Source organism: Ascidia mentula, chromosome 3 (assembly GCF_947561715.1).
Source record: "Ascidia mentula chromosome 3, kaAscMent1.1, whole genome shotgun sequence".
Lineage (NCBI taxonomy): Eukaryota > Metazoa > Chordata > Ascidiacea > Phlebobranchia > Ascidiidae > Ascidia > Ascidia mentula.
The window spans coordinates 20,097,216-20,385,573 of record NC_138568.1 but is presented as its reverse complement, the minus strand read 5'-3'; the positions used below and the strand labels follow the sequence as shown (position 1 = coordinate 20,385,573).

At 39.6% G+C, this 288,358-nt stretch overlaps 6 protein-coding genes across 6 annotated transcripts in view; 5 read left to right on the top strand and 1 right to left on the bottom strand.

Annotated features, from left to right (window-relative positions):
• Positions 1-991, bottom strand: part of LOC145895917 (uncharacterized) — a 10,139-nt gene extending 9,148 nt beyond the window's left edge. The window contains exons 1-4 of the mRNA XM_082984693.1: positions 911-991; positions 665-842; positions 394-605; positions 77-336 (exon numbers count right to left, since the gene is read on the bottom strand). Of these exons, the coding sequence (XP_082840819.1) occupies positions 77-336; positions 394-605; positions 665-842; positions 911-956 (696 nt within the window). The 5' untranslated portion in view covers positions 957-991. The remainder of the gene's footprint in view (positions 1-76; positions 337-393; positions 606-664; positions 843-910) is intronic.
• Positions 992-73,569: 72,578 nt separating this feature from the next.
• On the top strand, positions 73,570-220,509 carry LOC145895916 (uncharacterized). Its single transcript, XM_082984692.1, has 15 exons — positions 73,570-73,646; positions 73,957-74,130; positions 120,585-120,959; positions 121,036-121,206; positions 121,842-121,918; positions 129,398-129,401; positions 150,489-150,736; positions 211,404-211,507; positions 211,725-211,856; positions 212,816-212,980; positions 218,886-219,182; positions 219,441-219,621; positions 219,688-219,865; positions 219,925-220,136; positions 220,190-220,509. The coding sequence occupies exons 1-15, from the start codon at positions 73,570-73,572 to the stop codon at positions 220,507-220,509; spliced, it is 2,715 nt and encodes a 904-aa protein (XP_082840818.1).
• Positions 188,195-189,194, top strand: LOC145894583 (G-protein coupled receptor GRL101-like). The gene is made up of 3 exons (XM_082983203.1): positions 188,195-188,239; positions 188,737-188,935; positions 189,145-189,194. Exons 1-3 carry the CDS (start codon positions 188,210-188,212, stop codon positions 189,192-189,194), a joined length of 279 nt encoding a protein of 92 aa, XP_082839329.1. The 5' UTR covers positions 188,195-188,209.
• Positions 189,367-191,891, top strand: LOC145894581 (uncharacterized). The gene is made up of 5 exons (XM_082983202.1): positions 189,367-189,470; positions 189,539-189,716; positions 189,776-189,987; positions 190,041-190,309; positions 191,727-191,891. The coding sequence occupies exons 1-5, from the start codon at positions 189,425-189,427 to the stop codon at positions 191,889-191,891; spliced, it is 870 nt and encodes a 289-aa protein (XP_082839328.1). The 5' UTR covers positions 189,367-189,424.
• LOC145894580 (G-protein coupled receptor GRL101-like) lies at positions 214,168-215,126 on the top strand. The gene is made up of 4 exons (XM_082983201.1): positions 214,168-214,231; positions 214,300-214,477; positions 214,538-214,749; positions 214,807-215,126. The coding sequence occupies exons 1-4, from the start codon at positions 214,186-214,188 to the stop codon at positions 215,124-215,126; spliced, it is 756 nt and encodes a 251-aa protein (XP_082839327.1). The 5' UTR covers positions 214,168-214,185.
• Positions 220,510-224,988: 4,479 nt separating the features above from the next.
• On the top strand, positions 224,989-227,578 carry LOC145895914 (uncharacterized). The gene is made up of 2 exons (XM_082984691.1): positions 224,989-225,024; positions 226,919-227,578. The coding sequence occupies exons 1-2, from the start codon at positions 224,989-224,991 to the stop codon at positions 227,576-227,578; spliced, it is 696 nt and encodes a 231-aa protein (XP_082840817.1).
• The last annotated feature ends 60,780 nt before the right edge of the window (positions 227,579-288,358 follow it).

Here is a 288,358-nt window from a genome sequence, read left to right as displayed (position 1 = left end):
TGATTGCAAGGTTTATTTACAGATCGGTTTCTGCTTTAACCACATGTAAGTTTTCTCGGTTAGCAACCACACCCACATTTTCCTGTTGCTCTTCCTGTGGTTGACGTCTGAAAACGGTACGCAGGCCATCCCGGACTCTATCATAAAGCAGTTTCGGTGCGTTGGAATAGATGAGGGGATTTAGAGAGCTGTTTATGGGAAGCAGGATGATTGCTGACACAGCGTACATCACTGGAGGTACAGGGACTCCACCGATGTTTACAAATGACATAATGGAAATTGGAACCCAGCAGAGAAAATCGGTAATTATCAGTCGGATGATTTTCTTTTGTATTTCTGCCGAAACAAACAGCATTAATAGTATAATATGTCTGTAAATACGAATGTGCTTACCTTTGTTTTGTCTTGCCGCCCTTCCACTTCTTAGTCTCTTGTTCACTTGCCTGGTACTGGCAGTTGACTTCTTGTAAATCCAAATATACGTAATTGCAACGAACATGAAGGCCAGGAAGTTAAGAGTAATAATAGCGATTGAATATCCCCATGCCTTGTCGTTGGTTGTTACATACAGTTTGCTGATGCAAACACTGCTGCTGCTGTAATATCTACACATAAACAATTTTGTGGATACAAAATTAAAATTTTGCATAATTAAAACACGAACCCCAAATATCCAGAAATATCAAATAGCTCAGTGTAATTGTAATCCTCAAGAATATCCATAAAATCCATCCAGGAATTAGCATCATTTACTCGCATGAGGGCAGTGTTGAGTTCTTGGGAATCATTGCTTGTGAAGTTGTGTTGGAAAGTTACAAATCGATCCATGAAGTTATTCATACCTGTATACGCAACGTTATAGTGTGATTCGAAACTGGTATCACAACCAACATCAACGACAATTTCTTACTAGAAAAGTCGACTGCAACATTGTCATAAAACGGATTCTCATTCATCCAAGCTTTGGTTTCAAACAAATGTTGAAGTTGAGTTGTGAGTGGAATAAAAGCAATTGTAAACGAGAATGACCAGGAGAAGATAATGGAAAGGATGACAGTTTTCAATTCCGGTTTCAAGGATGCATCGTGTGGCTGAAACAAAAGAGAACATTAACGTGTTTTCATTAAAAGCAATAAGTTTGCAAGCTGGGCGTTCCTTTCAATTCGAGGGACGGGGAATGTAGTTGTCAGTTCGAATCCCATCGGACTGAAATCTTTCTTTACCCACTTTCCGGAGATAAAAGATTTCCAAAGAGAAAGTTGTCATAAACTTTTGGAACGGCTCGGTACCGGTTCAACGAAGTTGGCAATAGCTGACTTAACAAAATACAATTGTTTCACTTACATTTTTCACAGCAAACAGTCGGAATATGGTCAACAGAACCATTGTAAACACCGATGTTTCGCTTGAAAGCAAAACCAATACCCCCATAGTGGTGCAACTTCCGCTTGATCTCCAAATAAGGTCATTGGCACAATAATTTCTAGAGTATCTGACACCAGCGGCTCCCAGCATGATCAGATAAACTCCCATGAGTAGATCGGAAACGGATAGATTCAAAACGAGCAGATGGTTTGTGCGAAATGCAGCAGATTGTGATTGCGTCGTCGCCAACGTTTTGCCTTCCATCACCATGACAACCTCAAAACAAATTGGACGAATATAACACGTGTTCTTATTGCGCAACAAAGACAAAACTTTTTAAAAGTTTAATTTACCAAATTTCCGGCAATGGCGAGCATCCCCATTATCCACACAATGGCTCGTAGAAATGGGTTCGCAATCAACTCGTATCGTGATGAAAATATGTTTTCGTTGATCACTTTTGTATTTGTTGGGCACTCGTCTGACCAATCAGAGCAGTCGCCGACTCCATTGAATTTCTATGTAATTGGTGAACTATCAAAATTGGATAAAAAATGTGTACTGCAATATACATGTGTAGTTTTGTGTACGTGGAGGGCGTGTGACGCGATAATTGGCCAGAAATCTGGCGACAACAATAAGAATAAATTTGTAAACAGGCAGTTCTCATCTGATGGCAAACGTTAAGGTGTGCTTGTGTGATTAGGTGTAAAGAACATGATTTGTGAAGTGGGTCGTAATTAAATTAATGTTGTTTGGTGTTGGTCCTTTTAACATTAGGTGTTTCTATATAATTTTTTACTTTGACGTCAGTTTATTTAATTATAAAAGTAGCCGCCTCTGTAGTTTGGCTCCCAACTTTTGTTTTGACGGTGAGCCGTTAGTGCAGGGTGAACTGAGCGTTTACTATGGTTGGGGTTGGAGGCCCGCGTTAGTACATGGATCAGATTGGGAGTAAACGGTTGGCTTATATCAGAGATACTCAAACATTTTTAGTGCTAAATTAGAAACCTGAAGTTCATTAGGCTTTATTCAGACCTTTTTGTGACCGAATCGCACATTTAAACCCGCGAAGATCAACTTTAAAAGTTTGGCGCCAAAAAAACGGAGAAAAGGTCTTCCAAAATCGGTTCTAAAACTTCCATACCCACCCTCCCAATAACTTTTGTCCGAATTCGGGATCGCTGAATTAATTTCTGTCACAATAGTAACACACACGGAATCAAAACATCTTTGCCACAGGACACAAAACTTTAAATATTGTTAACATGTGTTTACCTTCTCCTTCTTAACGAACAATGGATCTTTGTTTTCGCAATAAAACCTTCCGTCATTTGTGCAGTTTATTTCGTCACTTTGATCATCGCAGTTAATTGTGAGGTCACAAACATCCGATTTGTTGACAGAAATCTGTCGCAAATGTCTGTGAAATACTTAAACCGTCTTTGTGATTAACTGTGTGCGAAAAATTCAACAAAGGGCATTATGACAAACAATACTGAACAACAGACACCGATACCTATTTGCCTTTTATAGTTAAAATACAGCTTTGAAGTGATTTTTTTTCAAACTCTTGTAATTAAGGTCTGAATTTTTTTGTGGTTTTGTTGACAAGAAATAACTTTACTTTGACTCCATTTAACGCTGGACAGTAGAATCTTCCTTCCTTTGTGCAGTTTTCTTCTGGATATTCGTCACTTTCATCCTTGCAATCGATGAAACCGTCGCATACATTGGACATAGGAATATTGAGAAGTCCGTGTTTTGTGTCGCAGTGTTTCCGATGTTTGCAAAGTTGTGGATCTTCATCGTGGTCGAAGAATCGACGTGTGTCAAGATTGCGGATCCGACCACCACAATCCTGCCTCCCATCGCACAGTAGTTTGTTTTTGAACGACCTCCCCCAACCCCACAACACTCCATCCTGTGTAAAACACATCACGTGGTTCCTGGTATGTTTTTGTGCGAACGATTTGTTGCTCATGCTGGAAAGAATATTTTTGTTATTTTTTTTGAACGAATCTTTTGTTAGTTATTGCAAGGCTTGTCGGGATTTCCTGGCTGTTACATTAGGTTTTATCATAAGTTTTGAAGCACGTATCACCACAAAATCTGTAAAACGACAGACAAGCAGGGATCGTAAACTTTTGTTACAAACTCAATTTTTAGGTAACAGTGCCCATGTGGGACACTTAGAAACGTCCAACGACACATTGACAGCAACAAACGTCATGACAGCAAACTTGTTCGAGACTTTTATACATGGGAATGTGATAACTATGTGATTGTCATGCATTAAGATGTTTATTTTTCAAGTTTTGGTAAAGTTTTTGCATCAACCAGGTAAAAAACAAAGAAAATAGCAAAATAAGTTTGACGAACAAAAATAATTTGTGACCAAACTCTTAAACTTGTGAAATTAGACGACGAAATTGACTTTTCACGCGGCTCCTCTTCCAAACTCTTGTTGGAAAGGTTTCGCAGTTTTCTCAGCATTTTACAATATTCTTTCCGCCGTGGTCGCAGTACTTAGAGTATCCACAAAAGGGATATGTCTGCTGTTATTTTTGTGCCAATTGTTAAAAATGTGGGTATTACATATCAGTACTACATGCCGTGTTGGGTGGTTTAGTGCAACCCAAACACCACATAAATTCCAGCCATTTCAACGTTTCACAGGAAACGTCTGGGGAACTCGGTACAAACACGAGTTCCAAATGTTAACGACCTTGAAGGTATTTCTTTAGTAATGTAATAGGATTTTGTAAATAATTATTATCACGTATAATTGAAGTCTTGCACGGCGAAAGCCATATCCACCCTAGAGAAGCCTAATGCCACGCGCTTTGCAGGAATTAGTTGAACCCTGTGTTTTGTAGCAACGAAGTAGGTGTAGTGTGGTTGTTGTGCATGATGTCACTGAATGTTCCCCACCAGTATATAACAACTTCTGTACAACGTAATCTTTGCACAAGTACTTAAAGTGCATATGACACGGTCATGGCAACTTTGCGTAAAACTACTACAACCAACTTATATCCAATTTTTTTCGGTTCTGGTCAACTAAACAATGTAGAAAACTGCACGAAAACTGGCGGCGACCAAAAATCGTAAACCTTTTGCACTGTGGCGAAATTGACATCATACAAGGCACTCGGGTCGAAAAAATGCATTGTTTAGATAAGAGAAGGCGCCTTGTATTGCAGATATCAAATAGTTTCAAAAATAGAACAATCCACAGATTACGATACGTCAAAGGTCAGGACAGGGTTTTACATCACACAAAAATATGTCACAGTGACGTTACAAACCAAAGGATTATTTGTCCCTAATTATCTGAAGACCATAGGGTATAGCAGCAACGACATTACTCTGTACTTCGATGAGACGGGGTTGGTGCGTTTCTTTGCTCAGTGACATTACATGACGCCATTTTTTGGTAACTTTAACTTTGCATTGACTTTAATTTGAAAATGATTCCAGCATCATTTCTAGTTTTAGTGGTTGATTGTGGCGAATTAAATGAATCATTTATGACTCGAACACGTAGTCAACACTACTGCAACGCAAAACGTGGTACTATGACAGAATAACTGTGTTGCATAAACAGCTAATTTGGTCGGCCTTTCCTGACGGTTTTTGCAGCCTCAAAATTCAATTAACCTACTTCTATCTTTTGCTGAGAGTGGACAAAACGACAATGCTAAACTGATGGTTTGTCTCAGTTGTGTTTTCAAACGTTCATGTATCACGTTAACGATCATAAATGCCTATAACAACAAGAACACCCGGGTCCCAATAACTGTTTTATTATTACACAACTAAATAAGGCATAATAGGTCTAAATAGCGGCCATCTTTCTGCAGCCCAAATTAACATCAAAATCCGATTGTTGCACTTTAAAGTTATGAACATCTCTTAGTTTAATTATTGACATGTTTGATTTTTTCGTGTCACATGCACTTTAAACTTTTGCGCAGTGTGACGTTCTGTGATCATAAAAGAATGAAGCATTTTATTAAAAAATCTTTTCATTGTGCTTCGTGGATTATAGTTCGCTTTGAAACGAACAAGTGAAATTGCAAAACCACAACATTGGTTGTAACTCGCTTCATGTCTCTGAGTGTTGGTTTGTTCCACAGTAGTTTAGAAAACTACAGAAACCAAACCATTGAGGTAACAAATATTTACGTTTGGCGAAATAAGTCAAAATCTTTGTAAGTTCGTGTAATAATTACGTTCGACTGCGTAAACATTGTTGCAAACGTTTGTTTAAACCTTAGTTTGTCCAGCAAGTGATTAAGTACATTGTGTTGGTAAGAACCTACAAATGTACGTAAACATCTAAACCATTTTCATTAAGTCTGGTAAACTTATTTCCGACAAAACAATAAGTTATGTATTCTCACTTACGTAACACCTCCACCACCCCTGTATGTAGTTGGTTGTTGTTGTTGAGCAGTCGTTCTTCACTTCCTCATCCACACTGAAAATATTTGAATGTTTTGCGTTTATTTTATAATTAAAAACTCCAATTGAATGCAGATGAGATTTACATGCGACTCCTGTAGTAATTAAACGCAAGTTTTTAAAACCCATACACGGGAATTCAGCTCAGAACCCAAAATTACGAAAAGACGCTTAACCTCCAAACACGTACTGCAGGGCAACTGAGGAACAGACAAACATATTGAAACCACTTTAATCTAACAACTAAAACTGTCAATTTGATAATATGCAAATTTCCTATGGTTGGTCGCCCATTATTGAAACACTGTTGCGTCACCAAGGTTGCCCGCTTGTGGTGCCCAGATATGCGATGACTTGCATTTAAAGTCTTTTTCGACTGCAATACTTTGTATTCAAGGTCAAAAACGCCTTCATGATGTCATGACAGTAAAGGAATGGGTATATTCCTACAGCGGCGAAATACATCATTTTAAACTGCATTATTCATGAGTCATGCCAATGAAAACAAGTCATGTAGTATTTACAGACACTTAACACACCTTACACTTTTGCAAGTCATAGAATTCTGGTGACGCATTGGATGTCAGTGGATTTTATCTTATGAATAAACTAATGCTTTATCACTTACTAATGAAACTTGCCACAATCTTTGGTTTTCCCAGCAGGTTGACAAAAACATTCGTCACTTTTGTCGGGACAGTCGATGACGTCATCACATACACGTGACCTTGGTATGATCATAGGGTCATTTGTACATTGGAAGCATGAACGATGATTAAAGGTCCCCAAACTTCGAATGTCTCTGCAAATAACACAAGTCAATTCCGTCTTATCTCAACGAAAGGAATTTTTAACCAACCACAACAGTTCACAAATACCTGACATCTCCATTCTCCGAGGTGTAACACAAATCAGATTTATCATCACAATCTGCAATGCCGTCCCATAGAAACATCTGCTGAAGATCGCAATTCCTTCCATTCCGAACACATTTGAATCCATGTCCATTATTCCAGTGTTGGAAAGCTGGACAGTCATTGCAAGGATCGCCATCACAAACAGTCGAACGTTTCCAACAAGCTGAATTTGGACACTGGAAGTGGGAGGGGCAGAGGTACTCACATGGGGAATTACCCAGACAATGAGCAAGCTTGTCGCAGATTTCATTTTTTGAGTTACAGGAAAAGTTGGCTGCATCCAATGTGTTGTAACAGACTCCATTATTGTCGAAACAATTACAACGTGGTTTTGAACTAAATAAAATTAATAGTAATTTGCATCAACGATATAAAAGGTATTTTCATAACTACAAAAATACCCTATATTGTTGTTGCTACACTGCTGGTGGAATTTCCCATTACAACTGGCTTCATCACTCATATCAGGGCAATCTATGACCTCATCACAAACACTTGACCTTGAGATAATCATAGGGTCATTTGTACATTGGAAACACAGTCGTTCGTTCAGAGATGAAGAAGTACGAATATCTCTGCAATAACAAATTTGTTTATAGATGCCATACTTTGCCCATAAGCAGGCAGTTAAAGCTGTTCATTTTATTATCATAACCATTAATATAAACAACAAAGTTCATATGATCAAAATAATATTTTACTCTAAAACGTTTCTTTTTTATCGTTTTCACCGCAATAGGAAGAGTGACGCCAGTAGAAACACCGATCCAATGGCGTTAAAAGAAAATATGAAAGATAGTAAGATAAGGAACACATTGGGAGAGGGAATTCTGGGGCAGTGCGGGCAAGTACGCATATGCAAAACACAATCAAAAACGAAATACCTGACATCTCCATTCTCCGAGGTGTAACACAAATCAGATTTATCATCACAATCAGAAATGCCGTCCCACAGAAACATTTGCGGAAGATTGCAATTCCTGCCATTCCGAACACATTTGAATCCATGTCCATTATTCCAGTGTTGAAAAGCTGGACAGTCATTGCAAGGATCGCCATCACAAACAGTCGAACGAGACTGGGAGTGGGAGGGGCAGATGTCACAAGGTGTTTTGCCAACACATTGGATTATTCCTTTGCAAAACTCTTCCACTCTTAGGGCGCATTCTTTGTTTGAATGCCTGTAGTCAAACTTGTTGTCGCAACTGTAACAAAAGTAAAGTATTACGTCATATAACAAAAGTTTCGGGAGATTTGTGTTAGTTAATGTTTAAACATAAAGAGTCGTCATGGCTGATAATCAGTAAATGTTAAGTTTGTTTTTAAATAAACAAGATTAATGCCAATTAGTCATGCACGACTGGGTATGCAGATATGTGAATAACAATACACAACCTACGACTTTACAATAATTTTGCGTTACATCTGCTGAAAAATAACTTTTAGAAAGTAAATTGGAGCCATTATTATGAATTCTGTGATCTGAAAACAGGTGACCACTGTTTCGTACTATAAGGTCTCATCAGTGCAGCTTGGTACGACTGTTGTAAACGATCATGCCGATCATCCGGCCAAGCAAAGACTTCCACTTTGTGGTGACGATACAGCCACCGTCATCCGTTGGGCACCAAACAAGGTGCATCCATACGGAGAAAACAAGTTGGAGAAAACTATTGGAATCAGGTAATTATTCGTGTAACTTTCTATTTGAAAACAGTAAGCATCACACCTGAGTTACTATAGCTATACAGCAATTTATTTCGAGTCTATCAATCAGCAGTGAATATTCAGTTTTCAAGTTTTCGTCTTAGTTTTCTGATTTATGATCTGTTGTGACAGACTGATTGAGGCCACTGAGCAAAGCCAGCCCAGCCCTTGTTAGGGCTGCTTTTGTTTTGAGAGGAGAGGTGAGCTGCCAGTGGCCACCCCGTGCGTTATTTGTGGAGACGCACAAAAACCAGTTATGTTGAACTACGCTCAAGCAGTAGTTTCCCGGCCTGTTGTCTCGGCCGGAAATGTGCAAGCGGTTGACCGCTTTGCAACCGACCCCAATCTTGACGTTGAAGCCCGCTTTAACCCTGGGCTTAAGAAGCCAGAGCTGTACAAACTTTTAAAACAGCAAAAATTCAGTATTCGGGCTTTGGAGGGCGTTATCCCTTACCCGAATGGAAAGGTGCTCTTTAACTGCTCTTCCGCTGACAAAGCCAAAGAGCTCGCTGCCGCAATTAGAGCTAGTTGCAAGGCAGTCTACGCCAACGCCCACTGCGACGACGAAATACGGGTGTTTTTGTCGAAGGTGCACCCACGTATTAAAATGTCGGCATTGTTAGAATACATGTCGAAGTTCGCCCCAGTCAAAAAGGGGTGGAAAGTCTATGACGACGAAAGCGTCTATTGTGACAAGCGTCATTATAATGAAGAGCTCAATTTTGGCCCAAAACCATATTCCCGAGCGCCTGCGTCTGGGCAAGAAAATGATCGAGGTTACTTACAAAGGACAGCCCAAGAAGTGTGATTTTTGTCACGAAATGGGCCATGTTAAAGGCGAGTGCCCAAGTTTCGCAAAACATGCAGAAGAGCGAAAAGCGACTGCAGCTGCAGCCAAAGACGCAGGTGCGCAAAACAAGCAAGGAGAAGATAAGAGCGAGTCGGCGTTGGCGGGCGCAGGTGCGCTCGTCGCAACGCTCGACGAGAAGGCGCCAGAGGCGGCTGACAAGGCCGTCCCGACGCAAGTTGAGAAAGCTCCAGAAACGGTAGATAAAACCGTTACAACTCCAGGTGTGACATCCGACGTCACACCTGTGAACAAACAAGGCGTGGCAGCTGTTGCCACTGAAGATTCGCCGCCAACCGTGACAGCTGACGTCACGGGACACGGCGCGAACTACTCTACAGAGGCGCTCACACCCTCTAGCGCCGCAACACACAATGTTGGATTTATAAAGAAGACACCAGAGGCGGTACACCACAGTATGCAGCAGCCCGAGTTGGCTGACACCGCTACAACGTCAACCAACAACAACAAGTCTTCAGAGGCGCAAGCACCCTCTAGCGCCCCAACGACCAATGTCGGCGACACCAACAAGACACCAGAGGCGGTACGTCGCAGTATCCTGCAGCCCGTGTTGGCTGACACCGCTACAACACAAATGGTTTCCAGTGACGCTCCCGTACCAGTGACGCAACCAATGGCGTCATCAACCCCTAAACCAATGAAACGGGACGACGAAGGGTTCAACACAGTGAGATCCCGCAAACGCAAGAACAGTGCAACACCTTCGCCCAAGAAGAAGACGTCATGCTGCCACACAGCATATGCAGGCGAGCACATTAAATGTTTATGCGACACAGCACATTTAAAATGTCGCTGTGGAAATTGGGCTGCGGAAGAAGCCTACCTTAGCCCGTCTCGTTGTACCAATAAACGGTGCCAACGCCTACTTATTACCTGCACTTGCGGTGTATGTTATAACCTTTTGCCCGGGGAGAAGGTTGTGTGCAGTTGCAAACATTTCCGACGATTTTAATGCAACGTTTTTGTGAAACCACCATTATCACCCACCACCTGCTTGTTTATTTTTTATGTATACAATGGCGTCGTATTTGCGAATATGTACTTTTAATGTTAACGGCCTAGGCCAGGCACCCAAGAGGAGGGCCCTGTTTCAATACCTTTCCTCTTTGAACTTTGACCTTTACTGCTTACAAGAAACTCACTCTACTCCCCAAACCGAATCCCTCTGGAAGTCTGAATGGACTTCCGGCCCCGTCCTCTTAAACTCGGCACCTCTGAAGGGCTATGCCCGAGGAGGTGTCGCAGTTCTTCTAAACTCCTCAACACTTCAAATTCTCAATTCCGTTTCTGATTCTGCCGGTAGCATTATTGCTGCCGACATCTCAACCCTAACCCACACCTTCCACCTGGTAAATATTTACGCACGCCCCCTCCGGCAAGAAAAACCATAACAATAACAATAACTTTTTCGATTCCCTATACCCGTACTTAACCTCAACCCACCCCTTAATTCTTGCCGGTGATTTTAACTGCGTCCTAAACCCAGCCCTTGATAAACACCCTCCCGTCCAAACATGTAGACCTAGCCCCCTTTAATTAATTTATTATCAACCTTTGACCTCAAAGACTCCTTCCGCACTCTCCATCCCTCCCTTTGCCAATTTTCTCGACGCGCCCCCGGCACCCAATCCCGCATAGATAGGATTTACATTGCCTCCCCATTAATCCCTAAATAACATCCCTTCACTCCATGCCCCTTTTCTGACCACGACCTTGTCACTCTAACCCTTAACCTCATTTCTTCTCCCCCCCAGGGGCAAAGGCTCCTGGAAGAACAATACCTCCACTTTCACCGACCCTCTCTTTCAACAAGACTTTTCCCTACACTATTCCCTCTGGCAAACTCTGGCTCCCCTTTACCCCAACCCCATGGAATACTGGCTCACACTCAAGTACAAATTTAAAGCACTCCTACAAACCCACTCCAAGCGCCTTTCCCAACAATACCGCACTGAAACCCAACACCTTCAGCAACAATTTGAAAACGCCAGAAAAATAGTCAATGACAATCCCACTCCACAAAACCTAGCTCATTTCCAGTCTCTCAAAAAGTCCCTCAATAACACCTACCTCTCTAAAGCCCGCTCTTCCCTCATCAAATCACTTTCCTCCGACCCACATTACAAAACATAGCCGACAAATCCCTGCACACTCAGCTCCTCCCTACCCGCAAACATCCCCCAATTCTCGAATTACAAGACCCCCATGGACTACCCCTCTCAACCCCTAAGGAACTTCTATCCCACACTAGCCAATTATTCTCTTCCCTTTATTCCGATCAACAATTACCTCTTCCGCACCCTAATAATAAATTTCTTAAACACCCCTTAAAAACCATCCCCGACCAACTCCGTGACACACTTTCAAACCCTATCACCCAACAAGAAGTCAAAAACACACTCCCCCTCATCCCCTCTGGCAGAACCCCCGGTCCCGATGGTCTCAGCATCGAGTTCTACTCGCTCTGCTGGGACTTCATCGGGGCCGACTAAACCCAAGCCCTCAACTACGCCTATCTTAACGCATATACCCCCTTGGAATACAACCTCGGACACCTCACACTCATTCATAAAAAGAACGACCCGACCCTCTTAAACAACTACAGACCCATCTCTCTCCTCAATACAGACCTCAAAATACTCCACAAGATCCTAAACCTCCGCATCAAACCCTTCATCTCTTCAATTCTCTCCCCCAACCAATTCTCCACACCCGGTAACTCAACAGCTGACGCCACTTCCCTCCTTCGCGACCTTTATTATCACGCCTCCTTAATTCATTTCACTTGATTTCCAAAAAGCTTTTGATTCTATTTCTTTCCCATGGCTTCTTCTCCAACTAAAACTTAGACACTTCCCCCCCTCTCTTTACGGATTATCTTTCTGCCCTTCATTCTTCCGCCAATTCCTGGGCCTATGTCAATGGTTTCGCCACGATGGAGTTTCCGATCAGGAGAGGAGTCAGACAAGGTGACCCCCTTAGTTTGACCCTCTTCCTGATCGCCTTAGATCCACTTCTCGTTGCCATCCAAAACAACCCCGCTATCATGTCTACCCGCGTGCCATGCCGAAACACACCCAAGGCAATTGCTTACGCCGATGACGTCACCCTAGTGGTGGCGTATCGGCAATCCCTCATCCAATCCCTGGCACTAATTGATAAATTTAGTAAATTAACCGGTCTTAAACTAAACCCCACCAAAACCGAAGCAATTGCCATCTTTCAACCTCCTACCGACGAACCCCTTTTGAATCACATTAACTGGAATCGAAACTGTATAAACCCATTAAAAACACCAATCGGCGCACCCTCGGCTATAACAACGGCATGGCACACAAAAATTTCCTCTTTACAAAGCCGCGCCACCTCTATAAGCAACCCCTTTCTAACTTTCGATTCGAAATGCATCCTTTTCAAAACTATGCTCTTACCTAAAATCTCTTACATGGCCAACACCTACCCCCTACCATCCCGGCAACGCGAGTGGGTCGACGGCATCGTGGCGAGCTTTGTCGTAGGCCGAAACAACCCCACCTTGCCTATTAACACCTTGGCAGCCCGCCGTGACCTTGGCGGTTACGGCGCGGCCAACATCCCCCTCTATTCCGACCTTTATCTTCTCTCCCCTTTAAAAAATATTATAAACATCGCATCCTGGACACCCCAACTACACCCCAACTTTCCCTCATTGAATACAACCTATCGGACTCCAAATTTCTAAATTCTTCGACCTCCGGACACGTAACTTTCTCCCTCACGCAACAACACCCTCCCCTCATTATCAATACATTTACTCTTTAATAACCTCCATAAACCCCACAGAACAGGAACTCCTTTGCCCCAAATTGAAACCCCTCTACACTAGACTTGCCAACACTCTTCAAACCCCGTCAATGTGACAGATTGGACACAAATTCACAACCCTATTTTCCCTAACTATCTCAAAACCTTCAATTACCGCCTTACATACAAAATCCTCCCTCTTAAATGCCAACAAACCTTCCTTCCACTCGACAAAGACCCCCACTGTTATCGATGCACTTACCCCTCTGAAACTTTTTCACATCTCTTTCATAACTGCCCCACAATTCAACCCCTGTTAAACCTTGTTAGAAAAACCCTCAATTCATTACTAAACGACACCGTTCCTTACTTTGACACCCCTTTACACCTTAATTTCCCAAAACTCTCCCAACACGATACCCCCTACGCGTCGACCTTTTAAACTCCTCCTTAACCCACATCATTTGGAAAACACGTAACCGCATTAAACACGACCCCCGCCCTTTGAACAACATCCCAACACACCTCATCCGATCCTTTAAAACCTCCATATCTTTAAGACTCACTTTACAGCGTAACAGGGAAAACCCCTCTCTCGAAGGCGTCCTGGCCGACGTCAAAAATTTCATCACCCGAAACTGGTAACCTTCTCTCCACCCCCCGCAGACAAACAACTACAGATCGATGTTTTTGTTACAAGTATTATCTTTTGTGTATACTTTCTTCCTTTTGTATCTTTACTATTCGCCTTTTTTCTTTTCTTACTTGTAGTGTGATATTCGTGGTGGCCTTGTGCTCATCCGAAAAAAAAAAAAAAAAAAAAAAAAAAAAACTCCCGTGGTTCCTACAGAAGCACCCACGCAACCAGTTGCCACAAGTCAACCATGCGGGACGACAGCATTACCGAAATGCGGTCCCGCAAACGGAAGAAAACATCGTATTGCCACACTACATACGCAACATCAGGCAATCATCTTAAATGTCTGTGTGACAAAGTACATTCAAAATACCGCTGCTCCGAATGAAGTCCATGACGTTGTAACAACACAAACTACCAGTGTTTAGTGATTGGTTGTACATGTGGCACATGTTATAATCTAATGCCCGGAGAGAAGGTTATGTATAACTATAAGGCAATAATACCAAATGACTTCAACACAAACTGTTTTTAGCAAGCCAATATCTTGTACTTATGTTATTGTTTTTGACAATGGCGCCTACTTCGTACATACGTGTGTGCATTTAGAACTTCCGGTCCCATCCTCTTAAACTCGGTGCCTCTGTAGGGATTGGTTGTTACGAGATGGTCAACATCCCCCTCTTTGCTGACCTCTCACCTCTCTCTTCTTTAAAAACAATATTACAAACCCCGCATATACTGGAAACCCCCACAACGCCCCAACTATCCCTCATTGAATATAACCTTGAAATTCCCTAAATTACTCGACCTTCGAATTAGAAACACGCACTTCTTAATATGAACACCACCTACTTTGACACCGCTGCACCCCTAAACTTTCCCAAACTCCCACAACCTAACAAACCCTACGCCACAACCCTTACAGCCCTTCTGAACACCTCTATGTTGCCATTCCATTTAAAAAACCCGTAACTGAATCCGCAATGACCCTTGCCCTTCGAACAACACCTCATCCAGTCCCTCAAACAGTCCATAAACTTAAAGCTCACTATCCAGCGGAATAGGGACAACACCTTTCCTGAAGGCGTCGAGGCCGATGTCAAACATTGTATAAATATAAATTAATTAACCTTCTCTCCACCCCATTCTTACATCCGCAAAACTTAATCCTGTACCATTACTTAATTTGTTTTTTTTGCTATTCACGTTTAACATAGCTTACTTTTTTATGACGTTTTTTTTCTCTTATTCTCTTTACTCTTCTTCCACACTTTTCTTTTAATACCCTTTTTTTTCTTTTTTTGCCATCGTATACATGATTTTTGTTTCCATTGCTTTGTGTAAATTTTTGTTTGATATTCGTTGTGGCGGATCAGTTTTCCAGAATACAAAAACACAGTGGCCATCTGTCTGCAGCTCACAGCATTCATATTATTGGCTCCACTTTGCTTGTGTATAAGATAAGCAACGCCTGCTAAAAGTCTTTAACATGAAACTTGCTGGTGGGTATACACTTTCGTGCGATATAATAGTCATTTCCTTAACATGAATTTTTGGAAGTAATTGCATTATGATTGTAACGTATTTATACCACCTACAACATTAAAAATATTTTAACTTTTGTTTTGCGCCTAAAATGTTTACTGAGGTAACCTGATACTGGTAATACAATTCCACATGTGTGGTAATAATGCCACGTTTTTCGTAACAATGCCACGTGTTGCTTAACATTGCCACGTGTTTGGTAACAATGCTCAATTTAAAACACTGTGTTAAAACAAGCGAACATTAATGAAACTTTTACTTATCACGGCAAATTATGCAAACAGATTGACGATTACGTTTATTTAAAATTTTGTAAAGTCAACGCAAACTGTGACACTTCTTAACGTAACAATTCTAAACGCGTGTGGTTTTAAAACTTTCTTATTTGACCCGACTTTATTATAAACTGTTCAAAATTCGTTATTTTAATATAAGTCAAACCCTGATAACATCGTCTATTGGTTGATCAACACTAATACAACGAATTTAGGGAACATATTTAAGTGCTTTCACCTCATGTAAGGGCTGGTGAGGTTTTCAGGATAAGTGGAAAAGTTGGCCGGTTTCTTATCACTTCCGTCTCTGCAATAGGGACCACGACCATCACAAAACAACCCAGCCCACACCTTCCTCCCATCATCGCAAGTGAACACTGCACAAAACACATGAACGTAAATCGGTTTGAAATCCATCAAAATCCGTAAAACCAACCAATATATTAAATTAATTGAGAGTTTATGTTTTGTAACAAAATACTTACTTTCGCCAGGTTTATACTGTGCTAAAGCAATTGTGATGAAGGAGAGCAGGATTCCAACCACCTTCAACCAATACCTGATAAAAACACAAAGAGTTTATATCTTGCAATGATATATTTATCTTATTCAGGGGGATGACGTCATCAAGGAACACTGCAATTTTATTTAAGTTAACTGGTAATTGCCAAAATTTCACTGGCTTTTAAAATAAACTGTCGTCACTTTTTCCCTTATTTCGTTTTTATTCTCATCCGCTTGTTGCCCAAACGATCAGAATAAATATTCAGTAGTTTTCGCCAAATCTCGACAGCTCACTGAACCCTTCATATTTTTTGATAAAGCTTATTCAAAGTGTTTTAATGTCATTTTTGGAAAACAAAAGTTTAATCTTCACACTGGTTCAACCATATGTCTGATTTAAATACTTTAAACCACGTTTAGTTTACTCCAGCCGATCCATCGGGATTCCATCGCTTACAAAAGGCCGGCATATATATTGCAAGCGACCGTTTATAACCAGATGTCAGATAGTGACCAGGCATAATTTTTGCGCGATATTATCGGACCAAAATTTCGTCCTGGGCTCACAATGCGACTGGCGAAGCGTGAGACACCGTGCAAGTTAATGACACCTGTTAACTCTATCACAGACCAGACCGAGTTTAACCTCACTCTATAAACCGAGGCCCACACCAGGGCCTGCTAAGACTTGCATAGAAATAACAAATTAAAACTTAAACTTCCACGCTTACACGGGGAAAGATATTTATGTTCATTTTTGTCCCGAGCAAAAATTATGCCTATTTATTGTTTTTCCGACAAAAATGTGGCCATATTTCACCATGTTAAGAATTTAAATAGCTCACAAACCTTGCTCCCATTTTTAGTCTGTCGGACTCTTCCCTGATCCGTCTCAAATCCTCCCTCTGATCAACCAACGACTTCTGCAGCAACACAAAATGTTTGTTACAGTTCAAGAAATCCTCGCAAAGTAACCAGAATTCAATAACTTTGTCTGATATAATGTTTGTTGACGTGGATTCGTAACAACCAATCTACGCATACCTGTATAAGGTTGAAAAAGTTATTGGCAAATAAGCTAGCCTAGATCACAGCAAAATATCCAACTCCAACGAAAAATTTTTCCCTGGGGAAATACCAATATATCAATATATATTGTTATGTATGATGCCCAGTCTATATTCATGCAACCTTACTATTGTCCTTAGATTTGCTTTCGTACTAAACACAGCCAGCGATTAAATATAGACAGGCATTGTTACGCAAATAATATGGATATTCTGCATTGTTCCTTTTACCGTCCCTATTCATTATGACGACATTTGTTTTTTCTTAGCACTTCCTATTGTCCCAACACGAGACAAAGGCTCAAGAGCCACACAGTCGGGCATTGCGCGGCTTCCATACGGTTGTCTTTCTACAAACTAATATCACGTGACGCAATATTTATTCACGGCGTAATTGTGTTTTGCTTACTTACGAACGCAACTCTGCCTCACTAATAAGAAACTTCTTACTTCAAGTAAATGGGACTGAACTTGGGATCACAAGTCATGTTTGTTTCCCTTCGGGCTAAACTTGGACTTCGTCTGGGACAATTTGGATGTATTCCATCAATGGTTTCACCGACCCTTGATATTTTGTGTTCATATTTGTTGTTCAACAGCGTAGTTAGCGCGAAAAATAAAAATGATGGGATTTGTGAATATTTAGTGATGCTGCAACTTTCATGATTCAGTTAAAAATGTAATCGTTCAAGATATTGTGTATATTTGATTAAACAAGTGGTTCCCAAAGTGGGCGCAATCGTACGGGGGCGCTGGAGACCAAATGGGCGATTGGGGAGCGCTAGGAAATAAATGAGCGCTTTGTGACAGGGCAAATTTTCTCTTATAGCGTAAGTCAGTGTTTCCCAACCGGTGGTACGTGTACAACTAGTAGTACGCGACCGCATTCCAGGTGGTACGTGAGCATCTTTCCGTAATTTGCGGAAAGCGTTTATTTAAGAGGCGTAACATCAACATACCACCAGGGAGCGTTAACATACCACCAGGGAGTGTTAACATACCACCAGGGAGTGTTAACATACCACCAGAGAGTGTTAACATACCACCAGGGAGCGTTAACATACCACCAGGGAGCGTTAAGATACCACCAGAGAGAGTTGTTAACATACCACCAGCGAGCGTTAACATGCCACCAGGGAGGGGTAACATACCACCAGGGAGTGTTAACATACCACCAGGGAGTGTTAAAATACCACCAGGGAGGGTTAACATACCACCAGGGAGTGTTAACCATACCACCAGAGAGCGTTAACATACCACCAGGGAGTATTAACATACCACAAGGGAGTGTTAACATACCACCAGAGAGTGTTAACCATACCACCAGGGAGCGTTAACATACCACCAGGGAGCGTTAACATACCACCAGGGAGCGTTAACATACCACCAGACAGTGTTAACCATACCACCAGGGAGCGTTAACATACCACCAGGGAGCGTTAACATACCACCATGGAGCGTTAACATACCACCTGGGAGGGTTAACATACCACCAGAGAGTGTTAACCATACCACCAGGGAGCGTTAACATACCACCAGGGAGCGTTAACATACCACCAGGGAGCGTTAACATACCACCAGGGAGGGTTAACCATACCACCAGAGAGCGTTAACATACCACCAGGGAGCGTTAACATACCACCAGACAGTGTTAACCATACCACCAGGGAGCGTTAACATACCACCAGGGAGCGTTAACATACCACCAGGGAGGGTTAACATACCACCAGAGAGTGTTAACCATACCACCAGGGAGCGTTAACATACCACCAGGGAGCGTTAACATACCACCAGGGAGCGTTAACATACCACCAGGGAGGGTTAACCATACCACCAGAGAGCGTTAACATACCACCAGGGAGCGTTAACATACCACCAGACAGTGTTAACCATACCACCAGGGAGCGTTAACATACCACCAGGGAGCGTTAACATACCACCAGGGAGCGTTAACATACCACCAGGGAGGGTTAACATACCACCAGGGAGTGTTAACATACCACCAGGGAGTTTTAACATACCACCAGGGAGTGTTAACATACCACCAGAGAGTGTTAACCATACCACCAGAGAGCGTTAACATACCACCAGGGAGCGTTAACATACCACCAGACAGTGTTAACCATACCACCAGGGAGCGTTAACATACCACCAGGGAGCGTTAACATACCACCAGGGAGCGTTAACATACCACCAGGGAGGGTTAACATACCACCAGGGAGTGTTAACATACCACAAGGGATGGTTAACATACCACCAGGGAGTGTTTACATACCACCAGGGATGGTTAACATACCACCAGGGAGTGTTAACCATACCACCAGAGAGCGTTAACATACCACCAGGGAGGGTTAACATACCACCAGGGAGGGTTAACATACCACCAGAGAGTGTTAACATACCACCAGAGAGTGTTAACATACCACCAGGGAGTGGCAACATACCACCAGGGAGGGTTAACATACCACCAGGGAGCGTTAACATACCACCAGAGAGTGTTAACATACCACCAGAGAGTGTTAACATACCACCAGGGAGTGGCAACATACCACCAGGGAGGGTTAACATACCACCAGAGAGTGTTAACATACCACCAGAGAGTGTTAACATACCACCAGGGAGTGGCAACATACCACCAGGGAGTGTTAACATACCACCAGGGAGCGTTAACATGCCACCAGGGAGTGTTAACATACCACCAGGGAGTGTTAACATACCACCAGGAAGTGTTAACATACCACCAGGAAGTGTTAACATACCACCAGAGAGTGTTAACATACCACCAGGGAGCGTTAACATGCCACCAGGGAGTGTTAACATACCACCAGGGAGTGTTAACATACCACCAGGAAGTGTTAACATACCACCAGAGAGTGTTAACATACCACCAGGAAGTGTTAACATACCACCAGGGAGTGTTAACAAACCACCAGAGAGCGTTAACATATCACCAAAGAGTGTTAACATACCACCAGAGAGAGTTGTTAAGAAAAAGAAACTCGTTCTTTACTAAGAGGACATCGTGGTCAATGCAATCTTCAACGTGAGAAAGATGGTTGAATTCCTTCCAAATCTCGCACTTTTCCGGAACACCTGGAAGATCGACTCGCCTGTCTCCGCTTGGAACTCGCAGGTTTTGCCAAACGAAAGCCATGCCTGTGATGATTTGAAATTTATTCACCAGACGTACGGGAAGTAATCAATAAGAACATAATACTGTATTCACAGAAATAGGATGCCTATGGCGCAGCTTGGATACCATTTGTGTATAACCCCACAATTTCCATTTGGAAGAAGACCTTGGTGTTTGTATTTTGAGTGAACATTATTCCAGCGTTTTTTCATTACGTCATCTATATGATAAAACTTGCAAAGCATTTGGAAATAAAATACCCTGTGTGTATGGACTAATTCTGTTTATGGAAAGTGGTTGCTATAAACTACGTCATTTCTACAACTTTGCATATCTACCATGATATATTTATCAGGTATTTAAATGGAGACTCATAATAAGTACTTGGGTTAATGAAATACAAGCAGAAAACGTTTTGTGGAATATTGCAGTATATTCCAAAAAGCGCGCAAACACGTCTGTTCTGCAACATTGTAACAAACACTTGTCACCGTTATTTATTATCACATGTGCTATCAATGTAGTCCCGACTTCAAATATTATTGTGGGCAGTGGACAAGTTTGCTTTTGAGAAAAGTTGATTTGCTTCTGTTGCAATTATCTGCAAAAGCAGATAATCGGTAATTGCAATAAAAACCTGTGCCACAAACGAGAACATTAAAACCATTAGGCCACCATGTTTGCTGGGAACATATCTGCATATGTTGAAGAGCCTCTAACTTTAAATCATTGTAAATTAAAAAAAACTCATGGACTGTTTACAAAAAGACGAAAATCTTGAAGAGCGAACGCTACTGTCTCGCGAGGACATTGCAGAAGTGCTTAATTTATGCTTAAACGCGACCTACTTCTCTTTTTTGAGGGATTTCTAACCAACAGGTATTTGGAACGGCGATGGGTGATTGCCAATGCGGTAATGGAGACTATTGAAAATAGGGCGCTTGCAACATTTGCACATCTTCCTCGTTTTTGGAGGCCTTGAGTTGATGATACGTTTTGCATTATCGATGTATCGGTCCCTCCATTCCTTCCTTGCCCACCTGAACGGCATTGGCGATTCTATAAAGTTTACTTTAGAGAAAGTAATTGATAAGAAACTACCATTCATGGATGTGGAAGTGTACCGAAACGTGGTCGGCAAAATCGGCTCTCGTGACTACCGTAAGCCGACTCACGCAAACCGCTACCTTTCCTTCTAGTCGGCGCATCCATTACAACACAAAAAGGCGGTTGTGAAGTCCCTTATAGTAAGAGCTGATGTTTTGGTATCAAGCAAAGAAGATCATGACCAAGAGATCAACATTATTCGACACGAGCTGCGGAAAACCCGTACCCCTCGTGGATATCACGTGGAAGGTCGGCCGTCACATCAAATGACCCGACGCCAGCCTTCGGTTCAGTGGTTCTTTCCTATGTCTCCACACTCACCGAGATTTTTCAGCGGATGCTGACCGATTATGACATTAGGGTCTACATTAGGCCCCACACAACATTCCGTAGATTATTGTCGCACCTCATTACTACGGAAGCAGCGGAACAAAAATGAGTGGTTTACTCAATTCCATGTGGAGAGTGCGAGGGGGTCTACTTCAGGGATACCGGAAGAGCCCTGAAAACCAGAATTAAGGAGCACCGCCGCGACGTTGCATCAAAAGTCGCAAGGAAGACAGCGTTGGGCAAGCATGCTGCCTTAAAAGGTCACCGGATTGCCTTCGACAAGGACGAGGTTCTTGAAAGGGAGGTGGATCATACAAAGCGCCTTTTTCTAGAAGCGATCCATATCCACAAGAACAATCGCTGTGTTAATGATAGGAAACAGTGCGTATATTTCCTGGTGCTTTACAACAACTTGCTGTAACTGTTGTTTCCAGCCCTTTTTATAACATCACGTGATATCATAAGCGGTGTTAGCGTTATTTTTTCGTGTTGGTACGTTTTCTTGGTGTTGGTTGTGTGCTGAACCATTAGCCTATGAGAGCTTAGCTGGATAGCAAGCGAAGCCTCGTTGAATATGAGTTACGGTTTTATGTGAAAAACAAACTATTCAAATATAATATGCCTGGCAGGAACAGCAACATTATCTTTGTACTTGATACAGGTATTCACACCACAGGGCGCGCTATTGCCTTGAAAATGGCGCGCAGGTCAATTTTGACTGAAAATTTGGAAACTATATTCCAAGCGTCGTCCGTAATTAAACATTGTTTCGAATCCAACAATGTTATGTTTTAGATCATCAAATGAATAATGGAAAGTTATTTCAATAATTTGGCCCGTTCGACCACTTCCTGGCTGTGCCTCTATTGCAAATTAACTTGAAACATCCGTTTAATTGTCTAATTTGAGTCAGTAGTTGATGCGTGCGTCTCAATATGCAAATATTACAGCACTCTAGTATACGAGCGAGGTGGGCCTCACATAAAGATATTCGTATTTATTTATTTTGCAGCCTACATATATGCAGTCGTTTGACACAACGACGTTTTATTGTGCCATCGGGTTGTTGACCGCACGTGGTCATTAAAAAGAAATATTGGATTCGATGGCCGTCAAATAATTTGATTGGTTTTTACCAGCGTGCATTGAGTTAAATATATGTTCATTGACATTGCAAGCGATTTGTTTAATCCAGTGTTTCTCAAACTTTTTTTAAGTACCGCCCCCAAACACCTTAGTCATTTAACAACGCCCAACAGAACAGACAAAAAACACAACGAATTTATTTGTTGCTTGTCAATTAATGCGATGGGTGACGTTGGTGGAATGACACCAATTTCGTCTGATTTCTAATATTTGAATACCAAACTCTAGTTAACAACAAGTAAACCATACCACCGAAAATCCTCATTTTTACTTCTAGTTCAGCATGCGAGAAAGGCCCTTTTTGAAGTAGCATAAATTATACAAAGATTGGACTGAATCATTTGGGCCAGTGATTCCCAACCTTTTTGTGGTTGCGTACCACTTGGAGGTAAAACAATTTCGTCGTGTACCACCTAGTTGAGTGTTACAAAGTAACATTGGGGATGAACAATCCGAAATTTTGAAATCAGTTACGATTTATTAAATTCGAACTATACCCGCAAATTACGGAAATATGCTCAAGTACCACCTGGAATGCGGTCGCGTACTACTAGTTGTACACGTACCACCGGTTGGGAAACACTGACTTACGCTATACGAGAAAATTTGCCCTGTCACAAAGCGCTCATTTATTTCCTAGCGCCCCCCAATCGCCCATTTGGTCTCCAGCGCCCCCCGTACGATTGCGCCTATTTTGGGAACCACTTGTTGATCAAATATACACAATATCTTGCACGATTACATTTTTTACCTAATCATGAAAGTTGCAGCATCACTAAATATTCACAAATCCCATCATTTTTATTTTTCACGCAAACTACGCTGTTGAACAACAAATATGAACACAAAATAAAAAAAAAGTTGAACATGAACACAAAATATCATGGGTCGATGAAACCATTGATGGAATAAATCCAAATTGTCCCAGACGAAGTCCAAGTTTAGCCCGAAGGGAAACAAACATGACTTGTGATCCCAAGTTCAGTCCCATTTACTTGAAGTAAGAAGTTTCTTATTTGTGAGGCAGAGTTGCGTTCGTAAGTAAGCAAAACACAATTACGCCGTGAATAAATATTGCGTCACGTGATATTAGTTTGTAGAAGGACAATCGTATGGAAGCCGCGCAATGCCCGACCGTGTGTCCCTTGTGCCCTAACCTCAGTCTCGTGTTGGGACAACAGGAAGTGCAAAGAAAAAACAAATATCGTCATAATGAATATGGAGGTAAAAGGAACAATGCAGAATATCCATATTATTTGCGTAACAATGCCTGTCTATATATAATCTCTGGCGATGTTTAGTGCGAAGGCAAACTTAAGGACAGTAGAAAGGTTGCATGAATATAAGACTGGGCATCTACTTATATTGGTATTTCCCTAGGGAAAATTTTTTCGTTGCGGTGTTGGATATTTTGCTGTGATCTAGGCTAGATTATTTGCCAACAACTTTTTCAACCTTGTACCAACTCAAAACATTTTGTGTCGTTGGTTGATCAGAGGGAGGATTTGAGACGGATCAGGGCAGGGTCCGACAGACGAAAAATGGGAGCAAGGTTTGTGAGTTATTTAAATTCTTAACATGGTGAAATATAGCCACATTTTTTGTCGGAAAAACAATAAATAGGCATAATTTTTGCGCGGGATAAAAATGAACATAAAGATCAACCCCGTCTAAGCGTGGACGTTTAAATTTTATGTAAAGCAATGTGGAGCCAATAATATGAATTGTGTATAAGCTGCAGACAGATGGCCACTGTTTCGATCTAAAAGGTCTCATCAGTGCAGCTTATACACAAGTTTAAATTTTAGTTTGTTATTTCTATGCAAGTCTTAGCATGGTTTGGGCTACGGTTTATAGAGTGAGGTGAAACTCGGTCTAGTCTGTGATCTAGTTAACAGGTGTTATGAACTTACGCGGTGTCTCACGCTTCTCCAGGCGCATTGTGAGTTGGTTCCTTAATATCGCATAAAAATTATGCCTGGTCATAATCTGACAGCTGGTTATAAACGGTCGCTTACAATATGTGCCCGCTTTTGTGAGCGATGGAATCCCGACGGATCGGCTGGAGTGAACTAAACGTGGTTTAAAGTATTTAAATCAGACATATGGTTGAACCAGTGTGGAGATTAAACTTTTGTTTTCCAAAAATGACAATAAAACCCTTTGAATAAGCTTTGTCAAAAAATACGAATGGTTCCGTGAGTTGTCGAGATTTGGCGAAAACTACTGAATATTCATTCTAAGCGTTTAGGCAACAAGCGGATGAGAATAAAAACAAACAGAAAAAAGTGACGACAGTTTATATAAAAACCATTTTGGAGGTAACCAGTTAACTTAAATAACGTTACAGTGTTCCTTGGACATAAAGTTTGTAAAACTCCACTAAATTCCATGTTGACGTCATTCCCCTGAATAAGAGAAATATATTATTGCGAGATATAACCTCTTTGTGTTTTTATCAGGTATTGGTTGAAGGAGGTTGGAATCCTGCTCTCCTTCATCACAATTGCTTCAGCGCAGTATAAATCTGGCGAAAGTAAGTATTTTGTTACAAATCATAAACTCTCAATTAATTCAATATATTGGTTCGTTTAACAGATTTTGTTAGATTTCAATTCGACTTACGTTGATGTGTTTTGTGCAGAGTTCACTTGCGATGATGGGAGGAAGGTGTGGGCTGAGTGGTTTTGTGATAATTCTCTTCGTGGTCCCCATTGTAGGGACGGAAGTGATGAGAAACCGGCCAACTTTCCCACTTATCCTGAAAACCTCACCAGTCCTTACATGAGGTGAAAGCAGTTAAATATGTTCCCTATATTCGTTGTATTAGTGTTGACCAATCAATAGACGATGTTATCAGGGTTTGACTTTTATTAAAATAACAAATTTTGAACAGTTTATAATAAAGTCGGGTCAAATAAGAAAGTTTTAAAACCCCACGCGTTCAGAAGTGTTTTCAATATTTCAAGGGAATTATTGATTGCGAAACACTCCAACGTAACAATAATGTTGTTGAGGTAAGAAGTAGCCAGTGGGTGGCGCAAAGAGTGAATCTAAGATAAATAAAGGTTTATATCAGGGGTGGCCAACACATCGATCGCATCACAGTTTGTGTTGACTTCACAAAATTTCAAATAAACGTAATCGTCAATCTTTTTGCAAAATTTACCGAGAAAACCAAAAGTTTGATGTTCGCCTGTTTAACACATTGTTTTTAAATTGAGGATTGTTACCAAACACGTGCCAATGTTACGCAACACGTGGCATTATGACCATACATGTGGAATTGTTTTGTAATAAAAAGAAGCAACACTCTGTGCCTTTATTACCAGTATCAGGTTACCTCAGTAAAATATTTTAGGAGCAGAACGAAAGTTAAAACATTTTTAATATTGTAGGTGGTATAAATACGTTACCATCATAATGCATTTACTTTTGAAACGTCGTATTGAGGAATTGACTATTATAGCGCACGAAAAGTGTATTCCCACTAGCAAGTTTCATGTCAAAGATTTTTAGCAGGCGATTGCTTATCTTATACACAAGCAAAGTGGAGCCAATAATATGAATGTTGTGAGCTGCAGACAGATGGCCACTGTGTATTTTTGTATTCTGGAAAAATAATCCGCCACAACGAATATCACACAAAAATTTACACAAAGCAATGGAAACAGAAATAATATAAACGATGGCAAAAAAAGAAAAAAACGTATTGAAAGAAAAATGTGGGAGAAGAGTAAAGAGGATAAGAGAAAAAAAACGTCAGAAAAAGTAAGCTATGTTAAACGTGAATAGCAAAAAAAAACAAATTAAGTAATGATACAGTATTAAGTTTTACGGATGTAAGAATGGGGTGGAGAGAAGGTTAATTAATTTATATTTATAGAATGTTTGACATCGGCCAGGACGCCTTCAGGAAAGGTGTTGTCCCTGTTCCGCTGGATTACGAACTTAAAGTTTATGGACTGTTTAAGGGATTGGATGAGGTGTTGGGGGATCTTGTTCAAAGGGCGAGGGTCACTGCGGATTTAGTTACGATTTTTCGAAATGGAATGGCAACATAGAGGTGTTCAGAAGGGCTGTAAGGGTTGTGGCGTAGGTTGTGTATTAGGTTGTGGGAGTTTGGGAAAGTTTAGGTGTGCAGCGGTGTCAAAGTAGGTGGTGTTCATATTAAGAAGTGCGTGTTTCTAATTCGAAGGTCGAGTAATTTAGGGAATTTCATGGTTGTATTCAATGAGGGATAGTTGGGGTGTTGTGGGGGTTTCCAGTATATGCGGGGTTTGTAATATTGTTTTAAAAGAAGAGAGAGGTGAGAGGTCAGCAAAGAGGGGGATGTTGACCATGTCGTAACAACCAATCCCTGCAGAGGCACCGAGTTTAAGAGGATGGGACCGGAAGTCCTTAATGCACACACGTATGTACGAAGTGGGCGCCATTGTCAAAAACAATAACATAAGTACAAGATATTGGCTTGCTAAAAACAGTTTGTGTTGAAGTCATTTGGTATTATTGCCTTATAGTTATACAAAACCTTCTCTCCGGGCATTAGATTATAACATGTGCCACATGTACAACTAATCTAGAAACACTGGTAGTTTGTGTTGTTGCAACGGCGTGGACTTCATTCGGAGCAGCGGTATTTTGAATGTAATTTGTCACACAGACATTTAAGATGCTTGCCTGATGTTCCGTATGTAGTGTGGCAGTACGATGTTTTCTTCCGTTTGTGGGACCGCATTTCAGTAATGCCGTCGTCCCGAATGGTTGACTTGTGGCAACGGGTTGCGTGGGTGCTTCTGTAGGAACCACGGGAGTTGTGGCGATATCTTTTTTTACCACACCGGGATTTGAACCCAGGTTAAGATACGGGTCAGGCGTCTGTCTTGCTCTTATCTACGGTTTGCGGTGGTTTTTGCTTCTGCTGCCTCGTTTGCAGCTGCTTTTCGTTCATTGACATTTGTCGAAATCCTTTCGAAGGAATAGAAATCTTCGCGAAAGATTTGATAAATTTGGCATTGCTTGACAGAGTTACACGAATAATTACCTGATTCCAATAGTTTACTCCACCTTGTTTTCTCCGTATGGATGCACCTAAGTGTTTGGTGCCCAACGGATGACGGTGGCTGTATAGTCACCACAAAGTGGAAGTATTTGCCTGACCGGATGGTCGGCATGATCGTCAACAACAGTCGCACCAAGCTGTACTGATGAGACCTTATAGTACGAAACAATGGTCAACTGTTTACAGCTCATAGGATTTATAATATTGGCTCCAACTTACTTTCTATTAGTTATTTTTCAGCAGATGTAACGCAAAATTATTGTAAAGTCGTAGGTTGTGTATTGTTATTCACATATCTGCATACCCAGTCGTGCATGACTAATTGGCATTAATCTGGTTTATTAAAACCAAACCTAACATTTACTGATTATCAACCATGACGACTCTTTATGTTTAAACATTAAATAACACAAATCGCCCGAAACTTTTGTTGTATGACGTAATACTTTACTTTTGTTACAGTTGCGACAACAAGTTTGACTACTGGGATTCAAACAAAGTATGCGCCCTAAGAGTGGAAGAGTTTTGCAAAGGAATAATCCAATGTGTTGGAAAAACACTGTGTGACATCTGCCCCTTCCACTCCCAGTGTCGTTCGACTGTTTGCGATGGCGATATTTGCAATGACATTCCAGCTTTCCAACACTGGAATAATGGATATGGATTCAAATGTGTTCGGAATGGAAGGAATTGCAATCTTCCGCAAAAGTTTCTATGGGACGGCATTGCTGATTGTGATGATAAATCTGATTTGTGTTACACCTCGGAGAATGGAGATGTCAGGTATTTCGTTTTTGATGGTGTTTTGCATATGTGAACTTGCCAGCACTGCCCCAGACTTCCCTCTACCTCTATGTTCCTGATCTTGCTGTATATCATATTTTCTTTTAACGCCATTGGATCGGTGTTTCTAATGGCGTCATTCTTCCTATTGCAGTGAAAACGAAAAAAAAAAAGTTTTAGAGTAAAATATAATTTTAGTCATATGAACTTTGTTGTTTATATTAATGGTTATGATAATAAAATGAACAGCTTTAACTGCCTGCTTAAGGGCAAAGTATGGCATCTATAAGCAAACTTGTTATTGCAGAGATATTCGTACTTCTTCATCTCTGAACGAACGACTGTGTTTCCAATGTACAAATGACCCTATGATCATCTCAAGGTCAAGTGTTTGTGATGAGGTCATAGATTGTCCTGATATGAGTGATGAAGCCAGTTGTAATGGGAAATTCCATCAGCAGTATAGCAACAACAATATAGGGTATTTTTGTAGTTATAAAAATACCTTTTATTTCGTTGATGCAAATAACTATTAATTTTATTTAGTTCAAAACCACGTTGTAATTGTTTCGACAAAAATGGAGTCTGTTACAACACATTGGATGCAGCCAACATTTCCTGTAACTCAAAAAATGAAATCTGTGACTTTTCTCATTGTCTGGTGAATTCCCCATGTGAGTACCTCTGCCCCTCCCACTTCCAGTGTCCAAATTCAGCTTGTTGGAAACGTTCGACTGTTTGTGATGGCGATCCTTGCAATGACTGTGCAGCTTTCCAACACTGGAATAATGGACATGGATTCAAATGTGTTCGGAATGGCAGGAATTGCAATCTTCCGCAGATGTTTCTATGGGACGGCATTGCAGATTGTGATGATAAATCTGATTTGTGTTACACCTCGGAGAATGGAGATGTCAGGTATTTGTGAACTGTTGTGGTTGGTTGAAAATTCCTTTCTTTGATGAGATAAGACGGAATTGACTTGTGTCATTTGCAGAGACATTCGAAGTTTGGGGACCTTTAATCATCGTTCATGCTTCCAATGTACAAATGACCCTATGATCATCTCAAGGTCACGTGTATGTGATGACGTCATCGATTGTCCCGACAAAAGTGACGAATGTTTTTGTCAACCTGGGAAAACCAAAGATTGTGGCAAGTTTCATTAGTAAGTGATAAAGCATTAGTTTATCCATAAGATTAAAACCACTGAAATCCAATGCGTCACCAGAATTCTATGACTTGCAAAAGTGTAAGGTGTGTTAAGTGTCTGTAAATACTACATGACTTGTTTTTATTGGCATGACTCATGAATAATGCAGTTTAAAATGATGTATTTCGCCGCTGTACGAAAATACCCTTTCCTTTACTGTCATGACATCATAAAGGCGTTTTTGACCTTCAATACAAAGTATTCTAGTCGATAAAGACTTTAAATGCAAGTCATCGCATATCTGGGCACCACAAGCGGGCAACCTTGGTGACGCAACAGTGTTTCAATAATGTGCGACCAACCATAGGAAATTTGCATATTATCAAATTGACAGTTTTAGTTGTTGGGTTAAAGTGGTTTCAATATGTTTGTCTGTTCCTCAGCTGCCCTGCAGTACGTGTTTGGAGGTTAAGCGTCTTTTCGTAATTTTGGGTCAGTTCTGAGCTGAATTCCCGTGTAAGGGTCTTAAAAACTTATATTTAATTACTACAGGAGTCGCAAGTAAATCTCATCTGCATTCAATTTGAGTTTTTAATTGTAAAATAAACGCAAAACATTCAAATATTTTCAGTGTGGATGACGAAGTGAAGAAGGACTGCTCAACAACAACAACAACAACAACCAACTACATACAGGGGAGGTGGACGTGTTGGGTAAGTGAGAATGCATAACTTATTGTTTTGTCGGAAATAAGTTTACCAGACTTAATGAAAATGGTTTAGATGTTTACGTAGATTTGTAGGTTCTTCCCAACACAATGTACTTACTCACTTGCTGGACAAACTCCAGTTTAAACAAACGTTTGCAACAATGTTTGCGCAGTCGAACGTAATTATTACACGAAGTTGCAAAGATTTTGGCTTACTTCGTCAAACGTGAATATTTGTTACCTCAATGGTTTGGTTTCTGTAGTTTTCTAAACTACTGTGGAACAAACCAACAATCAGAGACATGAAACGAATTACAACCAATGTTGTGGTTTTGTAATTTCACTTATTCGTTTCAAAGCGAACTATAATCCACGAAGCACAATGAAAAGATTTTTTAATAAAATGCTTCATTCTTATATGATCACAGAACGTCACACTGCGCAGAAGTTTAAAGTGCATGTGACACGAAAAAATCAAACATGTCAATAATTAAACTAAGAGATGTTCATAACTTTAAAGTGCAACAAACGGATTTTGATGTTAATTTGAGCTGCAGACAGATGGCCGCTATTTAGACCTATTATGTCTTATTTAGTTGTGTAATAATAAAACAGTTATTGGGTCTGGGTGTTCTTGTTGTTATAGGCATTTATAATCGTTAACGTGATACATGAACTTTTGAAAACACGACTGAGACAAACCGTCAGTTTAGCATTGTCGTTTTGTCCACTCACAGCAAAAGATAGAAGTAGGTTAATTGAATTTTGAGGCTGGCAAAAACTACCAGGAAAGGCCGACCAAATTAGCTGATTATGCAACACAGTTATTCTGTCATAGTACCACTTTTTGCCTGGCAGTAGTGTTGCCTATGAGTTCGAGTCATAAATGATTCATTTAATTCGCCACAATCAACCACTAAAACCAGAAATGATGCTGGAATCATTTTCAAATTAAAGTCAATGCAAAGTTAAAGTTACCAAAAAATGGCGTCATGTAATGTCACTGAGCAAAGAAACGCACCAACCCCGTCTCATCGAAGTACAGAGTAATGTCGTTGCTGCTATACCCTATGGTCTTTAGATAATTAGGGACAAATAATCCTTTGGTTTGTAACGTCACTGTGACATATTTTTGTGTGATGCAAAACCCTGTCCTGACCTTTGACGTAACGTAATCTGTGGATTCTTCTATGTTTGAAACTATTTGATATCTGCAATACAAGGCGCCTTCTCCTATCTAAACAATGCATTTTTTCGACGCAAGTGCCTTGTATGATGTCAATTTTGCCACAGTGCAAAAGGTTTACGATTTTTGTTCGCCGCCAGTTTTCGTGCAGTTTTCTACATTGTTTAGTTAACCAGAACCGAAAAACTTTGGATATAAGTTGGTTGTAGTAGTTTTACGCAAAGTTGCCATGACCGTGTCATATGCACTTTAAGTACTTGTGCAAAGATTACGTTGTACAGGAGTTGTTATATACTGGTGGGGAACATTCAGTGACATCATGCACAACAACCACACTACACCTACTTCGTTGCTACAAAACACAGGGTTCAACTAATTCCTACAAAGCGCGTGGCATTCGGCTTCTCTATGGTGGATATGGCTTTCGCCGTGCAAGACTTCAATTATACGTGATAATAATTATTTACAAAATCCTATTACATTACTAAAGAAATACCTTCAAGGTCGTTAATATTTGGAACTCGTGTTTGTACCGAGTTCCCCCAGACGTTTCCTGTGAAACGTCGAAATGGCTGGAATTTATGTGGTGTTTGGGTTGCACTAAACCACCCAACACGGCATGTAGTACTGATATGTAATACCCACATTTTTAACAATTGGCACAAAAATAACAGCAGACATATCCCTTTTGTGGATACTCAAAGTACTGCGACCACGGCGGAAAGAATATTGTAAAATGCTGAGAAAACTGCGAAACCTTTCCAACAAGAGTTTGGAAGAGGAGTCGCGTGAAAAGTCAATTTCTTCGTCACATTCCACACGTTTAAGAGTTTGGTCACAAATTGTATTTGTTCGTCAAGCTTATTTTGCCATTTTCTTTGTTTTTTACCTGGTTGATGTAAAAACTTTACCAAAACTTGAAAAATAAACATCTTAATGCATGACAATCGCATAGTTATCACATTCCCATGTATAAAAATCTCGAACAAGTTTGCTGTCATGACGTCTGTTGCTGTCGATGTGTCGTTGGACGTTTCTAAGTGTCCCACATGGGCACTGTTACCTGACAAATTGAGTTTGTAACAAAAGTTTACGATCCCTGCTGGTCTGTCGCTACCTGATTCACAGATTTTGTGGCGATACGTGCTTCAAAACTGATGATAAAACCTCATGTAACAGCCACGAAAACCTGACAAGCCTTACAATAACTAAAAAAAGATTCGTTTAAAATAATAACAAAAATATTCCTTCCAGCATGAGCAACAAATCGTTCGCACAAAAACACACCAAGAACGACATGATGTGTTTTATGCAGGAAAGGGGTACGTGGTATGGGGGAAGGTTGCTCGACAACAAACTACTGTGCGATGGGGAGCGGGATTGCAGTGGTCGGATCTATAATGGTCGATACTTTGCCCACGATGAAGATCCTCAACTTTGCAAACATCGGAAACACTGCGACACAAAACACGGACTTCTCAATATTCCTATGTCCAAAGTATGCGACGGTTTCATCGATTGCAAGGATGAAAGTGACGAATATCCAGAAGAGTTGTGCTCAAAGGAAGGAAGATTCTACTGTCCAGCGTTAAATGGAGCCAAAGTAAATTTATTTGTTGTCAACAAAACCACAAAAAAATTCAGACCTTAATTACAAGAGTTTGGAAAAAAATCACTTCGAAGCCGTATTTTAACTATAAAAAGCAAATAGGTATCAGTGTCTGTTGTTCAGTATAGTTTGTCATAATGCCCTTTGTTGAATCTTTCGCACACAGTTAACCACAAAGACGGTTTAAGTATTTTACAGACTTTTGCGACAGATTTCTGTCAACAAATCGGATGTTTGTGACCTCACAATTAACTGCGATGATCAAAGTGACGAATTAAACTGCACAGAGGACGGAAGGTTTTATTGCGAAACCAAAGATCCATTGTTCGTTAAGAAGGAGAAGGTAAACACATGTTAACAATATTTAAAGTTTTGTGTCCTGTGGCAAAGATGTTTTGATTCCGTGCAGATGTTTTGATTCCGTGCATGTTACTATTGTGACCGAAATTAATTCAGTTTTCCCGAATTAGGACAAAAGTTATTGGGATGGCGGGTATGGAAGTTTTGGAACCGATTTAGGAAGACCTTTTCTCCGTTTTTTTTGGCGCCAAACTTTTGAAGTTGATCTTCGCGGGATTAAAATGTGCGTTTCGGTCACAAAATAGGTCTGAATAAAGCCTTATGAACTGAAGGTTTCTAATTTAGCACTAAAAATGTTCGAGTATCTCTGATCTAAACCAACCGTTTACCCCATATCTGATCCATGTACTAACGCGGACCTCCAACCCCAACCATAGTAAACGCTCAGTTCACCCTGCACTAACGGCTCACCGTCAAAACAAATGTTGGGAGCAAAACTACACAGGTGGCTACTTTTATAATTAAATAAACTGACGCTAAAGTAAAAAATTATATAGAAACACCCAATATTAAAAGGACCAACACCAAACAACATTAATTTAATTACGACCCACTTCACAAATTATCTTCTTTACACATAACCACACAAGCACACCTCAACGTTTGCCACCAGATGAGAACTGCCAGTTTACCAATTAATTTCTTATTTTTGTCGCCAGCTTTCTGGCCAATTAGCGCGTCACACGCCTTCCACGTACACAAAACTACACATGTATATTGCAGTACATATTTTTTGTCAAATTTCCATAGTTCCGATGTTCGCAAATTATATGCAAGACAGTAATTTCACAATGTGTTGTTTACGGACACCAATGTGGCCAACTTAACTACAAAGTTTTCTTAAAATCTTATAATTTACACAGAAATTCAATGGAGTCGGCGACTGCTCTGATTGGTCAGACGAGTGCCCAACAAATACAAAAGTGATCAACGAAAACATATTTTCATCACGATACGAGTTGATTGCGAACCCATTTCTACGAGCCATTGTGTGGATAATGGGGATGTTCGCCATTGCCGGCAATTTGGTAAATTTAACTAAGTTTATATGCCCAAAGGGCCATAATAGTCAATAAAGCTGCAGACATTGTGTGTACACGCACTGTTTCGACCTGTAAGGTCTCAATAGTGCGGCTGTTGAAGTGGCACTGTGCTAGCTGGTAGACTATATAATATGATTTGGGTGAAAGCCGAGCCGATAGCGCTATTGGATCCCAAACAGTTGTTTTGGCCATAGTGCGCTCCACGGTGGTTCGTCTATGTTGATTGTTACCTGGTTTGGTACCCAACACATCGACCATTGACCGAAAGGTACCACAAAGTGGAAATATGTGTGTCTGCTAGTCTACCAGCTAGCACAGTGCCACTTCAACAGCTGCACTGATGAGACCTTACAGGTCGAAACAGTGCGTGTACACACCCTGTATGCAGCTCTCATTAACTAAGTTTGTTTTGTTTTCCTTGTGCAAAAATAAGAACACTCGTTCACATTTTTATTTAATTTGTTTTCAGGTTGTCATGGTGATAGAAAGTAAAACGTTGGCAACGACAAAATCACAATCTGCTGCATTTCGCACAAACCATCTGCTCGTTTTGAATCTATCCGTTTCCGATCTACTCATGGGATTTTATCTGATCATGTTGGGAGCCGCTGGTGTCAGATATTCCGGAAATTATTGTGCCAATGACCTTATTTGGAGATCAAGCGGAAGTTGCACCACAATGGGGGTATTGGTTTTGCTTTCAAGCGAAACATCGGTGTTTACAATGGTTCTGTTGACCATATTCCGACTGTTTGCTGTGAAAAACGTAAGTGAAACAATTGTATTTGGTTAAGTCAGCTATTGCCAACTTCGTTGAACCGGTGACGGCCCGTTCCAAAATTTTACGACAACTTTATCTTTGGAAATCTATTATCTCCAGAAAGTGGGTAAAGAAAGAGGTAGCAATTTCAGTCCGATGGGATTCGAACTGACAACTACATTCCCCGTCCTTCGAATTGAAAGGAACGCCCAGCTTGCAAACTTATTGCTTTTAATGAAAACACGTTAATGTTCTCGTTTGTTTCAGCCACACGATGCATCCTTGAAACCGGAATTGAAAACTGTCATCCTTTCCATTATCCTATCCTGGGCATTCTCGTTTACAATTGCTTTTATTCCACTCACAACTCAACTTCAACATTTGTTTGAAACCAAAGCTTGGATGAATGAGAATCCGTTTTATGACAATGTTGCAGTCGACTTTTCTAGTAAGTTATTATCATTGATGTTGGTGGTGAAACCAGTTTCGAACGACACTAGCGTTGCGTATACAGGCATGAATAACTTCATGGATCGATTTGTAACTTTCCAACACAACTTCACAAGCAATGATTCCCAAGAACTCAACACTGCCCTCATGCGAGTATATGATGCTAATTCCTGGATGGATTTTATGGATATTCTTGACGATTACAATTACACTGTGCTTTTTGATATTTCTGGATATTTGGGGTTTGTGTTTTATTTGTGCAAAATTTTAATTTTGTATCCACAAAATTGTTTATGTGTAGATATTACAGCAGCAGCAGTGTTTGCATCAGCAAACTGTATGTAACAACCAACGACAAGGCATGGGGATATTCAATCACTATTATTACTCTTAACTTCCTGGCCTTCATGTTCGTTGCAATTACGTATATTTGGATTTACAAGAAGTCAACTGCCAGTGCCAGGCAAGTGAACGAGAGACTAAGAAGTGGAAGGGCGGCAAGACAAGACAAAGGTAAGCACATTCGTATTTACAGACATATTATACCATTAAAGCTGTTTCGGCAGAAATACAAAAGAAAATCATCAGACTGATAATTACCGATTTTCTCTGCTGGGTTCCAATTTCCATTATGTCATTTTTAAACATCGGTGGAGTCCCTATGCCTCCAGTGATGTACGCTGTGTCAGCAATCATCCTGCTTCCCATAAACAGCTCTCTAAATCCCCTCATCTATTCCAACGCACCGAAACTGCTTTATGATAGAGTCCGGGATGGCCTACGTACCGTTTTCAGACGTCAACCACAGGAAGAGCAACAGGAAAATGTGGTTGTGGTTGCTAACCGAGAAAACTTACATGTGGTTGAAGCAGAAACTGATCTGTAAATAAACCTTGCATTCAGTTTGTGCAAAATGTGTATTTTTCCTGGCATCAAATGGATAGAACCGAATCTTGTTTTTGACGTCACGCGTACCTTCCATGTGTAGAATAATATTTAGTTTGTGATGGCAAAGTTACTACAACACAAAATTGATATTCCAAGTTACAACTTTCCATTTAAAAATCTCACAAGTGGGACAAAGTAACATCTTTGACGACAGACCCAAACAAAAGAACGAAACTACGTGAATTTTGGTTGATGTACGCACTCCGTTTGCTTAGTTTTGTTTATTGGTCGTATGTGGTGGTTCTTCCTTTTATGTACCATGGTTTGAGTCACGTGTTGAGTTGATCGGAATCGTCGTCCACGTTCACACGTCATCCAACACATGGACACTCTTATCATGTGTGAGTGTTGGAAAGCTTGACATCAACTTGGGTAGAATCATTTTGGACAAAACTATGATGCGGTGATTCCCCTTGCTTCCACTGACTTCCCTATACTACGTTTTGTTTCTGGATCAACGTTTACTTGTAAATATGATGTTGGAAACATTCCATGTAATCAACTTATGGAATACAAACCATTGGATCATGAAAATATAGTCTGCTACCTTCAAATATCACCAAAAAAAAGTTTAAAACACCCCCTCAAAACCCCCTCTCGCACGCCTTGTACATAAACCTCGCCCTGTGTATTTTGTATATCATTGATAATTATATTTTAATGCAAAAAAGATGTCGTAAAATTCTTGGCAGGACAAACTCTCTGTGTAAATCGCATCACAATTCACATTCTATCGTTAGCATTGCATCAAATGTTCAGCAGCAAGATTTTTGTTTAAAGTTATTTTTCTAACGATCAATTACTGTTTGGCATTCAATATCCACTGGTTCGTTCGCGGCTAATTTAAACTTCCACGAAAATGTAATCATTTTGTTGAATGTTTGCTGATTGCGCATATTTACTGATACTTGTTGTTGTTACCAATAAACACAGTGTTGAGAGGGTAAAATTGTGTGTATTCTTAAACTTGTGGATATTGATGAGGTTTAAGTTTCAACCACACTTCATAAGTTTGTTGAGGAATTCCTCACCTGTTTGAGTTTTGATCGCTAAGCAACTACACCCGTGTATCGCCCTCAACACTCCTCCTCGACAAGCCATGGTTACGTTCGAAAAAAAAGCGGGGATAATTGTTAGCGTTCGAAAAAAAAAAGCGTCATTGGTTACGTTCGAAAAAAAAAGCGTCATTTTTTATGAATGATTTAGCTTCAGTGTGGTAAAAAAAACTCGCGCCTGTCGGCGATCGAGTGCGCCGAGACGAACGACAAATATCTGTCGGAATGAGTTAATTTGTGGCATACTCTTGTGGAAAGGGTTGCCCGCTCTTCTCTTCGAACAAAAACATCGAAAGAAGGCAACCTACTGCCTTGCTCGCACTCCATTGTGGACTTGGTTCAACAGAGATGCGAGAGCAGCGACTGCACGTCATTTCGTTGCATGATAACGAATGAGTCATTAATATAACGTCCAAAAAACTGAGGAGGGCTGACTAACGTTGTCCAATGTTCAACCGACCATCGTGAAGTTGGCAACAGCAACGGAGAGAGGAGACCATATTCCCGTAAAGGATCACCTCTGAAACAAAGGTAGGTAGCATCGAGGACCAAACGAAGACATCTACAATGTGTGACAGCAACGAGCAACTTTGTTCCAATGTTAAGTCGTTTCGTAATCTTTCGGCTGCAACGTTCGCGGCCAACATTACCGGTACGTTGGTGAACAGAAAATCACATTGAACGAAACCATTACCTCTTCTTGCACACACAGCTCTTTTATCTGCATAGCAAAACTTTTTGACAGTTTCAAAATTTGCCCTATGTTATGGTCCGGAACACTTTTTATTTCTTGAAACGAAATTTCGTTTCCAAGTGTTTGGAGCATAATTTGACAATTTCGTTCCGGAAACAGTTTTTGTTTTGTGCATCTTTTTACCACAAGGTGCTGCTATAGGACCGCTCGAAAAATTTAATTGCACGTGTAGATGGAATTATTAAAAACTGCTTTGCCAACTTAGAAATAGAAGCGATATGGTAGATTTAAAAATGAAAAAACGTTCGATAACATTAACTTTTTATATGAATTATTTGATATTTTAGTCGTTAAATCGCTGTAGGAAAAATTAAATCGTTAAATCGTTCATAAAAGAGCTTTGTAGTCGATTTTCTGTTGTTAGCATTGCAAATGTGTATTGGTGATATCGTTCCCACGCACAGAACCTTCTGCAAATTGGTTGATGTAAAACAAAGCACAACACTCACGTGGTGCCAAAGTATCGCGTAAAGTAAACCAAGTTGAAATTTTAAATACAAATATGTAACATGTTATTTATAGTAACGGTCTATTTATAATTGTGTATAAAAACACAATTTAAATAAATATACAACCAAGAAATAACAAACGCCCCATGCTAAAATAAAACATACACTACATGATTTTCTCTAAACATATTAATAGCATTGATCGAAAATGTTGCGGATTATATTGGAATTTTCCGCTTTAAAAATTACCATGATATCGACAGTGATAAACAGCATCAAAATTCGGGACACACAAAAGTGCAAAAAGGCGTGTGGTCGTCTTATCCGAACTAACAACTCCCAAAGGAGCGGCGTCATCAGAGAACTTCAAAAAGCGAAGAGAGAAAAGTCCGTATCTCAATTCCCAAGATAGGCGCCTCCCACAACGAAATTTTACTGCTCACACACAAATCTGAAGTCTTAAGATCGTTTAATTATTGCTCCCGAATTTTATTAGGAACATAGATAAACTGCTCATACGGCAAGCATCACACATAGCAATTAACAAGTGAAAACATGTTTAAAACGCGTCATTCGCCAAGAATACGGTTCAATGGGACCGTCTACAACATACCTAGAGCATTTAACAGCTATATTTATTTCGTTTGGCCATATTATTTCAAAACAAAGACAAGTAAATACCTGTCAAAGACAAGCTTAAACCGCGCCGTCGGTTCGCCAAAACAGTTTTAAGAACGCCTTTTCGTATGACAACAAAAAACTAAAGCATATAGTTAAATAAAGTTTAGAGGTATCTACTTCTACATGACTGTAGTATTTAACTGCCAAATTTTAATTCGCTTGGATGTAAAACAGAGATTTGGCAGGCAAACACCTCTCAAAGACAAGTACTAAATTTGACAGTAGTCTGCCTGTGATTTGAACAATTTTAAATCAAGCGACATGAAATTTTGCATACAAATATTAGATGTCAGTACAAAACGAGAAATGAAAACTAATTGGCGTCTGTCCTTTAGAATTTTATTGCTTGCCGAAAACGCATGTTTGAAAGTATGGTGGCTATAAGGTTCGGCGGTTTTAACTAAATTTGACAGTTGTCCGCCTGTGATTTCAACATTTTTCTATCAAGCGACTTGAAGTTTTGCACACAAATATTAGATGCCACTACAAAACGAGTAATGAAAACCAAATTGGACAATGTCCTTTAGTTTCTTATTGCTGCGCGAAAACGCATGTTACAAACAATGGTCGCTAAAGTCGTGCGGAATTAACTAAATTTAGAATTCACGCCGGCAATATGCACAATTTTGAATCAAGCGACCTGAAATTTTGCACACAAATAATAGGTGCCACAACAAAACGAGAAATGAAAACTAAATTGGCGTATGTCCTTTAGAATCTTATTGCTTGCCGAAAACGCATGTTTGAAACTATGGTTCGGCGGTTTTGACTAAATTTGACAGTTGTCCGCCTGTGATATCAACATTTTTCTATCAAGCGACTTGAAATTTTGCACACAAATATTAGTTGCCACTACAAAACGAGCAATGAAAACTAAATTGGCGTATGTCCTTTAGTTTCTTATTGCTGCGCGAAAACGCATGTTTGAAATTATGGTGGCTAAAGTTCGGCGGTTTTAACTAAATTTGACAGTTGTCGGCCTGTGATTTCAACATTTTTATATCAAGCGACTTGAAATTTTGCACACAAATATTAGATGCCACTGCAAAACGAGCAATGAAAACTAAATTGGCGTATGTCCTTTAGTTTCTTATTGCTGCGCGAAAACGCATGTTTGAAACTATGGTGGCTAAGGTTCGGCGGTTTTGACTAAATTTGACAGTTGTCCGACTGTGATTTCAACATTTTTATATCAAGCGACTTGAAATTTTGCACACAAATATTAGATACCACTAAAAAACGAGCAATGAAAACTAAATAGGCGTATGTCCTTTAGTTTCTTATTGCTGCGCGAAAACGCATGTTACAAACAATGGTCGCTAAGGTCGTGCGGAATTAACTAAATTTGAGAATTCCCGCCGGCAATATACACAATTTTAAATCAAGAGACCTGAAATTTTACACACAAATACTAGGTGCCACAACAAAACGAGAAATGAAAACTTAATTGGCGTCTGTCCTTTAGAATTTTATTGCTTGCCGAAAACGCATGTTTGAAACTATGGTGGCTAATGTTCGGCGGATTAACTAAATTTGACAGTTGTACGCCTGTGATTTCAACATTTTTCTATCAAGCGACTTGAAGATTTGCACACAAATATTAGATGCCACTACAAAACGAGAAATGAAAACGAAATTGACGTATGTCCTTTAGAATTTTATTGCTTGCCGAAAATGCATGTTTCAAACTATGGTGGCTAAGGTTCGGCGGTTTTGACTAAATTTGACAGTTGTCCGCCTGTGATTTCAACATTTTTATATCAATCGACTTGAAGTTTTGCACACAAATATTAGATGCCACTACAAAACGAGCAATGAAACCGAAATTGGCGTATGTCCTTTAGTTTCTAATTGATGCGCGAAAACGCATGTTTGAAACTATGGTGGCTAATGTTCGGCGGATTTAACTAAATTTGACAGTTGTCCGCCTGTGATTTCAACATTTTTATATCAAGCGACTTGAAGATTTGCACACAAATATTATATGCCACTACAAAACGAGAAATGAAAACTAAATTGACGTATGTCCTTTAGAATTTTTTTGCTTGCCGAAAATGCATGTTTCAAACTATGGTGGCTAAGGTTCGGCGGTTTGAACTAAATTTGACAGTTGTCCGCCTGTGATTTCAACATTTTTATATCAAGCGACTTGAAATTTTGCACACAAATATTAGAAGCCACAACACAACGAGCAATGAAAACTAAATTGGCGTATGTTCTTTAGAATTTTATTGCTTACCGAAAACGCATGTTTGAAACTATGGTGGCTAAGGTTCGGCGGTTTTAACTAAATTTGACAGTTGTCCGACTGTGATTTCAACATTTTTCTATCAAGCGACTTGAAGTTTTGCACACAAATATTAGATGCCAATACAAAACGAGTAATGAAAACCAAATTGGACAATGTCTTTTAGTTTCTTATTGCTGCGCGAAAACGCATGTTACAAACAATGGTCGCTAAAGTCGTGCGGAATTAACTAAATTTAGAATTCACGCCGGCAATATGCACAAGTTTGAATCAAGAGACCTGAAATTTTGCACACAAATAATAGGTGCCACAACAAAACGAGCAATGAAAACTAAATTGGCGTATGTCCTTTAGAATCTTATTGCTTGCCGAAAACGCATGTTTGAAACTATGGTTCGGCGGTTTTGACTAAATTTGACAGTTGTCCGCCTGTGATATCAACATTTTTCTATCAAGCGAATTGAAATTTTGCACACAAATATTAGATGCCACTACAAAACGAGAAATGAAAACTAAATTGGCGTCTGTCCTTTAGAATTTTATTGCTTGCCGAAAACTTATGTTTGAAATTTTGGTGGCTAAGGTTCGGCGGTTTTAACTAAATTTGACAGTTGTCCGCCTGTGATTTCAACATTTTTCTATCCAGCGACTTGAAGAATTGCACACAAATATTAGATGCCACTACAAAACGAGAAATGAAAACGAAATTGACGTATGTCCTTTAGAATTTTATTGCTTGCCGAAAATGCATGTTTCAAACTATGGTGGCTAAGGTTCGGCGGTTTTAACTAAATTTGACAGTTGTCCGCCTGTGATTTCAACATTTTTATATCAAGCGACTTGAAGTTTTGCACACAAATATTAGATGCCACTACAAAACGAGCAATGAAACCGTAATTGGCGTATGTCCTTTAGTTTCTAATTGCTGCGCGAAAACGCATGTTTGAAACTATGGTGGCTAAGGTTCGGCGGTTTTAACTAAATTTGACAGTTGTCCGCCTGCGATATCAACATTTTTCAATCAAGCGACTTGAAATTTTGCACACAAATATTAGATGCCACTACAAAACGAGCAATTTAAACTAAATTGGCGTATGTCCTTTAGTTTCTTATTGCTGAGCGAAAACGCATGTTACAAACAATGGTCGCTAAGGTCGTGCGGAATTAACTAAATTTGAGAATTCCCGCCGGCAATATACACAATTTTAAATCAAGAGACCTGAAATTTTACACACAAATACTAGGTGCCACAACAAAACGAGAAATGAAAACTTAATTGGGGTCTGTCCTTTAGAATTTTGTTGCTTGCCGAAAACGCATGTTTGAAACTATGGTGGCTAATGTTCGGCGGATTTAACTAAATTTGACAGTTGTCCGCCTGTGATTTCAACATTTTTATATCAAGCGACTTGAAGATTTGCACACAAATATTAGATGCCACTACAAAACGAGAAATGAAAACGAAATTGACGTATGTCCTTTAGAATTTTATTGCTTGCCGAAAATGCATGTTTCAAACTATGGTGGCTAAGGTTCGGCGGTTTGAACTAAATTTGACAGTTGTCCGCCTGTGATTTCAACATTTTTATATCAAGCGACTTGAAATAATGCACACAAATATTAGATGCCAGTACAAAACGAGCAATGAAAACTAAATTGGCGTATGTCCTTTAGTTTCTTATTGCTGCGCGAAAACGCATGTTTGAAACTATGGTGGCTAAGGTTCGGCGGTTTTGACTAAATTTGACAGTTGTCCGCCTGTGATATCATCATTTTTCTATCAAGCGACTTGAAATTTTGCACACAAATATTAGATGCCTGTGCAAAACGAGCTATAAAAACTAAATTGACGTATGTCCTTTAGAATTTTATTGCTTGCCGAAAACGCATGTTTCAAACTATGGTGGCTAAGGTTCGGCGGTTTTTACTAAATTTGACAGTTGTCCGCCTGTAATTTCAACATTTTTATATCAAGCGACTTGAAATTTTGCACACAAATATTAGATGCCACTACAAAACGAACAATGAAAACTAAATTGGAGTATGTCTTTTAGTTTCTTATTGATGCGCGAAAACGCATGTTTGAAACTATGGTGGCTAAGATTCGGCGGTTTTAACTAAATTTGACAGTTGTCGGCCTGTGATTTCAACATTTTTATATCAAGCGACTTGAAATTTTGCACACAAAAATTAGATGCCACTACAAAACGAGCAATGAAAACTAAATTGGCGTCTGTCTTTTAGTTTCTTATTGTTGCGCGAAAACGCATGTTTGAAACTATGGTGGCTGAGATTCGGCGGTTTTAACTAAATTTGACAGTTGTCGGCCTGTGATTTCAACATTTTTATATCAAGCGACTTGAAATTTTGCACACAAATATTAGATGCCACTACAAAACGAGCAATTAAAACCAAATTGACGTCTGTCCTTTAGAATTTTGTTGCATGCCGAAAACGCATGTTTGAAACTATGGTGGCTATGGTTCGGCGGTTTTAACTAAATTTGACAGTTGTCCGCCTGTGATTTCAACATTTTTCTATCAAGCGACTTGAAGATTTGCACACAAATATTAGATGCCACTACAAAACGAGCAATTATAACCAAATTGGCGTATGTACTGTAGTTTCTTATTGCTGCGCGAAAACGCATGTTTGAAACTATGGTGGCTAAGGTTCGGCGGTTTTTACTAAATTTGACAGTTGTCCGCCTGTGATTTCAACATTTTTCAATCAAGCGACTTGAAATTTTGCACACACATATTAGATGCCACTACAAAACGAGCAATGAAAACTAAATTGGGGTCTGTCCTTTAGAATTTTATTGCATGCCGAAAACGCATGTTTGAAACTATGGTGGCTAAGGTTCGGCGGTTTTGACTAAATTTGACAGTTGTCCGCCTGTGATTTCAACACTTTTACATCAAGCGACTTGAAATTTTGCACACAAATATTAGATGCCAGTACAAAACGAGCAATGAAAACTAAATTGGCGTATGTCCTTTAGAATTTTATTGCTTGCTGAAAACGCATGGTTCAAACTATGGTGGCTAAGGTTCGGCGGTTTTAACTAAATTTGACAGTTGTCCGCCTGTGATTTCAACATTTTTATATCAGGCGACTTGAAATTTTGCACACAAATATTAGATGCCAGTACAAAACGAGCAATGAAAACCAAATTGGCGTATGTACTTTAGTTTCTTATTGCTGCGCGAAAACGCATGTTTGAAACTATGGTGGCTAAGGTTCGGCGGTTTTTACTAAATTTGACAGTTGTCCGCCTGTGATTTCAACATTTTTCAATCAAGCGACTTGAAATTTTGCACACAAATATTAGATGCCACTACAAAACGAGCAATGAAAACTAAATTGGCGTCTGTCCTTTAGAATTTTATTGCATGCCGAAAATGCATGTTTCAAACTATGGTGGCTAAGATTCGGCGGTTTTGACTAAATTTGAAAGTTGTCCGCCTGTGATTTCAACATTATTACATCAAGCAACTTGAAATTTTGCACACAAATATTAGATGCCAGTACAAAACGAGCAATGAAAACTAAATTGGCGTATGTCTTTTAGAATTTTATTGCTTGCCGAAAACGCATGTTTCAAACTATGGTGGCTATGGTTCGGCGGTTTTAACTAAATTTGACAGTTGTCCGCCTGTGATTTCAACATTTTTATATCAAGCGACTTGAAATAATGCACACAAATATTAGATGCCAGTACAAAACGAGCAATGAAAACTAAATTGGCGTATGTCCTTTAGTTTCTTATTGCTGCGCGAAAACGCATGTTTGAAACTATGGTGGCTAAGGTTCGGCGGTTTTGACTAAATTTGACAGTTGTCCGCCTGTGATATCATCATTTTTCTATCAAGCGACTTGAAATTTTGCACACAAATATTAGATGCCTGTGCAAAACGAGCTATAAAAACTAAATTGACGTATGTCCTTTAGAATTTTATTGCTTGCCGAAAACGCATGTTTCAAACTATGGTGGCTAAGGTTCGGCGGTTTTTACTAAATTTGACAGTTGTCCGCCTGTAATTTCAACATTTTTATATCAAGCGACTTGAAATTTTGCACACAAATATTAGATGCCACTACAAAACGAACAATGAAAACTAAATTGGCGTATGTCTTTTAGTTTCTTATTGATGCGCGAAAACGCATGTTTGAAACTATGGTGGCTAAGATTCGGCGGTTTTAACTAAATTTGACAGTTGTCGGCCTGTGATTTCAACATTTTTATATCAAGCGACTTGAAATTTTGCACACAAAAATTAGATGCCACTACAAAACGAGCAATGAAAACTAAATTGGCGTCTGTCTTTTAGTTTCTTATTGTTGCGCGAAAACGCATGTTTGAAACTATGGTGGCTGAGATTCGGCGGTTTTAACTAAATTTGACAGTTGTCGGCCTGTGATTTCAACATTTTTATATCAAGCGACTTGAAATTTTGCACACAAATATTAGATGCCACTACAAAACGAGCAATTAAAACCAAATTGACGTCTGTCCTTTAGAATTTTGTTGCATGCCGAAAACGCATGTTTGAAACTATGGTGGCTATGGTTCGGCGGTTTTAACTAAATTTGACAGTTGTCCGCCTGTGATTTCAACATTTTTCTATCAAGCGACTTGAAGATTTGCACACAAATATTAGATGCCACTACAAAACGAGCAATTATAACCAAATTGGCGTATGTACTGTAGTTTCTTATTGCTGCGCGAAAACGCATGTTTGAAACTATGGTGGCTAAGGTTCGGCGGTTTTTACTAAATTTGACAGTTGTCCGCCTGTGATTTCAACATTTTTCAATCAAGCGACTTGAAATTTTGCACACACATATTAGATGCCACTACAAAACGAGCAATGAAAACTAAATTGGCGTCTGTCCTTTAGAATTTTATTGCATGCCGAAAACGCATGTTTGAAACTATGGTGGCTAAGGTTCGGCGGTTTTGACTAAATTTGACAGTTGTCCGCCTGTGATTTCAACACTTTTACATCAAGCGACTTGAAATTTTGCACACAAATATTAGATGCCAGTACAAAACGAGCAATGAAAACTAAATTGGCGTATGTCCTTTAGAATTTTATTGCTTGCTGAAAACGCATGTTTCAAACTATGGTGGCTAAGGTTCGGCGGTTTTAACTAAATTTGACAGTTGTCCGCCTGTGATTTCAACATTTTTATATCAGGCGACTTGAAATTTTGCACACAAATATTAGATGCCAGTACAAAACGAGCAATGAAAACCAAATTGGCGTATGTACTTTAGTTTCTTATTGCTGCGCGAAAACGCATGTTTGAAACTATGGTGGCTAAGGTTCGGCGGTTTTTACTAAATTTGACAGTTGTCCGCCTGTGATTTCAACATTTTTCAATCAAGCGACTTGAAATTTTGCACACAAATATTAGATGCCACTACAAAACGAGCAATGAAAACTAAATTGGCGTCTGTCCTTTAGAATTTTATTGCATGCCGAAAATGCATGTTTCAAACTATGGTGGCTAAGATTCGGCGGTTTTGACTAAATTTGAAAGTTGTCCGCCTGTGATTTCAACATTATTACATCAAGCAACTTGAAATTTTGCACACAAATATTAGATGCCAGTACAAAACGAGCAATGAAAACTAAATTGGCGTATGTCTTTTAGAATTTTATTGCTTGCCGAAAACGCATGTTTCAAACTATGGTGGCTATGGTTCGGCGGTTTTAACTAAATTTGACAGTTGTCCGCCTGTGATTTCAACATTTTTATATCAAGCGACTTGAAGATTTGCACACAAATATTAGATGCCACTACAAAACGAGTAATGAAAACCAAATTGGACAATGTCCTTTAGTTTCTTATTGCTGCGCGAAAACGCATGTTACAAACAATGGTCGCTAAAGTCGTGCGGAATTAACTAAATTTAGAATTCACGCCGGCAATATGCACAATTTTGAATCAAGCGACTTGAAATTTTGCACACAAATAATAGGTGCCACAACAAAACGAAAAATGAAAACTAAATTGGCGTATGTCCTTTAGAATCTTATTGCTTGCCGAAAACGCATGTTTGAAACTATGGTTCGGCGGTTTTGACTAAATTTGACAGTTGTCCGCCTGTGATATCAACATTTTTCTATCAAGCGAATTGAAATTTTGCACACAAATATTAGTTGCCACTACAAAACGAGCAATGAAAACTAAATTGGCGTATGTCCTTTAGTTTCTTATTGCTGCGCGAAAACGCATGTTTGAAACTATGGTGGCTAAAGTTCGGCGGTTTTAACTAAATTTGACAGTTGTCCGCCTGTGATTTCAACATTTTTATATCAAGCGACTTGAAATTTTGCACACAAATATTAGATGCCACTGCAAAACGAGCAATGAAAACTAAATTGGCGTATGTCCTTTAGTTTCTTATTGCTGCGCGAAAACGCATGTTTGAAACTATGGTGGCTAAGGTTCGGCGGTTTTGACTAAATTTGACAGTTGTCCGACTGTGATTTCAACATTTTTATATCAAGCGACTTGAAATTTTGCACACAAATATTAGATACCACTACAAAACGAGCAATGAAAACTAAATAGGCGTATGTCCTTTAGTTTCTTATTGCTGCGCGAAAACGCATGTTACAAACAATGGTCGCTAAGGTCGTGCGGAATTAACTAAATTTGAGAATTCTCGCCGGCAATATACACAATTTTAAATCAAGAGACCTGAAATTTTACACACAAATACTAGGTGCCACAACAAAACGAGAAATGAAAACTTAATTGGCGTCTGTCCTTTAGAATTTTATTGCTTGCCGAAAACGCATGTTTGAAACTATGGTGGCTAATGTTCGGCGGATTAACTAAATTTGACAGTTGTCCGCCTGTGATTTCAACATTTTTCTATCAAGCGACTTGAAGATTTGCACACAAAAATTAGATGCCACTACAAAACGAGCAATGAAAACTAAATTGGCGTCTGTCTTTTAGTTTCTTATTGTTGCGCGAAAACGCATGTTTGAAACTATGGTGGCTGAGATTCGGCGGTTTTAACTAAATTTGACAGTTGTCGGCCTGTGATTTCAACATTTTTATATCAAGCGACTTGAAATTTTGCACACAAATATTAGATGCCACTACAAAACGAGCAATTAAAACCAAATTGACGTCTGTCCTTTAGAATTTTGTTGCATGCCGAAAACGCATGTTTGAAACTATGGTGGCTATGGTTCGGCGGTTTTAACTAAATTTGACAGTTGTCCGCCTGTGATTTCAACATTTTTCTATCAAGCGACTTGAAGATTTGCACACAAATATTAGATGCCACTACAAAACGAGCAATTATAACCAAATTGGCGTATGTACTGTAGTTTCTTATTGCTGCGCGAAAACGCATGTTTGAAACTATGGTGGCTAAGGTTCGGCGGTTTTTACTAAATTTGACAGTTGTCCGCCTGTGATTTCAACATTTTTCAATCAAGCGACTTGAAATTTTGCACACAAATATTAGATGCCACTACAAAACGAGCAATGAAAACTAAATTGGCGTCTGTCCTTTAGAATTTTATTGCATGCCGAAAACGCATGTTTCAAACTATGGTGGCTAAGGTTCGGCGGTTTTGACTAAATTTGACAGTTGTCCGCCTGTGATTTCAACACTTTTACATCAAGCGACTTGAAATTTTGCACACAAATATTAGATGCCAGTACAAAACAAGCAATGAAAACTAAATTGGCGTATGTCCTTTAGAATTTTATTGCTTGCCGAAAACGCATGTTTCAAACTATGGTGGCTAAGGTTCGGCGGTTTTAACTAAATTTGACAGTTGTCCGCCTGTGATTTCAACATTTTTATATCAGGCGACTTGAAATTTTGCACACAAATATTAGATGCCACTACAAAACGAGCAATGAAAACCAAATTGGCGTATGTACTTTAGTTTCTTATTGCTGCGCGAAAACGCATGTTTGAAACTATGGTGGCTAAGGTTCGGCGGTTTTTACTAAATTTGACAGTTGTCCGCCTGTGATTTCAACATTTTTCAATCAAGCGACTTGAAATTTTGCACACAAATATTAGATGCCACTACAAAACGAGCAATGAAAACTAAATTGGCGTCTGTCCTTTAGAATTTTATTGCATGCCGAAAACGCATGTTTGAAACTATGGTGGCTAAGATTCGGCGGTTTTGACTAAATTTGAAAGTTGTCCGCCTGTGATTTCAACATTATTACATCAAGCAACTTGAAATTTTGCACACAAATATTAGATGCCAGTACAAAACGAGCAATGAAAACTAAATTGGCGTATGTCTTTTAGAATTTTATTGCTTGCCGAAAACGCATGTTTCAAACTATGGTGGCTATGGTTCGGCGGTTTTAACTAAATTTGACAGTTGTCCGCCTGTGATTTCAACATTTTTATATCAAGCGACTTGAAGATTTGCACACAAATATTAGATGCCACTACAAAACGAGTAATGAAAACCAAATTGGACAATGTCCTTTAGTTTCTTATTGCTGCGCGAAAACGCATGTTACAAACAATGGTCGCTAAAGTCGTGCGGAATTAACTAAATTTAGAATTCACGCCGGCAATATGCACAATTTTGAATCAAGCGACTTGAAATTTTGCACACAAATAATAGGTGCCACAACAAAACGAGAAATGAAAACTAAATTGGCGTATGTCCTTTAGAATCTTATTGCTTGCCGAAAACGCATGTTTGAAACTATGGTTCGGCGGTTTTGACTAAATTTGACAGTTGTCCGCCTGTGATATCAACATTTTTCTATCAAGCGACTTGAAGATTTGCACACAAATATTAGATGCCACTACAAAACGAGCAATTATAACCAAATTGGCGTATGTACTGTAGTTTCTTATTGCTGCGCGAAAACGCATGTTTGAAACTATGGTGGCTAAGGTTCGGCGGTTTTTACTAAATTTGACAGTTGTCCGCCTGTGATTTCAACATTTTTCAATCAAGCGACTTGAAATTTTGCACACAAATATTAGATGCCACTACAAAACGAGCAATGAAAACTAAATTGGCGTCTGTCCTTTAGAATTTTATTGCATGCCGAAAACGCATGTTTCAAACTATGGTGGCTAAGGTTCGGCGGTTTTGACTAAATTTGACAGTTGTCCGCCTGTGATTTCAACACTTTTACATCAAGCGACTTGAAATTTTGCACACAAATATTAGATGCCAGTACAAAACAAGCAATGAAAACTAAATTGGCGTATGTCCTTTAGAATTTTATTGCTTGCCGAAAACGCATGTTTCAAACTATGGTGGCTAAGGTTCGGCGGTTTTAACTAAATTTGACAGTTGTCCGCCTGTGATTTCAACATTTTTATATCAGGCGACTTGAAATTTTGCACACAAATATTAGATGCCACTACAAAACGAGCAATGAAAACCAAATTGGCGTATGTACTTTAGTTTCTTATTGCTGCGCGAAAACGCATGTTTGAAACTATGGTGGCTAAGGTTCGGCGGTTTTTACTAAATTTGACAGTTGTCCGCCTGTGATTTCAACATTTTTCAATCAAGCGACTTGAAATTTTGCACACAAATATTAGATGCCACTACAAAACGAGCAATGAAAACTAAATTGGCGTCTGTCCTTTAGAATTTTATTGCATGCCGAAAACGCATGTTTGAAACTATGGTGGCTAAGATTCGGCGGTTTTGACTAAATTTGAAAGTTGTCCGCCTGTGATTTCAACATTATTACATCAAGCAACTTGAAATTTTGCACACAAATATTAGATGCCAGTACAAAACGAGCAATGAAAACTAAATTGGCGTATGTCTTTTAGAATTTTATTGCTTGCCGAAAACGCATGTTTCAAACTATGGTGGCTATGGTTCGGCGGTTTTAACTAAATTTGACAGTTGTCCGCCTGTGATTTCAACATTTTTATATCAAGCGACTTGAAGATTTGCACACAAATATTAGATGCCACTACAAAACGAGTAATGAAAACCAAATTGGACAATGTCCTTTAGTTTCTTATTGCTGCGCGAAAACGCATGTTACAAACAATGGTCGCTAAAGTCGTGCGGAATTAACTAAATTTAGAATTCACGCCGGCAATATGCACAATTTTGAATCAAGCGACTTGAAATTTTGCACACAAATAATAGGTGCCACAACAAAACGAGAAATGAAAACTAAATTGGCGTATGTCCTTTAGAATCTTATTGCTTGCCGAAAACGCATGTTTGAAACTATGGTTCGGCGGTTTTGACTAAATTTGACAGTTGTCCGCCTGTGATATCAACATTTTTCTATCAAGCGAATTGAAATTTTGCACACAAATATTAGTTGCCACTACAAAACGAGCAATGAAAACTAAATTGGCGTATGTCCTTTAGTTTCTTATTGCTGCGCGAAAACGCATGTTTGAAACTATGGTGGCTAAAGTTCGGCGGTTTTAACTAAATTTGACAGTTGTCCGCCTGTGATTTCAACATTTTTATATCAAGCGACTTGAAATTTTGCACACAAATATTAGATGCCACTGCAAAACGAGCAATGAAAACTAAATTGGCGTATGTCCTTTAGTTTCTTATTGCTGCGCGAAAACGCATGTTTGAAACTATGGTGGCTAAGGTTCGGCGGTTTTGACTAAATTTGACAGTTGTCCGACTGTGATTTCAACATTTTTATATCAAGCGACTTGAAATTTTGCACACAAATATTAGATACCACTACAAAACGAGCAATGAAAACTAAATAGGCGTATGTCCTTTAGTTTCTTATTGCTGCGCGAAAACGCATGTTACAAACAATGGTCGCTAAGGTCGTGCGGAATTAACTAAATTTGAGAATTCCCGCCGGCAATATACACAATTTTAAATCAAGAGACCTGAAATTTTACACACAAATACTAGGTGCCACAACTAAACGAGAAATGAAAACTTAATTGGCGTCTGTCCTTTAGAATTTTATTGCTTGCCGAAAACGCATGTTTGAAACTATGGTGGCTAATGTTCGGCGGATTAACTAAATTTGACAGTTGTCCGCCTGTGATTTCAACATTTTTATATCAAGCGACTTGAAGATTTGCACACAAATATTAGATGCCACTACAAAACGAGAAATGAAAACGAAATTGACGTATGTCCTTTAGAATTTTATTGCTTGCCGAAAATGCATGTTTCAAACTATGGTGGCTAAGGTTCGGCGGTTTTGACTAAATTTGACAGTTGTCCGCCTGTGATTTCAACATTTTTATATCAATCGACTTGAAGTTTTGCACACAAATATTAGATGCCACAACACAACGAGCAATGAAAACTAAATTGGCGTATGTTCTTTAGAATTTTATTGCTTGCCGAAAACGCATGTTTCAAACTATGGTGGCTAAGGTTCGGCGGTTTTAACTAAATTTGACAGTTGTCCGACTGTGATTTCAACATTTTTCTATCAAGCGACTTGAAGTTTTGCACACAAATATTAGATGCCAATACAAAACGAGTAATGAAAACCAAATTGGACAATGTCTTTTAGTTTCTTATTGCTGCGCGAAAACGCATGTTACAAACAATGGTCGCTCAAGTCGTGCGGAATTAACTAAATTTAGAATTCACGCCGGCAATATGCACAAGTTTGAATCAAGAGACCTGAAATTTTGCACACAAATAATAGGTGCCACAACAAAACGAGCAATGAAAACTAAATTGGCGTATGTCCTTTAGAATCTTATTGCTTGCCGAAAACGCATGTTTGAAACTATGGTTCGGCGGTTTTGACTAAATTTGACAGTTGTCCGCCTGTGATATCAACATTTTTCTATCAAGCGAATTGAAATTTTGCACACAAATATTAGATGCCACTACAAAACGAGAAATGAAAACTAAATTGGCGTCTGTCCTTTAGAATTTTATTGCTTGCCGAAAACGTATGTTTGAAATTTTGGTGGCTAAGGTTCGGCGGTTTTAACTAAATTTGACAGTTGTCCGCCTGTGATTTCAACATTTTTCTATCAAGCGACTTGAAGAATTGCACACAAATATTAGATGCCACTACAAAACGAGCAATGAAACCGTAATTGGCGTATGTCCTTTAGTTTCTAATTGCTGCGCGAAAACGCATGTTTGAAACTATGGTGGCTAAGGTTCGGCGGTTTTAACTAAATTTGACAGTTGTCCGCCTGCGATACCAACATTTTTCAATCAAGCGACTTGAAATTTTGCACACAAATATTAGATGCCACTACAAAACGAGCAATGAAAACCAAATTGGCGTCTGTCCTTTAGAATTTTATTGCATGCCGAAAACGCATGTTTGAAACTATGGTGGCTAAGATTCGGCGGTTTTGACTAAATTTGAAAGTTGTCCGCCTGTGATTTCAACATTATTACATCAAGCGACTTGAAATTTTGCACACAAATATTAGATGCCACTGCAAAACGAGCAATGAAAACTAAATTGGCGTCTGTCCTTTAGAATTTTATTGCTTGCCGAAAACGCATGTTTCAAACTATGGTGGCTAAGGTTCGGCGGTTTTAACTAAATTTGACAGTTGTCCGCCTGTGATTTCAACATTTTTCTATCAAGCGACTTGAAATTTTGCACACAAATATTAGATGCCACTACAAAACGAGCAATGAAAACCAAATTGACGTATGTTTTTTAGTTTCTAATTGCTGCGCGAAAACGCACGTTTGAAACTATGGTTTCTTAGATTCGGCGGATTTAACTAAATTTGACAGTTGTAAGCCTGTGATTTCAACATTTTTATATCCAGCAACTTGAAATTTTGCACACAAATATTAGATGCCACTACAAAACGAGCAATCAAAAAACTAAATTGGCGTCTGTCCTCTAGAATTTTATTGCATGCCGAAAACGCATGTTTAAAACTATGGTGGCTATGGTTCGGCGGTTTTAACTAAATTTGACAGTTGTCCGCCTGTGATTTCAACATTTTTATATCAAGCGACTTGAAGATTTGCACACAAATATTAGATGCCACTACAAAACGAGCAATTATAAACAAATTGGCGTATGTCCTTAAGAATTTTATTGCTTGCCGAAAACGCATGTTTCAAACTATGGTGGCTAAGGTACGGCGGTTTTAACTAAATTTGACAGTTGTCCGCCTGTGATTTCAACATTTTTATATCAGGCAACTTGAAGTTTTGCACACAAATATTAGATGCCACTACAAAACGAGCAATGAAAACTAAATTGGCGTATGTCCTTTAGAATTTTATTGCTTGCCGAAAACGCATGTTTCAAACTATGGTGGCTAAGATTCGGCGGTTTTGACTAAATTTGACAGTTGTCCGCCTGTGATTTCAACATTATTACATCAAGCGACTTGAAATTTTGCACACAAATATTAGATGCCAGTACAAAACGAGCAATGAAAACTAAATTGGCGTTTGTCCTTTAGAATTTTATTGCTTGCCGAAAACGCATGTTTCAAACTATGGTGGCTAAGGTTCGGCGGTTTTAACTAAATTTGACAGTTGTCCGCCTGTGATTTCAACATTTTTATATCAGGCGACTTGAAATTTTGCACACAAATATTAGATGCCACTACAAAACGAGCAATGAAAACCAAATTGACGTATGTTTTTTAGTTTCTAATTGCTGCGCGAAAACGCATGTTTGAAACTATGGTTTCTTAGATTCGGCGGATTTAACTAAATTTGACAGTTGTAAGCCTGTGATTTCAACATTTTTATATCCAGCAACTTGAAATTTTGCACACAAATATTAGATGCCACTACAAAACGAGCAATCAAAAAACTAAATTGGCGTATGTCCTTCAGAATTTTATTGCTTGCCGAAAACGCATGTTTAAAACTATGGTGGCTATGGTTCGGCGGTTTTAACTAAATTTGACAGTTGTCCGCCTGTGATTTCAACATTTTTATATCAAGCGACTTGAAAATTTGCACACAAATATTAGATGCCACTACAAAACGAGCAATTATAACCAAATTGGCGTATGTCCTTTAGAATTTTATTGCTTGCCGAAAACGCATGTTTCAAACTATGGTGGCTAAGGTTCGGCGGTTTTAACTAAATTTGACAGTTGTCGGCCTGTGATTTCAACATTTTTATATCAGGCAACTTGAAGTTTTGCACACAAATATTAGATGCCACTACAAAACGAGCAATGAAAACTAAATTGGCGTATGTCCTTTAGAATTTTATTGCTTGCCGAAAACGCATGTTTCAAACTATGGTGGCTAAGGTTCGGCGGTTTTAACTAAATTTGACAGTTGTCCGCCTGTGATTTCAACATTTTTATATCAAGCGACTTGAAATTTTGCACACAAAAATAAGATGCCACTGCAAAACGAGCAATGAAAACTAAATTGGCGTATGTCCTCTAGTTTCTTATTGCTGCGCGAAAACGCATGTTTGAAACAATGGTCGCTAAGGTCGTGCGGAATTAACTAATTTTGAGAATTCCCGCCGGCAATATAAACAATTTTCAATCAAGCGAAGTGAAATTTTGCACACAAATATTAGATGCCACTACAAAACTAGCAGTGAAAACCAAATTGACATATGTCCTTTAGTTTCTTATTGCTGCGCGAAAACGCATGTTTGACACTGTGATGGCTAAGGTTCGGCGGTTTTAACTAAATTTGATAGTTGTCCGACTGTGATTTCAACATTTTTATATCAAGCGACTTGAAATTTTGCACACAAATATTAGATGCCACTACAAAACGAGCAGTGAAAACCAAATTGACATATGTCCTTTAGTTTCTTATTGCTGCGTGAAAACGCATGTTTGACACTGTGATGGCTAAGGTTGGGCGGAATTAAGTAATTTTGAGAGTTGTTGGACTGTGATTTCAACATTTTTATATCAAGCGACTTGAAATTTTGCACACAAATATTAGATGCCACTGCAAAACGAGCAATCAAAACTAAATTGGCGTATGTCCTTTAGTTTCTTATTGCTGCGCGAAAACGCATGTTACAAACAATGGTCGCTAAGGTCGTGCGGAATTAACTAATTTTGAGAATTCCCGCCAGCAATATACACAATTTTGAATCAAGAGACATGAAATTTTGCACACAAATACTAGGTGCCACTGCAAAACGAGTAATGAAAACCAAATTGGACTATGTCCTCTAGTTTTTTATTGCTGCGTGAAAACGCATGTTACAAACAATGGTCGCGAAGATCGTGCGGAATTAACTAATTTTGAGAATTCCCTCCGGCAATATAAACAATTTTGAATCAAGCGACTTGAAATTTTATACACAAATACTAGATGGCATTGCAAAACGAGTAGAGAAAACCAAATTGGTTTATGTTCCCTAGTTTTTTATTGCTGCGTGAAAACGCATGTTACAAACGATGGTCAATAAGATTGTGCTGAATTAACTAATTTTGAGAATTCCCGCCGGCAATATACACAATTTTCAAGCAAGTAATTTCTTCCAATTAAGAGATTTGTATAACAATTTTGGTGCAGCTAGCACTTTTGGTGGCGAGATCCAATTGATATACTTTACACCATGCATGAAAAAATCGTAATCTAATGCACAAAAATATATGGTAACAAATTTTTTGTTACAGCCAATTTAACGATATATTTCACTTCAAAACATTTTGTTAGGACACACCAGAAATTTAACAAAATTTTCCGAAACGAAATTGTTCAATTTGGAACGAAATTTTGTTACTCAGAACGGTTTTGTTAACGGTATTTCAGAGTAAATGGAAAATTGCATTATGCCCCATTACCGTCTAAAGAGTCTATCCGAGGAACGAAAATATGTTCCAACATTAAAAATTATGTTCTCCGAAACGAAAATTTAAGTTCGGGCAAAAAAAATTCAGTTCCTGAAACGGTAATTCCGTTCCGGGAACGAAAATTCTGTTCAAGCAAAAAAAATTCTTTCCAGTATCGAAAATTCTGTTCCACTAACGAAACTTATGTTCCAGTGACCAAATTTTTGTTCCAGTAACAAAAATTCTGTTCCTGTAACGAAAATTCTGTTCCAGGATCAAAAAGTCACTTTTTTGAACGACATTTAGGTCGCGTATCAACAATTTTCTTGAAAGAACGACAACAATTGTGTCCATGGATCGAAAAAGTACCTTCGACGGAAATGTAATTATCCCTCATAGTACGATAATTATGTTCCAAAAACGAAATTTCTGTTCCAGTAACAAAAATTCTGTTCCCGTAACGAAAATTTCGTTCCCGTAACGAAAATTCTGTTCCAGGATCAAAAAGTCACTTTTTTGAACGACATTTAGGTCGCGTATCAACAATTTTCATGAAAGAACGACAATTGTGTCCATGGATCGAAAAGGTACCTTCAACGGGAATGTAATTATTCCTCATAGTACGATAATTATGTTCCAAAAACGAAATTTCCCGCAACGAAAATTCTGTTCCAGTAACAAAAATTTTGTTCCCGTAACGAAAATTCTGTTCCCGTAACGAAAATTCTGTTCCAGTAACGAAAATTCCGTTCCCGTAACTAAAATTCTGTTCCAGTAACGAAAATTCTGTTCCAGCAACGAAATTTCTGTTCCCGTAACTAAAATTCTGTTCCAGAAACGAAAATTCTGTTCCGGCAACGAAAATTCCGTTCCCGTAACCAAAATTCCGTTCCCGTAACGAAATTCCGTTCCTGTAACGAAAATTCTGTTCCAAAATCAAAAAGTCACTTTTTTGAACGACATTTAGGTCGCGTATCAACAATTTTCTTGAAAGAACGACAATTGTGCCTATGAATCGAAAAAGTACCTTCGACGGAAATGTAACTATCCCTCATAGTACGATAATTATGTTCCAAAAACGAAATTTCTATTCCAGTAACAAAAATTCTGTTCCAGTAACGAAAATTTTGTTCCCATAACTAAAATTCTGTTCCAGTAACAAAAATTCTGTTCCAGTAACTAAAATTCTGTTACCGTAACGAAAATTCCGTTCCCGTAACGAAAATTCCGTTCCAGTGACGAAAATTCCGTTCCCGTAACTAAAATTCTGTTCCAGTAACGAAAATTCTGTTCCAGTAACGAAAATTCTGTTCCCGTAACGAAAATTCCGTTCCCGTAACGAAAATTCCGTTCCCGTAACGAAAATTCTGTTCCAGTAACGAAAATTCCGTCCCCGTAACGAAATTCCGTTCCCATAACGAAATTCCGTTCCCGTAACGAAAATTCCGTTCCCGTAACGATAATTCCGTTCCCGTAACGATAATTCCGTTCCCGTAACGAAAATTCTGTTCCAGTAACAAAAATTCTGTTCCAGTAACAAAAATTCTGTTCCAGTAACGAAAATTCCGTTCCAGTAACTAAAATTCTGTTCCAGTAACGAAAATTCTGTTCCAGTAACGAAAATTCCGTTCCCGTAACGAAAATTCTGTTCCCGTAACGAAAATTCCGTTCCCGTAACGAAAATTCTGTTCCCATAACGAAATTCCGTTCCCGTAACGAAAATTCTGTTCCAGTAACGAAAATTCCGTTCCAGTAACTAAAATTCTGTTCCAGTAACTAAAATTCTGTTCCAGTAACGAAAATTCTGTTCCAGTAACGAAAATTCCGTTCCCGAAACGAAAATTCCGTTCCCGTAACCAAATTCCGTTCCCGTAACGAAAATTCTGTTCCAGTAACAAAAATTCCGTTCCAGGATCAAAAAGTCACATTTTTGAACGACATTTAGGTCGCGTATCTACAATTTTCTTGAAAGAACGACAATTGTGTCCATGGATCGAAAAAGTACCTTCGACAGAAATGTAATTAATACCTCATAGTACGATAATTATGTTCCAAAAACGAAATTTCTGTTCCAGTAACAAAAATTCTGTTCCAGTAACGAAAATTCCGTTCCCGTAACGAAAATTCTGTTCCCGTAACGAAATTTCGCTCCCGTAACGAAAATTCCGTTCCCGAAACGAAAATTCCGTTCCCGTAACGAAAATTCTGTTCCAGTAACAAAAATTCTGTTCCAGTAACAAAAATTCTGTTCCAGTAACGAAAATTCCGTTCCAGTAACTAAAATTCTGTTCCAGTAACGAAAATTCTGTTCCAGTAACGAAAATTCCGTTCCCGTAACGAAAATTCTGTTCCCGTAACGAAAATTCCGTTCCCGTAACGAAAATTCTGTTCCCATAACGAAATTCCGTTCCCGTAACGAAAATTCTGTTCCAGTAACGAAAATTCCGTTCCAGTAACTAAAATTCTGTTCCAGTAACTAAAATTCTGTTCCAGTAACGAAAATTCTGTTCCAGTAACGAAAATTCCGTTCCCGAAACGAAAATTCCGTTCCCGTAACCAAATTCCGTTCCCGTAACGAAAATTCTGTTCCAGTAACAAAAATTCCGTTCCAGGATCAAAAAGTCACATTTTTGAACGACATTTAGGTCGCGTATCTACAATTTTCTTGAAAGAACGACAATTGTGTCCATGGATCGAAAAAGTACCTTCGACAGAAATGTAATTAATACCTCATAGTACGATAATTATGTTCCAAAAACGAAATTTCTGTTCCAGTAACAAAAATTCTGTTCCAGTAACGAAAATTCCGTTCCCGTAACGAAAATTCCGTTCTGATAACGAAAATTCCATTCCCGTAACGAAAATTCCGTTCCCGTAACGAAAATTCTGTTCCCGTAACGAAATTTCGCTCCCGTAACGAAAATTCCGTTCCCGAAACGAAAATTCCGTTCCCGTAACCAAATTCCGTTCCCGTAACGAAAATTCCGTTCCCGTAACGAAAATTCCGTTCCCGTAACCAAATTCCGTTCCCGAAACGAAAATTCCGTTCCCGTAACCAAATTCCGTTCCCGTAACGAAAATTCTGTTCCAGTAACGAAAATTCTGTTCCAGGATCAAAAAGTCACATTTTTGAACGACATTTAGGTCGCGTATCAACAATTTTCTTGAAAAAACGACATTGTGTCCTTGGATCGAAAAGGTACCTTCAACGGGAATGTAATTATTCCTCATTGTACGATAATTCTGTTCCAGAAACGAAATTTCTGTTCCAGTAACAAAAATTCCGTTCCAGTAACGAAAATTCCATTACCGTAACGAAAATTCCGTTACCGTAACGAAAATTCCATTTGTGTAATGAAAATTCTGTTCCAGTAACGAAATTTCTGTTCCAGTAACGAAAATTCCGTTCCCGTAAGGAAAACTCCGTTCCCGTAACGAAAATTCTATTCCAGTAACGAAAATTCCGTTCCCGGTACGAAAATTCTATTCCAGTAACGAAATTTCTGTTTCAGTAACAAAAATTCCGTTCCCGTAACGAGAATTCTGTTCCATAAACGAAAATTACGTTCCAGTAACGAAAATTACGTTCTCATAACCAAAATTCTGATCCAGGCGCGAAAAATCTGATCCAGAGACAATGATTCCGTTCCCGTAACGAAAATACTTTTCCAGGATCGAAAACTCAGTTTTTTGAACAAAATTTAGGTCGCTCAACAACAATTTTCTTGAAGAACGACAATTGTGTTCTTCGATCGAAAAGTAACTTCAATGGAAATGTAATTATTCTTCTGGTACGATAATTTTGTTCCAGTAACAAAAATTCTGTTCCAGTAACGAAAATTCCGTTCCCGTAACGAAAATTCCGTTCTGATAACGAAAATTCCATTCCCGTAACGAAAATTCCGTTCCCGTAACGAAAATTCTGTTCCCGTAACGAAATTTCGCTCCCGTAACGAAAATTCCGTTCCCGAAACGAAAATTCCGTTCCCGTAACCAAATTCCGTTCCCGTAACGAAAATTCCGTTCCCGTAACGAAAATTCCGTTCCCGTAACCAAATTCCGTTCCCGAAACGAAAATTCCGTTCCCGTAACCAAATTCCGTTCCCGTAACGAAAATTCTGTTCCAGTAACGAAAATTCTGTTCCAGGATCAAAAAGTCACATTTTTGAACGACATTTAGGTCGCGTATCAACAATTTTCTTGAAAAAACGACATTGTGTCCTTGGATCGAAAAGGTACCTTCAACGGGAATGTAATTATTCCTCATTGTACGATAATTCTGTTCCAGAAACGAAATTTCTGTTCCAGTAACAAAAATTCCGTTCCAGTAACGAAAATTCCATTACCGTAACGAAAATTCCGTTACCGTAACGAAAATTCCATTTGTGTAATGAAAATTCTGTTCCAGTAACGAAATTTCTGTTCCAGTAACGAAAATTCCGTTCCCGTAAGGAAAACTCCGTTCCCGTAACGAAAATTCTATTCCAGTAACGAAAATTCCGTTCCCGTTACGAAAATTCTATTCCAGTAACGAAATTTCTGTTTCAGTAACAAAAATTCCGTTCCCGTAACGAGAATTCTGTTCCATAAACGAAAATTACGTTCCAGTAACGAAAATTACGTTCTCATAACCAAAATTCTGATCCAGGCGCGAAAAATCTGATCCAGAGACAATGATTCCGTTCCCGTAACGAAAATACTTTTCCAGGATCGAAAACTCAGTTTTTTGAACAAAATTTAGGTCGCTCAACAACAATTTTCTTGAAGAACGACAATTGTGTTCTTCGATCGAAAAGTAACTTCAATGGAAATGTAATTATTCTTCTGGTACGATAATTTTGTTCCAGTAACGAAAATTCTGTTCCCGTAACGAAAATTCCGTTCCCGTAACGAAAATTCTGTTCCAGTAACAAAAATTCCGTTCCCAGAATCAAAATTCGGTTCCAGGAACGCAAATTCTGTTCCGGGAACGAAAATTATGTTCCATGCATATTTTCATCTTCCCGTAAGTGTCTACGTTTGAAAACATATATTCGTAATAAAATCAACCTTATACTCGTGAGCAAAACCACGTTATCTTCGTCTCTTTGTCGACATCTAGTGGTGATTTTTGGCTTGGTAGAATTTCGGAACACAATTTTTAGTGCGATATTACCCAAATTGTGATTTTGGAAACACAATTCAAAAACCAAAATATGTTCCTGTAACGAAATTTTGCGTAAAAATAATGTTCCCGAAACGGTTTTTCTCATTTGGGAACGAAATTTCGTTTCTCGGAACGGTTTTGTAACGAAATTTCGGAACAAAGGCAAAAAATGTATTATGACTTTACCCACGTTCAGCAAAATTGTCCGTAATCATGTCTATCTCACATAGTTTTTCGGATATTCTGTAAGTCCGGGATTCGCCGAATGTTTTTATATTCATCCAAACCCGAATGTTGACCGAATCTTGTTAATTTTGCACAAAAGTTCTTGAACATACACAATCAATATAAATGTCATGGGCACCGATAAAACCACAAGGGTTATCCTGTCAAGAAGCCAACATTAAATTTGCCAGACTGGCAGGCGAGGAGCGCTGCGCACGAAGCTGTCAATCAACTTGCAACCATTGTTTCATCGTCATAATTATGGAAATATTTAAACGCTGAGCAGGAAATCAGTCGTCAGGCCGTTGAAGAGGGAGGCCGAGTGTTCAAATTAATATCTGCGGGAAAACGAAGCGGGAACTCCGGCAAGGTAAAAATTTAATTTTGCACAAATTCTCAAACATCCTTTAGGAGGGAAGAAATCAACACAATACTCACTGACTGTTTAATCCGCGCGATTCTATCACCAACTCCCGTGGATATTTTCTTCATCTGACTTTAAATGTCTAAATTTGAGTCAGTAATTATTGCGGGCGTCCCAACATGCAAATATTACCAACGAGATGGGCTTCAGATAAAGATATTCGTATTTTATAACCTCATATAAAATGTATTATGATAAAGAATAGCGTTCTAACAATATAGTAATGGTAGGAGTTATTTGATGCAGAAAAATTACTTGGAATGAAAATCTATTATTTACACTTGATTATATATTTCTTTTCATTTGTGTATCAACGACAAAGCTTTTAAGTGGTTACTGCTGCTCATGTTAGGCTTGATCACTTTGAAACTGGCGCCAATGTTGCGAATCCAACACAGTTGTTGGCGATATCGAAAGTTGTGTAGTAATTTCTCATAAAAAAGACACCAAAAACCCTCAATGGACCTTCTGACATCATGTTAATGCTGCAAAACCTCAAGACCGACGCGAGGATTTACCCGATGAGACATAGAACATGAACTACACACACCATATCAGCACCTTCCTTTTTAATAATGAAATCATCATTTTGTTCATAACTTTTCTTTTTGCAGTTTTGCTACGGTTTCTGTCCAACGCCATTCAAGATGCGAAACATCAATCCACAGTGGACTAATTTCTGAGACAGAATTGTTGATGTATCGATATTTGTTGGACTTCCGTCTGTTTCGGCCAAGCGTGGCTGCCTGTTAGCAACTCTTGTTACTTGTTTAAGGAATACGTGGATTAAATAGCGCACTTTGTCCTGAAATAAGCAATGTGAACATTACTGAATCTTCTGCAAACGAACATGGTTAAATAAGTAACGTTTTGATTTAAGAACCTTGTCGCCCATACTTTGATCTTGTCTGGCTTTACATGTAGGCGGTACATTTGTGTCATACGCCATCATGTTTGTCCATGGCACAGTGAGTTATAAAATATCAACACGTCATAAAATACGCCTATATGACTCACAGGCGGTATTGTTCAATCGCCTCCTATGTTTAAAAAAGTTATGTTATTAGTTCTCCGAAGTTTGGCAAACAATACAGCGGTGTTGTTAACTCGTTTAAGTCACATTACAAAACAGAATGACTAAGGAAAACCGTTGATTGTAAATTAGCGTTTTGCCGGTAATTTTGGCAATCGCATTTGAATCACGTTTTGCAATATTTGATGTGTGTTTCTTTGTTCATTTATTATGGTCGCAAGCCACTTTCAAAGAACAAATTAGTCCTGTCCATTTCGCAATGGTTTTTGCCACTAAAATGGTTCCACCAGGTACACTAATTAGCCCACTCTCAAATAAAATAAAGATTTGGTTCATCTGGGCGATCAGCATTATAATAGAGTGGTTGTTCTTAACCTTTTTTCTCTCATTTCCCCATGTTTTGTGAAGGGAAAACTTTTTTCCCACTTGTGTTTAAATTTTTACCGTAGAATTTAATTATTGCATTTGCGCTATATCTGTTATGCACTTTAGACATTTTTAGGTGGATACAGAACATAACAACTACCTTCGTACATTTGGTGCCCACTAATTACCCACCAACAACCATATAATTTCCCACTAATGGGAACTTTCCCACAGGTAAAACGCATTTGTATTTTTGGGTGTTGTAGATTTGGAAAAAGATTAGCTTGCAAGCAAACATATTTGCTACAATTTAAGCTGCAGAAGTATAACAAAAAGTTACTTCTTCGCATACAGTTGGTCACCTAAAACAAACAAAAATATTGTCTCCAACCTTTTTTGTCTACAGTCACAAGTATAATGGATATATTTAAATTTATTAGTTTTGTGTTCCAAATGAATTCCTTTAGGAAATATCTGCATACCAGGGAGTTTTCAAAGCATGCCACCAGGGAGTGGTAACATACCACCAGAGAATGTTGTGAAGCAAAAAAACAAAACTCGTTCTTTACTACGAGGACATCGTGGTCAATGCAATCTTCAACGTGAGAAAGATGGTTGAATTCCTTCCAAATGCCGCAATTTACCCGAAAAACCTAGAAGATCGACTCGCCTGTCTCCGCTTGGAATTCGCAGGTTTTGCCGAACGAAAGCCATGCCTGTAATCATTTGAAATTTATTCACCAGACGTACGGGAAGTAATCAATAAGAACATAATACTGTATTCACAGAAACAGGATGCCTATGGCGCAGCTTGGATACCATTTGTGTATAACCTCACAATTTCCATTTGGAAGAAGACCTTGCTGTTTGTATTTTGAGTGAACATTATTCCAGCGTTTTTTCATTACGTCATCTATATGATAAATCTTGCAAAGCATTTGGAAGTAAAAAACCCTGTGTGTATGGACTAATTCTGTTTATGCAAAGTGGTTGCTATAAACTACGTCATTTCTACAACTTTGCAAAAATATGATATATTTATCAGGTATTTAAATGGCGACCCATGAAAAGTACTTAGGTATATGAAATACAAGAAATTTTGTGGAATATTGCAGTATATTCATACAAGCGCTCAAACACGTTTGTTCTGCAACATTTTACCAAAGACTTGTCACCGTTGTTTATTATCACATGTGCTATAAATGTAGGCTCCACTTCTCACAAAAATATTACTGTGGGCAGTAGAATCTGGACAAGAAAATTTGATTTGCTTCTGTTGCAATCATCTGTAAAAGCAGATAATAGGTAGTTGCAATAAAAGCGTGTGCCACAAACGACAACATCAAAACCATTAGACCACCATGTTTGCTGGGAACATATCTGCATATGTTAAAGAGCCTCTAACTTTAAATCATTGTAAATTAAAAAAAACCTCATGGACTGTTTACAAAAAGACGAAAATCTTGAAGAGCGAAAGCTATTGTCTCGCGAGGACATTGCAGAAGGGCTTAATTTATGCTTAAACGCGACCTACTTCTCTTTTTGAGGGATTTCTAACCAACCGGTATTTGGAACGGCGATGGGTGATTGCCAATGCGGTAATGGAGACGATTGAAAATAGGGCGCTTGCAACATTTGCACATCTTCCTCGTTTTTGGAGGCCTTGAGTTGATGATACGCATTGCATTATCGATATTTCGGTCCTCAAGTCCTTCCTTTCCCACCTGAACGGCATTTAGGAATCTATAAAGTTTACTTTGGAGGAAGAAATTGATAAGAAACTACCATTCTTGGATGTGGAAATATACCGAAACGTGGGTGGCAAAATCGGCACTCGCGTCTACCGTAAGCCGACTCATGCAAACCGCTACCTTTCCTTCTAGTCGGCGCATCCATTACAACACAAAAAGGCGGTTCTGAAGTCCCTTATAGCAAGAGCTGATATTTTGAACTCAAGCGAAGAAGATCATGACGAAGAGATCAATATAATTCGACACGAGCTGCGGGAAAACTCGTACCTCTCGTGGATATCACGTAGAAGGTCGGGCGTCACATCAAATGACCCGACGCCAACCTTCGGTTCGGTGGTTCTCCTATGTCCCCACACTCACCGAGATTTTACAGCGGATGCTGACCGATTATGACATTAGGGTCTACATTAGGCCCCACACAACATTCCGTAGATTATTGTCGCACCTCATTACTACGGAAGCAGCGGAACAAAAATGAGTGGTTTACTCAATTCCATGTGGAGAGTGCGAGGGGGTCTACTTCAGGGATACCGGAAGAGCCCGGAAAACCAGAATTAAGGAGCACCGCCGCGACGTTGCATCAAAGTCACAAGGAAGACAGCGTTGGGCAAGCATGCTGCCTTAAAAGGGTCATCGGATTGCCTTCGACAAGGACGAGGTTCTTGAAAGGGAGGTGGATCATATAAAGCGCCTTTTTCTAGAAGCGATCCATATCCACAAGAACAAGCGCTGTGTTAATGATAGGAAACAGTGCGGATATTTCCTGGTGCTTTACAACAACTTGCTGTAACTGTTGTTTCCAGCCCTTTTTATAACATCACGTGACATCATAAGCGGTGTTAGCGTTATCTTTTCGTGTTGGTTGTGTGCTGAACCATTAGCCTATGAAAGCTTAGCTGGATAGCAAGCGAAGCGTCGGTGATTATAAGTTACGGTTTTATGTGAAAAACGAACTATTAAAATATAATATGTCTGGCAGGAACAGCAACATTATCTTCGTACTTTATACAGGTGTTCGCACCACAGGGCGCGCTATTGCCTTGAAAATGGCGCGCAGGTTAATTTTGACCGAAAATTTGGAAACTATATTCCAAGCGTCGTCCGTAATTAAACATTGTTTTGAATCCAACAATCTTATGTTTTAGATCATCAAAGGAATAATGGCAAGTTATTTCAATAATTTGGCCCGTTCGACCACTTCCTGGCTGTGCCTCTATTGCAAATTAACTTTAAACATCCGTTTAATTGTCTAATTTGAGTCAGTAGTTGATGCGTGCGTCTCAACATGCAAATATTGCAGCACTCTAGTATACGAGCGAGGTGGGCCTCACATAAAGATATTCGTATTTATTTATTTTGCAGCCTACATATATGCAGTCGTTTGACACAACGACGTTTTATTACGCCATCAGGTTGTTGACCGCACGTGGTCATTAAAAAAAATATTGGATTCGATGGCCGTCAAATAATTTGATTGGTTTTTACCAGCGTGCATTGAGTTAAACATATTTTCATTGACATTGCAAGCGATTTGTTTAATAGAGTGTTTATCAAACTTTTTTTCAGTACCGTCCTTCAAACACATTAGTCATTTAACAACGTCCAACATAACAGACAAAAAACATATCGAATTTATTTGTTGCTTGTCAATTAATGCGATGGGTGAGGTTGGTGCAATGACACCATTCTCGTCTGATTTCTAATATTTGAATACCAAACTCTAGTTAACAACAAGTGACCCATACCACCGAAAATCCTCATTTTTACTTCAAGTTCAGCATGCGAGAAAAGCCCTTTTTGCAGTAGCATAAATTACACAAAGATTGGACTGAATCATTTGGGCCAGTGATTCCCAAACTTTTTGTGGTTGCGTATCACTTGGAGGTAAAACAATTTCGTGTACTACCTTGTTGAATGTTACAAAGTAACATAGGGGATGAACTATCCGAAATTTTGAAATCAGTTACGATTTATTAAATTCGAACTATACCCGCAAATTACGGAAAGGTGCTCACGTACCACCTGGAATGCGGTCGCGTACTACTAGTTGTACACGTACCACCGGTTGGGAAACACTGACTTACGCTATAAGAGAAAATTTGCCCTGTCACAAAGCGCTCATTTGTTTCCTAGCGCCCCCCAATCGCTCATTCGGTCTCCAGCGCCCCCCGTACGATTGCGCCCACTTTGGGAACCACTTGTTTAATCAAATATACACAATATCTTGCACGATTACATTTTTAACTCAATCATGAAAGCTGCAGCATCACTAAGTATTCACAAATCCCATCATTTTTATTTTTCGCGCTAACTACGCTGTTGAACAACAAATATGGACAAAAAATATCATGGGTCGATAAAACCATTGATGGAATAAATCCAAATTGTCCCAGACGAAGTCAAGTAAGAAGTTTCTTATTTGTGAGGCAGAGTTGCGTTCGTAAGTAAGCAAAACACAATTGCGCCGTGAATGAATATTGCGTCACGTGATATTAGTTTGTAGAAAGACAATCGTCTGGAAGCCGCGCAATGCCCGACCGTGTGGCCCTTGTGCCCTAGCCTCAGTCTCGTGTTGGGACAATAGGAAGTGCAAAGAAAAAACAAATATCGTCATAATGAATAGGGACGGTAAAAGGAACAATGCAGAATAGCCATATTATCTGCGTAACAATGCCTGTCTATATTTAATCGCTGGCGATGTTTAGTGCGAAAGCAAATCTAAGGACAATACTAAGGTTGCATGAATATAGACTGGGCATCATACTTAACAATATACATTGATATATTGGTATTTCCCTAGGGAAAGTTTTTTCGTTGGAGTTGGATATTTTGCTGTGATCTAGGCTAGCTTATTTTCCAACAACTTTTTCAACCTTATACAGGTATGTGTAGATTAGCTGTTACGAATCCACGTCAACAAACATTATATCAGATAAAGTTATTGAATTCTGGTTACTTTGCGAGGATTTCTTAAACTGTAACAACTCAAAACATTTTGTGTTGCTGCAGAAGTCGTTGGTTGATCAGAGAGAGGATTTGAGACGGATCAGGGCAGGGTCCGACAGACTAAAAATGGGAGCAAGGTTTGTGAGCTATTTAAATTCTTAACATGGTGAAATATAGCCACATTTTTGTCGGAAAAACAATAAATAGGCATATTTTTGGCGCGGGATAAAAATGAACATAAATATCTACCATGTCTAAGCGTGGAAGTTTAAATTTTAATTTGTTATTTCTATGCAAGTCTTAGCATGGTTGGGGCTACGGTTTATAGAGTTAGGTTAAACTCGGTCTGGCCTGTGATCTAGTTAACAGGTGTCATTAACTTGCACGGTGTCTCACGCTTCGCCAGTCGCTTTGTGAGCCCAGGACGAAATTTTGGTCCGATAATATCGCGCAAAAATTATGCCAGGTCACAATCTGACATCTGGTCATAAACTGTCGCTTACAATATATATGCCGGCCTTTTGTAAGCGATGGAATCCAAAAGGATCGGCTGGAGTAAACTAAACGTGGTTTAAAGTATTTAAATCAGACATATGGTTGAACCAGTGTGAAGATTAAACTTTTGTTTTCCAAAAATGACGATAAAAGCCTTTGAATAAGCTTGATCAAAAAATATGGAGGGTTCCGTGAGCTGTCGAAATTTGGAGAAAACTACTGAATATTTATTCTTAGCGTTTGAACAACAAGCGGATAAGAATAAAAACAAACAGAAAAGAATGACGACAGTTTCTTTTAAAAGCCAATGAAATTTTGGCATTTACCAGTTAACTTAAATAACATTGCAGTGTTCCTTGGACATAAAGTTTGTAAAACTAAAATCCACGATGACGTCATTCCCTGAATAAGAGAAATATATCATTGTAAGATATAATCTCTTTGTGTTTTTATCAGGTATTGGTTGAAGGTGGTTGGAATCCTGCTCTCCTTCATCACAATTGCTTCCTCACTGTATAAACCTGGCGAAAGTAAGTATTTTGTTACAAATCATAAACTCTCAATTAATTTAATATGTTGGTTAGTTTTACGGATTTTGATGGATTTCAAACCGATTTACGTTCATGTGTTTTGTGCAGTGTTCACTTGCGATGATGGGAAGGAGGTGTGGGCTGCGTCGTTTTGTGATGGTCGTGGTCCCTATTGCAGAGACGGAAGTGATCAGAAACCGGCCAACTTTTCCACTTATCCTGAAAACCTCACCAGTCCTTACATGAGGTGAAAGCACTTAAATATGTTCCCTACATTCGTTGCATTAGTGTTGACTAACCAATAGACGATGTTATCAGGAATTGACTTTTATTAAAATAACGAATTTTGAACAGTTTGTAATAAAGTCGGGTCAAATAAGAAAGTTTCAAAACCACACGCGTTTAGAAGTGTTACGTTAAGAAGTGTCACAGTTTGCGTTGACTTTACAAAATTTCAAAAAACGTAATCGTTAATCTGTTTGCATAATTTGTCTTGATAAGTAAAAGTTTCATTAATGTTCGCTTGTTTAACACAGTGTTTTAAATTGAGCATTGTTACCAAACACGTGGCAATATTAAGCAACACGTGGCATTGTTACGTAAAACGTGGCATTATTACCACACATGTGGAATTGTATTACCAGTATCAGGTTACCTCAGTAAACATTTTAGTCGCAAAACAAAAGTTAAAATATTTTTAATATTGAAGGTGGTATAAATACGTTGCAATCATAATGCATTTACTTCTAAAACTTCATGTTAAGGAAATGACTATTATAGCGCACGAAAAGTGTATACCCACCAGCAAGTTTCATGTTAAAGATTTTTAGCAGGCGTTGCAAATCTTATACACAAGCAAAGTGGAGCCAATAATATGAATGCTGTGAGCTGCAGATAGATGGCCACTGTGTGTTTTTGTATTCTGGAAAACTAATCCGCCACAACGAATATCACACAAAAATTTACACAAAGCTATGGAAACAAAAATCATGTATACGATGGCAAAAAAGAAAAAAACGTATTAAAAAAAAATGTGGGAGAAGAGTAAAGAGGATAAGAGAAAAAAACGTCAGAAAAAGTAAGCTATGTTAAACGTGAAGAGCAAAAAAAAACAAAATAAGTAATGGTACAGGATTAAGTTTTGTTGTAAGAATGGGGTGGAGAGAAGGTAAATTAATTTTTTTTATAGAATGTTTGACATCGGCCAGGACGCCGTCAGGAAAGGTGTTGTCCCTGTTCCGCTGGATGTTTAAGGGATTGGATGAGGTGTTGGGGGATGTCGAAGGGCAAGGTTTATTGCGGATGCAGTTACGGGTTTTTTAAATGGTATGGCAACATAGAGGTGTTCAGAAGGGCAGTAAGGGTTGTGGCGTAGGGTTTGTTAGGTTGTGGGAGTTTGGGAAAGTTTAGGTGTGCAGCGGTGTCAAAGTAGGTGGTGTTCATATTAAGAAGTGCGTGTTTCTAATTCGAAGGTCGAGTAATTTAGGGGATTTCAAGGTTATATTCAATAAGGGATAGTTGGGGTGTTGCGGGGGTTTCCAGTATATGCGGGGTTTGTAATATTGTTTTAAAGGAGAGAGAAGTGAGAGGTCAGCAAAGAGGGGGATGTTGACCATCTCGTAACAACCAATCCCTGCAGAGGCACCGAGTTTAAGAGGATGGGACCGGAAGTTCTAAATGCACACACGTGTGCACGAAGTAGGCGCCATTGTCAAAAACAATAACATAAGTACAAGATATTGGCTTGCTAAAAACAGTTTGTTTTGTTCCGTTTGTGGGACCGCATTTCGGTAATGACGTCGTCCCGCATGGTTGACTTGTGGCAACTGGTTGCTTCTGGAGGAACCACGGGAGTTGTGGCGATATTGGTTTTTTTACCACACTTGGATTTGAACCCAGGTTAAGATACGAGTCGGGCGTCTGTCTTGCTCTTATCTACGGTTTGCGGTGGTTTTTGCGTCTGCTGCCTCGTTTGCAGCTGCTTTTCGTTCATTGACATTTGTCGAAATCCTTTCGAAGAAATAGAAATCTTCGCGAAAGATTTGATAAATTTAGCATTGCTTGACACTACACGAATAATTACCTGATTCCAATAGTTTACTCCACCTTGTTTTCTCCGTATGGATGCACCCAGTTTGGTGCCCAACGGGTGACGGTGACTGTATCGTCACCACAAAGTGGAAGTCTTTGCCTGACCGGATGGTCGGCATGATCGTCAGCATCGGTCGCAAGACGCAACACTGAAGAGACCTTATAGAACGAAACAGTGGTAAACTGTTTGCAGCTCACACAATTTATAATATTGGCTCGAATTTGCTTTCTATTAGTTTTTTTTCAGCAGATGTTACGCGAAATTATTGTAAAGTTGTAGGTTGTGTATTGTTATTCACAAATCTGCATACCCAGTCGTGCATGACTAATTGGCATTAATATGGTTTATTAAAACCAAACCTAACATTTACTGATTATCAGCCATGACGACTCTTCATTTTTAAACAATAACTAACACAAAACTTCCGAAACTTTTGTTATATGACGTAATACTTTACTTTTGTTACAGTTGCGATAACAAGTTTGACATATCCGATTCAAACAAAGTATGCGCCCTAAGAGTGGAGGAGTTTTGCAAAGGAAAAATCCAATGTGTTGGAAAAACGCTGTGTGACATATGCCCCTCCCACTTCCAGTGTACGAATTCTTCTTGTTGGAAACGTGCGACTGTTTGTGATGGCGATCCTTGCAATGACTGTCCAGCTTTCCAACACTGGAATAATGGACATGGTTTCAAATGTGTTCGGAATGGCAGGAATTGCAATCTTCCGCAAATGTTTTTATGGGACGGCATTTCTGATTGTGATGATAAATCTGATTTGTGTTACACCTCGGAGAATGGAGATGTCAGGTATTTCGTTTTTGATTGTGTTTTGCATATGCATACTTGCCAGCACTGCCCCAGACTTCCCTCTCCCAATGTGTTCCTTATCATACTATATATCATATTTTCTTTCAACGCCATTGGATCGGTGTTTCTACTGGCGTCATTCTTCGTAATGCAGTGAAAACGAAAAAAACGAAACGTTTTAGAGTAAAATATAATTTTAGTCATATGAACTTTGTTGTTTATATTAATGGTTATAAATAATAAAATGAACGACTTTAACTGCCTGCTTGTGGGCAAAGTATGGCATCTATAAACAAATTTGTTATTGCAGAGATATTCGTACTTATTCATCCCTGAACGAACGACTGTGTTTCCAATGTACAAATGACCCTATGATCATCTCAAGGTCAAGTGTTTGTGATGAGGTCATAGATTGCCCTGATATGAGTGATGAATGCAGTTGTAATGGGAAATTCCATCAGCAGTGTAGCAACAACAATATAGGGTATTTTTGTAGTTATGAAAATACCTTTTATTTCGTTGATGCAAATAACTATTAATTTTATTTAGTTCAAAACCACGTTGTAATTGTTTCGACAATAATGGAGTCTGTTACAACACATTGGATGCAGCTAACTTTTCCTGTAACTCAAAAAATGAAATCTGCGACAAGCTTACTCATTGTCTGGGTAATTTCCCATGTGAGTACCTCTGCCCCTCCCACTTCCAGTGTCCAAATTCAGCTTGTTGGAAACGTTCGACTGTTTGTGATGGCGATCCTTGTAATGACTGTCCAGCTTTCCAACACTGGAATAATGGACATGGATTTAAATGTATTCGGAATGGCAGGAATTGCAATCTTCCGCAGATGTTTCTAGGGGACGGCATTTCTGATTGTGATGATAAATCTGATTTGTGTTACACCTCGGAGAATGGAGATGTCAGGTATTTGTGAACTGTTATGGTTGGTTAAAAATTCCTACAGGTTAAGATAAGACAGAATGGATTTGTGTCATTTGCAGAGACATTCGAAGTTTGGGGACCTTTAATCATCGTTCATGCTTCCAATGTACAAATGACCCTATGATCATCTCAAGGTCACGTGTATGTGATAACGTCATCGACTGTCCCGACAAAAGTGACGAATGTTTTTGTCAACCTGGGAAAACCAAAGATTGTGGCAAGTTTCATTAGTAAGTGATAAAGCATTAGTTTATTCTTTGGATTAAAACCACAGACATCCAATACGTCACCAGAATTCTATGACTTGCAACAGTGTAAGGTGTGTTAAATGTCTGTAAATACTACATGACTTGTTTTCATTGGCATGACTTGTTTTCATTGGCATGACTCATGAATAATGCAGTTTAAAATGATGTATTTCGCCGCTGTATGAAAATACCCATTCCTTTACTGTCATGACATCATAAAGGCGTTTTAGACCTTAAATACAAAGTATTGTAGTCGAAAAAGACTTTAAATGCAAGTCATCGCATATCTGGGCACTACAAGCGAGCAACCTTGGTGACGCAACAGTGTTTCAATAATGGGCGACCAACCATAGGAAATTTGCATATTATCAAATTAAAAATTTTAGTTGTTGGGTTAAAGTGGTTTCAATATGTTTGTCTGTTCCTCAGCTACCCTGCAGTACGTGTTTGGAGGTTAACCGTCTTTTCGTAATTTTAGGTCAGTTCTGAGCTGAATTCCCATGTATGGGGTTTAAAAACGTTTGTTTAATTACTACAGGAGTCGCAAAAAAAATATCATCTGCATTCAATTGGTGTTTTTAATTATAATAAATAAACGCGAAACATTCAAACATTTTCAGTGTGGATGAGGAAGTGAAGAACAACTGTTCAACAACAACAACAGCAACAACCAACTACATACAGGGGAGGTGGAAGTGTTTGGTAAGTGAGAATGCATAACTTATTGTTTAGTCGGAAATAAGTTTACCAGACTTAATGAAAATGGTTTAGATGTTTACGTACATTTGTAGGTTCTTACCAACACAATGTACTTACTCACTTTCTGGACAAACTCCAGTTTTAACAAACGTTTGCAACAATGTTTACGCAGTCGAACGTAATTATTACACGAACAAAGATTTTGGCTTACTTCGCCAAACGTGAATATTTGTTACCTCAATGGTTTGGTTTCTGTTGTTTTCTAAACTACTGTGGAACAAACCAGCAATCAGAGACACGATGCGAGTTACAACCAATGTTGTGGTTTTGCTATTTTACTTGATCGTTTCAAAGCGAACTAATCCACGAAGCACAATGGAAAGATTTTTTAATAAAATGCTTCATTCTTATATGATCACAGAACGTCACAATGCGCAGAAGTTTAAAGTGCATGTGACACGGAAAAATCAAACATGTCAAAAATTAAACTAAGAGATGTTCATAACTTTAAAGTGCAACAAACGGATTTTAATGTTAATTTGGGCTGCAGAAAGATGGCCGCTATTTACACCTATTATGTCTTAATTAGTTGTGTAATAATAAAACAGTTACTGGGACTGGGTGTTCTTGTTGTCATAGGCATTTATGATCGTTAACGTGATACATGAACTTTTGAAAACACGACAGAGACAAACCGTCAGTTTAGCATTGTCGTTTTGTCCACTCAAAGCAAAAGATAGAAGTAGGTATATTGAATTTTGACCGCCGAGAAAGGCCGACGAAATTAGTTGATTATGCAACACAGTTCTTCTGTCATAGTACCACGTTTTGCGTTGCAGTAGTGTTGCCTACGAGTTCGAGTCATAAATGATTCATTGAATTCGCCACAATCAACCACTAAAACTAGAAACGATGCTGGAATCAGTTCTAAATTAAAGTCAATGCAAAGAGGAAAGTTAAAGTTACCAAAAAATGGCGTCATGTAATGTCACTGAGCAATGAAACGCACCAACCCCGTCTCATCGAAGTACAGAGTAATGTCGTTGCTGCTATACCCTTTGGTCTTCAGATAATTAGGGACAAATAATCCTTTGGTTTGTAACGTCACAGTGACATATTTTTGTGTGATGTAAAACCCTGTCCTGACCTTTGACGTAACGTAATCTGAGGATTGTTCTATGTTTGAAACTATTTGATATCTGCAATACAAGGCGCCTTCTCCTTATCTAAACAATGCATTTTTTCGACGCGAGTGCCTTGTATGATGTCAATTTCGCCACAGTGCAAAAGGTTTACGATTTTTGGTCGGCGCCAGTTTTCGTGCAGTTTTCTACATTGTTTAGTTGACGTAGAACCGAAAAACTTTGGATATAAGTTGGTTGTAGTAGTTTTACGCAAAGTTGCCATGACCGTGTCATATGCACTTTATGTGCTTGTGCAAAGATTACGTTGTACAGAAGTTGTTATATACTGGTGGGGAATATTCAGTGACATCATACACAATAACAACACTACACCTACTTCGTTGCTACAAAACACAGGGTTCCACTAATTCCTACAAAGCGCGTGGCATTCGGCTTCTCTAGGGTGGATATGGCTTTCGCCGTGCAAGACTTCAATTATTCGTGATAATAATTATTTACAAAATCTTATTACATTAATAAAGAAATGCCTTTAAGGTCGTTAACATTTGGAACTCGTGTTTGTACCGAGTTCCCCAGACGTTTCCTGTGCAACGTTGAAATGGCTGGAATTTATGTGGTGTTAGGGTTGCACTAAACCACCCAACACGGCATTTAGTACTCATGTGTAATACCCACATTTTTAACAATTGGCACAAAATGCCAGCAGACATATCCCTTTTGTGGGTACTCAAAGTACTGCGACAACGGCGGAAAAAGTCGCGTGAAAAGTCAATTTCGTCGTCTAATTCCACACGTTTAAGAGTTTGGTCACAAATTATTTTTGTTTGTCAAGCTTATTTTGCTATTTTCTTTGTTTTTTACCTGGTTGATGTAAAAACTTTACCAAAACTTAAAAAATAAACATCTTAATGCATGACAATAACATAGTGATCACATTCCTATGTATAAAAGTCTCGAACAAGTTGTCATGACGTCTGTTGCTGTCGATGTGTCGTTGGGCGTTTCTAGGTGTCCCACATGGGCACTGTTACCTGACAAATTGAGTTTGTAACAAAAGTTTACGGTCCCTGCTGGTCTGTCGCTACCTGATTCACAGATTTTGTGGCGATACCTGCTTCAAAACTTTGATAAAACCTAATGTTTTGCCTAAAAAAACCTAAAAAAACAGCCAGGAAATCCCGACAAGCCTTACAACATCTAAAAAAAGATTCGTTTAAAATAATAACAAAAATATTCCTTCCAGCATGAGCAACAAATCGTTCGCACAAAAACATACCAAGAACCACGTGATGTATTTTACACAGGATGGGTGGAATTGGGGGAGGTTCGACAACAAACTACTGTGCGATGGGAGGCAGGATTGCGGTGGTCGGATCCGCAATCTTGACACACGTCGAGGCTTCGACCACGATGAAGATCCTCAACTTTGCAAACATCGGAAACACTGCGACACAAAAGACGGACTTCTCAATATTCCTATGTCCAAAGTATGCGACGGTTTCATCGATTGCAAGGATGAAAGTGACGAATATCCAGAAGAATTGTGCACAAAGGAAGGAAGATTCTACTGTCCAACGTTAAATGGAGCCAAAGTAAAGTTGTTTCTTGTCAACAAAACCACAAAAAAATTGAGACCTTAAATACAAGAGTTTGGAAAAAAATCACTTCGAAGCTGTATTTTAACTATAAAAGGCAAATAAGTATCGGTGTCTGTTATTCAGTATTGTTTGTCATAATGCCCTTTGTTGAATCTTTCGCACACAGTTAACCACAAAGACGGTTTAAGTATTTCACAGACTTTTGCGACAGATTTCTGTCAACATATCGGATGTTTGTGACCTCACAATTAACTGCGATGATCAAAGTGACGAAATAAACTGCACAAATGACGGAAGGTTTTATTGCGAATACAAAGATCCATTGTTCGTTAAGAAGGAGAAGGTAAACACATGTTAACAATATTTAAAGTTTTGTGTCCTGTGGCAAAGATGTTTTGATTCCGTGTAGTTTGTTACTATTGTGACCGAAATTAATTCAGTTTTCACGAATTAGGACAAAAGTTATTGGGATGGCGGGTATGGAAATTTTAGAACCGATTTAGGAAGACCTTTTCTCCGTTTTTTTTTGGCGCCAAACTTTTGAAGTTGATCTTCGCGGGATTCAAATGTGCGTTTCGGTCACAAAATAGGTCTAAATAAAGCCTAATGAACTTAAGGTTTCGAATTTAGCACTAAAAATGTTTGAGTATCTCTGATCTAAACCAACCGTTTACTCCCAATCTGATCCATGTACTAACGCGGGCCTCCAACCCCAACCATAGTAAACGCTCAGTTCACCCTGCACTAACGGCTCACCGTCAAAACAAATGTTGGGAGCAAAACTACACAGGTGGCTACTTTTATAATTAAATAAACTGACGCTAAAGTAAAAAATTATATAGAAACACACAATGTTAAAAGGACCAACACCAAACAACATTAATCACGACCCACTTCACAAATCATGTTCTTGACACCTAATCACACAAGCACACCTCAACGTTTGCCACCAGATGAGAACTGCCAGTTTACAAATCAATTCTTTTTTTTTTGTCGCCAGCTTTCTGGCCAATTAGCGCGTCACACGCCTTCCACGTACCCAAAACTACACATGCATCTTGCAGTACATATTTTTTGTCAAATTTCCATAGTTCCGATGTTCGCAAATTATATGCAAGACAGTAATTTCGCAATGTGTTGTTTACGGACGCCAATATGAGCAACTTAACTACAAAGTTTTCTTTAATTTACTCCATATAGAAATTCAATGGAGTCGGCGACTGCTCTGATTGGTCAGACGAGTGCCCAACAAATACAAAAGTGATCAACGAAAACATATTTTCATCACGATACGAGTTGATTGCGAACCCATTTCTACGAGCCATTGTGTGGATAATGGGGATGCTCGCCATTGTCGGAAATTTGGTAAATTAAACTAAGTTTTGTCTTGGTTGCGCAATAAGAACACGTGTTTACATATTGCTCCAATTTGTTTTGAGGTTGTCATGGTGATGGAAGGCAAAACGTTGGCGACGACACAATCACAATCTGCTGCATTTCGCACAAACCATCTGCTCGTTTTGAATCTGTCCGTTTCCGATCTACTCATGGGAGTTTATCTGATCATGCTGGGAGCCGCTGGTGTCACATACACCGGATCTTATTGTGCCAATGACCTTATTTGGAGATCAAGCGGAAGTTGCACCACAATGGGGGTATTGGTTTTGCTTTCAAGCGAAACATCGGTGTTTACAAAGGTTCTGTTGACCATATTCCGACTGTATGCTGTGAAAAACGTAAGTGAAACAATTGTATTTTGTTAAGTCAGCTATTGCCAAATTCGTTGAACCGGTGATGTCCCTTTTCAAAAGTTTATGACAACTTTCTATTTTTTTTTTCTATTATAACCTGTTTATTATCACTCTCACAGCTATCGCTGGAATTAAAGCCTGACATGAGAAACGAAAGTAAAACCAATATTATTAAAATGACGCAGTTTTGCCCAATTTGGGAACTACAGTTAGAGAAAGAGAAAACAATTTCCAGTCCGATGGGATTCTAGCTGACAACTACATTCCCCATCTTTCGATTTGCAATAACCACCGAGCTTGCAAACTTATTGTTTTTAATGAAAACACGTGAATGTTCCCCTTTGTTTCAGCCGTTCGATGCATCCATGAAACTGGAATTGAAAACTGTCATCCTTTCCATTATCCTATCCTGGGCATTCTCGTTTACAATTGCTTTTATTCCACTCACAACTCAACTACAACATTTGTTCGAAACCAAAGCTTGGATGAATGAGAATCCGTTTTTTGACAATGTTGCAGTCGACTTCTCAAGTAAGATATTGTCGTAGATGTTGGTGTTGAAACCAATTTTAAATTAAACTAGCTTTGCGTATACAGGCATGAATAAATTCATGGATCGATTTGTAACTTTCCAACACAACTTCACAAGCAACGATTCCCAAGAACTCAACACTGCCCTCATGCAAGTATATGATGTTAATTCCTGGATGGATTTTATGGATATTCTTGAGGATTACAATTACACTGAGTTATTTGATATTTCTGGATATTTGGGGTTCGTTTTTATTTGCGCAAAATCTTCAATTTTTTCGCCACAAAATTGTTTATGTGTAGATATTACAGCAGCAGCAGTGTTTGCATCAGCAAACTGTATGTAACGACCAACGACAAGGCATGGGGATATTCAATCGCTATTATTATTCTGAACTTCCTGGCCTTCATGTTCGTGGCAATTACGTACTTTTGGATTTACAAGAAGTCAACTGCCAGTGCCAGGCAAGTGAACGAGAGGCCACGAGATGGAAGGGCGGCAACACAAAACAAAGGTAAGCACATTCGTATTTGCTGACATATTATACCATTAATGCCGTTTGTTTCGGCAGAAATGCAAAAGAAAATCCTTCGACTGATAATTACCGATTTTCTCTGCTGGGTTCCAATTTCCATCATGGCATTTGTAAACATCGGTGGAGTCCCTATGCCTCCTGTGATGTACGCTGTGTCAGCAATTATCCTGCTCCCCATCAACAGCTCTCTAAATCCCCTCATCTACTCCAACGCACCGAAACTACTTTATGATAGAGTCCGGGATGGCCTACGTGCCGTTTTCAGACCTCAACCACAGGAAGAGCAACAGGAAAATGTGGTTGTGGTTGCTAACCGAGAAAACTTACATGTGGTTGAAGCAGAAACCGATCTGTAAATAAACCTTGCATTCAGTTTGTGCAAAATGTGTTTTTTTTTTTGACGTCACGCGTACCTTCTTTGTGTAGAATCCTATTTAGTTTGTGATGGAAAAGTAATCACAACATAAGATTGATATATCAAGTTTTAACTTTCCATTTAAAAACCTCACAAGTAGGACAAAGTAACATATTTGACGTCAGACCCAAACAAATGAACAAAAATACGTGAATTTTTTTTGCTGTATTGGACATTACAATGATGCGGGAGATTCCCCTTGATACAAGGGACTTCCCTACTACATTTTGTCTCTGGATCAACGCTTACTTGTAAATATGATATTATGATGTTGGAAACATTCCATGCAACCAACTCATGAAATACAAACTATCGACAGATGAAAATATAATCTGCTACCTTCAAATATCACCAAAAAAATTTGAAAACACCCCTTCAAAACCCCCTCTCACACGCCTTGTACATAAACCTCGCCCTGTGTATTTTGTATATCATTGATAATTATATTTTAATGCAAAAAAAGATGTCGTAAAATTCATAGCAGGACAAACTCTCTGTGTAAATCGCATCATAATTCACATTCCATCGTTAACATTGCATCAAATGTCCAGCAGCAAGATTTTTGTTTAAAGTTATTTTTCTAACTATCAACTACTGTTTGGCACTCAATATCAGCTGGTTCGTTCGTGGCTAATTTAAACTTCCACGAAAATGTAATCGTTTTGTTGAATGTTTGCTGCTTGCGCATATTTTGTGCTACTTGTTGTTGTTATCAATAAACAAAGTGTTGAGAGGGTAAAAGTGTGTGTTTTCTTGAACTTGTGAATTCTGATGGGGAACGAGTTCCAACCACACGTCTTGAGTTTGTTGAGGAATTCCTCACCTGTTTGAGTTGGTTTTTGTTTGAATTGTCGTCATGACGAAAACAAAACAGATTCTTTCCTGTGTTTGATCGCTAAGCAACTGCACCCGTATTTCGCCCTCATCACTCCTCCTCGACAAGCCACGGTTACGTTCGAGAAAAAAAGCGGGGATAATTGTTTGCGCTATATCAACGTAACCCACCTCTTTTTGTCGCTTTACGTCATTTGTTATGAATGATTCAGCTTCAGTGTACAGTGAAAAACATGCCAGTGGTCGATCGAGTTCGCCGAGCCGAACGACAAATATCTGTCAGAATGAGTTAATTTGTGGCATACTCTTGTGGAAAGGATGCCCTCTCTTCTCTTCGAACAAAAACATCGAAAGAAGACAACCTACTGCCTTGCTCGCTCTCCATTGTGAAGTTGGTTCAACAGAGATGTAAGAGCAGCGACTACACGTCATCCCGTTGCATGGCAACGAATGAGTCACCAACAAAACGTCTCCAAAACTGAGGAGGGCTGACTAACGATGTTCAATGTTCAACCGACCATCATGAAGTTCACAACCACAACGGAAAGAGGAGACCAAATTGCCGTAACAAAAATATTTTTTGTGAGGATTACCTCTGAAACAAAGGTAGGTGGCATCCAGGACCAAACGAAGACATCTACAATATGTGACAGCAACGAGCAACGTTGTTCCAATGTTAAGACGTTTTGTAATCTTTCTGCTGCAACGTTCGCGGCCAACATTACCAGTACGTTGGTGAACAGGAAAACACATCGAACGAAACCATTACCTCTTCTTGCACACACAGCTCTTTTATCTGCGCAGCAAATCTTTTTTTTTCAAAACTTGGCCACGTTCAGCAAGATTGTCCGTAATCATGTTTATCTCACATAGTTTTTCGGGTAATCTGTAAGTCCGGGATTTGCCGATTGTTTTAATGTTCATCCAAACCCGAACGTTGACCGAATCATTTTGATTTTGCACAAAAGTACTTGAACATAAACAATAAATATAAATGTCATGGGCACCGACAAAACCATATGGGTTGTCCTGTCAAGAAGCCAACATTAAATTTGCCAGACTGGCAAGCGAGGAGCGCCGCGCACGAAGCTTTCAATCAACTTGCAGCCATTGTTTCATCGTCATGATTATGGAAATATTTGAATGCTGAGCCTGAAATCAGTCGTCACACTGTTGAAGACGAGGGAGACCGAGTGTTGAAACAAAAATCTGCGGGAAAGCGGAGCGGGAACTCTGGCAAAGGTTAAAATTTAATTTTGCACAATTTCTTCAACGTAACGCGGCATCCTTTTGAATCGAAAGAAGTCAACACAACACTCACCGACTGTTTAATCCGCGCCATTATATCACCAACTCCTGTGGATATTTTCTTCATCTGACTTTAAAAAAATAATTTGTGTCAGTATTTAATACGGGCGTCCCAATATGCAAATATTACCAACGAGGTGGTCTTCAGATAAAGATATTCGTAATTTAGCAAACGTCGTATAAAATCCATAGCGTTCTAACAATATAGTAATGGTAGGGGTTATTTAATGCAGAAAAATCACTTCTAATGGAAATCTATTATTTACACTTGATTATATATTTCTTTTCATTTGTATATCAATGTCACAGCTTTCAAGTGATTACTGCTGCTCATGTTGGGTTTGATTACTATCATATAGAAACCGGTGCCAATGTTGCGAATCCAACACGGTTGTTGGCGATATCGAAAGTTGTGTAGTAATTTCTCATAAACATGACACCAAAAACCCTCAATGGACGATCTTCTGACATCATGTTAATGCTGTAACACCTCAAGACCGACTCGAGGTTGTACCCGAGGACACATAGAACATGAACTACGCACACCATATCACCTTATAAATAATGAAATCATCATTTTGTTCATAACTTTTCTTTCTGCAATTTTGCTACGGTTTCTGTCCAACGCCATTCAAGATGCGAAACATCAATCCACAGTGGACCTAATTTCTGAGACAGAATTGTTGATGTATCGATATTTGTTGGACTTCCGTCTGTTTCGGCCAAGCGTGGCTGCCTGTTAGCAACTCTTGTTGCTGGTTTAAGGAATACGTGAATTAAATAGCGCACTTTGTCCTGAAATAAGCAATGTGAACATTATTGACTCTCGTGCTGACTAGCATGGTTAAAAAAGTAACGTTTTGATTTAAGAACCTTGTCACCCATACGTTGATCTTGTCTGGCTTTACATGTAGGCGGTACATTTGTGTCATACGTCATCATGTTTGTCCATGGCACAGTGAGTTAAAAAATACGCTCATATGACTCACAGACGGTATTGTTCAATCGCCTCTTATGTATAAAACAGTTATGTTATTAGTTCTCAAAGAAGTTTAGCAAACAAAATGCAGCGGTGTTGTTCACTCGTCTAAATTTTAGGCGTGCATTTATGTCACATTCAAAAACAGAATGACAAAGGAAAACCGTTGATTGTAAATTAGCGTTTTGCCAGTAACTTTTACCCTTGCATAGAAATCACGTTTTGCAATATTTGATGATATATGTTTGTTTGTGTATTTATTATGCTCGCAAGCCACTTCTAAAGAACAAATAGGTCCAGACCATTTCGCAAAGGTTTTTGCCACTAAAATGATTACACTACTTAGCCTAATCTCAAATAAAAAAAGATTTGGTTCATCTGTGCGATCAACATCATAATAGAGTGGTTGTTCTTAACCTTTTTCTCTCTTATTTTCCACTTTCAGTGTGAACGGAATCCTTCTTTCCACTTGCGTTCAAATTTTTACCGCAGAAATCCATTATTATATTTGCACTGTAGCCTATGAACTTTCGCGTGTAAAAGAATCATGCTGCTACCTCGTAGGGCCGCCAAGTAACCCGCGTTCAAAGTTTTGTTAACTGGCCATATTTTTGCCAACTAACATCCATCTGGTTATATCTGTTGTACGCTTGGGACATATTTAGGTGCATGACACACAATTGATACGGAACATAACAACTATTTTCGTACATTTGGTGCCCACTAATTACCTACCCACAACCACATAATTTCCCACTAGTGGGAACTTTTCCACAGGTAAAACGCATTTGTATTTTTAGTTGTTGTGTAGATGAAAAGAATTAAGGACCTATATGGGTATTAAATTGGGGAAATCCTGTTTTCAAGGCCCTCAGCTGTAATGCATCTAGCGACTGTTCCGCTTGTTTCCCAATGACCGTTGATGGGTCTTGTGACTTACATAGGAACCTAAAATTCTACAAAGTTGAAAAAAAATTTTGCTCCTGAATGAGACTGTACAGAGCAAGGACTTGCTGGGCCTCCTGGAAGATCATATGAGCAACCGGGGGGTATAAACAGCAGTTGGGGGAGGGCTTTGACACTTTTTCAGCAACTAAATTTGATGCCATTGCATAGAGAAGAGTTGGAACTTACAAAAAATGCAAATGAGTGGGAAGTTGAACGATTCATTTTTCTGCAAAATCCAGTTCCATTTTTTGTTGCTCTTTTAACCAAAATACTGAGTAACCATGGGGGCAAATGGCCCTAGGTGAGTGGCTAAACCATTTTTTCGGAGACTAATTTTGATCAAAATTTGTAGATATGAGATGGATCTTTCATAAAATCACAAATGGTTGGACACTTAAACGATTCATTTTTCAACAAATACAGCCTGTTTTTATTGCTCCATTTTCAACATAATTTTTAGCACCACCCACCAAAAAGGTAACTATCTAATTGAAATACCCCCAAAACCCCACTAAAACTGCCCCAAACACCCAAAAATTCGCCATGACAACAGCACGCACATGTGCGCTCATTCAACTGTAAATTTAACTTAAATGCGTCACTGCCTTGCTAGTAAATATCTGCATAACAGGGAAGTTTCAAAGCAAGTTTTTTTTTATTTAGCCCTAACCAGTCTACTAAAATAAAAAAAACAGTCACTACTAGGATTAAAAAGCCACAAATACAAACAAACACACAGAACTACAACCTGAAAATCAATAACAATAAAATGAGACAAGTATGCAGACATTCAAACAAACAAATGACCTTAAACAAACCAACTAATAGCAAATGAACAACTATTAGCAAAAAAAGTTGATAATGTATCACAGCAATTCTGTTCTCTCTATATAAACCATTAAAACTCACAAATGGTTTGGACAGATGAACAGGTGCCATTGTACACGTTGCCTGTTTGAATAAAGGTTCTCAACCTAGTAGTTCAAAACACAAACCAGCCAACTCCACAACAAATATTGTCTGGTGAAAACGGCATAGGTTTCTGCACGAAAAGACAACCAACCCAACATTCATGATCTGCAATTTCAGAAAGGAAAATTTAACAACATCAACGCCAACAAAACTGGTGTTTGTGATGATAGGCATATTAGCTTTTGCTAATCAGAGTCATTTACTCCATTCCCAATGTCCGTTGCTGGTTAATCTTCGAATACAATCCTAATTCACACGAAATCATCCAATTTGCTGTCAATGTGTTGGAAAGTGCTCATACCTAACCAAACATTATGTGGTCAACGTACGCAACCTTCTGGATGCAAACTCGCTTACATATAGAGAGAATTATTTATCATGAGATTCAGAAACCCGTAGAAGTAGATTTTGTCTGCAGTTAACTACCGGACTCAGAAGACAAAGTCGACACGCATGTTACAGAAGATGAGATCAAAGAAATTTGCATTTAAAGCATCATGGCGGTTCTATGTTAATAAGCTGATAACGCAAAACACATGCATTCTTTGCAAGCACTTCCTGCTTTTATCCGCAGAACTCAACGTAGAAAGATAGGCAGAAAAATGAACACCCGGTTAACAAACCACCAGAGAGTGTTAACATACCACCAGGGAGTGTTAACATACCACCAGGGAGTGTTAACATACCACCAGAGAGTGTTAACATACCACCAGAGAGTGTTACCATACCACCAGGAAGTGCTAACATACCACCAGGGAGTGTTAACATACCACCAGGGAGTGTTAACATACCACCAGGAAGTGCTAACATACCACCAGGGAGTGTTAACATACCACCAGGGAGTGTTAACATACCACCAGGGAGTGTTACCATACCACCAGGGAGTGTTAACATACCACCAGGGAGTGTTAACATACCACCAGAGAGTGTTACCATACCACCAGGGAGTGTTAACATACCACCAGGGAGTGTTAACGTACCACCAGAGAGTGTTACCATACCACCAGGGAGTGTTAACATACCACCAGAGAGTGTTAACATACCACCAGAGAGTGTTACCATACCACCAGGGAGTGTTACCATACCACCAGGGAGTGTTAACATACCACCAGGGAGTGTTAACATACCACCAGGAAGTGCTAACATACCACCAGGGAGTGTTAACATACCACCAGGGAGTGTTGTTTAGAAAAAGAAAATCGTTCTTTACTACGAGGACATCGTGGTCAATGCAATCTTCAACGTGAGAAAGATGGTTGAATTCCTTCCAAATCCCGAACTTTACCCAAAAAAACTGGAAGATCGACTCGCCTGTCTCCGATTGGAACTCGCAGGTTTTGCCGAACGAAAGCCATGCCTGTAATCATTTGAAATTCATTCACCAGACGTACGGAAAGTAATCAATAAGAACATAATACTGTATTCACAGAAATAGGATGCCTATGGCGCTGCTTGGATACCATTTGTGTATAACCCCACAATTTCCGTTTGGAAGAAGACCTTGGTTTTTTTATTTTGAGTAAACATTATTCCAGCGTTTTTTCATTACGTCATCTATATAATAAAACTTGCAAAGCATTTGGAAGTAAAAAACCCTGCATGTATGGACTAATTCTGTTTATGGAAAGTGGTTGCTATAAACTACGTCATTTCTACAACTTTGTAAAAATATGATATATTTATCAGGTATTTAAATGGAGACTCATAATAAGTACTTAGGTTAATAAAATACAAGCAGAAAACGTTTTGTGGAATATTGCAGTATATTCCTAAAAGCGCGCAAACACGTCTGTTCTGCAACATTTTGACAAACACTTGTCACCGTTATTTACTATCACATGTGCTATCAATGTAGGCCTGACTTCAAATATTATTGTGGGCAGTGGACAAGTTTGCTTTTGAGAAAAGTTGATTTGCTTCTGTTGCAATTATCTGCAAAAGCAGATAATCGGTAATTGCAATAAAAACCTGTGCCACAAACGAGAACATTAAAACCATTAGGTCACCATGTTTGCTGGGAACACATCTGCATATGTTGAAGAGCCTCTAACTTTAAATCATTGTAAATTAAAAAAAAACTCATGGACCGTTTACAAAAAGACGAAAATCTTGAAGAGCGAACGCTACTGTCTCGCGAGGACATTGCAGAAGTGCTTAATTTATGCTTAAACGCGACCTACTTCTCTTTTTGAGGGATTTCTAACCAACAGGTATTTGGAACGGCGATGGGTGATTGCCAATGCGGTAATGGAGACGATTGAAAATAGGCGCTTGCAACATTTGCACATCTTCCTCGTTTTTGGAGGCCTTGAGTTGATGATACATTTTGCATTATCGATGTATCGGTCATTCCATTCCTTCCTTGCCCACCTGAACGGCATTGGCGATTCTATAAAGTTTACTTTAGAGAAAGTAATTGATAAGAAACTACCATTCTTGGATGTGGAAGTGTACCGAAACGTGGTCGGCAAAATCGGCTCTCGTGTCTACCGTAAGCCGACTCACGCAAACCGCTATCTTTCCTTCTAGTCGGCGCATCCATTACAACACAAAAAGGCGGTTGTGAAGTCCCTTATAGTAAGAGCTGATGTTTTGGTCTCAAGCGAAGAAGATCATGACTAAGAGATCAATATCATTCGACACGAGCTGCGGGAAAACCCGTACCCCTCGTGGATATCACGTGGAAGGTCGGCCGTCACATCAATTGACCCGACGCCAGCCTTCGGTTCAGTGGTTCTTTCCTATGTCTCCACACTCACCGAGATTTTACAGCGGATGCTGACCGATTATGACATTAGGGTCTACATTAGGCCCCACACCACATTCCGTAGATTATTGTCGCACCTCATTACTACGGAAGCAGCGGAACAAAAATGAGTGGTTTACTCAATTCCAAGTGGAGAGTGCGAGGGGGTCTACTTCAGGGATACCGGAAGAGCCCTGAAAACCAGAATTAAGGAGCACCGCCGCGACGTTGCATCAAAAGTCGCAAGGAAGACAGCGTTGGCCAAGCATGCTGCCTTAAAAGGTCACCGGATTGCCTTCGACAAGGACGAGGTTCTTGAAAGGGAGGTGGATCATACAAAGCGACATCTTCTAGAAGCGCTCCATATCCACAAGAACAATCGCTGTGTTAATGATAGGAAACAGTGCGTATACTTCCTGGTGCTTGAAACAACTTTCTGTAACTGTTGTTTCCAGCCCTTTTTATAACATCACGTGATATCATAAGCGGTGTTAGCGTTATTTTTTCGTGTTGGTACGTTTTCTTGGTGTTGGTTGTGTGCTGAACCATTAGCCTATGAAAGCTTAGCTGGATAGCAATCGAAGCGTCGGTGAATACAAGTTACGGTTTTATGTGAAAAACGAACTATTTAAATATAATATGCCTGACAGGAACAGCAACATTATCTTCGTAGTTTATACAGGTGTTCACACCACAGGGCGCGCTATTGCCTTGAAAATGGCGCGCAGGTTAATTTTGACTGAAAATTTAGAAACTATATTCGAAGCGGCGTCCGTAATTAAACATTGTTTTGAATCCAACAATCTTATGCTTTAGATCATCAAAGGAATAATGGCAAGTTATTTCAATAATTTGGCCCGTTCGACCACTTCCTGACTGTGCCTCTATTGCAAATTAACTTGAAACATCTGTTTAATTGTCTAATTTGAGTCAGTAGTTGATGCGTGCGTCTCAATATGCAAATATTACAGAGCTCTGATATACGAGCGAGGTGGGCTTCGCATAAAGATATTCGCATTTTCAACATAACGACGTAATGTATTATGATGAAGAATACTGTTTCAACATTATAGTAATGGTTGGAGTTATTTAATGCAGCCTACATATATGCAGTCGTTTGACATAATGACGTTATATTACGCCATCGGGTTGTTGACCGCACGTGGTCATTAAAAAAAATATTGGATTTGATGGCCGTAAAACAATTTGATTGTTTTTTACCAGCGTGCATTGAGTTAAACATATGTTCATTGATATTGCAAGCGATTTGTTTAATACAGTGTTTCTCAAACTATTTTTTAGTACCGCTCCCCAAACACCTTAGTCATTTCACAACCCCCAATAGAACAAACAAAAAAACACAACGAATTTATTTGTCTCTTCTCAATTAATGCGATGGGTGAGGTTGGTGGAATGACACCAATTTCGTCTGATTTCTAATATTTGAATACCAAACTATAATTAACAACAAGTAAACCTTACCACCGAAAATCCTCATTTTGACTTCAAGTTCAGCATGCGAGAAATGCCCTTTTTGCAGTAGCATAAATTATACAAAGATTGGACTGAATCATTTGGGCCAGTGATTCCCAACCTTTTAGTGGTTGCGTACCACTTGGCGGTAAAACAATTTCGTTGTGTACCACCTAGTTGAGTGTTACAAAGTAACATAAGGGATGAACTATCCGAAATTTTGAAATCAGTTACGATTTATTAAATTCGAATGCTCACGTGCCACCTGGAATGCGGTCGCGTATTTCTAGTTGTACACGTACCACCGGTTGGGAAACACTGACTTACGCTATAAGAGGAAATTTGCCCTGTCACAAAGCGCTCATTTATTTCCTAGCGCCCCCAATCGCCCATTAGGTCTCCAGCGCCCCCCGTACGATTGCGCCCACTTTGGGAACCACTTGTTTAATCAAATATACACAATATCTTGCACGATTACATTTTTAACTGAATCATGAAAGTTGCAGCATCACTAAATATTCACAAATCCCATCATTTTTATTTTTCGCGCTAACTACGCTGTTGAACAACAAATATGAACACAAAATAGCATGGGTCGATGAAACCATTGATGGAATAAATCCAAATTGTCCCAGACGAAGTCCAAGTTTAACCCGAAGGGTAACAAACATGACTTGTGACCCCAAGTTCAATCCCATTTACTTGAAGTAAGAAGTTTCTTATTAGTGAGGCAGAGTTGCGTTCGTAAGTAAGCAAAACACAATTACGCCGTGAATAAATATTGCGTCACGTGATATTAGTTTGCAGAAGGACAATCGTATGGAAGCCGCGCAATGCCCGACCGTGTGGCCCTTGTGCCCTAGCCTCAGTCTCGTGTTGGGACAATAGGAAGTGCAAAGAAAAAACAAATATCGTCATAATGAATAGGAACGGTAAAAGGAACAATGCAGAATATCCATATTATTTGCGTAACAATGCCTTTCTATATATGATCGCTGGCGATGTTTAGTGCGAAGGGAAATCCAAGGAAAATAGAGAGGTTGCATGAATATCGACTGGCCATCTACTTAACAACATACATTGATATATTGGTATTTCACTTGGGAAAATTTTTTCGTTGCGGAGTTGGGATATTTAGCTCATTTGCAAACAAATTTTTTTTTAACCTTATTTAGAGGTGTATGTAGATTGGCTGTTACGAATCCACGTCAACAAACATTATATCAGATAAAGTTATTGAATTCTGGTTATTTTGCGAGGATTTCTTAAACTGTAACAACTCAAGACATGTTGTGTTGCTGCAAAAGTCGTTGGTTGATTAGAGGGAGGATTTAAGACGGATCAGGGAAGAGTCCGACAGACGAAAAATGGGACCAAGGTTTGTGAGATATTTAAATTCTCTTCATATTAAAAAACAGCCACATTTTTGTCGGAAAAACAATAAATGGGCATAATTTTTGCGCGGGATAAAAATGAACATAAAGATCAACCCCGTCTAAGCGTGGACGTTTGAATTTTGTGTTAAGCAATGTGGAGTCAATAATATGAATTGTGTACAAGCTGCAGACAGATGGCCACTGTTTCGACCTAAAAGGTCCCATCAGTGCAGCTTACACACAAGTTTAAATTTTAGTTTGTTATTTCTATGCAAATCTTAGCATGGTTGGGGCTACGGTTTATAGAGTGAGGTTAAACTCGGTCTGGCCTGGGATCTAGTTAACAGGTGTTATTAACTTGCACGGTGTCTTACGCTTCTCCAGGCGCATTGTGAGTGCGGGACGAAATTTTGGTTCCTTAATATCGCACAAAAATTATGCCAGGTCATAATCTGACAGCTGGTTATAAACGGTCGCTTACAATTTTTGCCGGCCTTTTGTAAGCGATGGAATCCCGACGGATCGGCTGGAGTAAACTAAACGTGGTTTAAAGTATTTATATCAGACATATGGTTGAACCAGTGTGAAGATTAAACTTTTGTTCTAAGCGTTTGAGCAACAAGCAGATAGTTTTTATAAAAGCCATTTTGGCGATTGCCAGTTAACTTAAATAACCTTGCAGTGTTCCTTAGACTTGAAGTTTGTAAAACTAAAATCCACGATGACGTCATTCCCCTGAAAAAGAGAAATATATCATTGCAAGATATAAACTATTTGTGTTTTTATCAGGTATTGGTTGAAAATTTTGGTTGGAATCCTGCTCTCCTTCATCACAATTACTTCAGCACGGCATAAACTTAGCGAAAGTAAGTATTTTTTCACAAAACATAAACTTTTAATTAATTTAATATATTGGTTAGTTATACAGATTTTGATGGATTTCAAATCTATTTACGTTCATATGTTTTGTGCAGAGTTCACTTGCGATGGTGGGAGGGAGTTGTTGGCTGGTTGGTTTTGTGATGATCATCCTCGTGGTTTCGATTGCAGGGACGGAAGTGATGAGAAACCGGCCAATTTTTCCACTTATCCTGAAAACCTCACCAGTCCTTACATGAGGTGAAAGCACTTAAATATGTTCACTACTTTCGTTATATTAGTGTTGACCAACCAATAGACAATGTTATCAGGGTTTGACTTTTATTAAAATAATGAATTTGAACACTTTATAATAAAGTCGGGTTAAATTAGAAAGTTTCAAAACCCCACGCGTTCAGAAGGGTTTTCAATATTTCAAGGGAATTATTGATTGCGAAACACTCACACGTAACAATAATGTTGTTGAGGTAGGAAGTGGCCAGTGGGTGGCGCAAAGAGTGAATCTAAGATAAGTAAAGGTTTATATCAGGGGTGGCCAACACGTCGATCGCATCACTGTTTGCGTTGAATTTACAAAATTTTAAATAAACGTATAATCGTCAATCTTTTTGCATAATTTACCGAGAAAACCAAACGTTTCATCTTCGCCTGTTTAACACATTGTTTTTAAATTGAGCATTGTTACCAAACACGTGGCAATGTTGCGCACCACGTGGCATTATGATCATACATGTGGAATTGTTTGGTAATAAAAAGGAGCAACACTCTGTGCCTTTATTACCAGTATCAGGTTACCTCAGTAAACATTTTAGGCGCAAAACAAAAGTTAAAATATTTTTAATGTTGTAGGTGGTATAAATACGTTACAATCATAATGCATTTACTTCCAAAACTTCGTATTGAGGAATTGACTATTATAGCGCACGAAAAGTGTATACCCACTAGCAAGTTTCATGGCAAAGATTTTTAGCAGGCGTTGCTTATGTTATACACAAGCAAAGTGGAACCAATAATATGAATGCTGTGAGCTGCAGACAGATGGCCAGCACTGTGTATTTTTGTATTCTGGAAAAACAATCCGCCACAACGAATATCACACAAAAATTTACACAAAGCAATGGAAACAGAAATAATATAAACGATGGCAAAAAAAGAAAAAAACGTATCAAAAGAAAAATGTGGGAGAAGAGTAAAGAGGATAAGAGAAAAAAAAAACGTCAGAAAAAGTAAGCTATGTTAATGTGAATAGCAAAAAAAACAATTTAAGTAATGGTACAGGATTAAGTTTTGTTGATGTAAGAATGGGTGGAGAGAAGGTTGATTAATTTATATTTATAGAATGTTTGACATCGGCCAGGACGCCTTCAGGAAAGGTGTTGTCCCTGTTCCGCTGGATAGTGAGCTTAAAGTTTATGGACTGTTTGAGGGACTTGATGAGGTGTTGGGAGATGTTGTTCGAAGGGCAAGGGCCATTGCGGATTCAGTTACAGGTTTTTCAAATGGTATGGCAACATAGAGGTGTTCAGAAGGGCTGTAAGGGTTGTGGCGTACGGTGTATTAGGTTGTGGGAGTTTGAGAAAGTTTAGGTGTGCAGCGGTGTCAAAGTAGGAGGTGTTCATATTAAGAAGTGCGTGTTTCTAATTCGAAGGTCGAGTAATTTAGGGAATTTCAAGGTTGTATTCAATGAGGGATAGTTGGTGTGTTGTGGGGGTTTCCAGTATATGCGGGGTTTGTAATATTGTTTTAAAAGGAGAGAGAGGTGAGAAGTCAGCAAAGAGGGGGAAGTTGACCGCGCCGCAACAACCAATCCCGGCAACGGCACCGAGTTTAAGAGGATGGGACCGGAAGTTCTAAATGCACACACGTGTGTACGAAGTATAGGCGCCATTGTCAAAAACAATAACATAAGTACAAGATATTGGCTTGCTAAAAACAGTTTGTGTTGAAGTCATTTGGTATTATTGCCTTATAGTTATAAATAACCTTCTCTCCGGGCATTAGATTATAACATGTGCCACATGTACAACTAATCAATAAACACTGGTAGTTCGTGTTGTTACAACGGCATGGACTTCATTCGGAGCAAGCGGTATTTTGAATGTACTTTGTCACATAGACATTTAAGATGATTGCCTGATGTTGCGTATGTAGTGTGGCAGTACGATGTTTTCTTCCGTTTGTGAGACCGCATTTCGGTAATGCCGTCGTCCCGTATGGTTGACTTGTGGCAACTGGTTGCGTGGGTGCTCCTGTAGGAACCACGGGAGTTGTGGCGATATGGGTTTTTTTACCACACCGGGATTCGAACCCAGGTTAAGATACGAGTCGGGCGTCTGTCTTGCTCTTATCTACGGTTTGCGGTGGTTTTGCGTCTGCTGCCTCGTTTGCAGCTGCTTTTCGTTCATTGACATTTGTCGAAATCCTTGCGAAGGAAAAGAAATCTTCGCGAAAGATTTGATAAATTTAGCATTGCTTGACAGAGTTACACGAATAATTACCGGATTCCAATAGTTTTCTCCACCTTGTTTTCTCCGTATGGATGCACCTACGTGTTTGGTGCCCAACGTATGACGGTGGCTGTATAGTCACCACGAAGTAGAAGTATTTGTCTGACCGGATGGTCGGCATGATCATCAGCATCAGTGGCACCAAGCTGTACTGATGAGACCTTATAGTACGAAACAGTGGTAATCTGTTTACAGCTCACTGAATTTATAATATTGGCTCCAATTTGCTTTCGGTTAGATATTTTTCAGCAGACGTTATGCAAAATTATTGTAAAGTCGTAGGTTGTGTTTTGTTATTCACACATCTGCATACACAATCGTGGACCAAACCTAACATTTACTGATTATTAGCCATGACAACTCTTCATGTTTAAACATTAACTAACACAAATCTCCCAAAACTTTTGTTATATGACGTAATACATTACTTTTGTTACAGTTGCGACAACAAGCTTGACTACTGGGATTCAAACAAAGTATGCGCCTTAAGAGTGGAAGAGTTTTGCAAAGGAATGATCCAATGTGTTGGAAAAACACATTGTGACGGCGAATGCCCCTCCTACTTCCAGTGTCCGAATTCAGCTTGTTGGGAACGTTCGACTGTTGGTGATGGCGATCCTTGCAATGACTGTCCAGCTTTCCAACACTGGAATAATGGACATGGATTCAAATGTGTTCGGAATGGCAGGAATTGCAATCTTCCGCAGATGTTTTTATGGGACGACATTGCCGATTGTGACGATAAATCTGATTTGTGTTACACCTCGGAGAATGGAGATGTCAGGTATTTCGTTTTTGATTGTGTTTTGCATATGCGTACTTGCCATCACTGCCCCAGACTTCCCTCTCCCTCTGTGTTCCTTATCTTACTATATATCATATTTTCTTTTTACGCCATTGGATAGGTGTTTCTACTGGCGTCATTCTTCCTGTTGAAGTGAAAACGAAAAAAAAGAAACGTTTTAGAGTTAAATATAATTTTAGTCATATGAACTTTGCTGTTTATATTGATGGTTATGATAATAAAATGAACAGCTTTAACTGCCTGCTTATGGGCAAAGTATGGCATCTATAAACAAATTTGTTATTGCAGAGATATTCGTACTTCTTCATCTCTAAACGAACGACTGTGCTTCCAATGTACAAATGACCCTATGATCATCTCAAAGTCAAGTGTTTGTGATGGCGTCATAGATTGCCCTGATATGAGTGATGAAGCCAGTTGTAATGGGAAATTCCATCAGCAGTGTAGCAAAAACAATATATGGTATTTTTGTAGTTATGAAAATACCTTTTATTTCGTTGATGCAAATAACTATTAATTTTATTTAGTTCAAAACCACGTTGTAATTGTTTCGACAATAATGGAGTCTGTTACAACACATTGGATGCAGCCAACTTTTCCTGTAAGTCAAAAAATGAAATCTGCGACAAGCTTGCTCATTGTCTGGGGAATTCCCCATGTGAGTACCTCTGCCCCTCCCACTTCCAGTGTCCAAATTCAGCTTGTTGGAAACGTTCGACTGTTTGTGATGGCGATCCTTGCAACGACTGTCCAGCTTTCCAACACTGGAATAATGGACATGGATTCAAATGTGTTCGGAATGGCAGGAATTGCAATCTTCCGCAGATGTTTCTATGGGACGGCATTGCCGATTGTGATGATAAATCTGATTTGTGTTACACCTCGGAGAATGGAGATGCCAGGTATTTGTGAACTGTTGTGGTTGGTTAAAAATTCCTACAGGTTAAGATAAGACAGAATGGACTTGTGTCATTTGCAGAGACATTCGAAGTTTGGGGACCTTTAATCATCGTTTGTGCTTCCAATGTACAAATGACCCTATGATCATCTCAAGGTCAAGTGTATGTGATGACGTCATCGATTGTCCCGACAAAAGTGACGAATGTTTTTGTCAACCTGGGAAAACCAAAGATTGTGGCAAGTTTCATTAGTAAGTGATAAAGCATTAGTTTATCCTTTTTTGGATTGATACCACTGACATCCAATGCGTCACCAAAAATCTATGACTTGCAATAGTGTAAGGTTTGTTAAGTGTCTGTAAATACTTCACGACTTGTTTTCATTGGTATGAACCATGAATAATGCAGTTTAAAATGATGTATTTCGCTGCTGCAGGAAAATACCCATTCCTCAACTGTCATGACATCATAAAGACGTTTTAGACCTTCAATACAAAGTATTGTAGTCGAAAAAGTATTTAAATGCAAGTCATCGCATATCTGGGCACTACAAGCGAGCAACCTTTGTGACGCAACAGTGTTTCAATAATGGGCGACCAAGCAAAGGAAATTTGCATAATACTAAGTCGACAGTTTTAGTTGTTGGGTTAAAGTGGTTTCAATATGTTTGTCTGTTCCTCAGCTGCCCTGCAGTACGTGTTTGGAGGTTAAGCGTCCTTTCGTAATTTTAGGTCAGTTCTGAGCTGAATTCCTATGTATGGGTTTTAAAAACGTTTGTTTAATTACTACAGGAGTCGCATGTAAATCTCATCTGCATTCAATTTGAGTTTTTTAATTATAAAATCAACGCAAAACATTGAAATATTTTCAGTGTTGATGAGGAAGTGAAGAGCAACTGCTCAACAACAACAACCAACTACATACAGGGGTGGTGGTTGTGTAAGGTAAGTGAGAATGCATAACTTATTGTTTAGTCGGAAATAAACGGTTTAGATGTTTACTTATATTTGTAGGTTCTTACCAACACAATGTACTTACTCATTTGCTGGACAAACTCCAGTTTAAACAAACGTTTGCAACAATGTTTACGCAGTCGAACGTAATTATTACAAGAACTTACAAAGATTTTGACTTACTTCGCCAAACGTGAACAATTGTTACGCTCATGGTTTGGTTTCTGTAGTTTTCTAAACTACTGTGGAACAAACCAACACTCAGAGACATGAAGAGAGTTACAACCAATGTTGTGGTTTTGCAATTTCACTTGTTCGTTTCAAAGCGAACTAATCCACGAAGCACAATGGAAAAATTTTTTAATAAAATGCCTCATTCTTATAAGATCACAGAACGTCACACTGCGCAGAAGTTTAAAGTGCATGTGACACGGAAAAATCAAACATGTAAATAATTAAACTAAGAGATGTTCATAACTTTAAAGTGCAACAAACGAATTTTGATGTTAATTTGGGCTGCAGAAAGATGGCCGCTATTTGGACCTATTATGTCTTATTTAGTTGTGTAATAATAAAACCGTTACTGGGACTGGGTGTTCTTGTTGTCATAGGTATTTATGATCGTTAACGTGATACATGAACTTTTGAAAACACGACAGAGACAAACCGTCAGTTTAGCATTGTCGTTTTGTCCACTCACAGCAAAAGATAGAAGTAGATTTATTGAATTTTGAGGCTGGCAAAAACCGCCAGGAAAGGCCGACCTAATTAGCTGATTATGCAACACAGTTATTCTGTCATAGTACCACGTTTTGCGTTGCAGTAGTGTTGCCTACGAGTTCGAGTCATAAATGATTCATTTAATTCGCCACAATCAACCACTAAAACTAGAAATGATGATGGAATCATTTTCAAATTAAAGTCAATACAAAGAGGAAAGTTAAAGTTTCCAAAAAATGGCAAGTAATGTAATGTCACTGAGCAATGAAACGCACCAACCCCGTCTCATCGAAGTACAGAGTAATGTCGTTGCTGCTATACCCTTTGGTCTTCAGATAATTAGGGACAAATAATCCTTTGGTTTGTAACGTCACTGTGACATATTTTTGTGTGATGTAAAACCCTGTCCTGACCTTTGACGTAACGTAATCTGTGGATTATTCTATGATTGAAACTATTTGATATCTGCAATACAAGGCGCCTTCTCCTATCTAAACAATGCATTTTTTCGACGCGAGTGCCTTGTGTGATGTCCTTTCCTCCTCAGCGCAAAAGGTTTTTCGATTTTTGGTCTCCGCTACTTTTCGCACAGTTTTCTACATTGTTTAGTTGACGTAGAACCGAAAAACTTTGGATATAAGTTGGTTGTAGTAGTTTTACGCAAAGTTGCCATGACCGTGTCATATGCACTTTAAGTGCTTGTGCAAAGATTACGTTGTACAGAAGTTGTCATATACTGGTGGGGAACATTCAGTGACATTATGCATAATAACCACACTACACCTACTTCGTTGCTACAAAACACATTGTTCAATTAATTTCTGCAAAACGCGTGGCATTCGGCTTCTCTAGGGTGGATATGGCTTTCGCCGTGCAAGATTTCAATTATACGTGATAATAATTATTTACAAGATCCAATTACATTACTAAAGAAATGCCTTCAAGGTCGTTAACATTTGGAACTCGTGTTTGTACCGAGTTCCCCAGACGTTTCCTGTGCAACGTTGAAGTGGCAGAAATTAATTGGGAATTTGGGTTGCACTAAACCACCCAACACGGCACGTAGTACTTATATGTAATACCCACATTTTTAACAATTGGCAGAAAAATAACAGCAGACATATCCCTTTTGTGGATACTCAAAGTATTGCGACCAGGGCGGAAAGAATATTGTAAAATGCTGAGAAAACAGCGAAACCTTTCCAACGAGAGTTTGGAAGAGGAGTCGCGTGAAAAGTCAATTTCGTCGTCACATTCCACACGTTTAAGAGTTAATTCTCGCTTTCGTCACAAATTGTATTCGTTCGTCAAGCTTATTTTGCTATTTTCCTTGTTTTTTACCTGGTTGATGTAATAACTTTTAAACACAAAACTTAAAAACATAAACATCTTAATGCATGACAATCACATAGTGATCGCATTCCCAGGTATAAAAGTCTCAAACAAGTTTGCTGTCATGACGTCTGTTGCTGTCGATGTGTCGTTGGACGTTTCTAAGTGTCCCACATGGGCACTGTTACCTGACAAATTGAGTTTGTGTCAAAAGTTTACGGTCCCTGCTGGTCTGTCGCTACCTGATTCACAGATTTTGTGGCGATACCTGCTTCAAAACTTATGATAAAACCTAATGTAACAGCCAGGAAATCCCGACAAGCCTTACACTACGAAATTACATGAATACCTGTGTTTCGAAGAAGATGTTTGTGTTAGATACGGTAATGCCACAGTACCGAGACTATCCATTTATTCCAATTCAAAATTTTCCTGTCATGGCACCATCGCGACCACTTCAAGCACTGTTGCATGTCGAAAGATTACGTTGTACAGACGTTGTTATATGCTGGTAGGCAACATTCAGTGACATCATACACAATAACCACACTACACCCACTTGGTTGCTACGAAACGCAGGGTTTAACTAATTCCTGCAAAGCGCGTTGGGCTGTTCTAGGGTGGATATGACTTCCGCCGCATCTCACTTTGCCATAATCTTTACGGACGATGTACGAACCCGGTGGCTCATGAGGTTGAGTCATTTCGTATACCGAACTTCGCCGTCGTAGCCGACAAAGATCCCCGTAATATCGTTACCGATTCGTTGGAATACTTTTATCGCGAGTTATTTTCAATCACATTCCTTATCATCACGAAAGATTGTTTGCTCTCTTTGATACATTGCAACTGTTTGTAATGTACTTAAATCTCAATAGCTCGGAGACTGGAATTCCATCCCATTGTTTAAAACCAACTATGGGATGTGGTGGCGAGTAAAACTAGCAAAAAAGACCTATATTTACTTATTACCTTACCAAAAAAAAACCTTCAAGGTCGTTAACAGTTGGAACTCGTGCTTGTACTGAGTTCCCCAGACGTTTCCTGTGCAACGTTGATATGCGTGGAATTTATGGGTTGCACTAAGCCGCCCAACACTACATGTACTACTGACTTGTGATACCTACATTTTTAACAACTGCCACAAAAATAAAATCAGACACATCCCTTTTGTGGATACTCAAAGTACTGAGACCACGGCTGATAGAATATTGTAAAAAGTGGCCAAAACTACGAAACTTTTGTAACGAGAGTTTGGAAGAGGAGTCGCGTGAAAAGTCAATTTCGTCGTCACATTCCACACGTTTAAGAGTTAATTCTCGCTTTCGTCACAAATTGTATTTGTTCGTCAAGCTTATTTTGCTATTTTGTTTGTTTTTTACCTGGTTGATGTAAAAACCTTCACAAAACTTAAAAAATAAACGTCTTAATGCATGACAATCACATAGTGATCACATTCCAAGGTATAAAAGTCTCGAACAAGTTTGCTGTCATGACGTCTGTTGCTGTCGATGTGTCGTTGGACGTTTCTAGATGTCCAACATGGGCACTGTTACCTGACAAATTGAGTTTGTGACAAAAGTTTACGGTCCCTGCTGGTCTGTCGCCACCTGATTCACAGATTTTGCGGCGATACCTGCTTCAAAACTTATGATAAAACCTAATGTAACAGCCAGGAAATCCCGACAAGCCTTACAAAATTCAAAAAAATATTCGTTTAAAATAATAACAAAAATATTCCTTCCAGCATGAGCAACAAATCGTTCGCACAAAAACATACCAGGAACCACGTGATGTGTTTTACACAGGATGTGTTGAGGAGGTGGCGGAGGAAGAGGTTCGACAACAAACTACTGTGCGATGGGAGGCAGGATTGCGGTGGTCGGATCTATAATCTTGACACACGTCGATTCTCCGCCCATGATGAAGATCCTCAACTTTGCAAACATCGGAAATACTGCAACACAAAAGACGGACTTCTCAATATTCCTATGTCCAAAGTATGCGACGGTTTCATCGATTGCAAGCATGAAAGAGACGAATATCCAGAAGAATTGTGCTCAAAGGAAGGAAGATTCTACTGTCCAGCATTAAATGGAGCCAAAGTAAAGTTATTTGTTGTCAACAAAACCACAAAAAAATTGAGACCTTAATTACAAGAGTTTGGAAAAAAATCACTTCGAAGCGTTATTGCTATAAAAAGCAAATAGGTATCGGCGTCTGTTGTTCAGTATTGTTTGTCATAATGCCCTTTGTTGAATCTTTCGCACACAGTTAACCACAAAGACGGTTTAAGTATTTCACAGACTTTTGCGACAGATTTCTGTCAACAAATCGGATGTTTGTGACCTCACAATTAACTGCGATGATCAAAGTGACGAAATAAACTGCACAAATGACGGAAGGTTTTATTGCGAAAACAAAGATCCATTGTTCGATAAGAAGGAGAAGGTAAACACATGTTAACAATATTTAAAGTTGTGTGTCCTGTGGTAAAGATGTTTTGATTCCGTGCATATTACTGTTGTGACCGAAATTAATTTAGCGATCCCGAATTAGGTCTCAAGTTATTGGGAGGGCAGGTATGGAAGTTTTAGAACCGATTTAGGAAGACCTTTTCTCCGTTTTTTGGCACCTAACTTTTAAAGTTGATCTTCGCGGGATTGAAATGTGCGTTTCCGTCACAAAATAGGTCTGAATAAAGCCTTATGAACTTAAGGTTTCTAATTTAGCACTAAAAAAGTTTGAGAATCTCTAATCTAAACCAACCATTTACTCCCAATCTGATCCATGTACTAACGCGGGCCTCCAACCCCAACCATAGTAAACGCTCAGTTCACCCTGCACTAACGGCTCACCGTCAAAACAAAAGTTGGGAGCCAAACTACACAGGTGGCTACTTTTATAATTAAATAAACTGACGTCAAAGTTAAAAATTATATAGAAACACCCAATATTAAAAGGACCAACACCAAACAACATTAATTTAATTACGACCCACTTCACAAATCATGTTCTTGACACCTAATCACACAAGCACACCTCAACGTTTGCCACCAGATGAGAACTGCCAGTTTACGAATTAATTCTTATTGTTGTCGCCAGATTTCTGGTCAATTAGCGCGTCACACGCCTTCCAAGTACACAAAACTACACATGCATCTTGCAGTACATATTTTTTGTCAAATTTCCATAGTTCCATTGTTCGCAAATTATATGCAAGACAGTAATTTCGCAATGTGTTGTTTACGGACGCCAATAGGACCAACTTAACTACAAAGTTTTCTTTAATTTATATACTTTACATAGAAATTCAATGGAGTCGGCGACTGCTCTGATTGGTCAGACGAGTGCCCAACAAATACAAAAGTGATCAACGAAAACATATTTTCATCACGATACGAGTTGATTGCGAATCCATTTCTACGAGCCATTGTGTGGATAATGGGGATGCTCGCCATTGCCGGAAATTTGGTAAATTAAACTAAGTTTTGTCTTTGTTGCGCAATAAGAACACGTGTTTACATATTGCTCCAATTTGTTTTGAGGTTGTCATGGTGATGGAAAGCAAAACGTTGGCGACGACACAATCACAATCTGCTGCATTTCGCACAAACCATCTGCTCGTTTTGAATCTATCCGTTTCCGATCTACTCATGGGAGTTTATCTGATCATGCTGGGAGCCGCTGGTGTCAGATACTCCGGAAATTATTGTGCCAATGACCTTATTTGGAGATCAAGCGGAAGTTGCACCACCATGGGGTTATTGGTTTTGCTTTCAAGCGAAACATCGGTGTTTACAATGGTTCTGTTGACCATATTCCGACTGTATGCTGTGAAAAACGTAAGTGAAACAATTGTATTTTGTCAAGTCAGCTATTGCTAACTTCGTTGAACAGGTGACGTCCCTTTTCAAAAGTTTATGACAACTTTCTTTTAATTTTTTTTCTATTATAACCTATTTATTATCACTCTCACAGCTATGGCTGGAATTAAAGCCTGAAATGAGAAACGAAAGTGAAACCAATATTATTAAAATGACGCAGTTTTGCCTAATTTGGGAACTACAGTTAGAGAAAGAGAAAACAATTTCCAGTCCGATGGGATTCTAGCTGACAACTACATTCCCCATCCCTAGATTTGAAATAACCACCGAGATGCAAACTTATTGTTTTTAATGAAAACACGTTAATGTTCTCTTTTGTTTCAGCCGTTCGATGCATCCATGAAACCGGAATTGAAAACTGTCATCCTTTCCATTATCCTCTCGTGGGCATTCTCGTTTACAATTGCTTTTATTCCACTCACAACTCAACTACAACATTTGTTCGAAACCAAAGCTTGGATGAATGAGAATCCGTTTTTTGACAATGTTGCAGTCGACTTCTCTAGTAAGATATTGTCGTAGATGTAGGTGTTGAAACTAATTTTGAATTAAACTAGCTTTGCGTAACAGGCATGAATAACTTCATGGATCGATTTGTAACTTTCCAACACAACTTCACAAGCAACGATTCCCAAGTACTCAACACTGCCCTCACGCGAGTATATGATGTTAATTCCTGGGTGGATTTTATGGATATTCTTGAGGATTACAATTACACTGAGTTATTTGATATTTCTGGATATTTGGGGTTCGTTTTTATTTGCGCAAAATCCTCAATTTTTTCGCCACAAAATTGTTTATGTGTAGATATTACAGCAGCAGCAGTGTTTGCATCAGCAAACTGTATGTAACGACCAACGACAAGGCATGGGGATATTCAATCGCTATTATTACTCTTAACTTCCTGGCCTTCATGTTCGTGGCAATTACGTACTTTTGGATTTATAAGAAGACAGCTGCCAGTACCAGGCAAGTGAACGAGAGACCAAGGGATGAATGGGCGGCAACACAAAACAAAGGTAAGCATATTTATATTTGCAGACATTTTATACCATTAATGCTGTTTGTTTCGGCAGAAACGCAAAAGAAAATCCTTCGACTGATAATTACTGATTTTCTTTGCTGGGTTCCAATTTCCATCATGGCATTTGTAAACTTCGGTGGAGTACCTATGCCACCAGTGATATACGCTGTGTCAGCAATTATCCTGCTCCCCATGAACAGCTCTCTAAATCCCCTCATCTACTCCAACGCCCCGAAACTGCTTTATGATAGAGTCCGGGATGGCCTACGTGCCTATTTCAGACGTCAACCACAGGAAGAGCAACAGGAAAATGTGGTTGTGGTTGCTAACCGAGAAAACTTACATGAGGTTGAAGCAGAAACTGCTCTGTAAATAAACCTTGCATGTAGTTTGTGCAAAATGTGTATTTTCCTGGCATCGAATAGATAGAACCGAATCTTTTTTTGACGTCACGCGCACCTTCTTTGTGTAGAATCCTATTTAGTTTGTGGTGACAAAGTAATCACAACATAAAATTGATATACCTTACTACTTTCCATTTAAAAATCTCACAAATAGTTATGATGTTGGAAACATTCCATGCCATCAACTCATGGAATACAAACTATCGGAAGATGAAAATATACTCTGCCACCTTTAAATATCACCAAAAAAATTTGAAAACACCCCCTCAAAACCCGCTCTCACGCGCCTTGTACATAAACTTCGCCCGGTGTTTTTTGTATATCATTGATAAGTATATTTTAATGCAAAAAATATGTCGTAAAATTCTTGGCAAGACAAACTCTCTGTGTAAATCATTTCATCGTTAACATTGCATCAAATTCTCATTCCATCGTTAACATTGCATCAAATGTTCAGCAGCAAGATTTTTGGTTGAAGTTTTTTTTTCTAACAATCAATTAATGTTTGGCACTAAATATCAACTGGTTCGTTCGCAGCTAATTTATACTTTCACCAAAGTTCAATCGTTTTGTTGAATGTTTGCTGATTGCGCATATTTTGTGCTACTTGTTGTTGTTATCAATAAACACATTGTTGAGAGGGTAAAAGTGTGTGTATTCTTGAACTTGTAAATTCTGATGTGGTACAAGTTCCGACCACACTTCATAAGTTTGTTGAGAAATTCCTCCCCTGTTTGAGTTGGTTCTTGTTTGAATTGTCGTCATGGCGAAAATAAAACAGGTTCTTTCCTGTGTTTGATCGTTAAGCAACTGCACGCGTGTTTCGCCCTCAACACACCTCCTCGACAAGCCATGGTTACGTTCGAGAAAAAAACGGGGATAATTGTTTGCGCTATATCAACGTTACCTACCTCTTGTTGTCGCTTTTCGTCATTTGTTATGAATGATTCAGCTTCAGTGTACAGTGAATAAAACGCCTGTGGGCGATCGGGTGCGCCGAGCCGAACGACAAATATCTGTCGGAATGAGTTAATTTGTTGCATACACTTGTGGAAAGGTTGCCCGCTCTTCTCTTCGAACAAAAACATCGAAACAAGACAACCTACTACATTGCTAGCACTCCATTGTGGACTTGGTTCAACAGAGATGCGAGAGTAGCGACTGCACGTCATCCCGTTGCATGGCAACGAATGAGTCATCAACATAACGTCCCCAAAACTGAGGAGGGCTGGCTAACGTTGTCCAATGTTCAACCGACCATCATGAAGTTGGCAACAGCAACGGAGAGAGGACACCATATTCCCGCAACAAAAATCTTTTTATAAGGATTATACCTCTGAAACAAGGTAGGTGGCATCGAGAACCAAACGAAGACATCTACAATGTGTGACAGCAACGAGCAACGTTGTTCCAATGTTCCGTCGTTTCGTAATCTTTCTGCTGCAACGTTCGCAGCCAACATTACCGGTGCGTTGGTGAACAGGAAAACACGTCGAACGAAACCATTACCTTTTCTTGCACACACAGCTCTTTTGTCTGCATAGCAAAACTTTTTGACAGTTTCAAAACTTGCCCACGTTCAGCAAAATTGTCCGTAATCATGTCTATCTCACATAGTTTTTCGGGTATTTTGTAAGTCCGGGATTCGCCGAATGTTTTAATATTCATCCAAACCCGAATGTTGACCAAATCATTTTAATTTTGCACAAAAATACTTGAACATAAACAATCAATACAAATGTCATGGGCACCGATAAAACCATAAGGGTTATCCAGTCAAGAAGCCAACATTAAATTTGCCAGACTGGCAGGCGAGGAGCGCCGCGCCCGAAGCTGTCAATCAACTTGCAACCATTGTTTCATCGTCATAATTATGGAAATATTTGAACGCTGAGCAGGAAATCAGTCGTCAAGCCGTTGAAGAAGGAGGCCGAGTGTTGAAATAAAAATCTGCGGAAAAACGAAGCGGGAACTCCGGCAAGGTAAAAATTCTCTCACCAACTCCCGTGGATATTTTCTTCATCTGACTTTAAATGTCTAAATTTGAGTCAGTAATTAATGCGGGCGTCTCAATATGCAAATATTACGAACGAGATGGGCTTCAGATAAAGATATTCGTATTTTATAACCTCATATAAAATGTATTATGATAAAGAAGAGCGTTCTAACAATGTAGTAATGGTAGGAGTTATTTGATGCAGAAAAATTACTTGGAACGAAAATCTATTATTTACACATGGTTATATATTTCTTTTTATTTGTGTATCAACGACAAAGCTTTCAAGTGGTTACTGCTGCTCATGTTAGGCTTGATCACTTTAAAACCGGCGCCAATGTTGCGAATCCAACACGGTTGTTGGCGATATCGAAAGTTGTGTAGTAATTTCTCATAAACATGCCACCAAAGACCCACAACGGACGATCTTCTGACATCATGTTATCGCCAAAAAACCCCAAGACCATAACCGTGGACACATAGAACATGAACTACGCACACCATATCAGCACCTTCCTTTATAAATAATGAAATCATCATTTTGTTCATAACTTTTCTTTTTGTAGTTTTGCTACGGTTTCTGTCCAACGCCATTCAAGATGCGACACATCAATCCACAGAGGACTAATTTCTGAGACAGAATTTGTTGATGTATCGATATAGGTCAAATTGTTGTTTTGCTGGATTTCCGTCTGTTTTGGCCAAGCATGGCTGCCTGTTAGCAACTCTTGTTGCTTGTTTAAGGAATAGGTACGTTGATTAAATAGCGCACTTTGTCCTGAAATAATTAATGTGAACATTACTGACTCTTGTGCTGACTAACATGGTTAAATAAGTAACGTTTTGACTTAAGTACCTTGTCACCCATACGTTGATCTTGTCTGGCTTTACATGTAGGCGGTACATTTGTGTCATACGCCATCATGTTTGTCCATTACACAGTGAGTTATAAAATATCAACACGTCATAAAATATGCCTATATGACTCACAGGCGGCATTGTTCAATTGCTTCCTATGTTTAAAAAAGTTATGTTATTAGTTCTCCGAAGTTTGGCAAACAATACAGCGGTGTTGTTCACTCGTTTAAGTCACATTACAAAACAGAATGACAAAGGAAAACCGTTGATTGCAAATTAGCGTTTTGCCGGTAATGTGGCAATCGCATATGAATCACTATTTTTGGTAATATGTGTTTCTTTGTTCATTTATTATGGTCGCAAGCCACTTTCAAAGAACAAATTAGTCCTGTCCATTTCGCAATGGTTTTTGCCACTAAAATGGTTCCACCAGGTACACTAATTGGCCCACTCTCAAATAAAATAAAGGTTTGGTTCATCTGGGCGATCAGCATTATAATAGAGTGGTTGTTCTTAACCTTTTTAGAATTTAATTATTGCATTTGCGCTATATCTGTAATACACTTTAGAAATTTTTAGGTGGATACAGAACATAACAACTACCTTCGTACACTTGGTGCCCACTAATTACCCACAAACACCACATAATTTCCCACTAATGGGAACTTTCCCACAGGTAAAACGCATTTGTATTTTTAGGTGTTGAAGATTTGGAAAAAAATTAGCCTGCAAGCAAACATATTTGCTAGAATTTAAGCTGCGAAAATATAACAAAAAGTTACTTCTTGCCAACAATTGGTCACCTGAAACAAAACAAAATATTGTCTCAAACCTTTTTTGTCTACAGTCACAAGTATAATGGATATATTTAAATTTATTAGTTTTGTGTTCCAAATGAATTCCTTTAGGAAATATCTGCATGACAGGGAAGTATAAAGCATGCCACCATGAATCAATAAAGAACAAGAAAATATTGAATGACCTAACAGGAAGAAATTTATCGATGACCGAAAAAATTTTGCAAAAATTTTGAGGGAAAACTTTAAAATTCAAATGTTGCTCATGAGCCCCAAAGGTGGATGTGGGATGGATTTTGGGGGTCTGTAAACGAACAAAAGCACACAAAAAATGCAGCAATTATGTTTGTTTCTGTTTACTTTTTTTGTTGAATTACAAATATATTTATGATTCTGGTATTTTAACAAATATACAATGCAGTTTGTCAGAAAAGCCGTCAAAATTAACACAGGGGTACAGGACCACAAAACGTTGGGATTCACCAATCTTAACTGTGACTTCCAACAACATGTATGTAATAAACAAATGGCGAAGAGTTCTAAATTACACCCATGCCATGGCCAGTCAGTTTCACATTTTCTGATGGCTATGTATAGCAACTACTGATCTCTAATAATTAATGCAAAAAATGCTTGAATTGACACAGTGTTAAAAAAATTTGAAGGTTTTTTTTATTTAGCCCTAACCAGTCTACTAAAATAAAAAAAACAGTCACTACTGGGATTAAAAAGCCACAAATACAAACAAACACACAGAACTACAACCTGAAAATCAATAACAATAAAATGAGACAAGCATGCAGACATTCAAACAAACAAATGACCATAAACAAACCAACTAATAGCAAATGAACAACTATTAGCAAAAAAAGTTGATAATGTATCACAGCAATTCTGTTCTCTCTATATAAACCATTAAAACTCACAAATGGCTTGGACAGATGAACAGATGCCATTGTACACGTTGCCTGTTTGAATAAAGGTTCTCAACCTAGTGGTTCAAAGTATCTCTCTTAACTTAAAGCAAAACACAAACCAGCCAGCTCCGCAACAAATTTTGTCTGGTGAGAACGGCATAGGTTTCTGCACGAAAAGACAACCAACCCAACAATCATGATCTGCAATTTCAGAAAGGAAAATTTAACAACATCAATGCCAACAAAACTGGTGTTTGTGATGATAGGCATATTAGCTTTGGTTATTCAGAGTCATTTACTCCATCCCCAATGTCCGTTGTTGGTTAGTCTTCGAATACAATCTTAATTCACACGAAATCATCCAATTTGCTACCAATGTGTTGGAAAGTGCTCATACCTAACAAAATATTTGTGGTCAACGAACGCAACCTTCTAGATACAAACTCGCTTACATATAGGAAGAATTATTTATCATGGTATTCAGAAACCCGTGCAAGTCGAATTTGTCTGCAGTTAACTACCGGACTCAGAAGACAAAGTCGACACGCATGTTACAGAAGATGAGATCAAACAAGGTTGCATTGAAAGTTTCATGGCAGTTCTATGTTAATAAGCTGATGACGCAAAACACATGCATTCTTTACAAGCAATTCCTGCTTTTATCCGCAGAACTCAACGTAGAAAGATAGGCAGAAAAATGAACATCCGGTTAACAAACCACCAGAGAATGTTAACATACCACCAGGGAGTGTTAACATACCACCAGGGAGTGTTAACATACCACCAGGGAGTGTTAACATATCACCAGGGAGTGTTAACATACCACCAGGGAGTGTTAACACACCACCAGGGAGTGTTAACAAACCACCAGGGAGGGTTAACATACCACCAGAGAGTGTTAACATACCACCAGAGAGTGTTAACATACCACCAGAGAGTGTTAACATACCACCAGGGAGTGCTAACATACCACCAGGGAGTGTTAACATACCACCAGGGAGTGTTAACAAACCACCAGAGAGTGTTAACATACCACCAGGGAGTGCTAACATACCACCAGAGAGTGTTGTTAAGCAAAAAAAACAAAACTCGTTCTTTACTACGAGGACATCGCGGCCAATCCAGTTTTCAACGTGAGAAAGATGGTTGAATTTCTTCCAAATACCGCACTTCACCCGAAAAACCTGAGAGATCGACTCGCCTGTCTCCGCTTGGAACTCGCAGCATTTTTGAGTAGGGGCTGCAACGTTACGGCCAACATAGGTTAGCGTCCAAGATCGGTAAACTGGACAAAATCGGTAACCTAAACACGTGACTGCAGCGGCAAACAGGGAAGGTACATATTTTCATCCAAGGGGGGTAATTGAAATCATTTACTTTATACCTTGCACTATGTCCACGATAGGTAAGTTTGTTAAACGTTAAGGTAGTCACGCTATACCTTGCACTATGTCTATGATGGGTAACTTTGTTAAACGTTAAGGTAGTCACGCTATACCTTGCACTATGTCCATCATAGGTAAGTTTGTTAAACGTTAAGGCAGTCACGCTATACCTTGCATTATGTGGACACAGTGCAAGGTATAGCGTGATTCCCGTAACAATTAATGAAGTTACCTATCGATGACGCAGTACAGGTTAAATGATTTCAATTACTCCCCTTGGATGAAAATATGTACCTTCCCTGTTTGCCGCTGCAGTCACGTGTTTAGGTTACCGATTTTGTCCTGTTTACTGATCTTGGACGCTCTACCTGCCTATATGGCAGGTTTTGCCAAACGAAAGCCATGCCTGTAATCATTTGAAATTTATTCACCAGACGTACGGGAAGTAATCAAAAAGAACATAAAACTGTATTCACAGAAATAGGATGCCTATAGCACAGCTTGGATTCCATTTGTGTATAACCTCAAAATGTCCATTTGGAAGAAGACCTTGGTGTTTGTATGTTGAGTGAACATTATTCCAGCGTTTTTTCATTACGTCATCTGTATGATAAAACTTGCAAAGCATTTGGAAGTAAAATACCCTGTGTGTATGGACTAATTCTGTTTATGCAAAATGGTTGCTATAAACTACGTCATTTCTACAACTTTGCAAAAATATGATATATTTATCAGGTATTTAAATGGAGACTCATGAAAAATACTTAGGTTAATGAAATACAAGCAGAAAACGTTTTGTGGAATATTGCAGGATATTCCTAAAAGCGCGCAAACACGTCTGTTCTGCAACATTTTAACAAACACTTGTCACCGTTGTTTATTATCACATGTGCTATCAATGTAGGCACGACTTCAAATATTATTGTGGGCAGCAGAATGTGGACAAGTTTGCTTTTGAGAAAAGTTGATTTGCTTCTGTTGCAATTATCTGTAAAAGCAGATAATCGGTAGTTGCAATAAAAGCGTGTGCCACAAACAAGAACATTAAAACGATTAGGCCACCATGTTTGCTGGGAACATATCTGCATATGTTAAAGAGCCTCCAACTTTAAATCATTGTAAATTAAAAAAACGTCATGCACCGTTTACAAAATGACAAAAATCTTGAAGAGCGAACGCTACTGTCTCGCATTGCAGAAGAGCTTAATTTATGGACATTGCAGAAGAGCTTAATTTATGCTTAAACGCGACCTCCTTCTCTTTTTGAGGGATTTCTAACCAAAAGGTATTTGGAACAGCGATGGGTTCACCGTCTCCGTTGTGATTGCCAATGCGGTAATGGAGACGATTGAAAATAGGGCGCTTGCAACATTTGCACATCTTCCTCGTTTTTGGAGGCCTTGAGTTGATGATACGTTTTGCATTATCGATATTTCGGTCCTCCATTCCTTCCTTGCCCACCTGAACGGCATTGGCGATTCTATAAAGTTTACTCTAGAGAAAGAAATTGATAAGAAACTACCATTCTTGGATGTGGAAGTGTACCGAAACGTGGACGGCAAAATCGGCACTCGCGTCTACCGTAAGCCGACTCACGCAAACCGCTACCTTTCCTTCAGGTCGGCGCATCCATTACAACACAAAAAGGCGGTTGTGAAGTCCCTTATAGTAAGAGTTGGTGTTTTGGTCTGAAGCAAAGAATATCATGACGAAGAGATCAATATCATTCGACACGAGCTGCGGGAAAACTCGTACCCCTCGTGGATATCACGTAGAAGGTCGGGCGTCACATCAAATGACCAGACACCAACCTTCGGTTCGGTGGTTCTTTCCTATGTCCCCACACTCACCGAGATTTTACAGCGGACCGATTATGACATTAGGGTCTACATTAGGCCCCACACAACATTCCGTAGATTATTGTCGCACCTCATTACTACGGAAGCAGCGGAACAAAAATGAGTGGTTTACTCAATTCCATGTGGAGAGTGCGAGGGTGTCCACTTCAGGGATACCGGAAGAGCCCTGAAAACCAGAATTAAGGAGCACCGCCGCGACGTTGCATCAAAAGTCGCAAGGAAGACAGCGTTGACCAAGCATGCTGCCTTAAAAGGTGATCGGATTGCCTTCGACAAGGACGAGGTTCTTGAAAGGGAGGTGGATCATACAAAGCGCCTTTTTCTAGAAGCGATCCATATCCACAAGAACAATCGCTGTGTTAATGATAGGAAACAGTGCGTATATTTCCTGGTGCTTTACAACAAATTGCTGTAACTGTTGTTTCCAGCCCTTTTTATAACATCACGTGATATCATAAGCAGTGTTAGCGTTATTTTTTCGTGTTGGTACGTTTTCTTGGTGTTGGTTGTGAGCTGAACCATTAGCCTATGAAAGCTTAGCTACGGTTATATGTGAAAAACGAACTATTTAAATATAATATGCCTGGCAGGAACAGCAACATTATCTTCGTAGTTTATACCGGTGTTCACACCACAGGGCGCTAGATTGCCTTGAAAATGGCGCGTAGATTAATTTTGACCGAAAATTTGGAAACTATATTCCAAGCGTCGTCCGTAATTAAACATTGTTTTGAATCCAACAATATTATGTTTTAGATCATCAAAGGAACAATGGCAAGTTATTTCAATAATTTGGCCCGTTCGACCACTTCCTGGCTGTGCCTCTATTGCAAATTAACTTGAAACATCTGTTTAATTGTCTAATTTGAGTCAGTAGTTGATGAGTGAGTCTCAATATGCAAATATTGCAGCGCTCTAGCATACGAGCGAGGTGGGCTTCGCATAAAGATATTCGCATTTTCAACATAACGACGTAATGTATTATGATGAATAATACTGCTTCAACATAATAGTAATGGTTGGAGTTATTTAATGCAGCCTACATATATGCAGTCGTTTGACACAACGACGTTTTATTCCGCCATCAGGTTGTTGACCGCACGTGGTCATTAAACAAAATATTGGATTCGATGGCCGTCAAACAATTTGATTGGTTTTTAATAGCGTGCATTGAGTTAAACATATGTTCATTGACTTTGCAAGCGATTTGTTTAATACAGTGTTTCTCAAACTTTTCCAGTACCGCCCCCCAAACACCTTAGTCATTTAACAACGCCCAACAGAACAGACAAAAAACATAACGAATTTATTTGTTGCTTCTCAATTAATGCGATGGGTGAGGTTGGTGGGATGACACCAATTTCGTCTGATTTCCAATATTTGAATACCAAACTCTAGTTAACAACAAGTAAACCACACCACCGAAAATCCTTATTTTTACTTCTAGTTCAGCATGCGAGAAAAACCCTTTTTGCAGTAGCATAAATTATACAAAGATTGGACTGAATCATTTGGGCCAGTGATTCCCAACCTTTTTGTGGTTGCGTACCAATTAGAGGTAAAACAATTTCGTCGTGTACCACCTTATTGAATGTTACAAAGTAACCTAGGGGATGAACTATCCGAAATTTTGAAATCAGTTACGATTTATTAAATTCGAACTATATTCGCAAATTACGGAAAGATGCTCACGTACCACCTGGAATGCGGTCGCGTACTACTAGTTGTACACGTACCACCGGTTGGGAAACACTGACTTACGCTATAAGAGAAAATTTGCCCTGTCACAAAGCGCTCATTTATTTCCTAGCGCTCCCCAATCGCCCAATTGGTCTCCAGCGCCCCCCGTACGATTGCGCCCACTTTGGGAACCACTTGTTTAATCAAATATACACAATATCTTGAACGATTACATTTTTGACTGAATCATGAAAGTTGCAGCATCACTAAATATTTACAAATCAAATCATTTTTATTTTTCGCGCTAACTACGCTGTTGAACAAATATGAACACAAAATATCATGGGTCGATGAAACCATTGATGGAATAAATCCAAATTGTCCCAGACGAAGTCAAGTAAGAAGTTTCTTATTTGTGAGGCAGAGTTGCGTTCGTAAGCAAGCAAAACACAATTACGCCGTGAATAAATATTGCGTCACGTGATATTAGTTTGTAGAAAGACAATCGTATGGAAGCCGCGCAATGCCCGACCGTGTGGCCCTTGTGCCCTAGCCTCAGTCTCGTGTTGGGACAATAGGGACGGTAAAAGGAACAATGCAGAATATCCATATTATTTGCGTAACAATGCCTGTCTATATTTAATCGCTGGCTGTGTTTAGTACGAAAGCAAATCTGAGGACAATAGTAAGGTTGCATGAATATAGACTCGGCATCTATTTAACAATATACATTGATATATTGGTATTTCCCTAGGGAACATTTTTTCGTTGGAGTTGGATATTCTGCTGTGATCTAGGCTAGCTTATTTGCCAACAACTTTTTCAACCTTATACAGGTATGTGTAGATTAGCTGTTACGAATCCACATCAACAAACATTATATCAGATAAAGTTATTGAATTCTGGTTATTTTGCGAGGATTTCTTAAACTGTAACAACTCAAAACATTTTGTGTTGCTGCAGAAGTCGTTGGTTGATCAGAGGGAGGATTTGAGACGGATCAGGGCAGGGTCCGACAGACTAAAAATGGGAGCAAGGTTTGTGAGCTATTTAAATTCTTAACATGGTGAAATATAACCACATTTTTGTCGGAAAAACAATAAATAGGCATATTTTTGGCGCGGGATAATAATGAACATAAATATCTACCATGTCTAAGCGTGGACGTTTAAATTTTAATTTGTTATTTCTATGCAAATCTTAGCATGGTTGGGGCTACAGACTATAGAGTGAGGTTAAACTCGGTCTGGTCTGTGATCTAGTTAACAGGTGTTATTAACTTACACGGTGTCTCACGCTTCTCCAGGCGCATTGTGAGCCCGGGACGAAATTTTGGTTCCTTAATATCGCACAAAAATTGTGCCTGTACATAATCTGACAGCTGGTTATAAACGGTCGCTTACAATATGTGCCGGCCTTTTGTAAGCGATGGAATCCCGACGGATCGGCTGGATTAAACTAAACGTGGTTTAAAGTATTTAAATCAGACATATGGTTGAACCAGTGTGAAGATTAAACTTTTGTTTGCCAAACAATGACGATAAAAGCCTTTGAATAAGCTTGATCAAAAAATATGAATGGTTCCGTGAGCTGTCGAGATTTGGCGAAAACTACTGAATATTTATTCTAAGCGTTTGAGCAACAAGCGGATGAGAATAAAAACAAACAGAAAAAAGTGACGACAGTTTATTTTAAAATCCAATGAAATTTTGGAGATTACCAGTTAACTTAAATAATATTGCAGTGTTCCTTGGATTTAATGTTTGTAAAACTTCACTAAAATCCATGATGACGTCAATTCCCTGAGTTAGAAAAATATATCATTGCAAGATATATTACATCTTTGTGTTTTATCAGGTATTGGTTGAAGGTGGTTGGAATCCTGCTCTCCTTCATCACAATTGCTGCAGCACGGTATGAATATGGCGAAAGTAAGTATTTTGTTACAAATCATAAACTCTAAATTAATTTAAAATATTGGTTAGTTTTACAGATTATGATGGATATCAAATCGATTTACGTTCATGTGTTTTGTGCAGAGTTCACTTGTGATGATGGGAGGAAGGTGAAGGCTTGGTCGTTTTGTGATGAACATCCTCGTGGTCCCCATTGCAGGGACGGAAGTGATGAGAAACCAGTCAATTTTTCCACTTATCCTGTAAACCTCATCAGACCTTACATGAGGTGAAAACACTTAAATATGTTCTCTACATTCGTTGTATTAGTGTTGATCAACCAATAGACGATGTTATCAGGGTTTGATTTCTATTAAAATAACGAATTTTGAACAGTTTATAATAAAGTCGGGTCAAATAAGAAAGTTTCATAACCCCACGCGTTTAGAAGTGTTTTTTCTTTAATATTTCATGGGAATTATTGATTGCGAAACACTCACATGTAACAATAATGTTGTTGAGGTAAGAAGTGGCCAGTGGGTGGCGCAAAGAGTGAATCTAAGATAAGTAAAGGTTTATATCAGGGGTGGCCAACACGTCGACCGCATCACAGTTTGCGTTGACTTTACAAAATTTTAAATGAACGTAATCGTCAATCTTTTTTCATATTTTACCGAGAAAACCAAAAGTTTCATGTTCGCCTGTTCAACACATTGTTTGTAAATTGAGCATTGTTACCAAACACGTGGCAATGTTGCGCAACACGTGGCATTGTTACGTAAAACGTGGCATTATGACCAAACATGTGGAATTGTCCGGTAATACAAAGAAGCAACACTCTGTTCCTTTATTGGCAGTATCAGGTTTCCTCAGTAAAACAGTTTGGCGCAGAACAAAAGTTAAAATATTTTTGATATTGTAGGTGGTATAAATACGTTACAATCATAATGCAATTACTTCTAAAACTTTGTGTTGAGGAATTGACGATTATAGCGCACGAAAAGTGTATTCCCACTAGCAAGTGTCATGTTAAAGATTTTTAGCAGGCGTTGCTTATCTTATACACAAGCAAAGTGGAGCCAATAATATGAATGCTGTGAGCTGCAGACAGATGGCCAAGAATGGGGTGGAGAGAAGGTTGATTAATTTATATTTATAGAATGTTTGACATCGGCCAGGACGCCCTCAGGAAAGGTGTTGTCCCTGTTCCGCTGGATTACAAACTTAAAGTTTATGGACTGTTTGAGGGACTTGATGAGGTGTTGGGGGATGTTGTTCGAAGGGCAAGGGTCACTGCGGATTCAGTTACGGGTTTTTCAAATGGTATGGCAACGTAGAGGTGTTCAGAAGGTCTGTAAGGGTTGTGGCGTAGTGTGTGTTAGGTTGTGAGAATTTGAAAAAGTTTAGGTGTGCTGCGGTGTCAAAGTAGAAGGTGTTCATATTAATAAGTGCGTGTTTCTAATTCGAAGGTCGAGTAATTTAGGGAATTTCAAGGTTATATTCAATGAGGGAAAGTTGGGGTGTTGTGGGGGATTCCAGTATGCGGGGTTTGAAATATTGTTTTAAAGGAAAGGGGAAGTGAGAGGTCAGCAAAGAGGGAGATGTTGACCATCTCGTAACAACCAAGCTCTGCAGAGGCGCAGAGTTTGAGAAGATGGGACCGGAAGTCCTACATGCACACACGTATGTACGAAGTAGGCGCCATTGTCAAAAACAATAACAAAAGTACAAGATATTGGATTGCTAAAAACAGTTTGTGTTGAAGTGATTTGGTATTATTGCCTTATAGTTATACATAACCTTCTCTCCGGGCATTAGATTATAACATGTGCCACATGTACAACTAATCAAGAAACACTGGCTGTTTGTGTTGTTACAACGGCATGGACTTCATTCGGAGCAGCGGTATTTTGAATGTACTTTGCCACATAGACATTTAAGATGCTTGCCTAATGTTGCGTATGTAGTGCGGCCGTAAGATGTTTTCTTCCGTTTGTGGGACCGCATTTCGGTAATGCCGTCGTCCCGCATAGTTGACTTGTGACAACTGGTTGCGTGGGTGCTTCTGTAGGAACCACGGGAGTTGTCACGGTATCGTTTTTTTACCACACCGGGATTTCAACCCAGGTAAAGATACGAGTCGGGCGTCTGTCTTGCTCTTATCTACGGTTTGCGGTGGTTTTTGCGTCTGATGCCTCGTTTGCAGCTGCTTTTCGTTCATTGACATTTGTCGAAATCCTTTCGAAGGAATAGAAATCTTCGCGAAAGATTTGATAAATTTGGCATTGCTTGACAGATTTACACGAATAATTACCTGATTCCAATAGTTTACTCCACCTTGTTCTCCGTATGGATGCACCTAGTTTGGTGCCCAACGGATGACGGTGACTGTATCGTCACCACAAAGTGGAAGTCTTTGCCTGACCGGATGGTCGGCATGATCGTCAGCATCAGTCGCACCAAGCTGCACTGTGGAGACCTTATAGTACGAATCAATGGTCAACTGTTTACAGCTCATAGGATTTATAATATTGGCTCCAATATGCTTTCTATTAGTTATTTTTCAGCAGATGTTACGCAAAATTATTGTGAAGTCGTAGGTTGTGTTTTGTTATTCACACATCTGCATACACAATCGTGCATGACAAGTTGGCGTTAATCTGGTTTATTTAAAAAAAAGCCATGACGACTCTTCATGTTTAACATTAACAAACACAATATCTTGCGAAACTATTGATGTGTGACGTAATAGATTACTTTTGTTGCAGTTGCGATAACAAGTTTGACCACGGCAATTCAAAGAAAGTATGCGCCCTAAGAGTGGAAGAGTTTTGCAAAGGAATAATCCAATGTGTTGGAAAAACACCTTGTGACGGTGGATGCCCTTCCCACTTCCAGTGTCCGAATTCATCTTGTTGGAAACGTTCGACTGTTTGTGATGGCGATCCTTGCAATGACTGTCCAGCTTTCCAACACTGGAATAATGGACATGGATTCAAATGTGTTCGGAATGGCACGAATTGCAATCTTCCGCAAATGTTTTTATGGGACGACATTGCCGATTGTGACGATAAATCTGATTTGTGTTACACCTCGGAGAATGGAGATGTCAGGTATTTCGTTTTTTATTGTGTTTTGCATATGCGTACTTGCCAGCACTGCCCCAGACTTCCCTCTCCCAATGTGTTCCTTATCTTACTATATATCATATTTTCTTTTAACGCCATTGGATCGGTGTTTTCTACTGGCGTCGAAAAAAAAGAAACGTTTTAAAGTAAAATATAATTTTAGTCATATGAGCTTTGCTGTTTATATTAATGGTTATAAATAATAAAATGAACGACTATAACTGCCTGCTTATGGGCAAAGTATGGCATCTATAAACAAATTTGTTATTGCAGAGATATTCGTACTTCTTCATCTCTGAACGAACATTTGTGTTTCCAATGTACAAATGACCCTATGATCATCTCAAGGTCAAGTGTTTGTGATGACGTCATAGATTGCCCTGATATGAGTGATGAAGCCAGTTGTAATGGGAAATTCCATCAGCAGTGTAGCAACAACAATATAGGGTAATTTTGTAGTTATGAAAATACCTTTTATTTCGTTGATGCAAATAACTATTAATTTTATTTAGTTCAAAACCACGTTGTAATTGTTTCGACAATAATGGAGTCTGTTACAACAAAATTTATCCAGACAACTTTTCCTGTAACTCAAAAAATGAAATCTGCGACAAGCTCGCTCATTGTCAGGGGAATTCCCCATGTGAGTACCTCTGCCCCTCCCACTTCCAGTGTCCAAATTCATCTTGTTGGAAACGTTCGACTGTTTGTGATGGCGATCCTTGCAATGACTGTCCAGCTTTCAAACACTGGAATAATGGACATGGATTCAAATGTGTTCGGAATGGCAGGAATTGCAATCTTCCGCAGATGTTTCTGTGGGACGGCATTGCAGATTGTGATGATAAATCTGATTTGTGTTACACCTCGGAGAATGGAGATGTCAGGTATTTGTGAACTGTTGTGGTTGGTTGAAAATTCCTTTCGCTGAGATAAGACGGAATTGACTTGTGTCATTTGCAGAGACATTCGAAGTTTGGGGACCTTTAATCATCGTTTATGCTTCCAATGTACAAATGACCCTATGATCATCTCAAGGTCAAGTGTGTGTGATGACGTCATCGACTGTCCTGATAAAAGTGACGAATGTTTTTGTCAACCTGGGAAAACCAAAGATTGTGGCAAGTTTCATTAGTAAGTGATAAAGCATTAGTTTATTCTTTGGATTGAAACCACTAACATCCAATGCGTCACCAGAAATCTATGACTTGGAATAGTGTAAGGTGTGTTAAGTGTCTGTAAATACTACATGACTTGTTTCCACTGGTATGATTTGTTTTCATTGGCATGACTCATGAATAATGCAGTTTAAAATGATGTATTTCGCCGCTGTAGGAAAATACCCATTACTTTGCTGTCATGACATCATAAAGGCGTTTTAGACCTTGAATACAAAGTATTGTAGACGAAAAAGATTTTAAATGCAAGTTATCGCATATCTGGGCACTACAAGCGGGCAACCTTGGTGACGCAACAGTGTTTCAATAATGGGCGACCAACCATAGGAAATTTGCATATTATCAAATTGACAGTTTTAGTTGTTGGGTTAAAGTGGTTTCAATATGTTTGTCTGTTCCTCAGCTGCCCTGCAGTACGTGTTTGGAGGTTAAGCGTCTTTTCGTAATTTTGGGTCAGTTCTGACCTGAATTCCTTTGTATGGGTTTTAAAAACGTTTGTTTAATTACTACAGGAGTCGCATGCAAATCTCATCTGCATTCAATTGAAGTTTTTTAATTTGAAATAAACGCAAAACATTCAAATATTTTCAGTGTGGATGAGGAAGTGAAGAACGACTGCTCAACAACAACAACAACAACAACCAACTACATACAGGGTGATTGGTGGTGTTACGTAAGTGAGAATACATAATTATTGTTTAGTCGAAAAAAAGTTTACCAGACTTAATGAAAATGGTTTAGATGTTTACGTACATTTGTAGGTTCTTACCAACACAATGTACTTACTCACTTGCTGGACAAACTCCAGTTTAAACAAACGTTTGCAACAATGTTTACGCAGTCGAACGTAATTATTACACGAACTTACAAAGATTTTGGCTTACTTCGTCAAACGTGAATATTTGTTACCTCAATGGTTTGGTTTCTGTTGTTTTCTAAACTACTGTGGAACAAACCAACAATCAGAGACATGAAGCGATTTACAACCAATGTTGTGGTTTTGCAATTTTACTTGTTCGTTTCAAAGCGAACTAATTCACAAAGCAAAATGGAAAGATTTTTTAATAAAATGCTTCATTCTTATATGATCACAGAACGTCACACTGCGCAGAAGTTTAAAGTGCATGTGACACAGAAAAATCAAACATGTAAATAATTAAACTAAGAGATGTTCATGACTTTAAAGTGCAACAAACGGATTTTGATGTTAATTTGAGCTGCAGACAGATGGCCGCTATTTAGATCTATTGTGTCTTATTTAGTTGTGTAATAATAAAACAGTTATTGGGACTGGGTGTTCTTGTTGTTATAGGCATTTATTATCGTTAACGTGATACATGAACTTTTGAAAACACGACAGAGACAAACCGTCAGTTTAGCATTGTCGTTATGTCCACTCACAGCAAAAGATAGAAGTAGGTTAAATGAATTTGAGGCTGGCAAAAGCCGCCAGGAAAGGCCGACGAAATTAGCTGATTATGCAACACTGTGATTCTGTCATAATACCACGTTTTGCGTTGCAGTAGCGTTGCCTACGAGTTCGAGTCATAAATGATTCATTTAATTCGGCACAATCAACCACTAAAACTAGAAATGATGCTGGAATCATTTTCAAATTAAAGTCAATGCAAAGAGGAAAGTTAAAGTTACCAAAAAATGGCGTCATGTAATGTCACTGAGCAAAGAAACGCACCAACCCCGTCTCATCGAAGTAGTCGTTGCTGCTATACCCTTTGGTCTTCAGATAATTAGGGACAAATAATCCTTTGGTTTGTGACGTCACAGTGACATATTTTTGTGTGATGTAAAACCCTGTCCTGACCTTTGACGTAACGTAATCTGTTTCTCCTATGTTTGAAATTTCTCCTATGTTTGAAACTATTTGATATCTGCAATACAAGGCGCCTTCTCCTATCCAAACAATGCATTTTTTCGACTCGAGTGCCTTGTATGATGTCAATTTTGCCACAGTGCAAAAGGTTTACGATTTTTGGTCGCCTCCAGTTTTCGTGCAGTTTTCTACATTGTTTAGTTGACGTATAGAACCGAAAAACTTTGGATATAAGTTGGTTGTAGTAGTTTTACGCAAAGTTGCCATGACCGCGTCATATGCATTTTAAGTGCTTGTGCAAAGATTACGTTGTACAGACGTTGTTATATACTGGTGGCGAACATTCAGTGACATCATGCACAATAACCACACTACACCTACTTCGTTGCTACAAAACACAGGCTTTAACTAATTCCTGCAAAGCGCGTGACATTAGGCTTCTCTAGGGTGGATATGGCTTTCGCCGTGCAAGACTTCAATTATACGTGATAATAATTATTTACAAAATCCTATTACATTACTAAAGAAATACCTTCAAGGGCGTTAACATTTGGAACTCGTGTTTGTACCGAGTTCCCCAGACGTTTCCTGTGCAACGTTGAAATGCGTGGAATTTATGTGGTATTTGGGTTGCACTAAACCACCCAACACGGGATGTACTATAGTACAGTATACTGATATGTAATACCCGCATTTTTAACAATTGGCACAAAAATAACAGCAGACATATCCCTTTTGTGGATACTCAAAGTACTGCGACCACGGCGGAAAGAATATTGTAAAATGCTGAGAAAACTGCGAAACCTTTCCAACGAGAGTTTAGAAGAGGAGTCGCCTGAAAAGTCAAATTCGTCGTCTAATTCCACACGTTTAAGAGTTTGGTCACAAATTATATTTGTTCGTCAAGCTTATTTTGCTATTTTCTTTGTTTTTTACCTGGTTGATGTAAAACTTTAACAAAAAAAATAAACATCTTGTAATGCATGACAATCACATAGTTATCACATTCCCATGTATAAAGTCTCGAACAAGTTTGCTGTCATGACATCTGTTGCTGTCGATGTGTCGTTCGACGTTTCTAAGTGTCCCACATGGGCACTGTTACCTGACAAATTGAGTTTGTAACAAAAGTATACGTCCCCTGCTGGTCTGTCGCCACCGGATTTACAGATATTGTGGCGAAATCTGCTTCAAAACCCATGATAAAACCTAATGTAACAGCCAGGAAATCCCGACAAGCCTTACAATAACTAAGAAAAGATTCGTTTAAAATAATAACAAAAATATTCCTTCCAGCATGAGCAACAAATCGTTCGCACAAAAACATACCAGGAACCACGTGATGTGTTTTACACAGGATCGAGTGTTGTGGAGTTGGGGGAGGTTCAAAAACAAACTACTGTGCAATGGGAGGCGGGATTGCGGTGGTCGGATCTTTAATTCTGACACCGATCGATTATTCGCCCGCGATGAAAATCCTCAACTTTGCAAACACCGGAAATACTGCGACACAAAAGACGGACTTCTTAATATTCCTATGTCCAAAGTATGCGATGGTTTCATCGATTGCAAGGATGAAAGTGACGAATATCCAGAACAAACCTGCACAAAGGAAGGAAGATTCTACTGTCCAACGTTAAATGGAGCCAAAGTAAAGTTATTTGTTGTCAACAAAACCACAAAAAAATTGAAACCTTAATTACAAGAGTTTGGAAAAAAATCACTTCGAAGCTGTATTTTAAGTATAAAAGGCAAATAGATATCGGTGTCTGTTATTCAGTATTGTTTGTCATAATGCCCTTTATTGAATCTTTCGCACACAGTTAACCACAAAGACGGTTTAAGTATTTCACAGACTTTTGCGACAGATTTCTGTCAACATATCGGATGTTTGTGACCTCACAATTAACTGCGATGATGAAAGTGACGAAATAAACTGCACAAATGACGGAAGGTTTTATTGCGAAACCAAAGATCCATTGTTCGTTAAGAAGGAGAAGGTAAACACATGTTAACAATATTTAAAGTTTTGTGTCCTGTGGCAAAGATGTTTTGATTCCGTGCATGTTACTATTGTGACCGAAATTAATTCAGCGTTTCCGAATTAGGACAAAAGTTATTGGGATGGAGGGTATGGAAGTTTCAGAACCGATTTAGGAAGACCTTTTCTCCGTTTTTTTTGGCGCCAAACTTTTAAAGTTGATCTTCGCGGAATTAAAATGTGCGATTCGGTCACAAAATAGGTCTGAATAAAGCCTTATGAATGTGTACTAACGCGGACCTCCAACCCCAACCATAGTAAACGCTCAGTTCATCCTGCACTAACGGCTAAACCGTCAAAACATATGTTGGGACCCAAACTACACAGGTGGCTACTTTTATAATTAAATAAACTGACGTCAAAGTAAAAAATTATATAGAAACACCCAATGTTAAAAGGACCAACACCAAACAACATTAATTTAATTACTACCCACTTCACAAATCATGTTTTTGACACCTAATCACAAAAGCACACCTCAACGTTTGCCACCAGATGAAAACTGCCAGTTTACAAATCAATTCTTTTTTTTTTGTCGCCAGCTTTCTGGCCAATTAGCGCGTCACACGCCTTCCACGTACACAAAACTACACATGCATCTTGCAGTACATATTTTTTGTCAAATTTCCTTAGTTTCGATGTTCGCAAATTATATGCAAGACAGTAATTTCGCAATGTGTTGTTTACGGACGCCAATATGACCAACTTAACTACAAAGTTTTCTTTAATTTACTCCACATAGAAATTCAATGGAGTTGGCGACTGCTCTGATTGGTCAGACGAGTGCCCAACAAATACAAAAGTGATCAACGAAAACATATTTTCATCACGATACGAGTTGATTGCGAACCCATTTCTACGAGCCATTGTGTGGATAATGGGGATGCTCGCCATTGCCGGAAATTTGGTAAATTAAACTATGTTTTGTCTAGGCGCAATAAGAACACGTGTTTACATATTGCTCCAATTTGTTTTGAGGTTGTCATGGTGATGGAAGGCAAAACGTTGGCGACGACACAATTACAATCTGCTGCATTTCGCACAAACCATCTGCTCGTTTTGAATCTGTCCGTTTCCGATCTACTCATGGGAGTTTATCTGATCATGCTGGGCGCCGCTGGTGTCAGATACACCGGATCTTATTGTGCCAATGACCTTATTTGGAGATCAAGCGGAAGTTGCACCACTATGGGGGTATTGGTTTTGCTTTCAAGCGAAACATCGGTGTTTACAATGGTTCTGTTGACCATATTCCGACTGTATGCTGTGAAAAACGTAAGTGAAACAATTTTATTTGGTTAAGCCAGCTATTGCCAACTTCGTTGAACAGGTGACGTCCCTTTCCAAAAGTTTATGACAACTTTCTATTATTTTTTTTTCTATTATAACCTATTTATTATCACTCTCACAGCTATCGCTGGAATCAAAGCCTGACATGAGAAACGAAAGTGAAACCAATATTATTAAAATTACGCAGTTTTGCCCAATTTGGGAACTATAGAGAAAGAGAAAACAATTTCCAGTCCGATGGGATTCTAGCTGACAACTACATTCCCCATCTTTCGATTTGCAATAACCACAGAGCTTGCAAACTTACTGTTTTTGATGAAAACACGTGAATGTTCCCCTTTGTTTCAGCCGTTCGATGCATCCATGATACCGGAATTGAAAACTGTCATCCTTTCCATTATCCTATCCTGGGCATTCTCGTTTACAATTGCTTTTATTCCACTCACAACTCAACTTCAACATTTGTTTGAAACCAAAGCTTGGATGAATGAGAATCCGTTTTTTGACAATGTTGCAGTCGACTTCTCAAGTAAGATATTGTCGTAGATGTCGGTGTTGAAACCAATTTTGAATTAAACTAGCTTTGCGTATACAGGCATGAATAACTTCATGGATCGATTTGTAACTTTCCAACACAACTTCACAAGCAACGATTCCCAAGTACTCAACACTGCCCTCATGCGAGTATATGATGTTAATTCCTGGATGGATTTTATGGATATTCTAGAGGATTACAATTACACTGAGTTATTTGATATTTCTGGATATTTGGGGTTCGTTTTTATTTGCGCAAAATCTTCAATTTTTTCGCCACAAAATTGTTTATGTGTAGATATTACAGCAGCAGCAGTGTTTGCATCAGCAAACTGTATGTAACGACCAACGACAAGGCATGGGGATATTCAATCGCTATTATTATTCTAAACTTCCTGGCCTTCATGTTCGTGGCAATTACGTACTTTTGGATTTACAAGAAGTCAACTGCCAGTGCCAGGCAAGTGAACGAGAGGCCACGAGATGGAAGGGCGGCAACACAAAACAAAGGTAAGCACATTCGTATTTGCTGACATATTATACCATTAATGCCGTTTGTTTCGGCAGAAATGCAAAAGAAAATCCTTCGACTGATAATTACCGATTTTCTCTGCTGGGTTCCAATTTCCATCATGGCATTTGTAAACATCGGTGGAGTCCCTATGCCTCCAGTGATGTACGCTGTGTCAGCAATTATCCTACTCCCCATCAACAGCTCTCTAAATCCCCTCATCTACTCCAACGCACCGAAACTACTTTATGATAGAGTCCGGGATGGCCTACGTGCCGTTTTCAGACCTCAACCACAGAAAGAGCAACAGGAAAATGTGGTTGTGGTTGCTAACCGAGAAAACTTACATGTGGTTGAAGCAGAAACCGATCTGTAAATAAACCTTGCATTCAGTTTGTGGAAAATGTGTTTGTTTGTTTTTTGACGTCACGCGTACCTTCTTTTTGTAGAATCCTATTTAGTTTGTGATGGAAAAGTAATCACAACATAAGATTGATATATCAAGTTTTAACTTTCCATTCAAAAATCTCACAAGTAGGACAAAGTAACATCTTTGACGACAGACCCAAACAAAAGAACAAAAATACGTGAATTTTGGTTGATGTACGCACTCAGTTTGCTTATTTTGCTTTTTGGTTGTATGTGGTGGTTCTTCCTTTTATGTATTGGACATTACAATGATGCGGGTGATTCCCCTTGATACAAGGGACTTCCCTACTACATTTTGTCTCTGGATCAACGCTTACTTGTAAATATGATGTTATGAGGTTGGAAACATTCCCTGCAACCAACTCATGGAATACAAACTATCGACAGATGAAAATATAATCTGCTACCTTCAAATATCACCAAAAAAAGTTCAAAAAAACACCCCCCCAAAACCCCCTCTCACACGCCTTGTACATAAACCTTGCCCTGTGTATTTTGTATATCATTGATAATTATATTTTAATGCAAAAAAAGATGTCGTAAAATTCTTAGCAGGACAAACTCTCTGTGTAAATAGCATCACAATTCACATTCCATCGTTAACATTGCATCAAATGTCCAGCAGCAATATTTTTGTTTAAAGTTTTTTTTTCTAACGATCAATTACTGTTTGGCATTCAATATCAACTGGTTCGTTCGCGGCTAATTTAAACTTCCACGAAAATTCAATCGTTTTGTTGAATGTTTGCTGATTGCGCATATTTTGTGCTACTTGTTGTTGTTATCAATAAACACAGTGTTGAGAGGGTAAAAGTGTGTGTATTCTTGAACTTGTAAATTCTGATGTGGTACAAGTTCCATCTACACTTCATGAGTTTGTTGAGAAATTCCTCCCCTGTTTGAGTTGGTTCTTGTTTGAATTGTCGTCATGGCGAAAATAAAACAGGTTCTTTCCTGTGTTTGATCGCTAAGCAACTGCACCCGTGTTTCGCCCTCAACACACCTCCTCGACAAGCCATGGTTACGTTCGACAAAAAAACGGGGATAATTGTTTGCGCTATATCAACGTTTCCTACCTCTTGTTGTCGCTTTACGTCATTTGTTATGAATGATTCAGCTTCAGTATACAGTGAAAAACACGCCTGTGGGCGATCGAGTGCGCCGAGCTGAACGACTAATATCTGTCGAAATGAGTTAATTTGTGGAATACTCTTGTGGAAAGGGTTGCCCTCTCTTCTCTTCGAACAAAAACATCGAAACAAGACAACCTACTGCCTTGCTCGCTCTCCGTTGTGAAGTTGGTTCAACAGAGATGTAAGAGCAGCGACTATACGTCATCCCGTTGCATGGCAACGAATGAGTCATCAACAAAACGTCTCCAAAACTGAGGAGGGCTGACTAACGATGTCCAATGTTCAACCGACCATCATGAAGTTCGCGACAGCAACGGAAAGTGGAGAACAAATGGCTGTAACAAAAATCTTTTCACAAGGATTACCTCTGAAACAAAGGTAGGTGGCATTCAGGACCAAACGAAGACATCTACAATGTGTGACAGCAACGAGCAACGTTTGTTCCAAAGTTAAGTCGTTTCGTAATCTTTCGGCTGCAACGTTCGCGGCCAACATTACCTGTACGTTGGTGAACAGGAAAACACATCGAATGAAACCATTACCTCTTCTTGCACACACAGCTCTTTTATCTGCGCAGCAAAACTTTTTGACAGTTTCCAAACTTGGCCACGTTCAGCAAGATTGTCTGTAATCATGTTTATCTCACATAGTTTTTCGGGTAATCTGTAAGTCCGGGATTCGCCGATTGTTTTAATATTCATCCAAACCCGAATATTGACCGAATCATTTTAATTTTGCACAAAAGTACTTGAACATAAACAATCAATATAAATGTCATGGGCACCGATAAAAACCACAAGGGTTATCCTGTCAAGAAGCCAACATTAAATTTGCCAGACTGGCAGGCGAGGAGCGCCGCGCACGAAGCTGTCAATCAACTTGCAACCATTGTTTCATCGTCATGATTATGGAAATATTTGAACGCTGAGCAGGAAATCAGTCGTCACGCTGTTGAAGAGGGAGACCGAGTGTTGAAACAAAAATCTGCGGGAAAGCGGAGCGGGAACTCCGCCAAGGGTTAAAATTAAATTTTGCACAAATTCTTCAACATTACGCTACATCCTTTTGAAGGGAAAAAGTCAACACAATACTCACCGACTGTTTAATCCGCGCGATTCTACCACCAACTCCTGTGGATATTTTCTTCATCTGACTTTAAATGTCTAAATTTGAGTCAGTAATGAATGCGTGCGATAAAGAATAGTGTTCTAACAATATAGTAATGGTTGGAGTTATTTAAGAAAAATCACTTGCAATGGAAATGTATTATTTACACTTGATTTTATATATTTCTATATTTCTTTTCATTTCTATTTCAACGACAGAGCTTTTAAATTATTGCTGCTCAGGTTGGGCTTGATAACCATCACTTTGAAACTGGTGCCAATGTTGCGAATCCAACACGGTTGTTGGCGATATCGAAAGTTGTGTAGTAATCTCATAAAAAAGACACCAAAAACCCTCAATGGACCACCTTCTGACATCATGTTAATGCTGCAAAACCTCAAGACCGACGCGAGGATTTACCCGATGACACATAGAACATGAACTACACACACCATATCAGCACCTTCCTTTATAAATAATGAAATCATCATTTTGTTCATAACTTTTCTTTTTGCAGTTTTGCTAAGGTTTCTGTCCAACGCCATTCAAGATGCTAAACATCAATCCACAGTGGACTTATTTCTGAGACAGAATTGTTGATGTATGGATATTTGTTGGACTTCCGTCTGTTTCGGCCAAGCGTGGCTGCCTGTTAGCAACTCTTGTTGCTTGTTTAAGGAATACGTGGATTAAATAGCGCACTTTGTCCTGAAATAAGCAATGTGAAAATTATTGACTCTTGTGCAAACGAACATGGTTAAATAAGTAACGTTTTGATTTAAGAACCTTGTCACCCATACGTTGATCTTGTCTGGCTTTACATGTAGGCGGTACATTTGTGTCATACGCCATCATGTTTGTCCATTACACAGTGAGTCAAAAAATATCAACACGTCATAAAATACGCCTATATGACTCACAGGCGGTATTGTTCAATCGCCTCCTATGTTTAAAAAAGTTATGTTATTAGTTCTCCGAAGTTTAGCAAACAATACAGCGGTGTTGTTCACTCGTTTAATTCACATTTTTAGTCACATTACAAAACAGAATGACAAAGGAAAACCGTTGATTGTAAATTAGCGTTTTGCTGGTAACTTTGGCAATCGCATATGAATCACGTTTTGCAATATTTGCTACTATTTAAGCTGCGAAAATATAACAAAAAGTTTCTTCTTGCCTACAATTGGTCACATAAAACAGAAAAAATATTGTCTCCAACCTTTTTTGTCTACAGTCACAAGTACAATAGATATATTTAAATTTATTAGTTTCATGTGCCAAATGAGTTGCTTTAGGACAGTGATATTCAACCGGTGTTCCGCGGAACACCAGTGTTCCCTGAAAGATCGTCAGGTGTTCCGCAAGAAATTTATTAGTTTCACTGATATTCCGTGGAACACGGGTCAGAAATCACCTGTTTATCACGAGGGGCGTAAATAGCTTTATGAAAGTAATCAATGTATTTGTGCGAGCCTGATGCTGGTGAAGTATAATGCTGCAATACTTCCAACAGTTAGGTGTTCCGCAAGATTATTTCAATAAAAAAAGTCCTCCGTGGCTCATAAAGGTTGAAAAATACTGCTTTAGGAAATATCTGCATGACAGGGAAGTTTAAAGCATGCCGCCATGACTCATTAAAGAACAAGAAAATAACGAATGACCTGAGAAGAAGAGGAAGAAATTTATCGATGACCGAAATAATTTTTGCAAAAATTTGAGGGAAAACTTTAAAATTCAAATGTTGCTCAGAACCCCAAAGGTGGAAGTGGGATGAATTTTGGGCGGTCTGTAAACGAATAAAAGCACACAAAAATTTGCCGCAAAATTATGTTTGTTTCTGTTTACTTTTTTTATGGAATTACAAATATATTTGTGATTCTGGTATTTTAACAAATATACAATTTAGTTTGTCAGAAAAGCTTTCGTCAAATTTAACACAGGGGTACATGACCACAAAACGTTGGGATTCACCAATCTTAACTGTGACTTCCAACAACATGTAGATAATAAACAAATGGCGAAGAGTTCTAAATTACACCCATGCTATGACCAGTCAGTTTCACATTTTCTGATGGTTATGTACAGCAACTACTGATCTCTATTAATTAATGCAAAAAATGCTTGAATCAACACAGTGTTAAAAAAATTTGAAAGGTTTTTTTTATTAAGTCGTAACCAGTCTACTAAAATAAAAAAAAAACAGTCACTACTGGGATTAAAAAGCCACAAATACAAACAAACACACCGAACTACAACCTGAAAATCAATAACAATAAAATGAGACAAGCATGCAGACATTCAAACAAACAAATGACTATAAACAAACCAAGTAATAGCAAATGAACAACTATTAGCAAAAAAAGTTGATAATGTATCACAGCAATTCTGTTCTCTCTATATAAACCATTAAAACTCACAAATGGCTTGGACAGATGAACAGATGCCATTGTACACGTTGCCTGTTTGAATAAAGGTTCTCAACCTAGTAGTTCAAAGTATCTCTCTGAACTTAAAGCAAAACACAAACCAGCCAGCTCCACAACAAATTTTGTCTGGTGAGAACGGCATAGGTTTCTGCGCGAAAAGACAACCAACCCAACATTCATGATCTGCAATTTCAGAAAGGAAAATTTAACAACATTAACACCAACAAACCTGGTGTTTGTGATGATAGGCATTTTAGCTTTGGCTGTTCAGAGTCATTTACTCCATTCCCAATGTCCGTTGTTGGTTAATCTTCGAATACAATCTTAATTCACAAGAAATCATCCAATTTGCTACCAATGTGTTGGAAAGTGCTCATACCTAACAAAACATTTGTGGTCAACGTACGCAACCTTCTAGATACAAACTTGCTTACATATATACTGCTATTTTGCTTACATATGGGAAGAATTATTTATCATGATATTCAGAAACCCGTACAAGTCGAATTTGTCTGCAGTTAACTACCGGACTCAGAAGACAAAGTCGACACATTGGTCATGTTACAGAAGATGAGATCAAAGAAGGTTGCATTGAAAACTTCATGGCAGTTCTATGTTAATCAGCTGATGACGCAAAACACATGCATTCTTTACAAGCAATTCCTGCTTTTATCCGCAGAACTCAACGTAGAAAGATAGGCAGAAAAATGAACATCCGGTTAACAAACCACCAGAGAGTGTTAACAAACCACCAGAGAGTGTTAACATACCACCAGGGAGTGTTAACATACCACCAGAGAGTGTTAACATACCACCAGGGAGTTTTGTTAAGAAAAAGAAAATCGTTCTTTACTACGAGGACATCGTGGTCAATGCAATCTTCAACGTGAGAAAGATGGTTGAATTCCTTCCAAATCTCGCACTTTCCCGGAAAACCTGAAAGATCGACTCGCCTGTCTCCGCTTGGAACTCGCAGGTTTTGCCAAACGAAAGCCATGCCTGTGATGATTTGAAATTTATTCCCCAGACGCACGGGAAGTAATCAATAAGAACATAATACTGTATTCACAGAAATAGGATGCCTATGGCGCAGCTTGGATACCATTTGTGTATAACCTCACAATTTCCATTTGGAAGAAGACCTTGGTGTTTGTATTTTGAGTGAACATTATCCCAGCGTTTTTTTATTACGTCATCTATATAATAAAATTTGCAAAGCATTTGGAAGTAAAAAACCCTGTGTGTATGGACTAATTCTGTTCATGGAAAGTGGTTGCTATAAACTACGTCATTTCTACAACTTTGCAAAAATATGATATATTTATCAGGTATTTAAATGGAGACTCATAATAAGTACTTGGGTTAATAAAATACAAGCAGAAAATGTTTTGTGGAATATTGCAGTATATTCATACAAGCGCTCAAACACGTCTGTTCTGCAACATTTTAACAAACACTTGTCACCGTTATTTATTATTGCATGTGCTATCAATGTAGGCCCGACTTCAAATATTATTGTGGGCAGTGGACAAGTTTGCTTTTGAGAAAAGTTGATTTGCTTCTGTCGCAATTATCTGTAAAAGCAGATAATCGGTAGTTGCAATAAAAACCTGTGCCACAAACGTGAACATTAAAACCATTAGGCTAAAGCGTTACACAGCTTTATTCTGTTGCAAAGTTAAGAAAGAATCAACGAGTCTACGCAACAGCAGCAAAAGAGAAACGCGGCGAAAAAGGCAATTAATCCGCTTCGCTAAAATGCGGTAATGTGAGCGCTACATAACCCCCCGCCAGAAGCGGACAACAAAATTTACAAACAAAAACGGGCAGGAGGGCGAGTAATGCGACCAGAGCGCGTGCATTGAATAGAGTCTGGTGATAATGTTGGTTGCCCGTTGGATGGAACTCGACCCTGTTTGCAAGGCCTTCCTCGACGCGGTGGTTGAGCCGTTTGGACCGGTTGTGTCAGGTCGACGTGGGCAGGTTTTAAACGGTCAACAGAAACTGTCTGTTGGCGTCCACCGAAGTCCAGCGTGAAACTTTTGTGTGTTCTTGCTATGACTCGGTATGGCCCATCATACGGAGGTGTCAAAGGCGGGCGATGTTTGTCTGTGCGCAAGAATACATAAGCGCTAGTGTCCAATGACTTTGGAACATTTTCATGCGGATGTGAGTGACGCGACATTGGTGTAGGCAGGAACCTGCAAACAGCCGACCGCAAAGCGGGCAAAAGTTGACGCGGGGACGGTTCAGTGGGTGTTGAACCAATGAAATCGCCAGGTACAGTCAACGGTGAACCGTAAACGAGCTCAGCAGACGATGTCCCGAGATCTTCTTTTGGAGCGGTGCGGATTCCAAGCATAACCCAGGGCAGAGCGTCCATCCAATTGCTGTCGGTGAGCCGAGCCATAAGGGCACTCTTCAAGTGGCGATGGAAACGTTCGACCAGACCATTTGATTGGGCATGATAAGCCGTCGTGCGATGAAGCTTGACACCAAGAAACCTATTGAAAGATGTCCATAAATCAGACGTGAATTGTGGACCACGGTCGGAGGAAATGTCCAAAGGTACACCAAAACGCGACACCCAGTGGTAAACAAATGCCCTAGCACACGTTGGCGTGGTAGCATCAGGAAGAGGCACAGCTTCTGGCCATCTCGTAAAGCGGTCGACCATTGTAAACAAATAGGTATTGCCCTGTGAAGACGGAAGTGGACCGACTATGTCCACATTAACATGAGCAAAACGAGCCCGTGGAGGCGGGTAGTTTTCGAGCGGTGAACGTACATGTTGTTGTATTTTCGATTTTTGACATTGTATGCGCAGTTGCGGGTCCATAATCCAACCTGTTGTTTCATCCCATGCCACACGAATTTGGAAGCAACTAGCTGGCGGGTGGCTCGAATAGATGGGTGCGACAAACCATGCACAATTTCAAAAATTTTACGCTGCCAAGACTTGGGTACAATGGGGCGTGGGACGTTTTTAGAGACATCACAGAGTATGGTGTTCTCGGAAATACCATACTGTATGTCTTGCAACTTGACATTGGTCACAGCCGTGCGGTATGCTTGAACTTCCGGATCAAGCTGCGCGGTTGCTAAAGCGGAGTAATCCAAGTCCAAAGGAAATTCAATGGAGTCGATGGAGGCGCGGGATAGAGCATCTGCGACCTGATTTTGCTTTCCTTTGATGTATCGCACATCGGTAGTGAACTCGGAAATGGCGGTCAAGTGACGTTGTTGTCGCGGAGACCAAGGTTGGGAAACTTTTGTGAAGGCAAAAATCAACGGTTTGTGGTCAGTGTAAGCCGCAAAACAGCGACCTTCCAGAAAGTAGCGAAAATGTCTGATGGACAAATGCAAAGCGAGAAGTTCTCTGTCAAATGCACTATACTTTACTTCTGGTGGTCGAAGACGTTTACTGAAAAATGCTAACGGTCGCCAGACACCATCAATGAATTGCTGCAACACTGCTCCAACCGATGTTTGTGACGCGTCAGTAGTGAGGGCAGTTGGCGCTTGAGGCAGAGGGTGGTGTAAAAGCGTCGCGCGCACAAGTGCTGCCTTCGCTTTTTCAAACGCTGAAGTCAGTCGATTGCTCCAGACGAGTTGTGTTGCTTTGCCCGAAAACGCTTCATAGATTGGGGACATGATGCGTGCTGCGTTTGGTATGAACCTGTGGTAGAAATTTATCATACCCGCGAATTCCTGAAGGCCCTTGATGGTTGTAGGACGAGGAAACTAACTGCTGGGTTGCTTTCACTTTGTGAGGCAACGGACACGCACCATGCATATTGACTCTGTGACCGAGGAAATCAATTTGGTCAACGCCAAACTGGCATTTGGCTACGTTGATGACCAGACCATGATCTGCCAACCGTGCAAAAAGTCGTTTTAAATGGTTGTAGTGATCAGCAGGTGTTTTGCAGGCTACTAAGATGTCATCGAGGTACACAAAATCAAGAGACCGACAAACTGTGCCCATTAAACGTTGAAATGTTTGGGCGGCATTTTTTAACCCAAATGGCATGCGCAGAAATTCAAAAAGACCGAAAGGTGTAATTACCGCCGTTTTGGCAACATCCGCGGGGGCAACTGAAACTTGGTGGTAGCCACGCACAAGGTCGATTTTGGAAAAAATGGTAGATCCTGCCAAACTTGCGGAAAAGTCCTGAATGTGAGGAATAGAATAACGATCTGGCAGAGTAGCAGCATTTGATCGCCTGTAATCTCCACACGGCCTCCAACCGCCTGTAGATTTTGGAACCATGTGTAGTGGCGAAGCCCAGGGGCTGGACGAGCGTCTGACAATCCCCATTTTTAACATATTGGCGAACTCATTTCTTGCCAATGTGAGTTTCTCAGGAGGAAGGCGCCGAGCACGCGCGTGAACTGGAGGTCCACTTATTGTTATGAAATGCTGCACTCCGTGCCTGGGGAGCAATTCAGAGAAGTGAGGCGCTGTAACTGCGGGAAATGCGGCCAGCAAACGCGCGTAATCGCACTTGTCTGAGGTGAGAACATTTATGCGTTGAAATAAAGATCCGGCTTTTCGAATAGGAAAACTTGCAAACGTTTGTGCGCTGACCAAACGCTGTCGTTGAAGATCAACTAACAAAGAATGTGCTCTCAAGAAGTCGGCGCCGAGCAATGGCTTGGAGACATCCGCCAAAACAAAATTCCATTTAAACTTCCCAGCGGGCAAATTAAGCGAGATCAGACGTGAGCCGTACGTCCGAATACTGCTGCCATTCGCAGCCACAAGGGTTTTGCCGGGCCTGTTCGTGTGGCGCTCAAAGCGAGTCGGTGGAAAAACGCTGATTTCTGCCCCCGTGTCGACAAGAAAATTACGCCCAGATATGCGGTCTATTAAAAAAAAGAGGCTGCTCGTTTTGCCGGCCGTCGCAGCCGCTAAAGACGGTCGGCTTGCTCGTTTCCCCGAAACGCATATGGAGGACAACACTGACGTGCGTTTTTACCGAAACGACGGTGGTAAAAGCATAATGTTTGAGCGTTTCTTACTTGTTGTGGTGTAGTAGTACTGAACTTCGAGCGTCGCACCTTTAACACCGCGTATTCCTCGTCTTTTCTACTAGCCAAGAGCAGAGCATCCGCCTGTTGCGCTAAAACGCGAGCACAAGGAAAATCCTTTCCAGCCAAACCCGTGCGTACGGCAGCGGGCATCTTCTCCAGGAATAATTCTTTGAACAAAAACAAGGTTCCTCACTCCCAAGCAACGCCAGCATTTCGTCCATTAGGGCAGTTGGCAGCCGGTCACCCAAAGTTGGCATGTGGAGTAATTGTTGAGCTCTTTGTGACGGTGTTAAAGTAAAAGTAGTCAGCAATCGCTCCTTAATTGCTGCATACTTGTCTTCATGCGGCGGTTGTTCAAGTAAATCAATCAAACGACTTGCTTTGTTCTGATCGAGAGCTGACACAATGTAAAAGTACTTGGTTTCGTCAGCTGTCACTTTCTTCAAAGCAAATTGAGCTTGCTGGAACCAAACACGTGGCTGCGACATCCAAAATGTGGGGAGTTTAATAGCCACAGCGTTCTGATCACTACCATCCATCTTAACTTGAAATTTATGTCAAGAAATATACGTTTCTGACTCGTCGGGGTCACCACTAAGGCGTTACACAGCTTTATTCTGTTGCAAAGTTAAGAAAGAATCAACGAGTCTACGCAACAGCAGCAAAAGAGAAACGCGGCGAAAAAGGCAATTAATCCGCTTCGCTAAAATGCGGTAATGTGAGCGCTACAAGGCCACCATGTTTGCTGGGAACATATCTGCATATGTTAAAGAGCCTGTAACTTTAAATCACTGTAAATTAAAAAAAACCTCATGGACCGTTTACAAAAAGACGAAAATCTTGAAGAGCGAACGCTACTGTCTCGCGAGGACATTGCAGAAGGGCTTAATTTGTGCTTAAACGCGACCTACTTCTCTTTTTGAGGGATTTCTGACCAACAGGTATTTGGGACGGCGATGGGTTCCCCGTCTCCGTTGTGATTGCCAATGTGGCAATGGAGACGATTGAAAATAGGGCGCTTGCAACATTTGCACATCTTCCTCGTTTTTGGAGGCCTTGAGTTGATGATACGTTTTGCATTATTGATGTATCGGTCCTCCATTCCTTCCTTGCCCACCAGAACGGCATTGGCGATTCTATAAAGTTTACTCTAGAGCAGTGGTTCTCAAACTGTGGTACGCGTACCACTAGTGGTACGCGAGAGCTTTTCAAGTGGTACGCGATTTAGTCTACTCTATACAATTTGCCGCACTTTGCAGAAGCCAAAGCCGCTGCAAATACATGATGTCGGTTTTCTTTATTGTGTATTTGTGACGCAATAGTATCAACGTGAAATTGTTGCACTGTTGAAGTAATTCTGACATCGTGTATTCAACTGTGCAACAATTTCACGTTGATACTATTGCGTCACAAATGCACAATAAAGAAATCCAAGCAACTGGTGATATTGGCTAAATTGTTATTCATTGGTGTTATGTCATAACAGTTATGGTATAGTAATACGGTGGTACGCAGTGTATTAAAAAAACAAATGAGCGGTACGTGATTGGCAAAAGTTTGAGAAACACTGTTCTAGAGGAAGAAATTGATAAGAAACTACCATTCTTCGATGTGGAAGTGTACCGAAACGTGGACGGCAAAATCGGCGCTCGCGTCTACCGTAAGCCGATTCACGCAAACCGCTACCTTTCTTTCTAGTCCGCGCATCCATTACAACACAAAAAGGCGGTTGTGAAGTCCCTTATAGCAAGAGCTGATGTTTTGGTCTCAAGCGAAGAAGATCATGACGAAGAGATCAATATCATTCGACACGAGCTGCGGGAAAACTCGTACCCCTCGTGGATATCACGTAGAAGGTCGGGCGTCACATCAAATGACCCGACGCCAACCTTCGGTTCGGTGGTTCTTTCCTATGTCTCCACACTCACCGAGATTTTACAGCGGATGCTGACCGATTATGACATTAGGGTCTACATTAGGCCCCACACAACATTCCGTAGATTATTGTCGCACCTCATTACTACGGAAGCACCGTAACCAAAATGAGTGGTTTACTCACTTCCATGTGGAGAGTGCAAGGGGGTCTACTACAGGGATACCGGAAGAGCCCTGAAAACCAGAATTGAGGAGCACCGCCGCGACGTTGCATCAAAAGTCGCAAGGAAGACAGCGTTGGCCAAGCATGCTGCCTTAAAAGGTCATCGGATTGCCTTCGACAAGGACAAGGTTCTTGAAAGGGAGGTGGATCATACAAAGCGCCTTTTTCTCGAAGCGATCCATATCCACAAGAACAATCGCTGTGTTAATGATAGGAAACAGTGCGTATATTTCCTGGTGCTTTACAACAACTTGCTGTAACTGTTGTTTCCAGCCCTTTTTATAACATCACGTGATATCATCAGGGGTGTTAGCGTTATTTTTTCGTGTTACGTTTTCTTGGTGTTGGTTGTGTGCTGAACCATTAGCCTATGAAAGCTTAGCTGGATAGCAAGCGAAGCGTCGGTGAATATGAGTTACGGTTTTACGTGAAAAACGAACTATTGAAATATAATATGCCTGGCAGGAACAGCAACATTATCTTTGTAGTTTATACCGGTGTTCACACCACAGGGCGCGCTATTGCCAATGGCGCGCAGGTTAATTTTGACCGAAAATTTGGAAACTATATTGCAAGCGTCGTCCGTAATTAAACATTGTTTTGAATCCAACAATCTTATGTTTTAGATCATCAAAGGAATAATGGCAAGTTATTTCAATAATTTGGCCCGTTCGACCACTTCCTGGCTGTTCCTCTATTGCAAATTAACTTGAAACATCCGTTTAATTGTCTAATTTGAGTCAGTAGTTGATGCGTGCGTCTCAACATGCAAATATTACAGCACTCTAGTATACGAACGAGGTGGGCCTCGCATAAAGATATTCGTATTTTTAACATGACGACATATAAAACGTATTATGATGAAGAATAGCGTTCTAACAATATAGTAATGGTTGGAGTTATTTAATGCAGCCTACATATATGCAGTCGTTTGACACAACGACGTTTTATTCCGCCATCAGGTTGTTGACCGCACGTGGTCATTAAAAAGAAATGTTAGATCCGATGGCCGTCAAATAATTTGATTGGTTTTTACCAGCGTGCATTGAGTTAAACATATGTTCATTGACATTGCAAGCGATTTGTTTAATCCAGTGTTTCTCAAACTTTTTTTAAGTACCGCCCTTTAAACACATTAGTCATTTAACAACGCCCAACAGAACAGACAAAAAACATAACGAATTTATTTGTTGCTTGTCAATTAATGCGATGGGTGAGGTTGGTGGAATGACACCAATTTCGTCTGATTTCTAATATTTGAATACCAAACTCTAGTTAACAACAAGTAAACCTTACCACCGAAAATTCTCATTTTGACTTCTAGTTCAGCATGCGAGAAAAGCCCTTTTTGCATTAGCATAAATTATACAAAGATTGGACTGAATCATTTGGGCCAGTGATTCCCAACCTTTTTGTGGTTGCGTACCACTTGGAGGTAAAACAATTTCGTCGTGTACCACCTAGTTGAGTGTTACAAAGTAACATAGGGGATGAACTATCCGAAATTTTGAAATCAGTTACGATTTATTAAATTCGAACTATATTCGCAAATTACGGAAAGGTGCTCACGTACCACCTGGAATGCGGTCGCGTACTACTAGTTGTACACGTACCACCGGTTGGGAAACACTGACTTACGCTATAAGAGAAAATTTGCCCTGTCACAAAGCGCACATTTATTTCCTAGCGCCCCCCAATCGCCCATTTGGTCTCCAGCGCCCCCCGTACGATTGGGCCTATTTTGGGAGCCACTTGTTTAATCAAATATACACAATATCTTGCACGATTACATTTTTACCTGAATCATGAAAGTTGCAGCATCACTAAATATTCACAAATCCCATCATTTTTTTTTCGCGCTAACTACGCTGTTGAACAACAAATATGAACACAAAATATCATGGGTCGATGAAACCATTGATGGAATAAATCCAAATTGTCCCAGACGAAGTCCAAGTTTAGCCCGAAGGGTAACAAACATAACTTGTGACCCCAAGTTCAGTCCCATTTACTTGAAGTAAGAAGTTTCTTATTTGTGAGGCAGAGTTGCGTTCGTAAGTAAGCAAAACACAATTACGCCGTGAATAAATATTGCGTCACGTGATATTAGTTTGTAGAAAGACAATCGTATGGAAGCCGCGCAATGCCCGACCGTGTGGCCCTTGTGCCCTTGTCTCGTGTTGGGACAATAGGAAGTGCAAAGAAAAAACAAATATCGTCATAATGAATAGGAACGGTAATAGGAACAATGCAGAATATCCATGTCATTTGCGTAACAATGCCTGTCTATATTTAATCGCTGGCGATGTTTAGTACGAAAGCAAATCTAAGGACGATAGTAAGGTTGCATGAATATAGACTGGACATCATACATAACAATATACATTGATATTTACCTAGGGAAAATTTTTTCGTTGGAGTTGGATATTTTGCTGTGATCTAGGCTAGCTTATTTGCCAACAACTTTTTCAACCTTATACAGGTATGCGTAGATTGGTTGTTACGAATCCACGTCAACAAACATTATATCAGATAAAGTCGTTTAATTCTGGCTACTTTGCGAGGATTTCTTAAACTGTAACAACTCAAAACATTTTGTGTTGCTGCAAAAGTCGTTGGTTGATCAGAGGGAGAATTTGAGACGGATCAGGGAAGGGTCCGACAGACTAAAAATGGGAGCAAGGTTTGTGAGCTATTTAAATTCTATACATGGTGAAATATAACCACATTTTTGTCGGAAAAACAATAAATATGCATAATTTTTGGCGAGGGATAATAATGAACATAAATATCTACCCCGTCTAAGCGTGCACGTTTAAATTTTAATTTGTTATTTCTATGCAAGTCTTAGCATGGTTGGGGCTACGGTTTATAGAGTAAGGTTAAACTCGGTCTGGTCTGTAAAGTTAACAGGTGTTATGAACTTACACGGTGTCTCACGCTTCTCCAGGCGCATTGTGAGCCCGGGACGAAATATTGGTTCCTTAATATCTCACAAAAATTATGCCTGGTCATAATCTGACATCTGGTTATAAACGGTCGCTTACAATATTTGCCCGCTTTTTGTAAGCGATGGAATCCCGACGGATCGGCTGGAGTAAACTAAACGTGGTTTAAAGTATTTATATCAGACATATGGTTGAACCAGTGTTGAGAATAAACTTTTGTTTTCCAAAAATGACAATAAACCCCTTTGAATATGCTTTATCAAAAAACACGAATGGTTCCGTGGGCTGTCAAGATTTGGCGAAAACTACTGAATATTTATTCTAAGCGTTTGGGCAACAAGCGGATGAGAATAAAAACAAACAGAAAAAAGTGACGACAGTTTACATAAAAAGCCATTGAAATTTTGGAGATTACATGTTAACTTAAATAACGTTGCAGTGTTCCTTGGACATAAAGTTTGTAAAACTCCACAAAAATTCACGATGACGTCATTCCCCTGAATAAGAGAAATATATTATTGCAAGATATAAACTCTTTGTGTTTTTGTCAGGTATTGGTTGAAGGAAGTTGGAATCCTGCTCTCCTTCATCACATTTGCTTCAGCACGGTATACACGTGGCGAAAGTAAGTATTTTGTCACAAATCAAAAACTCTAAATTAATTTAATATATTGGTTAGTTTTGCAGATTTTAATGGATTTCAAATCGATTTACGTTCATGTGTTTTGTGCAGATTTCACTTGCGATGATGGGAGGGAGGTGGGGGCTGCGTGGTTTTGTAATGGTGTATATGGCAGTTGCAGGGACAGAAGTGATGAGAAACCGGCCAATTTTTCCACTTATCCTGAAAACCCAACCAGTCCTTACATGAGGTGAAAGCACTTAAATATGTTCCCTACATTCGTTGTATTAGTGGTGACCAACCAATAGACGATGTTATCAGGGTTTGACTTCTATTAAAATAACCAATTTTGAACAGTTTATAATAAAGTCGGGTCAAATAAGAAAGTTTCAAAACCCCACGCGTTTAGAAGTGTTTTCAATATTTGAAGGGAATTATTGATTGCGAAACACTCACATGTAACAATAATGTTGTTGAGGTAAGAAGTGGCCAGTGGGTGGCGCAAAGAGTGAATCTAAGATAAGTAGAGGTTGATATCAGGGGTGGCCAACACGTCGATCGCATCACAGTTTGCGTAGACTTTACAAAATTTCAAATAAACGTAATCGTCAATCTTTTTGCAAAATTTACCAAGAAAACTAAAAGTTTTATGTTCGCCTGTTTCACACATTGTTTTTAAATTGAGCATTGTTACCAAACACGTGGCAATGTTACGCAACACGTGGCATTGTTACGTAAAACGTGGCATTAAGACCATACATGTGGAATTGTTTGGTAACAAAAAGAAGCAACACTATGTGCCTTTATTATCAGTTTTAGGTTACCTCAGCAAAAACATTTTAGGCGCAAAACGAAAGATAAAATATTTTTGATATTGTAGGTGGTATAAATACGTTACAATCATAATGCATTTAGTGTATTCCCACTAGCAAGTTTCATGTTAAAGATTTTTATCAGGCGTTGCTGATCTTATACACAAGCAAAGCGGAGCCAATAATATGAATGCTGTGAGCTGCAGACAGATGGCCACTGTGTATTTTTGTATTCTGGAAAACTAATCCGCCACAACGAATATCACACAAAAATTTACACAAAGCAATGGAAACAGAAATAAAATAAACGATGGCAAAAAAAGAGAAAAAGGTATTAAAAGAAAAATGTGGGAGAAGAGAAAAGAGAATAAGAGAAAAAAAACGTCAGAAAAAGTAAACTATGTTAAACGTGAATAGCAAAAAAAACAAATTACGTAATGGTACAGGATTAAGTTTTGTTGATGTAAGAATGGGGTGGAGAGAAGGTTAATTAATTTATATTGATAGAATGTTTGACATCGGCCAGGACGCCTTCAGGAAAGGTGTTGTCCCAGTTCCGCTGGATTACGAACTTGAAGTTTATGGACTGTTTAAGGGATTGGATGAGGTGTTGGGGGGTCTTGTTCAAAGGGCGAAGGTCACTGCGGATTTAGTTACGAGTTTTCGAAATGGAATGGCAACAAAGAGGTGTTCAGAAGGGCTGTAAGGGTTGTGGCGTAGGTTGTGTTAGGTTGTGGGAGTTTGGGAAAGTTTAGGTGTGCAGCGGTGTCAAAGAAGGTGGTGTTCATATTTAGAAGTGCGTGTTTCTAATTCGAAGGTCGAGTAATTTAGGGAATTTCAAGGTTGTATTCAATGACGGATAGTTGGGGTGTTGTGGGGGTTTCCAGTTTATGCGGGGTTTGTAATATTGTTTTAAAAGAAGAGAGAGGTGAGAGGTCAGCAAAGAGGGGGATGTTGACCATCTCGTAACAACCAATGCCTGCAGAGGCACCGAGTTTAAGAGGATGGGACCAGAAGTCCTAAATGCACACACGTATGTAGGAAGTAGGCGCCAGTGTTTTGTTCCGTTTGTGGGACCGCATTTCGGTAATGCCGTCGTCCCACATGGTTGACTTGTGGCAACTGGTTGCTTCTGGAGGAACCACGGGAGTTGTGGCGGTATCGTTTTTTTACCACACCGGGATTTAAACCCAGGTTAAGAAACGGGTCAGGCGTCTGTCTTGCTCTTATCTACGGTTTGCGGTGGTTTTGCGTCTGCTGCCTCGTTTGCAGCTGCTTTTCGTTTGTTGACATTTGTCGAAATCCTTTCGAAGGAATAGAAATCTTCGCGAAAGATTTGATAAATTTAGCATTGCTTGAAAGAGTTACACGAATAATTACCTGATTCCAATAGTTTACTCCACCTTGTTTTCTCCGTATGGATGCACCTAGTTTGGTGCCCAACGGATGACGGTGGCTGTATCGTCACCACAAAGTAGAAGTATTTGCCTGACCGGATGGTCGGCATGATCGTCAGCATCAGTCGCAGCACTGATGAGACCTTATAGAACGAAACAATGGTCAACTGTTTATGGCTCACACAATTTATAATATTGGCTCCAATTTGCTTTCTATTAGTTTTTTTTCAGCAGATGTTACGCGAAATTATTGTGAAGTCGTAGGTTGTGTTTTGTTATTCACACATCTGCATACCCAGTCGTGCATGACTAATTGGCATTAATCTGGTTTATTTAAAACCAAACCTACAACATTTACTGATTATCAGCCATGACGACTCTTCATTTTTAAACATTAACTAACACAAATCTTTCAAAACTTTTGTTATAGGACGTAATACTTTACTTTTGTTACAGTTGCGATAACAAGTTTGACTACCACGATTCAAAGATAGTATGCGCCCTAAGAGTGGAGGAGTTTTGTAAAGGAAACATCCAATGTGTTGGAAAAACGCTGTGTGACTTCAGCTGCCCCTCCCACTTCCAGTGTCTGAATTCATCTTGTTGGAAACGTTCGACTGTTTGTGATGGCGATCCTTGCAATGACTGTCCAGCATTCCAACACTGGAATAATGGACATGGATTCAAATGTGTTCGGAATGGCAGGAATTGCAATCTTCCGCAGATGCTTCTATGGGACGGTATTTCTGATTGTGACGATAAATCTGATTTGTGTTACACCTCGGAGAATGGAGATGTCAGGTAATTCGTTTTTGATTGTGTTTTGCATGTGCATACTTGCCAGCACTGCCCCAGACTTCCCTCTCCCAATGTGTTCCTTATCTTACTATACATCATATTTTCTTTCAACGCCATTGGATCGGTGTTTCTACTGGCGTCATTCTTCCTATTGCAGTGAAAACGAAAAAAAAGAAACGTTTTAGAGTTAAATATAATTTTAGTCATATGAACTTTGTTGTTTATATTAATGGTTATGATAATAAAATGAACAGCTTTAACTGCCTGCTTATGGGCAAAGTATGGCATCTATAAACAAATTTGTTATTGCAGAGACATTCGTACTTCTTCATCTCTGAACGAACGACTGTGTTTCCAATGTACAAATGACCCTATGATCATCTCAATGTCAAGTGTTTGTGATGACTTCATAGATTGCCCTGATATGAGTGATGAAGCCAGTTGTAATGGGAAATTCCATCAGCAGTGCAGCAACAACAATATAGGGTATTTTTGTAGTTATGAAAATACCTTTTATTTCGTTGATGCAAATAACTATTGATTTTATTTAGTTCAAAACCACGTTGTAATTGTTTCGACAAAAATGGAGTCTGTTACAACACATTGGATGCAGCCAACTTTTCCTGTAACTCAAAAAATGAAATCTGCGACTTTGCTCATTGTCTGGGGAATTCCCCATGTGAGTACCTCTGCCCCTCCCACTTCCAGTGTCCAAATTCAGCTTGTTGGAAACGTTCGACTGTTTGTGATGGCGATACTTGCAATGACTGTCCAGCTTTCCAACACTGGAATAATGGACATGGATTCAAATGTGTTCGGAATGGCAGGAATTGCAATCTTCCGCAAATGTTTCTATGGGACGGCATTGCAGATTGTGATGATAAATCTGATTTGTGTTACACCTCGGAGAATGGAGATGTCAGGTATTTGTGAACTGTTGTGGTTGGTTGAAAATACCTTTCGTTGAGATAAGACGGAATTGACTTGTGTTATTTGCAGAGACATTCGAAGTTTGGGGACCTTTAATCATCGTTCATGCTTCCAATGTACAAATGACCCTATGATCATCTCAAGGTCACGTGTATGTGATGACGTCATCGATTGTCCCGACAAAAGTGACGAATGTTTTTGTCAACCTGGGAAAACCAAAGATTGTGGCAAGTTTCATTAGTAAGTGATAAAGCATTAGTTTATCCATAAGATTAAAACCACTGACATCCAATGCGTCACCAGAATTCTATGACTTACAATAGTATAAGGTGTGTTAAGTGTCTGTAAATACTACATGACTTGTTTTCATTGGCATGACTTGTTTTCATTGGCATGACTCATGAATAATGTAGTTTAAAATGATGTATTTCGCCGCTGTAGGAAAATACCCTTTCATTTACTGTCATGACATCATAAAGGCGTCGTTTTAGACCTTGAATACAAAGTATTGTAGTCGAAAAAGACTTTAAATGCAAGTCATTGCATATCTGGGCACTACAAGCGGGCAACCTTGGTGACGCAACAGTGTTTCAATAATGGGCGACCAACCATAGGAAATTTGCATAATATCAAGTTGACAGTTTTAGTTGTTTTAAAGTGGTTTCAATATGTTTGTCTGTTCCTCAGCTGCCCTGCAGTACGTGTTTGGAGGTTAAGCGTCTTTTCGTAATTTTGGGTCAGTTCTGAGCTGAATTCCCGTGTATGGGTTTTAAAAACTTATATTTAATTACTACAGGAGTCGCATGTAAATCTCATCTGCATTCAATTGGAGTTTTTAATTATAATAAATAAACGCGAAACATTCAAATATTTTCAGTGTGGATGACGAAGTGAAGAACGACTGCTCAACAACAGCAACAACCAACTACATACAGGGGAGGTGGACGTGTTGGGTAAGTGAGAATGCATAACTTATTGTTTTGTCAGAAATAGGTTTACCAGAGTTTAGATGTTTACGTACATTTGTAGGTTCTTACCAACACAATGTACTTACTCACTTGCTGGACAAACTCCAGTTTAAACAAACGTTTGCAACAATGTTTACGCAGTTGAACGTAATTATTACACGAACTTACTTCGGCAAACATTAATATTTGTTACCTCAATGGTTTGGTTTCTGTAGTTTTCTAAACTACTGTGGAACAAACCAACATTCAGAGACATGAAGCGAGTTACAACCAATGTTGTGGTTTTGCAATTTTACTCGTTTCAAAGCGAACTAATCCACAAAGCACAATGGAAAGATTTTTTAATAAAATGCTTCATTCTTATATGATAACAGAACGTCACACTGCGCAGAAGTTTAAAGTGCATGTGACACGGAAAAATCAAACATGTAAATAATTAAACTAAAAGATGTTCATAACTTTAAAGTGCAACAAACGGATTTTGATGTTAATTTGAGCTGCAGACAGATGACCGCTTTTTAGACCTATTATGTCTTATTTAGTTGTGTAATAATAAAACAGTTATTGGGACTGGGTGTTCTAGTTGTTATAGGCATTTATGATCGTTAACGTGATACATAAACTTTTGAAAACACGAGAGAGACAAACCGTCAGTTTAGCATTGTCGTTTTGTCCACTCACAGCAAAAGATAGAAGTAGGTTTATTGAATTTTGAGGCTGGCAAAAACCGCCAGGAAAAACCGACGAAATTAGCTGTTTATGCAACACAGTGATTCTGTCATAGTACCACGTTTTGCGTTGCAGTAGTGTTGCCTACGAGTTCGAGTCATAAATGATTCATTTAATTCGCCACAATCAACCACTAAAACTAGAAATGATGCTGGAATCATTTTCAAATTAAAGTCAATGCAAAGAGGAAAGTTAAAGTTACCAAAAAATGGCGTCATGTAATGTCACTGAGCAATGAAACGCACCAACCCCGTCTCATCGAAGTACAGAGTAATGTCGTTGCTGCTATACCCTTTGGTCTTTAGATAATTAGGGACAAATAATCCTTTGGTTTGTGACGTCACAGTGACATATTTTTGTGTGATGTAAAACCCTGTTCTGACCTTTGACGTAATGTAGTCTGTGGATTCTTCTATGTTTGAAACTATTTGATATCTGCAATACAAGGCGCCTTCTGGTATCTAAACAATGCATTTTTTCGACGCGAGTGCCTTGTATGATGTCAATTTCGCCACAGTGCAAAAGGTTTACGATTTTTGGTCGCCGCCAGTTTTTGTGCAGTTTTCTACATTGTTTAGTTGACGTAGAACCGAAAAACTTTGGATATAAGTTGGTTGTAGTAGTTTTACGCAAAGTTGCCATGTCCGTGTCACATGCACTTTATGTGCTTGTGCAAAGATTACGTTGTACAGACGTTGTTATATACTGATGGGGAACATTCAGTGACATCATGCACAATAACCACACTACACCTACTTCGTTGCTACAAAACACAGGGTTTAACTAATTCCTGCAAAGCGCGTGGCATTCGGCTTCTCTAGGGTGGATATGGCTTTCGCCGTGCAAGACTTCAATTATACGTGATAATAATTATTTGCAAAACCCTATTACATTACTAAAGAATTACTTTCAAGGTAGTTAACATTTGGAACTCGTGTTTGTACCGAGTTTCCCAGGCGTTGCCTATGCAACGTTGAAATGGCTGGAATTTATGTGGTTTTTGGGTTGCACTAAACCACCCAACAAGGCATGTAGTACTGATATGTAATACCCACATTTTTAACAATTGGCACAAAATACCAGTAGACATATCGCTTTTGTGGATACTCAAAGTACTGCGACCACAGCGGAAAAAATATTGTAAAATGCTGAGAAAACTGCGAAACATTTCCAACAAGAGTTTGGAAGAGGAGTCGCGTGAAAAGTCAATTTCGTTGTCACATTTCACACGTTTAAGAGTTAATTCTCGCTTTCGTCACAAATTGTATTTGTTCGTCAAGCTTATTTTGCTATTTTCTTTGTTCTTTACCTGGTTGATGCAAAAACTTCACCAAAACTTGAAAAAAATAAACATCTTAATGCATGACAATCACATAGTGATCACATTCCCAGGTATAAAATTCGGTCCCTGCTGGTCTGTCGCTACCTGATTCAGCCAGGAAATCCTGACAAGCCTGACAATAACTAAAAAAACATTCGTTTAAAATAATAACAAAAATATTCCTTCCAGCATGAGCAACAAATCGTTTGCACAAAAACATACCAGGAACCACGTGATGTGTTTTATGCAGAAAAGGGGTGCGTGGTATGGGGGAAGGTTGGTCGACAACAAACTACTGTGCGATGGGAGGCGGGATTGCAGTGGTTGGATCTACACTCCTGGCACACGTCGATTCTTCGACCACGATGAAGATCCTCAACTTTGCAAACATCGGAAACACTGCGACACAAAAGACGGACTTCTCAATATTCCTATGTCCAAAGTATGCGACGGTTTCATCGATTGCAAGGATGAAAGTGACGAATATCCAGAACAAAACTGCACAAAGGAAGGAAGATTCTACTGTCCAACGTTAAATGGAGCCAAAGTAAAGTTATTTCTTGTCAACAAAACCACAAAAAAATTGAGACCTTAATTACAAGAGTTTGGAAAAAAATCACTTCGAAGCTGTATTTTAACTATAAAAAGCAAATAGGTATCGGTGTCTGTTGTTCAGTATTGTTTGTCATAATGCCCTTTGTTGAATCTTTCGCACACAGTTAACCACAAAGACGGTTTAAGTATTTCTCAGACTTTTGCGACAGATTTCTGTCAACAAATCGGATGTTTGTGACCTCACAATTAACTGCGATGATCAAAGTGACGAAATAAACTGCACAAATGACGGAAGGTTTTATTGCGAAAACAAAGATCCATTGTTCGTCAAGAAGGAGAAGGTAAACACATGTTGACAATATTTAAAGTTTTGTGTCCTGTGGCAAAGATGTTTTGATTCCGTGCATGTTACTGTTGTGACCGAAATTAATTCAGTGTTCCCGAATTAGGACATAAGTTATTGGAATGGCGGGTGTGGAAGTTTTAGAACCGATTTAGGAAGACCTTTTCTCCGTTTTTTCGGCGCCAAACTTTTAAAGTTGATCTTCGCGGGATTAAAATGTGCGATTCGGTCACAAAATAGGTCTAAATAAAGCCTTATGAACTTAAGGTTTCTAATTTAGCACTAAAAATATTTGAGTATCTCTGATCTAAACCAACCGTTTACCCCATATCTGATCCATGTACTAACGCGGGCCTCCAACCCCAACCATAGTAAACGCTCAGTTCACCCTGCACTAACGGCTCACCGTCAAAACAAATGTTGGGAGCAAAACTACACAGGTGGCTACTTTTATAATTAAATAAACTGACGTCAAAGTAAAAAATTATATAGAAGCACCCAATGTAAAAAGGACCAACACCAAACAACATTAATTTAATTACGACCCACTTCACAAATCATCTTCTTGACACCTAGTCACACAAGCACACCTCAACGTTTGCCACCAGATGAGAACTGCCAGTTTACAAATTTATTCTTATTTTTGTCGCCAGATTTCTGGCCAATTAGCGCTTCACACGCCTTCCACGTACACAAAACTACACACGCATCTTGCAGTACATATTTTTTGTCTAATTTCCATAGTTCCGGTGTTCGCAAATTATATGCAAGACAGTAATTTCGCAATGTGTTGTTTACGGACGCCAATATGAGCAACTTAACTACAAAGTTTTCTTTAATTTACTCCATATAGAAATTCAATGGAGTCGGCGACTGCTCTGATTGGTCAGACGAGTGCCCAACAAATACAAAAGTGATCAACGAAAACATATTTTCATCACGATACGAGTTGATTGCGAACCCATTTCTACGAGCCATTGTGTGGATAATGGGGATGCTCGCCATTACCGGAAATTTGGTAAATTAAACTAAGATTTGTCTTGGCGTATTAAGAACACGTGTTTACATATTGCTCCAATTTGTTTTGAGGTTGTCATGGTAATGGAAGGCAAGACGTTGGCGACGACAGAATCACAATCTGCTGCATTTCGCACAAACCATCTGCTCGTTTTGAATCTATCCGTTTCCGATCTATTCATGGGAGTTTATCTGATCATGCTGGGAGCCGCTGGTGTCAGATACACCGGATCTTATTGTGCCAATGACCTTATTTGGAGATCAAGCGGAAGTTGCACCACTATGGGGGTATTAGTTTTGCTTTCAAGCGAAACATCGGTGTTTACAATGGTTCTGTTGACCATATTCCGACTGTATGCTGTGAAAAACGTAAGTGAAACAATTGTATTTTGTTAAGTCAGCTATTGCCAACTTCGATGAACAGGTGACGTCCCTTTTCAAAAGTTTATGACAACTTTCTATTATTTTTTTTTTCTATTATAACCTATTTATTATCACTCTCACAGCTATCGCTTGATTCTAAGCCTGACATGAGAAACGAAAGTGAAACCAATATTATTAAAATGACGCAGTTTTGCCCAATTTGGGAACTATAGTTAGAGAAAGAGAAAACAATTTCCAGTCCGATGGTATTCTAGCTGACAACTACATTCCCCATCTTTCGGTTTGAAATAACCACCGAGCTTGCAAACTTATTGTTTTTGATGAAAACACGTGAATGTTCCCCTTTGTTTCAGCCGTTCGATGCATCCATGAAACCGGAATTGAAAACTGTCATCCTTTCCATTATCCTCTCCTGGGCATTCTCGTTTACAATTGCTTTTATTCCACTCACAACTCAACTACAACATTTGTTCGAAACCAAAGCTTGGATGAATGAGAATCCGTTTTTTGACAATTTTGCAGTCGACTTCTCAAGTAAGATATTGTCGTAGATGTAGGTGTTGAAACCAATTTTGAATTAAACTAGCTTTGCGTATACAGGCATGAATAACTTCATGGATCGATTTGTAACTTTCCAACACAACTTCACAAGCAACGATTGCCAAGTACTCAACACTGCCCTCATGCGAGTATATGATGTTAATTCCTGGATGGATTTTATGGATATTCTAGAGGATTACAATTACACTGAGTTATTTGATATTTCTGGATATTTGGGGTTCGTTTTTATTTGCGCTAAATCTTCAATATTTTCGCCACAAAATTGTTTATGTGTAGATATTACAGCAGCAGCAGTGTTTGCATCAGCAAACTGTATGTAACGGCCAACGACAAGGCATGGGGATATTCAATCGCTATTATTATTCTAAACTTCCTGGCCTTCATGTTCGTTGCAATTACGTACTTTTGGATTTACAAGAAGTCAACTGCCAGTGCCAGGCAAGTGAACGAGAGGCCACGAGATGGAAGGGAGGCAACACAAAACAAAGGTAAGCACATTCGTATTTGCTGACATATTATACCATTAATGCCGTTTGTTTCGGCAGAAATGCAAAAGAAAATCCTTCGACTGATAATTACCGATTTTCTCTGCTGGGTTCCAATTTCCATCATGGCATTTGTAAACATCGGTGGAGTCCCTATGCCTCCAGTGATGTACGCTGTGTCAGCAATTATCCTGCTCCCCATCAACAGCTCTCTAAATCCCCTCATCTACTCCAACGCCCCGAAACTGCTTTATGATAGAGTCCGGGATGGCCTACGTGCCATTTTCAGGCGTCAACCACAGGAAGAGCAACAGGAAAATGTGGTTGTGGTTGCTAACCGAGAAAACTTACATGTGGTCGAAGCAGAAACCGATCTGTAAATAAACCTTGCATTCAGTTTGTGCAAAATGTGTTTGTTTTTTTTGACGTCACGCGTACCTTCTTTGTGTAGAATCCTATTTAGTTTGTGATGGAAAAGTAATCACAACATTTGTTTGATATATCAAGTTTTAACTTTCCATTCAAAAACCTCACAAGTAGGACAAAGTAACATATTTGACGTCAGATCCAAACAAATGAACAAAAATACGTGAATTTTGGTTGGTGTACGCACTCAGTTTGCTTAGTTTTGCTTTTTGGTTGTATGTGGTAGTTCTTCCTTTTGTGTATTGGACATTACAATGATGCGGGTGATTCCCCTTGATACAAGGGACTTCCCTACTACATTTTGTCTCTGGATCAACGCTTACTTGTAAATATGATGTTATGATGTTGGAAACATTCCATGCAACCAACTCATGAAATACAAACTATCGACAGATGAAAATATAATCTGCTACCTTCAAATATCACCAAAAAAAGTTTAAAACACCCCCTCAAAACCCCCTCTCACACGCCTTGTACATAAACCTCGCCCTGTGTATTTTGTATATCATTGATAATTATATTTTAATGCAAACAAGATGTCGTAAAATTCATGGCAGGACAAACTCTCTGTGTAAATCGCATCATAATTCACATTCTATCGTTAACATTGCATCAAATGTTCAGCATTAAGATTTTTGTTTCAAGTTATTTTTCTAACGACCAATTACTGTTTGGCACTCAATATCAACTGGTTCGTTCGCGGCTAATTTAAACTTCCACGAAAATGTAATCGTTTTGTTGAATGTTTGCTGATTGCGCATATTTTGTGCTACTTGTTGTTGTTACCAATAAACACAGTGTTGAGAGGGTAAAAGTGTGTGTATTCTTGAACTTGTAGATTGTGTTGAGGTTTAAGTTTCAACCACACTTCATAAGTTTGTTAAGGAATTCCTCACCTGTTTGAGTTGATTCTTGTTTGAATTGTCGTCATGGCTAAAACAAAACAGGTTCTTTCCTGTGTTTGATCGCTAAGCAACTGCACCCGTATTTCGCCCTCAACACACCTCCTCGACAAGCCACGGTTACGTTCGAGAAAAAACGGTAATAATTGTTTGCGTTCTACAGCGTAACCCACCTCTTGTTGTTGCTTTACGTCATTTGTTATTAATGACTCAGCTTCAGTGTGGTAAAAAAATCGCGCCTGTGGGCGATCGGGTGCGCCGAGACGAACGACAAATATCTGTCGGAATGAGTTAATTTGTGGCATACTTTTGTGGAAAGGGTTGTCCGCTCTTCTCTTCGAACAAAAACATCGAAAGAAGACAATCTACTGCATTGCTCGCACTCCATTGTGAACTTGGTTCAACAGAGATGTGAGAGCAGCGACTGCACGTCATCCCGTTGCATGGCAACGAATGAGTCACCAACAAAACGTCTCCAAAACTGAGGAGGGCTGACTAACGTTGTCCAATGTTCAACCGACCATCATGAAGTTCGCAACTGCAACGGAAAGGGGAGACCATATTGCCGTAAAGGATCACCTCTGAGACAAAGGTAGGTGGCATTCAGGACCAAACGAAGACATCTACAATGTGTGACAGCAACGAGCATCTTTGTTCCAATGTTAAGTCGTTTCGAAATGTTTCTGCTGCTACGTTCGCGGCCAACATTACCAGTACGTTGGGGAACAGGAAAACACATCGAACGAAACCATTACCTCTTCTTGCACACACAGCTCTTTTATCTGCGCAGCAAAACTTTTTGACAGTTTCAAAACTTGCCCACGTTCAGCAAAATTGTCCGTAATCATGTCTATCTCACATAGTTTTTCGGGTATTCTGTAAGTCCGGGATTCGCCGAATGTTTTAATATTCATCCAAACCCGAATGTTGACCGAATCTTGTTAATTTTGCACAAAAGTACTTGAACATAAACAATGAATATAAATGTCATGGGCACCGATAAAACCACAAGGGTTATCCTGTCAAGAAGCCAACATTAAATTTGCCAGACTGGCAGGCGAGGAGCGCCGTGCACGAAGCTGTCAATCAACTTGCAACCATTGTTTCATCGTCATAATTATGGAAATATTTGAACGCTGATCAGGAAATCAGTCGTCAAGCCGTTGAAGAGGGAGGCCGAGTGTTGAAATAAAAATCTGCGGGAAAACGAAGCGGGAACTCCGGCAAGGTAAAAATTTAATTTTGCACAAATTCTCAAACATCCTTTAGGAGGGAAGAAGTCAACACAATACTCACAGACTGTTTAATCCGCGCGATTCTATCACAAACTCCTGTGGATATTTTCTTCATCTGACTTTAAATGTCTAAATTTGAGTCAGTAATTAATGCGGGCATCCCAATATGCAAATATTACGAACGAGATGGGCTTCAGATCAAGATATTCGTATTTTATAACCTCATATAAAATGTATCATGATAAAGAATAGCGTTCTAACAATATAGTAATGGTTGGAGTTATTTGATGCAGAAAAATTACTTGGAATGAAAATCTATTATTTACACTTGATTATATAATTCTTTTCATTTGTGTATCAACGACAAAGCTTTCAAGTGGTCACTGCTGCTCATGTTAGGCTTGATCACTTTGAAACCGGCGCCAATGTTGCGAATCCAACACGGTTGTTGGCGATATCGAAAGTTGTGTAGTAATCTCATAAAAAAGACACCAAAAACCCTCAATGGACCACCTTCTGACATCATGTTAATGCTGCAAAACCTCAAGACCGACGCGAGGATTTACCCGATGACACATAGAAGATGAACTACGCACACCATATCAGCACCTTCCTTTATAAATAATGAAATCATCATTTTGTTCATAACTTTTCTTTTTGCAGTTTTGCTACGGTTTCTGTCCAACGCCATTTAAGATGCGAAACATCAATCCACAGTGGACTAATTTCTGAGACAGAATTGTTGATGTATCGATATTTGTTGGACTTCCGTCTGTTTCGGCCAAGCGTGGCTGCCTGTTAGCAACTCTTGTTGCTTGTTTAAGGAATACGTGGATTAAATAGCGCACTTTGTCCTGAAATAAGCAATGTGAAAATTATTGAATCTTGTGCAAACGAACATGGTTAAATAAGTAACGTTTTGATTTAAGAACCTTGTCACCCATCACCCATACGTTGATCTTGTCTGGCTTTACATGTAGGCGGTACATTTGTGTCATACGCCATCATGTTTGTCCATTGCACAGTGAGTTATAAAATATCAACACGTCATAAAATACGCCTATATGACTCACAGGCGGTATTGTTCAATCGCTTCCTATGTTTAAAAAAGTTATGTTATTAGTTCTCCGAAGTTTGGCAAACAATACAGCGGTGTTGTTCATTCGTTTAAGTCACATTACAAAACAGAATGACAAAGGAAAACCGTTGATTGCAAATTAGCGTTTTGCCGGTAACTGTGGCAATCGCATATGAATCACGTTTTGCAATATTTGGTAATATGTGTTTCTTTGTTCATTTATTATGGTCGCAAGCCACTTTCAAAGAACAAATTAGTCCTGTCCATTTCGCAATGGTTTTTGCCACTAAAATAGTTCCACCAGGTACACTAATTGGCCCACTCTCAAATAAAATAAAGGTTTGGTTCATCTGGGCGATCAGCATTATAATAGAGTGGTTGTTCTTAACCTTTTTCTCTCATTTCCCCATTTTTTGTGAAGGGAATCCTTTTTTCCCACTTGTGTTTAAATTTTTACCGTAGAATTTAATTATTGCATTTGCGCTATATCTGTAATACACTTTAGACATTTTTAGGTGGATACAGAACATAACAACTACCTTCGTACACTTGGTGCCCACTAATTACCCACAAACACCATATAATTTCCCACTAATGGGAACTTTCCCACAGGTAAAACGCATTTGTATTTTTAGGTGTTAAAGATTTGGAAAAAAATTAGCCTGCAAGCAAACATATTTCCTACAATTTAAGCTGCGAAAATATAACAAAAAGTTACTTCTTGCCAACAATTGGTCACCTGAAACAAAACAAAAATATTGTCTCAAACCTTTTTTGTCTACAGTCACAAGCATAATGGATATATTTAAATTTATTAGTTTTGTGTTCCAAATGAATTCCTTTAGGAAATATCTGCATGACAGGGAAGTATAAAGCATGCCACCATGAATCAATAAAGAACAAAAAAATATTGAATGACCTAACAGGAAGAAATTTATCGATGACCGAAAAAATTTTGCAAAAATTTAAGGGAAAACTTTAAAATTCAAATGTTGCTCATGAGCCCCAAAGGTGAATGTGGGATGGATTTTGGGGGTCTGTAAACGAACAAAAGCACACAAAAAATGCAGCAATTATGTTTGTTTCTGTTTACTTTTTTTGTTGAATTACAAATATATTTATGATTCTCGTATTTTAACAAATATACAATTTAGTTTGTCAGAAAAGCCGTCAAAATTAACACAGGGGTACAGGACCACAAAACGTTGGGATTCACCAATCTTAACTGTGACGTCCAACAACATGTATGTAATAAACAAATGGCGAAGAGTTCTAAATTACACCCATGCCATGGCCAGTCAGTTTCACATTTTCTGATGGCTATGTATAGCAACTACTGATCTCTATTAATTAATGCAAAAAATGGTTGAATCAACACAGTGTTAAAAAAATTTGAAGGTTTTTTTTATTTAGCCCTAACCAGTCTACTAAAATAAAAAAAAACAGTCACTACTGGGATTAAAAAGCCACAAATACAAACAAACACACAGAACTACAACCTGAAAATCAATAACAATAAAATGAGACAAGGATGCAGACATTCAAACAAACAAATGACCATAAACAAATCAACTAATAGCAATTGAACAACTATTAGCAAAAAAAGTTGATAATATATCACAGCAATTCTGTTCTCTCTGTATAAACCATTAAAACTCACTAATGGCTTGGACGGATGAACAGATGCCATTTTACACGTTGCCTGTTTGAATAAAGGTTCTCAACCTAGTAGTTCAAAGTATCTCTCTTAACTTAAAGCAAAACACAAACCAGCCAGCTCCACAACAAATTTTGTCTGGTGAGAACGGCATAGGTTTCTGCACAAAAAGACAACCAACCCAACAATCATGATCTGCAATTTCAGAAAGGAAAATTTAACAACATCAACGCGAACAAAACTTAACAACAACTCGGACAATAAACCCCAATCCATGCATTGGATAATACAATGCAATCCACGCAAACATTCACTTGAAATAATGGTTAACTGCAGGAGCCCCAGACTCTAACTAAGCTTGCCAGGCAATTAACATATGCATAAACACGCCATGGAGAAGGATATCACAGACCCCATATGATGTAAAAATTAGCTTAAAGAAAATTAAATAATGAAAACAATGACATATAAAGGAATAAGCACAAAGCACATTTTTCCTCAGTTTTGAAACCTGGCAGTCACAGAAATGAACAGTAAGGAATATTACAAGAAGGCCCACAGATTTTTTTTAACGTTATGCATTATTACCTGAATACATATTTACATTAAATCAGAAGAAGTTGGTGAGTTAATTTTATTGACATATATGTGCGGATTGCTTCCTTGACTTTCTTCTTGCACATCGGACAACGTTGAACATCAGGTGAGCAATTTGAACAACAACACAAATGTCCACAAGTTACAAACACAATATCAGCCAAGCGATCGTGGCAGATCTTGCATTTTCTTTCATCTTGTATTTCTTGTATGCGAGCTTGCATTGAGCTGCTAGTTTCTGAAAATTGTGTCATTTTAACATTAGAACTCACTAATAATTGAACACATAAAATTAAGAAACATTTCGAGTTTTATTTTGTTTCAGTTCAGAATTACTTCCCTCCAAAGCAATGAACTTCACTGCTACGTATTCAAACGATTCATGAATGCATAGTTTTACTTTGCCAGCACCTACTCCAAATAGCGATCGGTGCTGGGTGGAACACACCAAATGGTCTTGGCATCGTAACATTTAGTCTAAAACAAACCATTTGTATTGGTTTTGATCTCACAAAATGTAAAACAATTAACAAGCAAGCTATTTTTTTTTAAATTCCCTTGCAACAAAAATTTCCTCACCTGAATTAATTTTTCTGTCTTTTTTTATTTTGTGCTTTTAAGGAGTCAAGAAAACAAGAGGCGGCAGTGGCCATCGACACCACCTGATGACACTCAACTGGTGTATTTCCTCCTGGCACTCACAGTGAGATCAGAAATTTTGTTTTTGTATAATTGCTTCATGCCTATAGCTGCAAAAACTTACAGCGAAAGATACTGAACAGAAAAGCCAAAGCTCACAGCACTGATTACGCGCACAGCAGTGTTCCAAGGGTGTTTGTGATGATAGGCATATAAGCTTTGGCTATTCAGAGTCATTTACTCCATTCCCAATGTCCGTTGTTGGTTAATCTTCGAACACAATCCTAATTCACACGAAATCATCCAATTTGCTACCAACGTGTTGGAAAGTGCTCATACCTAACAAAACATTACGTGGTGAACGAACGCAACCTTCTAGATACAAACTCGCTTACATATAGAGAGAATGATTTATCATGATATTCAGAAACCCGTACAAGTCGAATTTGTCTGCAGTTAACTACAGGAGTCAGAAGACACAGTCGACACGTTGATCATGTTACAGAAGGTGAGATCAAAGGTTGCATTTAAAGCTTCATAACAGTTCTATGTTAATAAGCTGATAACGCAAAACACATGCATTCTTTAAAAAGGAATTCCGCTTTTATCCGCAGAACTCAACGCAGAAAGATTGGCAGAAAAATGAACATCCGGTTAACAAACCACCAGAGAGTGTTAACATACCACCAGAAAGTGTTAACACACCACCAGGGAGTGTTAACATACCACCAGGGAGTGTTAACATACCACCAGGGAGCGTTAACATACCACCAGGGAGCGTTACCATACCACCAGGGAGTGTTAACAAAACCACCAGAGAATGTTAACATACAACCACGGAGCTTTACCATACTACCAGGGAGTGTTAACAAACCATCAGAGAGTGTTAACATACCACCAGGGAGTGTTACCATACCACCAGGGAGTGTTAACATACCACCAGGGAGCGTTAACATACCACCAGGGAGTGTTAACATACCACCAGGGAGCGTTAACATACCACCAGGGAGCGTTAACATACCACCAGGGAGTGTTAACAAACCACCAGGGAGTGTTAACAAACCACCAGGGAGTGTTAACATACCACCAGGGAGTGTTAACATACCAACAGGGAGCTTTACCATACCACCAGGGATTGTTAACAAAACCACCAGAGAGTGTTAACATACCACCAGGGAGTGTTAACATACCACCAGGGAGCGTTAAAATACCACCAGGGAGTGTTAACAAACCACCAGGGAGTGTTAACAAACCACCAGGGAGTGTTAACAAACCACCAGGGAGTGTTAACATACCACCAGGGAGTGTTAACATACCACCAGGGAGTGTTAACATACCACCAGGGAGTGTTAACATACCACCAGGGAGTGTTAACATACCAACAGGGAGCTTTACCATACCACCAGGGAGTGTTAACAAAACCACCAGAGAGTGTTAACATACCACCAGGGAGTGTTAACATACCAACAGGGAACTTTACCATACCACCAGGGAGTGTTAACAAACCACCAGGGAGTGTGAACATACCACCAGGGAGTGTTAACATACCACCAGGGAGTGTTAACATACCAACAGGGAGCTTTACCATACCACCAGGGAGTGTTAACAAACCACCAGGGAGTGTTAACATACCAACAGGGAGCTTTACCATACCACCTGGGAGTGTTAACATACCACCAGGGAGCGTTACCATACCAGTAGGGAGTGTTAACATACCAACAGGGAGCTTTACCATACCACCAGGGAGTGTTAACAAACCACCAGGGAGTGTTAACATACCACCAGGGAGTGTTAACAAAACAACCAGAGAGTGTTAACATACCACCAGGGAGTGTTAACAAACCACCAGGGAGTGTTAACATACCAACAGGGAGCTTTACCATACCACCAGGGAGTGTTAACATACCACCAGGGAGCGTTACCATACCACCAGGGAGTGTTAACATACCACCAGGGAGTGTTAACAAATCCACCAGAGAGTGTTAACATACCACCAGGGAGTGTTAACATACCACCAGGGAGCGTTACCATACCAGCAGGGAGTGTTAACATACCACCAGGGAGTGTTAACATACCACCAGGGAGCGTTACCATACCAGCAGGGAGTGTTAACATACCACCAGAGAGTGTTAACATACCACCAGGGAGCGTTACCATACCACCAGGGAGCGTTACCATACCAGCAGGGAGTGTTAACATACCACCAGAGAGTGTTAACATACCACCAGGGAGTGTTAACATACCACCAGGGAGCGTTACCATACCAGCAGGGAGTGTTAACATACCACCAGAGAGTGTTAACCTACCACCAGGGAGCGTTACCATACCACCAGGGAGTGTTAACATACCACCAGGGAGCGTTACCATACCACCAGGGAGTGTTAACATACCACCAGGGAGCGTTACCATACCAGCAGGGAGTGTTAACATACCACCAGGGAGTGTTAACATACCACCAGGGAGCGTTACCATACCACCAGAGGGTGTTAACATACCACCAGGGAGGGTTACCATACCATCAGGGAGCGTTATCTTACCACCAGGGAGTGTTAACATACCACCAGGGAGCGTTAGCATACCACCAGAGGGTGTTAACATACCACCAGGGAGGGTTACCATACCACTAGGGAGCGTTAGCATACCACCAGAGGGTGTTAACATACCACCAGGGAGCGTTAACATACCACCAGGGAGTGTTAACAAACCACCAGGGAGTGTTAACAAACCACCAGGGAGTGTTAACAAACCACCAGGGAGTGTTAACATACCACCAGGGAGTGTTAACATACCACCAGGGAGTGTTAACATACCACCAGGGAGTGTTAACATACCACCAGGGAGTGTTAACATACCAACAGGGAGCTTTACCATACCACCAGGGAGTGTTAACAAAACCACCAGAGAGTGTTAACATACCACCAGAGAGTGTTAACATACCACCAGGGAGTGTTAACATACCAACAGGGAACTTTACCATACCATCAGAGAGTGTTAACATACCACCAGGGAGTGTTACCATACCACCAGGGAGTGTTAACATACCACCAGGGAGCGTTAACGTACCACCAGGGAGTGTTAACATACCACCAGGGAGCGTTAACATACCACCAGGGAGCGTTAACATACCACCAGGGAGTGTTAACAAACCACCAGGGAGTGTTAACAAACCACCAGGGAGTGTTAACATACCACCAGGGAGTGTTAACATACCAACAGGGAGCTTTACCATACCACCAGGGATTGTTAACAAAACCACCAGAGAGTGTTAACATACCACCAGGGAGCGTTAACATACCACCAGGGAGTGTTAACAAACCACCAGGGAGTGTTAACAAACCACCAGGGAGTGTTAACAAACCACCAGGGAGTGTTAACAAACCACCAGGGAGTGTTAACATACCAACAGGGAGCTTTACCATACCACCAGGGAGTGTTAACATACCACCAGGGAGCGTTACCATACCACCAGGGAGTGTTAACATACCACCAGGGAGTGTTAACAAATCCACCAGAGAGTGTTAACATACCACCAGGGAGTGTTAACATACCACCAGGGAGCGCTAACATACCACCAGGGAGTGTTAACAAACCACCAGGGAGTGTTAACAAACCACCAGGGAGTGTTAACATACCACCAGGGAGTGTTAACATACCAGTAGGGAGTGTTAACATACCAACAGGGAGCTTTACCATACCACCAGGGAGTGTTAACAAACCACCAGGGAGTGTTAACATACCAACAGGGAGCTTTACCATACCACAAGGGAGTGTTAACATACCACCAGGGAGCGTTAACATACCAACAGGGAGCTTTACCATACCACCAGGGAGTGTTAACAAACCACCAGGGAGTGTTAACATACCACCAGGGAGTGTTAACAAAACAACCAGAGAGTGTTAACATACCACCAGGGAGTGTTAACAAACCACCAGGGAGTGTTAACATACCAACAGGGAGCTTTACCATACCACCAGGGAGTGTTAACATACCACCAGGGAGCGTTACCATACCACCAGGGAGTGTTAACATACCACCAGGGAGTGTTAACAAATCCACCAGAGAGTGTTAACATACCACCAGGGAGTGTTAACATACCACCAGGGAGCGTTACCATACCAGCAGGGAGTGTTAACATACCACCAGGGAGTGTTAACATACCACCAGGGAGTGTTAACATACCACCAGGGAGCGTTACCATACCAGCAGGGAGTGTTAACATACCACCAGAGAGTGTTAACATACCACCAGGGAGCGTTACCATACCACCAGGGAGTGTTAACATACCACCAGAGAGTGTTAACATACCACCAGGGAGTGTTAACATACCACCAGGGAGCGTTACCATACCAGCAGGGAGTGTTAACATACCACCAGAGAGTGTTAACATACCACCAGGGAGCGTTACCATACCACCAGGGAGTGTTAACATACCACCAGGGAGCGTTACCATACCACCAGAGAGTGTTAACATACCACCAGGGAGCGTTACCATACCAGCAGGGAGTGTTAACATACCACCAGGGAGTGTTAACATACCACCAGGGAGTGTTAACATACCACCAGGGAGCGTTACCATACCAGCAGGGAGTGTTAACATACCACCAGGGAGTGTTAACATACCACCAGGGAGCGTTACCATACCAGCAGGGAGTGTTAACATACCACCAGAGAGTGTTAACATACCACCAGGGAGCGTTACCATACCACCAGGGAGTGTTAACATACCACCAGAGAGTGTTAACATACCACCAGGGAGTGTTAACATACCACCAGGAAGCGTTACCATACCAGCAGGGAGTGTTAACATACCACCAGAGAGTGTTAACATACCACCAGGGAGCGTTACCATACCACCAGGGAGTGTTAACATACCACCAGGGAGCGTTACCATACCACCAGGGAGTGTTAACATACCACCAGGGAGCGTTACCATACCAGCAGGGAGTGTTAACATACCACCAGGGAGTGTTAACATACCACCAGGGAGCGTTACCATACCACTAGAGGGTGTTAACATACCACCAGGGAGGGTTACCATACCATCAGGGAGCGTTAACATACCACCAGGGAGCGTTACCATACCAGCAGGGAGTGTTAACATACCACCAGAGAGTGTTAACATACCACCAGGGAGCGTTACCATACCACCAGGGAGTGTTAACATACCACCAGGGAGCGTTACCATACCACCAGGGAGTGTTAACATACCACCAGGGAGCGTTACCATACCACCAGAGGGTGTTAACATACCACCAGGGAGTGTTAACATACCACCAGGGAGCGTTACCATACCAGCAGGGAGTGTTAACATACCACCAGAGAGTGTTAACATACCACCAGGGAGCGTTACCATACCACCAGGGAGTGTTACCTTACCACCAGGGAGTGTTAACATACCACCAGAGGGTGTTAACATACCACCAGGGAGGGTTACCATACCACCAGGGAGCGTTAGCATACCACCAGAGGGTGTTAACATACCACCAGGGAGCGTTAACATACCACCAGGGAGTGTTAACAAACCACCAGGGAGTGTTAACAAACCACCAGGGAGTGTTAACAAACCACCAGGGAGTGTTAACATACCACCAGGGAGTGTTAACATACCACCAGGGAGTGTTAACATACCACCAGGGAGCTTTACCATACCACCAGGGAGTGTTAACAAACCACCAGGCAGTGTTAACATACCACCAGGGAGTGTTAACATACCAACAGGGAGCTTTACCATACCACCAGGGAGTGTTAACAAACCACCAGGGAGTGTTAACATACCAACAGGGAGCTTTACCATACCACCAGGGAGTGTTAACATACCACCAGGGAGCGTTACCATACCAGCAGGGAGTGTTAACATACCAACAGGGAGCTTTACCATACCACCAGGGAGTGTTAACAAACCACCAGGGAGTGTTAACATACCACCAGGGAGCGTTACCATACCAGCAGGGAGTGTTAACATACCAACAGGGAGCTTTACCATACCACCAGGGAGTGTTAACATACCACCAGGGAGTGTTAACATACCACCAGGGAGCGTTACCATACCAGCAGGGAGTGTTAACATACCACCAGAGAGTGTTAACATACCACCAGGGAGCGTTACCATACCACCAGGGAGTGTTAACATACCACCAGGGAGCGTTACCATACCACCAGGGAGTGTTAACATACCACCAGGGAGCGTTACCATACCAGCAGGGAGTGTTAACATACCACCAGGGAGTGTTAACATACCACCAGGGAGCGTTACCATACCACCAGAGGGTGTTAACATACCACCAGGGAGGGTTACCATACCATCAGGGAGCGTTACCTTACCACCAGGGAGTGTTAACATACCACCAGGGAGCGTTAGCATACCACCAGAGGGTGTTAACATACCACCAGGGAGGGTTACCATACCACCAGGGAGCGTTAACATACCACCAGGGAGTGTTAACATACCACCAGGGAGCGTTACCATACCACCAGGGAGTGTTAACATACCACCAGGGAGCGTTACCATACCACCAGGGAGCGTTAACATACCACCAGGGAGCGTTACCATACCACCAGGGAGCGTTACCATACCACCAGAGGGTGTTAACATACCACCAGGGAGGGTTACCATACCATCAGGGAGTGTTAACATACCACCAGTGAGTGTTAACATACCACCAGGGAGTGTTAACATACCACCAGGGAGTGTTAACATACCACCAGGGAGCGTTACCATACCACCAGGGAGTGTTAACATACCACCAGGGAGCGTTACCATACCACCAGGGAGTGTTAACATACCACCAGTGAGCGTTACCTTACCACCAGGGAGTGTTAACATACCACCAGGGAGCGTTAGCATACCACCAGAGGGTGTTAACATACCACCAGGGAGTGTTAACATACCACCAGGGAGTGTTAACATACCACCAGGGAGTATTAACATACCACCAGGGAGTGTTAACATACCACCAGGGAGCGTTACCATACCACCAGGGAGTGTTAACATACCACCGGGGAGCGTTACCATATCACCAGGGAGTGTTAACATACCACCAGGGAGCGTTACCATACCACCAGAGGGTGTTAACATACCACCAGTGAGCGTTACCTTACCACCAGGGAGTGTTAACATACCACCAGGGAGCGTTAGCATACCACCAGGGAGTGTTAACATACCACCAGGGAGTGTTAACATACCACCAGAGAGTGTTAACATACCACCAGGGAATGATAACATACCACCAGGGAGCGCTAACATACCACCAGGGAGCGTTAACATACCACCAGGGAGGGTTAACATACCACCAGGGAGCGTTAACATACCACCAGGGAGTGTTGTTAAGAAAAAGAAACTCGTTCTTTACCAAGAGGACATCGTGGTCATTGCAATCTTCAATGTGAGAAAGATGGTTGAATTCCTTCCAAATCCCGCACCTTACCCGAAAAACCTGAGAGATCGACTCTCCTGTCTCCGCTTGGATTTCGCAGGTTTCGCCGAACGAAAGCCATGCCTGTAATCATTTGAAATTTATTCACCAGACGTACGGGAAGTAATCAATATGAACATAATACTGTATTCACAGAAATAGGATGCCTATAGCGCAGCTTGGGTTCCATTTGTGTATAACCCCACAATTTCCATTTGGAAGAAGACCTTGGTGTTTGTATTTTGACTAAACATTATTCCAGCGTTTTTTCATTACGTCATCTATATGATAAAACTTGCAAAGCATTTGGAAATAAAATACCCTGTGTGTATGGACTAATTCTGTTTATGCAAAGTGGTTGCTATAAACTACGTCATTTCTACAACTTTGCATATCTACCATGATATATTTATCAGGTATTTAAATGGAGACTCATAATAGGTACTTAGGTTAATAAAATACAAGCAGAAAACGTTTTGTGGAATATTGCAGTATATTCCTAAAAGCGCGCAAACACGTCTGTTCTGCAACATTTTAACAAACACTTGTCACCGTTATTTATTATCACATGTGCTATCAATGTAGGCTCCACTTCTCACAAAAATATTACTGTGGGCAGTAAAATCTGGACAAGAAAGGTTGATTTGCTTCTGTTGCAATCATCTGTAAAAGCAGATAATAGGTAGTTGCAATAAAAGCGTGTGCCACAAACGACAACATCAAAACCATTAGACCACCAATTTTGCTGGGAACATATCTGCATATGTTAAAGAGCCTCTAACTTTAAATCATTGTAAATTAAAAAAAACCTCATGGACTGGTTACAAAAAGACGAAAATCTTGAAGAGCGAAAGCTATTGTCTCGCGAGGACATTGCAGAAGGGCTTAATTTACGCTTAAACGCGACCTACTTCTCTTTTTGAGGGATTTCTAACCAACAGGTATTTGGAATGGCGATGGGTGATTGCCAATGCGGTAATGGAGACGATTGAAAATAGGGCGCTTGCAACATTTGCACATCTTCCTCGTTTTTGGAGGCCTTGAGTTGATGATACGCATTGCATTATCGATATTTCGGTCCTCAAGTCCTTCCTTGCCCACCTGAACGGCATTTAGGAATCTATAAAGTTTACTTTGGAGGAAGAAATTGATAAGAAACTACCATTCTTGGATGTGGAAATATACCGAAACGTGGGTCGGCAAAATCGGCACTCGCGTCTACCGTAAGCCGACTCACGCAAACCGCTACCTTTCCTTCTAGTCGGCGCATCCATTACAACACAAAAAGGCGGTTCTGAAGTCCCTTATAGCAAGAGCTGATATTTTGAACTCAAGCGAAGAAGATCATGACGAAGAGATCAATATCATTCGACACGAGCTGCGGGAAAACTCGTACCCCTCGTGGATATCACGTAGAAGGTCGGGCGTCACATCAAATGACCCGACGCCAACCTTCGGTTCGGTGGTTCTTTCCTATGTCCCCACACTCACCGAGATTTTACAGCGGATGCTGACCGATTATGACATTAGGGTCTACATTAGGCCCCACACAACATTCCGTAGATTATTGTCGCACCTCTTTACTACGGAAACAGCGGAACAAAAATGAGTGGTTTACTCAGTTCCATGTGGAGAGTGCGAGGGGGTCTACTTCAGGGATACCGGAAGAGCCCTGAAAACCAGAATTAAGGAGCACCGCCGCGACGTTGCATCAAAGTCACAAGGAAGACAGCGTTGGGCAAGCATGCTGCCTTAAAAGGTCATCGGATTGCCTTCGACAAGGACGAGGTTCTTGAAAGGGAGGTGGATCATACAAAGCGCCTTTTTCTAGAAGCGATCCATATCCACAAGAACAAGCGCTGTGTTAATGATAGGAAACAGTGCGTATATTTCCTGGTGCTTTACAACAACTTGCTGTAACTGTTGTTTCCAGCCCTTTTTATAACATCACGTGATATCATAAGCGGTGTTAGCGTTATCTTTTCGTGTTGGTTGTGTGCTGAACCATTAGCCTATGAAAGCTTAGCTGGATAGCAAGCGAAGCGTCCGTGATTATAAGTTACGGTTTTATGTGAAAAACGAACTATTAAAATATAATATGCCTGACAGGAACAGCAACATTATCTTTGTACTTTATATAGGTGTTCACACCACAGGGCGCGCTATTGCCAAGGGCTTCACATAAAGATATTCGCATTTTCAACATAACGACGTAATGTATTATGATGAATAATACTGCTTCAACATTATAGTAATGGTTGGAGTTATTTAATGCAGCCTACATATATGCAGTCGTTTGACATAACGACGTTATATTACGCCATCAGGTTGTTGACCGCACGTGGTCATTAAAAAAAATATTGGATTTGATGGCCGTAAAACAATTTGATTGGTTTTTACCAGCGTGCATTGAGTTAAACATATTATGTTCATTGACATTGCAACGATTTGTTTAATCCAGTGTTTCTCAAACTTTTTTTTTTAGTACCGCCCCACAAACACCTTAGTCATTTAACAACGCCCAACAGAACAGACAAAAAACATAGCGAATTTATTTGTTGCTTGTCAATTAATGCGATGGGTGACGTTGGTGGAATGACACCAATTTCGTCTGATTTCTAATATTTGAATACCAAACTCTAGTTAACAACAAGTAAACCATACCACCGAAAATCCTCATTTTTACTTCTAGTTCAGCATGCGAGAAAAGACCTTTTTGCGGTAGCATAAATTATACAAAGATTGAACTGAATCATTTGGGCCAGTGATTCCCAACCTTTTTGTGGTTGCGTACAACTTGGAGGTAAAACAATTTCGTTGTGTACCACCTAATTGAGTGTTACAAAGTAACATAGGGGATGAACTATCCAAAATTTTGAAATCAGTTACGTTTTATTAAATTCGAACTATACCCGCAAATTACGGAAAGATGCTCACGTACCACCTGGAATGCGGTCGCGTACTACTAGTTGTACACGTACCACCGGTTGGGAAACACTGACTTACGCTATAAGAGAAAATTTGCCCTGTCACAAAGCGCTCATTTATTTCCTAGCGCTCCCCAATCGCCCATTTGGTCTGCGCCCCCGCACGATTGCGCCCACTTTGGGAACCACTTGTTTAATCAAATATACACAATATCTTGCACGATTACATTTTTAACTGAATCATGAAAGTTGCAGCATCACTAAATATTCACAAATCCCAACATTTTTATTTTTTGCGCTAACTACGCTGTTGAACAACAAATATGAACACAAAATATCATGAGTCGATGAAACCATTGATGGAATAAATCCAAATTGTCCCAGACGAAGTCCAAGCTTAGCCCGAAGGGTAACAAACATGACTTGTGACCCCAAGTTCAGTCCCATTTACTTGAAGTAAGAAGTTTCTTATTTGTGAGGCAGAGTTGCGTTCGTAAGTGAGCAAAACACAATTACGCCGTGAATAAATATTGCGTCACGTGATATTAGTTTGTAGAAAGACAATCGTCTGGAAGCCGCGCAATGCCCGACCGTGTGGCCCTTGTGCCCTAGCCTCAGTCTCGTGTTGGGACAATAGGAAGTGCAAAGAAAAAACAAATATCGTCATAATGAATAGGGACGGTAAAAGGAACAATGCAGAATATCCATATTATTTGCGTAACAATGCCTGTCTATATTTAATCGCTGGCTGTGTTTAGTGCGAAGGCAAATCTAAGGACAATAGTAAGGTTGCATGAATATAGACTGGGCATCATACTTAACAATATACATTGATATATTGGAATTTCCCTATGGAAAATTTTTTCGTTGGAGTTGGATATTTTGCTGTGATCTAGGCTAAACAAAATATTGGATCGTTAAATAATTTGATTGGTTTTTACCAGCGTGCATTGAGTTAAACATATGTTCATTGACATTGCAAGCGATTTGTTTAATCCAGTGTTTCTCAAACTTTTTTGAGTACCGCCCTTCAAACACATTAGTCATTTAACAACGCCCAACAGAACAGACAAAAAACATAACGAATTTATTTGTTGCTTGTCAATTAATGCGATGGGTGAGATTGGTGGAATGATACCATTTTCGTCTGATTTCTAATATTTGAATACCAAACTCTAGTTAACAACAAGTAAACCATACCACGGAAAATCCTCACTTTGACTTCTAGTTCAGCATGCGAGAAAAGCCCTTTTTGCAGTAGCATAAATTATGCAAAGATTGGACTGAATCATTTGGGCCAGTGATTCCCAACCTTTTTGTGGTTGCGCACAACTTGGAGGTAAAACAATTTCGTCGTGTACCACCAAGTTGAGTGTTACAAAGTAACATAGGGGATGAACTATCCGAAATTTTGAAATCAGTCACGATTTATTAAATTCGAACTATACCCGCAAATTACGGAAAGATGCTCACGTACCACCTGGAATGCGGTCGCGTACTACTAGTTGTACACGTACCACCGGTTGGGAAACACTGACTTACGCTATAAGAGAAAATTTGCCCTGTCACAAAGCGCTCATTTATTTCCTAGCGCTCCCCAATCGCCCATTTGGTCTCCAGCGCCCCCGTACGATTGCGCCCACTTTGGGAACCACTTGTTTAATCAAATATACACAATATCTTGCACGATTACATTTTTAACTGAATCATGAAAGTTGCAGCATCACTAAATATTCACAAATCCCATCATTTTTATTTTTCGCGCTAACTACGCTGTTGAACAACAAATATGAACACAAAATATCAATGGTCGGTGAAACCATTGATGGAATACATCCAAATTGTCCCAGACGAAGTCCAAGTTTAGCCCGAAGGGAAACAAACATGACTTGTGATCCCAAGTTCAGTCCCATTTACTTGAAGTAAGAAGTTTCTTATTAGTGAGGCAGAGTTGCGTTCGTAAGTAAGCAAAACACAATTACGCCGTGAATAAATATTGCGTCACGTGATATTAGTTTGTAGAAGGACAATCGTATGGAAGCCGCGCAATGCCCGACCGTGTGGCCCTTGTGCCCTAGCCTCAGTCTCGTGTTGGGACAATAGGAAGTGCGAAGAAAAAACAAATATCGTCATAATGAATAGGGACGGTAAAAGGAACAATGCAGAATATCCATATTATTTGCGTAACAATGCCTGTCTATATTTAATCGCTGGCTGTGTTTAGTACGAAAGCAAATCTAAGGACAATAGTAAGGTTGCATGAATATAGACTGGGCATCATACATAACGATATACATTGATATATTGGTATTTCCCCAGGGAAAAATTTTTCGTTGGAGTTGGATATTTTGCTGTGATCTAGGCTAGCTTATTTGCCAATAACTTTTTCAACCTTATACAGGTATGCGTAGATTGGTTGTTACGAATCCACGTCAACAAACATTATATCAGACAAAGTTATTGAATTCTGGTTACTTTGCGAGGATTTCTTAAACTGTAACAAACATTTTGTGTTGCTGCAGAAGTCGTTGGTTGATCAGAGGGAGGATTTGAGACGGATCAGGGAAGAGTCCGACAGACGAAAAATGGGATCAAGGTTTGTGAGCTATTTAAATTCTTAACATGGTGAAATATAGCCACATTTTTGTCGGAAAAACAAATAAGCATAATTTTTGCTCGGGACAAAAATGAACATAAATATCTTTCCCCGTGTAAGCGTGGAAGTTTAAGTTTTAATTTGTTATTTCTATGCAAGTCTTAGCAGGCCCTGGTGTGGGCCTCGGTTTATAGAGTTAGGTTAAACTCGGTCTGGTCTGTGATAGAGTTAACAGGTGTCATTAACTTGCACGGTGTCTCACGCTTCGCCAGTCGCATTGTGAGCCCAGGACGAAATTTTGGTCCGATAATATCACGCAAAAATTATGCCTGGTCACTATCTGACATCTGGTTATAAACTGTCGCTCGCAATATATATGCCGGCCTTTTGTAAGCGATGGAATCCCGATGGATCGGCTGGAGTAAACTAAACGTGGTTTAAAGTATTTAAATCAGACATATGGTTGAACCAGTGTGAAGATTAAACTTTTGTTTTCCAAAAATGACATTAAAACACTTTGTATAAGCTTTATCAAAAAATATGAAGGGTTCAGTGAGCTGTCGAGATTTGGCGAAAACTACTGAATATTTATTCTGAGCGTTTGAACAACAAGCGGATAAGAATAAAAACAAACAGAAAAAAGTGACGATAGTTTATTTTAAAAGCCAGTGAAATTTTGGCAATTACCAGTTAACTTAAACAAAATTGCAGTGTTCCTTGGACATAAAGTTTGTAAAACTAAAATCCACGATGACGTCATTCCCCTGAATAAGAGAAATATATTATTGCAAGATATAAACTCTTGGTGTTTTTATCAGGTATTGGTTGAAGGAGGTTGGAATCCTGCTCTCCTTCATCACAATTGCTTCAGCACAGTATAGATATGACGATCGTAAGTATTTTGTTACAAAACATAAACTCTCAATTAATTTAATATATTGGTTAGTTTTACGGATTTTGATGGATTTCAAACATATTTACGTTCATGTGTTTTGTACAGAGTTCACTTGCGATGATGGGAGGAAGGTGTGGGCTGCGTGGTTTTGTGATGGTGGTGATGGTGGTCGTCGTGGTCCCTATTGCAGGAACGGAAGTGATGAGAAACCGGCCAACTTTTCCACTTATCCTGAAAACCTCACCAGTCCTTACATGAGGTGAAAGCACTTAAATATGTTCCCTAAATTCGTTGTATTAGTGTTGATCAACCAATAGGCGATGTTATCAGGGTTTGACTTATATTAAAATAACGAATTTTGAACAGTCTATAATAAAGTCGGGTCAAATAAGAAAGTTTTAAAACCACACGCGTTCAGAAGTGTTTTCAATATTTCAAGGGAATTATTGATTGCGAAACACTCACACGTAACAATAATGTTCTTGAGGTAAGAAGTGGCCAGTGGGTGGCGCAAAGAGTGAATCTAAGATAAGTTAAACCTTATATCACGGGTGGCCAACACGTCGATCGCATCACAGTTTGCGTTGACTTTACAAAATTTTAAATAAACGTAATCGTCAATCTGTTTGCATAATTTGCCGTGATAAGTAAAAGTTTCATTAATGTTCGCTTGTTTAACACAGTGTTTTAAATTGAGCATTGTTACCAAACACGTGGCAATGTTAAGCAACACGTGGCATTGTTACGTAAAACGTGGCATTATTACCACACATGTGGAATTGTATTACCAGAATCAGGTTACCTCAGTAAACATTTTAGGCGCAAAACAAAAGTTAATATATTTTTAATGTTGTAGGTGGTATAAATACGTTACAATCATAATGCAATTACTTCTGAAACTTCATGTTAAGGAAATGACTATTATAGCGCACGAAAGTGTATACCCACCAGCAAGTTTCATGTTAAAGATTTTTAGCAGGCGTTGCTTATCTTATACACAAGCAAAGTGGAGCCAATAATATGAATGCTGTGAGCTGCAGACAGATGACCACAGCGTATTTTTGTATTCTGGAAAACTAATCCGCCACAACGAATATCACACAAAAATTTACACAAAGCAATGGAAACAAAAATCATGTATACGATGGCAAAAAAAGAAAAAAACGTATTAAAAGAAAAATGTGGGAGAAGAGTAAAGAGGATAAGAGAAAAATAACGTCAGAAAAAGTAAGCTATGTTAAACGTGAATAGCAAAAAAAAAAAATTAAGCAATGGTACAATATTAAGTTTTACGGATGTAAGAATGGGTGGAGAGAAGGTTAATTAATTTATATTTATAGAATGTTTCACATCGGCCAGGACGCTCTCAGGAAAGGTGTTGTCCCTGTTCCGCTGGATTACGAACTTAAAGTTTATGGACTGTTTAAGGGATTGGATGAGGTGTTGGGGGGTCTTTTTCAAAAGGCGGGGGTCATTGCGGATTCAGTTACGGGGTTTCCAAATGATATGGCAACATAGAGTTGTTCAGAAGGACAGTAAGGGTTGTGGCGTAGGGTGTCGTAGGTTGTGGGAGTTTGGGAAAGTTTAGGTGTGCAGCGGTGTCAAAGCAGGTGGTGTCCATATGAAGAAGTGCGTGTTTCTAATTCGAAGGTCGAGTAATTTAGGGGATTTCAAGGTTATATTCAATGAGGGATAGTTGGTGTGTTGCGGGGGTTTCCAGTATATGCGGGGTTTGTAATACTGTTTTGAAAGGAGAGAGAGGTGAGGGGCCAGCAAAGAGGGGGATGTTGACCATCTCGTAACAACCAATCCCTGCAGAGGCACCGAGTTTAAGAGGATGGGACCGGTGGTCCTAAATGCACACACGTATGCACGAAGTAGGCGCCATTGTCAAAAACAATAACATAAGTACAAGATATTGGCTTGCTAAAAACAGTTTGTGTTGAAGTCATTTGGTACTATTCCCTTATAGTTATACATAACCTTCTCTCCAAGCATTAGGTTATGACATGTGCCACATGTACAACTAATCTAGAAACACTGGTAGTTTGTGTTGTTACAACGGGATGGACTTCATTCGGAGCAGCGATATTTTTTTTTTTTTTTTTTTTATTCGGATGAGCACTAGGCTACCACGAATATCACACTAAAAATGGAGGAAAAGAAGAGACGAAAAATACAGGTACAAAAGAAAAAAAAGGTTGCAGACGACAAGTACTGCACAAATAGGAAAATAAGGAAAAGGAGGAGAGCAAGGAAAAGGTGCGGAAAAAAGTGGGATTTACGATTACAAAGAAAAAACGCAATTAGAGTGTATAAATAAATACAAAAAAAAGGGTCACATACACACACACAAAAGGGGAATACTACTTGTAGCAATATATTGAATATTGGTTGTTTGTCAAAGGGTGGTGGAGAGAAGGTTACCAAAATTGGGTTATATAATTTTTGACGTCGGCCAGGACGCTTTCGAGAGAGGGGTTCTCCCTGTGACGTTGGATAGCGAGTCTTAAAGCAATAGAGGATTTAAATGATCGGATGAGGTGATTAGAGATGTTGTTCAAAGGGCGGGGGTCATGTTTCATGCGGTTTCTTGTCTTCCAGATTATGTGGGTTAATGAGGTGTTAAGTAGAGCGGATAGGGTCGACGCGTAGGGGGTATCATGTTGGGGTAGTTTCGGGAAATTCAGGTGTATAGGTGAGTCGAAGTAGGAAATGGTGGTATTTAGCAAGGAGTTAAGGGTTTTTTTTACAAGGTTTAGAAGGGGTTGAATTGTGGGGCAGTTGTGGAAAAGATGTGAAAAAGTTTCGGATGGGTAAGTGCAGAGGTAACAGTGGGGATTTTTGTCGAGTGGAAGAAAGGTTTGTTGGCATTTGAGGGGGAAAATTTTGTAGGTGAGGCGGTAATTGAATGTTTTAAGATAATTGGGGAAAATAGGGTTATGAATTTGGGTCCAGTCTGTCAGGTTATGGGGGTTTGGAGAGGTATTTGTCAATCTGGTGTAGAGGGGTTTTAATTTAGGGCAAAGAAGTTCCTGTTCTGTGGGGTTTATGGAGGTTATTAAAGTGTATAGGTATTGATAGTGAGGGGAGGGTGTTGCTGCGTGAGGTAGAAAATTTCGTGTCCGGAGGTCGAATAATTGAGAAATTTGGAGTCCAAGGTTATATTCAAAGAGGGAAAGTTGCGGTGTAGTTGGGGTGTCAAGGATACGATGTTTATAATATTTTTTGAAGGAAGAGAGTAATAAAAGGTCGGAATAGAGGGGGATGTTGGCCGCGCCGTAACCTCCGAGGTCACGGCGGGCTGCCAGAGTGTTGATGGGCAAGGTAGGGTTGTTTGGGCCTACGACAAAGTTCACCACGATGCCGTCGACCCACTCGCGTTGCCGGGATGGTAGGGGGTAGGTGTTGGCCATATAAGAGATTTTGGATAGGAGCATTGTTTTGGAAAGGATGCATTTCGAATCGAAAGTTAGAAAGGGGTTACTTATAGAGTTGGCGCGGGTTTGTAAAGAGGAAATTTTTGTGTGCCATGCCGTTGTTATAGCTGAGGGTGCGCCGATGGGTGTTTTTAAAGGATTTATTGAGTTAAGGTTCCAATTAATATGATTCAAAAGGGGTTCGTCGGTAGGAGGTTGGAGGATGGCAATTGCTTCGGTTTTGGTGGGGTTTAGTTTAAGACCAGATAATTTACTAAATTTATCAATTAATGCCAGGGATTGGATGAGGGATTGCCGATGCGCCACCACTAGGGTGACGTCATCGGCGTAAGCAATTGCCTTGGGTGTATTTCGGCATGGCACAGGGGTAGACATGATAGCGGGGGTGTTTTGGATGGCAACGAGAAGTGGGTCTAAGGCGATCAGGAAGAGGGTCAAACTAAGGGGGTCACCTTGTCTGACTCCTCTCCTGATCGGAAACTCCATCGTGGCGAAACCATTGACGTAGGCCCGGGTATTGGCAGAAGAATGAAGGGCAGAGAGATAATCAGTAAAGAGAGGGGGAAAGTGTCTAAGTTTTAGTTGGAGAAGAAGCCATGGGAAAGAAATAGAATCAAAAGCTTTTTGGAAATCGAGTGAAATGAAGAAAGAGTCCGAATTGATTAGAGAGGCGTGGTGATAAAGGTCGCGAAGAAGGGAAGTGGCGTCAGCTGTTGAGTTACCGGGTGTGGAGAATTGGTTGGGAGAGAGAATTGAGGAGATGAAGGGTTTGATGCGGAGGTTGAGGATTTTATGTAAGATTTTGAGGTCGGTATTAAGGAGAGAAATGGGTCGGTAGTTGTTTAAGAGAGTCGGGTCGTTCTTTTTATGAATAAGGGTAAGGTGTCCGAGATTAAATTCCATTGGGGTATATGCGTTAAGGTAGACGTAGTTGAGGGCTTGGGTCAGGTCGGCCCCGATGAAGTCCCAGCAGAGCGAGTAAAACTCGATGCTGAGACCATCGGAACCGGGGGTTCTGCCGGAGGGAATAAGGGAGAGTGTGCTTTTAACTTCGTGTTGGGTTATAGGGTTTGAGAGAGTGTCGCGGAGTTGGTCGGGGATGGTTTTTGAGGGGTGTTTAAGGAATTCGTTATTAGGTTGCGGAGGAGGTAATTGTTGATCGGAATAAAGGGCAGAGAAGAATTTTCTAGTGTGGGATAGAAGTTCCTTAGGGGTTGAGAGGGGGAGTCCATGGGGGTCTTGTGATTCGAGAATTGGGGGGTGTTTGCGGGTAGGGAGGAGCTGAGTGTACAGGGATTTGTCGGCTATGTTTTTGTAATGTGGGTCGGAGGAAAGTGATTTGATGAGGGAAGAGCGGGATTTGGAGAGGTAAGTGTTGTTAAGGGACTTCTTAAGGGACTGGAAATGAGCTAGGTTTTGTGGGGTGGGATTGTCATTGACTATTTTTCTGGCGTTTTCAAATTGTTGCTGGAGGTGTTGGGATTCGGTGCGGTATTGTTGGGAAAGGCGTTTGGAGTGAGATTGTAGGAGTGTTTTAAATTTGTACTTGAGGGTGAGCCAGTATTCCATGGGGTTGGGGTGAAGAGGAGCCAGAGTTTGCCAGAGGGGATAATGTAGGGAAAAGTCTTGTTGAAAGAGAGGGTCAGTGAAAGTGGAGGTATTGTTCTTCCAGGAGCCTTTGCCCCTGGGGGGAGAAGAAATGAGGTTAAGGGTTAGAGTGACGAGGTCGTGGTCAGAGAAGGGGCATGGAGTGAAAAGATGTTGTTTAGGGATCAATGGGTGGGCAGTGTAAATTCGGTCTATGCGGGATTGGGTGCCGGGGGCGCGTCGAGAATATTGGCAAAGGGAGGGATGGAGAGTGCGGAATGAATCTTTAAGGTCAAAGGTGGATAATAATTTAACTAAAGGGGGGCTAGGTCTACGTGTTTGGAGGGGAGGGTATTTATCAAGGGCTGGGTTTAGGACACAATTAAAATCACCGGCAAGAATTAAAGGGTGGGTGGAGGTTAAGTACGGGTATAGGGAATCAAAAAAGTTATTGTTATTGCTATGGTTTTTCTTGCCGGAGGGGGCGTAAATATTTACCAGGTGAAAGGTGTGGGTGAGGGTTGAGATGTCGGCAGCAATAATGCTACCGGCAGAATCAGAAACGGAATTGAGAATTTGAAGTGTGGAGGAGTTTAGAAGAACTGCGACACCTCCTCGGGCATAGCCCTTCAGAGGTGCCGAGTTTAAGAGGATGGGGCCGGAAGTCCATTCAGACTTCCAGAGGGATTCGGTTTGGGGAGTAGAGTGAGTTTCTTGTAAGCAGTAAAGGTCAAAGTTCAAAGAGGAAAGGTATTGAAACAGGGCCCTCCTCTTGGGTGCCTGGCCTAGGCCGTTAACATTAAGAGTACATATTCGCAAATACGACGCCATTGTATACATAAAAAATAAACAAGCAGGTGGTGGGTGATAATGGTGGTTTTACAAAAACGTTGCATTAAAATCATCGGGAATTGTGGCTTTGCAACTGCACACAACCTTCTCCCCGGGCAAAAGGTTATAACATACACCGCAAGTGCAGCTGATAAGAAGGCGTTGGCACCGTTTATTGGTACAACGAGACGGGCTAAGGTAGGCCGCAGCCCAATTTCCACAGCGACATTTTAAATGTGCTGTGTCGCATAAACATTTAACGTGCTTGCCTGCATATGCTGTGTGGCAGCATGACGTCTTCTTCTTGGGCGAAGGTGTTGCACTGTTCTTGCGTTTGCGGGATCTCACTGTGTTGAACCCTTCGTCGTCCCGCTTCATTGGTTTAGGGGTTGATGACGCCATTGGTTGCGTCACTGGGACGGGAGCGTCAGTGGAAACCATTTGTGTTGTAGCGGTTTCAGCCAACACGGGCTGCAGGATACTGCGACGTACCGCCTCTGGTGTCTTGTTGGTGTCGCCGACATTGGTCGTTGGGGCGCTAGAGGTTGCTTGCGCCTCTGAAGACTTGTTGTTGTTGGGCGTTGTAGCGGTGTCAGCCAATTCGGGCTGCTGCATACTGTGGTGTACCGCCTCTGGTGTCTTCTTGTTAAATCCCAAATTACGCGTTGCGGCGCTAGAGGGTGTGAGCGCCTCTGTAGACTTCGCGCCGCTTCCCGTGACGTCAGCTGTCACGGTTGGCGGCACATCTTCAGTGGCAACAGCTGCCACGCCTTGCTTGTTCACAGGTGTGACGTCGGATGTCACACCTGGAGTTGTAACGGTTTTATCTACCGTTTCTGGAGCCTTCTCAACTTGCGTCGGGACGGCCTTATCAGCCGCCTCTGGCGCCTTCTCGTCGAGCGTTGCGACGAGCGCACCTGCGCCCGCCAACGCCAACTCGCTCTTATCTTCTCCTTGCTTGTTTTTCGCGCCTGCGTCTTTCGTTGCGGCTGCAGCCGCTTTTCGCTCTTCTGCATGTTTTGCGAAACTTGGGCACTCGCGTTTAACATGGCCCATTTCGTGACAAAAATCACACTTCTTGGGCTGACCTTCGTAAGTAACCTCGATCATTTTCTTGCCCAGACGCAGGCGCTCGGGAATATGGTTTTGGGCCAAAATTGAGCTCTTCATTATAATGACGCGCTTGCCACAATAGACGCTTTCGTCGTCATAGACTTTCCACCCTTTCTTGACCGGGGCGTACTTCGACATAAAGTTTAAGATTGCCGACATTTTAATACGCGGGTGAACTTTGGACAGAAACACCCGGATCTCATCATCACAGTGCGCATTGGCATAGACTGCCTTGCCACTGGCTCTGATAGTGGCAGCAAGCTCTTTGGCCTTTTCTGCAGAGGCGCAGTTAAATACAACTTTCCCGTTCGGGTAGGGGATAACACCCTCCAAAGCCCGAATGCTCACTTTAAGCTGCTTCAAGAGTTTGTACAGCTCTTGCTTCTTAAGCCCAGGGTTGAATCGGGCCTCAACATCAAGGTTAGGGTCTGTGTCGAATGGATCGACCGCTGGCACATTTCCGGCCGAAACAACAGGCCGGGAAGCTAACGCTTGCGCGTAATTCATAATTTTCAATGCTTTTTGTGCGTCTTCAACAAAATCGCACGGGCTGGCCACTGGCAGCTCACCTCTCCTATCAAACAAATAGCAGCCCTTACAAGGGCTGGGCTGGCTTTGCGCAGTGGCCTCAGATAGTCTACAACAGATCATTAACCAGAAAAACTAAGACGAAAACTTGTAAGACTGGCCGAATTCACTGCTTTATATAGACTCAAATAATTTCCAATATAGTAACTCATGTGTGATGCTTACTGTTTTCAAATAGAAAGTTACACGAATAATTACCTGATTCCAATAGTTTTCTCCACCTTGTTTTCTCCGTATGTATGCACCTACGTGTTTGGTGCCCAACGGATGACGGTGGCTGTATCGTCACCACAAAGAAGAAGTATTTGCCTGACCGGATGGTCGGCATGATCGTCAGCATCAGTCGCACCAAGCTGCACTGATGACACCTTGTAGTACGAAACAATGGTCAACTGTTTACAGCACACAGAATTTATAATATTGGCTCCAATTTGCTTTCTGTTAGATATTTTTCAGCAAACGTTATGCAAAATTATTGTAAAGTCGTAGGTTGTGTTTTGTTATTCACATATCTGCATACACAACCGTGCATGAATAGTTGGCATTAATCTGGTTTATTTAAAACCAAACTTAACATTTACTGATTATTAGCCATGACAACTCTTCATGTTTAAACATCAACTAACACAAATCTCCCAAAACTTTTGTTATATGACGTAATACATTACTTTTGTTACAGTTGCGACAACAAGCTTGACTACTGGGATTCAAACAAAGTATGCGCCCTAAGAGTGGAAGAGTTTTGCAAAGGAATAATCCAATGTGTTGGAAAAACACCTTGTGACGTTGGATGCCCCTCCCACTTCCAATGTCCGAATTCAACTTGTTGGAAACGTTCGACTGTTTGTGATGGCGATCCTTGCAATGACTGTCCAGCTTTCCAACACTGGAATAATGGACATGGATTCAAATGTGTTCGGAATGGCACGAATTGCAATCTTCCGCAAATGTTTTTATGGGATGACATTGCCGATTGTGATGATAAATCTGATTTGTGTTACACCTCGGAGAATGGAGATGTCAGGTATTTTGTTTTTGATTGTGCTTTGCATATGCGTACTTGCCAGCACTGCCCCAGACTTCCCTCTCCCAATGTGTTCCTTATCTTACTATATATCATATTTTCTTTCAACGCCTTTGGATCGGTGTTTTCTACTGGCGCCAAAAAAAAAGAAACGTTTTAAAGTAAAATATAATTTTAGTCATATGAACTTTGTTGTTTATATTGATGGTTATGATAATAAAATGAACAGCTTTAACTGCCTGCTTATGGGCAAAGTATGGCATCTATAAACAATATTGTTATTGCAGAGATATTCGTACTTCTTCATCTCTGAACGAACGACTGTGTTTCCAATGTACAAATGACCCTATGATCATCTCAAAGTCAAGTGTTTGTGATGACGTCATAGATTGCCCTGATATGAGTGATGAGGCCATTTGTAATGGGAAATTCCCTCAGCAGTGTAGCAACAACAATATATGGTATTTTTGTAGTTATGAAAATACCTTTCATTTCGTTGATGCAAATAACTATTAATTTTATTTAGTTCTAAACCACGTTGTAATTGTTTCGACAATTATGGGATCTGCTACAACACAATGGATCAAACCAACTTTTCCTGTAACTCAAAAAATGAAATCTGCGACGAACTTGCTCATTGTCTGGGGAATTACCCATGTGAGTACTTCTGCCCCTCCCACTTCCAGTCTCCAAATTCAGCTTGTTGGAAACGTTCGACTGTTTGTGATGGCGATCCTTGCAATGACTGTCCAGCTTTCCAACACTGGAATAATGGACATGGATTCAAATGTGTTCGGAACGGTAGGAATTGCGATCTTCCGCAGATGTTTCTATGGGACGGCATTGCCGATTGTGATGATAAATCTGATTTGTGTTACACCTCGGAGAATGGAGATGTCAGGTATTTGTGAACTGTTGTGGTTGGGTAAAAATACCTTCAGGTTAAGATAAGATAGAATTGACTTGTGTTATTTGCAGAGACATTCGAAGTTTGGGGACCTTTAATCATCGTTCATGCTTCCAATGTACAAATGTTCCCATGATTATCTCAAGGTCAAGTGTGTGTGATGACGTCATCGACTGTCCTGATAAAAGTGACGAATGTTTTTGTCAACCTGGGAAAACCAAAGATTGTGGCAAGTTTCATTAGTAAGGGATAAAGCATTGGTTTATTCTTTGGATTGAAACCACTAACATCCAATGCGTCACCAGAAATCTATGACTTGCAATAGTGTAAGGTGTGTTAAATGTCTGTAAATACTACATGACTTGTTTCCACTGGTATGACTTGTTTTCATTGGCATGACTCATGAATAATACTGTTTGAAATGATGTATTTCGACGCTGTAGGAAAATACCCATTCCTTTACGGTCATGACATAATAAAGGCGTTTTAGACCTTGAATACAAAGTATTGTAGTCGAAAAAGACTTCAAATGCAAGTCATCGCATATCTGGGCACAACAAGCGGGCAACCTTGGTGACGCAACAGTGTTTCAATAATGGGCGACCAACCATAGGAAATTTGCATATCCTCAAAATAAACGCAAAACATTCAAATATTTTCAGTGTGGATGAGGAAGTGAAGAACGACTGCTCAACAACAACAACAGCAACAACAACCAACTACATACAGGGGAGGTGGACGTGTTGGGTAAGTGAGATATATAACTTATTGTTTAGTCGAAAAAAAGTTTACCAGACTTAATAAAAATGGTTTAGATGTTTACGTACATTTGTAGGTTCTTACCAACACAATGTAGGCTACTTACTCACTTGCTGGACAAACTCCAGTTTAAACAAACGTTTGCAACAATGTTTACGCAGTTGAACGTAATTATTACACGAACTTACAAAGATTTTGATTTATTTCGCCAAACGTGAATATTTGTTACCTCAATGGTTTGGTTTCTGTTGTTTTCTAAACTACTGTGGAACAAACCAACAATCAGAGACATGAAGCGAGTTACAACCGAGGTTGTGGTTTTGCAATTTTACTTGTTCGTTTCAAAGCGAACTAATCCACGAAGCACAATGGAAAGATTTTTTAATAAAATGCTTCATTCTTATATGATCACAGAACGTTACACTGCGCAGAAGTTTAAAGTGCATGTGACACGAAAAAATCGAACATGTCAATAATTAAACTAAGAGATGTTCATAACTTTAAAGTGCAACAAACGGATTTTGATGTTAATTTGAACTGCAGACAGATGGCCGCTATTTAGACCTATTATGTCTTATTTAGTTGTGTAATAATAAAACAGTTATTGGGACTGGGTGTTCTTGTTGTTATAGGCGTTTATGATCGTTAACGTGATACATGAACTTTTGAAAACACGACTGAGACAAACCGTCAGTTTAGCATTGTCGTTTTGTCCACTCACAGCAAAAGATAGAAGTAGGTTTATTGAATTTTGAGGCTGGCAAAAACCGCCAGGAAAGGCCGACCAAATTAGCTGATTATGCAAAACAGTTGTTCTGTCATTGTACCACTTTTTGCGTTGCAGTAGCGTTGCCTACGAGTTCAAGTCATAAATGATTCATTTAATTCGCCACAATCAACCACTAAAACTAGAAATGTTGCTGGAATCATTTTCAAATTAAAGTCAATGCAAGGAGGAAAGTTAAAGTTACCAAAAAATGGCGTCATGTAATGTCACTGAGCAAAGAAACGCACCAACCCCGTCTCATCGAAGTACAGAGTAATGTCGTTGCTGCTATACCCTTTGGTCTTCAGATAATTAGGGACAAATAATCCTTTGGTTTGTGACGTCACAGTGACATATTTTTGTGTGATGTAAAACCCTGTCCTGACCTTTGACGTAACGTAAACTGTGGATTCTCCTATGTTTGAAACTATTTGATATCTGCAATACAAGGCGCCTTCTCCTATCTAAACAATGCTTTTTTTCGACGCGAGTGCCTTGTATGATGTCAATTTTGCCACAGTGCAAAAGGTTTACGATTTTGGTCGCCGCCAGTTTTCGTGCAGTTTTCTACATTGTGCCATATGCACTTTAAGTGCTTGTGCAAAGATTACGTTGTACAGAAGTTGTTATATACTGGTGGAGAACATTCAGTGACATCATACACGATAATCACACTACATCTACTTCGTTGCTACAAACACAAGGTTTAACTAATTCCTGCAAAACGCGTGGCATTAGTCTTCTCTAGGGTGGATATGGCTTTCGCCGTGCAAGACTTCAATTATACGTGATAATAATTATTTACAAAATCCTATTACATTACTAAAGAAATACCTTCAAGGGCGTTAACATTTGGAACTCGTGTTTGTACCGAGTTCCCCAGACGTTTCCTGTGCAACGTTGAAATGGCTGGAATTTATGTGGTGTTTGGGTTGCACTAAACCACCCAACACGGCATGTACTATAGTACAGTATACTGATATGTAATACCCACATTTTTAACAATTGGCACAAAAATAACAGCAGACATATCCCTTTTGTGGATACTCAAAGTACTGCGACCACGGCGGAAAGAATATTGTAAAATGCTGAGAAAACTGCGAAACCTTTCCAACGAGAGTTTGGAAGAGGAGTCGCGTGAAAAGTCCGTTTCGTTTTCTAATTCCACACGTTTAAGAGTTTGGTCACAAATTGTATTTGTTCGTCAAGCTTATTTTGCTATTTTCTATGTTTTTTAACTGATTGATGTAAAAACTTTAACAAAACTTAAAACATCTTGTAATGCATGACAATCACATACTGATCACATTCCTAGGTATAAAAGTCTCGAACAAGTTTGCTGTCATGACGTCTGTTGCTGTCGATGTGTCGTTGGACGTTTCTAGGTGTCCCACATGGGCACTGCTACCTGACAAATTGAGTTTGTAACAAAAGTTTACGGTCCCTGTTGGTCTGTCGCTACCTGATTCACAGATTTTGTGGCGATACGTGCTTCAAAACTCATGAAAACCTAATGTAACAGCCAGGAAATCCCGACAAGCCTTACAACAACTAAAAAAAGATTCGTTTAAAATAATAACAAAAATATTCCTTCCAGCATGTGCAACAAATCGTTCGCACAAAAACATACCAGGAACCACGTGATGTGTTTTACACAGGATGGAGTGTTAGGGTATTGGGGGAGGTTGTTCAAAAGCAAACTACTGTGCGATGGGAGGCGAGATTGCGATTTTCGGATCTATAATCTTGACACTGGTCGATTATTCGACCACGATGAAGATCCTCAACTTTGCAAACATCGGAAACACTGCGACACAAAAGACGGACTTTTCAATATTCCTATGTCCAAAGTATGCGACGGTTTCATCGATTGCAAGGATTGTGCTCAAAGGAAGGAAGATTCTACTGTCCAACGTTAAATGAAGCCAAAGTAAAGTTATTTGCTGTCAACAAAACCACAAAAAAATTGAGACCTTAATTACAAGAGTTTGGGTAAAAATCACTTCGAAGCTTTATTTTAACTATAAAAGCAAATAGGTATCGGTGTCTGTTGTTCAGTATAGTTTGTCATAATGCCCTTTGCAGAATCTTTCGCACACAGTTAACCACAAAGACGGTTTAAGTATTTTACAGACTTTTGCGACAGATTTCTGTCAACAAATCGGATTTTTGTGACCTCACAATTAACTGCGATGATCAAAGTGACGAAATAAACTGCACAAATGACGGAAGGTTTTATTGCGAAAACAAAGATCCATTGTTCGTTAAGAAGGAGAAGGTAAACACATGTTAACAATATTTAAAGTTTTGTGTCTTGTGGCAAAGATGTTTTGATTCCGTGCATGTTACTATTGTGACCGAAATTAATTCAGCGATCCCGAATTAGGACAAAAGTTATTGGGAGGGCGGGTATGGAAGTTTTAGAACCGATTTAGGAAGACCTGTTCTCCGTTTTTTTGGCGCCAAACTTTTAAAGTTATTCTTCGCGGGATTAAAATGTGCGATTCGGTCACAAAATAGGTCTAAATAAAGCCTTATGAACTTAAGGTTTCGAATTTAGCACTAAAAATGTTTGAGTATCTCTGATCTAAACCAACCGTTTACCCCATATCTGATCCACGTACCAACGCGGGCCTCCAACCCCAACCATAGTAAACGCTCAGTTCACCCTGCACTAACGGCTCACCGTCAAAACAAATGTTGGGACCCAAACTACACAGGTGGCTACTTTTATAATTAAATAAACTGACGTCAAAGTAAAAAATTATATAGAAACACCCAATGTTAAAAGGACCAACACCAAACAACATTAATTTAATAACGACCCACTTCACAAATCATGTTCTTGACACCTAATCACAAAAGCACACCTCAACGTTTGCCACCAGATGAGAACTGCCAGTTTACAAATTTATTCTTATTGTTGTCGCCAGATTTCTGGCCAATTATCGCGTCACACGCCTTCCACGTACCCAAAACTACACATGCATCTTGCAGTTCATATTTTTTGTCAAATTTCCATAGTTCCGATGTTCGCAAATTATATGCAAGACAGTAATTTCGCTATGTGTTGTTTACGGACACCAATATGACCAACTTAAATACAAAGTTTTCTTAAATTCATATACTTTACATAGAAATTCAATGGAGTCGGCGACTGCTCTGATTGGTCAGACGAGTGCCCAACAAATACAAAAGTGATCAACGAAAACATATTTTCATCACGATACGAGTTGATTGCAAACCCATTTCTACGAGCCATTGTGTGGATAATGGGGATGCTCGCCATTGCCGGCAATTTGGTAAATTTAACTAAGTTTATATGCGCAAAAGAGCCATAATAGTCAATAAAGCTGCGGACAGGGTGTGTACACGCACTGTTTCGACCTGTAAGGTCTCATCAGTGCAGCTGTTGAAGTGGCACTGTGCTAGCTGGTAGACTATATAATATGATATATAATATGATTTGGGTGAAAGCCGAGCCTGTAGCGCTATTGGATCCCAAACAGTTGTTTTGCCCATAGTGCGCTCCAAGGTGGTTCGTCGCTGTTGATTGTTACCTAGTTTCGTACCCAACACATCGACGATTGGCCGAAAGGTACCACGAAGTGGAAATCTGTATGCCTGCTAGTCTACCAGCTAGCACAGTGCCACTTCAACAGCTGCACTGATGAGACCTTACAGGTCGAAACAGTGCGTGTACATACCCTGTATGCAGCTCTCATTAATTAAGTTTGTTTTGTTTTCCTTCTGCAAAAATAAGAACACTTGTTTACATTTTCATTTAATTTGTTTTTAGGTTGTCATGGTGATAGAAAGCAAAACGTTGGCGACGACAAAATCACAATCTGCTGCATTTCGCACAAACCATCTGCTCGTTTTGAATCTATCCGTTTCCGATCTACTCATGGGAGTTTATCTGATCATGTTGGGCGCCGCTGGTGACAGATACTCCGGAAATTATTGTGCCAATGACCTTATTTGGAGATCAAGCGGAAGTTGCACCACAATGGGGGTATTGGTTTTGCTTTCAAGCGAAACATCGGTGTTTACAATGCTTCTGTTGACCATATTCCGACTGTATGCTGTGAAAAACGTAAGTGAAACAATTGTATTTGGTTAAGTCAGCTATTGCCAACTTTGTTAAACCGGTGATGGCCCTTCCAAAGTTCATCACAACTTTATCTTTGAAAATCTATATCTCCAGAAAGTGGGAAGAAAGGGGTAGCAATTTCAGTCCGATGGGATTCGAACTGACAACTACATTCCCCGTCCCTCGATTTGAAATAACCACCGAGCTTGTAAACTTATTGCTTTTAATGAAAACACGTGAATGTTCCCCTTTGTTTCAGCCGTTCGATGCATCCATGAAACCGGAATTGAAAACTGTCATCCTTTCCATTATCCTATCCTGGGCATTCTCGTTTACAATTGCTTTTATTCCACTCACAACTCAACTTCAACATTTGTTTGAAACCAAAGCTTGTATGAATGAGAATCCATTTTATGACAATGTTGCAGTCGACTTTTCTAGTAAGAAATTGTCGTTGATGTTGGTTGTGATACCAGTTTCGAATCACACTATAACGTTGCGTATACAGGTATGAATAACTTCATGGATCGATTTGTAACTTTCCAAAACAACTTCACAAGCAATGATTCCCAAGAACTCAACACTGCCCTCATGCGAGTAAATGATGCTAATTCCTGGATGGATTTTATGGATATTCTTGAGGATTACAATTACACTGAGCTATTTGATATTTCTGGATATTTGGGGTTTGTGTTTTAATTGTGCAAAATTTTAATTTTGTTTCCACAAAATTGTTTATGTGTAGATATTACAGCAGCAGCAGTGTTTGCATCAGCAAACTTTATGTAACAACCAACGACAAGGCATGGGGATATTCAATCGCTATTATTACTCTTAACTTCCTGGCCTTCATGTTCGTTGCAATTACGTATATTTGGATTTACAAGAAGCCAACTGCCAGTGCCCGGCAAGTGAACAAGAGACTAAGAAGTGGAAGGGCGTCAAGACAAAACAAAGGTAAGCACATTCGTGTTTGCAGACATATTATACCATTAAAGCTGTTTCGGCAGAAATACAAAGGAAAATCATCCGACTGATAATTACCGATTTTCTCTGCTGGGTTCCAATTTCCATTATGTCATTTGTAAACATCGGTGGAGTCCCTATGCCTCCAGTGATGTACGCTGTGTCAGCAATCATCCTGCTTCCCATAAACAGCTCTCTAAATCCCCTCATCTATTCCAACGCACCGAAACTGCTTTATGATAGAGTCCGGGATGGCCTACGTACCGTTTTCAGGCGTCAACCACAAGAAGAGCAACAGGAAAATGTGGGTGTGGTTGCTAACCGAGAAAACTTACATGTGGTTGAAGCAGAAACTGATCTGTAAATAAACTTTGCATTCAGTTTGTGCAAAATGTGTTTTTTTCCTGGCATCGAATTGATAGAACCGAATATTTTTTTGACGTCATGCGTACCTTCCATGTGTAGAATAATATTTAGTTTGTGATGGCAAAGTTACTACAACACAAAATTGATATTCCAAGTTACAACTTTCCATTTAAAAATCTCACAAGTAGGACAAAGTAACATCTTTGACGACAGACCCAAACAAAAGAACGAAAATACGTTAATTTTGGTTGATGTACGCACTCCGTTTGCTTAGTTTTGTTTATTGGTCGTATGTGGTGGTTCTACCTTTTATGTACCATGGTTTGAGTCACGTGTTGAGTTGATCGGAATCGTCGTCCACGTTCACACGTCATCCAACACATGGACACTCTTATCATGTGTGAGTGTTGGAAAGCTTGACATCAACTTGGGTAGAATCATTTTGGACAAAACTATGATGCGGTGATTCCCCTTGCTTCCACTGACTTACCTACTACGTTTTGTTTCTGGATCAACGTTTACTTGTAAATATGATGTTGGAAACATTCCATGTAATCAACTCATGGAATACAAACCATTGGCTCATGAAAATATAGTCTGCTACCTTCAAATATCACCAAAAAAATGTTTAAAACACCCCCTCAAAACCCCTCTCGCACGCCTTGTACATAAACCTCGCCCTGTGCATTTTGTATATCATTGATAATTATATTTTAATGCAAAAAATATGTCGTAAAAATCTTGGCAGGACAAACTCTCTGTGTAAATCGCATCACAATACACGTCCTATCGTTAGCATTGCATCAAATGTTCAGCAGCAAGATTTTTGTTTAAAGTTATTTTTCTAACGATCATCTACTGTTTGGCGTTCAATATCAACTGGTTCGTTCGCGGCTAATTTAAACTTCCACGAAAATTCAATCGTTTTGTTGAATGTTTGCTGATTGCGCATATTTACTGATACTTGTTGTTGTTACCAATAAACACAGTGTTGAGAGGGTAAAAGTGTGTGTATTCTTAAACTTGTGGATTCTGATGAGGTTTAAGTTTCAACCACACTTCATAAGTTTGTTGAGGAATTCCTCACCTGTTTGAGTATTGATCGCTAAGCAACTACACCCGTGTTTCGCCCTCAACACACCTCCTCGACAAGCCATGGTTACGTTCGAGAAAAAAAGCGGGGATAATTGTTTGCGTTATATCAACGTAACCCATCGCTTGTTGTCGCTTTACGTCATTTGTTATTAATGATTCAGCTTCAGTGTGGTAAAAAAAACTCGCGCCTGTGGGCGATCGACTGCGCCGAGTCGAACGACAAATATCTGTCGGAATGAGTTAATTTGTGGCATACTCTTGTGGAATAGGTTGCCCTCTCTTCTCTTCGAACAAAAACATCGAAACAAGACAACCTACTGCCTTGCTCGCTCTCCGTTGTGAAGTTGGTTCAACAGAGATGTAAGAGCAGCGACTACACGTCATCCCGTTGCATGGCAACGAATGAGTCATCAACAAAACGTCTCCAAAACTGAGGAGGGAGGACTGACGATGTCCAATGTTCAACCGACCATCATGAAGTTGGCAACAGCAACGGAGAGAGGAGACCAAATTGCCGTAAAGGATCACCTCTGAAACAAAGGTAGGTGGCATCGAGGACCAAACGAAGACATCTACAATGTGTGACAGCAACGAGCAACGTTGTTCCAATGTTAAGTCGTTTCGTAATCTTTCGGCTGCAACGTTCGCGGGCAACATTACCGGTACGTTGGTGAACAGGAAAACACATTGAACGAAACCATTACCTCTTGTTGCACACACAGCTCATTTATCTGCGCAGCAAAACTTTTTGACAGTTTCAAAACTTGGCCACGTTCAGCAAGATTGTCCGTAATCATGTTTATCTCACATAGTTTTTCAGGTAATCTGTAAGTCCGGGATTCGCCGATTGTTTTAATATTCATCCAAACCCGAACGTTGACCGAATCATTGTAATTTTGCACAAAAGTACTTGAACATAAACAATAAATATAAATGTCATGGGCACCGATAAAACCATAAGGGTTATCCTGTCAAGAAGCCAACATTAAATTTGCCAGACTGGCAGGCGAGGAGCACCGCGCACGAAGCTGTCAATCAACTTGCAACCATTGTTTCATCGTCATGATTATGGAAATATTTGAACGCTGAGCAGGAAATCAGTCGTCACGCTGTTGAAGAGGGAGACCGAGTGTTGAAACAAAAATCTGCGGGAAAGCGGAGCGGGAACTCCGCCAAAGGTTAAAATTAAATTTTGCACAAATTCTTCAACGTAACGCTACATCCTTTTGAAGGGAGAAAGTCAACACAATACTCACCTACTGTTTATAATCCGCGCGATTCTACCACCAACTCATGTGGGTATTTTCTTCATCTGACTTTAAATGTCTAAATTTGAGTCAGTAATGAATGCGTGCGATAAAGAATAGTGTTCTAACAATATTGTAATGGTTGGAGTTATTCAAGAAAAATCACTTGCAATGGAAATGTATTATTTACACTTGATTTTATATATTTCTATATTTCTTTTCTTTTGTATTTCAACGACAGAGCTTTTTAATTATTGCTGCTCAGGTTGGGCTTGATAACCATCACTTTGAAACTGGTGCCAATGTTGCGAATCCAACACGGTTGTTGGCGATATCGAAAGTTGTGTAGTAATCTCATAAAAAAGACACCAAAAACCCTCAATGGACCACCTTCTGACATCATGTTAATGCTGCAAAACCTCAAGACTGACGCGAGGATTTACCCTATGACACATAGAACTTGAACTACACACCATATCAGCACCTTCCTTTATAAATAATGAAATCATCATTTTGTTCATAACTTTTCTTTTTGCAGTTTTGCTACGGTTTCTGTCCAACGCCATTCAAGATGCGAAACATCAATCCACAGTGGACTAATTTCTGAGACAGAATTGTTGATGTATCGATATTTGTTGGACTTCAGTCTGTTTTGGCCAAGCATGGCTGCCTGTTAGCAACTCTTGTTGCTTGTTTAAGGAATACGTGGATTAAATAGCGCACTTTGTCCTGAAATAAGCAATGTGAACATTACTGAATCTTCTGCAAACGAACATGGTTAAATAAGTAACGTTTTGATTTAAGAACCTTGTCACCCATACGTTGATCTTGTCTGGCTTTACATGTAGGCGGTACATTTGTGTCATACGCCATCATGTTTGTCCATGGCACAGCGAGTCAAAAAATATCAACACGTCATAAAATACGCCTATATGACTCACAGGCGGTATTGTTCAATCGCCTCCTATGTTTAAAAAAGTTATGATATTAGTTCTCGAAGAAGTTTAGCAAACAAAATGCAGCGGTGTTGTTCACTCGTCTAAATTTTAGGCGTGCATTTATGTCACATTCAAAAACAGAATGACAAAGGAAAACCGTTGATTGTAAATTAGCGTTTTGCCAGTAACTTTTACCCTTGCATAGAAATCACGTTTTGCAATATTTGATGATACATGTTTGTTTGTTTATTTATTATGCTCGCAAGCCACTTCTAAAGAACAAATTGGTCCAGTCCATTTCGCAAAGGTTTTTGCCACTACAATGATTACACTACTTAGCCTAATCTCAAATAAAGAAAGATTTGGTTCATCTGTGCGATCAACATCATAATAGAGTGGTTGTTCTTTACCTTTTTCTCTCTTATTTTCCACTTTCAGTGTGAACGGAATCCTTCTTTCCACTTGCGTTCAAATTTTTACCGCAGAAATCCATTATTATATTTGCACTGTGGCCTATGAACTTTCGCGTGTAAAAGAATCATGCTGCTACCTCGTAGGGCGGCCAAGTAACCCGCGTTCAAAGTTTTGTTAACTGGCCATATTTTTGCCAACTAACATCCATCTGGTTATATCTGTTGTACGCTTGGGACATTTTTAGGTGCATGACACACAATTGATACGGAACATAACAACTACTTTCGTACATTTGGTGCCCACTAATTACCTACCCACAACCATATAATTTCCCACTAGTGGGAACTTTTCCACAGGTAAAACGCATTTGTATTTTTAGTTGTTGTGTAGATGAAAAGAATTAAGGACCTATATGGGTATTAAATTGGGGAAATCCTGTTTTCAAGGCCCTCAGCTGTAATGCATATAGCGACTGTTCCGATTGTTTCCCAATGACCATTGATGGGTCTTGTGACTTACATAGGGACCTAAAATTCTACAAAGTTGAAAAAAAAATTTTGCTCCTGGATGAGACTGTACAGCGCAAGGACTTGTTGGGCCTCCTGGAAGATCATATGAGCAACCGGGGGGTATAAACAGCCCTTGGGGGAGGGCTTTGACACTTTTTCAGCAACTAAATTTGATGCCATTGCATAGAGAAGAGTTGGAACTTACAAAAAATGCAAATGAGTGGGAAGTTTAACGATTCATTTTTCTGCAAAATCCAGTTCCATTTTTTGTTGCTCTTTTAACCAAAATACTGAGTAACCAGGGGGGCAAATGGCCCTAGGGGAGTGGCTAAACCATTTTTTCGGAGAATAATTTTGATCAAAATTTGTAGATATGAGTTGGATCTTTCATAAAATCACAAATGATTGGACACTTAAACGATTCATTTTTCAACAAATACAGCCTGTTTTTATTGCTCCATTTTCAACATAATTTTTAGCACCACCCACCAAAAAGTAACAACCTAATTGAAATACCCCCAAAACCCCACTAAAACTGCCCCAAACACCCAAAAATTCGCCATGACAACAGCACGCACATGTGCGCTCATTCAACTGTAAATTTAACTTAAATGCGTCACTGCCTTGCTATTAAATATCTGCATAACAGGGAAGTTTCAAAGCAAGTTTTTTTTTATTTAGCCCTAACCAGTCTACTAAAATAAAAAAAAACAGTCACTACTAGGATTAAAAAGCCACAAATACAAACAAACACACAGAACTACAACCTGAAAATCAATAACAAAAAAATGAGACAAGTATGCAGACATTCAAACAAACAAATGACCTTAAACAAACCAACTAATAGCAAATTAACAACTATTAGCAAAAAAAGTTGATAATGTATCACAGCAATTCTGTTCTCTCTGTATAAACCATTAAAACTCACAAATGGCTTGGACAGATGATCAGATGCCATTGTACACGTTGCCTGTTTGAATAAAGGTTCTAAACCTAGTAGTTCAAAACACAAACCAGCCAACTCCACAACAAATATTGTCTGGTGAGAACGGCATAGGTTTCTGCACGAAAAGACAACCAACCCAACATTCATGATCTGCAATTTCAGAAAGGAAAATTTAACAACATCAACGCCAACAAAACTGGTGTTTGTGATGATAGGCATTTTAGCTTTGGCTATTCAGAGTCATTTACTCCATTCCCAATGTCCGTTGTTGGTTAATCTTTGAATACAATCTTAATTCACACGAAATCATCCAATTTTCTACCAATGTGTTGGAAAGTGCTCATACCTAACAAAACATTATGTGGTCAAAGAACGCAACCTTCTAGATACAAACTCGCTTACATATAGGAAGAATTATTTATCATGATATTCAGAAACCCGTCGATTTTGTCTGCAGTTAACTACCGGACTCGGGAGACAAAGTCGACACGCATGTTACAGAAGATGAGATCAAAGAAGGTTGCATTGAAAGCTTCATAGCAGTTCTATGTTAATAAGCTGATAACGCAAAACACATGCATTCTTTACAAGCAATTCCTGCTTTTATCCGCAGAACTCAACGCAGAAAGATAGGCAGAAAAATGAACAACCGGTTAACAAACCACCAGAGGCTGTTAACATACCACCAGGGAGTGTTGTTAAGAAAAAACAAAACTCGTTCTTTACTACGAGGACGTAGTGGCCAATCCAGTTTCCAACGTGAGAAAGATGGTTGAATTTCTTCCAAATACCGCACTTCACCCGAAAAACCTGAGAGATCGACTCGCCTGTCTCCGCTTGGAACTCGCAGGTTTTGCCAAACGAAAGCCATGCCTGTAATCATTTGTAATTTATTCAGCAGACGTACGGGAAGTAATCAATAAGAACATAATACTGTGTTCACAGAAATAGGATGCCTATGGCGCAGCTTGGATTCCATTTGTGTATAACCTCAAAATGTCCATTTGGAAGAAGACCTTGGTGTTTGTATTTTGAGTGAACATTGTCCCAGCGTTTTTTCATTACGTCATCTATATGACAAAACTTGCAAAGCATTGGGAAGTAAAATACCCTGTGTGTATGGACTAATTCTGTTTATGCAAAGTGGTTGATATAAATTACGTCATTTCTACAACTTTGTAAAAATATGGTATATTTATCAGGTATTTAAATGGAGACTCATAATAAGTACTTGGGTTAATAAAATACAAGCAGAAAACGTTTTGTGGAATATTGCAGTATATTCCTCAAAGCGCACAAACACGTCTGTTCTGCAACATTTTAACAAACACTTGTCACCGTTGTTTATTATCACATGCAAAAAGCAGATAATCGGTAGTTGCAATAAAATCGTATGCCACGAGAACATTAAAACCATTAGGCCAACATGCTTGCTGGGAACATATCTGCATATGTTGAAGAGCCTCTAACTTTAAATCATTGCAAATTAAAAAAACCTCATGCATCGTTTACAAAACGACGAAAATCTTGAAGAGCGAACGCTGCTGTCTCGCGAGGACATTGAAGAAGGGCTTAATTTATGCATCAAAAGTCGCAAGGAAGACAGCGTTGGCCAAGCATGCTGCCTTAAAAGGTCATCGGATTGCCTTCGACAAGGACGGGGTTCTTGAAAGGGAGGTGGATCATACAAAGCGCCTTTTTCTAGAAGCGCTCCATATCCACAAGAACAATCGCTGTGTTAATGATAGGAAACAGTGCGTATATTTCCTGGTGCTTTACAACAACTTGCTGTAACTGTTGTTTCCAGCCCTTTTTATAACATCACGTGATATCATAAGCGGTGTTAGCGTTATTTTTTCGTGTTACGTTTTCTTGGTGTTGTGTGCTGAACCATTAGCCTATGAAAGCTTAGCTGGATAGCAAGCGAAGCGTCGATGAATATGAGTTACAGTTTTATGTGAAAAACGAACTATTTGAATATAATATGCCAGGCAGGAACAGCAACATTATCTTTGTACTTTATACAGGTATTCACACCACAGGGCGCGCTATTGGCTTGAAAATGGCGCGCAGGATAATTTTGACTGAAAATTTGGAAACTATATTCCTAGCGTCGTCCGTAATTAAACATTGTTTTGGACACTTAAACGATTCATTTTTCAACAAATACAGCCTGTTTTTATTGCTCCATTTTCAACAGAATTTTTAGCACCACCCACCAAAAAGTAACTACCTAATTGAAATACCCCCAAAACCCCACTAAAACTGCCCCACACACCCAAAAATTCGCCATGACAACAGCACGCACATGTGCGCTCATTCAACTGTAAATTTAACTTAAATGCGTCACTGCCTTGCTAGTAAATATCTGCATAACAGGGAAGTTTCAAAGCATGCCACCATGAATCAATATAGAACAGAAAAATATTGAATGACCCAAGAGGAAGAAATTTATCGATGACCGAAAAAATTTTGCAAAAATTTGAGGGAAAACTTTAAAATTCAAATGTTGCTCATGAACCCCAAAGGTGGATGTGGGATGGATTTTGGTCGGTCTGTAAACGAACAAAAGCACACAAAAATTGCCGCAATTATGTTTGTTTCTGTTTACTTTTTTTGTTGAATTACAAATATATTTGTGATTCTGGTATTTTAACAAATATATAATTTAGTTTGTCAGAAAAGCTTCCGTCAAATTTAACACAGGGGTACATGACCACAAAACGTTGGGATTCACCAATCTTAACTGTGACTTCCAACAACATGTAGATAATAAACAAATGGCGAAGAGTTCTAAATTACACCCATGCTATGACCAGTTAGTTTCACATTTTCTGATGGCTATGTACAGCAACTACTGATCTCTATTAATTAATGCAAAAAATGCTTGAATCAACACAGTGTTAAAAAAATTTGAAAAGTTTTTTTTTATTTAGCCCTAACCAGTCTACTAAAATAAAAAAAACAGTCACTACTAGGATTAAAAAGCCACAAATACAAACAAACACACAGAACTACAACCTGAAAATCAATAACAATAAAATGAGACAAGTATGCAGACATTCAAACAAACAAATGACCTTAAACAAACCAACTAATAGCAAATTAACAACTATTAGCAAAAAAAGTTGATAATGTATCACAGCAATTCTGTTCTCTCTATAAACCATTAAAACTCACAAATGGTTTGGACAGATGAACAGATGCCATTGTACACGTTGCCTGTTTGAATAAAGGTTCTCAACCTAGTAGTTCAAAACACAAACCAGCCAGCTCCACAACAAATTTTGTCTGGTGAGAACGGCATAGGTTTCTGCACGAAAAGACAACCAACCCAACATTCATGATCTGCAATTTCAGAAAGGAAAATTTAACAACATCAACGCCAACAAAACTGGTGTTTGTGATGAAAGGCATATTAGCTTTGGCTATTCAGAGTCATTTACTCCATTCCCAATGTCCGTTGTTGGTTAATCTTTGAATACAATCTTAATTCACACGAAATCATCCAATTTGCTACCAATGTGTTGGAAAGTGCTCATACCTAACATAACATTATGTGGTCAAAGAACGCAACCTTCTAGATACAAACTCGCTTACATAAAGGAAGAATTATTTATCATGATATTCAGAAACCCGTCGATTTTGTCTGCAGTTAACTACCGGACTCGGAAGACAAAGTCGACACGCATGTTACAGAAGATGAGATCAAAGAAGGTTGCATTGAAAGCTTCATAGCAGTTCTATGTTAATAAGCTGATAACGCAAAACACATGCATTCTTTATAAGCAATTCCTGCTTTTATCAGCAGACCTCAACGCAGAAAGATAGGCAGAAAAATGAACATCCGGTTAACAAACCACCAGAGAGTGTTAACATACCGTCAGGGAGTGTTAACATACCACCGGAGAGTGTTGTTAAGCAAAAAAACAAAACTCGTTCTTTACTACGAGGACATAGTGGCCAATCCAGTTTTCAACGTGAGAAAGATGGTTGAATTTCTTCCAAATACCGCACTTCACCCGAAAAACCTGAGAGATCGACTCGCCTGTCTCCGCTTGGAACTCGCCTGTTTTGCCAAACGAAAGCCATGCCTGTAATCATTTGTAATTTATTCAGCAGACGTACGGGAAGTAATCAATAAGAACATAATACTGTGTTCACAGAAATAGGATGCCTATGGCGCAGCTTGGATTCCATTTGTGTATAACCTCAAAATGTCCATTTGGAAGAAGACCTTGGTGTTTGTATTTTGAGTGAACATTGTCCCAGCGTTTTTTCATTACGTCATCTATATGACAAAACTTGCAAAGCATTGGGAAGTAAAATACCCTGTGTGTATGGACTAATTCTGTTTATGCAAAGTGGTTGATATAAATTACGTCATTTCTACAACTTTGTAAAAATATGATATATTTATCAGGTATTTAAATGGAGACTCATAATAAGTACTTGGGTTAATAAAATACAAGCAGAAAACGTTTTGTGGAATATTGCAGTATATTCCTCAAAGCGCACAAACACGTCTGTTCTGCAACATTTTAACAAACACTTGTCACCGTTGTTTATTATCACATGCAAAAAGCAGATAATCGGTAGTTGCAATAAAATCGTATGCCACGAGAACATTAAAACCATTAGGCCAACATGCTTGCTGGGAACATATCTGCATATGTTGAAGAGCCTCTAAATTTAAATCATTGCAAATTAAAAAAACCTCATGCATCGTTTACAAAACGACGAAAATCTTGAAGAGCGAACGCTGCTGTCTCGCGAGGACATTGAAGAAGGGCTTAATTTATGCATCAAAAGTCGCAAGGAAGACAGCGTTGGCCAAGCATGCTGCCTTAAAAGGTCATCGGATTGCCTTCGACAAGGACGGGGTTCTTGAAAGGGAGGTGGATCATACAAAGCGCCTTTTTCTAGAAGCGCTCCATATCCACAAGAACAATCGCTGTGTTAATGATAGGAAACAGTGCGTATATTTCCTGGTGCTTTACAACAACTTGCTGTAACTGTTGTTTCCAGCCCTTTTTATAACATCACGTGATATCATAAGCGGTGTTAGCGTTATTTTTTCGTGTTACGTTTTCTTGGTGTTGTGTGCTGAACCATTAGCCTATGAAAGCTTAGCTGGATAGCAAGCGAAGCGTCGATGAATATGAGTTACGGTTTTATGTGAAAAACGAACTATTTGAATATAATATGCCTGGCAGGAACAGCAACATTATCTTTGTACTTTATACAGGTATTCACACCACAGGGCGCGCTATTGCCTTGAAAATGGCGCGCAGGATAATTTTGACTGAAAATTTGGAAACTATATTCCTAGCGTCGTCCGTAATTAAACATTGTTTTGAATCCAACAATCTTATGTTTTAGATCAACAAAGGAATAATGGCAAGTTATTTCAATATTTTGGCCCGGTCGACCACTTCCTGGCTTTGCCTCTTTTGCAAATTAACTTGAAACATCCGTTTAATTGTCTAATTTGAGTCAGTAGTTGATGCGTGCGTCTCAACATGCAAATATTACAGCACTCTAGTATACGAGCGAGGTGGGCCTCACATAAAAATATTCGAACTTATTTATTTTGCAGCCTACATATATGCAGTCGTTTGACACAACGACGTTATATTACGCCATCAGGTTGTTGACCACACGTGGTCATTAAACAAAATATTGGATCCGATGGCCGTCAAATAATTTGATTGGTTTTTACCAGCGTGCATTGAGTTAAACATATGTTCATTGACATTGCAAGCGATTTGTTTAATCCAGTGTTTCTCAAACTTTTTTTCAGTACCGTCCCCAAACACATTAGTCATTTAACAACGCCCAACAGAACAGACAAAAAACATAACGAATTTATTTGTTGCTTGTCAATTAATGCGATGGGTGAGGTTGGTGGAATGACACCAATTTCGTCTGATTTCTAATATTTGAATACCAAACTCTAGTTAACAAGTAAACCATACCACCGAAAATCATTTTTACTTCTAGTTCAGAATGCGAGAAAGGCCCTTTTTGCAGTAGCATAAATTATACAAAGATTCGACTGAATTATTTGGGCCAGTGATTCCCAACCATTTTGTGGTTGCGTACCACTTGGAGGTAAAACAATTTCGTCGTGTACCACCTAATTGAATGTTACAAAGTATCCTAGGGGATGAACTATCCGAAATTTTGAAATCAGTTACGATTTATTAAATTCGAACTATACCCGCAAATTACGGAAAGATGCTCACGCACCACCTGGAATGCGGTCGCGTACTACTAGTTGTACACGTACCACCGGTTGGGAAACACTGACTTACGCTATAAGAGAAAATTTGCCCTGTCACAAAGCGCTCATTTGTTTCCTAGCGCCCCCCAATCGCCCATTTGGTCTCCAGCGCCCCCCGTACGATTGCGCCCATTTTGGGAACCACTTGTTTAATCAAATATACACAATATCTTGCACGATTACATTTTTAACTAAATAATATAAGTTGCTAAGTTGCAGCATCACTAAATATTTGCAAATCCCATCATTTTTATATTTTTCGCGCTAACTACGCTGTTGAACAACAAATATGAACACAAAATATCATGGGTCGATGAAACCATTGATGGAATAAATCCAAATTGTCCCAGACGAAGTCCAAGTTTAGTCCGAAGGGTAACAAACATGACTTGTGACCCCAAGTTCAGTCCCATTTACTTGAAGTAAGAAGTTTCTTATTAGTGAGGCAGAGTTGCGTTCGTAAGTAAGCAAAACACAATTACGCCGTGAATAAATATTGCATCACGTGATATTAGTTTGTAGAAAGACAATCGTCTGGAAGCCGCGCAATGCCCGACCGTGTGGCCCTTGTGCCCTAGCCTCAGTCTCGTGTTGGGACAATAGGGACGGTAAAAGGAACAATGCAGAATATCCATATTATTTGCGTAACAATGCCTGTCTATATTTAATCGCTGGCTGTGTTTAGTACGAAAGCAAGTCTAAGGACAATAGTAAGGTTGCATGAATATAGACTGGGCATCATACTTAACAATATACATTGATATATTGGTATTTCCCTAGGAAAACTTTTTTCGTTTGAGTTGGATATTTTGCTGTGATCTAGGCTAGCTTATTTGCCAACAACTTTTTCAACCTTATACAGGTATGCGTAGATTGGTTGTTACGAATCCACGTCAACAAACATTATATCAGACAAAGTTATTGAATTCTGGTTACTTTGCGAGGATTTCTTAAACTGTAACAAACATTTTGTGTTGCTGCAGAAGTCGTTGGTTGATCAGAGGGAGGATTTGAGACGGATTAGGGAAGAGTCCGACAGACGAAAAATGGGAGCAAGGTTTGTGAGCTATTTAAATTCTTAACATGGTGAAATATAGCCACATTTTTGTCGGAAAAACAATAAATATGCATATTTTTGGCGCGGGATAATAATGAACATAAATATCTACCATGTCTAAGCGTGGACGTTTAAATTTTAGTCTGTTATTTCTATGCAAGTCTCAGCATGGTTGGGGCTACGGTTTATAGAGTGAGGCTAAACTCGGTCTGGTCTGTGATCTAGTTAACAGGTGTTATTAACTTACACGGTGTCTCACGCTTCTCCAGGCGCATTGTGAGCCCAGGACGAAAAGTTGGTTCCTTAATATCGCACAAAAATGATGCCTGGTCATAATCTGACAGCTGGTTATAAACGGTCGCTTACAATATTTGCCCGCTTTTTGTAAGCGACGGAATCCCGACGGATCGGCTAGAGTAAAAGTATTTATATCAGACATATGGTTGAACCAGTGTTGAGATTAAACTTTTGTTTTCCAAAAATGACAATAAAACCCTTTGAATATGCTTTATCAAAAAACACGAATGGTTCCGTGGGCTGTCAAGATTTGGCGAAAACTACTTAATATTTATTCTAAGCGTTAGGGCAACAAGCGGATGAGAATAAAAACAAACAGAAAAAAGTGACGACAGTTTATATAAAAAGCCAACGAAATTTTGGAGATTACATGTTAACTTAAATAACGTTGCAGTGTTCCTTGGACATAAAGTTTGTAACACTCCACAAAAATTCACGATGACGTCATTCCCCTGAATCAGAGAAATATATTATTGCAAGATATAAACTCTTTGTGTTTTTGTCAGGTATTGGTTGAAGGAGGTTGGAATCCTGCTCTCCTTCATCACAATTGCTTCAGCATGGTATAAATATGGCGAAAGTAAGTATTTTGTTACAAATCATAAACTCTAAATTAATTTAATATATTGGTTAGTTTTGCAGATTTTAATGGATTTCAAATCGATTTACGTTGATGTGTTTTGTGCAGATTTCACTTGCGATGATGGGAGGGAGGTGGGGGCTGCGTGGTTTTGTAATGGTGTATATGGCAGTTGCAGGGACAGAAGTGATGAGAAACTGGCCAATTTTCCCACTTATCCTGAAAACCCAACCAGTCCTTACATGAGGTGAAAGCACTTAAATATGTTCCCTACATTCGTTGTATTAGTGTTGACCAATCAATAGACGATGTTATCAGGGTTTGACTTATATTAAAATAACGAATTTTGAACAGTTTATAATAAAGTCGGGTCAAATAAGAAAGTTTCAAAACCCCACGCGTTTAGAAGTGTTTTCAATATTTGAAGGGAATTATTGATTGCGAAACACTCACATGTAACAATAATGTTGTTGAGGTAAGAAGTGGCCAGTGGGTGGCGCAAAGAGTGAATCTAAGATAAGCAAAGGTTTATATCAGAGGTGGCCAACACGTCGATCGCATCACAGTTTACGTTGACTTTACAAAATTTCAAATAAACGTAATCATCAATCTTTTTTCATATTTTACCGAGAAAACTAAAAGTTTTATGTTCGCCTGTTTCACACGTTGTTTTTAAATTGAGCATTGTTACCAAACACGTGGCAATGTTACGCAACACTTGGCATTGTTACGTAAAACGTGGCATTATGACCAAACATGTGGAATTGCTCGGTAATACAAAGAAGCAACACTGTGCCTTTATTTCCAGTATCAGGTTTCCTCAGTAAAACAGTTTGGCGCAGAACAAAAGTTAAAATATTTTTGATATTGTAGGTGGTATAAACACGTTACAATCATAATGCAATTACTTATCAAACTTTGTGTTAAGGAATTGACTATTACAGCGCACGAAAAGTGTATACCCACCAGCAAGTGTCATGTTAAAGATTTTTAGCAGGCGTTGCTTATCTTATACACAAGCAAAGTGGAGCCAACAATATGAATGCTGTGAGCTGCAGACAGATGGCCACTTTGTATTTTTGTATTCTGGAAAACTAATCCGCCACAACGAATATCACACAAAAATTTACTCAAAGCAATGGAAACAGAAATAATATAAACGATAGCAAAAAAAGAGAAAAACGTATTAAAAGAAAAATGTGGGAGAAGAGTAAAGAGAATAAGAGAAAAAAAACGTCAGAAAAAGTAAGCTATGTTAAACGTGAATAGCAGAAAAAACAAATTACGTAATGGTACAGGATGGAGTTTTACGGATGTAAGAATGGGGTGGAGAGAAGGTTAATTAATTTCTATTTATAGAATGTTTGACATCGGCCAGGACGCCTTCAGGAAAGGTGTTGTCCCAGTTCCGCTGGATTACGAACTTGAAGTTTATGGACTGTTTAAGGGATTGGATGAGGTGTTGGGGGGTCTTGTTCAAAGGGCGAAGGTCACTGCGGTTTAGTTACGAGTTTTCGAAATGGAATGGCAACATAGAGGTGTTCAGAAGGACAGTAAGGGTTGTGGCGTAGGGTGTGTTAGGTTGTGGGAGTTTGGGAAAGTTTAGGTGTGCAAGTAGGTGGTGTTCATATTAAGAAGTGCGTGTTTCTAATTCGAAGGTCGAGTAATTTAGGGAATTTCAAGGTTGTATTCAATGACGGATAGTTGGGGTGTTGTGGGGGTTTCCAGTATATGCGGGGTTTGTTATATTGTTTTGAAAGAAAAGAGAGGTGAGAGGTCAGCAAAGAGGGGGATGTTGACCATCTCGTAACAACCAATGCGTGCAGAGGCACCGAGTTTAAGAGGATGCGACCGGAAGTCGTACATGCACACACGTATGTACGAAGTAGGCGCCATTGTCAACAACAATAACATAAGTACAATATATTGGCTTGCTAAAAAAAAACAGTTTGTTTTGTTCCGTTTGTGGGACCGCATTTCGGTAATGCCGTCGTCCCGCATGGTTGACTTGTGGCAACTGGTTGCTTCTGGAGGAACCACGGGAGTTGTGGCGGTATCGTTTTTTTACCACACCGGGATTTAAACCCAGGTTAAGATACGGGTCAGGCGTCTGTCTTGCTCTTATCTACGATTTGCGGTGGTTTTTGCGTCTGCTGCCTCGTTTGCAGCTGCTTTTCGTTCATTGACATTTGTCGAAATCCTTTCGAAGGAATAGAAATCTTCGCGAAAGATTTGATAAATTTAGCATTGCTTGACAGAGTTTTAGACACGAATAATTACCTGATTCCAATAGTTTACTCCACCTTGTTTTCTCCGTATGGATGAACCTAGTTTGGTGCCCAACGTATGACGGTGGCTGTATCGTCACCACAAAGTGGAAGTATTTGTCTGACCGGATGGTCGGCATGATCGCCAGCATCAGTCGCACCAAGCTGCACTGTGGAGACCTTACAGAACGAAACAGTGATCAACTGTTTGTAGCTCACAGAATTTCTAATATTGGCTCCAATTTGCTTTCTATTAGTTATTTTTCAGCAGATGTAAGGCAAAATTATTGTAAAGTCGTAGGTTGTGTATTGTAATTCACATATCTGCATACCCAGTCGTGCATGACTAATTGGCATTAATCTGGTTTATTTAAAACCAAACCTAACATTTACTGATTATCAACCATGACAACTCTTCATGTTTAAACATTAACTAACACAAATCTCCCAAAACTTTTGTTATATGGCGTAATACATTACTTTTGTTACAGTTGCGACAGCCAGCGTGACTCTTGGCATTCAAACAAAGTATGCGCCCTAAGAGTGGAAGAGTTTTGCAAAGGAATGATCCAATGTGTTGGAAAAACACCTTGTGACAGCGAATGCCCCTCCTACTTCCAGTGTCCGAATTCATCTTGTTGGGAACGTTCGACTGTTTGTGATGGCGATCCTTGCAATGACTGTCCAGCTTTCCAACACTGGAATAATGGACATGGATTCAAATGTGTTCGGAATGGCAGGAATTGCAATCTTCCGCAAATGTTTTTATGGGACGACATTGCCGATTGTGACGATAAATCTGATTTGTGTTACACCTCGGAGAATGGAGATGTCAGGTATTTCGTTTTTGATTGTGTTTTGCATATGCGTACTTGCCATCACTGCCCCAGACTTCCCTCTCCCTCTGTGTTCCTTATCTTACTATATATCAGATTTTCTTTTAACGCCATTCGATCGGTGTTTCTTCTGGCGTGATCCTTCCTATTGCAGTGAAAACGAAAAAAAAAAAACGTTTCCAGAGTTAAATATATTTTAGTCAAATGAACTTTGTTGTTTATACTAATGGTTATAAATAATAAAATGAACAGCTTTAACTGCCTGCTTAAGGGCAAAGTATGGCATCTATAAACAATATTGTTATTGCAGAGATATTCGTACTTCTTCATCTCTGAACGAACGACTGTGTTTCCAATGTGCAAATGAACCCATGATCATCCCAAGGTCAAGTGTTTGTGATGACATCATAGATTGCCCTGATATGAGTGATGAAGCCAGTTGTAATGGGAAATTCCATCAGCAGTATAGCAACAAAAATATAGGGTATTTTTGTAGTTATGAAAATACCTTTTATTTCGTTGATGCAAATAACTATTAATTTTATTTAGTTCAAAACCACGTTGTGATTGTTTCGACAATAATGGGATCTGTTACAACACAATGGATCAAACCAACTTTTCCTGTAACTCAAAAAATGAAATCTGCGACAAGCTTGCTCATTGTCTGGGGAATTCCCCATGTGAGTACCTCTGCCCCTCCCACTTCCAGTGTCCAAATTCAGCTTGTTGGAAACGTTCGACTGTTTGTGATGGCGATCCTTGCAACGACTGTCCAGCTTTCCAACACTGGAATAATGGACATGGATTCAAATGTGTTCGGAATGGCAGGAATTGCGATCTTCCGCAGATGTTTCTATGGGACGGCATTGCAGATTGTGATGATAAATCTGATTTGTGTTACACCTCGGAGAATGGAGATGCCAGGTATTTGTGAACTGTTGTGGTTGGTCAAAAATTCCTACAGGTTAAGATAAGACAGAATGGACTTGTGTCATTTGCAGAGACATTCGAAGTTTGGGGACCTTTAATCATCGTTCATGCTTCCAATGTACAAATGACCCTATGATCATCTCAAGGTCAAGTGTATGTGATGACGTCATCGATTGTCCCGATAAAAGTGACGAATGTTTTTGTCAACCTGGGAAAACCAAAGATTGTGGCAAGTTTCATTAGTAAGTGATAATTAGTTTATTCTTTTTTGGATTGATACCACTGACATCCAATGCGTCACCAGAATTATATGACTTGCAATAGTGTAAGGTTTGTTAAGTGTCTGTAAATACTACATGACTTGTTTTCATTGGTATGAACCATGAATAATGCAGTTTAAAATGATGTATTTCGCTGCTGCAGGAAAATACCTATTCCTCTACTGTCATGACATCATAAAGGCGTTTTAGACCTTCAATACGAAGTATTGTAGTCGAAAAAGAATTTAAATGCAAGTCATCGCATATCTGGGCACTACAAGCGAGCAACCTTTGTGACGCAACAGTGTTTCAATAATGGGCGACCAAGCATAGGAAATTTGCATCATACTAAGTTGACAGTTTTAGTTGTTGGGTTAAAGTGGTTTCAATATGTTTGTCTGTTCCTCAGCTGCCCTGCAGTACGTGTTTGGAGGTTAAGCGTCTTTTCGTAATTTTGGGTCAGTTCTGAGCTGAATTCCTATGTATGGGTTTTAAAAACGTTTGTTTAATTACTACAGGAGTCGCATGTAAATCTCATCTGCATTCAATTTGAGTTTTTTATTATGAAATCAACGCAAAACATTCAAATATTTTCAGTGTGGATGAGGAAGTGAAGAACAACTGTTCAACAACCACAACTGCAACAACAACAACCAACTACATACAGGGGTTGTGGAGGTGTTACGTAAGTGAGAATGCATAACTTATTGTTTGGTCGGAAATAAGTTTACCAGACTTAATGAAAATGGTTTAGATGTTTACGTACATTTGTAGGTTCTTACCAACACAATGTACTTACTCACTTGCTGGACAAACTCCAGTTTAAACAAACGTTTGCAACAATGTTTACGCAGTCAAACGTAATTATTACACGAACTTACAAAGATTTTGACTTACTTCGCCAAACGTGAATATTTGTTACCTTCATGGTTTGGTTCCTGTAGTTTTCTAAACTACTGTGGAACAAACCAGCAATCAGACACATGAAGCGAGTTACAATCAATGTTGTAGTTCTGCAATTTAACTTGTTCGTTTCAAAGCGAACTAATCCACGAAGCACAATGAACAGTTTTTTCAACAAAATGCTTCATTCTTATATGATCACAGAACGTCACACTGCGCAGAAGTTTAAAGTGCATGTGACACGGAAAAATCAAACATGTCAAAAATTAAACTAAGAGATGTTCATAACTTTAAAGTGCAACAAACGGATTTTGATGTTAATTTGGGCTGCAGAAAGATGGCCGCTATTTAGACCTATTATGTCTTATTTAGTTGTGTAATAATAAAACAGTTACTGGGACTGGGTGTTCTTGTTGTCATAGGCATTTATGATCGCTAACGTGATGCATGAACTTTTGAAAACGTGACAGAGACAAACCGTCAGTTTAGCATTGTCGTTTTGTCCACTCACAGCAAAAGATAGAAGTAGGTTAATTGAATTTTGAGGCTGGCAAACACCGCCAGGAAAGGCCGACTTAATTAGCTCATTATGCAACACAGTTATTCTGTCATATTACCACTTTTTGCCTGGCAGTAGTGTTGCCTACGAGTTCGAGTCATAAATGATTCATTTAATTCGGCACAATCAACCACTAAAACTAGAAATGATGCTGGAATCATTTTCAAATTAAATTCAATGCAAAGAGGAAAGTTAAAGTTACCAAAAAATGGCGTCATGTAATGTCACTGAGCAATGAAACGCACCAACCCCGTCTCATCGAAGTACGGAGTAATGTCGTTGCTGCTATACCCTTTGGTCTTTAGATAATTAGGGACAAATAATCCTTTGGTTTGTGACGTCACAGTGACATGTTTTGTGTGATGTAAAACCCTGTCCTGACCTTTGACGTTATGTAATCTGTGGATTGTTCTATGTTTGAAACTATTTGATATCTGCAATACAAGGCGCCTTCTCCTATCTAAACAATGCATTTTTTCGACCCGAGTGCCTTGTCTGATGTCAATTTCGCCACAGTGCAAAAGGTTTCCGATTTTTGGTCGCCGCCAGTTTTCGTGCAGTTTTCTACATTGTTTAGTTGACGTAGAACCGAAAAACTTTGGATATAAGTTGGTTGTAGTAGTTTTACGCAAAGTTGCCATGACCATGTCATATGCACTTTAAGTGCTTGTGCAAAGATTACGTTGTACAGACGTTGTTATATACTGGTGGGGAACATTCAGTGACATCATGCACAATAACCACACTACACCTACTTCGTTGCTACAAAACACAGGGTTTAACTAATTCCTACAAAGCGCGTGGCATTCGGCTTCTCTAGGGTGGATATGGCTTTCGCCGTGCAAGACTTCAATTATACGTGATAATAATTATTTACAAAATCCTATTACATTACTAAAGAAATACCTTCAAGGTCGTTAACATTTGGAACTCGTGTTTGTACCGAGTTCCCCAGACGTTTCCTGTGCAACGTTGAAATGGCTGGAATTTATGTGGTGTTTGGGTTGCACTAAACCACCCAACACGGCATGTAGTACTGATATGTAATACCCACATTTTTAACAATTGGCACAAAATACCAGCAGACATATCCCTTTTGTGGATACTCAAAGTACTGCGACCACGGCGGAAAGAATATTGTAAAATGCTGAGAAAACTGCGTAACCTTTCCAACGAGAGTTTGGAAGAGGAGTCGCGTGAAAAGTCAATTTCGTCGTCACATTCCACACGTTTAAGAGTTTGGTCACAAATTATATTTGTTCGTCAAGCTTATGTTGCTATTTTCTTTGTTTTTTACCTGGTTGATGTAAAACTTTAAAAAAACTTAAAAAATAAACATCTTGTAATGCATGACAATCACATAGTGATCACATTCCCACGTATAAAAGTCTCGAACAAGTTTGCTGTCATGACGTCTGTTGCTGTCGATGTGTCGTTGGACGTTTCTAGGTGTCCCACATGGGCACTGTTACCTGACACATTGAGTTTGTAACAAAAGTTTACGGTCCCTGCTGGTCTGTCGCTACCTGATTCACAGATTTTGTGGCGATACCTGCTTCAAAACTAATGATAAAACATAATGTAACAGCCAGGAAATCCTGACAAGCCTTACAATAACTAAAAAAAGATTCGTTTGAAATAATAACAAAAATATTCCTTCCAGCATGAGCAACAAATCGTTTGCACAAAAACATACCAGGAACCACGTGATGTGTTTTATGCAGAAAAGGGGTGCGTGGTATGGGGGAAGGTTGGTCGACAACAAACTACTGTGCAATGGGTGGCGGGATTGCAGTGGTCAGATCTTTATTTCTGGCACAATTCGATACTTCCACCACGATGAAGATCCTCAACTTTGCAAACATCGGAAACACTGCGACACAAAACACGGACTTCTCAATATTCCTATGTCCAAAGTATGCGACGGTTTCATCGATTGCAAGGATGAAAGTGACGAATATCCAGAAGATTTGTGCTCAAAGGAAGGAAGATTCTACTGTCCAACGTTAAATGGAGCCAAAGTAAAGTTATTTGTTGTCAACAAAACCACAAAAAAATTGAGACCTTAATTACAAGAGTTTGGAAAAAAATCACTTCGAAGCTTTATTTTAACTATAAAAAGCAAATAGGTATCGGTGTCTGTTGTTCAGTATTGTTTGTCATAATGCCCTTTGTTGAATCTTTCGCACACAGTTAACCACAAAGACGGTTTAAGTATTTCACAGATTCTTGTGGCAGATTTCTGTCAACGAATCGGATGTTTGTGACCTCACAATTAACTGCGATGATCAAAGTGACGAAATAAACTGCACAAATGACGGAAGGTTTTATTGCGAAAACAAAGATCCATTGTTCGTTAAGAAGGAGAAGGTAAACACATGTTAACAATATTTAAAGTTTTGTGTCCTGTGGCAAAGATGTTTTGATTCCGTGCACCACTGTTTTGACCGAAATTAATTCAGTGATCCCGAATTAGGACAAAAGTTATTGGGAGGGCGGGTATGGAAGTTTTAGAACCGATGTAGGAAGACCTTTTCTCAGTTTTTTTGGCGCCAAACTTTTAAAGTTGATCTTCGCGGGATTAAAATGTGCGATTCGGTCACAAAATGGGTCTAAATCAGGGGTTCCTAACCTGGGGTCCATGAACCCCCAAGGGGTCCGAGAAGATGCATTAAGGGGTCCATGAAACGAAATACAATTATTCCGAAAATCCACGGATTTTCTTCTGTCCATAAGGTTTCACTGTCCACGAATTTTAATTTTTCGACATTTACAATGTGTTTCTTGCAATGGGGTCCATGTCTTTTCAAAGAATGTTTTAGGAGTTCGTGATCCAAAAAAGGTTGAGAAACACTGGTCTAAATAAAGCCTTATGAACTTAAGGTTTCTAATTTAGCACTAAAAAAGTTTGAGAACCTTTGGTCTAAACCAACCGTTTACCCCATATCTGATCCACGTACCAACCCGGGCCTCCAACCCCAACCATAGTAAACGCTCAGTTCACCCTGCACTAACGGCTCACCGTCAAAACAAATGTTGGGATCCAAACTACACAGGTGGCTACTTTTATTTGCCACCAGATGAGAACAGCCAGTTTACAAATCAATTCTTATTTTTGTCGCCAGCTTTCTGGCCAATTAGCTCGTCACACGCCTTCCACGCACACAAAACTACACATGCATCTTGCAGTACATATTTTTTATCAAATTTCCATAGTTCCGATGTTCGCAAATTATATGCAAGACAGTAATTTCGCAATGTGTTGTTTACGGACACCAATGTGGCCAACTTAACTACAAAGTTTTCTTAAATTCATATACTTTACATAGAAATTCAATGGAGTCGGCGACTGCTCTGATTGGTCAGACGAGTGCCCAACAAATACAAAAGTGACCAACGAAAACATATTTTCATCACGATACGAGTTGATTGCAAACCCATTTCTACGAGCCGTTGTGTGGATAATGGGGATGCTCGCCATTGTCGGCAATTTGGTAAATTTAACTAAGTTTATATGCGCAAAAGAGCCATAATAGTCAATAAAGCTGCAGACAGGGGGTACACACGCACTGTTTCAACCTGTAAGGTCTCAATAGTGCAGCTGTTGAAGTGACACTGTGCTAGCTGGTAGACCATAATATAATATGATTTGGGTGAAAGCCGAGCCGATAGCGCTATTGGATCCCAAACAGTTGTTTTGGCCATAATGCGCTCCACGGTGGTTCGTCGCTGTTGATTGTTACCTATAGTTTGGTACCCAACATATCGACGATTGACCGAAAGGTACCACAGAGTGGAAATGCTAGTCTATCAGCTAGCACAGTCTATCAGCTAGCACAGTCTATCGGCTAGCACAGTGCCACATCAACAGCTGCACTGATCAGACCTTACAGGTCGAAACAGTGCGTGTACACACCCTGCACGCAGCTCTCATTAACTAAGTTTGTTTTGTTTTCCTTGTGCAAAAATAAGAACACTTGTTTACATTATCATTTAATTTGTTTTTAGGTTGTCATGGTGATAGAAGGCAAAACGTTGGCGACGACAGAATCACAATCTGCTGCATTTCGCACAAACCATCTGCTCGTTTTGAATCTATCCGTTTCCGATCTACTCATGGGATTTTATTTGATCATGTTGGGCGCCGCAGGTATCAAATACTCCGGAAATTATTGTGCCAATGACCTTATTTGGAGATCAAGCGGAAGTTGCACCACAATGGGGGTATTGGTTTTGCTTTCAAGCGAAACATCGGTATTTACAATGGTTCTGTTGACCATATTCCGACTGTATGCTGTGAAAAACGTAAGTGAAACAATTGTATTTGGTTAAGTCAGATATTGCCAACTTCGTTAAACCGGTGCCGGGCCGTTCCAAAAGTTTATGACAACATTATCTTTGGAAATCTATACCTCCAGAAAGTGGGTAGAAAGAGGTAGCAATTTCAGTCCGATGGGATTTGAACTGACAACTACATTCCCCGTTCCTCGAATTGAAAGAACCACCGAGCTTGCAAACTTATTTTTTTTTAATGAAAACACGTGAATGTTCTCTTTTGTTTCAGCCACTCGATGCATCCTTGAAACCGGAATTAAAAACTGTCATCCTTTCCATTATCCTCTCGTGGGCATTCTCGTTTACAATTGCTTTTATTCCACTCACAACTCCACTTCAACATTTGTTTGAAACCAAAGCTTGGATGAATGAGAATCCGTTTTTTGACAGTGTTGCAGTCGACTTTTCTAGTAAGATTTTGTTATGGCTGTTGGTGGTGAAACCATTTTCAAATGGCATTAAATCCTTGCGAATGCAGGCATGAACAACTTCATGGATCGATTTGTAACTTTCCAACACAACTTCACAAGCAACGATTCCCAAGTACTCAACACTGACCTCATGCGAGTAAATGATGCTAATTCCTGGATGGATTTTATGGATATTCTTGAGGATTACAATTACACTGATCTGTTTGACATTTCTGGATATTTGGGGTTTGCGTTTTAATTGTGCAAAAGTTTTAATTTTATAGCCACAAAATTGTTTATGTTTAGATATTACAGCAGCAGCAGTGTTTGCATCAGCAAACTCTATGTAACGACCAACGACAAGGCATGGGGATATTCAATCGCCATCATTACTCTTAACTTCCTGGCCTTCATGTTCGTTGCAATTACGTATTTTTGGATTTACAAGAAGTCAACTGCCAGTGCCAGGCAAGTGAATGAAAGACCAAGAGATGGAAGGGCGGCAACACAAAACAAAGGTAAGCACATTTGTATTTGATGACATATTATACCATCAATGCTGTTTGTTTCGGCAGAAATACAAAAGAAAATCATCCGACTGATAATTACCGATTTTCTCTGCTGGGTTCCAGTTTCCATCATGTCATTTGTAAACATCGGTGGAGTCCCTATGCCTCCAGTGATGTACGCTGTGTCAGCAATTATCCTGCTCCCCATCAACAGCTCTCTAAATCCCCTCATCTACTCCAACGCACCGAAACTGCTTTATGATAGAGTCCGGGATGGCCTACGTGCCGTTTTCAGGCGTCAACCACGGGAAGAGCAACAGGAAAATGTGGTTGTGGTTGCTAACCGAGAAAACTTACATGTGGGTGAAGCAGAAACCGATTTGTAAATAAACCTTGCATTCCTGGCATCGAATGGATAGAACCGAATATTGTTTTTGACGTCACGCGTATCTTCTTTCTGTAGAATACTATTTAGTTTGTGATGGCGAAGTAATTACAACATAAAATTGATATACCTTACCACTTTCCATTTAAAAACCTCACAAGTAGAACAAAGTAACATCTTTGACGTCAGACCCAAACAAAAGAACAAAAATACGCGAATTTTGGTTGGTGTACTTCCCTACTACATTTTGTTTCTGGATCAACGTTTTCTTGTAAATATGATATTATGATGTTGGAAACATTCCATGTAATCAACTCATGGAATACAAACTATTGGCAGAGGGAAATATAGTCTGCTACCTTTAAATATCACCAAAAAAAATTGAAAACACCCCCCCCCCCACCAAAAAAAATAAAAACCTCTCACACGCCTTGTACATAAACTTCGTCCTGTGCATTTTGTATATCATTGATAAATATATTTTAATGCAAAAAAGATTTCGTAGAATTCTTAGCAGGACAAACTCTCTTTGTAAATTGCATCATATTTCACATTATATCGTTAACATTGCACCAATTGTCCAGCTGCAAGATTTTGCATTCAATATCAACTGGTTCGTTCGCGGTTAATTTAAACTTCCACGAAAATTCAATCGTTTTGTTGAATGTTTGCTGATTGCGCATATTTACTGATACTTGTTGTTGTTATCAATAAACACAGTGTTGAGAGGGTAAAAGTGTGTGTATTCTTGAACTTGTGAATCCTGATGGGGAACGAGTTCCCTTCCGCCTGTGGGCGATCGCGCGCCGAACCGAACGACAAATATCTGTCGGAATGAGTTAATTTGTGGCATACTCTTGTGGAAAGGGTTGTCCGCTCTTCTCTTCGAACAAAAACATCGAAACAAGACAACCTACTACCTTGCTCGCACTCCATTGTGGACTTGGTTCAACAGAACAGAGATGCGAGAGCAGCGACTGCACGTCATCCGAATGAGTCATCAACATAACGTCTCCAAAACTGAGAGGGGCTGACTAACGTTGTCCAATGTTCAACCGACCATCATGAAGTTCGCAACAGCAACGGAAAGAGGAGACCAAATTGCCGTACCAAAAATCTTTTCAAAAGGATCACCTCTGAGACAAAGGTAGGTGGCATTCAGGACCAAACGAATACATCTACAATGTGTGACAGCAGCGAGCAACGTTGTTCCAATGTTCCGTCGTTTCGTAATCATTCTGCTGCTACGTTCGCGGCCAACATTACCGTACGTTGGTGAACAGGAAAACACATCGAACGAAACTATTACCTCTTCTTGCACACACAGCTCATTTATCTGCGCAGCAAAACTTTTCGACAGTTTCAAAACTTGGTCACGTTCAGCAAGATTGTCTGTAATCATGTTTATCTCACATAGTTTTTCGGGTAATCTGTAAGTCCGTGATTCGCCGAATAATTAAATATTCATTCAAACCGGAATGACCGAATCCAAACCCGAACGTTGACCGATTCATTTTAATTTTGCACAAAAGTACTTGAACATAAACAATAAATATAAATGCCATGGACTCCGATAAAAACCATGCGGGTTATCCTGTCAAGAAGCCAACATTAAACTTGCCAGACTGGCAGGCGAGGAGCGCCGCGCACGAAGCTGTCAATCAACTTGCAGCCATGGTTGCAACGTCATGATTATGGAAATATTTGAACGCCGAGCAGGAAATCAGTCGTCACGCTGTTGAAGAGGGAGACTGAGTGTTGAAATAAAAATCTGCGGGAAAGCGGAGCGGGAACTCTGGCAAAGGGTAAAGTTTAATTTTGCACAAATTCTTCAACGTAACGCTACATCCTTTTGAAGGGAAGAAGTCAACACCACACTTACCGACTGTTTTATCCGCGCCATTCTATCACCAACTCCTGTAAATATTTTCTGCATTTGACTTTAAAGGTCTAATTTGAGTAGTCGGTATTTATTGCAGAAAAATCACTTGCAATGGAAATCTATTTCTTACAATTGATTATATTTCTTTTTATTTGTGTATCAACGACACAGCTTTCAAGTGATTACTGCTCCTCATGTTGGGTTTGATAATCATCACTTAGAAACCGGCGCCAATGTTGCGAATCCAACATGGTTGTTGGCGATATCGAAAGTTGTGTAGTAATTTCTCATAAACATGACACTAAAGATCCACAATGGACCATCTTCTGACATGAATTTAATGCTGTAAAACCTCAAGACCGACGCGAGGTTATACCCGTTGACACATAGAACATGAACTACGCTGTAACATACGTCACAGAAACCTGTGTTTATATTGCGTAATGTTTTGTGTGCAGCTTTGCACATGTGCTGCATAATCCCACAATGTGACCCAAATGATTTAGCCATCGAATATTCTCGAGTAAAGTGATTCATTCAACATCCTGTTTACCACATAAAATGTTCTCCTATGCTTATGTCACACCACACCTATGTTCTTGTATTATATTACTTCAAGCGCCTCAAGATATCACGTGACATTATTGACCAATCAGCTCTTAGTACGGAGAGCTTTAAAGCCCAGTGTGTATGGGCAAATTCACTCTATTTGATTCTACTTGTTTTATCGTATTCCTGTTACACTGCTATTATTACTGAGACTCTACAAGCTATTCGGCTTGGGATTTATTGGGATGTATTCCCACAGCCTGATAATAAACTGTTTATTCGGATACAACGGTTTGCTGGTGAGGTTTAAACCTTACAACGCACACCATATCACCTTCCTTTATAAATAATGAAATCATCATTTTGTTCATAACTTTTCTTTTTGCAGTTTTGCTACAGTTTCTGGTCAACGCCATTCAAGATGCGAAACATCAATCCACAGTGGAGTAATTCCTGAAACAGCTCGTCACACGCCTTCCACGCACACAAAACTACACATGCATCTTGCAGTACATATTTTTTATCAAATTTCCATAGTTCCGATGTTCGCAAATTATATGCAAGACAGTAATTTCGCAATGTGTTGTTTACGGACACCAATGTGGCCAACTTAACTACAAAGTTTTCTTAAATTCATATACTTTACATAGAAATTCAATGGAGTCGGCGACTGCTCTGATTGGTCAGACGAGTGCCCAACAAATACAAAAGTGATTAACGAAAACATATTTTCATCACGATACGAGTTGATTGCAAACCCATTTCTACGAGCCGTTGTGTGGATAATGGGGATGCTCGCCATTGTCGGCAATTTGGTAAATTTAACTAAGTTTATATGCGCAAAAGAGCCATAATAGTCAATAAAGCTGCAGACAGGGGGTACACACGCACTGTTTCAACCTGTAAGGTCTCAATAGTGCAGCTGTTGAAGTGGCACTGTGCTAGCTGGTAGACCATAATATAATATGATTTGGGTGAAAGCCGAGCCGATAGCGCTATTGGATCCCAAACAGTTGTTTTGGCCATAATGCGCTCCACGGTGGTTCGTCGCTGTTGATTGTTACCTATAGTTTGGTACCCAACATATCGACGATTGACCGAAAGGTACCACAAAGTGGAAATGCTAGTCTATCAGCTAGCACAGTCTATCAGCTAGCACAGTCTATCGGCTAGCACAGTGCCACATCAACAGCTGCACTGATCAGACCTTACAGGTCGAAACAGTGCGTGTACACACCCTGTATGCAGCTCTCATTAACCAAGTTAGTTTTGTTTTCCTTGTGCAAAAATAAGAACACTTGTTTACATTATCATTTAATTTGTTTTTAGGTTGTCATGGTGATAGAAGGCAAAACGTTGGCGACGACAGAATCACAATCTGCTGCATTTCGCACAAACCATCTGCTCGTTTTGAATCTATCCGTTTCCGATCTACTCATGGGAGTTTATCTGATCATGTTGGGCGCCGCAGGTATCAAATACTCCGGAAATTATTGTGCCAATGACCTTATTTGGAGATCAAGCGGAAGTTGCACCACAATGGGGGTATTGGTTTTGCTTTCAAGCGAAACATCGGTATTTACAATGGTTCTGTTGACCATATTCCGACTGTATGCTGTGAAAAACGTAAGTGAAACAATTGTATTTGGTTAAGTCAGATATTGCCAACTTCGTTAAACCGGTGCCGGGCCGTTCCAAAAGTTTATGACAACTTTATCTTTGGAAATCTATACCTCCAGAAAGTGGGTAGAAAGAGGTAGCAATTTCAGTCCGATAGGATTCGAACTGACAACTACATTCCCCGTCCTTCGAATTGAAAGGAACGCCCATCTTGCAAACTTATTGCTTTTAATGAAAACACGTTAATGTTCTCTTTTGTTTCAGCCACACGATGCATCCTTGAAACCGGAATTAAAAACTGTCATCCTTTCCATTATCCTCTCCTGGGCATTCTCGTTCACAATTGCTTTTATTCCACTCACAACTCAACTTCAACATTTGTTTGAAACCAAAGCTTGGATGAATGAGAATCCGTTTTATGACAATGTTGCAGTCGACTTTTCTAGTAAGTTATTATCTTTTATGTTGGTGGTGAAACCAGTTTCGAACGACACTAGCGTTGCGTATACAGGCATGAATAACTTCATGGATCGATTTGTAACTTTTCAACACAACTTCACAAGCAATGATTCCCAAGAACTCAACACTGCTCTCATGCGAGTAAATGATGCTAATTCCTGGATGGATTTTATGGATATTCTTGACGATTACAATTACACTGAGCTATTTGATATTTCTGGATATTTGGGGTTTGTGTTTTATTTGTGCAAAATTTGAATTTTGTATCCACAAAATTGTTTATGTGTAGATATTACAGCAGCAGCAGTGTTTGCATCAGCAAACTGTATGTAACAACCAACGACAAGGCATGGGGATATTCAATCGCTATTATTACTCTTAACTTCCTGGCCTTCATGTTCGTTGCAATTACGTATATTTGGATTTACAAGAAGTCAACTGCCAGTGCCAGGCAAGTGAACGAGAGACTAAGAAGTGGAAGGGCGGCAAGACAAGACAAAGGTAAGCACATTCGTATTTACAGACATATTATACCATTAATGCTGTTTCGGCAGAAATACAAAAGAAAATCATCCGACTGATAGTTACCGATTTTCTCTGCTGGGTTCCAATTTCCATTATGTCATTTGTAAACATCGGTGGAGTCCCTATGCCTCCAGTGATGTACGCTGTGTCAGCAATCATCCTGCTTCCCATAAACAGCTCTCTAAATCCCCTCATCTATTCCAACGCACCAAAACTGCTTTATGATAGAGTCAGGGATGGCCTACGTACCGTTTTCAGACGTCAACCACAGGAAGAGCAACAGGAAAATGTGGTTGTGGTTGCTAACCAAGAAAACTTACATGTGGTTGAAGCAGAAACCGATCTGTAAATAAACCTTGCATTCAGTTTGTGCAACATGTGTTTCTTTCCTGGCATCGAATGGATAGAACCGAATATTTTTTTGACGTCACGCGTACCTTCCATGTGTAGAATAATATTTAGTTTGTGATGGCAAAGTTACTACACAAAATTAATATTCCAAGTTACAACTTTCCATTTAAAAATCTCACAAGTAGGACAAAGTAACATCTTTGACGACAGACCCAAACAAAAGAACAAAAATACGTGAATTTTGGTTGATGTACGCACTCCGTTTGCTTAGTTTTGTTTATTGGTCGTATGTGGTGGTTCTTCCTTTTATGTACCATGGTTTGAGTCACGTGTTGAGTTGATTGGAATCGTCGTCCACGTTCACACGTCATCCAACACATGGACACTCTTATCATGTGTGAGTTTTAGAATGCTTGACATCAACTTGGGTAGAATCATTTTGGACAAAACTATGATGCGGTGATTCCCCTTGCTTCCACTGACTTCCCTACTACGTTTTGTTTCTGGATCAACGTTTACTTGTAAATATGATGTTGGAAACATTCCATGTAATCAACTCATGGAATACAAACCATTGGCTCATGAAAATATAGTCTGCTACCTTCAAATATCACCAAAAAAAAGTTTAAAACACCCCCTCAAAACCCCATCTCGCACGCCTTGTACATAAACCTCGCCCTGTGTATTTTGTATATCATTGATAAGTATATTTTAATGCAAAAAATATGTCGTAAAATTCTTGGCAGGACAAACTCTCTGTGTAAATCGCATCACAATTCACATTCCACCGTTAACTTTGCATCAAATGTTCAGCAGCAATATTTTTGTTTAACGTTATTTTTCTTATTTACTGTTTGGCATTCAATATCAACTGGTTCGTTCGCGGCTAATTTAAACTTCCACGAAAATGTAATCGTTTTGTTGAATGTTTGCTGATTGCGCATATTTACTGATACTTGTTGTTGTTACCAATAAACACAGTGTTGAGAGGGTAAAAGTGTGTGTATTCTTAAACTTGTGGATTCTTATGGGGTTTAAGTTTCAACCACACTTCATGAGTTTGTTGAGGAATTCCTCACCAGTTTAAGTTTTGATCGCTAAGCAACTACACCCGTGTTTCGCCCTCAACACACCTCATCGACAAGCCATGGTTACGTTCGAGAAAAAAAGCGGGGATAATTGTTTGCGTTACATCAATGTAACCCATCTCTTGTTGTCGCTTTACGTCATTTGTTATGAATGATTTAGCTTCAGTGTGGGAAAAAAAACTCGCGCCTGTGGGCAATCGAGTGCGCCGAGCCGAACGACAAATATCTGTCGGAATGAGTTAATTTGTTGCATACTCTTGTAGAAAGGTTGCCCGCTCTTCTCTTCGAACAAAAACATCGAAACAAGACAACCTACTGCCTTGCTCGCACTCCATTGTGGACTTGGTTCAACAGAGATGCGAGGGTAGCGACTGCACGTCATCCCGTTGCATGGCAACGAATGAGTCATCAACATAACGTCCCCAAAACCGAGGAGGGCTGACTAACGTTGTCCAATGTTCAACCGACCATCATGAAGTTGGCAACAGCAACGGAGAGAGGAGACCATATTCCCGTAAAGGATTACCTCTGAAACAAAGGTAGGTGGCATCGAGGACCAAACGAAGACATCTACAATGTGTGACAGCAACGAGCAACGTTAATTGTTCCAATGTTAAGTCGTTTCGTTATCTTTCTGCTGCTACGTTCGCGGCCAACATTACCTGTACGTTGGTGAAGAGAAAAACACATCGAACGAAACCATTATCTTTTCTTGCACACACAGCTCATTTATCTGCGCAGCAAAACTTTTTGGCAGTTTCAAAACTTGGCCACGTTCAGCAAGATTGTCCGTAATCATGTTTATCTCACATAGTTTTTCGGGTAATCTGTAAGTCCGGGATTCGCCGATTGTTTTAATGTTCATCCAAACCCGAACGATGACCGAATCATTTTAATTTTGCACAAAAGTACTTGAACATAAACAATCAATATGAATGTCATGGGCACCGATAAAACCATACGGGTTATCCTGTCAAGAAGTCAACATTAAATTTGCCAGACAGGCAGGCGAGGAGCGCCGCGCACGAAGCTTTCAATCAACTTGCAGCCATTGTTTCATCGTCATGATTATGGAAATATTTGAATGCTGAGCAGGAAATCAGTCGTCAAACTGTTGAAGACGAGGGAGACCGAGTGTTGAAATAAAAATCTGCGGGAAAGCGGAGCGGGAACTCTGGCAAAGGTTAAAATTTAATTTTGCACAATTTCTTCAACATTACGCTGCATCCTTTTGAAGGGAAGAAGTCAACACAACACTAACCGACTGTTTAATCCGCGCCATTCTATCACCAACTCCTGTGGATATTTTCTTCATCTGACTTTAAAAGTATAATTTGAGTCAGTAATTAATGCGGGCGTCCCAATATGCAAATATTACCAACGAGGTGGTCTTCAGATCAAGATATTCGTAATTTAGCGAACGTCGTATAAAATCCATAGCGTTCTAACAATATAGCAATGGTAGGAGTTATTTAATGCAGAAAAATCACTTCGAATGGAAATCTATTATTTACACTTCATTATAAAGTTTCTTTTTATTTGTATATCAACGACACAGCTTTCAAGTGGTTACTGCTTCTCATATTGGGTTTGATTACTATCATTAAGAAACCGGTGCCAATGTTGCGAATCCAACACGGTTGTTGGCGATATCGAAAGTTGTGCAGTAATTTCTCATAAACATGACACCAAAGACCCACAACGGACGATCTTCTGACCTCATGTTAATGCTGCAAAACCCAAGACCGACGCGAGGTTATACCCGAGGACACATAGAAGATGAACTACGCACACCATATCACCTACCTTTATAAATGATGAAATCATCATTTTGTTCATAAGTTTTCTTTTTGCAGTTTTGATACGGTTTCTGGCCAACGCCATTCAAGATGCGAAACATCAATCCACAGTGGAGTAATTCCTGAAACAGAATTTGTTGATGTATCGAAATAGGTCAAATTGTTGTTTTGCAGGATTTCCGTCTGTTTCGGCCAAGCATGACTGCCTGTTAGCAACTCTTGTTGCTTGTTTAAGGAATACGTTGATTAAATGTCGCACTTTGTCCTGAAATAAGCAATGTGAACATTACTGACTCTTGTGCTGACTAACATGGTTAAATAAGTAACGTTTTGATTTAAGAACCTTGTCACCCATACGTTGATCTTGTCTGGCTTTACATGTAGGCGGTACATTTGTGTCATACGCCATCATGTTTGTCCATTGCACAGTGAGTTATAAAATACGCTCATATGACTCACAGACGGTATTGTTCAATCGCCTCTTATGTATAAACCAGTTATGTTATTAATTCTCAAAGAAGTTTAGCAAACAAAATGCAGCGGTGTTGTTCACACCGTTGATTGTAAATTAGCGTTTTGCTGGTAACATTGGCAATCGCACATGAATCACGTTTTGCAATATTTGATGTATGTTTCTTTGTTCATTTATTATGGTCGGAAGCCACTTTCAAAGAACAAATTAGTCCTGTCCATTTCGCAATGGTTTTTGCCACTAAAATGGTTCCACCAGGTACACTAATTAGCCCACTCTCAAACAAAATAAAGGTTTGGTTCATCTGGGCGATCAGCATTATAATGTGGTTGTTCTTAACCTTTTTTGTCTCATTTCCCCATTTTTTTGTAAAAGGAATCCTTTTTTCCCACTTGTGTTTAATTTTTTACCGTAGAATTTAATCATTAAATTTGAGCTATATCTGTTATACACTTTAGACATTTTTAGGTGGATACAGAACATAACAACTACCTTCGTACATTTGGTGCCCACTTATTACCCACCCACAACCATATAACTTCCCACTAGTGGGAACTTTTCCACAGGTAAAACGCATTTGTATTTTTAGGTGTTGTAGATTTGGAAAAAAATTAGCTTGCAAGCAAACATATTTGCTACTATTTAAGCTGCAGAAGTTTAACAAAAAGTTACTTCTTGCCGACAATAGGTCACCTAAAACAAAACAAAAATAGTGTCTCCAACTGCGGTAACTGTTATTTCCAGCCCTTTTTATAACATCAAGTGATATCATAAGCGGGGGCGCGCTATTGCCTTGAAAATGGCGCGCAGGTTAATTTTGAACGAAAATTTGGAAACTATATTCCAAGCGTCGTCCGTAATTAAGAATTGTTTTGAATTCAACAATCTTATGTTTTAGATCATCAAAGGAATAATGGCAAGTTATTTCAATAATTTGGCCCGTTCGACCACTTCGTGGCTGTGCCTCTATTGCAAATTAACTTGAAACATCCGTTTAATTGTCTAATTTGAGTCAGTAGTTGATGCGTGCGTCTCAATATGCAAATATCACAGCGCTCTAGAAAACGAACGATGTGGGCCTCGCATAAAGATATTTGCATTTTCAAAATAACGCCGTAATGTATTATGATGAAGAATACCGTTTCAACAATATGGTAATGGTTGGAGTTATTTAATGCAGCCTACATATATGCATTCGTTTAACATAACGACGTTATATTACGCCATCAGGTTGTTGACCACACGTGGTCATTAAAAAAAATATTGGATCCGATGGCCGTCAAATAATTTGATTGGTTTTTACCAGCATGCATTGAGTTAAACATATGTTCATTGACATTGCAAGCGATTTGTTTAATCCAGTGTTTCTCAAACTTTTTTTAAGTACCGCCCTTCAAACACCTTAGTCATTTAACAACGCCCAACAGAACAGACAAAAAACATAACGAATTTATTGTTGCTTGTCAATTAATGCGATGGGTGAGGTTGGTGGAATGACACCATTTTCGTCTGATTTCTAATATTTGAATACCAAACTCTAGTTAACAACAAGTAAACCATATCACCGAAAATCCTCATTTTTACTTCTAGTTCAGCATGCGAGAAAGGCCCTTTTTGCAGTAGCATAAATTATACAAAGATTGGACTGAATCATTTGGGCCAGTGATTCCCAACCTTTTTGTGGTTGCGTACCACTTGGAGGTAAAACAATTTCGTCGTGTACCACCTAGTTGAGTGTTACAAAGTAACATAGGGGATGAACAATCCGAAATTTTGAAATCAGTTACGATTTATTAAATTCGAACTATACCCGCAAATTACGGAAATATGCTCACGTACCACCTGGAATGCGGTCGCGTACTACTAGTTGTACACGTACCACCGGTTGGGAAACACTGACTTACGTTATACGAGAAAATTTGCCCTGTCACAAAGCGCTCATTTATTTCCTAGCGCCCCCCAATCGCCCATTTGGTCTCCAGCGTTCCCGTACGGAACCACTTGGAAGAAGACCTTGGTGTTTGCATTTTGAGTGAACATTATCCCAGCGTTTTTTCATTACGTCATCTATATGATAAAACTTGCAAAGCGTTTGGAAATAAAATACCCGTGTGTGTATGGACTAATTCTGTTTATGCAAAGTGGTTGCTATAAACTACGTCATTTCTACAACTTTGCAAAAATATGATATATTTATCAGGTATTTAAATGGAGACTCATAATAAGTACTTGGGTTAATAAAATACAAGCAGAAAACGTTTTGTGGAATATTGCAGTATATTCCTAAAAGCGCGCAAACACGCCGGTTCGGCAACATTTTAACAAACACTTGTCACAGTTATTTATTATCACATGTGCTATCAATGTAGGCCCGACTTCAAATATTATTGTGGGCAGCAGAATGTGGACAAGTTTGCTTTTGAGAAAAGTTGATTTGCTTTTGTTGCAATCAACTGTAAAAGCAGATAATCGGTAGTTGCAATAAAAACCTGTGCCACAAACGAGAACATTAAAACCATTAGGCCACCATGTTTGCTGGGAACATATCTGCATATGTTAAAGAGCCTCTAACCTTAAATCATTGGATATTAAAACAACCTCATGCACTGTTTACAAAAAGACGAAAATCTTGAAGAGCGAACGCTACTGTCTCGCGAGGACATTGTAGAAGGACAAATTTATGCTTAAACGCGACCTACTTCTCTTTTTGAGGGATTTCTAACCAACAGGTATTTGGAACGGCGATGGGTGATTGCCAATGCGGTAATGGAGACGATTGAAAATAGGGCGCTTGCAACATTTGCACATCTTCCTCGTTTTTGGAGGCCTTGAGTTGATGATACGTTTTGCATTATCGATGTATTGTTCCTCCATTCCTTCCTTGCCCATCTGAACGGCATTGGCGATTCTATAAAGTTTACTCTATAGAAAGAAATTGATAAGAAACTACTATTCTTGGATGTGGAAGTGTACCGAAACGTGGACGGCAAAATCGGCACTTGCGTCTACCGTAAGCCGACTCACGCAAACCGCTACCTTTCCTTCTAGTCGGCGCATCCATTACAACACAAAAAGGCGGTTGTGAAGTCCCTTATAGTAAGAGCTGATATTTTGGTCTCAAGCGAAGAAGATCATGACGAAGAGATCAATATCATTCGACACGAGCTGCGGGAAAACTCGTACCCCTCGTGGATATCACGTAGAAGGTCGGGCGTCACATCAAATGACCCGACGCCAACCTTCGGTTCGATGGTTCTTTCCTATGTCTCCACACTCACCGAGATTTTACAGCGAATGCTGACCGATTATGGCATAAGGGTCTACATTAGGCCCCACACAACATTCCGTATATTATTGTCGCACCTCATTACTACGGAAGCAGCGGAACCAAAAGGAGTGGTTTACTCAATTCCATGTGGAGAGTGCGAGGGGGTCTACTTCAGGGATACCGGAAGAGCCCTGAAAACCAGAATTAAGGAGCACCGCCGCGACGTTGCATCAAAAGTCGCAAGGAAGACAGCGTTGGCCAAGCATGCTGCCTTAAAAGGTCATCGGATTGCCTTCGACAAGGACGAGGTTCTTGAAAGGGAGGTGGATCATACAAAGTGCCTTTTTCTAGAAGCGCTCCATATCCACAAGAACAATCGATGTGTTAATGATAGGAAACAGTGCGTATATTTCCTGGTGCTTTACAACAACTTGCTGTAACTGTTGTTTCCAGCCCTTTTTGTAACATCACGTGATATCATAAGCGGTGTTAGCGTTATTTTTTCGTGTTGGTACGTTTTCTTGGTGTTGGTGCTGAACCATTAGCCTATGAAAGCTTAGCTGGATAGCAAGCGAAGCGTCGGTCAATATAAGTTACGGTTTTGTGTGAAAAACAAACTATTTAAATATAATATGCCTGACAGGAACAGCAACATTATCTTTGTAGTTTTTACCGGTGTTCACACCACAGGGCGCGCTATTGCTTTGAAAATGGCGCGCAGGTTAATTTTGACCGAAAATTAGGAAACTATATTCCAAGCGTCGTCCGTAATTAAACATTGATTGGAATCCAACAATCTTATGTTTTAGATCATCAAAGGAATAATGGCAAGTTATTTCAATAATTTGGCCCGTTCGACCACTTCCTGGCTGTGCCTTTATTGCAAATTAACTTGAAACATCTGTTCAATTGTCTAATTTGAGTCAGTAGTTGATGCGTGCGTCTCAATATGCAAATATTACAGCACTCTAGTATACGAGCGAGGTGGGCCTCACATAAAGATATTCGTATTTTCAACATAACGACGTATAAAATGTATTATGATGATTAATTCCGTTTCAACATTATAGTAATGGTTGGAGTTATTTAATGCAGCCTACATATATGCAGTCGTTAGACACAACGACGTTTCATTACGCCATCAGGTTGTTGACCGCACGTGGTCATTAAAAAAAATATTGGATCCGATGGCCGTCAAACAATTTGATTGGTTTTTACCATCGTGCATTGAGTTAAACATATGTTCATTGACATTGCAAGCGATTTGTTTAATACAGTGTTTCTCAAACTTTTTTTCAGTACCGCCCCCCAAACACCTTGGTCATTTAACAACGCCCAACAGAACAGACAAAAAACATAACGAATTTATTTGTTGCTTGTCAATTAATGCGATGGGTGAGGTTGGTGCAATGACACCATTTTCGTCTGATTTCTTATATTTGAATACCAAACTCTAGTTAACAACAAGTAAACCATACCACCGAAAATCCTCATTTTGACTTCTAGTTCAGCATGCGAGAAAAGTCCTTTTTGCAGTAGCATAAATTATACAAAGATTGGACTGAATCATTTGGGCCAGTGATTCCCAACCTTTTTGTGGTTGCGTACAACTTGGAGGTAAAACAATTTCGTGTACCACGTAGTTGAGTGTTACAAAGTAACATAGGGGATGAACTATCCGAAATTTTGAAATCAGTCACGATTTATTAAATTCGAACTATACCCGCAAATTACGGAAAGATGCTCACGTACCACCTGGAATGCGGTCGCGTACTACTAGTTGTACACGTACCACCGGTTGGGAAACACTGACTTACGCTATAAGAGAAAATTTGCCCTGTCACAAAGCGCTCATTTATTTCCTAGCGCTCCCCAATCGCTCATTCGGTCTCCAGCGCCCCCCGTACGATTGCGCCCACTTTGGGAACCACTTGTTTAATCAAATATACACAATATCTTGCACGATTACATTTTTAACTGAATCATGAAAGTTGCAGCATCACTAAATATTCACAAATCCCATCATTTTTATTTTTCACGCTAACTACGCTGTTTAACAACTAATATAAACACAAAATATTATGGGTCGATGAAACCATTGATGGAATAAATCCAAATTGTCCCAGACGAAGTCCAAGTTTAGCCCGAAGGGTAACAAACATGACTTGTGACCCCAAGTTCAGTCCCATTTACTTGAAGTAAGAAGTTTCTTATTTGTGAGGCAGAGTTGCGTTCGTAAGTAAGCAAAACACAATTACGCCGTGAATAAATATTGCGTCACGTGATATTAGTTTGTAGAAAGACAATCGTATGGAAGCCGCGCAATGCCCGACCGTGTGGCCCTTTTGCCCTAGCCTCAGTCTCGTGTTGGGGCAATAGGAAGTGCAAAGAAAAAACAAATATCGTCATAATGAATAGGGACGGTAAAAGGAACAATGCAGAATATCCATGTCATTTGCGTAACAATGCCTGTCTATATTTAATCGCTGGCGATGTTTAGTGCGAAGGCAAACTTAAGGACGATAGATAGGTTGCATGAATATAGACTGGGCATCTACATAACAATGTACATTGATATATTGGTATTTCTCTAGGGAACATTTTTTCGTTGTGGAGTTGGATATTTTGCTGTGATCTAGGCTAGCTTATTTGCAAACAACTTTTTCAACCTTATACAGGTATGTGTAGATTGGCTGTTACGAATCCACGTCAACAAACATTATATCAGATAAAGTTATTGAATTCTGGTTACTTTTCGAGGATTTCTTAAACTGTAACAACTCAAAACATTTTGTGTTGCTGCAGAAGTCGTTGGTTGATCAGAGGGAGGATTTGAGACGGATCAGGGCAGGGTCCGACAGACTAAAAATGGGAGCAAGGTTTGTGAGCTATTTAAATTCTTAACATGGTGAAATATAGCCACATTTTTGTCGGAAAAACAATAAATAAACATAATTTTTGCGCGGGATAAAAATGAACATCAATATCAACCCCGTCTAAGCGTGGACGTTTAAATTTTATGTTAAGCAATGTGGAGCCAATAATATGAATTGTGTATAAGCTGCAGACAGATGGCCACTGTTTCGACCTAAAAGGTCTCATCAGTGCAGCTTATACACAGGTTTAAATTTTAGTTTGTTATTTCTATGCAAGTCTTAGCATGGTTGGGGCTACGGTTTAAAGAGTTAGGTTAATCTCGGTCTGGCCTGTGATCTAGTTAACAGGTGTCATTAACTTGCACGGTGTCTCACGCTTCGCCAGTCGCATTGTGAGCCCAGGACGAAATGTTGGTCCGATAATATCGCGCAAAAATTATACCTGGTCACAATCTGACATCTGGTTATAAACGGTCGCTTACAATATTTGCCGGGTCTTTTGTAAGCGATGAAATCCCGACGGATCGGCTGGAGTGAAACGTGGTTTAAAGCATTTAAATCGGACATATGGTTGAACCAGTGTGAAGATTATCTTTTGTTTTCCAAAAATGACGATAAAAGCCTTTGAATAAGCTTTATCAAAAAATATGAAGGGTTCAGTGAGCTGTCGAGATTTGGAGAAAACTACTGAATATTTATTCTAAGCGTTTGAACAACAAGCGGATAAGAATAAAAACAAACAGAAAAAAGTGACGACAGTTTATTTTAAAAGCCAATGAAATTTTGGCAATATCTTAAATAACATTGCAGTGTTCCTTGGACATAAAGTTTGAAAAACTAAAATCCACGATGACGTCATTCCCCTGAATAAGAGAAATATATTATTGCAAGATATAAACTCTTTGTGTTTTTATCAGGTGTTGGTTGAAGGTGGTTGTAATCCTGCTCTCCTTCATCACAATTGCTTTAGCACAGTATCAACGTAGCGAAAGTAAGTATTTTGTTAAAAATCATAAACTCTCAATTAATTTAATATGTTGGTTAGTTTTACGGATTTTGATGGATTTCAAATCGATTTACGTTCATGTGATTTGTGCAGTGTTCACTTGCGATGATGGGAGGAAGATGTGGGCTGGGTGGTTTTGTGATGGTTACACCCATTGCATGGACGGAAGTGATGAGAAACCGGCCAACTTTTCCACTTATCCTGAAAACCTCACCAGTCCTTACATGAGGTGAAAGCACTTAAATATGTTTCCTACATTCGTTGTATTAGTGTTGACTAACCAATAGACGATGTTATCAGGGTTTGACTTATATTAAAATAAAGAATTTTGAACAGTTTATAATAAAGTCGGGTCAAATAAGAAAGTTTTAAAACCACACGCGTTTAGAAGTGTTACGTTTAGAAGTGTCACAGTTTGCGTTGACTTTACAAAATTTTAAATAAACGTAATCGTCAATCTGTTTGCATAATTTGCCGTGATAAGCAAAAGTTTCATTAATGTTCGCTTGTTTAACACATTGTTTTTAAATTTAGCATTGTTACCAAACACGTGGCAATGTCACGCAACATGTGGCATTGTTACGTAAAACGTGGCATTATTACCACACATGTGGAATTGTATTACCAGTATCAGGTTACCTCAGAAAAACATTTTTGGCGCAGAACGAAAGTTAAAATATTTAAATTTAAAAAATATTTGAAAAAATATTTAAAATAGTTAATATAAAGTTAAAATATTGATATTGTAGGTGGTATAAATACGTTGCAATCATAATGACGTAATACTTTAGTTTTGTTACAGTTGCGATAACAAGTTTGACCTCCGCCATTCAAACAAAGTATGCGCCCTAAGAGTGAAGGAGTTTTGCAAAGGAATAATCCAATGTGTTGGAAAAACACCTTGTGACTGTGGATGCCCTTCCCACTTTCAGTATCTGAATTCATCTTGTTGGAAACGTTCGACTGTTTGTGATGGCGATCCTTGCAATGACTGTCCAGCTTTCCAACACTGGAATAATGGACATGGATTCAAATGTGTTCGGAATGGCAGGAATTGCAATCTTCCGCAAATGTTTTTATGGGACGGTATTTCTGATTGTGACGATAAATCTGATTTGTGTTACACCTCGGAGAATGGAGATGTCAGGTATTTCGTTTTTGATTGTGTTTTGCATATGCGTACTTGCCAGCACTGCCCCAGACTTCCCTCACCCAATGTCTACCTTATCTTACTACATATCATATTTTCTTTTAACGCCATTGGATCGGTGTTTCTACTGGCGTCATTCTTCCTATTGCAGTGAAAACGAAAAAAAAGAAACGTTTTAGAGTTAAATATAATTTTAGTCAAATGAACTTTGTTGTTTATATTAATAGTCATAATAATAAAATAAACAGCTTTAACTGCCTGCTTATGGGCAAAGTATGGCATCCATAAACAAATTTGTTATTGCAGAGATATTCGTACTTCTTCATCTCTGAACGAACGACTGTGTTTCCAATGTACAAATGACCCCATGATCATCCCAAGGTCAAGTGTTTGTGATGACGTCATAGATTGCCCTGATATGAGTGATGAAGCCAGTTGTAATGGGAAATTCCCTCAGCAGTATAGCAACAAAAATATAGGGTATGTTTGTGGTTATGAAAATACCTTTTATTTCGTTGATGCAAATAACTATTAATTTTATTTAGTTCGAAACCACGTTGTTTTTGTTTCGACAATAATGGGATCTGTTACAACACAATGGATCAAACCAACATTACCTGTAACTCAAAAAATGAAATCTGCGACGAGCTTACTCATTGTCTGGGGAATTACCCATGTGAGTACCTCTGCCCCTCCCACTTCCAGTGTCCAAATTCAGCTTGTTGGAAACGTTCGACTGTTTGTGATGGCGATTCTTGCAATGACTGTCCAGCTTTCCAACACTGGAATAATGGGGATGGATTCAAATGTGTTCGGAATGGCAGGAATTGCAATCTTCCGCAAATGTTTCTATGGGACGGCATTGCCGATTGTGATGATAAATCTGATTTGTGTTACACCTCGGAGAATGCAGATGTCAGGTATTTGTGAACTGTTGTGGTTGGTTAAAAATTCCTTTCGTTGAGATAAGACAGAATTGACTTGTGTCATTTGCAGAGACATTCGAAGTTTGGGGACCTTTAATCATCGTTCATGCTTCCAATGTACAAATGACCCTATGATCATCTCAAGGTCAAGTGTATGTGATGACGTCATCGACTGTCCCGACAAAAGTGACGAATGTTTTTGTCAACCTGGGAAAACCAAAGATTGTGGCAAGTTTCATTAGTAAGTGATAGAGCATTAGTTTATTCTTTGGATTAAAACCACTGACATCCAATGCGTCACCAGAATTCTATGACTGGCAATAGTGTAAGATGTGTTAGGTGTCTTTAAATACTACATGACTTGTTTTCATTGGCATGACTGATGAATAATGCAGTTTAATATGATGTATTTCGCCGCTGTAGAAAAATACCCATTCCTTTACTGTCATGACATCATAAAGGCGTTTTAGACCTTGAATACAAAGTATTGTAATCGAAAAAGACTTTAAATGCAAGTCATCGCATATCAGGGCACTACAAGCGGGCAACCTTGGTGACGCAACAGTGTTTCAATAATGGGCGACCAAGCATGGGAAATTTGCATATTATCAAATTGACAGTTTTAGTTGTTGGGTTAAAGTGGTTTCAATATGTTTGTCTGTTCCTCAGCTACCCTGCAGTACGTGTCTGCTGGAGGTTAAGCGTCTTTTCGTAATTTTGGGTCAGTTCTGAGCTGAATTCCCGTGTATGGGTTTTGAAAACGTTTGTTTAATTACTACAGGAGTCGCAAGTAAATCTCATCTGCATTCAATTGGAGTTTTTAATTATGAAATCAACGCAAAACATTCAAATATTTTCAGTGTGTATGAGGAAGTGAAGAACAACTGTTCAACAACAACAACCAACTACATACAGTGGTGGTATTGCGTGGTAAGTGAGAATGCATAACTTATTGTTTTGTCGGAAATAAGTTTACCAGGCTTAATGAAAATGGTTTAGATGTTTACGTACATTTGAAGGTTCTTACCAACACAATGTACTTGCTCACTTGCTGGACAAACTCCAGTTTAAACAAACGTTTGCAACAATGTTTACGCAGTCGAACGTAATTATTACACAAACTTACAAAGATTTTGACTTACTTCGCCAAACGTGAATATTTGTTACCTCAATGGTTTGGTTTCTGTAGTTTTCTGAACTACTGTGGAACAAACCAACAATCAGAGACATGAAGCGAGTTACAACCAATGTGGTTTAGCAATTTCACTTGTTCGTTTCAAAGTGAACTATAATCCACGAAGCACAATGAAAAAATTTTTGATAAAATGCTTCATTCTTATATGATCACAGAACGCCACACTGCGCAGAAGTTTAAAGTGCATGTGACACGAAAAAATCAAACATGTAAATAATTAATTAAAGAGATGTTCATAACTTTAAAGTGCAACAAACGGATTTTGATGTTAATTTGGGCTGCAGAAAGATGGCCGCTATTTAGACCTATTATGCCTTATTTAGTTGTGTAATAATAAAACAGTTACTGGGACTGGGTGTTCTTGCTGTCATAGGCATTTATGATCGTTAACGTGATACATGAACGTTTGAAAACACGACAGAGACAAACCGTCAGTTTAGCATTGTCGTTTTGTCCACTCACAGCAAAAGATAGAAGTGGGTTTATTGAATTTTGAGGCTGGCAAAAACCGCCAGGAAAGGCCGACCAAATTAGCTGATTATGCAACACAGTTATTCTGTCATAGTACCACTTTTTGCGTTGCAGTAGTGTTGCCTACGAGTTCGAGTCATAAATGATTTATTTAATTCGCCACAATCAACCACTAAAACTAGAAATGATGCTGGAATCATTTTCAAATTAAAGTCAATGCAAAGAGGAAAGTTAAAGTTACCAAAAATGGCGTCATGTAATGTCACTGAGCAAAGAAACGCACCAACCCCGTCTTATCGAAGTACAGAGTAATGTCGTTGCTGCTATACCCTTTGGTCTTCTGATAATTAGGGACAAATAATCCTTTGGTTTGTAACTAATCTGTGGATTGTTCTATGTTTGAAACTATTTGATATCTGCAATACAAGCCGCCTTCTCCTATCTAAACAATGCATTTTTTCGACGCGAGTGCCTTGTATGATGTCAATTTCGCCACAGTGCAAAAGGTTTACGATTTTTTGTCGCCGCCAGTTTTCGTGCAGTTTTCTCCATTTTTTAGTTGACGTAGAACCGAAAAACTTTGGATATAAGTTGGTTGTAGTAGTTTTACCCAAAGTTGCCATGACCGTGTCATATGCACTTTAAGTGCTTGTTCAAAGATTACGTTGTACAGAAGTTGTTATATACTGGTGGGGAACATTCAGTGACATCATACACAATAACCACACTACACCTACTTCGTTGTTACAAAACACAGGGTTCAACGAATTGCTGCAAAACGCGTGGCATTCGGCTTCTCTAGGGTGGATATGGCTTTCGCCGTGCAAGACTTCAGTTATGCGTGATAATAATTATTTACAAAATCATATTACATTACTAAAGAAATACCTTCAAGGTCGCTAACATTTGGAACTCGTGTTTGTACCGAGTACCCCAGACGTTTCCTGTGCAACGTTGAATGCGTGGAATTTTAGTGGTATTTGGGTTGCACTACACCACCCAACACAGCATGTCGTACTCATATATAATACCCACATTTTTAACAATTGGCACAAAAATAACAGTAGACATATCCCTTTTGTGGATACTTAAAGGACTGAGACCACGGCGGATAGAATATTGTAAAATGCTGAGAAAACTGCGAAACCTTTGCAACAAGAGTTTGGAAGAGGAGTCGCGTGAAAAGTCAGTTTCGTCGTCACATTCCACACGTTTAAGAGTTTGGTCACAAATTGTATTTGTTCGTCAAGCTTATTATTTTTTATATTTTTACCTGGTTGATGTAAAAAACTTTAAGAAAACTTAAAAAAGTAAACATCTTGTAATGCATGACAATAACATAGTGATCACATTCCCAGGTATAAAAGTCTCGAACAAGTTTGCTGTCATGACGTCTGTTGCTGTCGATGTGTCGTAATATTAAGTTTGTGAAACATCATGCAAGGTGGACACAAAATCATAAAACGTACATATTTCTAGGCTAGTTGTCCGTCGCTGGAAGGTTACTTGGTGGTGGTTAATTTAGATTTACAGCCCATCTGGCATTGGGTGATTGGAAGCACAAACTCGACGCTCAAATTGCGAATTCGAGTCCGCCCAATGGAGCAGGTTTTGACAGGAACTTCCTATCTTTGCAGGAGTCTTATTTGCCAGAAAATGTTTATCTTAGCTCCGTGGCTGGTGTTACTTTAACTATTTGGGTGCGCAGGCGAGAATAAAGAGTGCTTTATCGCTAACTCCCTCCAGCTGCTTCCAAAGTTTGGTAACACAGATCTCGATCATCTAAACACTGAGCTAAAGGGCGTTCTTAATTAAGGCTTCGATTTTCCCAGGGTCTCGTTCCTCCAATGTGGAACTGTTGTTGGACGTTTCTAGGTGTCCCACATGGGCACTGTTACATGACAAATTGAGTTTGTAACAAAAGTTTACGGTCCCTGCTGGTCTGTCGCCACCTGATTCACAGATTTTGTGGCGATACCTGCTTCAAAACTTATGACAAAACCTAATGTAACAGCCAGTAAATCCCGACAAGCCTTACAATAACTAACAAAAGATTCGTTTAAAATAATAACAAAAATATTCCTTCCAGCATGAGCAACAAATCGTTCGCACAAAAACATACCAGGAACCACGTGATGTGTTTTACACAGGATGGAGTGTTGTCGTTTCGGGAGTGGTTCAACAACAAACTACTGTGCGATGGGAGGCAGGATTGCGGTGGTCGGATCCGGAATCTTGACACACGTCGATTCTTCGACCACGATGAAGATCCTCAACTTTGCAAACATCGGAAACACTGCGACACAAAACACGGACTTCTCAATATTCCTATGTCCAATGTATGCGACGGTTTCATCGATTGCAAGGATAAAAGTGACGAATATCCAGAAGAAAACTGCACAAAGGAAGGAAGATTCTACTGTCCAGCGTCAAATGGAGTCAAAGTAAAGTTATTTCTTGTCAACAAAACTTGAAAAAAAATCACTTCAAAGCTGTATTTTAACTATAAAAAGCAAATAGGTATCGGTGTCTGTAGTTCAGTATTGTTTGTCATAATGCCCTTTGTTGAATCTTTCGCACACAATTTATCACAAAGACGGTTTAAGTATTTCACAGACATTTGCGACAGATTTCTCTCAACAAATCGGATGTTTGTGACCTCACAATTAACTGCGATGATCAAAGTGACGAAATAAACTGCACAAATGACGGAAGGTTTTATTGCGAAAACAAAGATCCATTGTTCGTTAAGAAGGAGAAGGTAAACACATGTTAACAAGATTTAAAGTTTTGTGTCCTGTGGCAAAGATGTTTTAATTCCGTGCATGTTACTATTGTGACCGAAATTAATTCAGCGATCCCGAATTCGGACAAAAGTGATTGGGAGGGCGGGTATGGAAGTTTTAGAACCGATTTTGGAAGACCTTTTTCCGTTTTTTTGGCGCCAAACTTTTAAAGTTGATCTTCGCGGGATAAAAATGTGCGATTCGGTCACAAAAAGGTCTGAATAAAGCCTTATGAACTTGAGGTTTCTAATTTAGCACTAAAAACGTTTGAGTATCTCTGATCTAAACCAACCGTTTACTCCCAATCTGATCCATGTACTAACGCGGACCTCCAACCCCAACCATAGTAAACGCTCAGTTCACCCTGCACTAACGGCTCACCGTCAAAACAAATGTTGGGACCCAAACTACACAGGTGGCTACTTTTATAATTAAATAAACTGACGTCAAAGTAAAAAATTATATAGAAACACCCAATGTTAAAAGGACCAACACCAAACAACATTAATCACGACCCACTTCACAAATCATGTTCTTTACACCTAATCACACAAGCACACCTCAACGTTTGCCACCAGATGAGAACTGCCAGTTTACCAATTAATTTCTTATTTTTGTCGCCAGCTTTCTGGCCAATTAGCGCGTCACACGCCTTCCACGTACACAAAACTACACATGCATCTTGCAGTACATATTTTTTGTCAAATTTCCATAGTTCCGATGTTCGCAAATTATATGCAAGACAGTAATTTCGCAATGTGTTGTTTACGGACGCCAATATGACCAACTTAACTACAAAGTTTTCCTTAATTTACTCCACATAGAAATTCAATGGAGTTGGCGACTGCTCTGATTGGTCAGACGAGTGCCCAACAAATACAAAAGTGATCAACGAAAACATACTTTCATCACGATACGAGTTGATTGCGAACCCATTTCTACGAGCCATTGTGTGGATAATGGGGATGCTCGCCATTGCCGGAAATTTGGTAAATTAAACTATGTTTTGTCAAGGCGCAATAAGAACACGTGTTTACATATTGCTCCAATTTGTTTTGAGGTTGTCATGGTGATGGAAGGCAAAACGTTGGCGACGACACAATCACAATCTGCTGCATTTCGCACAAACCATCTGCTCGTTTTGAATCTATCCGTTTCCGATCTACTCATGGGAGTTTATCTGATCATGCTGGGAGCCGCTGGTGTCAGATACACCGGATCTTATTGTGCCAATGACCTTATTTGGAGATCAAGCGGAAGTTGCACCACTATGGGGGTATTGGTTTTGCTTTCAAGCGAAACATCGGTGTTTACAATGGTTCTGTTGACCATATTCCGACTGTATGCTGTGAAAAATGTAAGTGAAACAATTGTATTTGGTTAAGCCAGCTATTGCCAACTTCGTTGAACAGGTGACGTCCCTTTCCAAAAGTTTATGACAACTTTCTATTATTTTTTTTTCTATTATAACCTATTTATTATCACTCTCACAGCTATCGCTGGAATTAAAGCCTGACATGAGAAACGAAAGTGAAACCAATATTATTAAAATGACGCAGTTTGCCCAATTTGGGAACTATATAGTGAGAGAAAGAGAAAAAAATTTCCAGTCCGATGGGATTCTAGCTGACAACTACATTCCCCATCTTTCGATTTGAAATAACCACCGAGCTTGCAAACTTATTGTTTTTAATGAAAACACGTTAATGTTCTCTTTTGCTTCAGCCGTTCGATGCATCCATGAAACCGGAATTGAAAACTGTCATCCTTTCCATTATCCTATCCTGGGCATTCTCGTTTACAATTGCTTTTATTCCACTCACAACTCAACTACAACATTTGTTCGAAACCAAAGCTTGGATGAATGAGAATCCGTTTTTTGACAATGTTGCAGTCGACTTCTCTAGTAAGATATTGTCGTAGATGCAAGTGTTGAAACCAATTTTGAATTAAACTAGCTTTGCGTATACAGGCATGAATAACTTCATGGATCGATTTGTAACTTTCCAACACAACTTCACAAGCAACGATTCCCAAGTACTCAACACTGCCCTCATGCAAGTATATGATGTTAATTCCTGGATGGATTTTATGGATATTCTAGAGGATTACAATTACACTGAGTTATTTGATATTTCTGGATATTTGGGGTTCGTTTTTATTTGCGCAAAATCTTCAATTTTTTCGCCACAAAATTGTTTATGTGTAGATATTACAGCAGCAGCAGTGTTTGCATCAGCAAACTGTATGTAACGACCAACGACAAGGCATGGGGATATTCAATCGCTATTATTATTCTAAACTTCCTGGCCTTCATGTTCGTGGCAATTACGTACTTTTGGATTTACAAGAAGTCAACTGCCAGTGCCAGGCAAGTGAACGAGAGGCCAAAAGATGGAAGGGCGGCAACACAAAACAAAGGTAAGCACATTCGTATTTGCTGACATATTATACCATTAATGCCGTTTGTTTCGGCAGAAATGCAAAAGAAAATCCTTCGACTGATAATTACCGATTTTCTCTGCTGGGTTCCAATTTCCATCATGGCATTTGTAAACTTCGGTGGAGTCCCTATGCCTCCAGTGATGTACGCTGTGTCAGCAATTATCCTGCTCCCCATCAACAGCTCTCTAAATCCCCTCATCTACTCCAACGCACCGAAACTGCTTTATGATAGAGTCCGGGATGGCCTACGTGCCGTTTTCAGACCTCAACCACAGGAAGAGCAACAGGGAAATGTGGTTGTGGTTGCTAACCGAGAAAACTTACATGTGGTTGAAGCAGAAACCGCTCTGTAAATAAACCTTGCATTCAGTTTGTGCAAAATGTGTTTTTTTATTTGACGTCATGCGTACCTTCTTTGTGTAGAATCCTATTTAGTTTGTGATGGAAAAGTAATCACAACATAAGACTGATATAACAAGTTTTAACTTTCCATTGAAAAACCTCACAAGTAGGACAAAGTAACATATTTGACGTCAGACCCAAACAAATGAACAAAAATACGTGAATTTTGGTTGGTGTATTGGACATTACAATGATGCGGGTGATTCCCGTTGATACAAGGGACTTCCCTACTACATTTTGTCTCTGGATCAACGCTTACTTGTAAATATGATGTTATGATGTTGGAAACATTCCATGCAACCAACTCATGAAATACAAACTATCGACAGATGAAAATATAATCTGCTACCTTCAAATATCACCAAAAAAAATTTAAAACACCCCCTCAAAACCCCCTCTCACACGCCGTGTACATAAACCTCGCCCTGTGTATTTTGTATATCATTGATAATTATATTTTAATGCAAAAAAAATGTCGTAAAATTCATAGCAGGACAAGCTCTCTGTGTAAATCGCATCATAATTCACATTCCATCGTTAACATTGCATCAAATGTTCAGCAGCAAGATTTTTGTTTAAAGTTATTTTTTTAACGATCAACTACTGTTTGGCATTCAATATCAACTGGTTCGTTCGTGGCTAATTTAAACTTCCACGAAAATTCCATCGTTTTGTTGAATGTTTGCTGATTGCGCATATTTACTGATACTTGTTGTTGTTACCAATAAACACAGTGTTGAGAGGGTAAAAGTGTGTGTATTCTTAAACTTGTGGATTCTGATGAGGTTTAAGTTTCAACCACACTTCATAAGTTTGTTGAGGAATTCCTCACCTGTTTGAGTAATGATTGCTAAGCAACTACACCCGTATTTCGCCCTCAACACACCTCCTCGACAAGCCATGGTTACGTTCGAGAAAAAAAGCGGGGATAATTGTTTGCGTTACATCAACGTAACCCATCTCTTGTTGTCGCTTTACGTCATTTGTTATTAATGATTCAGCTTCAGTGTGGCAAAAAAATCACGCCTGTGGGCGATCGACTGCGCCGAGTCGAACGAAAAATATCTGTCGGAATGAGTTAATTTGTTGCATACTCTTGTGGAAAGGGTTGCCCGCTCTTCTCTTCGAACAAAAACATCGAAACAAGACAACCTACTGCCTTGCTCGCTCTCCATTGTGAAGTTGGTTCAACAGAGATGTAAGAGCAGCGACTACACGTCATCCCGTTGCATGGCAACGAATGAGTCATCAACAAAACGTCTCCAAAACTGAGGAGGGCTGACTAACGATGTCCAATGTTCAACCGACCATCATGAAGTTGGCAACGGCAACGGAGAGAGGAGACCATATTGCCGTAAAGGATCACCTCTGAAAGAAAGGTAGGTGGCATCGAGGACCAAACGAAGACATCTACAATGTGTGACAGCAACGAGCAACGTTGTTCCAATGTTAAGTCGTTTCGTAATCGTTCGGCTGCAACGTTCGCGGCCAACATTACCGGTACGTTGGTGAACAGGAAAACACATTGAACGAAACCATTACCTCTTCTTGCACACACAGCTCATTTATCTGCGCAGCAAAACTTTTTGACAGTTTCAAAACTTGGCCACGTTCAGCAAGATTGTCCGTAATCATGTTTATCTCACATAGTTTTTCAGGTAATCTGTAAGTCCGGGATTCGCTGATTGTTTTAATATTCATCCAAACCCGAATGTTGACCGAATCATTTTAATTTTGCACAAAAGTACTTGAACATAAACAATCAATATAAATGTCATGGGCACCGATAAAACCATAAGGGTTATCCTGTCAAGAAGCCAACATTAGATTTGCCAGACTGGCAGGCGAGGAGCACCGCGCACGAAGCTGTCAATCAACTTGCAACCATTGTTTCATCGTCATGATTATGGAAATATTTGAACGCTGAGCAGGAAATCAGTCGTCACGCTGTTGAAGAGGGAGACCGAGTGTTGAAATAAAAATCTGCGGGAAAACGAAGCGGGAACTCTGGAAAAGGTTTAAGTTTAAATTTTAAAAAATTCTTCAACATTACGCTACATCCTTTTGAAGGGAAGAAGTCAACACCACACTTACCGACTGTTTAATCCGCGCGATTTGGCCACCAACTCCTGTGGATATTTTCTTCATCTGACTTTAAATGTCTAAATTTGAGTCAGTATTTAATACGGGCGTCCCAATATGCAAATATTACGAACGAGGTGGGCTTCAGATCAAGATATTCGCAATTTTAACAAACGTCGTATAAAATGTGTCATGATAAAGAACAGCGTTCTAACAATATAGTAATGGTAGGAGCTATTTAATGCAGAAAAATCACTTGCAATGGAAATGTAATATTTACACCTGATTTAATATATTTCTTTTCATTTGTATTTCAACGACCAAGCTTTTTAATAATTGCTGCTCAAGTTGGGCTTGATTACCATCACTCAGAAACTGGTGGCAATGTTGCGAATCCAACATGGTTGTTGACGATATCGAAAGTTGTGTAGTAATTTCTCATAAACATGACACTAAAGATCCACAATTGACCATCTTCTGACATCATGTTAATGCTGTAAAACCTCAAGACCGACGCGAGGTTATACCCGAGGACACATAGAAGATGAACTACGCACACCATGTCACCTACCTTTATAAATAATGAAATCATCATTTTGTTCATAACTTTTCTTTTTGTAGTTTTGCTACGGTTTCTGTCCAACGCCATTCAAGATGCGAAACATCAATCCACAGTGGACTAATTTCTGAGACAGAATTGTTGATGTATCGATATTTGCTGGACTTCCGTCTGTTTCGGCCAAGCATGACTGCCTGTTAGCAACTCTTGTTGCTTGTTTAAGGAATAGGTACGTAGATTAAATGTCGTACTTTGTCCTGAAATAAGCAATGTGAACATTACTGACTCTTGTGCTGACTAACATGGTTAAATAAGTAACGTTTTGATTTAAGTACCTTGTCACCCATACGTTGATCTTGTCTGGCTTTACATGTAGGCGGTACATTTGTGTCATACGCCATCATGTTTGTCCATGGCACAGTGAGTGAAAAAATACGCTCATATGACTCACAGACGGTATTGTTCAATCGCCTCTTATGTATAAAACAGTTATGTTATTAGTTCTCAAAGAAGTTTAGCAAACAAAATGCAGCGGTGTTGTTCACTCGTCTAAATTTTAGGCGTGCGTTTATGTCACATTCAAAAACAGAATGACAAAGGAAAACCGTTGATTGTAAATTAGCGTTTTGCCAGTAACTTTTACCCTTGCATAGAAATCACGTTTTGCAATATGTGATGATATATGTTTGTTTGTTTATTTATTATGTTCGCAAGCCACTTCTAAAGAACAAATTGGTCCAGTCCATTTCGCAAAGGTTTTTGCCACTAAAATGATTACACTACTTAGCCTAATCTCAAATAAAAAAAATTTGGTTCATCTGTGCGATCAACATCATAATAGAGTGGTTGTTCTTTACCTTTTTCTCTCTTATTTTCCACTTTCAGTGTGAACGGAATCCTTCTTTCCACTTGCGTTCAAATTTTTACCGCAGAAATCCATTATTATATTTGCACTGTAGCCTATGAACTTTCGCGTGTAAAAGAATCATGCTACCTCGTAAGGCGGCCAAGTAACCCGCGTTCAAAGTTTTGTTAACTGGCCATATTTTTGCCAACTAACATCCATCTGGTTATATCTGTTGTACGCTTGGGACATTTTTAGGTGCATGACACACAATTGATACGGAACATAACAACTATTTTCGTACATTTGGTGCCCACTAATTACCTACCCACAACCATATAATTTCCCACTAGTGGGAACTTTTCCACAGGTAAAACGCATTTGCATTTTTAGTTGTTGTGTAGATGAAAAGAGTTAAGGATTTATATGGGTATTAAATTGGAGAAATCCTGTTTTCAAGGCCCTCAGCTGTAATGCATCTAGCGACTGTTCCGCTTGTTTCCCAATGACAGATGATGGGGACCATTTTTTCGGAGACTAATTTTGATCAAAATTTGTAGATATGAGATGGATCTTTCATAAAATCACAAATGATTGGACACTTGAAAGATTCATTTTTCCACAAATACAGCCTGTTTTTTTTTGCTCCATTTTCAACATAATTTTCAGCAGCACCCACCAGCAAGTAACTACCTAACTGAAATAGCCCAAAACCCCAATAAAACTGCCCCAAACATCCTAAAATTCGCCATGACAACAGCACGCACATGTGCGCTCATTCAACCGTAAATTTAACTTAAATGCGTCACTGCTTTGCTTGGTGATGCATGAATTACCATTGTGACACAGATCTACACGGTGGGCATTTCCCAGCACCAAAACTAATTTTCATAGAAATACCAATATGCGTCCTTAAGTTGCAAGCAAACATATTTCCTACAATTTAAGCTGCGAAAGTATAACAAAAAGTTACTTCTTTGCATACAGTTGGTCACCTAAAACAAAACAAAAGTATTGTCTCCAACCTTTTTTGTCTGCAGTCACAAGTATAATGGATATATTTAAATTTATTAGTTTTGTGTTCCAAATGAATTCCTTCAGGAAATATCTGCACACCAGGGAAGCATGCCACCATGAATCAATAAAGAACAAGAAAATATTGAATGACCCAAGAGGAAGAAATTTATCGATGACCGAAAAAATTTTGGAACAAAATTTGAGGGAAAACTTAAAAATTCAAATGTTGCCCATGAACCCCAAAGGTGGATGTGGGATGGATTTTGGGCGGTCTGTAAACGAACAAAAGCACACAAAAAATTGCCACCAAATTATGTTTAATTGTTTCTGTTTACTTTTTTTGTTGAATTACAAACACATTTGTGATTCTGCTATTTTAACAAATATACGATTTAGTTTGTCAGAAAAGCTTCCGTCAAATTTAACACAGGGGTACATGACCACAAAAGGTTGGGATTCACCAATCTTAACTGTGACTTCCAACAACTTGTATGTAATAAACAAATGGCGAAGAGTTCTAAATTACACCCATGCCATGGCCAGTCAGTTTCACATTTTCTGATGGCTATGTACAGCAACTACTGATCTCTATTAATTAATGCAAAAAATGCTTGAATCAACACAGTGTTAAAAAAAAAAGTTTTTTTTTATTTAGCCCTAACCAGTCTACTAATATGAAAAATAGTCACTACTGGGATTAAACAGCCACAAATGCAAACAAAATACAGAACTACAACCTGAAAATCAACAGCAATAAAATGAGACAAGCATGCAGACATTCAAACAAACAAATGACCATAAACAAACCAACTAATAGCAAAAAAAGTTGATAATGTATCACAGCAATTCTGTTCTCTCTATATAACCCATTAAAACTCACAAATTGCTTGGACAGATGAACAGATGCCATTGTACACGTTGCCTGTTTGAATAAAGGTTCTGAAACCAGCCAGCTCCACAACAAATTTTTGTCTGGTGAGAAAGGCATAGGTTTCTCCACGAAAAGACAACCAACCCAACATTCATAATCTGCAATTTCAGAAAGGAAAATTTAACAATATCAATGCCAACAAAACTTAACAACAACTTGGACAATTGGATTGAACCCCAAACCATGCATTGGATAACACAATGTAATCCACCCAAACATCCACTTGCTTTTATGACAGCAAATAAAAAAGAAATCATGGGTAATGGTCAATTGCAGGAGCCCTAGCCTCTAACTAAGCTTGCCAGACAATTAACGTATGCATAAATAAGCTGTCATGGAGTAGGATATCACAGATCCCACATACGATGTAAAATTAGCTGAAAGAAAATTAAATGATGAAAACAATAACATATAAAGGAATGAGCACAAAGCACATTTTTCCTCAGTTGTGAAACCTGGCAGTCACAGAAATGAACAGTAAGGAATATTACAAGAAGGCCAAACAGATTTTTTTAACTTTATGCATTATTACCTGAATACATATTTACATTAACTCAGAAGAAGTATTGAGTATATTTTTATGAGATGTAGGTGCGGATTGCTTCCTTAACTTTCCTCTTGCACATCGGACAACGTTGAACATCAGGTGAGCAATTTGAACAACAAGACAAATGTCCACAAGGTACAAACACAATATCAGCCAAGCGATCATGACAGATCTTGCATTTTCTTTCATCTTGTATTTCTTGTATGCGAGCTTACATTGAAGTGCTTGTTTCTGTAAACTGTGTCATTTTGACATTACAACTCACTATAAATTAAACACATAAAATTAGGAAACATTTAAAGTCTGGAATTGTGTTGTCTTTTCAATAATAGTATGAAAGGAAATGAAAAAACGTGTTAAAGACAAAAGATCTCATTTTCTCCTAAAATCAGTGTAACCAATCTGTTATAAGTTATTATAGGCCCTGAAAATTTACTGAAGATGCTGGTAATTCACATAAAATTTAAAAACACATAAAATTCCTGTTCTTTGTGATGTACGTAATCCATTAAAAGAATTGTTAAAAAAAAATTGCTTGAACTCACCCTCTCCAGTCGACACACTGGGAACAGAAGATGCCGCAGCTGCAAACAACAAAACAGTTATCAATACGTTTGAAAGGAATTTATGTAAGCTTGCAGTGCAACAATACGGTGCTATGGATCCTTCTTTGTTTTCCCATTTTATTTGTTTCAAATCGCAACAATTTGCCTCACAAACAACTTTCTGCACAATTTTATGATAAAGGATTTTGCTATGGGAAAATTCGGACTTTTTTCCGAACAGATGATGACATCATGATAGTAATGTGAAATTCCAGTTGCAGTTCATTTATAATAGCAATGGTTAGATCATACAAAGAAAAATAACCCCACCCCATCAACAAACATAATTGTAATGGCTATGAAGAAAAGACGAAAAGTTCCACTAGGCTCCCACAGGGATTCAATACAACATACCTGAAGATTGTGGCTTTAATTGCATTGGATGAAATAGAAATTACCGGGTTTGCGGTTGTAGCATTGAAAACCTTCACTCTCAATGTATGAGTGTGAGTTCAAAATGTTTATTTAGAATATGATTAACAGCATCCTAGCTTTGGCTTTTCTTTTCAAAGCTATCAGCTCGACTTATTTTGCACCCAAGTTGCCAAACTAATATAACACTTTGATTACATCAATTTAGGTGCGCAAAGAATGTATTTGCACTCTATGGGTGAGATTGCCAAAGAATTCTGTTGCCTTTTTTAGACGTCTTGGCTAATTTCTGTGAATAGTATAAGTGTTGTAGATAAAGCTAGCCACAGAGCTTGTGTTGGTGGCTGCCATGCATCTGGTAATAACGAATTTATCGGCCGAACAGATAAAGTAGCGATGATCGCACGTGTTGTTGGAGCTATGAAAACCACCATGAAGGTAGTCACGATTGAAACATAAAAATTTGCTACCTACAGTTTGTAAGGTTATATAGATTATTTTGTACGTTGTAGAATTAACATGCAGTGAATTGTTGCGACAAACATCAAATACCGAATATTACATTTACTCCCTCCGGCATCAAATACGTTCTCACACCCGACGAGTACGTCATGCAGGTTCGGCTCGTTTAAACTCACACACACCTGGCTGAATCAAATGAAGGTACATAGGTAAACTTCGTATACCAGGAATGACAACACGTCATAAAGTAAGTTATCAAGCGAAGTGTAGAATTTGCCTTGGATCTTGTCGAGGATGAAGTCACTATATGTCAGTGGTTCGTAGCTGGTGAACTAGTGTAGGTGGAATAATCCATCAACAATTACTTCCTTCCAAAGCAATGAACTTCACTGCTACATATTCAAACGATTCATCAATGCATAGTTTTACCTACTCAAAATAGCGATCGATGCTTTTAGTCTAAAACAAACCATTTGTATTGGTTTTGATCTCACAAAATGTAAAACAATTAACAAGCAAGCTATATTATTAAAATTCCCTTGCAACAAAAATTTCACGTACCACCGGTTGGGAAACACTGACTTACGCTATAAGAGAAAATTTGCCCTGTCACAAAGCGCTCATTTATTTCCTAGCGCCCCCAATCCCCCATTTGGTCTCCAGCGCCCCCCGTACGATTGCGCCCACTTTGGGAACCACTTGTTTAATCAAATATACACAATATCTTGCACGATTACATTTTTAACTGAATCATGAAAGTTGCAGCATCACTAAATATTCACAAATCCCATCATTTTTATTTTTCGCGCTAACTACGCTGTTGAACAACAAATATGAACACAAAATATCACGGGTCGATGAAACCATTGATGGAATAAATCCAAATTGTCCCAGACGAAGTCCAAGTTTAGCCCGAAGGGTAACAAACATGACTTGTGACCCCAAGTTCAGTCCCATTTACTTGAAGTAAGAAGTTTCTTATCAGTGAGGCAGAGTTGCGTTCGTAAGTAAGCAAAACACAATTACGCCGTGAATAAATATTGCGTCACGTGATATTAGTTTGTAGAAAGACAATCGTATGGAAGCCGCGCAATGCCCGACCGTGTGGCTCTTGAGCCCTAGCCTCAGTCTCGTGTTGGGTCAATAGGAAGTGCAAAGAGAAAACAAATATCGTCATAATGAATAGGGAGGTAAAAGGAACAATGCAGAATATCCATATTATTTGAGTAACAATGCCTGTCTGTATTTAATCGCTGACGATGTTTAGTGCAAAGGCAAACCTAAGGACAGTAGAAAGGTTGCATGAATATAGACTGTGGATCTTGGTTGATCAGAGGAAGGATTTAAGACGGATCAGGGCAGGGTCCGACAGACTAAAAATAGGAGCAAGGTTTGTGAGTTATTTAAATTCTTAACATGGTTAAATATAACCACATTTTTATCGAAAAAACAATAAATAAACATAATTTTTGCGAGGGATAAAAATGAACATAAATATTTACCATGTCTAAGCGTGGACGTTTAAATTTTATGTTAAGCAATGTGGAGCCAATAATATGAATTGTGTATAAGCTGCAGACAGATGGCCACTGTTTCGACCTAAAAGGTCTCATCAGTGCAGCTTATACACAAGTTTAAATTTTAGTTTGTTATTTCTATGCAAGTCTTAGCGTGGTTGGGGCTACGGTTTATAGAGTGAGGTTAAATTCGGTCTAGTCTGTGATCTAGTTAACAGGTGTTATGAACTTACACGGTGTCTCACGCTTCTCCAGGCGCATTGTGAGCCCGTGATGAAATTTTGGTTCCTTAATATCGCACAAAAATTATGCCTGGTCATAATCTGACAGCTGGTTATAAACTGTCGCTTACAATATTTGCCCGCTTTTTGTCAGCGATGATATCCCGACGGATCGGCTGGATTAAACTAAACGTGGTTTAAAGCAGGGGTTCTTAACCTGGGGTCCATGAACCCCCAAGGGGTCCGAGAAGATGCATTAAGGGGTCCATGAAGCGAAATAAAATTATTCCGAAAATCCACGTATTTTCCTTTGTCCATAAGGTTTCGCTGTCCACGAATTTCAATTTTTCAACATTTGCAATGTGTTTCTTGCAAAGGGGTTCATAGCTCTTCAAAGAATGTTTTAGGGGTTCGCGATCCAAAAAAGGTTAAGAAACACTGGTTTAAAGTATTTAAATCAGTCATATGGATGAACCAGTGTGGAGATTAAACATTTGTTTTCCAAAAATGACAATAAAACTTTTTCAATGTAAGCTTCATCAAAAAATATGAAGGGTTCCGTGAGCTGTCGAGTTTTGGCGAAAACTACTGAATATTTATTCTAAGCGTTTGAGCAACAAGCGGATGAGAATAAAAACAAACAGAAAAAAGTGACGACAGTTTATATAAAAACCATTTTGGAGGTAACCAGTTAACTTAAATAACGTTGCAGTGTTCCTTGGACATCAAGTTTGTAAAACTCCACTAAATTTCATGATGACGTCATTCCCCTGAGTAAGAGAAATATATCATTGTAAGATATAAACTCTTTGTGTTTTATCAGGTATCGGTTGAAGGTGGTTGGAATCCTGCTCTCCTTCATCACAATTGCTTCAGCACAGTATCAACGTGGCGATCGTAAGTATTTTGTTACAAATCATAAACTCTCAATTAATTTAATATGTTGGTTAGTTTTACGGATTTTGATGGATTTCAAATCGATTTACGTTCATGTGTTTTGTGCAGTGTTCACTTGCGATGATGGGAGGAAGGTGTGGGCTGGGTGGTTTTGTGATGGTCGTGGTCCCTATTGCAGTGACGGAAGTGATGAGAAACTGGCCGACTTTCCCACTTATCCTGAAAACCTCACCAGTCCTTACATGAGGTGAAAGCACTTAAATATGTTTCCTACATTCGTTGTATTAGTGTTGATCAACCAATAGACGATGTTATCAGGGTTTGACTTATATTAAAATAACGAATTTTGAACAGTTTATAATAAAATCGGGTCAAATAAGAAAGTTTTAAAACCACACGCGTTTAGAAGTGTCACAGTTTGCGTTTACTTTACAAAATTTCAAATAAACGTAATCGTCAGTCTGTTTGCATAATTTGCCGTGATAAGTAAAAGTTTCATTAATGTTCGCTTGTTTAACACATTGTTTTTAAATTTAGCATTGTTACCAAACACGTGGCAATGTCACGCAACACGTGGCATTGTTACGTAAAACGTGGCATTATTACCACATATGTGGAATTGTATTACCAGTATCAGGTTACCTCAGAAAAACATTTTTGGCGCTGAACGAAAGTTAAAATATTTAAATTTAAAAAATATTTCAAAAAATATTCAAAATAGTTAATATAAAGTTAAAATATTGATATTGTAGATGGTATAAATACGTTGCAATCATAATGACGTAATACATTACTTTTGTTACAGTTGCGACAACAAGTTTGGCTACTGGGATTCAAACAATGTATGCGCCCTAAGAGTGAAAGAGTTTTGCAAAGGAATAATCCAATGTTTTGGAAAAACACCTTGTGACTGTAGATGCCCTTCCCACTTTCAGTGTCTGAATTCATCTTGTTGGAAACGTTCGACTGTTTGTGATGGCGATCCTTGCAATGACTGTCCAGCTTTCCAACACTGGAATAATGGACATGGATTCAAATGTGTTCGGAATGGCAGGAACTGCAATCTTCCGCAAATGTTTCTATGGGACGGCATTGCCGATTGTGATGATAAATCTGATTTGTGTTACACCTCGGAGAATGGAGATGTCAGGTATTTCGTTTTTGATTGTGTTTTGCATATGCGTACTTGCCAGCACCGCCCCAGACTTCCCTCCCCCAATGTCTTCCTTATCTTACTACATATCATATTTTCTTTTAACGCCATTGGATCGGTGTTTCTACTGGCGTCATTCTTCCTTTTGCAGTGAAAACGAAAAAAAAGAAACGTTTTAGAGTTAAATATAATTTTAGTCAAATGAACTTTGTTGTTTATATTAATAGTCATAATAATAAAATAAACAGCTTTAACTGCCTGCTTATGGGCAAAGTATGGCATCTATAAACAAATTTGTTATTGCAGAGATATTCGGACTTCTTCATCTCTGAACGAACGACTGTGTTTCCAATGTACAAATGAACCCATGATCATCCCAAGGTCAAGTGTTTGTGATGACATCATAGATTGCCCTGATATGAGTGATGAAGCCAGTTGTAATGGGAAATTCAATAAGCAGTATAGCAACAAAACTATAGGGTATTTTTGTAGTTATGAAAATACCTTTTATTTCGTTGATGCAAATAACTATTAATTTTATTTAGTTCGAAACCACGTTGTTTTTGTTTCGACAATTATGGGATCTGTTACAACACATTGGATCAAACCAACATTTCCTGTAACTCAAAAAATGAATTCTGCGACGAGCTTGCTCATTGTCAGGGGAATTACCCATGTGAGTACCTCTGCCCCTCCAACTTCCAGTGTCAAAATTCAGCTTGTTGGAAACGTTCGACTGTTTGTGATGGCGATCCTTGCAATGACTGTCCAGCTTTCCAACACTGGAATAATGGACATGGATTCAAATGTGTTCGGAATGGAAGGAATTGCAATCTTCCGCAAATGTTTCTATGGGACGGCATTGCCGATTGTGATGATAAATCTGATTTGTGTTACACCTCGGAGAATGGAGATGTCAGGTATTTGTGAACTGTTGTGGTTGGTTGAAAATTCCTTTCGTTGAGATAAGACAGAATTGATTTGTGTCATTTGCAGAGACATTCGAAGTTTGGGGACCTTTAATCATCGTTCATGCTTCCAATGTACAAATGACCCTATGATCATCTCAAGGTCAAGTGTGTGTGATGACGTCATCGACTGTCCCGACAAAAGTGACGAATGTTTTTGTCAACCTGGGAAAACCAAAGATTGTGGCAAGTTTCATTAGTAAGTGATAAAGCGTTAGTTTATTCTTTGGATTAAAACCACTGACATCCAATGCGTCACCAGAATTCTATGACTGGTAATAGTGTAAGGTGTGTTAAGTGTCTGTAAATACTACATGACTTGTTTTTATTGCCATGACTCATGAATAATGTAGTTTAAAATGATGTACTTCGCCGCTGTAGGAAAATACCCATTCCTTTACTGTCATGACATCATAAAGGCGTTTTAGACCTTGAATACAAAGTATTGTAGTCGAAAAAGACTTTAAATGCAAGTCATCGCATATCTGGGCACTACAAGCGGGCAACCTTGGTGACGCAACAGTGTTTCAAAAATGGGCGACCAACCATAGGAAATTTGCATATTATCAAATTGACAGTTTTAGTTGTTGGGTTAAAGTGGTTTCAATATGTTTGTCTGTTCCTCAGCTACCCTGCAGTACGTGTCTGCTGGAGGTTAAAGGTCTTTTCATAATTTTGGGTCAGTTCTGAGCTGAAGTCCCGTGTATGGGTTTTAAAAATGTTTGTTTAATTACTACAGGAGTCGCAAGTAAATCTCATCAGCATTCAATTGGAGTTTTTAATTATAAAATCAACGCAAAACATTCAAATATTTTCAGTGTGGATGAGGAAGTGAAGAACAACTGTTCAACAACAACTACCAACTACATACAGGGGTGGTGGTATTGCGTGGTAAGTGAGAAAGCATAACTTATTGTTTTGGCGGAAATAAGTTTACCACACTTAATGAAAATGGTTTAGATGTTTAGGTACATTTGTAGGTTCTTACCAACACAATGTACTTACTCACTTGCTGGACAAACTCCAGTTTAAACAAACGTTTGCAACAATGTTTACGCAGTCGAACGAAATTATTACACAAACTTACAAAGATTTTGACTTACTTCGCCAGACGTGAATATTTGTTACCTCAATGGTTCGGTTTCTGTAGTTTTCTAAACTACTGTGGAACAAACCAACAATCAGAGACATGAAGCGAGTTACAACCAATGTGGTTTTGCAATTTCACTTGTTCGTTACAAAGCGAACTATAATCCACGAAGCACAATGAAAAGATTTTTTAATAAAATGCTTCATTCTTATATGATCACAGAACGTCACACTGCGCAAAAGTTTAAAGTGCATGTGACACGAAAAAATCAAACATGTAAATAATTAAACTAAGAGATGTTCATAACTTTAAAGTGCAACAAACGGATTTTGATGTTAATTTGGGCTGCAGAAAGATGGCCGCTGTTTAGACCTATTATGTCTTATTTAGTTGTGTAATAATAAAACAGTTACTGGAACAGGGTGTTCTTGTTGTTATAGGCATTTATGATCGTTAACGTGATGCATAAACTTTTGAAAACACGACAGAGACAAACCGTCAGTTTAGCATTGTCGTTTTGTCCACTCACAGCAAAAGATAGAAGTGGGTTTATTGAATTTTGAGGCTGGCAAAAACCGCCAGGAAAGGCCGACCAAATTAGCTGATTATGCAACACAGTTATTCTGTCATAGTACCACTTCTTGCGTTGCAGTAGTGTTGCCTACGAGTTCGAGTCATAAATGATTTATTTAATTCGCCACAATCAACCACTAAAACTAGAAATGATGCTGGAATCATTGTCAAATTAAAGTCAATGCAAAGAGGAAAGTTACAGTTACGAAAAATGGCGTCATGTAATGTCACTGAGCAATGAAACGCACCAACTCCGTCTGATCGAAGTACAGAGTAATGTCGTTGCTGCTATACCCTTTGGTCTTCAGATAATTAGGTACAAATAATCCTTTGGTTTGTAACGTAATCTGTGGATTGTTCTATGTTTGAAACTATTTGATATCTGCAATACAAGGCGCCTTCTCCTATCTAAACAATGCATTTTTTCCACGCGAGTGCCTTGTATGATGTCAATTTCGCCACAGTGCAAAAGGTTTACGATTTTTTGTCGCCGCCAGTTTTCGTGCAGTTTTCTACATTTTTTTGGTTGACGTAGAACCGAAAAACTTTGGATATAAGTTGGTTGTAGTAGTTTCACGCAAAGTTACCATGACCGTGTCATATGCACTTTAAGTTCTTGTGCAAAGATTACGTTGTACAGAAGTTGTTATATACTGGTGGGGAACATTCAGTGACACCATACACAATAACCATACTACACCTACTTCGTTGTTACAAAACACAGGGTTCAACGAATTGCTGCAAAGCGCGTGGCATTAGGCTTCTCTAGGGTGGATATGGCTTTCGCCGTGCAAGACTTCAATTATACGTGATAATAATTATTTACAAAATCATATTACATTACTAAAGAAATACCTTCAAGGTCGTTAACATTTGGAACTCGTGTTTGTACCGAGTTCCCCAGACGTTTCCTTTGCAACGTTGACATGCGTGGAATTTATGTGGTATTTGGGTTGCACTAAACCACCCAACACGGGATATACTATAGTACAGTATACTGATATGTAATACCCACATTTTTAACAATTGGCACAAAAATAACAGCAGATATATCCCTTTTGTGGATACTCAAAGTACTGCGACCACGACGGAAAGAATATTGTAAAATGCTGAGAAAACTGCGAAACCTTTTCAACGAGAGTTTGGAAGAGGAGTCGCGTGAAAATTTAATTTTGTCGTCACATTCCACACGTTTAAGAGTTTGGTCACAAATTATATTTGTTCGTCAAGCTTATTTTGCTATTTTCTTTGTTTCTTACCTGGTTGGTGAAAAAACTTTACCAAAACTTGAAAAAAATAAACATCTTAATGCATGACAATCACATAGTGATCACATTCCCATGTATAAAAGTCTCGAACAAGTTTGTTGTCATGACATCTGTTGCTGTCGATGTGTCGTTGGACGTTTCTAAGTGTCCAACATGGGCACTGTTACCCGACAAATTGAGTTTGTAACAAAAGTTTACGATCCCTGCTGGTCTGTCGCTACCTGATTCACAGGTTTTGTGGCGATACCTGCTTCAAAACTTATGATAAAACCTACTGTAAAAGCCAGTAAATCCCGACAAACCTTACAACAACTAAAAAAAGATTCGTTTAAAACAATAACGAAGATATTCCTTACAGCAACAAATCGTTTGCACAAAAATACCAGGAACCACGTGATGTGTTTTACACAGGATGTGTGGTGGGAGAGGTCGTTCGACAGCAAACTACTGTGCGATGGGAGGCGGGATTGCAGTGGTTCGATCTACACTTCTGACACAGATCGATTATTCGACCACGATGAAGATCCTCAACTTTGCAAACATCGGAAACACTGCGACACAAAAGACGGACTTCTCAATATCCCTATGTCCAAAGTATGCGACGGTTTCATCGATTGCAAGGATGAAAGTGACGAATATCCAGAACAAAACTGCACAAAGAAAGGAAGATTCTACTGTCCAACGTTGAATGGAGCCAAAGTAAAGTTATTTGTTGTCAACAAAACCACAAAAAATTGAGACCTTAATTACAAGAGTTTGGAAAAAAATCACTTCGAAGTTGTATTTTAACTATAAAAGGCAAATAGGTATCGGTGTCTGTTATTCAGTATTGTTTGTCATAATGCCCTTTGTTGAATCTTTCGCACACAGTTAACCACAAAGACGGTTTAAGTATTTCACAGACTTTTACGACAGATTTCTGTCAACAAATCGGATGTTTGTGACCTCAAAATTAACTGCGATGATCAAAGTGACGAAATAAACTGCACAAATGACGAAAGGTTTTATTGCGAAAACAAAGATCCATTGTTCGTTAAGAAGGAGAAGGTAAACATATGCAAACAATATTTAAAGTATTGTGTCCTGTGGCAAAGATGTTTTGATTCCGTGCATGTTACTATTGTGACCGAAATTAAATCAGTGTTCCCGAATTAGGACAAAAGTTATTGGGAGGGCGGGTATGGAAGTTTTAGAACCGATTTAGGAAGACCTTTTCTCCGTTTTTTTGGCGCCAAACTTTTAAAGATGATCTTCGCTGGATTGAAATGTGCGTTTCCGTCACACAATAGGTCTAAATAAAGCCTCTTATGAACTTATAGTTTTGAATTTAGCACAAATGTTTGAGTATCTCTGATCTAAACCAACCGTTCACTCCCAATCTGATCCATGTACTAACGCGCACCTCCAACCCCAACCATAGTAAACGCTCAGTTCACCCTGCACTAACGGCTCACCGTCAAAACAAATGTTGGGACCCAAACTACACAGGTGGCTACTTTTATAATTAAATAAACTAACGCCAAAGTAAAAAATTATATAGAAACATAGGAACATAACTAACGGTTTTGTAGATCTTTAATATGAACAGAATAGCCAATACAGTGCTCGAAAACTTCATGTAAACGTTTCGATTGTTTCTACAACCATTATCAATACAAATGAAGGCGGATCGGCAAAAATGGTACGGTGAAGTTGGGAGGTTATAGAAAAAGGCGGGGAATTAAATAAGCGCAATTGTTGATAATGGAGTCGAACGGAGTTGCCTGTGGTAGTGATAGATAAAAACAATTAGCCCGTCGTCGGAGGTTTGTCAACATCTTGTGTCAAATCCATCGCACAGGATCGACTTTAATAACCCAACCATCCTTGGACAGATTGAAGGAAAGCGGCGCTTATCTTTCTTGGAAACTATCCACATCCAAAATTTTAGGCCGCTTTTAAATGCCGACACATCCTCTGTGCCACTACGACTTTTTAATATATAAACCGTGTATTTTATAATGTTTTTTTATTTTTATTCTTTTTATTTATTTATTTTCTTTACCGTGCACAGTGCCCTTAATTGTTTTTATCTATCACTACCACAGGCAACTCCGTTCGACTCCATTATCAACAATTGCGCTTATTTAATTCCCCGCCTTTTTCTATAACCTCCCAACTTCACCGTACCATTTTTGCCGATCCGCCTTCATTTGTATTGATAATGGTTGTAGAAACAATCGAAACGTTTACATGAAGTTTTCGAGCACTGTATTGGCTATTCTGTTCATAATATAGAAACACCCAATGTTAAAAGGACCAACACCAAACAACAATAATTTAATTACGACCCACTTTACAAATCATGTTCTTGACACCTAATCACACAAGCACACCTCAACGTTTGCCACCAGATGAGAACTGCCAGTTTACCAATTAATTTCTTATTTTTGTCGCCAGCTTTCTGGTCAATTAGCGCGTCACACGCCTTCCACGTACCCAAAACTACACATGCATCTTGCAGTACATATTTTTTGTCAATTTTCCATAGTTCCGATGTTCGCAAATTATATGCAAGACAGTAATTTCGCAATGTGTTGTTTACGGACGCCAATATGACCAACTTAACTACAAAGTTTTCTTTAATTTATATACTTTACATAGAAATTCAATGGAGTCGGCGACTGCTCTGATTGGTCAGACGAGTGCCCAACAAATACAAAAGTGATCAACGAAAACATATTTTCATCACGATACGAGTTGATTGCGAATCCATTTCTACGAGCCATTGTGTGGATAATGGGGATGCTCGCCATTGTCGGAAATTTGGTAAATTAAACTAAGTTTTGTCTTGGCGCAATAAGAACACGTGTTTACATATTGCTCCAATTTGTTTTGAGGTTGTCATGGTGATGGAAAGCAAAACGTTGGCGACGACACAATCACAATCTGCTGCATTTCGCACAAACCATCTGCTCGTTTTGAATCTATCCGTTTCCGATCTACTCATGGGAGTTTATCTGATCATGCTGGGAGCCGCTGGTGTCAGATACTCCGGAAATTATTGTGCCAATGACCTTATTTGGAGATCAAGCGGAAGTTGCACCACCATGGGGTTATTGGTTTTGCTTTCAAGCGAAACATCGGTGTTTACAATGGTTCTGTTGACCATATTCCGACTGTATGCTGTGAAAAACGTAAGTGAAACAATTGTATTTTGTCAAGTCAGCTATTGCTAACTTCGTTGAACAGGTGACGTCCCTTTTCAAAAGTTTATGACAACTTTCTTTTTATTTTTTTTCTATTATAACCTATTTATTATCATTCTCACAGCTATGGCTGGAATTAAAGCCTGAAATGAGAAACGAAAGTGAAACCAATATTATTAAAATGACGCAGTTTTGCCTAATTTGGGAACTACAGTTAGAGAAAGAGAAAACAATTTCCAGTCCGATGGGATTCTAGCTGACAACTACATTCCCCATCCCTAGATTTGAAATAACCACCGAGATGCAAACTTATTGTTTTTAATGAAAACACGTTAATGTTCTCTTTTGTTTCAGCCGTTCGATGCATCCAGGAAACCGGAATTGAAAACTGTCATCCTTTCCATTATCCTCTCGTGGGCATTCTCGTTTACAATTGCTTTTATTCCACTCACAACTCAACTACAACATTTGTTCGAAACCAAAGCTTGGATGAATGAGAATCCGTTTTTTGACAATGTTGCAGTCGACTTCTCTAGTAAGATATTGTCGTAGATGTAGGTGTTGAAACTAATTTTGAATTAAACTAGCTTTGCGTAACAGGCATGAATAACTTCATGGATCGATTTGTAACTTTCCAACACAACTTCACAAGCAACGATTCCCAAGTACTCAACACTGCCCTCACGCGAGTATATGATGTTAATTCCTGGGTGGATTTTATGGATATTCTTGAGGATTACAATTACACTGAGTTATTTGATATTTCTGGATATTTGGGGTTCGTTTTTATTTGCGCAAAATCTTCAATTTTTTCGCCACAAAATTGTTTATGTGTAGATATTACAGCAGCAGCAGTGTTTGCATCAGCAAACTGTATGTAACGACCAACGACAAGGCATGGGGATATTCAATCGCTATTATTACTCTTAACTTCCTGGCCTTCATGTTCGTGGCAATTACGTACTTTTGGATTTATAAGAAGACAGCTGCCAGTACCAGGCAAGTGAACGAGAGACCAAGGGATGAATGGGCGGCAACACAAAACAAAGGTAAGCATATTTATATTTGCAGACATTTTATACCATTAATGCTGTTTGTTTCGGCAGAAACGCAAAAGAAAATCCTTCGACTGATAATTACTGATTTTCTTTGCTGGGTTCCAATTTCCATCATGGCATTTGTAAACTTCGGTGGAGTCCCTATGCCACCAGTGATATACGCTGTGTCAGCAATTATCCTGCTCCCCATGAACAGCTCTCTAAATCCCCTCATCTACTCCAACGCCCCGAAACTGCTTTATGATAGAGTCCGGGATGGCCTACGTGCCTATTTCAGACGTCAACCACAGGAAGAGCAACAGGAAAATGTGGTTGTGGTTGCTAACCGAGAAAACTTACATGAGGTTGAAGCAGAAACTGCTCTGTAAATAAACCTTGCATGTAGTTTGTGCAAAATGTGTATTTTCCTGGCATCGAATAGATAGAACCGAATCTTTTTTTGACGTCACGCGCACCTTCTTTGTGTAGAATCCTATTTAGTTTGTGGTGACAAAGTAATTACAACATAAAATTGATATACCTTACTACTTTCCATTTAAAAATCTCACAAATAGGACAAAATAACAACTATGACGTCACACCCAAACAAATGAACAAAAATACGTGAATTTTGGTTGGTGTATTGGACATTACAATGATGCGGGTGATTCCCCTTGATACAAGTGACTTCCCTACTACATTTTGTCTCTGGATCAACGTTTACTTGTAAATATGATGTTATGATGTTGGAAACATTCCATGCCATCAACTCATGGAATACAAACTATCGGAAGATGAAAATATACTCTGCCACCTTTAAATATCACCAAAAAAATTTGAAAACACCCCCTCAAAACCCGCTCTCACGCGCCTTGTACATAAACTTCGCCCGGTGTTTTTTGTATATCATTGATAAGTATATTTTAATGCAAAAAATATGTCGTAAAATTCTTGGCAAGACAAACTCTCTGTGTAAATCATTTCATCGTTAACATTGCATCAAATTCTCATTCCATCGTTAACATTGCATCAAATGTTCAGCAGCAAGATTTTTGGTTGAAGTTTTTTTTTCTAATAATCAATTACTGTTTGGCACTCAATATCAACTGGTTCGTTCGCGGCTAATTTATACTTTCACCAAAGTTCAATCGTTTTGTTGAATGTTTGCTGATTGCGCATATTTTGTGCTACTTGTTGTTGTTATCAATAAACACATTGTTGAGAGGGTAAAAGTGTGTGTATTCTTGAACTTGTAAATTCTGATGTGGTACAAGTTCCGACCACACTTCATAAGTTTGTTGAGAAATTCCTCCCCTGTTTGAGTTGGTTCTTGTTTGAATTGTCGTCATGGCGAAAATAAAACAGGTTCTTTCCTGTGTTTGATCGTTAAGCAACTGCACCCGTGTTTCGCCCTCAACACACCTCCTCGACAAGCCATGGTTACGTTCGAGAAAAAAACGGGGATAATTGTTTGCGCTATATCAACGTTACCTACCTCTTGTTGTCGCTTTTCGTCATTTGTTATGAATGATTCAGCTTCAGTGTACAGTGAATAAAACGCCTGTGGGCGATCGGGTGCGCCGAGCCGAACGACAAATATCTGTCGGAATGAGTTAATTTGTTGCATACACTTGTGGAAAGGTTGCCCGCTCTTCTCTTCGAACAAAAACATCGAAACAAGACAACCTACTACATTGCTAGCACTCCATTGTGGACTTGGTTCAACAGAGATGCGAGAGTAGCGACTGCACGTCATCCCGTTGCATGGCAACGAATGAGTCATCAACATAACGTCTCCAAAACTGAGGAGGGCTGGCTAACGTTGTCCAATGTTCAACCGACCATCATGAAGTTGGCAACAGCAACGGAGAGAGGACACCATATTCCCGCAACAAAAATCTTTTTATAAGGATTATACCTCTGAAACAAGGTAGGTGGCATCGAGAACCAAACGAAGACATCTACAATGTGTGACAGCAACGAGCAACGTTGTTCCAATGTTCCGTCGTTTCGTAATCTTTCTGCTGCAACGTTCGCAGCCAACATTACCGGTGCGTTGGTGAACAGGAAAACACGTCGAACGAAACCATTACCTTTTCTTGCACACACAGCTCTTTTGTCTGCATAGCAAAACTTTTTGACAGTTTCAAAACTTGCCCACGTTCAGCAAAATTGTCCGTAATCATGTCTATCTCACATAGTTTTTCGGGTATTTTGTAAGTCCGGGATTCGCCGAATGTTTTAATATTCATCCAAACCCGAATGTTGACCAAATCATTTTAATTTTGCACAAAAATACTTGAACATAAACAATCAATACAAATGTCATGGGCACCGATAAAACCATAAGGGTTATCCAGTCAAGAAGCCAACATTAAATTTGCCAGACTGGCAGGCGAGGAGCGCCGCGCCCGAAGCTGTCAATCAACTTGCAACCATTGTTTCATCGTCATAATTATGGAAATATTTGAACGCTGAGCAGGAAATTAGTCGTCAAGCCGTTGAAGAGGGAGGCCGAGTGTTGAAATAAAAATCTGCGGAAAAACGAAGCGGGAACTCCGGCAAGGTAAAAATTCTCTCACCAACTCCCGTGGATATTTTCTTCATCTGACTTTAAATGTCTAAATTTGAGTCAGTAATTAATGCGGGCGTCTCAATATGCAAATATTACGAACGAGATGGGCTTCAGATAAAGATATTCGTATTTTATAACCTCATATAAAATGTATTATAATAAAGAAGAGCGTTCTAACAATATAGTAATGGTAGGAGTTATTTGATGCAGAAAAATTACTTGGAATGAAAATCTATTATTTACACATGGTTATATATTTCTTTTTATTTGTGTATCAACGACAAAGCTTTCAAGTGGTTACTGCTGCTCATGTTAGGCTTGATCACTTTATAACCGGCGCCAATGTTGCGAATCCAACACGGTTGTTGGCGATATCGAAAGTTGTGTAGTAATTTCTCATAAACATGCCACCAAAGACCCACAACGGACGATCTTCTGACATCATGTTATCGCCAAAAAATGATTGGTTTTTACCAGCGTGCATTGAGTTAAACATATGTTCATTGACATTGCAAGCGATTTGTTTAATCCAGTGTTTCTCAAACTTTTTTTAAGTACCGCTCTTCAAACACATTAGTCATTTAACAACGCCCAACAGAACAGACAAAAAACATAACGAATTTATTTGTTGCTTGTCAATTAATGCGATGGGTGAGGTTGGGGCAATGACACCATTTTCGTCTGATTTCTAATATTTGAATACCAAACTCTAGTTAACAACAAGTAAACCTTACCACCGAAAATCCTCATTTTTACTTCTAGTTCAGCATGCGAGAAAAGCCCTTTTTGCAGTAGCATAAATTATACAAAGATTGGACTGAATCATTTGGGCCAGTGATTCCCAACCTTTTTGTGGTTGCGTACCACTTGGAGGTAAAACAATTTCGTCGTGTACCACCTAATTGAGTGTTACAAAGTAACATAGGGGATGAACTATCCGAAATTTTGAAATCAGTTACGATTTATTAAATTCGAACTATACCCGCAAATTACGGAAAGATGCTCACGTACCACCTGGAATGCGGTCGCGTACTACTAGTTGTACACGTACCACCGGTTGGGAAACACTGACTTACGCTATAAGAGAAAATTTGCCCTGTCACAAAGCGCTCATTTATTTCCTAGCGCCCCCCAATCGCTCATTCGGTCTCCAGCGCCCCCCGTACGATTGCGCCCGCTTTGGGAACCACTTGTTTAATCAAATATACACAATATCTTGCACGATTACATTTTTACCTGAATCATGAAAGTTGCAGCATCACTAAATATTCACAAATCCCATCATTTTTATTTTTCGTGCTAACTACGCTGTTGAACAACAAATATGAACACAAAATATCATGGGTCGATGAAACAATTGATGGAATAAATCCAAATTGTCCCAGACGAAGTCCAAGTTTAGCCCGAAGGGTAACAAACATGACTTGTGATCCCAAGTTCAGTCCCATTTACTTGAAGTAAGAAGTTTCTAATTATTGAGGCAGAGTTGCGTTCGTAAGTAAGCAAAACACAATTACGCCGTGAATAAATATTGCGTCACGTGATATTAGTTTGTAGAAGGACAATCGTATGGAAGCCGCGCAATGCCCGACCGTGTGGCCCTTGTGCCCTAGCCTCAGTCTCGTGTTGGGACAATAGGAAGTGCAAAGAAAAAACAAATATCGTCATAGTGAACAGGAACGGTAAAAGGAACAATGCAGAATATCCATATTATTTGCGTAACAATGCCTGTCTATATGTGATCGCTGGCGATGTTTAGTGCGAAGGCAAATCTAAGGACAATAGTAAGGTAGCATGAATATAGACTGGGCATCTACTTAACAATATACATTGATATATTGGTATTTCTCTAGGGAAAATTTTTTCGTTGCGGAGTTGGGATATTTAGCTCATTTGCAAACCTTATTTAGAGGTATGTGTAGATTGGTTGTTACGAATCCACGTCAACAAACAATATATAAGACAAAGTTATTGAATTCTGGTTACTTTGCGAGGATTTCTTATACTGTAACAACTCAAAACATTTTGTGTTGCTGCAAAAGTCGTTGGTTGATCAGAGGGAGGATTTAAGACGGATCAGGGAAGAGTCCGACAGACTAAAAATGGAAGCAAGGTTTGTGAGCGATTTAAATTATTATCATGGTTAAATATAGCCACATTTTTGTCGAAAAAACAATAAATAAGCATAATTTTTGCGCGGGATAAAAATGAACATAAATATTTACCCCGTCTAAGCGTGTTTAAATTTTATGTTAAGCAATGTGGAGCCAATAATATGAATTGTGTATAAACTGCAGACAGATGGCCACTGTTTCGACCTAAAAGGTCTTATCAGTGCAGCTTATACACAAGTTTACATTTTCGTTTGTTATTGCGGTTTATAGAGTTAGGTTAAACTCGGTCTAGTATGTGAGTTAACAGGTGTTATGAACTTACACGGTGTCTCACGCTTCTCCAGGCGCATTGTGAGCCCGGGACGAAATTTTGGTTCCTTAATATCGCACAAAAATTATGCCAAGTCATAATCTGACAGCTGGTTATAAACGGTCGCTTACAATATTTGCCGGCCTTTAGTAAGCGATGGAATCCCGACGGATCGGCTGGAGTAAACTAAGCGTGGTTTAGTATTTAAATCAGATATATGGTTGAACCAGTGTGGTGATTAAACCTTCGTTTTCCAAAAATGACAATAAAAACTCTTTCAATATAAGTTTCATCAGAAAATATGAAGGGTTCAGTGAGCTGTCGAGATTTGGCGAAAACTACTGAATATTTATTCTAAGCGTTTAAGCAACAAGCGGATGAGAATAAAAACGAAAAAAGGAAAAAAGTGACGACAGTTTATCTAAAAATCCATTGAAATTTTGGCGGTTACCAGTTAACTTAAATAACGTTGCAGTGTTCCTTAGACATAAAGTTTGTAAAACTAAAATCCACGATGACGTCATCCCCCTGAATACGAGAAATATATCATTGCAAGATATAAACTCTTTGTGTTTTTATCAGGTATTGGTTGATGGTGGTTGGAATCCTGCTCTCCTTCATCACAATTGCTGCAGCACAGTATCAACGTGGCGATAGTAAGTATTTTGTTGCAAATCATAAACTCTCAATTAATTTAATATGTTGGTTCATTTTACAAATTTTGATGGATTTCAAATCGATTTACGTTCATGTGTTTTGTGCAGAGTTCACTTGTGATAATGGGAAGAAGGTGTGGGCTTGGTGGTTTTGTGATGATGATCCTCGTGGTTCCGATTGCAGGGACGGAAGTGATGAGAAACTGGCCAACTTTTCCACTTATCCTGAAAACCTCACCAGTCCTTACATGAGGTGAAAGCACTTAAATATGTTCCCTACATTCGTTGTATTAATGTTGACCAACCAATAGACGATGTTATCAGGGTTTGATTTCTATTAAAATAACGAATTTTGAACAGTTTATAATAAAGTCGGGTCAAATAAGAAAGTTTCAAAACCCCACGCGTTTAGAAGTGTTTTTACTTTAGTATTTCATGGGAATTATTGATTGCGAAACACTCACATGTAACAATAATGTTATTGAGGTAAGAAGTGGCCAGTGGGTGGCGCAAAGAGTGAATCTAAGATAAGTAAAGGTTTATATCAGGGGTGGCCAACACGTCGATCGCATCACAGGTTTGCGTTGACTTTACAAAATTTTAAATAAACGTAATCGTCAATCTTTTTGCATAAATTGTCGTGATAAGTAAAAGTTTCATTAATGTTCGCCTGTTTAACACATTGTTTTTAAATTGAGCATTGTTAGCAAACACGTGGCAATGTTACGCAAAACGTGGCATTATTACCAAACATGTGGAATTGTTTGGTAATACAAAGAAGCAACACTCTGTGCCTTTATTACCAGTATCAGGTTTCCTCAGTAAAATATTTTTGGCGCAGAACGAAAGTTAAAATATTTTTGATATTGTAGGTGGTATAAATTCGTTACCATCATAATGCATTTACTTTTGAAACGTCGTATTGAGGAATTGACTATTATAGCGCACGAAAAGTGTATTCCCACTAGCAAGTTTCATGTTAAAGATTTTTAGCAGGCGTTGCTTATCTTATACACAAGCAAAGTGGAGCCAATAATATGAATGCTGTAAGCTGCAGACAGATGGCCACTGTGTATTTTTGTATTCTGGAAAACCAATCCGCCACAACGAATATCTCACAAAAATTTACACAAAGCAATAGAAACAGAAATATTATAAACGATGGCAAAAAAGAAAAAAAGGTATTAAAAGAAAAATGTGGGAGAAGAGTAAAGAGGATAAGAGAAAAAAACGTCAGAAAAAAGTAAGCTATGTTAAGCGTGAAAAGCAAAAAAAAAATAAGTAATGGCACAGGATTAAGTTTTGTTGATGTAAGAATGGGGTGGAGAGAAGGTTAATTAATTTATAGAATGTTTGACATCGGCCAGGACGCCTTCAGGAAAAGTGTTGTCCCTGTTCCGCTGGATTACGAACTTAAAGTTTGTGGACTGTTTGATGGACTGGATGAGGTGTGGGGGGTCTTGTTCAAAGGGCAAGGGTCACTGCGGATTCAGTTACGGGTTTTTTAAATGGTATGGCAACATATAGGTGTTCAGAAGGGCTGTAAGGGTTGTGGCGTAGGGTGTATTAGGTTGTGGGAGTTTGGAAAAGTTAAGGTGTGCAGCGGTGTCAAAGTAGGTGGTGTTCGTATTAAGAAGTGCGTGTTTCTAATTCGAAGGTCGAGTAATTTAGGGAATTTCAAGGTTGTATTCAATGAGGGATAGTTGGGGTGTTGTGGGGGTTTCCAGTATGCGGGGTTTGTTATATTGTTTTAAAAGAAGAGAGAGGTGAGAGGTCAGCAAAGAGGGGGGTGTTGACCATCTCGTAACAACCAATCGCTGCAGAGGCACCAAGTTTAAGAGGATGGGACCGGAAGTCAAAAACAATAACATAAGTACAAGATATTGGCTTGCTAAAAACAGTTTGTGTTGAAGTCATTTGGTACTATTGCCTTATAGTTATACATAACCTTCTCTCCGGGCATTAGATTGTAACATGTGCCACATGTACAACTAATCAATAAACACTGGTAGTTTATGTTGTTACAACGGCATGGACTTCATTCGGAGCAGCGGTATTTTGAATGTACTTGTAAAAAAGTTGCATTAAAGTCGTTGTAAATGATGGCTTTGCAATTACAAACAACCTTCTCCCCGGGCATAAGGTTGCAGCACACACCGCAAGTGCAGCTGATAAGTAAACGATTGCACCGTTTATTGGTGCATCGAGATGAGCTAGTATAAGCCTCATCGGGAGCCCAGTTACCACGGCGACATTTGAAATGTGCTGTGTCACATAAACATTTAATGTGCTCGTCTGTGTATGCGGTGTGGCAGCATGATGTCTTCTTCTTCGGTGACGGTGTTGGGCTGGTCTTGCGTTTGCGGGATCCAACGTTTGTAAAACTCTCGTCGTCCCGCTTTGTTGGCTTTTGGGTGGATGACGCCATTGGTTGCGTCATAGGAACAGGTGCGTCACTGGAAACCATTGTTGTTGTTGCGGTGTCAGCCAACACGGGCTGCAGGATACTGCGACGTACCGCCTCTGGTGTCTTCATGTTGTCGGCGACATTGGACGTTGGGCGCTAGAGGGTGCTCGCGCCTCTGAAGACTTGTTGTTGTTGGTTGACGTTGTAGCGGTGCCAGCCAACTCGGGCTGCTGCATACTGTGGTGTACCGCCTCTGGTGTCTTCTTGTTAAATCCCAAATTACGCGTTGCGGCGCTAGAGGGTGTGAGCGCCTCTGTAGACTTCGCGCCGCTTCCCGTGACGTCAGCTGTTGGCACAGCATCTTCAGTGGCAACAGCTGCCACGCCTTGCTTGTTCACAGGTGTGACGTCGGATGTCACACCTAGAGTTGTAACGGTTTTATCTACCGTTTCTGGAGCCTTCTCAACTTGCGTCGGGATGGCCTTATCAGCCGCCTCTGGCGCCTTCTCGTCGAGGGTTGCGACGAGCGCACCTGCGCCCGCCACCGCCCACTTGCTCTTATCTTCTCCTTGCTTGTTTTGCGCACCTGCGTCTTTGGCTGCAGCTGCAAAGCTTTCGCTCTTCTGCATGTTTTGCGAAACTTGGGCACTCGCGTTTAACATGGCCCATTTCGTGACAAAAATCACACTTCTTGGGCTGTCCTTCGTAAGTTACTTCGATAACTTTCTTGCCCAGACGCAGGTGCTTAGGTATATGGTTTTGGGCCAAAACAGAGCTCTTCATAATGATGACGCGCTTGCCACAATAGACGCTTTCGTCGTCATAGACTTTCCACCCCTTTTTGACTGGGGCGAACTTCGACATGTATTCTAACAATGCCGACATTTTAATACGTGGGTGCACCTTCGACAAAAACACCCGTATTTCGTCGTCGCAGTGGGCGTTGGCGTAGACTGCCTTGCAACTAGCTCTAATTGCGGCAGCGAGCTCTTTGGCTTTGTAAGCGGAAGAGGAGTTAAAGAGCACCTTTCCATTCGGGTAAGGGATAACACCCTCCAAAGCCCGAATACAGACTTTTTGCTGTTTTAAGTTTGTACAGCTCTGGCTTCTTTCTTAAGCCCAGGGTTAAAGCGGGCTTTAACGTCGAGATTGGGGTCGGTTGCAAAGGGGGCAACCGCTTGCACATTTCCGGCCGAGACAACAGGCCGGGAAACTACTGCTTGAGCGTAGTTCAACATAACTGGTTTTTGTGCGTCTCCACAAATAACGCACGGGGTGGCCACTGGCAGCTCAAACAGATTATAAATCAGAAAACTAAGACGAAAACTGAATATTCACTGCTGATTGATAGACTCGAAATAAATTGCTGTATAGCTATAGTAACTCAGGTGTGATGCTTACTTATATAAATAGAATCGTCACAGCGGTATTTTGACTGTACATTGTCACACAAATATTTAAGATGCTTGCCTGTAGTGTGGCAGTACGATGTTTTCTTCCGTTTGCGTGACCGGATTTCAGTAATGCCGCCATCCCTCATAATTGACTTGTGGCAACTGGTTGCGTGGGTGCTTCTGTCGAAACCACGGGAGTTGTGGCGGTATCGTCACCGGGATTTGAACCCAGGTTAAGATACGAGTCAGGCGTCTGTCTTGCTCTTATGTATGGTTTGCGGTGGTTTTTGCGTCTGCTGCCTCGTTTGCAGCTGCTTTTCGTTCATTGACATTTGTCGAAATCCTTTCGAAGAAATAGAAATCTTCGCGAAAGATTTGATAAATTTGGCATTGCTTGACAGAGTTACACGAATAATTACCTGATTCCAATAGTTTACTCCACCTTGTTCTCCGTATGGTTGCACCGATTTTGGCGCCCAACGGATGACGGTGGCTGTATTGTCACAACAAAGTAAAAGTATTTGCCTGACCGGATGGTTGGCATGATCGTCAGTATCAGTCGCACCAAGCTGCACTGATGACACCTTATAGAAAAAACTAGTGGTCACCTGTTTACAGCTCACATAACTTATAATATTGAATCCAATTTGCTTTCTATTAGATATTTTTCAGCAGATGTAACGCAAAATTATTGAAAAGTCGTATGTTGTGTTTTGTTATTCACATATCTGCATACCCAGTCGTGCATGACTAATTGGCATTAATCTGGTTTATTTAAAACCAAACCTAACATTTACTGATTATCAGCCATGACGACATTTCATTTTTGAACAATAACTAACACAAATCTTCCGAAACTTTTGTTATATGACGTAATACTTTACTTTTGTTACAGTTGCAACAACAAGTTTGGCTACTATAATTCAAACAAAGTATGCGCCCTAAGAGTGAAGGAGTTTTGCAAAGGAAATATCCAATGTGTTGGAAAAACGCTGTGTGACGGTGGATGCCTTTCCCACTTTCAGTGTCCGAATTCAGCTTGTTGGAAACGTTCGACTGTTTGTGATGGCGATCCTTGCAATGACTGTCCAGCTTTCCAACACTGGAATAATGGACATGGATTCAAATGTGTTCGGAATGGCAGGAATTGCAATCTTCCGCAAATGTTTTTATGGGACGGTATTTCTGATTGTGACGATAAATCTGATTTGTGTTACACCTCGGAGAATGGAGACGCCAGGTATTTGTGAACTGTTGTGGTTGGTTAAAAATTCCTACAGGTTGAGATAAGACAGAATGGACTTGTGTCATTTGCAGAGACATTCGAAGTTTGGGGACGTTTAATCATCGTTTATGCTTCCAATGTACAAATGACCCTATGACCATCTCAAGGTCAAGTGTATGTGATGACGTCATCGACTGTCCCGATAAAAGTGACGAATGTTTTTGTCAACCTGGGAAAACCAAAGATTGTGGCAAGTTTCATTAGTAAGTGATAAAGCATTAGTTTATTCTTTTTTGGATTGAAACCACTGATATCCAATGCGTCACCAGAAATTTGTGACTTGCCATAGTGTAAGGTGTGTTAAGTGTCTGTAAATACTACACGACTTGTTTTCATTGGCATGACTTGTTTTCATTGGCATGACTCATGAATAATGCAGTTTAAAATGATGTATTTCGCCGCTGTAGGAAAATACCCATTCCTTTACTGTCATGACATCATAAAGGCGTTTTAGACCTTGAATACAAAGCATTGTAGTCGAAAAAGACTTTAAATGCAAGTCATCGCAGATCTGGGCACTACAAGCGGGCAACCTTGGTGACGCAACAGTGTTTCAATAATGGGCGACCAACCGTTGGAAATTTGCATATTATCAAATTGATAGTTTTAGTTGTTGGATTAAAGTGGTTTCAATATGTTTGTCTGTTCCTTAGCTACCCTGCAGTACGTGTTTGGAGGTTAAGCGTCTTTTCGTAATTTTAGGGCAGTTCTGAGCTGAATTCCCATGTATGAGGTTTAAAAAAGTTTGTTTAATTACTACAGGAGTCGCAAGTAAATCTCATCTGCATTCAATTGGAATTTTTAATTATAATAAATACACGCGAAACATTCAAATATTTTCAGTGTGGATGAGGAAGTGAAGAACAACTGTTCAACAACCACAACAAAAATAACAACAACAACAACCAACTACATACAGGGGTGGTGTGCGGTAAGTGAGAATACATAACTTATTGTTTTGTCGGAAATAAATTTACCAGACTTAATGAAAATGGTTTAGATGTTTACGTACATTTGTAGGTTCTTACCAACACAATGTACTTACTCACTTGCTGGACAAACTCCAGTTTAAACAAACGTTTGCAACAATGTTTACGCATTCGAACGTAATTATTACCCGAACTTACAAAGATTTTGACTTACTTCGCCAAACGTGAATATTTGTTACCTCAATGGTTTGGTTTCTGTTGTTTTCTGAACTACTGTGGAACAAACCAGCAATCAGAGACATGATGCGAGTTACAACCAATGTTGTGCTTTTGCAATTTTACTTGTTCGTTTCAAAGCGAACTAATCCACGAAGCACAATGGAAAGATTTTTTAATAAAATGCTTCATTCTTATATGATCACAGAACGTCACACTGCGCAGAAGTGCATGTGACACGAACTTTTGATAACACGACAGAGACAAACCGTCAGTTTAGCATTGTCGTTTTGTCCACTCACAGCAAAAGATAGAAGTAGGTTTATTGAATTTTGAGGCTGGCAAAAACCGCCAGGAAAGGCCGACCTAATTAGCTGATTATGCAACACAGTTATTCTGTCATAGTACCACTTTTTGCCTGGCAGTAGTGTTGCCTACGAGTTCGAGTCATAAATGATTCATTTAATTCGGCACAATCAACCACTAAAACTAGAAATGATGCTGGAATCATTTTCAAATTACAATTTTCATATTAATATACACTGTGTTCACTACAAAGTCAATGCAAAGAGGAAAGTTAAAGTTACCAAAAAATGGCGTCATGTTATGTCACTGAGCAATGAAACGCACCAACCCCGTCTCATCGAAGTACAGAGTAATGTCGTTGCTGCTATACCCTTTAGTCTTCAGATAATTAGGGACAAATAATCCTTTGGTTTGTAACGTCACAGTGACATTATTTTTCTGTGATGTAAAACCCTGTTCTGACCTTTGACGTAACGTAATCTGTGGATTATTCTATGTTTGAAACTATTTGATATCTGCAATACAAGGCGCCTTCTCCTATCTAAACAATGCATTTTTTCGACGCTAGTGCCTTGTGTGACGTCCTTTTCTCCTCAGCGCAAAAGGTTTTTCGATTTTTGGTCTCCGCTACTTTTCGTGCAGTTTTCTACATTGTTTAGTTGACGTAAAACCGAAAAACTTTGGATATAAGTTGGTTGTAGTAGTTTTACGCAAAGTTGCCATGACCGTGTCATATGCACTTTAAGTGCTTGTGCAAAGATTACGTTGTACAGAAGTTGTTATATACTGGTGGGGAACATTCAGTAACATCATGCACAATAACCACACTACACCTACTTCGTTGCTACAAAACACAGGGTTTAACTAATTCCTCCAAAGCGCGTGGCATTCGGCTTCTCTAGGGTGGATATGGCTTTCGCCGTGCAAGACTTCAATTATACGTGATTATAATTATTTACAAAATCCTATTATATTGCTAAAGAAATACCTTCAAGGTCGTTAACATTTGGAACTCGTGTTTGTACCGAGTTCCCCAGACGTTTCCTGTGCAACGTTGAAATGGCTGGAATTTATGTGGTGTTTGGGTTGCACTAAACCACCCAACACGGCATGTAGTACTGATATGTAATACCCACATTTTTAAAAATTGGCACAAAAATAACAGCAGACATATCCCTTTTGTGGATACTCAAAGTACTGCGACCACAGCGGAAAAAATATTGTAAAATGCTGAGAAAACTGCGAAACATTTCCAACAAGAGTTTGGAAGAGGAGTCGCGTGAAAAGTCAATTTCGTTGTCACATTTCACACGTTTAAGAGTTAATTCTCGCTTTCGTCACAAATTGTATTTGTTCGTCAAGCTTATTTTGCTATTTTCTTTGATTTTTACCTGGTTGATGCAAAAACTTCACCAAAACTTGAAAAAAATAAACATCTTAATGCATGACAATCACATAGTGATCACATTCCCAGGTATAAATTTCGGTCCCTGCTGGTCTGTCGCTATCTGATTCAGCCAGGAAATCCTGACAAGCCTGACAATAACTAAAAAAACATTCGTTTAAAATAATAACAAAAATATTCCTTCCAGCATGAGCAACAAATCGTTCGCACAAAATCATACCAGGAACCACGTGATGTGTTTTATGCAGAAAAGGGGTACGTGGTATGGGGGAAGGTTGGTCGACAACAAACTACTGTGCGATGGGAGGCGGGATTGCAGTGGTTGGATCTACACTCCTGGCACACGTCGATTCTTCGACCACGATGAAGATCCTCAACTTTGCAAACATCGGAAACACTGCGACACAAAAGACGGACTTCTCAATATCCCTATGTCCAAAGTATGCGACGGTTTCATCGATTGCAAGGATGAAAGTGACGAATATCCAGAAGAATTGTGCACAAAGGAAGGAAGATTCTACTGTCCAACGTTAAATGGAGCCAAAGTAAAGTTATTTCTTGTCAACAAAACCACAAAAAAATTGAGACCTTAATTACAAGAGTTTGGAAAAAAATCACTTCGAAGCTGTATTTTAACTATAAAAGGCAAATAAGTATCGGTGTCTGTTATTCAGTATTGTTTGTCATAATGCCCTTTGTTGAATCTTTCGCACACAGTTAACCACAAAGACGGTTTAAGTATTTCTCAGACTTTTGCGACAGATTTCTGTCAACAAATCGGATGTTTGTGACCTCACAATTAACTGCGATGATCAAAGTGACGAAATAAACTGCACAAATGACGGAAGGTTTTATTGCGAAAACAAAGATCCATTGTTCGTCAAGAAGGAGAAGGTAAACACATGTTGACAATATTTAAAGTTTTGTGTCCTGTGGCAAAGATGTTTTGATTCCGTGCATGTTACTGTTGTGACCGAAATTAATTCAGTGTTCCCGAATTAGGACATAAGTTATTGGAATGGCGGGTATGGAAGTTTTAGAACCGATTTAGGAAGACCTTTTCTCCGTATTTTCGGCGCCAAACTTTTAAAGTTGATCTTCGCGGGATTAAAATGTGCGATTCGGTCACAAAATAGGTCTAAATAAAGCCTTATGAACTTAAGGTTTCTAAATTAGCACTAAAAAAGTTTGAGAATCTCTGATCTAAACAAACCGTTTACTCCCAACCTGATCCATGTACTAACGCGGACCTCCAACCCCAACCATAGTAAACGCTCAGTTCACCCTGCACTAACGGCTCACCGTCAAAACAAATGTTGGGATCCAAACTACACAGGTGGCTACTTTTATAATTAAATAAACTGACGTCAAAGTAAAAAATTATATAGAAGCACCCAATGTTAAAAGGACCAACACCAAACAACATTAATTTAATTACGACCCACTTCACAAATCATGTTCTTTACACCTAATCACAAAAGCACACCTCAACGTTTGCCACCAGATGAGAACTGCCAGTTTACCAATTAATTTCTTATTTTTGTCGCCAGATTTCTGGCCAATTAGCGCGTCACACGCCTTCCACGTACACAAAACTACACATGCATCTTGCAGTACATATTTTTTGTCAAATTTCCATAGTTCCGATGTTCGATAATTATATGCAAGATAGTAATTTCACAATGTGTTGTTTACGGACACCAATGTGGCCAACTTAACTACAAAGTTTTCTTAAAATCTTATAATTTACACAGAAATTCAATGGAGTCGGCGACTGCTCTGATTGGTCAGACGAGTGCCCAACAAATACAAAAGTGATCAACGAAAACATATTTTCATCACGATACGAGTTGATTGCAAACCCATTTCTACGAGCCATTGTGTGGATAATGGGGATGCTCGCCATTGCCGGCAATTTGGTAAATTTAACTAAGTTTATATGCCCAAAGGGCCATAATAGTCAATAAAGCTGCAGACATTGTGTGTACACGCACTGTTTCGACCTGTAAGGTCTCAATAGTACGGCTGTTGAAGTGGCACTGTGCTAGCTGGTAGACTATATAATATGATTTGGGTGAAAGCCGAGCCGATAGCGCTATTGGATCCCAAACAGTTGTTTTGGCCATAGTGCGCTCCACGGTGGTTCGTCTATGTTGATTGTTACCTGGTTTGGTACCCAACACATCGACCATGTGTGTCTGCTAGTCTACCAACTAGCACAGTGCCACTTCAACAGCTGCACTGATGAGACATTACAGGTCGAAACAGTGCGTGTACACACCCTGCATGCAGCTCTCATTAACTAAGTTTGTTTTGTTTTCCTTGTGCAAAAATAAGAACACTCGTTCACATTTTCATTTAATTTGTTTTCAGGTTGTCATGGTGATAGAAAGTAAAACGTTGGCAACGACACAATCACAATCTGCTGCATTTCGCACAAACCATCTGCTCGTTTTGAATCTATCCGTTTCCGATCTACTCATGGGATTTTATCTGATCATGTTGGGAGCCGCTGGTGTCACATATCCCGGAAATTATTGTGCCAATGACCTTATTTGGAGATCAAGCGGAAGTTGCACCACAATGGGGGTATTGGTTTTGCTTTCAAGCGAAACATCGGTGTTTACAATGGTTCTGTTGACCATATTCCGACTGTTTGCTGTGAAAAACGTAAGTGAAACAATTGTATTTGGTTAAGTCAGCTATTGCCAACTTCGTTGAACCGGTGACGGCCCGTTCCAAAATTTTACGACAACTTTATCTTTGGAAATCTATTATCTCCAGAAAGTGGGTAAAGAAAGAGGTAGCAATTTTAGTCCGATGGGATTCGAACTGACAACTACATTCCCCGTCCTTCGAATTGAAAGGAACGCCCAGCTTGCAAACTTATAGCTTTTAATGAAAACACGTTAATGTTCTCTTTTGTTTCAGCCACACGATGCATCCTTGAAACCGGAATTGAAAACTGTCATCCTTTCCATTATCCTATCCTGGGCATTCTCGTTTACAATTGCTTTTATTCCACTCACAACTCAACTTCAACATTTGTTTGAAACCAAAGCTTGGATGAATGAGAATCCGTTTTATGACAATGTTGCAGTCGACTTTTCTAGTAAGTTATTATCATTGATGTTGGTGGTGAAACCAGTTTCGAACGACACTAGCGTTGCGTATACAGGCATGAATAACTTCATGGATCGATTTGTAACTTTTCAACACAACTTCACAAGCAATGATTCCCAAGAACTCAACACTGCCCTCATGCGAGTAAATGATGCTAATTCCTGGATGGATTTTATGGATATTCTTGACGATTACAATTACACTGTGCTTTTTGATATTTCTGGATATTTGGGGTTTGTGTTTTATTTGTGCAAAATTTTAATTTTGTATCCACAAAATTGTTTATGTGTAGATATTACAGCAGCAGCAGTGTTTGCATCAGCAAACTGTATGTAACAACCAACGACAAGGCATGGGGATATTCAATCGCTATTATTACTCTTAACTTCCTGGCCTTCATGTTCGTGGCAATTACGTATATTTGGATTTACAAGAAGTCAACTGCCAGTGCCAGGCAAGTGAACGAGAGACTAAGAAGTGGAAGGGCGGCAAGACAAGACAAAGGTAAGCACATTCGTATTTACAGACATATTATACCATTAAAGCTGTTTCGGCAGAAATACAAAAGAAAATCATCAGACTGATAATTACCGATTTTCTCTGCTGGGTTCCAATTTCCATTATGTCATTTGTAAACATCGGTGGAGTCCCTATGCCTCCAGTGATGTACGCTGTGTCAGCAATCATCCTGCTTCCCATAAACAGCTCTCTAAATCCCCTCATCTATTCCAACGCACCGAAACTGCTTTATGATAGAGTCCGGGATGGCCTACGTACCGTTTTCAGACGTCAACCACAGGAAGAGCAACAGGAAAATGTGGTTGTGGTTGCTAACCGAGAAAACTTACATGTGGTTGAAGCAGAAACTGATCTGTAAATAAACCTTGCATTCAGTTTGTGCAAAATGTGTTTTTTTCCTGGCATCGAATGGATAGAACCGAATCTTGTTTTTGACGTCACGCGTACCTTCCATGTGTAGAATAATATTTAGTTTGTGATGGCAAAGTTACTACAACACAAAATTGATATTCCAAGTTACAACTTTCCATTTAAAAATCTCACAAGTAGGACAAAGTAACATCTTTGACGACAGACCCAAACAAAAGAACGAAACTATGTGAATTTTGGTTGATGTACGCACTCCGTTTCCTTAGTTTTGTTTATTGGTCGTATGTGGTGGTTCTTCCTTTTATGTATTGGACATTACAATGATGCGGGTGATTCCCCTTGATACAAGGGACTTCTTTACTACATTTTGTCTCTGGATCAACGCTTACTTGTAAATATGATGTTATGAGGTTGGAAACATTCCCTGCAACCAACTCATGGAATACAAACTATCGACAGATGAAAATATAATCTGCTACCTTCAAATATCACCAAAAAAAGTTCAAAAAAACACCCCCCCCAAAACCCCCTCTCACACGCCTTGTACATAAACCTTGCCCTGTGTATTTTGTATATCATTGATAATTATATTTTAATGCAAAAAAAGATGTCGTAAAATTCTTAGCAGGACAAACTCTCTGTGTAAATCGCATCACAATTCACATTCTATCGTTAGCATTGCATCAAATGTCCAGCAGCAATATTTTTGTTTAAAGTTTTTTTTTCTAACGATCAATTACTATTTGGCATTCAATATCAACTGGTTCGTTCGCGGCTAATTTAAACTTCCACGAAAATTCAATCGTTTTGTTGAATGTTTGCAGATTGCGCATATTTTGTGCTACTTGTTGTTGTTATCAATAAACACAGTGTTGAGAGGGTAAAAGTGTGTGTATTCTTGAACTTGTAAATTCTGATGTGGTACAAGTTCCATCTACACTTCATGAGTTTGTTGAGAAATTCCTCCCCTGTTTGAGTTGGTTCTTGTTTGAATTGTCGTCATGGCGAAAATAAAACAGGTTCTTTCCTGTGTTTGATCGCTAAGCAACTGCACCCGTGTTTCGCCCTCAACACACCTCCTCGACAAGCCATGGTTACGTTCGACAAAAAAACGGGGATAATTGTTTGCGCTAAATCAACGTTTCCTACCTCTTGTTGTCGCTTTACGTCATTTGTTATGAATGATTCAGCTTCAGTATACAGTGAAAAACACGCCTGTGGGCGATCGAGTGCGCCGAGCTGAACGACTAATATCTGTCGAAATGAGTTAATTTGTGGAATACTCTTGTGGAAAGGGTTGCCCTCTCTTCTCTTCGAACAAAAACATCGAAACAAGACAACCTACTGCCTTGCTCGCTCTCCGTTGTGAAGTTGGTTCAACAGAGATGTAAGAGCAGCGACTATACGTCATCCCGTTGCATGGCAACGAATGAGTCATCAACAAAACGTCTCCAAAACTGAGGAGGGCTGACTAACGATGTCCAATGTTCAACCGATCATCATGAAGTTCGCGACAGCAACGGAAAGTGGAGAACAAATGGCTGTAACAAAAATCTTTTCACAAGGATTACCTCTGAAACAAAGGTAGGTGGCATTCAGGACCAAACGAAGACATCTACAATGTGTGACAGCAACGAGCAACGTTTGTTCCAAAGTTAAGTCGTTTCGTAATCTTTCGGCTGCAACGTTCGCGGCCAACATTACCTGTACGTTGGTGAACAGGAAAACACATCGAATGAAACCATTACCTCTTCTTGCACACACAGCTCTTTTATCTGCGCAGCAAAACTTTTTGACAGTTTCCAAACTTGGCCACGTTCAGCAAGATTGTCTGTAATCATGTTTATCTCACATAGTTTTTCGGGTAATCTGTAAGTCCGGGATTCGCCGATTGTTTTAATATTCATCCAAACCCGAATATTGACCGAATCATTTTAATTTTGCACAAAAGTACTTGAACATAAACAATCAATATAAATGTCATGGGCACCGATAAAAACCACAAGGGTTGTCCAGTCAAGAAGCCAACATTAAATTTGCCAGACTGGCAGGCGAGGAGCGCCGCGCACGAAGCTGTCAATCAACTTGCAACCATTGTTTCATCGTCATGATTATGGAAATATTTGAACGCTGAGCAGGAAATCAGTCGTCACGCTGTTGAAGAGGGAGACCGAGTGTTGAAACAAAAATCTGCGGGAAAGCGGAGCGGGAACTCCGCCAAAGGTTAAAATTAAATTTTGCACAAATTCTTCAACATTACGCTACATCCTTTTGAAGGGAAAAAGTCAACACAATACTCACCGACTGTTTAATCCGCGCGATTCTACCACCAACTCCTGTGGATATTTTCTTCATCTGACTTTAAATGTCTAAATTTGAGTCAGTAATGAATGCGTGCGATAAAGAATAGTGTTCTAACAATATAGTAATGGTTGGAGTTATTTAAGAAAAATCACTTGCAATGGAAATGTATTATTTACACTTGATTTTATATATTTCTATATTTCTTTTCATTTCTATTTCAACGACAGAGCTTTTAAATTATTGCTGCTCAGGTTGGGCTTGATAACCATCACTTTGAAACTGGTGCCAATGTTGCGAATCCAACACGGTTGTTGGCGATATCGAAAGTTGTGTAGTAATCTCATAAAAAAGACACCAAAAACCCTCAATGGACCACCTTCTGACATCATGTTAATGCTGCAAAACCTCAAGACCGACGCGAGGATTTACCCGATGACACATAGAACATGAACTACACACACCATATCAGCACCTTCCTTTATAAATAATAAAATCATCATTTTGTTCATAACTTTTCTTTTTGCAGTTTTGCTACGGTTTCTGTCCAACGCCATTCAAGATGCTAAACATCAATCCACAGTGGACTTATTTCTGAGACAGAATTGTTGATGTATGGATATTTGTTGGACTTCCGTCTGTTTCGGCCAAGCGTGGCTGCCTGTTAGCAACTCTTGTTGCTTGTTTAAGGAATACGTGGATTAAATAGCGCACTTTGTCCTGAAATAAGCAATGTGAAAATTATTGACTCTTGTGCAAACGAACATGCTTAAATAAGTAACGTTTTGATTTAAGAACCTTGTCACCCATACGTTGATCTTGTCTGGCTTTACATGTAGGCGGTACATTTGTGTCATACGCCATCATGTTTGTCCATTGCACAGTGAGTCAAAAAATATCAACACGTCATAAAATACGCCTATATGACTCACAGGCGGTATTGTTCAATCGCCTCCTATGTTTAAAAAAGTTATGTTATTAGTTCTCCGAAGTTTGGCAAACAATACAGCGGTGTTGTTCACTCGTTTAAGTCACATTTTTAGTCACATTGCAAAACAGAATGACAAAGGAAAACCGTTGATTGTAAATTAGCGTTTTGCTGTTAACTTTGGCAATCGCACATGAATCACGTTTTGCAATATTTGATGTGTGTTTCTTTTTTTGTGAAGGGAATCCTTTTTTTCCCACTTGTGTTTAAATTTTTACCGTAGAATTTAATTATTAAATTTGTGCTATATCTGTTATACACTTTAGACATTTTTAGGTGGATACAGAACATAACAACTACCTTCGTACATTCGGTGCCCACTATTACCCACAAACAACCATACAATTTCCCACTAATGGGAACTTTCCCACAGGTAAAACGCATTTGTATTTATATCAAAAAGTTACTTCTTGCCTACAGTTGGTCACCTAAAACAGAAAAAAATATTGTCTCCAACCTTTTTTGTCTACGGTCACAAGTACAATGGACATATTTAAATTTATTAGTTTTGTGTTCCAAATGAATTCCTTTAGGAAATATCTGCATGACAGGGAAGTTTAAAGCATGCCACCATGAATCAATGAAGAAGAAGAAGAAAACAACGAATGACCTAAGAAGAAGAAAATTTATCGATGACCTAAATATTTTTTGCAAAAATTTAAGGGAAACTTCAAAATTCATATGTTGCTCATGGACGCCAAAGGAGGATGTGGGATGGATTTCGGGTGGTCTGCAAACGAACACAAGCACACAAAAAATTGCCGCAATTATGTTTGTTTCTGTTTACTTTTTTTGTTGAATGACAAATATATTTGTGATTCTGGTATTTTAACAAATATACAATTTAGTTTGTCAGAAAAGCTTCCAGCAAATTTAACACAGGGTTCATGACCACAAAAGGTTGGGATTCACCAATCTTAACTGTGACTTCCAACAACATGTATGCAATAAACAAATGACGAAGAGTTCTAAATTGTTAAAAAATTGTTAAAAAAAAATTGTTAAAAAAGTGTTAAAAAAATTTGAAGGTTTTTTTTATTTAGCCCTAACCAGTCTACTAAAATAAAAAAAAACAGTCACTACTGGGATTAAAAAGCCACAAATACAAACAAACACACAGAACTACAACCTGAAAATCAATAACAATAAAATGAGACAAGCATGCAGACATTCAAACAAACAAATGACCATAAACAAACCAACTAATAGCAAATGAACAACTATTAGCAAAAAAAGTTGATGATGTATCACAGCTCAATTCTGTTCTCTCTATAAACCATTAAAACTCACAAATAGCTTGGACAGCTGAACAGATGCCATTGTACACGTTGCCTGTTTGAATAAAGGTTCTCAACCTAGTAGTTCAAAGTGTCTCTCTTAACTTAAAGCAAAACACAAACCAGCCATCTCCACAACAAATTTTGTCTGGTGAGAACGGCATAGGTTTCTGCACAAAAAGACAACCAACCCAACAATCATGATCTGCAATTTCAGAAAGGAAAATTTAAAAACATCAACGCGAACAAAACTTAACAACAACTCGGACAATAAACCCCAATCCATGCATTGGATAATACAATGCAATCCACGCAAACATTCACTTGAAATAATGGTTAACTGCAGGAGCCCCAGACTCTAACTAAGCTTGCCAGGCAATTAACATATGCATAAACACGCCATGGAGAAGGATATCACAGACCCCATATGATGTAAAAATTAGCTCAAAGAAAATTAAATAATGAAAACAATGACATATAAAGGAATAAGCACAAAGCACATTTTTCCTCAGTTTTGAAACCTGGCAGTCACAGAAATGAACAGTAAGGAATATTACAAGAAGGCCCACAGATTTTTTTTTAACGTTATGCATTATTACCTGAATACATATTTACATTAAATCAGAAGAAGTTGGTGAGTTAATTTTATTGACATATATGTGCGGATTGCTTCCTTGACTTTCTTCTTGCACATCGGACAACGTTGAACATCAGGTGAGCAATTTGAGCAACAACACAAATGTCCACAAGGTACAAACACAATATCAGCCAAGCGATCGTGGCAGATCTTGCATTTTCTTTCATCTTGTATTTCTTGTATGCGAGCTTGCATTGAGCTGCTAGTTTCTGAAAATTGTGTCATTTTAACATTAGAACTCACTATTAATTGAACACATAAAATTAAGAAACATTTCGAGTTTTATTTTGTTTCAGTTCAAAATTTAGTCTAAAACAAACCATTTGTATTGGTTTTGATCTCACAAAATGTAAAACAATTAACAAGCAAGCTATTTTTTTAAAAATTCCCTTGCAACAAAAATTTCCTCACCTGAATTAATTTTTCTGTCTTTTTTTTATTTTGTGCTTTTAAGGAGTCAAGAAAACAAGAGGCGGCAGTGGCCATCGACACCACCTCATGACACTCAACTGGTGTATTTCCTCCTGGCACTCACAGTGAGATCAGAAATTTTGTTTTTGTATAATTGCTTCATGCCTATAACTGCAAAAACTTACAGCGAAAGATACTGAACAGAAAAGCCAAAGCTCACAGCACTGATTATGCGCACAGCAGTGTTCCAAGGGTGTTTGTGATGATAGGCATATAAGCTTTGGCTATTCAGAGTCATTTACTCCATTCCCAATGTCCGTTGTTGGTTAATCTTCGAACACAATCCTAATTCACACGACATCATCCAATTTGCTACCAACGTGTTGGAAAGTGCTCATACCTAACAAAACATTACGCGGTGAACGAACGCAACCTTCTAGATACAAACTCGCTTACATATAGAGAGAATTATTTATCATGATATTCAGAAACCCGTACAAGTCGAATTTGTCTGCAGTTAACTTCAGGAGTCAGAAGACACAGTCGACACGTTGATCATGTTACAGAAGGTGAGATCAAAGAAGGTTGCATTTAAAGCTTCATAGCAGTTCTATGTTAATAAGCTGATAACGCAAAACACATGCATTCTTTATAAGGAATTCCTGCTTTTATCCGCAGAACTCAACCCAGAAAGATTGGCAGAAAAATGAACATCCGGTTAACAAACCGCCAGAGAGTGTTAACATACCACCAGGGAGTGTTAACATACCACCAGGGAGTGTTAACAAACCACCAGGGAGTGTTAACATACCACCAGGGAGTGTTAACATACCACCAGGGAGCGTTAACATACCACCAGGGAGTGTTAACAAACCACCAGGGAGCGTTAACATACCACCAGGGAGTGTTAACAAACCACCAGGGAGTGTTAACATACCACCAGGGAGTGTTAACATACCACCAGAGAGTGTTAACATACCACCAGCGAGTGTTAACATACCACCAGGGAGTGTTAACAAACCACCAGGGAGTGTTAACAAACCACCAGGGAGTGTTAACATACCACCAGGGAGTGTTAACAAACCTCCAGGGAGTGTTAACAAACCACCAGGGAGTGTTAACATACCACCAGGGAGCTTTACCATACCACCAGGGAGTGTTAAGAAACCACCAGGGAGTGTTAACATACCACCAGGGAGTGTTAACATACCACCAGGGAGCGTTACCATACCACCAGGGAGCTTTACCATACCACCAGGGAGTGTTAACAAACCACCAGGGAGTGTTAACATACCACCAGGGAGTGTTAACCTACCACCAGGGAGCGTTACCATACCACCAGGGAGTGTTAACAAACCACCAGGGAGTGTTAACATACCACCATGGAGTGTTAACAAACCACCAGGGAGTGTTAACATACCACCAGGGAGTGTTAACAAACCACCAGGGAGTGTTAACATACCACCAGGGAGTGTTAACAAACCACCAGGGAGTGTTAACATACCACCATGGAGTGTTAACAAACCACCAGGGAGTGTTAACATACCACCAGGGAGCGTTAACAAACCACCAGGGAGTGTTAACATACCACCAGGGAGTGTTAACAAACCACCAGGGAGTGTTAACATACCACCAGGGAGTGTTAACATACCACCAGGGAGCGTTACCATACCACCAGGGAGTGTTAACAAACCACCAGGGAGTGTTAACATTCCACCAGGGAGTGTTAACATATCACCAGGGAGTGTTAACATACCACCAGAGTGTGTTAACATACCACCAGAGAGTGCTAACATACCACCAGAGAGTGTTAACATACCACCAGAGAGTGTTAACATACCACCAGGAAGTGTTAACATACCACGAGGGAGTGTTAACAAACCACCAGAGAGTGTTAACATACCACCACGGAGCTTTACCATACCACCAGGGAGTGTTAACATACCACCAGGGAGTGTTAACAAACCATCAGAGAGTGTTAACATACCACCAGGGAGTGTTACCATACCACCAGGGAGTGTTAACATACCACCAGGGAGTGTTAACATACCACCAGGGAGTGTTAACAAACCACCAGGGTGTGTTAACATACCACCAGAGAGTGTTAACATACCACCAAAGAGTGTTAACATACCACCAGGGAGTGTTAACAAACCATCAGAGAGTGTTAGCATACCACCAGGGAGTGTTACCATACCACCAGAGAGTGTTAACATACCACCACGGAGCTTTACCATACCACCAGGGAGTGTTAACATACCACCAGGGAGTGTTAACAAACCACCAGGGAGTGTTACCATACCACCAGGGAGTGTTAACATACCACCAGGGAGTGTTAACATACCACCAGGGAGTGTTAACATACCACCAGGGAGTGTTACCATACCACCAGGGAGTGTTAACATACCACCAGGGAGTGTTAACATACCACCAGGGAGTGTTAACAAACCACCAGGGAGTGTTAACATACCACCAGGGAGCTTTACCATACCACCAGGGAGTGTTAAGAAACCACCAGGGAGTGTTAACATACCACCAGGGAGCGTTACCATACCACCAGGGAGTGTTAACAAACCACCAGGGAGTGTTAACAAACCACCAGAGAGTGTTAACATCCCACCACGGAGCTTTACCATACTACCAGGGAGTGTTAACAAACCACCAGGGAGTGTTAACATACCACCAGGGAGCTTTACCATACCACCAGGGAGTGTTAAGAAACCACCAGGGAGTGTTAACATACCACCAGGGAGTGTTAACCTACCACCAGGGAGCGTTACCATACCACCAGGGAGTGTTAACAAACCACCAGGGAGTGTTAACATACCACCATGGAGTGTTAACAAACCACCAGGGAGTGTTAACATACCACCAGGGAGTGTTAACAAACCACCAGGGAGTGTTAACATACCACCAGGGAGCTTTACCATACCACCAGGGAGTGTTAAGAAACCACCAGGGAGTGTTAACATACCACCAGGGAGCGTTACCATACCACCAGGGAGCGTTAACAAACCACCAGGGAGTGTTAACATACCACCAGGGAGTGTTAACAAACCACCAGGGAGTGTTAACATACCACCAGGGAGTGTTAACATACCACCAGGGAGCGTTACCATACCACCAGGGAGTGTTAACAAACCACCAGGGAGTGTTAACATTCCACCAGGGAGTGTTAACATATCACCAGGGAGTGTTAACATACCACCAGAGTGTGTTAACATACCACCAGAGAGTGTTAACATACCACCAGAGAGTGTTAACATACCACCAGAGAGTGTTAACATACCACCAGGAAGTGTTAACATACCACCAGGGAGTGTTAACAAACCACCAGAGAATGTTAACATACCACCACGGAGCTTTACCATACCACCAGGGAGTGTTAACATACCACCAGGGAGTGTTAACAAACCATCAGAGAGTGTTAACATACCACCAGGGAGTGTTAACATACCACCAGGGAGTGTTAACAAACCACCAGGGTGTGTTAACATACCACCAGAGAGTGTTAACATACCACCAAAGAGTGTTAACATACCACCAGGGAGTGTTAACAAACCATCAGAGAGTGTTAACATACCACCAGGGAGTGTTACCATACCACCAGAGAGTATTAACATACCACCACGGAGCTTTACCATACCACCAGGGAGTGTTAACATACCACCAGGGAGTGTTAACAAACCACCACGGAGCTTTACCATACCACCAGGGAGTGTTAACATACCACCAGGGAGTGTTAACATACCACCAGGGAGTGTTAACATACCACCAGGGAGTGTTACCATACCACCAGGGAGTGTTAACATACCACCAGGGAGTGTTACCATACCACCAGAGAGTGTTAACATACCACCACGGAGCTTTACCATACCACCAGGGAGTGTTAACATACCACCAGCGAGTGTTAACATACCACCAGGGAGTGTTAACATACCACCAGGGAGTGTTACCATACCACCAGGGAGTGTTAACATACCACCAGGGAGTGTTAACATACCACCAGGGAGTGTTAACAAACCACCAGGGAGTGTTAACATACCACCAGGGAGCTTTACCATACCACCAGGGAGTGTTAAGAAACCACCGGGGAGTGTTAACATACCACCAGGGAGCGTTACCATACCACCAGGGAGTGTTAACAAACCACCAGGGAGTGTTAACATACCACCAGGGAGTGTTAACAACCCACCAGGGAGTGTTAACATACCACCAGGGAGCGTTACCATACCACCAGGGAGTGTTAACAAATCACCAGGGAGTGTTAACATACCACCAGGGAGTGTTAACATATCACCAGGGAGTGTTAACATACCACCAGAAAGTGTTAACATACCACCAGAGAGTGTTAACATACCACCAGAGAGTGTTAACATACCACCAGGGAGTGTTAACAAAACCACCAGAGAGTGTTAACATACCACCAGGGAATGATAACATACCACTAGGGAGCGTTAACATACCACCAGGGAATGATAACATACCACCAGGGAGCGTTAACATACCACCAGGGAATGATAACATACCACCAGGGAGTGTTAACAAAACCACCAGAGAGTGTTAACATACCACCAGGGAATGATAACATACCACCAGGGAATGATAACATACCACCAGAGAGTGTTAACATACCACCAGAGAGTGTTAACATACCACCAGGGAGTGTTAACATACCACCAGGGAATGATAACATACCACCAGGGAGTGTTAACATACCACCAGGGAGTGTTAACATACCACCAGGGAATGATAACATACCACCAGGGAGTGTTAACATACCACCAGGGAGTGTTAACATACCACCAGGGAATGATAACATACCACCAGGGAGTGTTAACATACCACCAGGGAGTGTTAACATACCACCAGGGAGTGTTAACATACCACCAGGGAGTGTTAACAAACCACCAGGGAGTGTTAACATACCACCAGGGAGCTTTACCATAGCACCAGGGAGTGTTAACATACCACCAGGGAATGATAACATACCACCAGGGAGCGTTAACATACCACCAGGGAATGATAACATACCACCAGGGAGTGTTAACAAAACCACCAGAGAGTGTTAACATACCACCAGGGAGTGTTAACATACCACCAGGGAGTGTTAACATACCACCAGGGAATGATAACATACCACCAGGGAGCGCTAACATACCACCAGGGAGCGTTAACATACCACCAGGGAGGGTTAACATACCACCAGGGAGCGTTAACATACCACCAGGGAGTGTTGTTAAGAAAAAGAAACTCGTTTTTTACTAAGAGGACATCGTGGTCATTGCAATCTTCAATGTGAGAAAGATGGTTGAATTCCTTCCAAATCCCGCACCTTACCCGAAAAACCTGAGAGATCGACTATCCTGTCTCCGCTTGGAACTCGCAGGTTTCGCCGAACGAAAGCCAT

Bases quoted from the DNA above. Each gene is read 5' to 3' on its own strand.
- LOC145895916 (XM_082984692.1), top strand. From the start codon at position 73,570: ATGTTTTTATGGGACGGCATTTCTGATTGTGATGATAAATCTGATTTG. The intron at 219,183-219,440 runs GTAAGTGAAACA...CTTTTGTTTCAG, and splicing joins GACTGTATGCTGTGAAAAAC to CCACACGATGCATCCTTGAA. The intron at 219,622-219,687 runs GTAAGTTATTAT...TTGCGTATACAG, and splicing joins TGTTGCAGTCGACTTTTCTA to GCATGAATAACTTCATGGAT.
- LOC145894583 (XM_082983203.1), top strand. From the start codon at position 188,210: ATGGGGATGCTCGCCATTGCCGGCAATTTG. The intron at 188,240-188,736 runs GTAAATTTAACT...ATTTGTTTTTAG, and splicing joins TCGCCATTGCCGGCAATTTG to GTTGTCATGGTGATAGAAAG. The intron at 188,936-189,144 runs GTTGCACCACAA...CTATATCTCCAG, and splicing joins TATTTGGAGATCAAGCGGAA to AAAGTGGGAAGAAAGGGGTA.
- LOC145894581 (XM_082983202.1), top strand. From the start codon at position 189,425: ATGAATGAGAATCCATTTTATGACAATGTTGCAGTCGACTTTTCTA. The intron at 189,717-189,775 runs GTTTGTGTTTTA...GTTTATGTGTAG, and splicing joins GATATTTCTGGATATTTGGG to ATATTACAGCAGCAGCAGTG. The intron at 190,310-191,726 runs GTTGCTAACCGA...CTTGTGGAATAG, and splicing joins AACAGGAAAATGTGGGTGTG to GTTGCCCTCTCTTCTCTTCG.
- LOC145894580 (XM_082983201.1), top strand. From the start codon at position 214,186: ATGAATGAGAATCCGTTTTTTGACAGTGTTGCAGTCGACTTTTCTA. The intron at 214,232-214,299 runs GTAAGATTTTGT...TTGCGAATGCAG, and splicing joins TGTTGCAGTCGACTTTTCTA to GCATGAACAACTTCATGGAT. The intron at 214,478-214,537 runs GTTTGCGTTTTA...GTTTATGTTTAG, and splicing joins GACATTTCTGGATATTTGGG to ATATTACAGCAGCAGCAGTG.
- LOC145895914 (XM_082984691.1), top strand. From the start codon at position 224,989: ATGTATTATGATGAAGAATACCGTTTCAACAATATG. The intron at 225,025-226,918 runs GTAATGGTTGGA...CTTTCCTTCTAG, and splicing joins AATACCGTTTCAACAATATG to TCGGCGCATCCATTACAACA.